The sequence below is a fragment of the Anolis carolinensis genome, chromosome 3 (genome assembly GCF_035594765.1).
Source record: "Anolis carolinensis isolate JA03-04 chromosome 3, rAnoCar3.1.pri, whole genome shotgun sequence".
Classification (NCBI taxonomy): Eukaryota; Metazoa; Chordata; class Lepidosauria; order Squamata; family Dactyloidae; genus Anolis; species Anolis carolinensis.
In genome coordinates, this window is record NC_085843.1 from 55,282,218 (window position 1) to 55,489,815 (window position 207,598).

A 207,598-nucleotide genomic window follows, 5' to 3' on the forward strand; every position below is an offset into this window, starting at 1 on the left:
GGGCATCCCCTGTGCAACGTTCTTGCAGACAGCCAATTCTCTCACACCAGAAGCGACTCAGGTTGCTCCTGACACACACACACAAAACCATCTGCTTGTTATGATTCTTGTGCATTGCCTCCCAAAATTGCTCCAAATGCCCAGTGCAACTTACAACTACGTAAGTCTCTACCAAGATACCACCCCTTGAGCCCCAAGGTTTGCCCAGATAGGGTGAAAATCTCAGGATTTGGCAAGAATTCTACTTGAAGGTATCAGGATTTCCCCCCCTTCAATATCCAAGCAATGTACCTTCTGTCCCAATGTATTTGTTGTGAATTTCTAGGAAAAATTGTGGCATTTTAAACCCAACCTCCCCCTGTCCTGGACTTTTTGATGCAGAAAGGAGTCAAGCCCCAAGTCCTTCTATTGTAATTCCTGGGCAGTTCCACTGATAACATATGGAGGTGTGAGATTTCCTATAAACATTTCTGTGGTGGGAGGAAACTCTGGCCACACCACACCACACTTCTGGTTGGGTGAGGGGAACACCATTCTGTTATATTTTAGGCATGACTGGATGCTAGTGTAGGAAAAAATACTAGAAGGCATAAACACACTAGACCAATATTTACTGGGACTATTGTCTGTCTGGATGAGCTGATTAGATAGATGGAGATAGATAGATAGATAGATAGATAGATAGATAGATAGATAGATAGATAGATAGATAGAGATAGTAAGACAGATAGATAGTAAGACAGAGAGATTTAAATGTTATATGCTACCTATGCTATATTTGGGAGAACTCTATTTGTATGTATAGAATTTTTACAATGTTTATGTGTTTGTAAGCTGGCTGAGTCCCTTTGGGGAGATGGTGACAGGGTATAAAAATAAAGTTTTTGTTGTTATGTGAAGTTATTTGGATCTAGTAGAGACTTTCATGGTTGGTATCAAAACACTCACTTTTTAAATAGGGATTTAATAGCCATCTTATTCTGGAGTGTTGTTATCTTTACTCTCCACCCCCACCCTTAATTTGGCAGTAATAGTTTATCACTGGAGAAAGGACATAACGCTAACAAACTTGCTTTAAGAAGCTTTTCTGAGTTCTTTAAATAAGTATAACTGCTAGCAAAAAAAAATTTGATTCAGCCACTATACGATTCTTCACAGGCTGCAAAGATAGAGGAAACAACACCATGATCTAGTTTGTACAAAGGAAAAAGAACATGCAGTACTCAAAGACAGGTTGGAAAACTTGAATATTTCTTGTCAAAATTATATCACAACACAACAGTTCCAAAGCATATGTGTTAATGAATTTTAGTCAATGTGTTACTGGAGAATGCCTAATCCTACACTTGTTTTCTTTGCAGTCAGGCCCACTAAATGCAATAGGATTCACTCTTGTGTAGAATCACAGCCTGAGTTGTATAGTAATATGAATAAGCTAGACTGAGTTTGCATCTTTATTATATTGGCATCCAATAGATACAGAATATTATATATTTTAGATAAGCTTAATTATAAATGTCTTGAGTCAAGAATGAAATCTTTATTAGTCATGTTTACACTGGTTGTGGGATATGCAGATCCCCTTCCCTATCTCAATTTCTAGTAATCCATCTAGAAAACTCATTCTTTTTAAAGAAAACAGTGTTAAGGGTTGAGCATATAGCCTCTTAACATTCTTCGCATACTTTTATGGTATTAATAGATGGAAATCTAGAAACTTAACAATTTTGGTTCATTCAGCATTAGTTCTTAATTCATTCCAAGACTTTAGTTCATCCACAGATTTACCTGTCAAAAACAGTAAGAGAGCTATTAGACCTTTGTCAAGAAATACCATTGAGTATGCATGCAGAACTTACAAGATTCTTGTAGAATTGCTCATATAGTTAAAAACGAAGAAATAAACAACATTGCAAATATAGAGGGATGACTGTACATACAAACTAAACAGTAACTATTTCCATTCAAATATAATGAGTAGTACTTTTTCCATAACAGAAATCAACATTTTAGTTTTGTTTCTGACTGCAGTCACTTTGTGGAGGGTGAGAGGAATGTTGCTTTTTAAAAATTCTACTGTAAACACACACTGCTTTTGACTCTTTTCGATATTAGTGGCACTGTGGTCTAATTAGCAAAATTGTGTCTTCGTTCATTCTTCTAGCCACATTTTCAGCCAATTTTTCAATTGCTGATCACCGCAGATTTCCTCCTCTTCTCCTGTTTTCCTCTTTCCCCTTTCAGAGTTCCTGAATTTTCCTTAGCTCCTGAAATCAGATAATATTGCTTGTGCTCATGGTCAAACTGTAGTGTTGATAATGCTAGAATTCTGGATAATACCAGTTTCCAACCCACTGAGGGAACTTCCTGTTTCACATCAGATCTACGCAGTCCTTCAGATCTACGCAGTCCATTGTTTCTGTTCTGAACTGAGGCAACAAAATCCTAACTTCAATTATGGTCCATCTTCTTCGGGGATTTAAAGCAGCATACACAAGGATAGGATCCCCCAATGGTGCAGCGGATCAAACTGCTGAGCTGCTGAACTTGCTGACTGAAAGGTCAGCAGTTTGAATCCAGGGAGCGGGGTGAGCTCCCACTGTTAGCCCCAGCTTCTGCCAACCTCGAAGTTCGAAAACATGCAAATGTGAGTAGATCAATGCTCCGACGAGAAGGTAACAGTGCTTCATTCATTTGTGCCAGCCACATGACCTTGGAGATGTCCACAGACAATGCTGGCTCTTAGGCTTGGAGAAAATGGAGAAAAGTCGGGCATGACTAGACTTAATGTCAGGGGAAAACATTTACCTTTAAACAAGGAACCCAAGTGGTCTCCCATCGATCTGCATACTGGACTGAAACAGACTTGTGACCAGTTGCTGTATTTGGACAGGGAAATACACTCACACATGTGCATATAAACATGTTTCTTTTCCATTTATTGTCCCAATGAAGCTTGGCTGAGAGGCAGAGATGTTTCCAACCACGTTTTCTCACCAGTCCTGACCCAGATTATAATAACCAAAAACCCCAAAATAATTTTGTAGCTTTGATAATCAACCATTAATGGTACACATAGAACCTTGCATTATAAGGCTAGAACTTCTTGAACTGCATATTTAGAATTAATTAGTACCAAGGGCATCATGTGCTCATATCATGTGTTCACTTAATAGATCTAAACTGTGCTCGCTTTATGTGACTTGCAGTGAACACAGTTTTTGTGACCAGTACGAAGTAATTATCTAGGACAAGGTCCAACCAAAGGGAGAGAATGTTTAATCGGTATTCATTTAAATAGAAAATAGCTCTCACTGAAATTCACAGGATTCAACCCTACTTGTTTGGTGGATTTTTACCTCTTTGTGTTGTTTTTGTGTACCTTTAAGTCATTTCTGACTAATGGCAACCCTAAGGTGATCCTATTGAGGCTTTTCTGGGGCTGAAGATGTGTTACCCATCCAAGGTCACACAATGGGTTTCCATAGCTGGCCAGAAAATCAGACCCTGGGCTCCAGAATCATAGTCCACTGCTTAAAACAATAGATCATGTTAGTTTTCCCTTAATATCTCAGAAATTTATTTCATAACTTTGTTAAATAACAAACCTCTTCCTTTCAAATACTTAGTTGGGAGCAGAGTTAGTCTCTGCATGGTACAGTACAGTCAGAACATGAGAAAGCTTTCTCCATGATGTTGCATGCTTTTGAGAATCCTTTTTATTGTCTATAATAAATTCTGTATATGTCTTCTGTGATCTTTAGTTTGAAACTGGCAAAATGTGCCTATCATGAATAATATCCATCTATGGAATCAGAGCAAAATCATTTGCCCTCATTTGGCTTTATGTTATGTGAGATACTCAGAAAGTTTGATGCCTCAATTTTTTTCCCTTTTTTGGAGAGAAATATTCTTTCATTTGGCCACAACAATAGGAGAACAAATGAAGGAAATCTTAACATATCAGAAAGAAAGAACATACTGGACAATATTGGGCATTTCTCAGTGCTCACAAAATTATATTTCAATAAGAACTTGAAAACATTCCTTTTTTGAAAGAGAATGCCCAAAATTCTTTAGCAGGGGAACTTTTTGAGGAATAATCACTGGGAAATTCCATCAAAGCTACATGGGAATTTTGAATATGGTTCTTACTGCTGGGTTATAGGGACCTGTGTAAATTTTCCCAGCTAAATATATATAATATACATATAGCAAAATTCTATCACAGTCCTTTGGTGACATAAGTACACTCATAGCCAGTTCCTTAGTGTGCTATCATCCTCTCACTTTCCATGATTTGCCCACAATTTTCAATCTTCTGTACTTTTCGTAAACCCAGAACCTTTAAAAACCATTTGAAATTTGGGTTGTTGTGCATTTTCCGGGCTGTATGGCCATGTCCCAGAAGCATTCTTTCCTGACATTTCACCCACATCTATGGCAGGCATCCTCAGAGGTCGTGAGGTTATATACCATCACATTTGAAATTAGTTTTTAATGATAACCTATTGTTTAATTTGTTTAATTTAGTTTTGTTTAGTGTTGTTTTTGGTTTCCAGTTTGCCACGTATTCAGTCATTTTCAAGAATGTGCCATTGTGGATGTATGGAGTTCTTTCAAACAACATTAAAGCCTGCAATTTATCATAACAATGTGCGGATATCATTACTGATAGAAAAAGTATGTGTGTGTGTGTTTTTTCCTAGGAGCAGGGAAACAGCAATGAGAGCACGTTAAGAACACATGTTTACTTTTCTATATTTAAGTCAGGTTTGTCACAAGGTGGCTTCTTTCAGAGAATACTTATTGTTGAAGTGAAGGATCTAATCAAGTGTAGGGACAGAACACTTGCAATTAATTAAAATATAATGCAGTCGTGTGAACTAATGAACTTATGTGGTGCTAGTTTCTTCTTCATTCTGTAAAATAATTACAGAGTTCCTATGGCCTTTAATAGCAAATCTACAAATTACCTTTCTTGTGTTGAACTGTATAGTGAGGCTGCCCAAATAGCTGCTTTCTCCCTGCTGCTTTAGTACAGTTGTGTTAAATCAGAAGCAGGACAGAAAGTACCAGGGGAGAAAAACTAATTTGAGTCGAGGTTTTATGAAAGAGCCATTCTTTTCCACTACACCATAGTGACACATCATGCTTGTCCCTGGTCTGCTGTTTGGACTAGAAGCAGCTTGAATGGGGCTGTCATAGGCCAATAACCACCCTCCAGCTTTAAGGCTGAAATACATTCTGGGATGGCTTACATGCTGCCATTACAGATTTGCAAATAAACTGTGACCTAAATCTCTTTTTCAGAGTGTTGAAGATTTTGTTTAATTGCTTCCATATTTTTAAAAGGTCTGTATTGGTTTTTGAATATTGTAGGAAAAATATTTGATATGTCTAGTATCCCCTGAAATCTGCCAAAAATCTGTCATATGTCAAAATAAAAAAGACAAAAAACATAAACAATAAAATAATAGGAAATGCCATGCTCTTGGTGATCCCACTGCCTAGCAACTAGGGGTTGGAAAAGTTAATTTTTGGGGTGACAAAATTTTCCAGACAGAAAAGCCAGCTGACTAGAGGTTCTGGAAGGTGATGCTTCAAAAGCTTGCATGTTTTCATAACTAACTATTGTTAGTTTAAGTCTATTTTTAATTTTTGTATAATATAATTTTTATTGTATCTCTGGTAATTGTTGTAAGCTTGCTTAAGTCCCAGATTACTTACGTCCCAGACTAGGAGGAAGACAGGAAAAAATAATAATGGCAGAATCCTTTCGGGGAGCTATAAATGCATAAACACCATATGTAGTTATTCCCAACTAAATAGCAACCTCCCAAGCCTCTATTTATTTGTTAATGTATGTACTGTATTTACTAACCTGTATTCTATGTGTATGTTGATTTGCCAGCTTGTACCTCTTTGGTGTGGGAGGGGCTATAGACATGTGATTGTACTGAGCATGTTCAGACTCCATTTTGTATTCAGTATGTATTTGATCTTCAATGAAAGCAGTTGTATGTGTCCAGACCTCAGTGGAGGTGGTTGCATGTATGTGCTATTTGGACTTCTAGAGTAGAGAAGTATGCTTTAGAGACTTCAATGTAGAAGCATGATTTTGGACTTCAGTGAGTACAACTATAACTAAAAACTATGGACTATTTATTAAGAATGATACCCTGTGTACTCAACACAAAGAAAAGCTATATCCTATCTATAACTGAACTTCAATAAGAAATGTGCCTTTATGGTGAATTAATACAAGGTGTTTATGAGTAAAGAAGATACGTTATTTTTCAAAGAAGACTTTGCTTTTTATCTCTGAGTGCATATTTTAAGCTAAGAAGTTTCAAGGGAGTCTATATTTTTTGGGCAACTGCAACTGCAAATAAACATTTTTAAAGCTCTGCTAACCAGATATATTTTTGTAGTGGCATGTCTTTATCCTTGGCCATTTAAAGACAGGGTTCTTCAGTTTAACAGCTGAGTTACCTGTGTGCCATTACATTTTGACTTCAGCTCCCAGAAATCCCAGCCAGCTAGGAATTGTGGGAACTGAAGTCCAAAACATCTGGCGGAGCACAGTTTGAGAAACTCTGAGCTAACTAACAGATCTCCTGTGAATGATATCAGTTGCAACAGGCAAAATTCTTGCTCATGCCAGAAGCCATTCGTACAAGGGATGGGTGAGACCAGCAGCCAGCTGCTTCCTAAACTAAAGGGGAACAGCCCCCTATTGATTACAATGTCACAATATATGAAACAATCACATGTGTGTAACTCTAAGTTACACATTTTGCTCAACATGATTCTGGTCAGTCATAGCAGCAGCAACAAGAGGAACATTAACAACCATAGTTAGTTAGCTTGTATGTTGCTGTGACACCTGTACTGTTGGAGATTAAGATAGCGTGACACAATCTTTCAATTTATCTTTACAATGACAGCACTATGTTTAATCTGCTGCTATGTGCTGAATGGTTCTTGATCCATCATTGCAAAAGCAACTTTCAAGACCAGATTGAATCTGGAGCATGGTGGCAATGTGTCCATGATTTCCTCAAAACAGACTAATTGACAACCATGGCTACAATGGGCAAAAACATTATTTACTCAGATCCTTGGAATAAAACACACATTGTTCCCCTTGCAACTAGAGTCTCAAAAGTGTGGGATGTGTACATCCAGAATGACATGCTAAGGAAACAGTCAGCACTTCATATTCACTGGGGTTAGGAGCACAGATTTTTCACATGAAAGTAAAAAAAAATGCAAATAAAGATTTTCTTGATGTTTTTAGATCTTTCAGCATGACTCTATGGTAAACTTCCTCTGGGATCTGATCAGAGTATTGCATTTGGTGAAATTAGAGATTCCTAAAGAGTTGTTCATGGAGCCCCGGTGGCGAAGTGTGTTAAAGCACTGAGCTGCTGAACTCGCAGACTGAAAGGTCGCAGGTTAAAATCTCAGGAGCAGAGTGAGCACCCGCAGTTAGCTTCAGCTTCTGCCAACCTAGCAGTTCGAAAACATGCCAATGTGAGTAGATCAATAGGTACCGCTCCGGCGGGAAGGTAACGGCGCTCCATGCAGTCATGCTGGTCACATGACCTTGGAGGTGTCTACGGACAACGCCGGCTCTTCAGCTTAGAAATGAAGATGAGCACCAAGCCCCAGAGGCAGACATGACTGAACGTAACGTCAGGGGAAACCTTTACCTTTTTAAAGAGTTGTTCTCTCTAGAAAGCTCCAAATCAACCATCATGAGTGAAGGAAATTGACCCTAGAGTCATTCTGGAGGGCCTAGACATTCATGAATAATCAAATCTGTAAAATTCAAAACTACAAATATGGAGGGGTAACTATATTGAAAAAGCTAATAACATAAGAGCTCAATTGTGCTTTTAAAAATGTCAATCCCTTTAATACCTTCCAACTCTAATTTAATACATCATGTCATCTTAATTTTTTTTCCTTCAAAAAATCGTATTTTAACTTTTAAGCCATTGAAAAAATGTCCAGATTTTTCACAGGAGGGAAGAAGGGAGGAACCAAGGGCAAGACTGTAGGTCCAGGGAATTTTAAAGTGCCTTGGCTTATTAAGCCCCCTTCAGAAGGCTAACTGTTATACTCAGATAACATTTAAAATTGCCGTTATCGTGACAAATGAATATACTCATGAGCAATAAATATATGTCATATATTTGCTTCTACATTGAATATGCTACTTGAATGGAGCTCATGAATAACTTATGACATTGATATCACAGTGTCTATTATGAACCACTATTCCAAACTCAGCAGAATTTGCCTTTTTAATAGTGTATGTCATGACCTTCTCTTCCTAAGAATGTGCATGGATTTTGGTATTTCCTGCTCCTAAAGAGGGTAGGGGGAGGTGCATCCATTATGTTCTGTTAACCATGATTGTCTAGTATTAGCAACAACAAAAAAACTAGATACTTTTTGTGGGGTTTTATAGAATGTCCTGTCATGCACATTTTCAGATGGAGTTTTAAAGAGATCAAACTGGTGGTCAGGACTCATCGTCTTCATCTCTTTTGCTGGATTAGCAAGGACTGGTTACAGGAAATAGACAATTGCATTGAATCAACTTGTGATACTATCCACTTAGGGATAATGTAGGGCTTCCCCACTGATGAAAAATGTTTTCTTTGGCACTGCATTTTCCCAGTGATTCTGTTAGAGCCATACACAGTATACATTTCATAGTGAGATTGCCATAACCAGTCCCACATTTTTCCCAGCCATCACCTTGCTTTCAGGGAGGTGTGCACATTTCTAATCCTTCTGACTATTTTTGGCCACACGGCTGTAAATGCACCATCACCACCCCTCAAGTCATGTATGTAAAGAAACATATCTTCTGTTAAATGGAGATGCACTTCTATGTAAGTTTTGCACACACCAACACTTTTTTAAAAAAATGAAAAGAAATTCAGCCTCGGAATGCTCACCTCTCACTAACCAATTCCACTCACCACTACAACCTGGAGGGCCGGCTACATGCCTAAAAGTTCATATTTTCTGTAAAACCTCAAGGAGCAATACTTTTTGAAATTGATTAACACTCAGAGAGCCACATTGCAAGTGAATTGTCAGGAACATTGTTTGTCAGAATTGCAGTACCTACAAGGTACAATTTTAGGGTCCATGTCAAGAGTGATATATGGCTTACTCAGAATGGTGAAAGTTTCTATAAGTATCAACATTTTCCAGTTCTTTTTGTTTTGATTTTATTTGCCTATTCTCTGATTTGCATCCAAATTCTTTTTTTAAAAAAAAATATTCCAAGTTTCCTTCTTTCAACCTCCCCTTGTTTTCTTCTTCCTACCCCTCCCACTGATCATCTGTCACATCTGAACTCGGGCAAATTTTCAGAAATTGATTTTCAGCAATTTTCACAGGAGTTATAGCCAAAGTGCTAAAGTACTTTTGTAATATTAACATGAGCAGCATTTTGTTTTAGTGCTGACATTTTTCTTTTCCTTGCTTGATCTCTGTAGAATCTGTGTCCTGAAAACAATAGTTATATTTTATTGGCTGAGGGCATTTTTGCAAGTTCCTGAATAATACAGACCGAAATGTGTTAGATTATAGGTATAATACATTTCATTTTGGGAAATACTGGATTAATTTAACAGATCTGGGAAGTTGGAATGAAAGGTTCAAGTAATCAGTTTGTAAAAGAATAAAATCTCAGTCTTTTCAGTGATTTCCCCCCCCCCCCCCTCATCTGGAGAGGTTCATTGATTTATGTATAGCTTCAAATAACAGCTGAACTAGAATTCTTTTTAAGAACAAAGACATACCCATATTTTCCATCACACATGCCAATCTGGAAACGCCTCTAACACTGAGCTCTACTAGTTTAAAGACGAAGTTAGCATCCCGTATCCCAAACTCCAAAATGTTCCTAAATTTGTAAATGTCTAAACGGGTGGCTGAGATATGGATGCTTTCTGCTGGTTCAGTGTACCCAGACTTGTTAGATGCCCAAAATTATTAGAAAATATCTCTTATAAAATTACCTTCAGGTTATGTCTGTAGTGATTTCAGTTAGGACCACAGTTAAAGGATCTGTGCCCGGTGAGTGTAAGCTAAACTATATAAATCATAAATACATTTCATATTTAGATTTAGGTCCCATCTCCAACATACCTTATGTATGTAAGACAAGAATGCATCGAATCCTGCTGTGAAAACAGTAGGAGTTGAACTTCTTGATCATAACTAGAATTCTTTGTGAATGATCACCCTGCTTCCTGGGTGAATTCGACTGATTCCACAAACATTAGAAGTAGATTTAGTCACCTGGTGAATGAAAGGGCCTCTATATGTCCAGACTGTGTGAAGCTCTTCCTTTTGAGTCAGCATGGTGATATCAGTTGGATGGGATTTTAAAAGAAGTAAAAGGTTAGCTTGATTTCCAAGTGCCTCTTCAACATGACAGATTGAATATTTACCCCCATTGTTTGCTTCTCCTTCCAAAGTGTGATTCATTTTATGGAAGCTTTCCTGCATGTGAAAAAAGCAAGGGCTGCCCCACCAGTCCAGACTGGACTTTATTTTTCTCCATAGAGGGCATCTATAGAGGTCAGGGATGTCTTCTCTGTAAAGGGCATCTGTGAAAATGCTGACTGCATAAATAATAGCTAGAAATTATTCAGAAATTATATGCCATAAGTAAAGAGAATATACGTGTTGCATGGAAATCAGCTACTGTGTTGTTTACTGTGTTACGTAGCACAGATGAGTTTCTCTTCTCTGATTTCTTTGTTTTGAAGAACCAGGGGAAATCTTAGATTTGTTCACTGCTTCTTTCTGTGGTATCTGGAGAGAGAACAAACCAAAGAGGAAAGCTATCCATAGCAAGAGAACATGGTAAATAATCCCAGGGTGGGAAATAAAGGTTGAGTATCCTTAATCCAAAATGCTTTAAACCAGAAATGTTGTATATTTCAGATTTTATTTTTATTTTATTTGGATTTTGGAAACCTGTATTTACATATATGTCTTGCAGGTAGGCCAAAGTCTAAGTATTAAATTCATTTATGTTTCATACTTTTATACAATATTTGTAACAATGTTGTGCATAAAACAAAGTTGATGTATCCTGAATCATCAGAAAGCAAAGGTGTCACTATCTCAGCCACCCATGTGGACACTTTTGGATTTTGAAGTATTTTAGAAATTGGAATTTTGGATAAAGGGATGCTCCACCTGTTAAATAAACACAAGAAACCAGGGATTACAATCATGTAGCTCCCAAATGTTGGTGGAATGGAACCAACAGCCTTTCTCAATGTTGGCAGTGCTGATCAGGATGGGAGAGGGAGGTCTGTCCAACATCTAGAGGAGCACATGATTCCAACCTCTGTGATAAACAAATTATGAAGGAAAGCTCCATGCTCTTCATTGTTTCTTTAACTGTTTCCACTGGAAGGCATGCAACAACACATTCAAGCAGAATCAATCAAGTCACTTGGACTAGCATGATGCTTGCTTACACCAAAATCAATGTGCCTGGTTTGTCATGTTGTGCAATTTTTTAGCTGTCAAGTCTCTCTGCTTTAATGTCAAGTTCCACTTCACATAATAACATACCATCCAACTGCCATGATTTTTAAAAGAGGACATGTAATGAAGCAATCTCCACAGGCGCGAGGAAAATAAATCTCATGTTTTCCTTGAGTACAGGGATATACAGTGATGCAAATATGTGCATTTGCTAGCTGAAAACAGGATTAAACTAATGTATTTTCCGTTGCAGCAAATCAGTGCGGATTTACAGCTAGTGTCATGTAGCCAACCCCACCCCCTTTTAACCCAGTAACTTCAATGTTTTAGGTGCTTTGTATATGGCCCTAGAATATCTCACCAACCACAGAACTCACTGTTGTGCTGTGAAAGCCCTTCCCCCACCATCCCACATGGCTAATCCATTGCTGGTTTAAAGTGTTTGTATAGATGGGTGTCAGAATGACATCTGATTATGTTTTCTCATGGTCTCATGTCATTGGTTTCTGTATGGCTTATCCAATTCATCCAGTGGAATGTGGATGGCAGGGTTGGGGGGGGGGGGGAGCGCTATTGCAACACAACAGTAAATCTGGAGGAGGACCTTTGGTCATTGCAGCAGATAGAAGAGAATATCAACCTTCACAATGATCAGAACAAGTGTAAGGTGGCCTTATACCTGTGTACATCACTAACAGAATGCCAGCTATAGTGTGTTGGTCAATTCACAAGTATAGACATCTATAGTCATTCCAATAATCACAACGAGTTCAGGCACTGTAGCACATTGTAGGCATTATATGCACATCTGGTTCACAAGACTGCACTTCTTCCAGTAAAATTTGGATCTTGTTTACTTTAATGAATTTACTTGGTTAATGTTTTATCCCATGATAAAAGATGAATAAACTTAAATCTTGCTTTCATCTGTTAATATCTAATGATAATGATATTAAATATTACACACAAAAACACATAATAGAATTACATCAATTAAAATTACATCTATTTGGAAGAAATTATAACACACATCAGATGAAAAATTGACTTTTGCAGGAATCAGTTTAGATGCCTTTATTCTCTCATTTAAAAAAAATCATGTCTTTCCTTGCTGGCAGAAGAAAGACAGAGATGGGATTAGTATGGACTTGCTTGGCAGAGAGTTCCAGAGCCCAGGAATAGCCACCAAGATCAGCTACTTTTGAGTTCTTGACAAATGCACTTCTAAAGACCTTAAACTCAGGAAGATTTGTAAGGCAGTCTTTCAAACAGCCTGTGCCAAATAACTCTGTGTTTAATGCTGATAACAAAATTTGAAAATATATTGCTTGAACCTTTGAATGTACAGCTGATTTTGTCATATCTAGAATAAGAGAATGGGACTTTCAGGTCAGCTTCCTGAGCTTTAGCCATTGTAGGTGGCTCCACACATTGTCAAGTCCATTCTTTATGTGCAGTACTAAGCTGCTTAACGTTTGAGCAGAATTTCTATTTAATGGCAACATTCCGCTTTACAGTCGACCACTTAACAGACTCTTTCTGCCTTTTTCTCCAGTTCAACTCATGTAGATAAAAGTGGGAGTTAGACAGAAGACATTTGTTTCCAGTGGAGAAAAGAAGTCACACATGTCATTACTCTCAAGAACCAATGAAGATTAAAATGACATGAATATAATTCAGTTCTTTCTTTCTTTCCAACTGAGAAGTAGCCTGAGTGAAAGATCTGAAATATGCTCTATTATCTGCTAAAGAAAATAAAGGAGCAAAATGAAACTTTTGCTCCTGGTGCACTGGCAAAAGGAATAGATCTGATAAAAATAAAATAGCTAAGCAACAGTTTTGTTACTAAAATTTTGCTGCAGAGATCTCTTTTCTCCTGTCACTGCTCTGGCAATGGAAGGAGAAGAAAAGCAGCCAAGAGCAACTCCACCTCCTTGACTGTTTTATTTAGTTTACAATCCTGATAACAGGGGTAGTCCAATGAACTATTTGTAAGCTTTTGCAAGAACATTTTAGCTAAATAGCAGAGAAAATGTGTTAGATTAATAAATAAGAAGAATTAAGTCTGGAAACTTGTTGGTTGAACTCAACTCAAGCATACTCATTGAATGAAATGCTGAATGGTGAGTTATATATAGATAAATCAAATGGATTCCATGGCTGGATCTATTCCAATTGGGACAAACAATAGCATTTGGCCCCATATAGTCTAGCAAAATTGCCAATTGCACTACTCTTTCTGTGGGGTTGGATTGTGTCCTCCAGTGAAGTTTATTTATCGTATCAGAAGCCAACCGAGGGTACCGTTGTAATGTATTTAAAAATACAAACAAAGTTAAAAACTTGGCACTATACTGAATGTCCTTTGACCAGTATCTGGCCACTTGGAGTGCCTCTGGTGTTGCTATAAGAAGGTCCTCCATTGTGCATGTGGCAGGGCTCAGACTGCATTGTAATATGTGGTCTGTGGTTTGCTCTTCTCCATACTCGCATATTGTGGACTTCACTTTATGACCCCATTTCTTAAGGTTGGCTCTGCATCTCGTGGTGCCAAAGCGCAGTCTGTTCAGCACCTTCCAAGTCGCCCAGTCTTCTGTGAGGTAAAAGGTTATGCTGCTGGCAGGAGTGCTGCTGGTATGGTCTTCTATGTCAGGCCTGCCTTTTTTGAGTAGACGTTGAAATAGTTCAAGGTTTTTCATACTTTGGTTCAGTCATGAATTAGAATGGAGACTGCAGTGAAGAAATCAGAAGAAGACTAGGACATGGAAGGGCAGCTATGAAAGAACTAGAAAAGATTCTAAAGTATAAAAATATATCATTGAATACTACAATTAGGATTGTCCATATCATTGTATTTTCCATTTCCATATATAGCTGTAAAAGCTAAAGAAACAGGAAGAAAATTGCAGGAAATTGCTTTCTCCTGGAAGGTGCTGCTTACTTAGTGCTTCTTGTAAAGAAGACACCCACGAGGCCTGTAGGAACTGTTGCACAATCTGCACAAAGCTTTAAAGAAATAAAAGAGAGAAACAAAGCAAAACCAAAAACAGATCAAGAGGTCAATGCACCACAAAGAGATTTCTTTCCAAATGTACCACAAAGAGACTTCTTTCTTTCATACAGTATTCTGCAAAATGGAGTATGGGCATTTTTTATTTTAGAAAGCTTTTCAGTATTTGTTCTCTAAATAACTACAAAAGGAAAAGCAGGGAGAAATGTACATAGCCAGACTGCAGAGAAAGAGAGAGAAACCTGGAGACTAACAGGACCCTGCTTAATAGAGAATAGACAGGCAAATAAAAAAGGAACAGCAGAATGAGGAAAGTATCCTATTTTTGTCATAATTTAAAGCTGAAGAGCCAGACTACTCTGTGAGCAATGCTGAAAAGAACACAACAAGCCAAAAACTGTGGTGGTTTAATGTGAACAAATATAGAAGTTGGGTTGCTGTGAGTGTTTCGAGCTGTATGGCCATGTTCCAGAAGTTTTCTCTACTAATGTTTCGCCCACATCTGTGGCAGGCACCCTCAGAAGTTGTGAGGTATGTTGGAAACTATGCAAGGGAGGTTTATATATCTGTGTAAGGTCCAAGGTGGGAGAAGTAGCTCTTGTCTGTTGGAGGCAGGTGTGGATGTTGTAATTAAAAACTCCATCACCCAAGTAAAAAAAAAAAAGCACAATTAAAGCCCTGTCAGACTGTGCAAAAGGAATATGCATACCTCACTTTCTCCAAAGTGAACTCAACCACCTAAACTGGGCTCTACAGACCAATGGATACTCCACCACAGACATCAGAAGAGCTGCAAGACCAAGAACAAGCCACGAGAGTAAAGACAAAGATCCACCCAGAGGAAAAATGTTCTTACCATACATCATCTAGGGAACCACTGACCGCATAGGGAAGCTGATGCATAGGGACCACCAAACGCAGCATCGCCCAGACATGAATCAAGGAAAACGAAAAGCACTGCAGACTACTTCAACCAGAGAAGTCAACCATATAGTAGATACTTGATGAATCAACAGCATATTATTTGAGACTACAGAAATGCTGGACCACTCTAACAACCACTATGTCAGACTACACAGAGAAGCCATTGAAATCCACAAGCATGTGGACAATTTCAACAGAAAGGAAGAAACCATGGAAGTGAACAAAATCTGGCAACCAGTATTAAAAGAACTCTAAAATCAGAACAGTAAATAAAAAACAACACTCTGATAACAGAGAAATTCCAGACATGAAGCAATCAGGGACAACTGACACCTCCAAACAATGGATTCTCCCAGACAGGAAGAAGCCAGGCCTTAAGGCCACAGGGCCATCAAATGCTAATCAAAGTGGTTAATTACAACATCAACACCTGCCTTCAACAGACAAGAGTTCTTTCTCTCACCCTGGAAGAAAGAAAATTCAATGTGAAACGAAGCAGCCAGATGAAGTAAACCTTTCGTAACTAAACAAAAAACATTTTGAATTTTTAAAAAATCACAATCATTTTTTGTGGTTCATGCATTCCCAGTAATGGATTCTGGAGGCAGCTGCTGTTTACTTTGCCAGTTGTGGGTAAGCACACACAGCTACCGTAGGGTCAAGTAGACTAGGATCTCACTTTCCCAGCTTTATTGTAGTGTTTACTCAGACATGCTGTTGCAATGTGTGTTCCTTCATTAATATTTCCAGTGTTGATGTTGCCCCCCTTTAAAAAAAAAAGACGAGGAGGAAAAAATGGGCTAGATGGGAGTAAAAGTGCAATGTAAAAAACCTTCTTTGTCAGAAGCTTTGCTAACTGATGTGTGCTTGTGGCAGGATGAGTGCACACATCCCTTGAGTGAGCCTTGCAGAAGAAGTTCAAGATAGAGAGGACTGGACTGGATCGTCCACGTGATCTCTTCCAACTCTATGATTTTATGCTGCACCTTCCTCTCTAGCACCCATGTGTTGCCCTGTAAAGAAGCATTGGCTGCACAAATTTAAACAAAGGATAGGTTAGCAGAAAAGCAAAGGCAATGGTACTGTTGTTGCTACTACAAAACACAGACAAGGAAATAAGGTGTGGGGGAGGTGGGTAAGCTGACCGGAGAGAAGATTGCAATTGTAAGGATGGCTCTTTTCCTCTTTCATTAGGTAGAGGCAGTGAACTAGCCTTCATGAAATTGATCTTGACTATTGCTTAACAGCTAATAAAAATTCCCTGACATGGCTCTACTGTCTTTTTGTTGTTGTCCTGCGATTCTGGCTCACCTTGACACTATGGAAGGTCAACGCTGGTTAGTTCTTGGATGAAAGACTGATAATGAATATCAAGTGCTGTAGACTATATTTCAGAGAAAGAAACTGGCAAAGAAAACACAGCGAAATTCACATGGTCAACGTAAGTTGACAGGTTACTTGAAGGCACATATACCCATGCACTTATTTAGTAGCAACACCACTTGTAACAAAATTCTCTCTTAAAAATGCAATGGAGTTTTGTTCCGGAACAGCCCCCACCCCCCAATGAGTTTGGGTCCCCTAGGGGAGGAAGGTGGTATATAAATGATGTAAATACAGTAAATAAAAAATAATGGAGCCTACTTTGTATGTTAGCCAAAAAGGTTCCCAGAGTGAGATTTTGGAGAGAAAACAAGAGACTTAGGTGCAACCCCTGCTAATATTGCAGGGAGCTGCCTTTGGTGATGTTGTGAGGTCCAGCCTCCAGTGATGCCATTATGTATGATAGTTTAAGAATCAATAGAGTTGCGCAAAGCATGCACAAAGTACACCATCCAAATAAAAAACTAAGGCTAACATGTGGCATGCAAACTTATACACAAAGACTGGAGAAGAGGGACTTGAGATTTGGCAGTCCCTTATACTGGTGCTTCCCTCTCACTTCCTTTTCTCAGTTCTCCTAGCTCACGGTTAGATTTGTTCATTTTTGCTACAACTCTTTGGACATTCACCAGCTCAATTTGCTGTTAGTAGGAGAACATGAAAGGATGGCAACCAAAGAGAAATCCCATTATGAAGCAGCAGGAGATGATGGGCCAATGAGAACACAGTGGCACTAAGATCTGCAAGAAGGAAGAAAATCTGTTTCCTTTACAGCACACTGAAAAATGATGCATTACATTCTCTCCCACCCCCAAAGCCATAGATGAAAGGAACTGATGACTATGCCAGGAGAAAAGCAAATCAGGCACCATTCCATGGAGAGAAATCCACTTTCAAATGCTATCAGGAAAGCTATGAAATATATAACCTTGGTGGCCTAGAAATGTGTTAAGGGGTTTATTCGTACAACTAAAACTCTGTCTTATACATATGAATATAGCTCCCCTCCAACCACCTATCCACCTCCATCTAAAATCTTTCGAATATTATTTTATGCACAAAAAGTGTTAGTGTGGTGGAAAGAATATTGGAGCCAGTAATGCTGTTTTCTGCTCATAAAAGTAGCTGACTTTCTGCTGCTAACAGGATGGCTTTGAGCTGTATCCACAGCAACGACCAGCAGGTCAGGCCCTGCAGGGATATATGAAAGATGTAAATGTCTTCCGATGCATGGGATACGACAATACATAGCGTAAAGTAACTTTTGATTTCATTTCTTGGGACTTGGTGGCGTTTTAGGTATGCTGATAGATGGCCACATATTCATCCTAATCATCCTGACTTGAATACAGATAGATTGGAGCCCATCACTTTGTGCTTGGGTGACTGACTTTGTTTTGAACTGATATCAACTGCTTATGTATTATAGGGCTTTGAAATTCTCCTGAGCTTCCAAAGTACTTCGTTGAGTTTTTTCAGAGTTTTTCCCCCCTCAACTTGGAGGCTTTTTACATTACACAATTATAGGACTATGGTTCCACAGTAAAGGTCATTGCAACATCCTATGAACTCCTAGGATTTGACATGTAAATGAGAGAGTACTTAGAATTCTTGGGCAGAGATCTCTAGTGTTCACCAAATCCTAGGATTCCATCGAATACTGCCTTGAGAAGTCAGACTTAGCCATGATAATTCATGCTTTGGTTATAGTCTGTTTGGGTTGCTGCAATGCACTCTATATGGGTCTGCCCTTTAAAGAGTGTTTGAAAACTTCAGCTGCCTAAAGAAGTGCAGCCAGATTGTCAAGTAGGATACAGGAATCACACAACTTACCTGTTGCAACAGTTCCTCTGGCTGCTGATCCATTTCTGGACACAAATCAAAGTGCTGCTGATGAGCCATAATAATAAATATAACAATAAAACTTTATTTATATCCTGCCCTATCTCCCCACAGGGACTCATACTTTCTGTCCCATTACTTTCACAAGACACACATGATGAGAACATAGGACAGGACCTTTTTGGAAAGTCCCAGGTTCTAGATCTCCCTTCCCTTCCCAAAAGAGTTATCCTGGCACCCTCTTTACTGTCTTTCCACACCCGTGAAGTCCTTTTTATTCCAGAAAACTCTGGAAAATTGCCTTTTTTAAGAGGCCATGGGTCATATATGATGTGATGGATTTGTATTTGATATCTTTTATTTTGACATTTTAATTTAGAACTTGTCAAAAATAGTTTTATTTTGAATGGCCAGTATTGAAATTATGTTTGTTTTAATTACTGGAAGTTGCTTTGAGTCTCAAATGGGGAAAAGGTGAAACAATATGAACAATACTAGCAACATATATCAGTGCTGACCTTTATATTAGCTGTATGTCTTCACCAATCTTTATGCTAAGTATACATTCATTTAGCCATTAGGACCTGACCTCCACACAGAGGAGCTAGCCCCATTCATTGCCGCACCTATGTGCACTCTATCCCTTCCCCAACAAACATCTTGTGACCAAATATAAGAAAATATTATCCATGTGTTACCAAGTTTTGACATGGGAGGAAAGAAAACATCATACCTTTCACTTAGTGATTGTGTGGAGAAGCTCATATACATCCACCTTCTTGCATAGTAATTGGGTGAACCTTACTCCAGATTTTTTGAGATGGATTAGAACAAAATATTTGATGTGATTAGATCTGAGATTGAACTGATTCTGGTCAAAATATGGGATTCTATGCAGCTACATTTTACAAAGAAATGTAAGAGACGGATGATCTCATTACAGATCTTCTTTGACTCATCTTGTTTGTCCTTTCATTTCCATTATAAACTTTGTTGTCTGCAGTGTGGAATATTACGTTTCGTTTCAGTGATTTGTTGATAGAAATAAAAGTAATTCATATTGCACAGGTGCACTGACAGCTTTTCAGAACTTGCTGCTGCTCCTGTGTCTTGGAAGACTTATATGTCACCTTCAACTCTTGCATCACTCCCTCCAGTAATAAAACTCTGTAGAACAGGAATATTGCATGAACCAGAAATGGAATGTACATCTGGCACTAATCTAGTTTTTACTTGTGAATGTAAGCCATGTAATGCAACTTTATACTATATTAAACCAGCACTATGAAAAGCTCAAATTGTACAGATATAAGACTGGGATGAAAGATGTTGAGTGGAGCCAAAAAAAAAAAAAAGCACCACTATAGTTCAATTCTATCCCCCAAAGTTTCATAAGATCCCGAGAAAGTGGAAACACTACTGGGGCAAATACAATAAAATCTATCTAGAACTGGAGTTTGCAGGTTGCCATTTCAGACCATATTTTATGGGAAGTTATTCTCCGTTTACAACTGATTGTAGTCCTTGAAAAGCAGTTATAATATTCTAATAGCAATCAATGTCTTTGTTAAATTATCTTTCAGATATTCTGCTTTTATCATCTTTGGGTTCAGTTCGGTTTTTCCAGCTCCTTAAGCATTTTTCTCTAGTTTTGTTTTCTCATAATTTTGTCATTCTCATGAATTCAACTTAAAGGCATTGTATTTCAAATTGTTCTCAAAAGAAATCTTGTCAAAGGTAAACAGAATAACAGACCAGTCTGGACAGTCTGTGCACACTCTTCACAACAGGTGTGACTGAGATTAATGAAACGCAATCTGGGAAAGCTTCGTTCATCTTTCAGAGAAGTAAAAAGCTATGCCACATGCTGGTGGCAGCCATATCCATTCAGTGCTACATTATGCTATGTCAAACCTTTGACACATCTTGCCCTGTACAGTCTTCCCTCAGTGGCAGGACCTCTCCAGATTTTTAAGCAAAAACATTTTGAAGTCTGACTATATAATGATAAAAAATAACAACAGAAGGCAGTATAAATCCTTTCACACTACATGGCTATAGAACTTTGATTCCACTTTAACCACCATAGCTAAATCTGATATAGTCTTGTGATTTTGTAGTCCAGTGAGACATGAAAGACCGGCAAATCTCAGGATTTCACAGGATAGAACCATGGCAGTTAAAGTAGAATTTTTGTGTTCTGACTATGTAGTTTAAAGGGCTCCTAGAACTGAGCCTGGGGTATTCAATGAAATGGCTAGAGAATGTGTGCCTTTCCAGATGTTGGTCTGAGCTCTCATCAGCCCCACGTTTGGCCAGTAGTGATGAATGATGGAATTTGCAGTTCAATAACATCTGATGGCTCACTCATTGCCCACCTCTGCTTTTTATGCTTCCCACTCTCACATTTACAAAAGTGTTTTTTACCTGATCCAATTTCAACAAGTCCAACTCAGAAGCATTGCAATTGACAATTACATTATTTTACATCGTTTCTGTTAATAAATAAAAATAGGGGATGAGAACTCTTAGTTTTGCTTGAACAATTTCACTGCTCAATTTTTTTTAATTTATGCACATGCTTCTAATACTCATAGTTCCCACAGGCATTGAGATGTATATATGAATAGACAATTAACAATATAAAGAAACACATTTCCCTTCTCTTTACTGCCCCTTCAAAGCCATAGCTACAAACAGCAGAAGTTCCCACCCAAAGAATATTAGTTTATTAAATGATTGCTAAGAGCACCAAAACAATGGGTTTCATAAGGAACTGGCATTTTATAAAAATCAGCCTTATCAGTTACTTAGAAAGAACAATAGGGGAATGATCAAAACTTTAAGCTGTTAATTCTTTGTACTCTTATTGGTCATAGTAGCTAAAGAATGCTGGAATACCAGAAAAGTCACATTTAGCTTTAATGCTAAGTTCCAAGCTAGCTACTGCTTTAACCTTAACATGTTAGGATGGATATTTTGATCCCCTAGAACAGGCCTACTGGCTGTTAGGGATTATGGAAATTGATGTCCAAAACGCCGGGAGGGCTAAAGTTTGCCCATGCCTGCCCTAGAATGATGACCTGTTGCAAAATCAAGACACTTACAGAATAGGCATTTTATGAAATAATCACCTGAATGGGTGTAAGCAGCATTGCCAAATTTCAAACTGTCAGGGGCAAAAATGGGCCTAAGAAATTCATTACTTTTTGTCATTGAAGTTTGTTATTGTTATTGCAGCCACTGTAACAACCCACACCATTTTTGTGAAGCATGAAGTCAAGAAATGGAAGTGACATGCTTTCATCCATGTTCATTTGAATTCTCAGCATGTTCACAGAAAACAAGATGTGTGCCTGAACTCCTTCCATTAAGCCTAACCACAGTGCTAATGTTGATCTGGCAATGAGAGGAATGAAAGATGTAGGCTTCAGAAACAACTGTTTGTATATTGCTGTTTCACAGATAAGTAGAAAGCCACAGAATATGGTTTCCTAAGAATTTCAGCTTTAGTTTAAAAAGGGAAAAGAATGGCAGATTTATCACCTTTATGATTGCAAAAGTACATACAAAAATAGTTTGATTCTGATTTACTGGAAATTTCAGAATTTATCATGAAATCTATGGGAGCTATAGGTGTTGTTAAATGAGACTCCTAAAATTAGGCATACCCTATAACTTCTCAGTTCACAACATAAGTAGCAGAATCAGAATAAGTTACAAAAAGACAGGAACAATGGCGTAATACATGAACACATCATAAGGGATGAGATGTAACAGGGTTGTTGTGTGTTTTCTGGGCTGTATGGCCATGTTCCAGAAGTATTTTCTCCTGATGTTTCGCCCAAATCTATGGCAGCATCCTTAGAGGTTAGAGGTGGGTGAAACGTCAGGAGAAAATACTTCTGGAATATGGCCATACAGCCCAGAAAACACACAACAACCCTGTGATTCCAAGCATGAAAGCCTTTGACAACACGGCATAATTTTGCTTAAGCACAAATCCAGATTGAAGGAATCAATGTTTAGCTGTTGCAGAATTTATATTTCGGAAGCATATTAAGATAACTGGCACAATTCATGGCATCCAAAAAGAAGTGCAACATTACAAATTTTAAAGCAAATGAGCAGAAATATGCAAAGAACTGAAGGTGTGGGATTCCACTCATATCTACTCCGAGAGGAACTAGAAGTGAGGCACGGAGGCTGAGCTGCTCTGTGTCCCAGTTCCCCCAGCAACTGTTTCCTTATGTATGATGTTACATCTCATCCCTTATAATGTGTTCATATATGATGTTACATCTTGTTTCTTGTGATGTGATCATGCATGATATTATCTCTTATCCCTTGTGATGTGTGTATATTGCCTACCCTGTTATGAACAGATGGCGATAGAACTGATGGTGATATATAATAGAATATTTTAAATCAAACCAGATATAGGAAATCTATAGCTCTCCCGATATTTCTATTTCATAACCACACCAGGCTAGACAATCAATAGGACTGATTGGAGCTATACTCCACTAACTCGATATAAGACAAATTGAAGGGAAAAGATGATACTACGCTATTTTACTTTGGTTATTCAGTACTTGGAAATCTGTGTCCAATTCTGGGCATTATAGTCCAAGAAGGATATTGACAAGTTGGAATGTGTCTAGAGGAATATAACCTCTATGTTTGGTTCTAGAAACCATACCTAATGGGGAAGAGATTGGAAATTGGTTATGTTTAGCTTGGAGAAGAGATGAGATGGTTTGTTGTTGTAAACTGCTTTCAAATCTACTTTGAGTTATGGTAGCCTTAAGAATGAGAGACATCCAAGTCACTCTCTTATGAACAGCCCTGCTCAGGTCTTATAAACTTGAGGCTATGGCTTTCTAGATTGAATCAATTCACCTTACAATATTGTTTTCCTCTTTCACTTTACCAAGCTATAGTTTCTTTATCTTCTCATAATACGTTGTGTCAATTCAGTCATCAAGACTTCAAATGGGAGTTCAGTCTTCATTTTCACTAGCACCCATTTATTTGTCTTTTTAGTAATCCATGGTATTAATTGAACTCTCCTCCAGCACCACATCTGAAATTTTATTTTCTTCCTATTGACTCTTGTCAGTTTCTAAATTTCACAACACTATATAGAAATTGGAAATACAATGGCATGGACCATCCTAACTTTAGTATTTAATATTATATCATTGCACTTAAAAGATCTTTTCTAGTTCCTTCACAGCTGCTATTCCAAGTCCTAGGACCTCTTCACACAGGGCTAAAATTGACAGCATGTGGTGGTTTAGTCCAGGTTACCCACGGAGCCCGCCAGCTCCCATCAAATTATGGAGGGGCTCCGTGGGTAAAGGGGGGCAGAGCCAGTGCATGCCGCCATCACGACAACACGGGAGGCTTCCCATGTTACCATTGGAAACCATGAGGAGAAGCCGCATGCTCCACACTTGCCCCTATGGGATCACCTTCAGCTGGAGCCGGGCAATGCAGGGCAGGGGGAGCTGGGTTCCCGATGAAGCGGAGCAAGTCCGGTGGTTGTGTGACAAAGTTGCTAGTCTTCTTTTGATTTCTTGACTTCAGTCTCCATTCTGATTAATGACTGAGCCGAAATTTGGACAATCAGGAAATATTTCTATGACTTCAATGTCTTTTTTAAAATTTATGTCAATCAACTATGGTTAATATTTTTCTTTTTTAGTGTTCAACTATAGTTAACTTTTCTCTTTCTTCCTTGACTTCCTTCAGTCATTGTTCCAAGTCTTTGTTATTTCCTACAAGTAGTAGGACTTCCTTGTCACCTCTTAAATTGTTGATTTTCCTTCTTCCAAATTTCACACCTCTTTTTTCCAAGTCTAATCCAGTTTTATGTTTGATACATCCAGCATACATGTTAAACAGATAAGGTGATAGGACTCCTATATTTAAATATCTGAAGAAATGTTGCATAAGAGATGGAGTAGGCTTTTTTGCTGCTTCAGAGACTAGCACATGAACCAATATGTTCAAATGATAAGAAATTCATCCCAAACCAAAGCTCCACTGGCTGCCAGTCTGTTTCCAGGTACAATTCAATATGCCCGTTATGACCTTTAAGGCCCTTGACGGTTCAGGTCCAAGCTATTTGGCTGACCACAACCGCTTGTATGAAACCTGCCTGGGCCCTGAGATCTTCAGGAAAGGATTTTCTCTTGGTCCCACCTCCCTCTCAAGCCCAATTGGTGGGAACGAGAGAGCAGGCCTTCCTTTTCAGTGGCTGCCCCATGATTCTGGTACTCCCTGCCCAGGGAAGCTAGAATGGCCCTCTCTCTGTTGTCCTTCCAGTGAGAGGCTAAAACCCTTTTATTCAGCTAGTCTTTCGAAGATGAAGGTATTTAAGATCTAGTCAGGGGATGCTGTGGTTTTTAACTTTGAATGTGTTTTGATGGATTTTAACTGTTTTTTTAGTTCTGATTGTGTTTAATTCTGTTTTTATGTTTGCACATTTGTACGTTGTAAATTGTATACTAATGCTTTTATGTCAAGCTGCTTTGAGTCCCCTTTGGGAGAGATAAAGTGGGCTATAAATAAATATAAATATAATAATAATAAACATTAAGAGCTTCATAGTAAGATTTGCTCTAGAGTACAATAGACTGCTTTAGAGAGTTGTTATAGAGTACAATACACTGCCTTTTGATGGATTTTAACTATTTGCATATTTGCATATTTTAAATTATATGCTAATGTTTTTATGTCAAGTCACTTTGAGTCCCCTTTGGGGAGCTAAAGTGGGATGATGATGATGATGATGATGATGATGATGATGATGATGATGATGATGATGATGATGATGATGATGTTTATGTATTCTTCTTTTTTTCTTTTGTGAGGTTGGATGGCTGTCTTTCAGGAGTATTTTAACATTTATTTCTACATAGTAGGTGGTTGGACTAGACGATCCTCTCAGTCTCTTCCAACTCTATGACTGTGAACTTCTGGAATGCCATAGATTTCTGATCCTTGAGCTAGATGTAACATTTAGACAAAAGAGAAGCATGGAATAGCAGCAACTATGGTGTCACCTGATCCTACCCTTCAGGAAACTGAAACAATCATTTTGAGTTTTACATCACATGACACACAGTTACTCTTGTCACACCTTTGCAATTCTGTTTTGAGATGTACCATACTTTATTGAAAGTTCCATACTGTGGAGACAGAAGAGAAGATGCCAGCCTAGGTCATGGGCAGATGATGGGATGTTTTCACTATGCACTGATCATCTCTATCGAGGGAAGAACATAAAAGCTCAATGTCAAGGAAGTGCCTGTTTCAATTTCACTTGACTCTTTTTCCTCTTTTGACGGAAAGACAGAATGGGAAGATGAAACAGTAGAGAGGGAAAATCTCTAGCCAAACACTTTCTGACCTCATAAGGAGCATGCTGTTTGAGAAGAAGAACATAATATTGATCAAAGGAAATATGTTCCCTATACACATGGCTCTATTATTTATGTTAGCGGGTACAGATTCCGCCTCTTGCTGCAATTTAAAAACAACAAAGACCCTTGTTCCTTTGGCTATGACTAAGATGCTATTCCACCTATTGTTATCATTTTCACCTTATCTGTTGATATTTGATGTAAGCTGATAATAATAATAATAATAATAATAATAATAATAATAATAATAATAATAATAATAATTTTATTTTTGTATCCCATCTCCATCTCCTCGAAGGGACTCAGGGTGGCTTACATATAGCAACAGGTGCGTAACACAATGCGTAAAATAAACACACAGTATATTTGTATAAACTTTATTACAGTCCATGGACCCGCAGCTGTTAAGTGGATAACATACAGGAGTTTACAAAACATTCAAACCCGGGGAAATGTGACAAAGACACATACTACAAAATTGTACCAAACTATTGTACTAAACACAGAGTACAATACAAAATAAAACTACTAGTATATAAAGCAACAATTTGAACTCAGAACAGCACCCAATAACCTATCTATACACATAATAAAAGTGAAAATCTGTATGTGTGTATGTGGCACGGGTGTCCGTGCACATAGACAAACTCCGGCCTCCACAAACAGGCTATAGTTCTTGGTGCTGAAGAGCTACCAAGTCACTCTCTCCAAGGACACTGTAGGTTACAGCGAGCACATCCCAGTGTTCCTTTCTCTCTCCATTTGCAAGACTCCACTCACTGCCTCTCCCATAACCCTTTCCTACCCTTTCCTAGGGCACAAAGCAAATAGAGGAATTGATCAGCAACTGAACATACTGGAGAGGTCTGGGGGCAATTCACCATGATTTATAGGAGTTGTAGGGTCTGGGATGTATAGTTCACCTGCAATCTAAGAGTACTCTGAACTGCACCAACAATAGACCTAGAACTAACTTTGCACACAAACCCAACATGGCCAAATGTGCATCCTGACGGGGTTTGGGGGTAATTGACCTTGACATCCAGGAGTTATAGTTCACCTGTATTCAGAACTGGCCCTAGGTAATTTTTAGTAGTAGGCAAACAGAATTTTGGAAACCCCCCCCCCCCCGAATTTTGGCACCCCCTCCCACAAACCAATCACTGAAAAATAAACCCCACTTGCCTTGCTACAGACTTCGGCGGCTGCGGTGGCGGTGCATGCCGGCACACAGGGCGGGCGAGCACACGCCGGCACAGGCCCGCCTTCTGCGGGCACAGTCTCCAGCCGGTTGAAGGCCCAAAATGGCCGATGGTCCTGTGCGCCCGTGCAGGGCTTTCATTCGCCTGCGCAGCTGGTTGGCTGGCGTGCCATCCGTGTCTGCATGGGCGATCGAAGCCCTGCGCATGCACGCAGGCCCATTGGCCATTTAGGGCGATGGGGCTATACACATGTGCAGGGCTTCCATTCGCCCACGCAGACACAGAAGGCACGCCAGCCAACTGGCTGCGCAGGTGAGTAGAAGGAAGCCCGGGAAATGCAGACACAGACCCATTGCCTGTTGGAAACCCTGGCGAGATCATGTGCATGCGGGGGCATCTCGACTGTGCCCCCGCATGTTTTGTGCCACAGGCGACTGCCTAATTCGCCTCATTGTTGGACCGCCTCTGCCTGTATTCACAGAACACTGAATCCATCTGATGACGAATCTGGACCAAACTTGGCACACAAATTCAACATGGCCAACTGGGAACACTGGTGGACTTGGGGGGTGATTGACCTTTAACTCTGGGAGTTATAGTTCACCTGTATTCTGTGAGCCCTCTGAACCCCACCAATAACGGATCTGGACCAAGTGTGGCACACAGACCCAACATGGCCCACTGTGTCTACAGGCGGGATTTGGGGAGGATTGACCCACGATTCTGGGAATTGTAGATCACCCACATCGTTTTGCATTTTCTAATGGGAGCATTCATAAAGGCATTTTTCTAATAAATAGTGTTACTAATTAATTAAATTATATTACCTAACATCCCAAAACAAACAATACATTTTTCAAATAACCTGGGCACCGCCAGGTACTCAAGCTAGTATATAATAAAGATAAATGCACATTGAGACTGCCAAATATAGTAGCTGCCACCAGCCCTTCATGGGATCAGATGATCCTAGGTTATATATAGGTTTAGGATATATAACTGTTATTCAGTCAAGACAGAAGACGTAAACAAAAAATCTGCTGGCTGCTTCTGGGAATTGTCTGCCTGCCCCCCTCAAAGTAACTTGTCTCAACCTCTGATTTCAACCTCTGTGACTTGACATTTCTCAAATTCCTGAAGATACTTTTTTCTGACATGAAGTAAAATAAATAAATTAGCCATGGTCCTGAGTCCTGTCATGATGCATTTCCAATGTGACTCACAGGTCTAGACAAGCTGCCCACATCTACGATAGAATATTGCTATAATGAAGAATAAACTCCTGCCCTGCCCTGCCCTGCCCGATAGGATGTCATAACTAGGTTGCTAGTGCTAGCCCACTGAGATGACATCATTCCTTCCAAACAGATTATAGTTCATAGCTCAAGGAGGGCACTCGTTCATGCATGCATAATCATTTGGGGTACACACATACAGCAACAGCCTTTCTTGTCATGCAATGGTTAAAAGAAAATCTGTTGCAGGATTAGCCACCATGCACTGTAGTGCCTGGTGACAGATGCCCTGGAAATCTGAAAACATGTTGATTTATCTTAAAATAGTTCCACCACCCCCTCCTCTGGTTGATATGGTGCTTTGTACAAAGAACTCCCCTGGCATCAACTGTGCCATAGGGACTCATTTTGTGCCTGCTACCACAAGCCGATTTCCCAACCTATCAATGCATCAGAGGCATAAATAACTTAGACACTCTGACTGATTACAGGTGCCAACCTTTCTCCAGCCGTAGTTGTACCACATAACACAGTGACAGTAATTGCTGTATTTTAAAGTGCAGTCCTTAGCTGCCTTTCTTTCTAAGAATATCAAGTGTGACTATTATAAAAACAAATAGATGATCACTAGCACAAAAAGATCTGAATTTAGCTGCTTAGAGATGGCTAAATATTGGCAGCATACCCAGCTGAGAATCCTATGAAATGTATGGAGTCCCCATAAGTCGAGAGGCGACTTGAAGGCACATATACATGCAATCAGTCTGTACACCTTTTGTTCACCAACCATGAACTGGATATCAAATATAGTCAGCCTTCATATTTGCAGCATGCACTCTAGGTTTTTTTTTTTCTAGAACCAACCCCAAGGTCCACTATCAGGATTCAAATGTAAAATTACGGTTTGGCAGACAAAGTCATTTACTTCCAAAGTGCAGCCTTGAAGAAAATGATTTGCCTTTGGACGAGTATGCACACAATGGCCCCACAAAAAAAAGTACTAAACGTAAGCTGCATTTCACACAGGCTGGTTAGTTAGCCCTTTATGGAAAAGTCATATAATCACCGGCTTTCCTCTTTGGATGATGTTCTTATTAATCAAATGTGTGTTCAGCCCATACTTTTTCTCCTGTGGTAATCACATTTCAATTACTGCCACAGCTGTTTTATTTTAAGTTTGGTTACACAGTATAATTATTCTTGATAAGATTATTCTCCATTTGCACTGATTTATCTCACTTTAAAAGGAACTTAAGGATGTCTTCCTCATATGCTAGCATGTAACAAACTTGCTTGTTCTGACTGGGATATCTTCACCAGTTTTCATTGAGTATTATCCTGAATCAATCTACATTCTAGCAGCAGCCCAAGTAATTTAAATACTCTAACTCTGTTTCAACAAAATCATTTTACACCTGCCCAGTTGCCTTTTCCCTATCTCACTGAAAGCTTTTAACATGAACACTGATATAAGTCTCATCGATTCAATGATCTAGTTGGACTAATAGCTGTCAGGGTGTCTGCAGTAAACAAGGCAATAAAGCTTGAGCTTGAAAGAATGAGATTCTGTATCAGGTAACCCTACTGTTGCTGAGTGTGCCTGCCTATAACTGACAGAGTAAACAGCATTTATCTCCACAATCACTTATTGAGCATGCATGAACTGGAAAATATAGAGAAGTAAGAAGATTAGCTTGCCTGACCAGCTACTTCAATCTTAGCATACACATCTATAAGTTTGGCCACCAGAATAAAAATAAAAGTAGAGGCTGATTAAAGAAAAATTCCTGGGTACATTTCTGAAAAAACATTCAGGTGGACTTTAGAAGGTTCTATATGTTTACTTATGCAAGGTTAATCTGACATGGTTACCTCTTTTCACATCTGTATAGAAGTTTAATATAAAAGGTTTACTGAAATAGATTATACTGCTCCTCTTTTTTGTGGTATAAGAACATATCTCTATTCTTTCTATGTTCTTTCGACCTCTCATACCATCTGCTTTGTAAACTGAGATACATCTGTATATGTGGAAAAATCTTCTGGTCATAACTGTTATAGCCTGATATCATTGGATAAGGGTTAATCCTCTAGAGCAGTGGTTCCTAACTTCTGATCCTCCAGATGTTCTGGGCTTCAGCTCTCAGAATTCCTGACATTTGACCAAGCTTGTGGAGGCTTCTGGGAGTTGAAGTCCCAAACATCTGGCGTACCAAAGGTTGGGAACAACTGGGCTAAAGTATGAAACAGCAATATGCTATTACTATTTTTACTTACCACATAATGAAGCTGGCTTCCATTGTAGTGGTAGGTAAGAAGATAATGATAAAAGCAGTTGAGTTTGGGTGTGCATAACTATGTCTTGCTTAAGGCTGGCAAGCACTATGGTGAATGCACCTACAGTTTGGAAGAACTAACAAACCAGTCCCAAATGCTTCTACAGGATTGTAGCTGGAAATGGGTCCAGCCAGCCAGAGCTCTAAATGGGAAATGGAATCCTGAGTCCAACATTGAAAAGTGAGTTGAAAAGACCAGTCAAAGGTATATACCAAATCGATAAATTTTAACCTGCATTTTACCTGTGTGCATGTTAGGTAAAGGTAAAAGTAAATGTTTTTCCCTGACATTAAGTCTAGTCGTGTCTGACTCTGGGGGTTGGTGCTCTAAGCCCAAGAGCTGGCATTATCCGTAGACACCTCCACGGTCATGTGGCCGGCATGACTGCATGGAGCGCCGTTACCTTCCCGCCGGAGCGGTACCTATTTATCTACTCACACTTGCATGTTTTCAAACTGCTAGGTTGGCAGAAGCAGGGGCTAATAGTGGGAGCTCACCCCACTCCCCGGATTCAAACTACCTAACTTTCAGTCAGCAAGTTCAGCTGCTCAGTGGTTTAACCCGTTGCGCCACCGTACATGTATTTTAATAGCGCATTGTTTTATTTCACTGTTTTAACTATATTGTACCCCATCTCAAGCCGCACGGAGAGGCAGGTAATAAATACAATTATTATTATTGCTATTATTATTATTATTATTATTATTATTATTATTATTATTATTATTATTATTATTAAAATGCATGGAAGGAAGTGTTGGAGCTGTTTGTCTGAAGCAGTAGAATGGTCAGAGCTAAGCCAATTAATTGTTGTGTTGTGTTCTGCTTTCAAGTCATTTACTACTGATGACAATCTTATCATAGGGTTTTCCTAGCAAGATTTGTTTACAGGAGTTTGCATTTGCCTTCCTATGAGGCTGAGAGAGTGTAGTTTGCCCAATGTCATTAACTGGGTTTCCATGGCTGAGTGGGGATTTGAACCCTGGCCAGCAGGGGTTATAGTCCAACACTCAAACCACTACACCAATTTTAAAGCATTTAATTAGCACAGCTGGCTTCATTAGTCCAGCATTCTGTATTTAAACTGCAGCAGAGTATTTCCTGGCCCTTTGCTCCAGCATTTTAATTTATGATGCTCTGAAGAGTGAAATGGCTCTGCATCCTCCTCCTGGTCTGCAATTGCTACCTCTATTGGCTTCTCATTTGGCCAATGCCAAGACAAGACTACTGGTTCTCTGCTGGCATTCCTGCCCTTGTTGTTATGAGAAAGAGATCTCCTTCATGTAGGACTTGATATGCTAATTTTCATAGCTTTCCCACATTGCTGTTAATAAAAAACGCAGAACTCAGAATTGCATTACAATGGCAAATTATTCCAAACACTGATTATGAAAACATACAAACTTTATGCTTGTGTTCAGGATAACAACCATTTTGGGTGAGATGCCCTGATGCAGCTGATGGATGAGATATAGAACAATAAATATCTTTAATGCTGGAAGAGGAGATTGCCAAGAAGAAGAGGGGGGATACTGGGATTATAGCAGAGCTTTCTTATGCAGTATTTATTTATTTATTTATTTACAACATTTATACCCCGCCCTTCTCACCCGAGGGGACTCAGGGCGGTTTACAAAAATTGGCAAAATTTAATTCCCAAAATGCAATAATAAAAACAAAACAATATAAACAGATCCATTAATAACATTGTTAAAACACATTATAAAAACCTTTAAAACGTATATATAATTAATTCCATTCGTCCGAGATCCTCATGCTTCATCCTTAAATCAGGCCATGTTTCCACTGTGGAAAGATCGGCATTTGTGCTTATTATCCTGTCTGTGCAATATGAATACCTAAAAGAAGTTTTGAAAATCAGATTTTTTAAATGGCTTATAGGTAAATGGCTTGTAGGTAAATCGAAAAAGAATAAAAAGATCTCAGCTATTTTTATGTTATTAGTAAGGTCAGGAGAAAGAGCAAGAAGAGCGATTAAGAGGATCCAGAGAGAACACACAGGTGCCTATTAACAGTCTCTAGCAGACTATGCTTATTATAATAATCTAATTTAACTGAAATGGGATTAATATTATAATGCTATAAAATCATTTCCATGGTCTTTTTATGTATACTATTGTTACTATGTATTAATATTCAATATTCAGAAAGAAGACTGAAGAGGATATAAAAACTAAGTGAGCCTTCGACAGTATTAAGCAGCACTTGTTAATTTTCGGCTCCTTCCAGAGATCCTGTAATATCTATTTCTATGGTTACTCTCTGCTAAAAATATCGAATGCTCACTTAACCCTTGTGCATTGCAATAAAAAGAGATTCCTGAATTATATGAATTGTGGGGTATTTTCTGACTCAAATAAGAATTCCAGTGCATTGCAGGGTGTAAAATTGTTTCATGTTCAAAGGGATGTTTAAATATTCAGAATTAAATATGTTGCCCCAAACATCCAGAGTCTGGAAACACACCAAATAAAAATACTACTGGATTAGATAAAATACATAAACCACACACTTCTTATATGGTGGGATATTCCCCTACCTCAATTAATTTCAGTGTTCTCTCACAGAAGAAAGTTGTTTCCTTCAAATGGGGCCAATCTATTGATAACCAGGGGAGCATAATTTTTCCTTCACTGCATCATGGTTCACAGAATAACAAGATGGTACATTTTTTATCCCAATATATACCACATTGGCTGAGACAACATAATATCCCAAAGGTAAAAATCAGAAGATTCATTGCTATGATTTTATTCCAACTGTTTTGTTTGCTTTCTTATAAAAAAACTATGGCAAGTGGCTAAAATTTCAGAATATTGTGCTGTCAATTTGTTAGTTTCACTGCAGGATTTCATCTGTAGACAAAGAGATGGAAATTAGGTTTGTGGCAACAATTCCCAGTACCCTAAGCTAGAATAGGCAAGAGTGAGGAATGCAGAGTGGACATACAATAATATCTGAAAAGGTGAATACTGGGTTGCTGTGAGTTTTCCAGGCTGTATGGCCATGTTCCAGAAGCATTCTCTCCTGACATTTCACCCACATCTATGACAGGCATCCTCAGAAGTTGAGGAATCTGTTGGAAACTAAATAAGTGATGTTCATATATCTGTGGAATTGTCCAGGGTAGGAGAAAGAATTCTTGTCTGCTTGTGACAAGTGTGAATGTTGCAATTTGTCACCTTGATTAGAATTTAATGGCCTTGCAGTTTCAAAACCTAGTTGGTTGCTGCCTGGGGGAATCTTTTGTTGGGAGGTGTTAGCTGGCCCTGGGTGATTCTTGTTTGGATTTCCCATGCTTTTTGGGTGTTGCTCTTTACGTAATGTCCTGATTTTAGAGTTTTTAATACTGGTAGCCAGAGTTTGTTCATTTTCATAGTTTTCTCCTTTACGTTGAAATTGTTGACATGCTTGTGGATTTCAGTGACTTCCCTGTGTAGTCTGTCATGGTCGTTGTTAGAGTAGTCCAGCATTTCTGTGTTCTCAAATAATATACTGTTTCCTGGTTCGTTCATTAGGTGCTCTTTTATGGCTGACTTCTCTGGTTGAATCAGTCTGCAGTGCCTTTCATGTTCCTTGGTTCGTGTTTGTGCAACGCTGATGCATTTGGTGGTCCCTATGTAGACTTGTCCACAGCTGCATGGTATACGGTAAACTCCTGCAGAGGTGAGAGGACCCCTCTTGTCCTTTGCTGAATGTAGCATTTGATGGATTTTCTTAGAGGGTCTGTAGATAGTTTGTAGGTTGTGTTTCTTCATCATCTTCCGTATGCAGTCAGTGGTTCCCTTGATGTATGGCAAGAACACTAATGCTTCTCATCCTGGGGTAGATCCACTGAAAGAAAGTTAAGGAAGAAAGTGCAAAGCACATTTGCAGCTGAACATAATGAAATAAAAATTAATGACCACAGGTGATTTACATAATTTTAATGTGTAGATGATTCAGACATGGAAATAGTTCGAGATTTTTCCATACTTTGTCTCAGGCATTCATCAGGATGGAAACAGCAGTCAAGAAACAGAAGTCTGGAATTTTGAAGAGCAGTTACAAACAAGCTAGAAAAAAAATCCTGAAATATAAAGATGTATTATAGATTAGAAAAGTTCTTATTGTCCATGACATCATATTTCCAATTTCCATGCATTGTTGTGAAAGGTGTAGAGTGAAGAAAGCTGAAAAGAAAAAAAATCAATTCATTTGAAATGAGGTTCTGGAAAAGAGTTGTATGGATACCATGGACTGCTAAAAAAACAACAAATCAAACTTGAACTTTCCTTGGAAACCAAGATGACTTTACTGAGATTGTCATATTTTGGCCATAGCATGAGAAAAGATAACTCACTAGAAAATACACTTATGCTTGGAAAGGTAGAAAAGAGCAGGAAAACAGGAAGACTGCATTCCAAATGGATAGATTTAAATCAAGGAAGTTTTTTTCGTGTCAGGAGTGACTTGAGAAACTGTAAGTCACTTCTGGTGTGAGAGAATTGGCCATCTGCAAGGACGTTGCCCAGGGGACGCCCGGATGTTTTGATGTTTTTACCATCCTTGTGGGAGTTTTCTTTCATGTCCCCGCATGGAGCTGGAGCTGACAGAGGGAGCTCTCCCCAAGTTGAATTTGAATTGGCAACCTTCAGGTTAGCAACCCAACCTTCAAGTCACCAGTCCTGCCGGCACAAAGGTTTAACCCACTGCACCACCGGGGGTTCCAAGGAAGTTATAGCCCTGAGTTGGCAAGACCCTACCAGAACGATTGATCATAGAGTTCCCTGGAAGGTTTTTTATAGGGTTGCCTTGAATTATTAACAAGACAACAAAATATATAATTCTTGTGCCTTCCTGGCTTTTTTATTTGCTTGTTCTTGATCACTGACTCAAACATTTTTCCCTTTTTCTCTTTCCTGAGCATAGCGTGTTATCAAACAGTTTAAATAGCTGTCAATGGGTGGTGAAAGAGCTGGCCTATAATAACTCAAGTTATACATTGATATTCAGAAGAAGCTGTGAGCAGAGACAGCAGATTCTCTCTCTGACAGAAAGGTTACACTGACTGAGGTTATACTGAAGATGAAATCCACAGCATCTCCATGCTTTCGGACCACACTACAGTCGCAAAAATATGTAGCAATTGCTCCACAAGTAGTTTTTAGCAGGAACATTTCTTTGGTAAAGGAATGATTGAGAATAAAATAGGAAATAACTAAAATATGCATTAAACATATTCCAGCTCCACACTTCTCTGCTCAGAAATCCCACCCCCGAGCAGCTTTTTCCCTGCCCGAAAAGCTCCTGCACAAACATACCTTTGGAGACATGTGAGTGGGTGAAGCAGATTGGGAAAATTTAAGCAGGGGATTGTTTGGTGGGTTTATGGTTGGATTAGCCCACAGGCTAAAGGAAGGCAGCCTCCAGCCTGCTATTTCAGCAGGCCCATAAACTAGCCCAAATTCCTAGATTTCAAAGAAAGAAAAACAAGCCAATCTTTAGCCTTTATAGTACTTAAGAAAGATCCAAGACTAAAGTAAAATTCTTTATCTGTCTACTAAAAAATAAAGTCCACTGTGAGTTTTTTGTTTTGAGATATATCTGTATCACATTCGTGCCAAAATGTCTAGGAGCAATCATATCTATTTATTTTCTGATAAATTAATCTTTTCATTGGTTTCTTTAGTAAATGAAGGCACATTTGGGAAGCAGCTTGCCAAAGACAAGTGTAAAGTCTCTAAGGACTTCCTGCACCTTAAAAACATCTATCTTCATAGACTATTATTTCCACATCTAGGGAATACGAAAAATCCAGATTTCCACTGTGGGCAGACATAGCATGTCTAACTGGGAACAATAAGCGGCAGCAACAATAGGTGTTCAGATTCTATTTGGTTCATAATTTACTTTGTTTGTTTGTTTTAATCCACTAAGTGGGTTTGTAACCTTTTCAGAATCACCTACCAGTGGAAATAACATCCATCAAAGAGATCATATTCAGAAGAGACCAAAACCAACAGTCTCAAAACTACAAGTGGGACCAGCGGGGAGCACTCCTGTTTTTTCTAGTGTTGTAATCTGTTTTGTCTCCTTTAGGAAGTTCTTTCATTTGAACAAATCTATGATTAGAATGTACTGGTTGAATCCTGAAACTAACTTAATTCAGAGCCAGGCTGGATTATAGAAGTACATACATTTCTATGGCTTCCAGCCCATCCTGTCAGTCCTGAAACCACTGCATCACACACTGAATGCTATGGGATCCTGGGAGTTGTAGTTTTACAAGGTCTTTCCCCTTCTTTAGAGCCAAACTACAACTGCCAGGATTCCATAGCATTGAGCCATGGCATTTGAAGTGATGTCACACTGCATTAATTCTACATTATAGATACACTCTAAGCCAGTGTATTTATTTATTTGCCGTAACAGAAGCGAAACCGAGGGTACAGTTGTAATGTATTTAGAAACACAAACAAAGCCAGTGTATGGACTTACTGATTGTGTTTATTCTGTGTTTCTCCTTACTTGGTCAACAAAAGGCTGGGTTTTGTTTGCATCACCCTGTAATGAAGCCACTGTTTAATCATTCCCACATCTTATGGGTTCTCTGTTCTGGCATCATGATTCAAAATGACTCAAAAGACCTTTAGTTGCAAAACTGCAGAGTCAGCGTATTGAATTACAACACGGTTTACTCATCCCTGTTACTCTGGAGCACTCATTTGCCCTTCTTAGCATAGTTGGTCCCACAAGCAGAAACAGAGAACTAGGCTTTCGCACAGTGCCAGATCCTGCTGCAACTTGCCTTTGATACACATAGCTTATAGCTGCACAGTCACGGTTGCTTTTGCTTCATGCTGACATTGCTGGGAAAACTGGAGAGAAATTGAATTTGTCCCACAGTTGCCACTCAAAATGTTCCACTTTCAAGGGTGTTACTTGTGTTGCCCAGGTTGGTTTTTATGGTTTTCCACCTATACTTCAAAGCATTTACCAAGGACTTAGGGGCTTTATGGTTATGAAGGGAGAGAGTGAAACTTCTGGTGGTTAAATCTTTGAAATCTTTAGCCCTGAGCAGCTCTCTCATAGAAGTGACACTAGATAAGCCAGTTTGGGAACTGAAACAATGGCATTTTCTGCTTGTCAGACATACAGAGAAACATTTGCTTGGATTGCTATCGTGATTCTCTTGGCTACATATCAAAAGTTGTGCCACATTTTGATATGTCAAACGAAGAGGCACCTGGGGTCCAAGGTTCAATTGTTACCATTTCAGAATTGCTCTAGAAGGGGCTTCTGAAACTTTGCTCATAACCCCTTTTGCCAAAGAAATGTTTACTTGTATCCGGATATATTGGTGTATAAAATAGGAATTAAAAAATCAATCATTTAGTGATAATAAATCAGTATTTACAAGGCTTGCTAAATAGGGCTGATTTTGCGTTTTATGGAGTACAGATGAAGCATTTCCTGCAGAGTCCACTGTAAACACTGCATGTTGATACTATCAAATTTGTGTAAAAGGTAAAGGTTTTCCCCTGACATTAAGTCTAGTTGAGTCCAACTCTGGGGGGTGGCACTCATCTCCATATCTAAGCCAAAGAGCCATGCAGAGGCTGGTATGACTGCCTGGAGCGCCGTTGCCTCCCAGCCAAAGCAGTACCTATTGATCTACTCACATTTCCATGTTTTCAAACTGTTAGGTTGGCAGAAAACAGATTTGTGTAAATGGGTGATATTCGGGGGTCACGAAAAATTTGGCAACAGTAAAAGGTTTCTGAATATAACATATTTGTGCAAATGGATTCAGAAACCTTTTACTGTTGACAAATTTTTCATGACCCCAACTTGTGGTTGAGACCCCCAGTTCTAAGAAGCAGTACTTAAAAAAAAATGTACAACCTGGCTGAAAAACAAAAGGGCACATCTACACTGTCGAACGAATGCAGTTTGAGTGCCATGGCTCAACGAGAGTTGTAGTTTTACCGTTTTTAGACATTTGTATCAAAGAGTGTAGGCTGGTGCCAAATTATAACTTCCATGTTTCCACAGCTTTGAATGAACCCTCTTTGGCAGAGGTGACTAATGACCTTGTAAAACCACAACTTCCATGAGCCATGGCAGATAAAGTGGTGTCAAACTGCAACTACAGTGTGTTGTCGAAGGCTTTCATGGCTGGAATCACTGGGTTGCTATGAGTTTTTCAGGCTGTATGGCCATGTTCCAGACATGAGAGAAGCCTCCCACAAGGATGGTTAAAAGTAAAACATCCGGGCAGCCCCTGGGTAATGTCCTTACAGACAGCAAATTCTTTCACGCCTGAAGGGACTTGCAGTTTCCCAAGTCACTCCTGACATGAAAAAAGCAAAAACAAAAACCATTCGCACTTGTCTCAAGCAGACAAGAGTTCTTTCTCCCACCCTGGACATTCCACAGAACTGTTCCAAAATCAGAACTGTAAATAAAGAACAACACTCAGAAAACAGAGGAATTCCAATCCGGGCCAGTGAACAAAAGATTACCCTAGGCAGAAAGCAGCCAGGCTTTGAAGCTGCAAGGCTTTTCAAAGCTAATCAAGGTGATTTATTGCAACATTCCCCCTTGCCTCCAACAGACAAGAGTTCCTTCTCCCACCCTGGACCTTCCACAGATATATAAACCCCCAGTTTCCAACAGACCTCACAACCTCTGAGGATGCCTGCCATAAATGTGGGCGAAACATCAGGGGAGAATGCTTCTGGAACATGGCCATACAGCTCGGAAATCTCACAGCAACCAAATAATAATTCTGTTTCCTTCTTCTTTTTCTCTTACACATCCATGCCGTTTTCTGTCCTCTACTTCCCTCAAAGATCCAAGTAAAAAAAAAAAGTCGTGTTTGAGTTTCCCTTGAGAGTATCTTCACCTGAGGATTGAAAATTCGTAATAGGAAAGGTACTGAAATGAGCGAATGCTTCGGGAACGTGGCCATACAGCCCGGAAAACTCACAGCAACCCAGTGATTCCGGCCATGAAAGCCTTGGACAACATATAAAACAAAGTGAAGTAAAAGTAATGGTCTTAAACACATACACGCGTGCATAGAAATCCAGCTCTCCCTTGCTGGACAGGAAGATAAGCTTGATTAATGATTGAAAGCAAAGGCCCACACTGGAGCTTCCCTCCCTCCCTGTCCCTTTCCCCGCACAGAAAGCAGCCAGAGCGGAACTATATCGGCTCAGTTCGTTCCCTCCTTGGACAGAGAGAAGACCCTAAGGCTTCCTTCCCAAAGTGTGGCCAAAGTGGAGGAAAGCAGCCAAAGGAGACAGAGAGAGAGAGAGAGACAGAGAGAGAGAGAGAGAGAAGCCGCCAAAGCAGGAGGAGGGGGAGGAAGGCGGAGCTTCCCGGCGACGAGGAGATTGAGAGAGAGGGAGAGGGAGGTTGCGCGCTCCCTTTGCAAGCAGTTGCCGCTTTTGGACGGAGAATGAAGCCCGGGCGGAGGCGCCGGAGAGGCAGGCAGGAGCGGCCAGGTAGGTGAGAGGGAAGGCGCGGGCCGTGAGGCAACACACTGAGCTTGTAAAGGGCGAGGAAGCTCCCTCCTTTGCCGCGCCCGTTCTTCTTTTGATTTTCCCCAGGAAAAAGGGGAGACCCGGGGCTGGGTTGGAATAGACTCCATCCAACTCAGCTGCTCCTTGCAGAGGGCGAAAGGGGAGGAGGAGGCAAACAATAGCGGGCTGCTCCCTTCCCCTTCTTGCAGACTGGGCGCCTTCTCCCTGGCTTTGCTCCCACTTCTGCTTCCTCATCGAAGCAACCGCCAGGTTTTTGTCTTCTTTCCCCGCTTTCCTAGTTGTGCTTTCCTTTCCACCGCTTGCAAGTCTTTCTTGTCTCGCCCTGAAAGTCTCCAAGGACCGGATTGTTACTAGTCTCCCCCTTAAAACGACTTCTGTGTCCCAAAGCATTGAATGAAAAGCATCCTCAGCAAAAAAAAAAAAAATAAAGCAATGCCTTTTGTTCCCTCTCCTCTCAAGTTTGGATGCTTTTTTAAAAAAAATCTTCTGCGCCAAATCTTCTTCCCAAGATCTCTTGATCTAAAAGATGGGTTGTTTTGCTGTGAGTTTTCCGGGCTGTATGGCATTGGTATCGGCTATGTTCCAGAAGCATTCTCTCCTGACGTTTTGCCCACATCTATGGCAGGCATCCTTAGAGATTGTGAGGTTTGTTGGAAACTAGTCAAGTGGGGTTTATGTATCTGGAAGGTCCAGGGTGGGAGAAGGAACTCTTGTCTGTTGGAGGCAAGGGGGAATGTTGCAATAAATCACCTTGATTAGCTTTGAAAAGCCTTGCAGCTTCAAAGCCTGGCTGCTTTCTGCCTAGGGTAATCTTTTGTTGGGAGGTGTTCACTGGCCCGGATTGGAATTCCTCTGTTTTGTTCTTTATTTACAGTTCTGATTTTAGAGTTTTTTTAGTAATACTGGTAGCCAGATTTTGTTCACTTTCATGATTTCCTCCTTTCTGTTGAAATTGAAATTGTGGATTTCCATGGCTTCTCTGTGTAGTCTGTTATGCTGGTTATTAGAGTGGTCCAGCATTTCCGTGTTCTCCAATAATATGCTGTGTCCAGTTTGATTTGAGTTTCAACAGAAAATGGACAAAATCTGGCAACCAGTATTTAAAAGCCTCTAAAATCAGGACAATAAATAAAGAACAACACTCTGAAAACTAGAATTCCGAACAAGAAATAATCAGATCTAGTTAACACCTCCCAACAAAAGATTCCCCCAGGCAGAAATCATCCAGGCTTTGAAACTGTAAGGCTTTTCAGTGCTAATCAAGGTGATTAATTGCAGCATTCACCCTTGCCTCCAGAGACACGAGTCTGTGGACCTTCCACAGATATATAAATCTCACTTGTTTCGTTTCCAACAAACCTCTGAGGATGCCTGCCATAGATATGGGTGAAACGCCAGGAGAGAATGCTTCTGCAACATGGCCAGACAGCCCGGAAAACTCACAGCAACCCAGTGATTCCAGCCATGAACACTTTTGGCAACATGATGTGCTGTTTTCTCCCCCTTTTTCCCGGTGTGCAAAGACTGGTGCCATCTTTGCACCCGTCTTTCTGCACTTTCTCCAGGAATTGGACCTTCCTCACTCAGTCTCTGCACTGCCACTGCTTTCAATGTCCCACTTCTGTATATCTTAACCTGCAGTGGGAAGAGCGCTCACATAGCAGTAATTAATTGTGTTTCTCCACTTCTTAAATGTGTATATCCTCCTTCGCTTTTCCTCTTTCTTGGTGGGAAGCAGACCTGACCCCACATTTTCCGCCTGGACTCCTCCAGGCTTCCCAGCCTCTCTGATCTATAGGATCAGCTGTTTTGTCAATTTCCCCGTGCAATAGACCAATGCCATTTGATTACAATATATTATTTCCTAGAAACTCTCCAGGGACTAGACTGCCACCAGCCTAGACTGCCACTGCTCTCAATGTCCTACTTCTGTATTTTGTATCCCAGAGTGGGGAGAGCACTCATAGTAAGAACAATGAATTTGGTTCCCCACTTTGGAAGTTTATACTTCCTGGGTTGCTGTGAGTTTTCCGGGCTTTATGGCCATATTCCAGAAGCATTCTTTCCTAAGGTTTCACCCACATCTATGGCAGGCATCCCTAGAGGTTATCAGGTCTGTTGGGAATTAGGCAAGTGGGGTTTATGTATCTGTGGAAGGTCCAGGGTGGGAGAAGGAACTCTTGTCTGTTTGAAGCAGGTGTGAAAGGCACTGCAGACTTTTAATTCAACCAGAGAAGTCAGCCATAGCAGAGCACTTGATGAACCAACCTGGACACAGCAGAAATGCTAGACCACTCTAACAACCACTATGTCAGACTACACAGAGAAGCCACAGAAATCCACAAGCATGTGGACAATTTCAACAGAAAGGAGGAAACCATGAAAATGAACCAAATCTGGCTACCAGTATGAAAAAAACTCTAAAATCAGCACAGTAAATAAAAAACAACACTCATAAGGCAGGGGAATTCCAGACAGGAAACAGTCCCCCTTACACCTCCCAACAGAGGATTCCCCCCAGGTAGTAAGCAGCCAAACCTTGAAGCTGAAAGCTATTCAGTGCTAATCAAGGTGGCCAGTTGCAACATTCACACCTGCCTCAAATAGACAAGAGTTCTTTCTCCCACCCTGAACATTCCACAGATAGAAAAACTCCGCTTGTCTAGTTTCCAACAGACCTTACAATCTCTGAGGATGCCTGCCATAGATTTGGGCAAAATGTCTTGAGAGAATGCTTCTGGAACATGGTCATACAGCCCAGAAAACTCATAGCAATCCAGTGATTCCAGCCATGAAAGCCTGTGACAACATATTTATACTCTCACTATCTTTTAGGGAGAGGCAGACTTGACCTTGCTTCTGCTCCACTGTCTTTGCCAGATCAGGGCTTCCCAATCATGGCTTGTTTTCCCCTTTCCAGTGTGCCAGAGACCGGTGCCATCTTCACACCCATTGGCTTTCTTTCTTTCTCTCTCTCTTTCCTGAAAAGCCTCCAGGGACCAGAGTGGATTCAGTCCATGGACTGCCACTGCTTTAAATGTCCCTCTTCTGTTCTATTTGACATTTAGCTGTCTCAAATTGGGGAAGATCACTCACACAACAAGGAATTTTGTTCCCCGCTTCTTAGGTGTTTGTGTTTTCTCTCTTAGAGAGAGAGGTAATCCTGACTCCACCTCTGGCTCACCATCTCCTCCAGATCAGGGCTTCCCAACCTCTTGGATCTAGAGGACTGGCTGTCATCCCCCGCTTTCCAGTGTTCCAGAGACTGGTGCCATCTTTGTTCCCGTTGGCTACAGTTTTTTCCTGGAAACTCTCCAAGGACAGGACTGGCATAAATCCCTGGACTGCTTTAAGTGCCGCCCCCTTTTTTCTGTATTTCATGTCTTGCTTTTCTAGAGCGGGGAAGAGCATTGACACCAATAACAATGCATTTTGTTCCCCGCTTAAGTTTGTATATCCTCTCTCTCTTCTCTTAAGGAGAGGCAGACCAGAGCCCCCTTCTGATTCATTTCTACTGCAGAATAGGTCTTGATATAGTGGAGTGGCAGGTTTTTCCCCCCTCTCCCTTTCCAATGTGCCAGAGACCGGTGTCATCTTTGTGCCCATTGGCTACAATTCTGTCTTTCCTGGAAACTCTGCAGGGACCAGACTGGCATTAGTCTCTGGATCACCACAGCTTTAAATGTCTCACTTCTTCTGTTTTTTTTTTTTGTGTTTGGCTGTCCCAGAATGGGGAAAACTGTTCACACCCATAACAATGAATTTTGTTCCCAACCTCAGAAGTTTTCATGTCCTTTCTCTCGTTCTTTTAGGGAGAGGCAGACCTGATTTGTAAGCACCTGAGCATGGAGCCCTGGCTGAACAGAACCAGCTGCTGAAGGGGCCCCCCAGTTTGGCTTGCATATTTGTCCCCCATCCTTGCGTGAAGATAATAGAGGAAACAGACCTGCCCCTCCAGAGCCCTATCTGTAGTTGCTTCAGGCTAGGAGTGATCTCAGAGTTCTGCTTTGCCAGAAAATCATACAAAGCTGATTTGTCCAGGAAAGGCTATGATCCTCTGGACTTAAAATTTTTTCAAGGAAGGCTTTTCTTTCCCCAGAGTAGCATATGAACAGTCTTGGACCCAACTTTATCAAGGTTATTTTTTTCCAAATCTTGAAGTGATTGTATGAGATCGAGCCAACGAACGGATTTCCCTGCACCTTTTTACTGCCTAGGAGGGTTGATCAAGAAAGAGTCTTTACATTCCCGACTGTGCTGTAGAAGCCAGAGTACCGAGGAATCAAAGTAGATGCTGCTGAACATGATGTGTCGGGCTTTGGAAAGGCAACGGTGTCAGTTTGGAAGAATCATTTAACATCTGAGGGGCACTTTCATGCCTGTCCTTCACAACAACTACAACTGTTCTTATTTTTTGGTTATTTTCCAGCACTTTTCCCCTTGAGTTTTTACTCCTATCAAAATATTCTTTTCTGGAAATATAAAACCCATGGCTGTTTGACAGCTGAAGATAAAAGAAGAAGCAAGAGAGAAAGTGGGAAAGAGTGATGTCCTTTTATCTTCCTTATTTTACAAAAATGAGGTGCCTTTTGCTGGAGCTGACATCTCTTCTACTACTGGGTAAGAGCTGCCTATCTCTATCAACAATCCCTTGCTAGTTTTAACTTATCATTAGTATCCCCCTCCCTTTCCCCCAGCAGACTTCTAGCTGGTATATAATAATGTGAGGCCTCTATCAATGCTGAGATTGGAGGAAGGAAGAAAAGAAAGCAACGTGATTTTTGTCATTAACCAATTTAATTATATTATAGATGTTGCCTCAGGCAATGTCCTATCAGTCATCCTGAGCAGACTTGTGAAGCTGGGCTCGGGGTATTGAAGAGAACATCTATGACTTGTTTTTTTATATCTCAAATATAATTGTGTCTGGCTGTGAATCTAGCTTTGAGAAACTGTGTGTGTGTGCACGCCTTCAGGTTGCCTGTCGACTTTTGGTGCCCTCATGAGCATTTTGAGGTTTTCTTAACCTCCCGCTGAAATATAGCCTGCAGCAACTGGCATTCATCGGGGGTTTCCCATTTAAGTACTTACCGTAGCTGTCCCTGCTTAGCTTCCAAGATCATATGGGATCTGGTATCTTTAGGGTATTTTACACAACAACAAAGATGCCTATGAAATTCGTGGGGTCACCATAAGTTGACAAGTGACTCGAAGGCACCTATACACATGCAATGACTAATGGCATCAAATTACTGTGAAAATACTGTGACAAGTCTAGGACAATCAGACTTAAATCCAGTCAGCAAGAAAAAAATTACAGGAAGCACGATCCATTATGCATAGTGAAGTTTACTTCCAGGTAAGTATGTATAAGATTAAAGTCTAAGTCTTTAAAGCACGATAATCTTTGGGGAATATTTTGGACACGCTTGGTACAGTATTCTTCACTGCTTGTCGTCAAGTGATTTGTAGTGTTGCTTGCCTATGTTTTAAGCAGCTGTTGTTCATATCCCTAAAGTGACTATCAGTGGATATTGTTAAAACTCAGTGTATGCAGTTCTGTGGAATGTATTGGGATTTTCCTGGATGCTACAGAGTGTAATTGTCCTTATACATGCTTAATCGGGATGGAATACAAGGCAGCAAAATCATTGCATGTGCCTCTGGTAGGATTCACATGGTTAGCCTGAAAATTATATGACTGCCTTGTTGAATAAAATGGATGTTTCAGGAAATACAGCATAACATATGGATGGGTGGGGAGGGGATCATGAGATATTTTCTTCTGTCGGGAACCTAAAATGGAAACTAATAACTTAAAAAAACCCTTCTGTGTACTTAGGGAAGAAAGAGACTGACAGCTGGCACTTTTATCATTGTAGGATTTATCTAATTTTAGCTCCAACTAGAATGAATCCAGTGAAATAAATGCTACTCATTTTAGTGTTGACTAACAAGCCCCATTCATTTCAATGGGTTTATACTTCATGGGATTAAAATTGGATTTAGCCCATTGGCTTTAAGAACGCCTTGCAGTCTGCTGTTTGTGTGCTCTTAGCTAGTAAATGTCATCCACAAAGCTACCCTCAAGCCAGCCTTAAAACATGTTGACACACACAGGTAGATCAATTGTGTTATGAAAAAGTAAGAATCTGTGCTTTGTTTGCAATACTGTTTAAATAAATGATTTTCTTGGAAAAGGTACTTTGTTTGATTCATAGCACTCATGACTTTATTTTCTAAAAGGAAGATCTTTTTTAAAAAGCAAACAAACATTAAAATTCACTATATTCCAGCACTTGGTGCATTTGCTTGGAAGGAAGTCCCACTGACTGTAGTGGGACTTGCTCGCATGTAAGTATGTATAGTATTGGAGCCTCAGGCATAATCTTTCAAACAAATCTATTGTATTCTGGTAGCTGACATGGATGAACTGGAATTGCTTATTCAGTCAGCACAACAAGCTTGAGCACTAAATCCTCTCGGCTTAAGGTCAATATTATTGTAAGTAACGTACAGTATTCCTAATATGGTGCGAACGCTTCCCAATTCTTCCCCTTAATGCCCATACCACAGGACAACGGTAGAGGGCTCTGTGTAACCAGAGGTGCTCCTTCTGTTTTGCTAATGGTAGTAAGGATCTGACAATTTTTAAAAAATATATAAACATTAACTTCAATCTCCTGGCAAGATGTCAATTTTCTAACTGTCTTTTCTCTGACTGATTCTGCAAACGCCATCCCCTCCTGCACAGATTCTTAGTCTTTAATCTGACGTCGAACTGTGTAGTTGTATCAAGTGCTTTTGTTTTAATGTCAGATTATCCTCCTCAGCCAAAACAATGAATGCACTGGTGATCTGTGTAGGATAGATTTGAGGGTTTGCTTGTTTTTTCTCCTTCTCAAAGTTGCTTGTTTTTTCCAGCCACTTTGGCAAAGCATGCAAAGCTGATGTTGCACCTCAGAGGCAGATCTAACAATGCCTTGAAGGTTTTGTTATGTTGGAGGCCTCAGGCTACTTGAATGTTGCTCTGGGTAGTAGTTCTCCCGGCTAAACTGGCTTTGTTTAACCAGAGAGAGTAAGGTGAGGTCAAAAGCTTTCTCATGTTCTGTAAGCTGAATTTTCTGAGTGAATGGTTTGGAAAGTCCATTTTATTCAAGGTGCTCATGATACAACATACAAACCAAGGGCAAGTAACTTTAGGTCCAATTAGAATTTGCATTTTGTTACCGTTTCATAAACATGTTAGAATCGCAGAAGTGGGAATTCTGCAAGCAACAGAGAATGAAAAGCAACTTTACTGTAATCATGAGAGAAAAGGGGGAGTGAAGAACCCACAGAGCGGTGGATTGAAAAGTCTCATCTGGCGTGTGGGTGTCATACGGAGGGTACTGCTGCGTTTCTTTCCCTGGCACAGCAGTGCTCCATTTCCAAGGCTTTAAGCAAGTGGTACTTCATCATGCTGAGTATATAATAAGGCAAAATAGGGTAAAGTGTTGTAAATAACCCTTGCGCAGTAATGAGACTGCTAATGCCTCTGTCAGGCGCTGCTAGGCCTATGTACTTCTAAGATTTACTTGCTTCCTTCAAAGATGCAAAGTCTGATACTAATATCTGTAGCATAATATATAGGAAACAAAGAACAATAGGCTTAGGGAAAAGTTATGGAACTCATTTCCCCCTGGCTGGTTTATGAATAGTTTTCCTATTTCTTTTATAATAGCTTAGGCTCCCACCAGTGACTGAACACTGAAGGATTATAAATTGTATTATAAGCTAAAGAGATTCTTTCAAAATCTATGTTATGTCACTTCTTTTTTCATCTCTTATTCCCCTGCATCTTAAAAGATTGACTTGCTTTTGAAATCTTTGGATAGGCATAGATTGGGGGGCTCCTTTGTTGTCTCTGGATAGATATTGTGGCCCTTGGGAAGCTGCTGGATTTAGAATTCAGGGGCCACCATTTTCACAATTTCACCTGTGGATCTTGTGCATCTGGAACCCTTCCAGGATTTTAATCCTAAAGCTTCCACCAGAACCAGCATAGCAAGTGGTGGTGGACTGTGGGAGTTGTAGGGGAAACTGTTTGTTTGAATTGCTGTAGCTTACTAAAGTAGATGGAAAAGTGAAACACTCATTATTATTATATTTATTTATATCCCACTTTATCTCCCCAAAGGGGACTCAAAGTGGCTTGACATTAAGTTGTGTGTGGAATCAGTTTCTCCTGCTTCCTTTGTTTCTTTCGTTACTTCGGGAGCACGAAACAGGAACCCCCCCTTCCACGAGAGCAAGTGGGAGCTGATCCCGGCTCCAAGGCTTCTTTTCGACAGCACAGTTTAATCTTTTTTATTAATCCCCCTGCCAAAAAAAGTAAACCCCCATTCCCTGAAAACTACTCTCCTCTTCCAAGAGGTTATCACTCTTCCTTATATGAAAGTGGGAATCGTCCTTAAAATGCCTTAGAATGGAAAGCGTACATGACTGGCCGGTGTAGTGTAGCCCAGGAGAGAAAGCATGGGCTCCTGCCAATTCCGCCTGCAGCTGAGCGACTCCTCTAGAGTAAGAATTTCTTACTCTAGAGGAGGTGCTTGACTGCAGCCACTGGCAGGTGCCCTCGCTTTCTGGGCTTGCACACCACACTTGCACTCCCTTTCTGTGTGTAGCATGGAGGCCCAGAAAGCACGCACTCCTGCCAGTGCCTGCAGCCAAGCGCCTCCTCTAGAGTAGAAAGAAACAGCAGGTAAGAAAAAGCCTTAAAGCGTGCAGGAAGGGGAGCATGGGAAGCCCCCCCCCCCAATAATGGGCCAATAGAAAACAGATCTTTCGGCACCCCAGAGTGAAAACAGATATCTGCCCTTCTGATTTCAGGAGGCTACCAGAGAACAGATCAGATCCCCCACTGAAAGTGAGGATATGAAGCAGGTCAAGGTTTATCCTGAATGCACAACCCTACTTGACATAAAAGCATTAATATACAATTTAAAATATACTAATATACAAACATTAAAACAGAATTAAACACAAATTAATAGACAAGGTCTGAAAATCTTTTCCATAGCAGCTTATCTATACCAGTTGTTCCATCTCTTAATCATTTTTCTAACTCCACTTTAAATGTTTCTTTAAATTTTGGCAAATAGAAAGCAGAGGGGGTGTGATTAAGTTACCATCACAGTACAAAAGGAAAGCCAATGTGGTATAATGGTGTGAGTAACTCTGGAGATCAGGTTTCAAATCTTTGTTCAGCCATGGAAACCCACTTGGTGACATTGGGAAGTCACATTATGTCAGTGTCAGAGGACAGCAAAGACAAACCTCCTCTAAATAAATCTTGACATGAAAACCCTGTTCTGTTATTGTCTCTGTAAGTCAGAAACTTATTTTAGAATGTAAATAGAAGCTAAATAATAGTTTTTACCATTTTTGTGAAAATTGCACTAACAAAGTTTTCTTGCTGATTTGGCTGCTGTTGCCAAAACAGTTTAGTATTGAGATAAAAAAATTCTTAACTCAGTTCCACATTTTTTTTCATTACAGAAACCATAGCTTGAGCTGTACTTTGAATTGAGTGCCTTGTTTCAGAAAAGTGGAGTTTCATCTTGCTTAAAGGAGATGTGGCAAATATTCTGATTGTGGAAGCTAAATGGGATTAAGCCTGGTTATTACTTGGATGACAGACCACTAAGGCCCCTTCTACACTGCCATATAATCCAGATTATCAAAGCAAATAATCTGGATTTTATATGGCAGTGTAGAAGAGGCCTAAGAAATACCAGGTTCTGTAGACTATATTTCAGAGGAAGGAACTGGCGATTTGATTGTTGGGATTGCCATAAAACAACAGAGAACTTGAAGTTTAGAAACAGCGCTAGTCTGCTTAAAACATCCAACTCTATCTCTCCATCTAATTCCAAAGAAACTGTTTTGGGACGACATGAGCGTGTTGTCTCAATACTGAACTTGATGAACAAAACAAAAAATTAATCCAGACAAACATGAGTATTCTTGATCAAACTAAGCATAGATAAGGAAATGGGGATTCAGCCTGTGCTGAATGGCATTACTACTGAAATCTCAGGTCCATAGCATGGCTGTATTCCAAGACTCAACCCTCAGCCTGAAAGCCAGGTCTTACTCATAGCCAGGAGTGCATTTGCACAGTTAACACTATGGTGCCAGCTGCACTCTGTTCAGGAGTTATCAGATCTTATGGCTTGAGTACTTCCCATTTGGATTACAGTAATGGATTGTAAGTGGGCTGCTTTAGGAAAATGTTCAAAGACATCAGTGGATTCAAAACACTACAGTCAGACTGTCGACTAGGACTGATTGGAGAGAACATATCACTCAGTTGTTTCAGCAGCTTTACTTGCTACCAATTCAAAGTGCTGGTTGTGACTCATAAAGCCATACATGGCTTGGTTCCCAATGAACTGGAAACCTCTGTCTTCCCATATTAATCTGCCCAAATTCTGAGATTGTTGTGGGAAGACATTCTGTTGGTTTGACCATCATCACAGGCACTTTTGGTAGAAACACTTTGAATTGTCTTGGTGGCTGTTTCTAAACTGTGGGAGTCTCTTCAGGGGAAGTCAAGATAGCTCATTCTCTCCCTGAGCTAATAGGCAAAGGCCTTTGCATTTAAACATGTTTTGAGACATTAATTGGATAGTGATATAATGGTTTCTTTCTTACATGTGGTATGTGCTGTATTTGTTTTTTCTGTCTTATTTTTAATGGTTTTATGCTTTTAAGCTGTTTTGAACCCTCTGCTCTTTTAACTCTATAGTACTATATTTATTTTTTAATTTTACTGTTATGATTTATTTTAGCTGTACAGTGTTTAATTTATGCCGTAAGTCCTGCACATGGAGAGGGAGGGGACAGTAAAATAAACAATGATAGAGCAATAGAAAGTATTCTGAAAGACACTTTGCTCTCCATGAGATAAAGTAGTTATTAGGTTCTTTCCCTATTATTTTGAGAGATAACCACATGGATTAATTATGGAGATTTCAATCCATACATTCTAATTGCTGCTATTTGAAAACCTCGTCATTTGGAGCAAAAGTGCTATGCAGAAGCGGTTGGACATTAGTTTAGAAAATGTATTCTTTTCTGTGTCTGATCATTTGGTGAATGATCAATCCTAGGAAGTTTGTCGTGCAGAAGCTTTTCTTTTCACTGCTGTTGCTTGTGTCTGCAAATTGAACCATAGTATCTCTATACAAACAGTTGTGGCTGGGAAGGGAAAACCAGAAGGCTACTCAGCCTAACAGCAAAATGATGAAGCATAACTCATTCTGACATGCTTTCCATGATGCAATGAAAACTCTGAAGTTGCCCAACCTCTATGCTGTAGACTTCCCTCTCCTTTCTTGTGCCAGACGGTCTGCATTTTCTTGGAGGAGGATAGGGTTCCCAGACACCACTGCTTTGTCATGATTGACTTGCCTGCTTGCAATGCATCAAGGGTATATAGGCCCTCAAGCAATTGCCTGACAAGAATTGCAAAAGTTTGACTACCATTTCCTTTTAAATTGCGTAGTACACTATTCTTCGTTAAATTTGTTGGGTGTGTAATGTTTGTCTTGGCATCTGTTCCCCTTGTGTCTCCATACTCCTTGTATACTTGTTGGTTAAGTGCTTTGGTTGTGTCAGGTGTTGACAATCAGATTTTTTGTTGTTGTGTGCCTTAAAGTCATTTTTGACTTGTGGAAACCCTAAGACAAGCTTATCACAGGGGATTTCTTGGCAAGATTTATACATAGGGGTTCTGCTTTTGCCTTCTTTTAAGACAGAGACTTGGTCATCATCACCAGGAGTTTCCATGGTTGATTGAGGATTTGAATCTTGGTCTCCCACTCAAACTATTACACCACAGTAGTGTTCACTATCAGAGATAGGAGAGCAGAATAGATTTTTTCCAGAAAATCTGACATTATAGTTGTTCAGGAGGAGAATAGATATCCATGGATCTTCTTTGTAATGCTGCTAACCGTGCCTGTTCTTACTTTTGGCAAACAGCATGCTTTCATCAATACAATAATAAGGGCATTTCAGATCTATAAGGAGGATTTGTAAAGAGTCTGTGGAACAGATTTTTCTGCCTGCTACTCATACAAGTTCCCTGTTATATAACCCAGTAACCTTACTTCTAAAGGAGGTCTGGTGTCTTGTCCCTCTAATTGCTCTCCCTCCCCATGTATATGAAATCACATTTATGGGGTGGATTACAATAAGATGCTGAGTATCAACGGCACATGTCCTAAAGCTTTATTATTCAGCGTATTATAGCCCTGTTGTCCCAGATCTTACTTAGAATCTGGACATGAGTGGATGGTGGTTGCAACAAACTGAGCTTAACTGCATCAACGTAAACAGAAACTAATTTTCTTCACCAAGTTTTCCCCCCATCATCTTGTCTGAGTAAGAAACCTGGAGAAGTCAAAATTTTGCCATTTGAGGCATTGCTGAACTGTATATTTGGAAGGGGGGGTTCTCTTCATGAGAGATAGCATGGTTTAGTAGTTGGAGTGTTAGACTAGAACTCTGTGAGACTGGGGGTTTAATCTCTGCTTAGCCATGCAACCGTTTTAGGTGACCTTGGTCAAGTCACGTTCTCTCAGGAAAAGGCAATGACAACACCCACTGAAATAAATCCTCTTAAGTCCCCTCCCTCCCAAATAAACTCATTTTAGGATCACTATAAATTTGAAGGCACATACACACATAATCTGGCATGAATGCCTTCATTGCATTGTAAGAAACTAATTCAGACACCCAAAATAATCGGTCCAAGGTAATATGGATGGTATATCTTGTGATCGAGAATAAAATCTTCAATCCTTCACATCTTTAGCTGGGACTAAGCACTGTTGAACTCAGTTGGACTTACTTTTGCATGGATTTGCACTGTTGGACATCAGAGAGGTAGCTCTGAGAGTTTGAAGTGAATCTTAAGCCAATGGCTATGAAAAGAGACTGGGTGACTTTGGGCAAGACACACTTTTTCAGCCTCAGAGGAAAGCAATGGCAACCCCCTTCTGAACAAATCTGTCAAGATAACCCTATGATAGGTTCTCCTCAGGGTTGCTATAAATTAGAAATGACTTGAAGGCATACAAGGACAACTGGTGCTCTTTCTCGTGTGAGAGACAGAAAGTGGTGTTAGCAAAGTAATCGAGAAATGGAACAACAGGTAAAGCTAGGCTGCTATGGAAAAGATTTGCAGACCTTGTCTATTAATGAGGAGAGTGCAGTGTAAAAGATTAAAGTACACATATCTATCTCAAACCTGATATTGTTATCTGGTGCCATTAATTCAACTATACAGCTGAGGCACTACCAATTCCACAGCTGTTGGCAAATTGCTTGCAGCTGCATCAAAGATAACAGGCTTTTGTATAGGTTTGTTCACACTTGTGGCTTTTGTGTTAACAAGCCTTTACCTTGCTTTTGTATGCATCTGTTCTTGTGCACAGCAGGGGCATAAAATCAGTTAAACGCTTAGTAATGTATAATATCTCTGCACAAAGGGAAAAACTGTGGGAGGGTTTCTGAGGACTACTGTACTTCACACTGAAAAGAAGTAGTTTCTCTCCTGAGCTTGGTGCAACACAGGTAAATGTAAGCGTAGCCTAATGTCTATTTTCCTTTTTATTTGGGAAAAAAGGTAACTCACACTTTCAACTATCTTGAAACAGGAAAATATTTAGCTTCCATCGTGAACAACATACATTCAGTGAGACAGCATATGTTTGGGAAGTTTTTCTACTGAACATGTATAAATAGGAATTTTTGTCTTGGGGCTCTGGTGGGTCAAGAGGCAATAAACACTTCGAATAAATAATATTTTCCCCAGTTAAACATTAGAATTGCCCTGATCTTACATAGATGGATTTTTAATGTGTCGGATATAGTAATGTTACAGGGAAGGGTGAATGGTTTGACACACCTGTTGGTGAGACCATCACTTTAGATTATCAGGTAGGAAATCTGCCTGCTATAGATAACAATTTAAGTTTGGATGGTGCTAGGATACTAACAGGCTGTGAACTGTTATGATGATTTAGTCCTTTTTGTTGTGCTCTTTTTCTGCATAAGGATGCTGTCTTGTAGTAGAGCACTGTGTGGGTAGAGAAGGATCATAATTCTGTTCATTCCTGCAGATCTTCCTCCTGTTCCCCCCTACTGTCATGATTTCACTGTGTTTCTACTCCCACCTCCAACTTGTTTATATCCTACACAGTCATACACAATATTAATGCAAGCCCATGCCCAGTAGTTTTGGTGGAAGAAGGTATCCAGTAGTCTGCAGTTCCAAGGAGCTGTACATTTCCCAAATGATTCAATTCCCTGTCTGGGCCAGATGGCTTATGCTAAGATGTGATACTCTATACCTCAAACGTACCTAACAGATGTTCCTCAATCTGACATTGGAAATCTCCAAGGAACAAGATGTCCTATTGCAGTATTTCAAAACAGATTGGGTTTATGTAGTCTGCAGTTCACGCTTCAGATGTAGCTTGTGGATTCCTCCTCCCCTTTCTCCCTTTTAAATGCCCAAAGAGACAGCTGAAGACCTCTGTTTTCTCTTATTTTCAACTGAATGCAAGGAAGAGCTATTCAGCACTATTTACATTATTAATTGTCTTGGGGTGGAGTATGGGTAGATTGAGAGCTCATGGTTCTTAACCCTTTCAGTCAGTTAATCCTTCCATTAAATTCAAAAGCATGGCAAAATTAAAACAGAAAGGGAGTCCTGAGTAAATGTTTCACCTTTCTTTTTAAAAGGCCTTTGTTTATCACACATGGCTCACCATCTCTGAAAACAGGGTTTTACGTAGATGTCATAACTAGGAGACATAGATAGATTTTTTCCTTCCATAAGTTGTCCTATCCTATTTATTTATCTAATGCCATAAAATCAGTTACCTCTCCACGAAAGATGAAGGGTGGGGTAGGGTTACAGATTTTGAGTTCAGCTCTGTCACATGTGCTTAAAATTCATTTAGCTTCTTGATTTATTAGGCCAGGTTTACAAAGAGTTGTCCTAGAATTGGGTGCTGTGAAGACATTGTATGCATGTCTATACATGCCTTCAAGTCACCTGTCAGGTTATGGTGACTCCATGGATTTCATACCGTTTCTTAGGCAAGGAATATTTAGAGATGTTTTTCCATTTATAGAAGATGTCAAAGAGAAACTGCTGAACTGAATATAAATATTATGTTTATATTCAAAGTGAAAAAGTATTCTCTGGATGCCCACTAAAGGTACTTCGAGGAGAGAAAAAGATAAATCCACACACTACCAAGATATTTTTTTTAATGAAGTCCTTATAATTAGGGAGTTTGATGCTGGTATGATGTCTTGACATTTACACTACATTGCTGGATTGTCTTTTCTTCAGTTTTGAAATTGCTTTTATCACCCTGTTGACATTATATGGATATGCTCACCCCCAAAGTATTACTAAAAAATACAGAATACTGGAACGTCAGAGCTGGTGGAATCTAAGGATTATATTCTAATGAGGTGGCATCTCGCCTAACACCTTCCTTGCTTTGTGCTTAGGAATAAGAAATCTCCTTACCAATAAGAAGTAAATCCATTCATTCTGATCTGCATGAGGAAAGTGATATTGAGAATGAAGATGTGGTAAACCGACATGTTCAAAAGAGAGGGAGGAGAGAGAAATTATAGGTAGACAGTTGGTTTCACAAAGCCTTCCCAGCTGACAAGACAGATTTTATAATTTCTCAGATAATCTGTGATGTTCAAAATCTTGATAACTCCCACAATTACAAATTGTTCAGCAGAACATGCAGCGAACAAATTGCATAATTAAGACTAGAGCTTGACAACTGCATGCTCTTTAAGGTAACTTTAACAAATGGAAGTCTATCGTAGACAAAAATTAAGGTGAGGATATAATTGATCAGGTTGTTCTTTCATTAAACTTGAAAATGAACTGTTCTTAGAAAAAGTTAAATCTCAAGTCAGCCTTGTTGGATCAAATGATTATGCTTTATGGTGGCAAATATGCCTCAGTGCATGTTTATGCAGCCTGTAGGCACCAAACCAAAAGATCTGAAGATTCTCAAAGACTTCAGAATGATTGAATGACTGTAGGGTAGCTTTTCAGTGCCCATTTCTGTTAAAGAGAGAAAAAGTCTATGCAGTGACAGTTCTGATGGTTAGGTTCTGAACAGCATAGACCTGCACTAATTAGATTAGAGCAGTATCTCAAACTCAGCTCTTCCAGATGTTTTGGACTTCAACTTTCACAATTCATAAAATCTGGTAAGCTGGCTGAGATATCTGGGAGTCCAAAACAACTAGAGAAGCAGAGTTTGAGAAACACTTCAGTTAACATGCTTTTGTTGTTGTGTGCCTTCAGGTCATTTTTCAATTATGATGCCACTATGACAGACCTGTCATCCTATTTGTTCAGAGCAGGATTTGTTATGAACAGGTCTGCCACTGCCTTCTTCGGAGGCTGAAAGAGTATGACTGTCAAGGTCACCTACTGGGTTTCCAAAAAAAGTGCAGCACACAAAGCACCACATCATGTTGTCTGTGAGCGGGTTTTTACTCAAATATTAATTCATGTTTCTTTATGTTATATCATTGGTGGCTTAAAACTTCTATATCTAGCAGTCGTCTTAGTTATAATTTGCATTGTTAATAAAGGCTTGCAATCAGCTTAAAGTCTTTAGGGTACAGATATTTACACGAAATAACGTTTCTGCTTTGATTCCTCTCAGAGTTTTATTCATTATGAATCCCTCTTGAGTGATATGCTGAAATCAGATAAATAAAATTTCCCTTTCCTTGTTAGCTATGTAAGCCTTGCCTGCAGTTCTTAATCAGATAGGGCCAAAAAGGAATAGATGAAGATCAAAGCTTCTGGGTTCTTGATTTAACTAGGGATTCTAGTCTGGAACAGTTATCCTGTTGCGGATAGTTCCCACCATCTCCCCTTTTTGTGTGTTTGCTTTTCAAATCAATTAAAAGTGCTCATCCTCACTGTCAAGTGTATATTCAAAAACTATATTTTAAAAGTTTAATAAACCTAACCTGGAGGGATGCATGAATTAGAACTGAAATTTAGATAAAACTGTTTTATGTTTATAGAAACAATTCTAACATGACAGCTTGTCCTTACCATGGGAATCCTTATTGTCAGAGGGGCGAAATTCCAATTATGTAAATGTTTCGGTCTGCATTTCATGGGTAGAGCTAATGGCACAAGATGTGATCAAAGCCAGCTTGGAGGAACCAGATATAAATTCTGCCATTTTGCCCTACTGCAACTGTTTTAGGGCATGTATAGTTTTCCTAGTCTGCAAGGTTGAAATCCTTGTTCAATATCAGCCCATGTCAGACTTTGAATATCATCTCTTGTCCAATCCTGCTAGATGACCCATGGGCCACTCCTGTAATATTTGTGTATTGTAATTATGTAACAGTGCCACAGAACAAACATCTCATGTACACAAACCATCCTTCCCATTATAGAAATGCCTTTGTTTCTCTGACATGAAAGTTCCATATGGGAGAAAAGTGGGGTGTAAAATATATAAGTAAACAAGTCTATTTTTATTGGAAAATAACTGCCCCCAGTGTCTGGGCACATATCCTTTTGGCAAATGTGAATCTCCACTAGTCAAGAAAAGCATGACCTTGTTAGAAGTCAATATTCACAAGCATTCATGCAATGGCACACAGGTAACTCAGCTGTTAAACTGAAGAACCATGTCTTTGAACTGCCAAAGACAAAGACCTGTCACTACAAAAATATATTTGACTAGCTGTGCCCGGCCACGCGTTGCTGTGGCGAAGTCTGGTGGTATGGGAAATAAAGTATTGAGGAATTGGTGGTAGTTAAGGTCAAGGGTAAAGGTTTTCCCCAGACATTAAGTCCAGTCGTGTCTGACTCTGGAGGTTGGTGCTCATCTCCATTTCTAAGCCGAAGAGCCGGCGTTGTCTGTAGACTCCTCCAAGGTCATGTGGGATGACTACATGGAGCGGCGTTACCTTCCCGCCGGAGCAGTACCTATTGATGCACTCACATTTGCATGTTTTCGAACTTCTGGGTTGGCAGAAGCTGGGGCTAACAGTGGGGGCTCTCTCCGCTCCCCCAATTCAAACCTGTGGCCTTTCGGTCCAGAAGTTCAGCAGCTCAGCGCTTTAACACGCTGCGCCATCAGGGGATATTATTTCCTAAAGGTTGTGAATATACAATATTTCTAATTGGTTTTTTTTTGTTTGTTGGAGGCAAGTATGAATGCTGCAATTAGGAAAAATGATTAGGATGTAATGGCCTTGCAGCTTTAAAGCCTGGCTGTTTCCTCCCTGAGTGAATTTTTTTGTTGGGAGGTGTTAGCTGGCCCTGATTGTTTCCTGTCTGGAATTCCCTTGTTTTCAGAGTGGTGTTGTTTGCGATATTTTATGTGCTTCTACTGTCTGTGGCCCTGAGAAAACAGGATTTGCCAGACTTTGATGATGGGAATACTTTGTTGGGAGGTGTTAGCTGGCCCCGATTGTTTCCTGTCTGGAATTCCCCTGTTTATTTACTGTCCTGGTTTTAGAGATTATATTGTTCTGCATTATTCTATCCCAGTAATTATTTCATATTAAAGAAGAATCTCACTTATCCAACATTCGCTTATACAATGTTTTGGATTATCCAACGCAGTCTGCCTTTTCATAATCAATGTTTTTGTAGTCAGTGTTTTAAATTCATTGTGATATTTTAGTGGTAAATTTGTAAATACAGTACAGTAGAGTCTCACTTATCCAACATAAACGGGCCGGCAGAACGTTGGATAAGCGAATATGTTGGATAATGAGGAATTAAGGATAACCCTATTAAACATCAAATTAAGTTATGATTTTACAAATTAAGCACCAAAACATCATGTTAGACAACAAATTTGTCAGAAAAAGTAGTTCAGTACACAGTAATGCTATATAGTAATTACTGTATTTATGAATTTAGCACCAAAATATCACGATATATTGAAAGCATTGACTACAAAAATGCGTTGGATAATCCAGAACGTTGGATAAGCGAGTGTTGGATAAGTGAGACTCTACTGTAAATACTACATAGCATTACTGCGCATGGAACTACTTTTTCTGTCAAATTTGTTGTATAATATGATGTTTTGGTGCTTAATTTGTATAACGATTACCTAATTTGATGTTTAATCGGCTTTTCCTGAATCCCTTCTTATTATCCAACATATTCACTTATCCTGCCGGCCTGTTTACGTTGGATAAGTGAGACTACTGTATATTGATAATCTTAAATTATCTGCTTAGAACTGGATTATATGAGGCCCCTTCTTCACAGCTGTATAAAATGCACACTGAAGTGGATTATATGGCAGTGTGGAGTCAAGATAATCCAGTGCAAAGCAGATAATATAAGATTATAAATGGGTTATATAGCTGTGTGGAAGGGCCTTGAGTCTACACTGCCATATAATCCAGTGCAAATTAGATAATCTGTGGAAGAAGTCTAAGTGAGGCCTAAATCTGCCTGTCCCCTAACTGAAACCTGGCTGTCCCTTGGTTGCTAGGCAACCAAGTGGGCAGAGATTAGCCCTCTAAACTGGCAGCAATTGGATAAAAAAAATTATTGCTCTCCCTCTAATTAGGACTTTATTTTTCTTTTCTTTTTGTTGTATCAACCTTGAGGCGTGGATGATGGGTTGTGTTGTCAAATTTTGAGGTTGGGGGGCCTGTACTTTTGTTGTTTTGTGAATTGCCGTGATGCCATCACTCTTTTATATATATAGATTAGCAGAAGATGGTTGTTTCTTTAAAGTTCAAATTGTAGTTTCATTTGCCCAAAATGTATACACTCCTTTTAAAAACCCTTTAGTTTAAAATATGCACTCGGTGATAAAAAAAACAAAGGATTCTTTGAAAAATAACATATTTTGTTTACTTATAAACATACTGTATTAATTCACTATACAGGCACATTTCTTATTGAAGTTCAGTTACAGATAGGATATAGCTTCTCTGTGTTGAGTACACAGGGTATCATTCTTTATCAATTGTCCACAGTCTTTAATATAATTGTACTCACTGAAGTCCATAAGCATACTTCTACATTGAAGTCCAAACAGATGCATATACATCCACCTCCACTGAGGTGTAAAACAGACTTTTCTATTGATGTCCTAACACATATATCTGCTTTCATTGAGGGTCAAACGCACACTGAATACAAAATGGAGTCCTGACTCTGAACATGCTCAGTACAATCACATGTCTATAACCCCTCCCACACCAAAAGAGGTACAGTCTAACTGGCAAATCAACATACACATAGAATACAGGTTAGCAAATATATACATTAACAAATAAATAGTGTAGGCTTGTGAGGTGGTTATTTCCAACAATTCTGCCTCATTAGGAAACAAAAAAGTGTATCCTCCCCAACTCTCTAGTTAATCCTCTATTGCAGTGGTTTTCAATCTGGGGTCCCCAGATGTTTTTGGCCTTCAACTCCCAGAAATCCTAACAGCTGGTTAACTGGCTGGGATTTCTGGGAGTTGTGGCCAAAACACCTGGGGACCCACAGTTTGAGAACCACTGCTCTATTGTCTCAGATATGTTTTCAGATATGTTTACATTTTTCCAGGGTTTTTTTGTCCTCCCACTTTTGCCCTTTGAACTTCACTTATTTCAATTGCTGTAAACCAGGTTCACATTAGCTCGAGAGGAGAGGAAGTGAAATCTTTCTCTTCTTATGAGACTCAAGCCAAAGCAAACTGCTGCAGCCTCTCCTAGTCTTTATGTATTCTTCCTCTTCAATAACTTTTTGCCACCACACCCTGACGTTACTTGGCCAGTGTTTAAGTTTCTAGAAGGATGAATAAGGGTATGGTTATTTCATGTAAAGCAATGTCATCTATTGTGAAACGGAAATGGCAATATATGTGAGAGTGGGAGTGTTTGTGTGTTGTTGTGAAGCAGCTACAGGCAAGTTTAATTTGAAAAGGTGTGAGTTATGTCCAAACTATGAGATGAACAAGAACAAAGACGAACAAATCATGTGAATTAGAACCTATGTAGTCAGAAAACAGGCTTGCGATAGACAGTTGTGCCTAAGAGATTCTCCTTGTAGCAAAATGTCATTTCAGCTGATATAATAGGAAGATTTGACAGACTGCCAGATAAAGATTGTAGAGGGAGCAGCTGGGTTAGGAACTGTACTTTTTATTTTGGATCATAAGCTTCTTGGAGAAGGGAATTATTTTCTTGTACTCTGTAATATCCCATATGCATCAGTAACATTGTATAATTAACAGTAAGTCAACCATGAAAGAATTGAGTTGGACCATTTCTAATTAAGTGTTAGGCATATATTTTCAAGTGGCAAATGGAGATTGCATTGTGATGTACCCCGTCTTGAGCCACAAGGAGAAGCAGGTACTAAATATATTATTATTATTATTATTTTATTATGACACAGTAAGCAAGATAGATATGCTGGATTTCGTATCACAAAATCTCAGGTCGAACACTTCCAAGTGTCTAGGACTGTGTGATGTATTTTCGGATGATACGCACAGATCCCAGCAGGGTGGCCTTTTGCAGTTGGCAGATCGTAATTTTGTCAATGTCTATTGTTTCCAAATACTGGCTGAGATCTTTTGGCACGGCACTCAGTGTGCCCATCACCACCAGGACCACCTGCACTGGTTTCTGCCAGAGTCTTTGAAGTTCAATCTTGAGGTCCTGATAGCGGCTGAGTTTTTCCTGTTTTTCATCAATGCGACTGTCACCTGGGATGGCAACATCGATGATGATGATGATGATGATGATGATGATGATGATGATGATGATGATGATGATGATGATTATTATTATTATTATTATTATTATTTGAAACACAAGATGAGTCCACAGCAGACACTCTGCTGGATGTTGTATTGAATCACACATCGGACACTTCCCAAGTATCTAGGACTGTATGATGTATCTGTGAATAATGTGTGCAGATCCCTTCTGTAAGTTGGCCTTCTGCAGCTGGCAGGTGGTAATTTTGTCAGCACCGATTGTGTTTAAGTGCAGGCCAAGGTCTTTAGGCACTGCACCCAGTGTGGCGATCACCACTGGGACCACCTTGAGTGACTTGTGCCAGAATCTTTATAATTTGATCTTTAAATCCTCATATTGTGTCAGCTTTTCCAGTTGTTTCTCCTCAATCCTGCTGTCACCTGGGTTTCCTACATCGACAATCCACACTTTGTTTTTTAACACGATCATGAGGTCAGGAGTATTGTGCTCCAAAACTCTGTCTGTCTGAATTCGGAAGTCCCAGAGTAGCTTGACATGTTCATTCTGTTTTTCCAGCTTCTGATCCCACCAGTTCTTTGTCGCAGGCAGATGGTATTTGTGGCACAAGTTCCAATGAATCATCTGAGCAATGGTGTTACGCCTCTGCTTGTAGTCTGTCTGTGCAATCTTCTTACAGTAGCTGAAGATTGTTTCATCTGCTTCCTTGCAGAGTCTACATTTGGGATCTGTTGTCGACTTTTCAATTTTGTCTTTGATGGCATTGGATCTAATGGCTTGTTCTTGGGCTCTCTGTCTCCTTTTTCAAAGTTCCATTTGTGAGCCACATCCATGTTTTTTCTTTGTCAATTTGGTTCTCAATTTTTCCCAGGAACTGTCTGTGGATAGCCTTCTTTCACCAGTTTTCTCTTCTGCTCTGGATTGTGTTTTTAAGGTATTCACTCTTTGTCTTTTGCACTTGAAGCAGTTTACTACCATTGACTTCCCTCAATGTTGGTTCTTGACTGCCTTTCACATAATCTGCTAAACACTATACATATGGTGCCTCTCTGGAATCTGGTTGGTTACCCAGAGCCATTTTTGTTACAGTATTCTCAATCACATATTATAGTTGCTATCTCTTCTGACAACTAGTAGACAGAGTAATCATGACCTTTTCAAACTTTCTTCATGGGCTAAAAAGAGCAGAAAGGAAAGCAACTCATTTGAGGAACTGGAAAAAAGGGTTTACTAAAAAGGCAAATAAATAGGTCCTAGAAGAAATCAGGCCAAAATGGCTAAAGACTGTTGCACTTTGGACGCATCATGAGAAGATACTATTCAGTAGAGAAGATACTCGTAATAATGCTTAGTAAGGTAGAACGCAATAGTAAAAGAGGAAGACAGACTCAATCAATGAAGTCACATCCCTGAGTTTGTGAGACCTGAGTAGGACTGTTGATGATTGAGTGACTTCGGGGTCTCTCATTTTTAGGGTTGACATAAATGTGAACTTGACATCAACTAACAACAACAAGGATGACTTGAAGTAGGTTCAAAAGAAAGATACATTATGTTTTAAATATACCAACAAAGCGGCTTTATGCAAATTATTTTTAATAAGATAAGTTTGGGCATTCATGGGGAAAACTCCTGCAACTGAAGAGCTCTCTTTAGCTTTAATGTCAACCATTAAGCTGCACTGTACAAAATCTGGGGTATGAAAACTATGGCTATGACTTGAAAATACAAAGGCAATGTTACTCTGATGTTCTTGTAAAGGATTTGTTCAAAGCCTACTGTCAAATCAGGTCAATGCATTCCTGGGGTTATATTCTTCCTTCCATTGGTTGGTCTCGCTATTCCCCATCCCCCAATGTTTTTGTTTCATTTGGCATGGAGGATAGATGTGTTTGCTTCACTTTATAATGTCAAGTATGTAATTGCTTTAAATTACCCAATATATGAACTGAAATGCAATTACTATATATATATATATATATATACTCAAGTATATGTACTGAATAGATTGCGTTCTGGCACCATGAGATGCAGAGCTAACCTTAAGAAATGGGGCCACAAAGTGGAGTCCACAACGTGCGAGTGTGGAGAAGAGCAAACCACAGATCACTTATTACAATGCAGTCTGAGCCCTGCCACATGCACAATGGAGGACCTTGTTGTAGCAACACCAGAGGTACTCCATGTGGTCAGCTACTGGTCAAAGGACATTTAGTATAATGCCAAGTTTTTAACTTTGTATTTCTAAATATATTACAATTGTACCCTCAGTTCGCTTCTGACACGATAGATAAATACTCAAGTATAAGTAAAAAAATGTTGAAATAAAAACACCCCAGAAAATCTGGATCAACTTATGACTTTTCTTGCATTAGCTTCTCTGCAGAAAGACTGCAGTGGTCATTTTTAATAGGGACAAGGACCTTTTCATAGACTAGGAATAAAATGAGTGTATGTCTGATTAAATGTACACCTGAAATAAAATAAAGTATTCTGTATAATGCTGTTCTCAAGGAAGGCTACCAAAAAACCCTCTGCTGTAATCCTTTCATGTTTAGTTTGGAAAGGTTTTACTTTGTAATAGTTCAAAGAGTTTTAATAACCAAAGAGTTTTGATTTTTTTTTAAAAAAGGTAAATGAACAGAATAGACCTTGATCTTTCTGCTTGCCATGGCAAGTATACATATCCTGGGCTGATCCTGAATAACTAGTCTTCACTCCAACTCCAGCAGCTACTTGGCTGGGTGTCTGGGTGCAGATTCTTATATGGTCCTGCATGCTATTGGCTGGTCCTGCAAGAGAGGATGAAGGTGGATGGGCTTCTTTAGAAAAGCCTTTTCTTCCTCCAAGCAGCAGCCAAGCCAGAAGGAAGGGGCAGAATCATGGTAGCCAGTGTCTGCCATGTTAACAGGCAGACAAGATGGGGTGGGATATAAATAAAGTTTTATTACTATTATTACAACAGAAACTGATTCCAACATGATTGTTGACATACACACAGGTATATCTGAGTTTAAAAAGTGGCATTATGTTAACAGAAACTTTTGTCACAGAGATAGAAATGAAATGGAAATACTAGGAATAAAGTCTTACACCACAAAAAGATGAAGCAATTTTATGTTTTTTTCGCAAGGTTTTATTCTGACCTAACAGTATCCATATATGAACTGAATTATCAGTCCAGATACATCTTCTATAAGTAAACAAAAATATTTCAATCCTCTAAGCATCACCACAAAGATTCTCCCAAATGTGTCTACAAATGTTTTTGTTTTTTTTCCCCCCTTCATCCACTTTCACCTTTCTGGTGATTTCCACTTTTATGGCCAGATAGAAAGATCTATGTTTTTTGCATTCTTTTGAGAGAAGTTAATCACTACCTTTTCCTTTCCATTTTGCTTTTCATGCATACTCAGTAATGGATTCTGTAGGCAGATACTGCTTATCTTGGCTGTTGTACACCGACACATGCACAGCTGTAGTGGCATCAGCTGGAGTAGAATTACATTCTTTCCTATCTTAAGTGTTATTGCATTGTTTATTGCAGACACACTGTTTCAACCCGACTGCAAACCCGACTCTTCCTCACCATCCTCCCAATGCCAGGGCTCTCCAGATAGATAGAGGACAAGGAGATGCAGAAAGATTTTGTAAAAAGGAACTTCTTTGTATGTGTGAACATCTCTTCTAACCTGGAGTGGCCAGTGGCCAGGCATTTCAGCTTTGTACATCACAGCTTCCCGGTTTGTTCCTTTGTATGCATTGCACTGCAATCTCTTTCAAACATTTTGGACAAAAGGCAGATTTTTTGAATTTATAGACTAAAAACTCTCATGACCTCATCTTAGAGCAGTGGTTCTCAACCTGTGGATCCCCAGATGTTTTGGCCTTCAACTTTCAGAAATCCTAGCTGCTGGGATTTCTGGGAGTCATAGGCTAAATCCCCTGGGGACTCACAGGTTGAGAACCACTGTCTTAGAGGATGATGCTGTCATGTACTAAGTAGGCTGATAACATAGTGTTCCAAATTGCCATCTACTACACAACTCTAGTTCTTTAAGGAGACAGAAGCCAAAGCATGTTGCTCTTGCTATATACAGTAGAGTCTCACTTATCCAAGCTAAACGGGCCGGCAGAAGCTTGGATAAGCGAATATCTTGGATAATAAGGAGGCGTTAAGGAAAAGCCTATTAAACATCAAATTAGGTTATGATTTTACAAATGAAGCACCAAAACATCATGTTAGACAACAAATTTGGCAGAAAAAGTCGTTCAATACGCAGTAATGTTATGTTGTAATTACTGTATTTACAAATTTAGCACCAAAATATCACGATATATTGAAAACATTGACTACAAAAATGGCTTGGATTATCCAGAGGCTTGGATAAGCGAGGCTTGGATTAGTGAGACTCTACTGTATTTTTAAGTTCTGATTGATAATTGCTACAGTATATACAAATAGTGGCTCATTGAATGGAAGTGTTAGACTTGGATTAGAAAGCTCTGGTTCCTTATCTCCATTTTCTTAGAGCATTATTGAGAAAGCAGGCTGATGGTCTGGAAAGGGATTTAATATCTGGATGGTGCTGAGATTGACGGGGGAGAAATAGGAGGAAAAAGAGTGGGGTGAGCAGGTTGATAGTCTGGAAAGAGGTTTAAAACCTGCATGCTGCTGATGGCAAGACAAAAGGTTGAGGGAAGGTGGGGAGGTTGATGTAGTAGGGAGGAAACTGGTTTAAGTCCTGATGGCTCTGTTGAAAGACAGAAAAGGAGAGTGGCGAGGACATCATCCAATCCGCAAAAGAAAAGCCCACAAATTGTGGAGGACCAACTTTATTTGTATCTGTTGACCAAAAGAGGGGCTCACAGTATAGCCTGCAACATACTGTTTGGCTCACAGTTTCCATTGGCCCTAGGCAGTGTAGCCAATAAATACTAAGCATAATTGAAGCTGAGGTCTAAAAGCATCAGGAGGGTTTGGTTTACCCATTCTTGTAATAAAGAAACAAGATGACTGAAATACTTATTGCAGTAAAACTGGCTTGTGTATGTTTTTATTAGCTTTTCTGTTTCTAGAGTTTGCTCTTTTGTTGTTGATTATCTCTTACAGAAGTCTGTTTCTTTTTTCTCCCCAATCCATTATACTACTGCTTGGCAGCCTGATCCATTTTTACAGCGGTTTTGATATTGTTGTTGTGTTGTTTAAGGGTTTGCAATTGGATGCCAGCTGTGTCACTGACATATTAGCCAGATGCCACCTTAATTGTAACCCAGCCTTTTCAAAATAATTCTTTCTCTCCCTCTCCCTCTCTCCAGTGGAGATGAAGAGCATCTGCTTAAAAGGGGCTTGTTTAAAGGAGCATACATGCACAAAAACAACAGCCTTTGGAGTGATTTGATATGGAAAATGTCTTGAATCGCTATCCTTAACAATGTATTTAGCTCAGTGGGATGCATGTTCTGCTTTTGAAACACATATTTCATATATTTCCCTGTTGCTATACCCATATCAGACATTCTTTATTGTGACCTATTATATTGCACTATTAATCCTGAGTGCAAAGATTCAAATTCAGTGTGCATTAAATTGGTTTTATTTCTAGTAAATGGAGACTTGGAGTATTAGCCAATCTAGCATAATAGGCAGCAAAGTAGCCTTTTAGTCTCCCCTTCCAGTACCCATTAGCTAAAAATTTATTAACTTTTTTGTCTCTTGTCTTCCTCTTGAACCATATTATTTTATAATGAAGGGAAATATAATTTGGAGCAGTGTATTCTGTGCAGTCTAATAGGTTGAACCGCACTCCGTCTGTTTAGCTGCATGGTCTGATGGATAAGCTGAGCAATTTTTCACCATTTATTTTAGAGCTGGTAAGAACACTCTCTCCTGGACTTATTCCAAGGCTTCTAGTGGGAAAATATCATATCGGGAGTCCCTTGTCCAGCAGGAGTGAGTGACTGAGTTAATAATCCATTGATGGCAAACAACTCATTTTCAGCACTTCAATTTCGTTTTGTTTAAAAATGTCCGCAAGAAAGCTGAAATTCTAGATTTGCATTTTAAAAGCTGTGTGTGTTTGTTATGACAACAAATAAGTATAAGGTTGACTGGTGACTTTGCCAGAAACCTATGATCAGAGCTTGGAAAAGTTATTTAATCTCTGTCTTAGGGATCTTGGTAGTTGAACTTCCCAAAAATAATATGTCCAAACTGATAGTATGCTGGAACTAACTCAACAGCTAAAGTAAAAAATTATAGTCTAAATCGCTGACCCTTTGTTGCTAGAGAAAAAAAAGCTGGGTGGCTTAAAATGCTGCCTTTACTACCAGTGTGACATTTTTTTTCATGTTAGGAGCGACTTGAGAAACTGCAAGTCGCTTCTGGAGTGAGAGAATTGGCTGTCTGCAAGGATATTGCCCAGGGGACGCCCGGATGTTTTTTGATGTTTTTACCATCCTTGTGGGAGGCTTCTCTCATGTCCCCGCATGGAGCTGGAGCTGATAGAGGGAGCTCATCCATTCTCTCCCAGGGTGGGATTCGAACCTGGCAGCTTGCAGATCAGCAGCCCAACCTTCAAGTCACAAGACTTTAACCCACTACTCCACCGGGGGCTCCACCAGTGTGACATGAACTGTAGTGAAGCAGACAATAAGTTGTCTCTTTTCTTGTCTGCCAGCTTTGTAGTTTTCCTTTAAAACTCGTATCCCAGGGCACACTGCTCATACCTGATGCAGACAGCAATGGATCATGGGGCTTAGTGCCTTTTAATTGGTTTTGTTCTGCTTTACATTTGTTTGTTTGTTTGAGCCTTTTGTTTCACTGTGGAGACTAACACAGTTGGCGGGAGAGTCATGAGATGCAAGTCAAGCAAATAAAGAATGGGTTGGATCCAAAATCAGTTAGACTTAAATTAGTCAACTTTACTTCCACTGACTGAAATAAATATAACTTAGTCAGATGGATTTTTTTTAAAAAAAAACACTTAAAATTGTCTAAGCTGTTCTGTAACTAAAAAACTCAACAACGATGTGTACTTCACCTTTGGTATAGCAAATGTTTTAAGATATATGAACTTAACCTTTAAACTTGGATATGCAGTCATCATTTTAAGCATCTTATGCCCTTTGTTAACAGATATATTTCTCTCCATGTTATGTTTTCAAAGTGCAGAGAGATCCTCTTTCAAGATTAGCCTGTTAGAAAAATGGCGACATGAATGAGATTGTATGTCTGCCAAGAATCTGGATTGTCTCCAATACAGAAAAATCTGGGAGTGGTTATTTGGATAAAAAGCCTAGCTGCTCATCTGCTTGATTAGCTGAACTTTCATGTGTAATCTTCATCAGAACCCTTCACTTTTGCATGGTTGTACAAGTGTCCTACGGAGATTAAGAGCTGCCTAAACAATTTGCTAGAAATGAAACTGACATGCCTGTCCCTTGTGTGTTCTCATAGCCTTGGGGAATGTTCTCTCAGTTGAGGAATGTGTGAATTTCTATGGCCATGGAATATGATTCCTCCAGTACAGAGGTTCAAACCAATAATGTTTTGCTTAAAGCTGAATTTTACATGTGGATGTTAGTAGCTTATGTTGAACAGATCCAGATGAAACTAGCCTGTACCACTGAAGTCAGTTGAAGATGATGTGGACAAATCCCACTTTCAACATCTCCATGGACTCTCAAAGGAGATTTAAAAAGCTTTTAAAGATTAATAAATAGGATCTAGTTGCAGATTTTATGATGCAATGCTTGGTGGACTCTGACTTGATAGCACATGGTCTAACCTGACAAGCAATTAGACCAGTTTTATATATACAAGCAGCCCCCATGTTATGAGCAGGTTTATAGGAGTGTTCTTAAGTTTAATCTGTTTAATCTGTCATAATAGGTACATTTTAAAGTGTGACTCAAGTATATGTGTGTGTGTGTGTGCGTGTGTGTGTATACATCTATCTATCTACCTGCAAGTAAGCTTTGGATAGCACATGGAAGGGTCAATACCCTTGTGGTGTTTGTTTTGCTGTCTGTGCCCCCTGTTCAGAAGATTTTACTTCACTTTATGTCCCTGTGATAATTGGATTAAAAAAATGGCTTTCTGTGGAAACAAGGATTGGTGAGAAAGCATCAGTGGAGACACTTTTTCCCCATGATAACTCTTTGAGGAATGAATTTCTATTCAGGAGATAGATTTATTTCACTTTTTGTTGTCGCGCTCCCATTGTAACTATGAGTCATTTGTAAGTTGAAATTTGTAACTTGGGAGACTGCCTGTATATTTTATAGATGTTTTACAAAAACATACAGTGGCAACAGTTGAGCAACAGAAGGCAATGGCATGCCTTACCAGTAAAGACCAAACGCTATTTCAAAACTATGTATATCACACTTGCTATTTGTTTCTTATTTCTGCATTCTTTATGTTATCATATGAGCAGAACATGTCTAGATGTTTTTAAACATAGCTCAGAATGTTTTGTATGTGTTTGATTTAACTTAAAATCACTAGGAGATTCTCTGTATCTCAGCAAACGGTTTTCTTCAACCTAGTTCTACATAAGTTAGGGCTTTTCTCCTCTACTCTTTCCCCAGTCTCCCAGTACTGAGAATTAAGATTTAAAGCAGGAATAGGAATCCACATCCCTCCTAATGTTATTGGACTGCCACTCCTAACCTTTACCAACATAGTCAATTATTAGGAATGCTGGAGATTACAATCCAAAACCATCTAAATGGACACAAACAAAGGGGTAGAACACAAGTAGGTGTTTCTGCTTTATCAGAATTCCCTGTTGTGAAATTGCCTTCTTCAGACTCCTCTTCCCTTTAGCTTTGGGATTTTGAGGATAAGGATATTGTGATGTCAAAGACTACTCATGAAGCAAATTCAGGGCTGCATAGAAGTTACCCTACATTGAGCTCAAGACAGTGTGCCATGTTTCTTTCCCCAGTTTATACTAACAACACCTTTGTTAGATAGATGGGGTTTAAAAAAGAGTAAATGTCATGGCTCACTTTATACTTGGACATACTTTGAATTATTTTATTTCTGCAAAAGATTATGTTCTGTTGGGTAAACAGTAATTTAATAATTTGAGTATTAGAAGGAAGCCACATGTTTTCTGTTTTGTCACAGATCTGCACATCACATCAGAAATCTAGCAACCCCTGCCCTTTAAGTAGATGTATTTCACATAACTTACAGAGCATGCATTTTCCTTTTGAAAAATGTGAGAGGCAGATATAATTAAGGGCCCTACTTGGATATGAAATACTAACATATTAGATTTTTTTTTTCAGATTAAGGAACTATATCTAAATGCATTTATTTTCATTTCTTCAACAGGAGTTATATTTGCACAACGTCAAGTTACTGTTCAAGACGGCCCTCTGTACCGCACTGAAAATTCGCACATCACCATCTGGTGTAAAGTTAGTGGCTACCAAGGACCATCAGAACAGAATTTTCAATGGTCCATATATCTCCCATCGGCCCCAGAACGTGAGGTACAAATAGTCAGCACCATGGACCAATCCTTCCCTTATGCTATCTACACTCAGCGTGTCAGGAGTGGAGAAATCTATGTAGAGAAGGTCCAAGGGGATTCAGCGCTACTGCACATCACAGAGCTCCAAGACAGGGATGCTGGCGAATATGAATGTCACACACCCACCACCGATGAAAGATACTTCGGGAGCTACAGTGCCAAGATGAAGCTAGTGGGTAAGCTGCCTTATTTTTCAGCTCTTTATTATCCTGGGATGGAGTTACTTTCCTGTGTAGATCAAGGTAGCAAGCAGAGTAAACTGACAATGAGGTCAACAACGAACCAGTTATTGGGTAACATCAGAAGGTGCAGATTAAGCTGTAGTATTGGAGTTGGTGAAGAAGACGAAACAGCATTAGAGTAGATGAGGGAAAGCAAAATAGCACGGCTTTGAAAGCTGGCCAGTGTGTAACCCCTAGTCATGGATAGTATTACAGCTTTTTTTAGTTAATGCTATATAGCTTAGGAATGTTATTAAACTCTTAAGTATCTGAAAAAGCTAGAATAGTCCTACAAAACTTTAAGAAGGCCATCACTTTAGGCTTTCCTTAAGATTGTGGACAGCTGGTAAGGTTCATAGCATTTTCATTTCTTGTGACTGCACACCTGACAGTTTAATCTTCAGTATTTTATGGTGCTTTGTAACGGTTGCTCCATAAAGCAGCTTATAAATACTTTGTACAAGTTAATAGATAAATAAGCCTCAAGCCAAATATCTCCTAATGCACTGGGGAGACGGTAGAGGTTTCTTGTGGGATAAACTGAAGGGCCTCTCCAAGAACATTTCCTGTTTGCCTTACAGCAGTTTTCCTGTTTGCCTTACAGCAGTTGTACTACTGGTTCACTTAAGGTTGGGTAAACAATTATCTTAGTCATTTTGGGAATTCTTTTCAAGGTAGGAGTATAAATCCCTATACTAAAGATAAATACAGCTGCAAGAAATTAACTAGAGCAGATTGCTTGGATTGTGTATTGCTAGTTTTAAAACAGTTTAGATGCCTGCTTGTTAGGTTTTGGGCCCTATTCAAATTCAACTTCCAAATGACTTGAGGACTTAAGGACAGTGTGCCTTCATAGGCCTTAGGTCAACCTTGCTGAAGTGCCCTCTCTTAAGTGTTGAGAGAAATTAGGTAAACAGCAATGAGCAAGAGAGCCTTTTTGGCTAGAGCATCACAAATATGGAACAGTCTTTGTACTGATTTGTGTTGCTGTTTACAACACAGATGTTCTTTTTCCACCTGGCCTTTCGTTTGCTACAGTGTATGTTTCCTAATTTATTTATTACTGTTTTTATGAATCTGAATGAGGCTATTTGTAAAATAGACTGATGTATTTTTTGATGGAAATATGGAAAAAAACTTGTTCAGTTTATTCCAATTTTCATGTTGATGAATTTTTAGTGGAATAGTAATAAAAAAGTTATTGCCTACTATAAGTGCAGTGTATCATTTTATGAACCAAACCCTAAAATTCATTTTTGGAGCTAAAATTGTTTTTGGGATTGTATGATATCTCTTGGCTCATTAGGATTTTTCAAGCAGATTGTTTCCGGTGTGGGAACAAACATGAGACCAACATGGGAATTTCCAAGGAAATAAGTTTTAATGAAAAAAACAGAAATTCAAAGTAATAAAGAGAATATAGATAATGTAGATAATAGTGTTAAAATAATGGTTTATACTCTCATCCATTCACATGTGACTTTGGGGGCAAAGTGCTTTTTAGATGTGTTTAATATTTCAGTTTAAAACCAAACTAATTAAATACTTGGTAGTGGGGAAGAAAAAGTGGACGTATATAATCAGAAAAAGGAAGAAACCCCTGAGATTAGGATAGGAGAGAGGTGTTGAATAATAGAGTGTAGGATGGAGTGAGGATAGAAACAGAAATAGATGAAGATGCTTATTAGTAGTTAAAAGAAATGCTGTTGCTACAGAAAAATACTACAATAGTGAGCTATACACTGAATATTAAACTCCTTAGGCTATTGCATTTATTAGCACTTTGGAAACTATGAGGTATAATTACTAGGTAGTGTTCAGCTTTCAACCTAACCTATTTTAATTATTTTTATTTTTATTAAATTCCGTATCTCCATATTAAGAGGAATATCTTAAAGTGACTAATAATGCTAATCCATGGATTGGAATAAGGAACAGGTCACGAAAGTGATAATAATGATAATGATAAAAATGTCATGTTCATTTCGGGCCATTAAATGTATCCCCAAATTGAAAGTAGAGAAAGGATCATTTGTATCTCTGAAACCAAGCTAATAATGCCACTTCCAAATAATTACAAAAGGACATCAAAGGAACTGAGATTCTCATCTTAGACTAAGATTTGAAGGAATGTATGTTTAATTGTGATTGGTTTTTAACATTTTTAACAGGAATGGCAGGGTATTTCTTCAAAACCCACTGCCAACATAGCATCTGAATTAGTTTTTAAGCTTGCACTTTGGGCCTCTAAGAATCAGAAATTTCCATTGTAGCCTTTGGGAGAGCAGAAACACCGATCCATTCTGTACCTTTTGAAACTTTCAAAGGTGCTTCTCACTTGTTTATAAAAATATTAACAAGGCTTTTAAAAAAGATCCAGTGCCTTGGGTGAGTGGCACATGTCAGAGGCTGGAGGCATGAAAAATGCCACCAACAAATGTGTTTCTTCCTACTTTTTCAAGGAATGATATGAAGTGAAAAATCCACCTTTAAGCACCCATGCATCAAGTTTGTTCATCTAAGTAAGAAAATGCTATTTGCTTTGAAGGTAATTTATGATGATCAGACCGACCAGTGAGGTTTTGTCAAACTGGTGCATGCTAATTGTGGTACACATGGAACACTTGGTTGTATTCCATTAGGATCATAGAGCTGGAAGAGACCACATGGGCCATCCAGTCCAATCCTCTGTCATGCAGGAAAAGCACAAATCAAAGCACCCCTGACAGATTGCCAGTCAGCCTGTTTTTAAAAGCCTCCAAAGAAGCGTGCTTCCACTGCACTCTGAGACAGAGAGTTCCACTGTTAGACAACTCTTATAGTCAGGACGATCTTCTAATGTTCATTTTGTGCTTTAGTCTTTTGGACTTTTTCCCTACATGTTTGTTTGAATTCCTCTTTGGTGATCCCCCCTTTCCATTTTTTGTACCATGTCCCCTTTGAACCTTAGCTCAATTGAAAGTTCTTTGGACATCCATTCTGGTTTCTTTAGACTTCTCTTATTTTTTTCTCCTTGTTGGCACTGTTTGCATTTGTGCCTTCTGTATTTCACTTTTAAGATACTCCCACCCATTATTAACTCCCCTTTAAGCATTCCTATTCATGGGATCACACTCAATATTTCCCTAAGTTTCCTGAAGTCAACTCTCCTAAAATCTAGAATTCATGTTTGACTTCTCTACACTGCCATATAAAATCTAGATTATTTGCTTTGAACTGGATTATATGGCAGTGTAGACTCATATAATTAAATTCAAAGCAGATAATGTGGATTACCTGCTTTGATAATCTGGATTATATGGCAGTGTAAAAGAGGTGTCAGTTTTCTCCTCCCTTTGTATCACAAACTCCAGGAGCACATGGTCACTCCCACCTAAGGATCCTGCCACTTCCACTCCATTTACCAGGTCCTCAGTGTTGCTAAGGATCAGATCCAGAATAGCTGATCCCCTTGTTACCTCTCTCACCTCTGGACAACAAAATTGTATGGAAAGCAAGTGACGAATTTGTTGGACTTTTTACTCTTGGCAGCATTTGTTTTCCAACAAATATCAGAATATTTGAAATCTCCAATTACTATATCTCTTTTTTTCTGCATATTTGGTCATCTGTGTACTTCTGCTGATGAATGTAGTCTCATCAGTGTAACTGTAAGTGGCAGTTCCCCTCGCCTCTCTATTCTGCCTCAAAACCTTCTTTGAAGAGATGCCATTCCTATAGAGCATATCTTTAGGATATATGGAAACGAGGGAAGGGAGAAAAATCACCTTATTCTTGTTTTACTGATGGAGTTGCTACAGGAACAGCAACTACCAAAAGCAGAAACCTGCCAAAAAAAATTGACCCAAATGTTGAAGATGCCAAATAGGCCGCTTTGTCTGATGATCTCTTCTTACATTAAACATGAAACAGTGAAAGTTGCTGTCATGAAAGAGATATAGCATTTAAAAGCTTTTGGGATGTGCATCTTCAATAATTATTTGGCTATGGATAGCTTGCCTGCTCAAACACACTCTCGGAGTCATATTTGGCATTTTAAGTTGAAGAAACAATTTCAAAGAAAATGCTGCTTGTTTTGTAATATATCCAAACATTACGAATTGGGAAAATATATATTCTGAGCTTGGCAATCATGACCTAAAACAGCGTTGCAAGTTCGATGTAGCTTCTTTATCAAGCGTAGATGAATAACGAGAAATACACACTCAAGAAATGCTTCTGAGAGATAAGCGAGTTGCCGCATTTCATTTTCTCAGAAGAGGCACCAAACTTTGTTCTTTCATCACATTATAAATTTTTAATTCCCTCATTAGGTTCTGCAGCTTTTATTTGGCAGCAGACTGACCCAGGGGACTGTGTAGGAGATGGGATTTTTAGTTTATCTGAGGGCTATGAAGTGTGTGGGGGAAGGGGGCACATGCAGGATTTTAAAACTGCATGTGCTGGTTCATGGTGCCACTTAGTGCCTCTGTAGCTTGTGGTAGACATTTAATTGATCATTTTGTCTTTGCTGTTATTTAAAGATGTACTTTCTGGGGACTGATTCTGATGTAAAGCTGTAAGAAGACAGAAGTAAAAGCTCTTCTGCTTGGCAGAAAAATGCTGCTTGAAATCATGCTACTTTCAGATAATGCTAGTGAAACTGCTAATACATTTGGACTGGCCAGGATATGGCAGCTGCTACTACATAGAGAAATGGTTAGGTTGGGTTGCTTTAGTAATAGAAGTAGTTGGGTGTAAATAGATTTTTTTGTGTTAGGAACGATTTGAGAAAGTCTCTTCTGGTGTGAGAGAATTGGCCATCTGCAAGGACGTTGCCCAGGGGATGCCTGGATGTTTGATGTTCTTACTATCCTTGTGGGAGGCTTCTCTCATGTCCCCGCATGGAGCTGGAGCTGATAGAGGGAGCTCATCCGTGCTCTCCTTGGGTTGGATTCAAACCGGTAACCTTCAGGTCAGCAACCCAACCTTCAAGTCATCAGTCCTGTTAGCACAAGGGTTTAACCCACTGTGCCACTGGATGAGGACATAAACTTTCAAGATTTGCAAAAAGAAAAAAAAAGAAAAAAAGGATATATTGATATCCTTTCTTAATTTTTGGTGCCAGTGATCAAGTGGAAGTTTTGTGGGATTGTTAGCCGCCTTGAGTCCCTACAGAGAGAAAGGCGGGGTATAAATACAGTTAATAATAATAATTCTATTTCTCTCCTTCTCTTGCACATCAGTGCTGTGTTTTCTGTCCTCTACTTACATTAAAGATTCCAGTAAAAAATGTCATGTTTGAGTTGCCCTTGAGAGTATCTTCCCCTGAGGGTTGAAAATCCAAACTAAGGAAGGTAATGAAATTTCTGTCTGCCTGAGGTGCTTTCACACAGCCAAATTTCAAATGACCTTTATCATCTGAACTGTTTACCTGGTTCAAGCTATTTCCATATGCCTTCCGACGCTGTAGAACAAAATAAATCTAAAGATGGATTTAGGTGATTGTGAAGCCATGTAGACCTAGAGTGGCGAAAACAATCCAGCTGCTGTACTAATTGCAGAAATTGGGAATATTTATTGTTATTGTTTTTACATCTGGGATGAGTCAAGCACATGAAGATATTTATGGCAGATGCTAATCCAATCTGCTTTTAACGGGCTTCACTTATTACTTGTCTATATGAGATGATCATTGTATATGACAGGTGTTTAGCATCAACCACATCTAAAACATTGCTTATTGGACTGATCAGCCCTGAGGTCCACTTCTGGGGCACTAAAATGGAACACTATGTGAAAAGTGTTGTAGTGGATTGGATGCATGTTGGGAAATGTGAACTGTAGCTTTACAGAAATCTGTTGTCTTTTGTTTCTTAGCCCCCTAGAATAATGCATGGCAAAAACAACCAAAGAAGCCCCCCTGAAGGGTTCAAAATATTGATAGAGAACCTTTGTAATCTAAGATGCCATTTTCTTCAAGTCAGAGCAAGCTCAGAAGCTGTTTGCTGGATTTCCTACATCTTTCTCCTCTTCCGGCACTGATGATTTGCCATGGGCTGTTTCCACTTGGCAGCCACTTAGAACAGAAGGAATAAATCATGTTGCATTGTGCTTCTTGGCTTTATATCTCTTAGTTTCTCATTAACATCAAACTGCCTTCTGGGCTTGAGCTCTGTTCTAATGGAGCCTGTGGCCATCAATAGCTCATATTTTATTCTGCTTGTCTACTGGGGCACAAGTGGCTTTACTCAGTGGAAAATTAGTAGCAAGATTATACTATAATTCAAAGAGATCCCTGAATTATTCCTTTTTACATCATAATGGTTCTTCTATGTTCTTGAGACAGTCATTTCTCTTGGAAAAGATGCTTGTCGTTGGTGTGAAGGCTAATTACCAGCATATGTATTAATTGCTTCCATCCAGAGTCAAACTTAAATATGGGTTTCTGAGAAATGTGCCCCCTGAACCTATTATAGTGAATTACCGTAGTTAAAAAAAGAAAAAAAAGATTTCTATCAGTGGTATCAGTGAAAGTTTTTAACTGTCTCATTTGGCATATGTTGTCATTGGATGGGGAAATAAATTTTTTAAAAAATACAGATATGGCAGGAAGCATTGAAACTCTTCTCCTGCACTAAGTACAGATCAAACTTGTGACCCTCCAGATGTTTGGGCCTCCAACTTCCAGAAGCCCTCTCCAGCTTGTCCAATGGCCATGAGGGTCACAAGTTTAACATCTGTGATGTAAACGAAAAAACTGCAATCATTCTTCCAGATTTGCAGGGTTCACTTTTGCAGATTTGATGTATATGGACAAAAATTGACCATAGAATTGTGTTGGAGGACCTGGAGATCCCTAAAGAAAACACTTCTTTAGGCAGTTGCAGGTCCTTCAGTGTGGTTCTATGGTCAACTTCCCCATGCAATTGTGCGGAACGACCTAGAGCAGTGGTTCTCATCTGTACGTCCCCAGATGTTTTGGCCTTCAACTCTCAGAAATCCTAACAGCTGGTAAACTGGCTGGGATTTCTGGGAGTTGTAGGCCAAAACACCTGGGGACCCACAGGTTGAGAACCAGTGACCTAGAAATTCCCTTAGGTAAAAACGGTAGCATTTTTTAATTTAAACTTCTTCTACTTTTGTGGTTATCCTTAACTCCTAACCCCAGTGAATGTGGAGGGCTGCTGTATATGGAGCTACATACTGTATATATAGCATAACCCAAACAGATTGGCATGGGCATTTTGGCTTTATCAATATGTTAGATCCTGATTTCTTAATTGTGATGTTGAAATAACAAGAAGTAATGTTATTCCTGTTTTGAAAACAGTACTGTACAAACTGCACAAATTACAGTAGGAGGAAAGATATATTACTGCTAGTATGTCGTGAGTATCCAGTTTGAAGTAAATTATGATGATGGCAGTTTACCTCTCAGGAGCCGTCCTGCAAATAGCCATATTTTTGTTCCCTGATACCTAGAAGTTACATTACTTTACAGTCTTGCAAAACATGTGTTTGGAAATATAATCATTCAGATCTGATGATGATTTAGGTCGAGGTGAACAAAATGTGTCCCTTCAGGTAATGTTGGACAGTAATTCCCAGCATATTTTACTATGGGACACTCTTGCTTTAGGTGTTGTTGGGTTTTCAACATAACAATATGGGACAATTCCCCTGGATACCAGATCAGCTCAAGACTGGCCTAGCCAGATGATTTCATGTGACCCTGAAATCCTTGTTTCACAAGACTAGAGGTGAACCTTACAGAAGACTACCTCAAGTTCCATTCAACTTAGATAGTTGGAGAGTAGAAAGAATGGGCCCCAGCCATGCTTGCAACAGATGGGCCCTCACAGCATTTGGTATGTAATTTGAGAACATTTTGCTGTAAACCAAATGCTCAGAGGTCAGTATGATTTGAGCACAGCTGATGCCTGCTGTTCCTGCTTTCAGCAGATTTTAAAACAATGCATTGCTTCCACATGGGACAGATTTTTCAATCGCTGAATACATATATCACATACAAAATGGGATGCTGTAGACCCAGGGCTGGGGGTGATGAGAGTTGCAGGCAACAACATCTGGGGTGACCATATGATTCCCACCACACAATTAGGTTATCCTAAAGGATCCAGATCCTATCTCATCTGAGAAATTAAGCAGGATCAGCCCTGATTCATAATTGAATGGGAAACTGCCAATGAATATCAGCTTCTGTGAACTGTATTACAGAGGAAGAACATCTCTTGAGTGAATATTCCTTATATAAGAAAACTATGAAATTCAAGGAGCTACCTTAAGTTAATAGGTGACTTGAAAGTATAAGGAGCCGCTTTGGCTCAATGGGTTAAACCCTTGTGCCGGCTGGACTGCTGACCTAAAGGTTGAGATGCTGACCTGAAGGTTGCCGGTTTGAATCCACAAGATGGGGTGAGCTCCTGTCTGTCAGCTCTAGCTTGCAGGGACATGAGAGAAACCTCCCAGCAAGATGGTAACACATTGGGGCACCCCCTGGGCAACATATCTATAGACGGCTAATTCTCTCACACCAGAAGCGACTGGCAGTATGTTCTCAAGTTTCTTCTGACACACACACAAAAAAAAATGGAAAGTATGAGCATAAGTGCATTTTGGGTTTTATTGCTAGTTCATGTCTGGGAGGTCTAAAATCTATTTTATTTCTCTCCCCAAAGCCCCTTCCCTGAATGGTTTAAAGTAGCCAGAATAGATGAAAGAAATATGACTTTCTGGCCCATTTCATGTTTTTCCTTTCATTTTTGGTATATTTGGTAGTTCTTGAAGTTTTGTGAGACTTAGGATATAAATTTGCCCCGAAACCCATTGAAATTATTCACCGCTTGTTTCAGAAACTATCTGAATTAGATCATTAGCATTGACAAAATCTAGTGCTTTGCATCTGGACTGCTTTCATTCATTCGGACTGCTTCATCACCTTGACTCTTTTACCACACCAACTGTCTTTACCACTTCCCTTCACTCCACTGACTGTTGTTGTTTTTATCCTGACTCTAATTTTGTTTTGATAAACTTGACTGTGCACCTGGAACATGTCAGAATCTATCACTTCATTTTCCTCTTTCAGGCAATGTTTTAGAAAAAGTAAGAGGTGTGTGATAAATCTTGTCTGCTTTCTTCAGCGATGGGAGTCAGCCTACTGTGGGGAAAGGTGATAGCTGGCATTGAGCATTTCAACCTTCAGATTTTCAGGTGTGGCATGGTGACTAGTAAAGTAAATCAAAACAAAAAGTAGGTGTACCACTCCGTTTGTTTTCCTGATTGTTAAAGGGACATAAGATTTTAGAGATAGAAATTTTGCAACAAGACTGGAAGCTCTCAGAACAATACACTGTTGCCATAGCTAAATTGAACCCTACAAAATGGAGATGTACTTTATCTATGTCCTCTGGTTTTGTTTCCTCTTTTCTTAAAAACTGGGTAGGACATACAGTATAAATTATTATGTTGGGAGTTTAGGATTGACACAGTAGATTCAAACAGTAATGCATTTAGCTTAACATTTTAACTGACACTGCTTGATGCTACATTCTCCAAGCAGAAATGCATGAAATTGCTTCACAACAGAGGGAGATTATTTTACATTCCCATCAGTTAGATATTATCTTGTGCCTTGAAATTAACATGCTTTGTAATCCTGCCAAATTTCTGTGTTTGTTTGCTTTTAAATATAGCTATTGTCTTGATTTTTGTCTTGTTAACAATGAATTTTCAGGTTAATGGTACATTATGTATAAGACGACTAGAAGTGTGGAGAGCAATTGTTTTTCCTAGATGGTGTACTGCTCAATTAGGTTGTTTTGCTGCTGTTGTTCTAAAAAGGAAGTGTGATTTAAGACTGCAGTTTTTCTTCCTCTCATTAGTTTGCATGCCTTATTCCAAAACTTTGTTGCTTAGTTTTTCTAAAGAAAGCAAGATAAAGTATTCACATTTCTGATAAATAGCTCCATCTGGTAGTTTATCAGATTCTCAATTATATATTTGATAAATATTTGATAAATATATAATCCATTTTCAACTTTTCCTACTTTAAAGAAGCAGCAATGGGTGTCCTAGAAACAAAATGTGTAGTGCTGTTAAGCCAGTTTACCAGCTGTTAGGATTTCTGGGAGCTGAAGGCCAAAACATCTGGGGACTCGTAAGTTGAGAACCACTGTGTTAAGTGAAGAGTTATAGTGGCACAGCACTAACTTGTAAGAACATAGGAGCCATACAAGCAGATAACCCCAAAGAACTGTCCAGTTTAGCATTCTCTTTGTGTTGTGGCTAACTTGTTGTCTTTGGTGAGGGCATTGCATCCTCTCTAACATGCTAGTCTGGTGTTCATTGCATACTGACTCTGATATTACAGGGATAATATCTTGATTAGTAGCCACATATAGCCTTCCCTCTTATGAATTTGTACTCAGGGTCATTTTTACTGTTTGTTTTTCAGAATGATTGACACTATCCTTTTCTTTCCTCTTTTTAAAAAATGATAAAGGTTGTATAACTGAATTCCATTTATCCCTTAACAGCCTATCTGCAATACTGTATTATGAAATTGAGAGCCATGTTGTACATATTTTATTATTGTAGGATCCCGTTGTATTTAGTATTTCCCAGTATATGCACATAGGTTTGCAGCCTCCAAAGTAAAAAAGCTTTAATATATATATACCATACTAGTCCCAGAACAGGCATCTTGTAGTTCTAACATCTCATTTCCTCCAGACATTTCCATGCTGTAGCAAGGTAGGGTAACATGCTGCCTGTCTGAAGTCAGATATTTGTTGCAGTTAGAATAGAAATAGTTGGATGGAAACAGCTGAGCATAAGTCAGAAGCCAAGTCAAAAGAACAACCAGATCAGAGTACTTCGGAAGAAGACAAATAGTAGGTTGCAATCAACAAAGGCAAACTCCAAGGTTTATGATCAATGTTTCACCTTTGAGATCTGACAAGGGTCATGCCATCCTTCTCAAAACAAGACTTAAACGGCTTGAAAATCAGTTTTAAAGATTAGAAAAGACCTTTTTATAGTTAAACAAAGCTTTCAAGAATGGTGTTTCTCTTCATTGCTAACCTTGTTTGTTGTGTACCTTTAAGTCATTTCTGACTTGAGGTGACCCTAAGATGAATCTACCGTGAAGTTTTCTAGAGCCAAAAGCATGTGAACTCAGTAGGTTACCATGGTCAAGTGGGGAATCAAACCCTGCTCTCCAGAGTTGTAGTCCAGCACTCAAACCAGTACAGTATTCTGGCTCCCTTGATTGACCTAGTTGTGCTGAACAACCTAGAGCAGTGGTTCCCAACCTGTGAGTCCCCAGATGTTTTGGCCTTCAACACCCAGAAATCCTAACAGCTGGTAAACTGGCTGGGATTTCTGGGAGCTGTAGGCCAAAACAACTGGGGAGCGAAAAATGCACAATATCTATAATAATGTAGAGCAAAGTGTATGTGTATACACACTTACAGATTCCCACAATTTATAATACAAATCAATATTCTAACAGCTCTAGTATTTTTCATCAAAATAATAGTTTTCAAAATATCATCCACAATGGTACAATTTCATGTTATAATCTTGACATCATATATTATTGAAGGACATAAAGAGACAACTAGTCAATATGTTTCCTGGAGTTGCGTGGAGTCTTTGGTCTTTATCACTTGAAGTAAGGTTTTCAGTCTCCAAAATAAAGTTATTATGTTCAAAGGAATTCTTCTTTTGGTTTGTAATGCCAAGAAATGATACACGTTCAAAGGAATTCTTCGTGTAGATAGCAATACCAGGAAATGATATACACACAACAAGGTCTCCCCGGGATGTTTCCCTTGTTTCGTTTTCACTTCCTCGGGTGTTGTGTTTTTTAATCAGGTTGTACTCAGTATGATTCTTATCTATGATACCGGCTCTGTTTGAAGTGGAGTTCTATAAATTGTGGGAATCTGTAAGTGTGTATACACATACACTTTGCTCTACAAAACAACTGGGGACCCACAGGTTGAGAACCACTGGCCTAGAGGCTGCAGAAACAGTCCATGGGCTGAAGGAAGGCCACATTGTGCTCACCGCTATCCCCACATGAACACCTAATGTAGATGGCAGCACTATTAAGAGTGTGAAAATACTTCTTAGATGTGACGGTGCTGTATATGTCTATAACCCAAACATACGTAGTTCTCATTTATAAAGGAGTAGAGGGATTTCTGTATTTGTCTCCCTCTAGAAATGGGCAGGCCTGGAAAAAAAGAACCCGGAAAAATTGGGGAAAAACACTTTTTGCCATTTTTTTCCAAAGCCATTTTTCCTGGAAAAATTGAAAAGTGTATACAATGTGTTCTTTTCCAATGATAAACAATCTATCTATGACATGATATTCAAACTATATAACACTAAAACATTAATGAAAGATTTCTGAGACTTTTTATTTCTGCAAACTTTTTTTTCCAATTTTTCCAGAAAAAAGTGGATTTGGAAAAAAAATCTTATTTTCCCCCCAATTTTTCTGTTTTATTTTTCAGGCCTTCCCATCTCTATCCCTACGTTCACAGCACTGTTTGAGGTACTAAAGCAGTTTGGTTTCTGCAGCTGGAGCAGCTTTGCTGAACGACTGCTACAAAACATCCCATCTCCCTTCTCTTTTTTTCCCTTTTGATGAACCGTTGCAATGGTTAAATAGCCCTCTGGTATTTGAAGCTGCCTGGGGACCTCTTTCAGTTTGCTGACAGCTCCTGTTGCCATTCCTGGCAGTTATGCAGAAATAATGGGTTGCCTGGGCAAAGAAAGAGGGCAGAGTTGGGCAGGTTTCTCTGCCTCTGTGCCTCAGAACCGTCTTTCAGCATTAAGTAGTGAAAGTGATAACTGTAAGTGCAGCTGGTAACATACAGCACCCATTCCCTGCCTTGGCAATTGCTCAGTGAACTCTGAAAGCAGAATGCGGTCCCTGTAGCTTCAGCCAGATGCAGTGCTGAGAAACCCTATAATGGAAAGAAGCCATTATTCTATTACCAGTGAAAATTTCCCATATCACGTCCTTGCCATTCTTGGTCTGTTTTTTCAAGAAAGATTTGGTATACTTTATTTTTCAATCATGTCTCTCTCCCGCTCCTCTGCTCTCTGTAACTCTCTTCAAAATTGATTTTCCTTGTTGGACTGGCTCGCTGTCTTTCGTTCACCCTGTTGCATTTGAGAACAAGAGGCAGCTGTCAGCACAAGTGAACCCAGAGCTGTATTTTGACAATTGCAGTTTATGAGTTCAGTCTCCCTATTACTCCCAAAGGGAATGCAGGCAAGACAAAGATCTAGCTTTATAAACACAAGTTCACACTTTAAGAGACCTTTCATTGGTCAGTGTAACTTAAAATTTGTTGTTGACAATCATCATTGTTGTGTACCAGCCCGTGTCATGAAGTGAGATAGTCTTGGTTAGAGCCTCGAAAAACCGCTTCAAATGAATGTGGGAACTATTAACTTTGCCTTTTTGGGATATAACTTGCAGAATTTTCCAGCTACTGTTGAATTCTAAGGACAAAATTATATTGTATCTTTCATGTTAATGTTTTTATCTTTTACTATGTTTAAATGTTTTTTAATTGTTGTAATTCAGTATATTTTACTTGAACCGTTTCTTTAACACTTTTAATGTACAACTACAACAACAACAATTTTATTTCTTACCTGCCTCTCCTCGTGACTCGAAGTGGGTTACAGAATAGTTAAAGCACATAAACATTGTAAAACACCACAAATACACATATTAAAATGTATTTTATTAAAGATACATTTTAACGTGCTTTGTTTTTTACTACTATATATATTCATATGTAATTTGACCTTGTGTATAAATCGAGGGCATATTTAGGAGCCAAAATTGGAGGATTTTGATATGACCAGTGAATAAGTCAAGGGTTTTTCTGTGAATAGGGGAAAACACCAGTATTACCTTATGGGGACAGATGTCGTTGGCACTGTTATTTCCCTGCCTAGGCATTCCAAAAAACCAGAGGTGGGGCCACTCTGGAAAGAGTAGAGGGGTTTGGTTCTGCTTTTAGATTCTCCCATAATGATAAAAGCTCTTGTTATTCGGCATTCTGCTTGGCAATGATTCTATATCTGATAAGATTTAATGAATAATATTCACATTGAACCATGGATAAGTAGACCCAGACTTTTTGGGTTGATTTTTTTTACTAAAATATCTAGACTGATCCATGAATATATAGGTTAGGTATGAACTGCATTGGCTTCCAACCAGGGGAAAGGAGAGGCTATAAAAAAATAAAATATAGTCGCTTTTTCAAACTTTTGATTTTCAGTTTTACAGACTTTGCCTTCAATCTTCCAGATATTTTAGACTACCGCTGCCATAGGCAGAATTGTAGGTTAAAACATCAGAAAGCCCAATGGTTCTCCTCCTCTGATGCAAACAGTGGCCTTTTCTTATGAAATCAACTTATTGCCACTTTCCACAGAACACCAAACACTGCTCAGCGCTATTATTATTATTACTATTATATTTATTTATTTATACTCCGCTTTATTTTCCCGAAGGGGACTCAAAGCGTTTTGACATAAAAGCATTTGTATCTAATTTAAAAATATACAAATATACAAGCATTAAAACAAAATTGAACAATAAACAGTATTTAAAAATTCAGTTAAAATCCAACATATTCAAAGTTAAAAACCATAGGATCCCCTGACTGGATATTAACCACCTTAATGTTTAAATGCCTGTTTGAATGAAAATGTTTTTTCCTGCCATTGGGAGGACAGTAGGGAGGGGGCCATTCTGGCTTCCCTGGGCAGGGAGTTCCAGAGTTGAGGGGCAGCCACCGAGAAAGAAGGCCCATTCTCTTGTTCCCACCAATTGAGCTAAAGATGGAGGTGAGACCGAGAGAAGGGCCTCACCTGAAGATCCCAGGGCCCGAGCAGGTTTGTACAAGGGGGTATGGTCAGCCAAATAGACTAGACCTCAACCTTTGATCTATTAACTTTGATTTATGTTAATACATGTAGTGCTAAATGATTTCGGAAAGCATTTGAAATATTTTTCACGTTGTCACAGCCTTAAGACCTGTCTGTGCCCTCATTTCCATGTGTGATAGCTCTGTAAATGGTCTTCATGTACATCTGTTAGCATTACTGACCAGGTTATGGCATGTCATTACAAGCAAATGAAAAGTAATGTTTTTGCAATGATATGCCAAGTTCCAGTGTGTTCATTGCTGACTAGAGATAAAATGCCAACATGTCTGTACTTTTCATTTTAACACCCAGATCTGGAGCTTTGTAAATAAGACTGGAAAAGTATCAAGCCCACAAATGTTTAATAGCCCACCTGTCCTCCCTCATATGCTTATGTTAGTCGATCACCTATTATAGGAAAGCTGCTTCTGCATTTATGGCTGCCACATATTGTGGAAAACATTTATATGACCTACACATACTCTTGTATGTACTGATCAAAAGATGAATAGGTTCTAGAGCACATGTGACAAATGCAATGCAAATTTTCAATACCAGGGCAATAGAATTACGTTTATACAGTCTTACAATTACAAATGTCCTTTCGAAGGCAACCATAAGGCTGATGTGGCCCTTGCTGAAAGTGAGCATGACAACCCAGTCCTAGAGCAAATGAGACCTCTACTTTTACTAAAAGACACATTAACTAAACGGAGTGTGTCGTATTTCGAACATATTGTGAAATGCGACTCATTAGAAAAGATGATAATGCTGGCTAAAGTGGGTGACAGTAAGAAAAGAGGAAGACTACATTACAGGTGGAGGAGGGGGGTAGTTGATCATCGAGGCTCTTAAGGGTTTCTCATTGATATGGTCCCTATAAATCGAAGTCAGCAAACATAGGTTCTGACAATGAAATTGTCTGGCACTTTGTGTGTGAAAGGCCCAGCAGATCATCCACCTCCCTATATGCCTGGAAAATCTAAAATGTTATCTCAGCTGCATGGGGAGCCACTTATAGCTCAGCAGGAAGAAGACCATGTTCTGAAAAAGGAGAGAAATGGCCTCTTTCTAGTATACAAAATCTTCCTTACCTGAATATGATCTTTACTCCCCACACATTTATAGCTCGCTTGCATGCTTGTTAAAAAGCCTGCCCTTTTCTCTTCCCTGTTAGTTACAATAGACAGCAAAATATGGAGGGATTATTTTGCTTTCTCTTTTGCTGGTTCAGAGCTTTCCACTCCACATGGAGGGTTTATTATTTTGCAGAGTTAAACTTAATAATTTGGAGGTGTGCTAAAATGGCACTAGCTCAGTATTTATTTTGGATCCCTGGGGTGGAGTAATTCTATCTTGAAAGAGTACAGTGATATCTAGATTAATGCCAAATAATTTTAAGGGTGGAGATTTGTGAAATCAGAAGGACTGAAAAGCAAAAGACACTGAGCAGGGGTGGGGCAGGGAGATGCTGCACAACAGCAACTGAATTATTGGGACCTCGTGTAACAGATGATTTCCTTTTCAGTCCTTCACTCTTTGTCTATGAAATGTAAAAAGAATAAAAACAAAGAATATTGAACAGCACTTTGTTTAGACTGAAAAATCTGCAAACATTGTATTGTTTTATCTCTACTTTCCTTCCTCCCACCTGCCCTCTTAAAAACCCATCCTTTCAAAACCATAGAAGAGACCTATTCTTCTATTGAGAGCAAACCATGTAACCCAGTCTGCACTCAGCAAGAAAAAGGAGCTAAATGCAGAAGGAGAGTTTATGAGAAGCAAATAGTTCAAGATGACTTCCATAAGCATACCCTGCCATATTGTATATTGCTTTGGTTTGTGACACTTTTTGATATAGTCATGTTCAGAAGCTGTGACCAGACTTATTAGGAATAAGCTGCCCTTTGGTATTGACAAGCAATGGGAGACATCTTCAGTCCGACTGAATCTGAGCTTAGGCTGACGATAACAGTTTTACAGCCTTTATCTGATACAGGTTTAAGAGGATTTGTCAAGCCCATGGAGAATTACTGTAAGTCAGCAAGCAACATACAGCTTCATAGACCACTTATTCTTAACAGAGCTTATCAGTATTTAATTTTTTTCTGCGATGGTTATCAATTAATTGTTTATATTGCAAACTAATGTTTTATATTATGCATGTCTATTGGATGACTTATATAACTACATTTTGTTGCCAGAGTGAGCTAGAGTGGAATACTCCATAGAAAGCGGCCTCGGTCTTCCCCCTATTAGCGAATGCCACTCAGCTTATCCATGGGTCATATAAAAATCCATAATATTGCCCCCACCTTCTTACACATGAGTTTAATATATACATGAAAATATATGGTACTCTTTAACATCTAGGCTGGACTGTAATTAGAAGATAACTGGTCAGGAAACTGATAGCAGAATGGGACATATTTCTATTTCAACATGAGGCCATACTCAATTCAGCAAGAAAAAGACAACTTTTGCATTTATGATTAACCATGCATAAGATTGGCTTTTTCAACAAGTCATTTTAAAATGAATTATCTCTCTAATGTGTCTGAGTAAAACAGCTAGTCTAATGTTTTGATAAGCCCAAGTAGTGTGCTATTTTTACTTTCACTTTAACATGCATAGGATTGCACCCTACTGTTTAAGAGAAGCTAAGTAAGAGATTGGCTGGTGGAATTAGAAATTAAAATTAAAATCATATATTTTATTAAAGTTTGTCATAATACTTTTTCGAGCCTGAATGGTTCTCCAACTTTCAGAAATATTGGGCTTTAAAACCAAGGTAAAATTTGGGGGCATAGAAGCTACTTCATTAATTTAACAGTATGTAGGGAATGGTAGAATTTTACAGCTTATACAACATAAACATTAAGGCAAAAGATGTAATACATACATAATTATTGTGCTTTCTGGTGCATGACGACTTGCACCAGAAAGCAGGATCCAAGAACCTATACCAAGGTGAGCAACACTTGATGACTAGGAGGTTGCATTTTTCTGCCAGGAGACTTTGGAGGGCTGCACCCCTCCAAATAATAATAACAACAAATCCCTTTGTATCCAAATGCTGTCTGAAGGGGATGTGGGGACATTTTGCCACATTTTTGGTATCCTGGGTTATTTCAGACACTTTTTTAAAGACTTCTCTGGGCCCAAGATGGGCCATGGAGGTTTATGAACACATCTGCCCATGCACCCAGAAGGCATTCAGGGGCAAAATAAATTTGGGAGGAAAAATATTGGAGCACCAGAAATTACTCTTGAGTGTTTCATTGACTGTTCTTTGCAAACCCAAGAGCTAATAACCTCTGAACTAACAAACATCATCTTGCTACAAACCAACTAAACTAAATACGAAAAAAGAATCAAACATACAAGCTACAACCATTAAAATAATAACAAAAAAGGGGGGGAACCAATAGGACATGGCTTCTAACTACCCATCTGATAGTAATAACTGCTTCCTTGCCCTTAAGATTAGTTTCATTGTCCTTGTTCATGTATATATAGGGGCCGGGCTGTGGCGCAGCTGTTGAGCAGCTGCCTTAAATCACTCTGACCATGAGGTCATGAGTTCGAGGCCAGCCCGTGGCGGGGTGAGCACCCGTCAATTAAAAATAAAAAATAGCCCCTGCTCGTTGCTGACCTAGCAACCCGAAAGATAGTTGCATCTATCAAGTAGGAGATAAGGTACCACTTATAAAGTGGGGAGGCAAGATTAACTAATTTACGACCTGGAATGAGGAAGTGCCGTCAGTGTGGATGATGAAGCAGCTGCTCCCCCCTGTGGCCAGAATCGAACATCCCCTCAGAAGAAGGTTAACTTGCCTCTGCGTGTGTCTCTCAGTCTCTGTTTGATGTGTTTATGGGCATTGAATGTTTGCCCTATGTGTGTTATAATGTGATCCGCCCTGAGTCCCCTTCGGGGTGAGAAGGGCGGAATATAAATACTGTAAATAAAATATGTTTTGCTTTTGCTTTGCAAATTAGGAAGGTTAACTTGTTTCTTGTACTTAATAACTTTTGTTTAAAAGCTGTTTGTGATTGGTGGAAACCTGAAATCTGAAAATCTGGTTGTAAACAAGACACAAAGACCCTTTCAGTCTTAATCCACTGGACAAAAGTATGAGAAAAAAAATCTGTACCAGCAAATTGGTTCACGTGGTTAATGACAGCCTTGTCTATGAACAGAAGAACACTTTGTAAAGTTGTTTTGTTTTCCAGTTGTGCTAGTGACTGGAAAAGTCAAACGTTTCTCATAGAAATAAGAAGTTCAAAATATGAATTGTACTATATAGCAATCCCCCCAGTGAGAACAAATCCACTTTACCTATTTTGCTCTAACTGGTCCAAGTGTCATGTTCCAGACATTGCACTGCCAGTTCCTCTCCTTCCTATCCAACTCTGTCAACCAGGTGGGATGATGGATATTGTAGTTCAAGGATATTCAAACTGGTGGTCTGTGTACCGGTGGGGATTCTTGAATCATGTGCTTCTGGTCCCTAGAGAACTTCTAGGAATGTGCACAAATATTATGCCATTCAAGCACATGCACACACATGTATAGACACTACTGTGCTAAGCAGTGTAAGGCAAACAACAACAACAACCCAAAAACAAAGAGCCAGTGGGGAGCTGGGAACGTAAGGTGGGTTCATTCAATGGCTGCCATCTTTTCCTGTAGTTTGAACTCATTGCTCCCTCTTCTAGTCAAGGAACAGCTTCATCTTCAATAACTGCCTCCAGTTAACATTTTACCGTCTTTTTCATGCAGCTGCCCTACCATTTCCTTGTTTTTCCTTTTGCTATTGACATAATGAAAAAAACACCTTTTTTGTATTTTTGGCCTCCCTCACAAGCTTGAGCTCTTTCTATACTATAACTTTTCTGACTTCCTCCCTACACATGCTGGCTATTGATTTGAAGTCTTCTGGGAATTTCCCCTTTATTCATTTCTCTCCAGCTACTACAAAGAGAACCACCTGAAGCCTAACCCTGCCAAGACACAAGTGTGTGCTTTCCACCTACGTAACCGCGAAGCCAACAGGAAACTGAAAGTTACTTGGGAAGGCCAAGAGCTCAAACACTGTTTCCATCCTAAATACCTTGGTGTCACCTTAGACCGAACACTAACATATAGGAAACACTGCATGAACACCAAGCACAAAGTAGCTGCATGCAATAACATCCTGCGGAAACTGACTGGCAGCGCATGGGGTGCAGACCCACAAGTAATAAGAACATCAGCCCTGGCCTTGTCTTTCTCAACTGCAGAGTATGCCTGTCCTGTTTGGCACAAGTCTGCCCATGCAAAGCAGGTGGACATAGCACTGAATGAAACATGCAGAATCATCACGGGATGCCTTAAACCTACACCTGTTGATAAACTCTACAAGTTAGCTGGCATTGCCCCTCCTGACGTGCGACGGGAAGTTGCTGCTAACGGTGAGAGAAAAAAGGTCGAACATTGTGAAAGCCACCCACTGCATGGCTATCACCCTCCTCCCACCAGACTCAAATCAAGGAAGGGCTTCATGAGAACCACCACTCCTCTTGATGTTCTTCCAGCAGCAGCAAGGGTGTCTCTCTGGGCAGCTAAACCTGGCAATTCTAACTGGATGGCCCCCCAAGAGGGTCTTCCTCCAGGGGCAAACCAAGAATGGGCAACTTGGAAGTCCCTGAACAGACTCAGAAGTGGAGTGGGCAGATCAAAAGACAACTTGGCAAGGTGGCACTACCTGGAGGAATCCTCCACCTTGTGTGACTGTGGAGCTGAACAAACAACTCAGCACATGTATGCTTGCCCACAATGCCCTGCCTCATGTACGGAGGAGGAGTTGTTTAAAGCTACAGACAATGCGGTTGCTGTTGCCCGCTTTTGGTCCAAAACTATTTAGTTGCTCGTGATTTCTTTTTTTTTCTTTTTTCTTTTTTCCCATTATTTGAAATGTATTTGTTGTACAATGCTTTTGACACGAAATAAATAAATAAATTTCTGTACATGCCCCTTTTAAATTGAGCTCAATTGAAAGTTCTTTAGTCATCCATCCTGATTTTTTTAGTCCGCTCTTATTTTTCCTCCTAATTTGAACTGTTTGACATTGCACCTACAATATCTTATTATCAGACTATCAAATTATTATCATTTTTAACTTAATAAAACATTTGTAAGAATAGTAAAAAGTACTTAACTAAGTAATAGCATCTTGTTATAATAATCCTGGCTATATATTCTGAAACCCACAAGTCATATACAAAACCAGATTGATCCAAGGTTTTTCATGATCTATATAATCAAAGGCTTTGCTAAATTCTACAAAGCACAGCTGATTTTATTTTGAAATTATTCGATGTACTCCATTATTCTACATATGCTTACAATATGTTCCCTAGCACTTTTTCCTTTCCTGATCCCAGCTTTGACATCTGGAATTTCTCACCCTAAATGTGTTATTTATTTATTTATTTACAGCATTTATATTCCGCCCTTCTCACCCCGAAGGGGACTCAGGGCGGATCACATTACACATATAGGCAAACATTCAATGCCTTTTAACATAGAACAAAGACAAACAAACATAGGCTCCGAGTGGGGCTCGAACTCATGACCTCCTGGTCAGAGTGATTCATTGCAGTTAATTGCACTGGCTTGCTCTCCCGCCTGCGCCACAGCTCGGGCTCTTTACAATCTTTGTTGTAAAAAACTGGGCATCACTTTGCTTGCATGGGAAATTAACACAATTATCCAGTGGTTACTGCAATCTCTCATGATTTTTAATACATTTGCTTAAATTAACTTTGATTTATTCGTTTTGGATTATAAGATGAAGACATCAGGAGAACTCTCGTATATTGTTAGGAGACATTGGATGGGACATCGATATGTTTAGTTGTTGTTTGCCAGGCACTTGAGTGTTCCATAGGAGGGGCCTCCCCTACATGCCCAACTGAGGTAGCTTTCTTGCAAGTAGTGTTTGGCAAATTGAGACAAAAAACAGGAATGTTAAATTCTGTGTCAAGGTTCACAGAGAGAAGACTGAGATACAAAATGACAATTAATACTCTGAGGATTGTCCATTACAGCATCCAGGCAGTACTCCAGCACCTCCACAGCTGACTCCAATGACAAGGAGAAGTAGAACTGTCTCAACAGCATGCAGATGGCATCCAAACCCAAAACTAATGACTTCTCTTAGTGGTGTCATACAGATGTTAAATAGCATAGGAAGCAAGACTTGAACCTTCTAACAAAAGTGCAGTGGTTAAAAAGCAGGAGACCCCCAGTGCTACTCTCTGGAATTGACCTTGCAGATAGTAGTGGAATTACAATAAAACGGTACCTCTTACTTCCATCTACCATGATAAATGATATTAAAAGCTTATGAGAGATCCAAGAAAGCAGTTTAAACAACCAAGATTGTCATGGTACTGTACCCTGGTCTGAAATGAGACGGCCATGGCTCTTGATCATTTCCTTCCCCTGGGAACGTCTAAAGCTGCCCAGCCACCACACCATTGTCTAAATATGAGATATTTGTTATCACATACTTCCGAGTCCAAAGAGGTCCTTTCCACTGTGAGATGCATTACAGCCTCCTTTAAGGCAGCAGGCACCTACTCTAATGTAGTAAAGCATTTACAACCCATTGGTCCACCCAATTAATTGTAGGTGTCTAATGAAACCTAGCATGGAGTTCTCAATGTAAAAGCTTATCAGATCTGACAAGATAGTAACCTGATGTGATATAGCTGTAGGCAATTTTTTTGGAAGGTTGTCCCACTGCAACTGTAGTATTAACACAGATTTTGTACACTGTTCATATAGCTCATTTTCCTGTTGAGATGAGCTTTTCCTGCTGTGTCCTATGTGAACATTAAAGACTCCCCAATGGGCTGTTAGATGCATCAGATCTTATAGAAATGCTCCACAATGCCTTTGTGGCCCAGAATCTGTAATTCATTCACCAAATAAATATTTACTTCTGTAAATTTAGGGTATTTTGCATGGTTTATGTTGTCTAGCTCTATATTTCCTCAAAACTCTGTGTTAGATTCTATTTCAAGGTTAGTAACTAGAAGATGGATGTTAATGTTTGTCAGAGGTTGTAGTATGACTTCTGGATGGGATTTTCCTTGATTTGTAAGGAACACTCATGGATTCAGTGCTGTCAATCTGAATGACAGTAATTTCCAATAATATTTTTATCACCAGCAATCAATTCATTGGATGGCGTCAGCCTCAAAAAAAAAAAAAAGTGGTTGCCTTGAACTTTAAAGTCCTGAATGGACTTGGACCTGCTTGGATTTGATGCTACAAGGATTATACTTTGTGCCAGTCTACCACAGGTTGGTGCCACAGATCTGGAATAACTTCAGATTAAGAATTTATTTCTGAGCTCATGAGATATGAGTATTCTTTTAGTGTATAATTTCTGATGTTATATTTAAATTAATTTTTACTCATGGCCATTTCGGAGAATATTGCTTTAAAATGCATTACTTTGTTATTTCATTATTATGCAGTGTTTTGAAACTAATGTATGCCATTCTGCCATTCTGAGCAGAAGTATATCTGTTAAATATATTGAAGTATAGCTTATCTCATTTTAAATCTTGGGTTTACATCTTTAGTGTTCTTTACATGTCAAAACTATCACAGTACAGCCCCTGTATTTGTGGTGTATACTTTCCAAGAGACACACACACCCATGGATACTTGAAACTATGGATAATAGTGAGTCCTATGGTATGTTGAAAACACATGACAGAATTGCACTGGAAGATCTAGAGAGGTCCTCAAACATTTCTGGGGCAAGATGAGGAGATATTTTTTAGAGCACAAGTTAAACCATGGATATTGAATGCATGGATAAGGGAATCACAGTGAAATTTTATTTCCTAAAAAATCTCACTTTTTGCCTCTCCGCCTCTTGATGTGTATGGTAGTGATAGACAGTTGCTAAACTTGAGCTTTGGGAACTACAGAACTCAATTTGCAGTGTAATAGTCTATACTGGCTAGAGGACAATGGGAATTACCATATAATAGTAGAGTTATGTTGTAAACCATGTTAATTAATACTGCTATTTAAACTTTCTTTTTCATGAGCAATAGAAAAGAATACACTGAAGCAGCCAGTATAAAGCTGCATCAATTTGTGATCCTTTCTTTACAGATGATTTGGTTTAAGATTGTGTTAGGCTGTGCTAGATGGGAAGGGTAGTGTATTCATACACTTCTTTATTAGAACATCTTTAACAAGGTGCAAATACTGTAGAAAGTATAATGAGTGTAAATCAGATTACAAATAAAACAGATTGGTTTTCAAGTCACTCCGGTTTTCTGCAAATATAAAGCTTATTAGATCAGCAATATCTATTTTCCAGTTGACATACTACAGATCCCTTGTGCAACCTGCTAGCATTCAACATAGATCTCTTTCCAGGAAATGTCCAAATGGATAAGAAAGCACAGATATACAGCTTTTTCCTTGGATGGATATCAATTATACTAGTAATTATACATCCATCTTCTTAGTGAGAAAGGGCTTGTTTGTTTTTATTGAAAGCAGATGTAAACATCTCTGTTCAGATTAACAATATTTAAGAATCCTGAAAGCCCACATCATATCCCTGGTAACCAGATACCTGGTATTTTTCCAGCTCTTTGTTATCTTTCCCCTCTGATTTTTTGTTGTTGTTTTGTTTCTGCTTTATAACAAAAATAAGTCTGTCTCCAGCAACGGATCTCCAGATATTATTGGATTCTAACTCCCATTAGTCTTGGCCAGAATGATTAGGAATGATAAGAACTATAGTTTAACCATAAGAATTGCTGAACTCCAAAATAAGAATTGCTGAACTCCAGAGCAGTGACTAGTCCTCAAGTGTGAACAAATAGACACAGCCAGAGTAAAATAAGCAAGAAGCCATTCTTATTTCAGTTATAGGTAACCGTATTTCTTTTTTAGTTTAATCAGAGAATCTATTTCTGGCTTTCTTCCTTTCAGCTTGGACACTTGTTTTGACACGTTGCATATGGTGTCTCCATAATAAGCATCATTCCTAAACTTCTCATGTGAGGGACAGTGAATGCCTCTAAAAGAAGAACATTGTGCATATATGGAGAATTCTCTCAGCAATTCAAACTTTGATGGCTCTCTCTGTTGAAATCTGTGTCACAGGTCTTCCTTAGTGTTGCTAAATTTGGTGTTGTGCACCGAGGAGGCGGAAACAGACAAACTCTTTAGCTAGATATAGATCACAAGAAGGCACTTAATTACAGTGTAAGTTGAGCTTTTCTCCCCCTGTGCCTGAGTTATCAGAAGTAGCTTAAGAACGTAGACTCAGACTTTAAAAATCCCACTGCTTAGTATCATGTTCTTTACTATAAAGTGGGTTTCTGGCTGTGGTTAAGTGTACAACTAAGCACTCCGTACACAGAAGATGGAAGTACTATCAAAAACTATACTCTGGATCAGGGTTCCTCAAACTTTTTACGTGGAGGGCCGTTTCATGGTTCCTCAGATTGTTGAGGGGCCGAAGTATCATTTGAAAACAAAAACGACCAAATCCCTATGCACACTGCACATGCCTTATTTGTGGTGCAAAAAACCCTCCCAGCAACAATTATTTATTTATACCCCACCCTCTCTCACCCTGAAGGGGATTCAGAACGGCTTACAAGTTGTATGTACATACAATATATTATATTATTAGCATAGCACAATATTAGCATTATATATTACTCTATTGTACTATACCATTATACTGTAATATTAGTAATATTACATTTAATATATAATATATAGTTAATATTATTATATTATACAATATTATTATATTTTATTATTATTATTAGCCACCCTGAGTCCCCTATTGGGTGAGAAAGGCAGGGTAGAAATATTGCAATAAAAAAATAAAAAAATAAGTATTATACTTTATTACATTATAATATTATTATCAATATTATATATATACACAATATATTATATTGCCATATTATTCATTTACAATATTTCATTTACAATATTTGGCTAAGATCAAGTGTAGTATCTGTTCTTATCAGTTTAATATTAGTAAATGAAAGAACAATACAATATTTAAAAATAAAAACAATTTTAACCAACATACTGTAAACTTATCAGGATTTCAGTGGGAAGTGTGGGCCTGCTTCTGACCAATGTCAAGTAGGATTGTTATTGTTGTGTGCCTTTAAGTCATTTCAGACTTTGGGCGAGCCTAAGTCTAAAACTGAGGGCGGGGGCCAGGTAAATGGCCTTGGAGGGCCGCATCCGGCCCCCGGGCCTTAGTTTGGGGACCCCTGCTCTGGATACTAGTGCTTTTCTGGTGAATCTGGTAGAGGCTCACAGGAGAGGCTATTGCTTGGTGGTCACATGTTTTTAAAACCTACAGTTTCTCCTAAATTGGTGTTTGTAGAACAGGAATGGAAAAATTGGGGTCTATTTAAAAAAAGAAATTTGTGGGCCAACCCTGGACAGTGCAGCCCTTGATCCCCAGTATTTGCCTGCTCTAATAGGTAGCACATTTGAGAGCATGGCTTTCCATCCACTGAAGTGATAAATTAACATTTTTAGAAGCCAGCAGTGAAGAATAGTTGCCAGAAATATGTTTTTGCTTTGGCTTCTCTTACTATTGAGCTTGGATTTGTACCATCATTCTCAAGAAATTCCAATTCTAAGAGTGTGAGTAAACTAAAATTGGATTAGTCATCTAGGAACATTCCAGGAGAAATGTATTTTAAATATGAAAATGCTTGTATGTGTAGTGGTTCATAGCAAAAGTCTGTTTGGTTCCATTGTCTTTCCCAATAGTGATGATCCAGCTGCTTCCTCATTATTACCTCAACTGGCATTCAATAGCATGTTGCACTAAAACATGGAGCTTTTAAACCACATCATTGCGTTGCCTGATGGGAACAGTCTTGTCAGAATTCTTAGCCAGTCATTGAGTTTTCAGTCCTCATTTGTGACTTGATTATTTATAAACCATTAGCTCCCACTCTTTCCTTCTGCCCACTTTGAGAACTTTTGTCTGCTTCATTAAGCATAGTGTCTGCAGATTATCGTTATCTGTATGCTATATGCATTGAGATATCTAAAAGATTAACACAGCATAACCATTTCTTTTGCAGCAGGTTTAACTCTCACACATTTGACTAGTGGTGGATTTGATTGCTACGTTTGCTCTAGGAATCTTTAGATCCTGCGGGGTAACTTTATTGTCATTTTTTTTGGCAGGGGGAAATGTTTTTAATGTAATGAACATGGTTCCTCAAACAATCCATAGTCAATTTTATTTGACATATTGAAGTGTTGTGTACTGGCAAGTATGTAGGCAGATTTCTGTCCCTTCCTTTGAAGTGGAGAAATTTGGAAGATAGTTGTAGAATTAGACATCCCATCGCTACGGCCACCCAAACTGTAATGAACTTGTGTTCACCATTTGGAGCCATAGAGAAGAAGAACTAAACAAGTTCCTGGACCATCTCAACAGCATCCACCCAAACATCCAATTAATCATGGAAAAAGAAAATGAAGGAAAATTGCCATTTCTAGATGTCCTAGTTATCCACAAACCCAATCAACAATTGGGCCACACAATTCACAGAAACCCTACACACACAGATAGATACCAACATAAAAAATCCAACCATCACACAAGTCGAAAAAGAAGCACAATTAAATCCCTGGCAGACCGTGCAAAAAGAATCCGAACCGAACCTCCTCCAAGGTGAATTTAACCACCTAAACTGGGCTCTACAGGCCAATGGAGCTGTAAGACCAAGAACAAGCCATGAGAGTAAAGACAAAGATCCACCCAGAGGAAAAGTGTTCTTACCATACATCAAGGGAACCACTGACCGCATAGGGAAGCTGATGAAGAAACACAACCTACAAACTATAAATCTGTAATGAACATAATTTTGTTAAATTAAAAAAATGTTTATTTTTATTCAGAAAGATTCTATATTACTTTGAACACAGAAGCATTACACTTTATGTATAATATGATCATCTTTATATTTGATATAAAGGAGAAAGTGAATTATATCCTCCAGCAAGTTGCCAGCCAACTTTGGAGAGGGAACAAGGAAATGGTTTTCTGGAGTGGACCAATGAATGTAATTAAATTGTTAAATCCACTGTCTTAAACTTTATTGCAATTGGGTGTAAGAGAGAGCCTTGAGGGATTTAGCTAGCTGGCATAGCATTGGAGCTGAACAACTGAACCATGAACCACAAAATCTATAGCAAATTTCCTAAGATACTGAGAGTCAGACTAGGAATCAACTAGGATTATATTTTACATAGTATTGATGTTATGGTAATGTATATTTTAAAACTTTGTTTTAACTTTTTGCACTACTAATTCATACATCTTATTTTAAGTCATGTGTGAGCCATCTTGGTCCCATTCAGAACAAAAGCAGTATATACATTAATTAATTAAATAAACAATAAGTATGTTACTTTAAGGCTTAGCAATCATATTCGGTCTGACAGTTGCTTACAGGGATGATAATATTGGCCTACATTACACTTTAGAGCAGAGGTCCCCAAACTAAGGCCCATGAGCTGGATGCGGCCTTCCATGGTTATTTACCTAGGCCCTATCCTAAATTTTAGACTTAGGGTTGACCTAGGTCTGAAAAGACTTGAAGGCATACAACAACAACAATCCTAATTTTAGACTATTTTTTCATAGTCCGACCCCCCCAACAGTCTGAGGACCCCTGCTTTAGAGCAGTGTTTCTCAAATGGTGCTCCTCCAGGTGTTTTGGACTTTAGCTCCCAGAAATCCCAGCCAGCTTACCAGTTGTTAGGAGTTGGGGGAGTTGAAGTCCAAAGCATCTGCAGGATCACAATTTGGGAACCCCTGCTTTATTGTTATGAGATTTACTAGACTACAATCATATTCAGTTACTTGAGAGTAAGTACCATTGAAATCAGAATGTTCAGTGGAACTTGCTTTACTTCTGAGCATTGCATTGAGGATGTATGTGGAGCGTGATGTATGCTAAGCAGCAGTGTTTTTTAACTCCAAAGAAAGGTTTTAATGATAATAGGGTATACAGTAATGATATTAAATCTATAATGGAAGAAGCAGGCATGAAGAGATATGTAAAACAAGAAAAATAGAAGTGGCATTGTGTTATCTCTGCAGAAACATTATTTGGTGGATTCCACGTGATAAGAGTAGATTTTGAATTGGCTGTTTTGTGTGTGAATAGTCAGTTATTAAGCCCCTTGGAGTGCCACATCCTTCCCATGTGTTGTAATTAATCTTCCTAAGCTATTTGTTAATGTTGTACCTTTGGAAGTCTGGCATTCTCTGTTCTCTCTAATGAGATAATCACTCAAGTTCTTTAATCACAAAACTGACAGTGTTTCTTTTGTCTGAGTTTCATGTTCTCTTGACTGACTCTTTGAATCAAATGGCCACAGTATGATTTCCTCTGAACAGCCAGCCTTTCCTAATCAAGGGTGATTGAGTGGGTGGGAGAGTGACACTCATTAAACATGCTAATACTTGGCACACGTCCTGGTCTGACTCATGACTAGAGTCTGTAGAAGGGCAACAGATGGGTTTCAGGCATCAGGTAGCTAGCAGAAGGAAAAGAGAGCAGATTGTAAACAAACCAGAACCAAAGCTGTGCTATCTGGGAGCCCATCCAACAAACCAGGCAGGTGCCAAGATAGATCAGATTTGGGGAGGTGGGGGCAGTTGGGCAGCTACAGGTACTGTGAGGTCTTCTGCTGAAGTTCTTTTCCAAGTACTATTCTTACTGGATGTGCACTAAATCATAAGGAAGAGTTTCTAGTTACGGCATTCCACTTAAGGAATGTTATTTTGTAGGTCATGGTGCCTCCTACATTTTAAACTTTTTAAAGGTTAGGTGGTAATAATAATAATAATAATAATGATAATAATAAATAAGACAAAATCCAGCATGTCTATCTTGTTTGCTGTGTCATATAATAATAATAACAATCTTTATTTGTAGACCACCCTACCTCCCCAAAGGGTGGTGTTAGGTGTCATTGAGTTGTATGGTATGACCCCCCCCCCCCCCATATTCAATGGGGATGTGTTCCAAGATCCACCATAGATACCTAAAACTGTTAATTATAGCAAACCCTGTAGTTTAACTATATGAGTACTTGAGATAGAAGCACACCTTAGAATAGCACTGAAGGACTAGAGAAGACCTTTTCCAACTATATGTAATGATACGTTAGTGTATTGGCTGCAGTGCATAGGCATGTCATGTGAATGTAACGAGAAATTACAAAAAAACTTGGAAATGTATGTTAAAAGGTAAAGGTTTCCCCTTAACATAAAATCTACTTGCATTCAATTCTTGAAGGTGGTGCTCATCTCCATTTTTAAGCCAAAGAGCCGGCATTGTCTGTAGATGCTTCCTAGGCCATGTGGCTGTCATGGTTGCATAGAGTTCTGTTACCTTCCTGTCAGAGCGGTATTTATTGATCTACTGCATGTTTTCAAACTACTTGAAAACTACTTGGTTGGCAGAAGCTGGGGCTAACAATGGGAGCTCACCCCATCCACGGATTCAAACCGCTGACCTTCTGATTAGCAAGTCCTGCAGCTTAACGGTTTAACCCGCTGTGTCACTGGATTTACAAATCATATTTTTGGAAATATAAATGAAAGGTTTTCGTGAGATTTGTTGTGTCTCCATACATTTTGTTATTGTAAAGTTTTTATAAAGTGTTGGTTTAACCTCCGGTTTCCTAATAAAACTGAATTACTGTGTCACATAATGATGCATGCCTAAAACAACATGAAGCGTTTGGAAAACTATGACCTAGACTAGCCCACAAATACTGCTGGGTGAGGGCATATTTCCTGGAACCGGGGTAAGTGAAACCAAGAATTTCACTTACCCCGGATAAGGGGTTCATGCAGTATTTTAATCTTTTTAGTCTTAAGAAATGCCCTAGCTTCCTTTAACATTTTTTGTTACTTCCTCATTTTTATTGGCATAGATAATTGTCTACTTTCAGCTCTCTGGTCTGTGGGGTTGCACACCCCAAACCCAGGCATTTGAGGAATATGGAATTTTGGAACTGGCACCTCCCTTTTCCCTACTCTGGTCGTCTGAAATCCTCCTGGAATAGGTTTTAGGGTTCAATAATGTTAGCTTTTCTATATTGTGGTCAAATTTAAGTTTCTTAAAGTTGCCTCTTTAGAAATTGTGCTTCTTTTAAAGGAATACAAAACTATTTTTGACCATAACCCAGTAAATCTATAACAAGGAATACCTTTGAAACACAGAATCCACAGGAGGCCTTTTAATTGCTATCATTTGTGACTTGTAACATTGATCAGATGGTCTTAAATCCATCTTGAAACTATGCCAAGTTGTTTGGTTTATATGTGCATTACATTCTCTGAACCTCCGTTGTCTAGTTTGTACCCCTTCTTAAGAAAACTTCTGCTGGCATGATTTAATTGCCATCTGGTATGATAGAGGGTATGTTTTTAATCAGTGTTAAAGATTAAAATTGAAGATCCCTAGCAGCTGAAACTCATCACAGGATACTTGGTTGGGAATTTGCCTGTGTCATCTCTTAGAGTGACAACCTACTTTGTGTGAACTTACTGCTGCATTTCCTTTTATGGTGGGAACCATAGACATTCCAGTGGAATGAATAGCTGTGTGAATGATTTCCCTAGCCACCTGTTCTGTGGCAGACTGAAGTAGCTCGTGAACAGCTTATATCAAACAAAGACTTACTGGAGATTTTATTAATGTAAGTACTAAGGGAATAGGAAGGGTTAGAGTTGTGTGTATCAAATTCTAGAAGACTGGCAAATTATGTCATGACAAATAGTTCATCTATAGATGCAGATGTTCAAGTCAAATTCAACAACAAAATCTGTAATTGAATTCTTGTTATCAGCCACTGATAGATGGCAGTTGTGACTCTGTTTGCTATGTATTGCCTAGCTAGAGTGGAGCTTTCAACTTTGTCTCCTTCAAGTAACACACCTGAAGGACAGATGAAACCTCCTTAATGGACTTAGAATCATAGAATCATAGAATAGTAGAGTTGGAAGAGACCTCATGGGCCATCCAGTCCAACCCCCTGCTAAGAAGCAGGAAATCGCATTCATAGCACCCCCGACAGATGGCCATCCAGCCTCTGTTTAAAAGCCTCCAAAGAAGGAGCCTCCACCATAGTCCGGGGGAGAGAGTTCCACTGCCGAACAGCCCTCACTGTGAGGAAGTTCTTCCTAATGTTCAGGTGGAATCTCCTTTCCTGTAGTTTGAAGCCATTGTTCCGTGTCCTAGTCTGCAGGGCAGCAGAAAACAAGCTTGCTCCCTCCTCCCTATGACTTCCCCTCACATATTTGTACATGGCTATCATGTCTCCTCTCAGCCTTCTCTTCTGCAGGCTAAACATGCCCAGTTCTTTAAGCCGCTCCTCATAGGGCTTGTTCTCCAGACCTTTGATCATTTTAGTTGCCCTCCTCTGGACGCTTTCCAGCTTGTCAACATCTCCCTTCAACTGTGGTGCCCAGAATTGGACACAGTATTCCAGGTGTGGTCTGACCAAGGCAGAGTAGAGGGGGAGCATGACTTCCCTGGATCTAGACGCTATTCCCTATTGATGCAGGCCAGAATCCTGTTGGCTTTCTTAGCAGCCGCATCACATTGCTGGCTCATGTTTAACTTGTTGTCCACAAGGACTCCAAGATCTTTTTCACATGTACTGCTGTCTAGCCAGGTGTCCCCCATTCTGTATCTTTGCATTCCATTTTTTCTGCCGAAGTGAAGTATCTTGCATTTGTCCCTGTTGAACTTCATTTTGTTAGTTTCGGCCCATCTCTCTAGTCTGTCAAGATCTTTTTGAATTCTGCTCCTTTCTTCTGGAGTGTTGGCTATCCCTCCCAGTTTGGTGTCGTCTGCAAACTTGATGATCGTGCCTTCTAACCCTTCGTCTAAGTTGTTAATAAAGATGTTGAACAGAACCGGGCCCAGGACAGAACCCTGCGGCACTCCACTCGTGACTTCTTTCCATGATGAAGATGACGCATTGGTGAGCACCCTTTGGGTTCGTTCGCTTAGCCAATTACAGATCCACCTAACTGTAGTTTTGTCTAGCCCACATTTTACTAGTTTGTTTGCCAGAAGGTTGTGAGGGACTTTGTCGAAGGCCTTACTGAAATCCAGGTACGCTACATCCACGGCATTCCCTGTATCGATCCAACTTGTAACTCTGTCGAAAAAAGAGATCAGATTAGTCTGGCATGACTTGTTTTTGGTAAATCCGTGTTGACTATTAGCAATGACTGCATCTGTTTCTAAGTGTTTGCAGACCACTTCCTTAATGATCTTTTCCAGAATTTTGCCTGGTATCGATGTGAGGCTGCCCGGACGGTAATTGTTTGGGTCGTTCTTTTTTCCCTTCTTGAAGATAGGGACCACATTTGCCCTCCTCCAATCTGCTGGGACTTCTCCCGTTCTCCAAGAACTCTCGAAGATGATTGCCAGTGGTTCTGAAATAACTTCCGCAAAACTACTTCCGCAATAACTACTGCAAAAGGGCCTTGAGGACTCACTACACGTGGAACAAATCAGTGGATGCTTACGTTGTTCCCAGCCTGCCCCCGGTCTGCTTCTTTACTACAAAGGTAGAGTCAGACTCCCTTTGTGTTTCTCTCTGGCTCAAGTCTCACGTTATAGGTGGGCTTATATAGGAGAGGGAAGCAGGGAGAAAGATTTCTAATTTGGAATCAGGTGTATTTTTTGCTCCTCAGCTGAGCTGTAGAGTGAATTAATGGCATGTGGTGAGCAAGTGTATAGGAAGTAGTATGTTAGTGATATTGTAAAAACATCAAATATACTGTAATACAATAGGTTTTTTGTATAATATAAAAGTACAAATCTTATCTCTATTGCAAGTAAGTATCTGTATTTACATAAGTTTAAGATGGGAGACAATTAACACTGGAAGGAACAGAGAAGAACAGATTACCCGAGGAAGTTGTACCTACAACAAAAGCCGAAACAAGGAAATACTATCAGGGACACCTTGTAGTAACCTCTTAAAACTCTTCTCTGATACTATTACAACGCTTTTTGCTACAAATGGTCCTCCAAGAAATGTATGATTGACTTTTTTGAACCATCAGACAGATCCTGGCAAGACATTGGACTTCTGAATTGCCTTCACTAAGACCAGCTTTTTGTCTTCCATCTTAAACTTATGTAAATACTTACTTGCAATAGAGATAAGATTTGTACTTTTATGTTATCCATAAAAAACCTATTACATTACAGTATATTTGATGTTTTTACAATATCACATACTACTACCTGTACACTCTATTATATAGATATCTGTGCTCCTAGTATACATATATGTGGTGAGCAAGTGTCATAATGAATGTGTGCTGCATATAGCCCTGATTCTTCCCAGTATTCAATTCTGTAATTCCCATCATACTAACTACATTGGGCACTGCCACCAATGAATCAAATTAATGCTATCAATTCAATCTTACATCATTTAGCTGCTAACTTTCAAAAATATTTCCACCATTTTGCTATATTGCCAAAACTTGTATTCTGTTCAGCTCCTGGCCTTCCTTGCCCCTTCATGTTATAGTAACAGAATGAAGATTCAGTGTATGGCTTAGGACCCATGATGCTGTGGAGACTGGCTTATTCTCTTCTCTTCTTCTTTAAAAGCTGAATTAACCGGAATCTTCTTCAACTGCCTAGGCTGGTCTGGCTGTAGTAATCATGACAAGTGCAATTCACATAATGAGTAAGATAGTTATTAGTATTAGTTTCCTGAAGATCTGAGAAGCAGAAATAAAATTAGGGTACATAGGTTATTTCAAAGTTTTGCCAGAGTACTGCATCAGTTTTTGTACTTGCTATATGATAGATGTTTTACCTATCTTGGTGGCCCAACAGAGTGACTAGAAGTGGGGGGATCTTACTGTTCCAAATAAGGGCATTTCAAAAAGATGGACCAAATTTGAAATTGCTATATCTCTGCAACGACAAACCACTATTTACTATTTGATTAATTTTTTGTTTACAGTATTTATATTCCGCCCTTCTCACCCCAAAGGAGACTCAGGGCAGATCACAATGCACATATACATGGCAAACGTTCAATACCATTAGACATATGACACAGAGGCAATTTAACATTTTCCAGCTTCTGGTTTCATGAGGGTATGCTCGATTCCAGCCACAGGGGGAGCCTCTCCCATCACACAAACAGCCCCTGGCAAGATGGTGACTCTGCCACATATAGCTTAATGAAATAGTCTTCATTTGCAGGGTTTTTTAAAATATTTGTTTCTCGCTCAAAATGGTTAGTAAAAATGGAAAGCTCATTAAACTGTTTGTAACGTTTTTGTAATTGTAACATTTTGCCATCATGAAATATTCTGCTTTGAAATTCAGTTTGAAATACCCTGTATAATACAATTGTTCTGATAGACAACAAAGCTGCTAAAAGTAGCTATTGTAAAAGGTGCTCTTTAAGTATGGGTTCCTCAGAAGTCTTTGTTTCAAACAATAAATGTGGAAAATAAGTTGGAAAAGAGGCTTCATTATTTCCTATACCTCCAGAAATCAATTTTTAAAATGTTACTGTCTTTGATCAATTTTTTTCAAGAAAATTTTTTCCTTGGTATGCAGATGCTGGTGAGGGTCCTGTCATTGCAATGAAATATACAAAAGTTACAGATAAGATGTCTTACACAGGATGAGAGAAAACCAGAGCTGCATTTCCTTTATTTAACAAGGCATACATTTTAATGCATTATGAAAATCAGGAAACATGTGGCTCAAAGCTTCGAGGCTCAGTCTTTAGAAAGATGTCTGATTGAGATTATGTATACAAGGTGGAGAATTGATCCAGCTCTGCATAGTGCATTTCTTCAGATCTGCAAAAATAATGAAGGTGGGAGAGCCCATTGTACTCACCTAAATTGGCTGTTAAGTTTGAACTTCCAAGAAATGTTAGTGGGAAAATGCTATTATTGAATAAAGTTAAGGGAGAGAAGGCTTATCGTGTTTTTTCTTCTTCACAGAACTGTGTTCTTAATCACAATAATTGCATCTCCTTGTTTAACCCTCATGGGGGGAAGGAGATTTTAAGGAAATTGGCAGATAGTGCAGCACAAGTAGGAGATATCATTGCAGGGACCACTTCCATATCCAAGAACAGACTGTTTTGCAGTTAGGTTAGAAAAAAAAATCACAATACCATTAGTGTTAGGTCTTCCTAGCATAGAACATCTGATTCCCCCACCCCCCCTTCAAGGTGCATATCTGATTTTTTTGGAATTACAAGAAGTTTCATTTTTATTTTCATTTGGAAATAATAAAGGCAATATGTTTGGGATACATAATTTTGGTTACATTTAACGTAAAATGCGGCCTGTGTAAAATAAATATGCTGTGTAAAATAAATATGAGCATAGGGACTTTGACTCTCGATTTTTTGATATTATGGACTACCCTTCACTGTACAAGCAATCCCTGAGTTACACATATTTGACTTACAACGAAGTGTCATTACAACAGGAGTGGGACCACAGGAAGTGAAAAATCTACCCCTCAGAAAGAAAATTCACATCTGAAAGAGTTATCATGGGGGGAAAGTGTCTCCACAGAAGCTTTCTCACCAATCCTTGTTTCCACAACCAGTTAAATTTTCCAAAATCCAACAGTCACAGGAACAGAAAGTGAGGTGAAATCTCCTGAGCAGGCACACAGACAGCAAAACACACACCACAGGGATGTTGACCCTTCTCTATGCTATCCAAAGCATGCATGCGTGTGTGTATGGCTGGAGTTACAGTTAAAAATGTAACTGCTCTGACTTACAAACAAATTCAACTTAAGAACAAACCTAAAGAACCTATCTTGTTCATAACTGTCTGCAAAACCATAAACACTCATATCTATATGGGGGCATTCTTACTATCTGCAAGATCATGATTTTTTTTTTTAAATTAAAAATACTGTAGAAGCTACTCAATCTTGTGTTTCCACCAGGGTTGAAAATAAACCTGAAGGAAATATTCTTCATGTGCGTCCACCAAGTGTGATCAAACTTAAGATAGAGAAAATAGGTGTGAGAGAACTAAAATCTTTCCTCACTGAATATTCTGAATCAAATTTGTATTTACCCATTAGTCGCCAGACCTTCTGTCTTGCTTGGTTTATATTTGTATGCCTAAAACATTTTCATTCTATCTTTCCTTGCAAAAATTTTAAGGTGGCTAAAATATTTTAAAATACAATTTTAAAGGTGCCATTTTAGAACCCTACAAATTGAAAAATAGAGAGATTATAACAGTAATTGGAAAGACACCTCATAAGAATCATAGAATCGTAGAGTTGGAAGAGACCTCACGGGCCATCCAGTCCAACCCCCTGCAAGAAGCAGGAAAATCTCATTCAAAGCATGCCTGACAGCCTCCAAAAGAGGAGCCTCCACCACAGTCCGGGGCAGAGAGTTCCACTGCCAAACAGCTCTCACAGTTAGAGAGCTGTTCACTCTCTCACTGTGAGAGCTGTTCGGCAGTGGAACTTTTAAAACAGTTTGCCATGGAAGTAGAAAATTTAACTTTTTATTTATAGGGCTGCTGAAGATGCTCCTTTTGGAGCAATATTCCAAACTGCAACCTTGTCATCATACATAGAAACATCCCTAAATTGTCTTCCACATTCAAGACAAGCTCTTCCATACATTTTAAAACCCTCCCTAGCAGGGCTTGCAAGCATAACCCCCACCATAAGTGAGGGAACACTGTACTTCGCCTGTAATCTTCAGTCTTTTCAATCACAGCACGCCTCATCCATTTGTGGAGCTTGTTTCCAAATGGTACCAAATCCATCTGAACAAACTTTCTTTTGTATCTTTTCATGTCTAAAATGGAAGGAGAGGTTTTGCTGGTGGCGCTCCATTCTCAGTTGGTTTTGTCTTCTCTTTTGTCTTATGATGCACTACCTATTTTGCCCTTTATTTTAGAATGGACTCCTTCAACACTTCTCTGGTGTTGCCACTTCTCTGCTCATTCAATTTATTACCACCTCTGACTTCTACAAGGTTTGCGATTGAATCTCTTAGTTTTTATTTCCAGTTGAAATAATATCTTCACTCATTTGCATTTACCCATTTTCAGAGCTCCGTTTCTTTTTTTTTTTCTACATCCCATTTTATTCTCAGTGTGATTTGCAGTCTGGTAATAGCAGTAGTAGCTATCATAAATAATAATAATTAATAATAATGTTCAGCAGTTCCTCATAAAGGAGAGAATGATGAATTATCTAATCACTATAGAAAGAAAAGTTTTTTTTCTGAGCTGCCAAAATTTGCAGTGGGTATGAGGGAAGAGCCCTGCAAGCATTGAATTTGTGAGTCAGAAAACGGTAATTGAGAAAGCATATGTTCATATTATTATATGTTGCAATAAAACGTTCAAGCTTTAAACTAAGTTATTAGCAAAGCTAAAATATTTTGCCAAGTTTACATTAAGATTACTGTCATTAGCATTTTCCTCCAGTACTCACAGGCTAAAAAAAGCTTTTCCACACAAAGCCATCTTTAAAGACACACATCTTTGGTATGCCAATAGTTTAAGATAGTTTGCCATGTTTCCCATTGGAATAACCCATCCCATATATTCAACATCTTAGCTTCTTTGTTGAAGATTTGCACTGGTGTTACCAAAATGATACTGATATAGCAGACTTGTTTTACCCTTTGTGAGAGCAGAAGAGAAGTGAGCTTCCTTTGTGTATTACATCAAATAAAATTTCTTTAGTTGCCTATCCAGTATTGGCCACAAAGCAAAACATAACATTCCAAATCCACAAAACTGTGCTACCTTTATTGGGCCAACCAAACATATGCAAAATACATCATTTAAGGATGAGAGGCAGCCTTGTTTAGGATGGAATCGTGGTTTCTTGCATCAGACGATAATTAGATGGTAATGGTTTCTGATATTGTTAGCTCTTCCTGATAACCATTTCAGACATCACCTAGGAAATGGAACAGGCCTGTGAACAATAAATATGGCACAGAAACAGGAAAATAGGAAAACTTTGGCCCATGAACATTGTCACCATCAGAAGTCTCTAGCTGGCCCTAGACGTGACAGATGGCACTAAATCTGAATGTGTCTCTGAGATGCTGATATTGATGTAGTGAGGAACTTTACATTTACAGTGTGTTAAACCTTACCAGCACATTGCATATGCAGTAAGACTATATGCATTTGCAAGTACATCTAGCACATAACTACCTGATTTAAAACGTTTACTGATAAACTGTATGTATTTATATATGTATCTATATCTAAATCTGTTTGCACTTCCAAGCTGAGAGGCTTTTATTTGGGTATCAAGGTAAGTATTGGTAAAAAGCCAGAACTCGAGCTGTGTGCATTTATTTTCTCATTAAACATGCTTAGCTGGAGCCCTTGGGCATTTGGCAGTTTGCCACTGTGATCACTGAGTGTCTCCATCAGAGATAATTGTCATGACTCCAGAGGAAATGCTGCCATTATAGGATCTAGTCTAGGCAGATGCACAGTGTTCACGGACATTGTGGAGATTGTGAACGTCGGTCATAACTTCTGCTTTTAAATAACAAATAGTTCTGAAGATTACAGGATATGATGATTTCTTGTCACGAGGTTTATGATTTAATTTTAAACTGAATTAATTATGTGAAGATGATTCAAGTTGTAACAAAAGCCATTACTTCAGTTTTTTCCCAACTAGAATAGACCTATTGACTCAATGGAACATACCAACTTTATTCTTCTTATCAATATCACAGTACAACAATAAATCATAATTTAAAATCTTGCATTTATCTCATCCACCCTCCCTACCCTCCACCAGTCATTGATGTTTACAAGGAACATCCCTGTTAATCCTCTTACTAATAAATTATCCTCTACTCAATCTATTTATTAATAATAGGCATGTCTTCTCCTAGTCATTTATCTGAAATCTCATCTAATCTGACAGAGATTTAAATCTTCTATTGGTCTAGCCCATAAAGCTAATAATTGGTTTCCATATAACCTCAAAAAATTATATTTTATTTCTCCTCTCCCTAATCTTATATTATGTGTTAATTTTTCAGAAAAACCCGCAATCCATATTCTGTTTTACCAGTTCTGAATTGAATGTAACATACATAAGTGTTGATATATTTATTTATTTATTTATTTATTTATTTATTTATTTATTTATTTATTTATTTGCGACATTTATATACCGTCCTTCTCACCCCGAAGGGGACTCAGGGCGGTTTACAAGTATATATACATACAATATATTATATTGATATACTGAATGTCCATTGATTCAGTGGGACTACTCTAGTTGAGCATAACAGTTGGCTTGAGGCTCATAATTGTGTTCAAGGCTGAGTTGCACTCTTTAGTGATCCTGTTTACTGCTTAGTTTGGTAGCCATGACTTTTCAGTAGTCACCATACAACTTCTTATTAAAGCTACTTTTTACTTGGAAAGAATTGTCTTCCTGGGCTTCCTTGTGAAGCTTGCAATGCTCACCGGTCTTATGACAGTGCTTCCTACGGCACATGTGATGCTGCCCTGGGTTTTCTCTGGGAAAAAGGAGGCTGTCCCATAGAGCTTTGACATTTTTTCAGGATTTGTAGGTTTGTACATGTTGGATATGACGAGTTTCATTGTATTAAATGAGCAAATGGTTCAGGTACATGAGAAGGAGCAAAGGCTTTGAGTCAGAAAGCTGACCTAATTTCCCCTCTGGAAAAAAAATACTCAGACAATTACTCTTCCTCCCTTTCCCTCAGTCATTTGACTACATCCAGTTGCTCTGACAGATTTCTTTTAACCTAATCATCTCACACAATCAGTAAAGTGCAAACAAGAATGCAGTCGTAATTGGAAGATTTACAGCAGCACATCTCTCCTGCTACAGCCATCACCAGTCTCTCATTTTTATTCCCTATTGGAAAGTTAGTAAACAACAGAGAATCATACTATCATACACAAAGGCGATGGAAAGTTGTAATAAAGCTATAAAGTTTAAAACTATTTGCAAATTTTTGTGAGTTATAGCTTAGTTGATAAAGGACCGAGGGTGGTATTGTAGTATCTCCACCCCAGATCTAAAATCGCTACCAATAACTGCAAAATACATTGTCCTGCTGTTAAAGTACATATTAGTACATATTTGTGCTAAACAAATCCGGCTTAGTAATTCAGAAAGTGAACTGAAGGTTTTATGCTTTTTCTAAAAAGAAGACACCATTGTCACTGCTCTTTCATCTCGCAACTGGTTTGCTTTAAAGAGCCTTGATAAGAAAGAGAAATTTTCATGATGCCATTTAAAAGTAGGAGGCATAGATTTTGTTCCAAACGTGTTCAGTGAATAGACATGTTTCCTCATTTTCATTTCTGAAGCATTTCTAGGAATGTAAGAAGCCAGTTATCTGACTGTGGATTTATAAGGCAATCCTAGAGACAGATGGTGGTATGCATATGCTTAAATTAGATGCAACCCATTTATTTAGAGCCAGGTGATCTTCTGCAATATTCAAAACAAGGCTCTCTACATGTGGGTGTATTTAAAGAACAAGAGAGATGCAAGGATCAGGGTGCACAACCCGCTACTCTCTTTTCATTGCCCCCTCCCTTATACTGGCACCATCCTATTATTTCTCTTGTAATATCAGATAAGAACCAACTGGTAAGAGAAAAATACAGTTAGGCTGTTAACTGTAGGTGGATCAAACACAAGAGGGAAAGCTCTTAGCATTCCTCATCTGTGTTATCCCTTTGGCTATTAAAAACCTGAACCCAGAACTTCTGTTGTATGTATTTTTGTATGTATGTATACATATACAAATATGTGCACACTGAGACTGCAGTGAAAGAAATGAACGTACCACATTCATACGTTAATTTGGGGGACTGTGACGTAGGAGTTCCTCTCCTAGCATGAGAAAGTGTCTCTTCTTCTTCAATCACACAGTCGTTTCCGACTCTTCGTGACCTCATGGACCAGTCCACGCCAGAGCTCCCTGTCGGCTGTCACTGTCCCCAGTTCCTTCAAGGTCAAGCCAGTCACTTCAAGGATACCATACATCCATCTTGCCCTTGGTCGGCCTCTCTTCCTTTTTCTTTCCATTTTCCCCAGTATCATGATCTTTTCCAAGCTTTCCTGTCTTCTCATGATGTGGCCAAAATACTTCATCTTTGCCTATAATATCCTTCCCTCCATTGAGCTGCCAGGCATTATTTCCTGGAGGATGGACTGGTGGGATCTTCCAAGGCATTCTCAGGATTTTCCTCCAGCACCAAAGTTCAAAAGCATCTATCTTCCTTCACGCAGCCTTCCTTATGGTCCAGCTCTTGCAACCATAGGTTACTATGGGGAATACCATTGCTTTAACTATGTGGACCTTCATTACCAGTGTGATGTCTCTGCTTTTCATTATTTTATTGAGGTTGGCCATTGCTCTCCTCCCAAAAAGAGATGTCTTCTGATTTCCTGGCTGTAGTTTGCATCTGCAGTGATCTTCGCACCTAGAAATATAAAGTCTGTCACTGCCTCCACGTTTTATCCCTCTATTTGCCAGTTGTCAATCAGTCTGGTTGTCATAATCTTGGTTTGAGAAAGAGTAATGGACAGCAAAACTTGAGAACAAGGAAGTTCCATCTAAACAACTCAACAGTTGGGTGCACCAGTAATAAAATGATGGTGAATGCTTGGTGACAAACAAACAAAATGTATATACCCATTGAGAACCTTATCTTCTCAACTATCAATTGGCTTAAAAATGGAACATTGGCCGAATACGAAAGCAATGAAGCAGTTGCTTCATTTTCTCACATCACTTTGTTGTTTTTCTACCCTCCTCTCCTTCCGGAGGAGCTTAAAAACCTGGCTCTTTCAAAAGGCCTTTGATACTTAATTTGGTGTCGGACTGATCTATCTGCCCATTTTATAATAGCCCCATTCTCGAGGTGTTGCCAATGCTATATTGCACTTTGTCCATTTCAACTGTGAAATTACCTTCCCCATTTCGGCCCATTTCGGCACATGTTGCACTTTGCCTGGGTTCTATTAATTAGTCTCCAGTGTTAATATTGTATGTTTTATGTTGATTTTAATGATTGTTTTTATTGTAATTGATGTTTTTATTGGATAACTGTTTTATTGCTGTGTTTTGATATTTGATTGTTTTATCGGGCAAGGCCCCATGTAAGCCGCCCCGAGTCCTTTCGGGGAGATGGGGCGGGGTATAAAAATAAAGTAGTTATTGTTGTTGTTGTTGTTGTTATTATTATTTCTGTTGAATAAGGGCCTTCAGAGCACCTGTTCTCAGTGAGTTACAGTTAAGTTTCATAAGGTAACTTCTTACCTCCCTGTACTGCATTCCACAAGACTCCATGACACAGTTTCCACAGTTAGACAACAGAGGATTAATTAGCCTCAAGTACTATAACATCCATCAGGCTGAAACTAAATTATAGCTTCAAGGATTATAAAACCTGTTAAGATGAATAAACAAATTATAAGTCATGCCAAGGCTTTGATTTCTTATCTCAAGAGCATTGCAATTAGGGTATCATACCGCTTTGAAGTTCTGTCTTTTAAACTCCACAGTGTAGAACTGTGATTCTGATTGGGACTTAGAACAATTGCTTTATTTATAGGAGTATTGTTCTCTTGATTCCTTCTGGACCCCTAAAACACTAGAATGGAAAACTACATTGGAGAAACCTTGTTAGTAAATGGCAAGCAGCAAAATTAAAGCATTGTAATCGCTAAGGGAGCTGTACCAGAAGGAAACACAACTAGTGCTTTTATCCTTCAGCCCAACCCATGTTGTTTTTTTCCCCGCAATGACTCTCCAGGTATTTTAAGTATGCTTAATGCATGATTTGAAAAGTGAATTAATTATATATACAGTTAAAGATTTTGCAGGAGAATTTTAAGTAACTAAAATCCAGAATGAGCTTCCAAGAATGTGAGGTTAATGAGCATATGTGTTAATTATGTTTAGCAAGTTTTCCTAATCTGTAGTAGCTCTTTGGAAGATTTCTTTAAATCCACGTTCTTACTCTCCAGTAAGTTAGTGGAAGTAGTGCTGCAATAACACGTTTCATATATGTTTGTATACTTCACACTGCATGCAACCCCAGGACCTAGGGATCAAACATTTCTGTTCCCATTTTCATCATGCTTGTGGTCTCCTTGGGTAATTTAAGACCAGGAGAGACCTTTATGCAGAATAGAAACTGACCTCCGGGTCACATTTTCTTAGGTGTTAAAACAGTTTCGGCCCAAAACAAAATGAAAATATCCCCTATATGTCCTAGAAGGTATTTGAGACGGCAAAAATGTGAGTGGGAGGTCAGCCCTCCATGGTCTCCTTGAGGGCTACTTTAGCCACCTACAATCACTCACCATTAATGTAGATCTACATGCAGGTTATGCTTTCTGAACAGTCTCTCCCCTTCCATTCTGAATACTAAGACAAGTTTAGGATGGCTCAACTCCATATCCGCTAGATCTGGTTTTGCATGAGGGCAAATGTAGTGCTTCTCACTAAACTGTAAAGTGGAAATAGTAAGCAATCTTCAGGGAATAAGAAGAAAAATGATAGCTTCTTATTCCAGATAGGGGTGTGTTTGTGTGCGTGCGTGTGCACATGCACATGTTTTCTCTAAATTTAGGACAACATCTGCCCACTTTCCTTTACTTTTAGAGAGAGCTATCATAAGGATGGCAAGTGTGACCCTTCAGATGCTTTTGGATTGCAATTCTCATGAGTTCACACTAGCAGTGGCTTGAGCTCATGAGAGCTGAAGCCAAAAAACATTTGAAGAGCGACACTTACTTTCTCTTGATCTCTGGGATTCAGCATGATTCCAGAAGAACACAATTTAGGTCTGACCAAAAAACATTGACTTATCTAAATGAAAGCGGATTCCTTCCAAGATTAGATGCTCTTTTTTAAAATCTGTAAATTTTTAGCATTCTTCTCAGTAGAGTCATTGCTTTCTCCTTAACAGTGTTCTTTGTTATAGAGCCGCTTTCCTTGACTCCCCCTAGTGGTATGCTCTAACATTGCAGGAACTGCCAAAACATCTTTAATGTGGACTCTGGTTTTACTTGAACAGCATGACCCATCTCCCTCCCTTTGCCTTGTCTCCACCAAACTACTAATCCGTCTTTCACCTAATCAGACTGAAAATAGCAGCAGCATCTGTATTTGCAGCTTTCCTTAATATGTCAAGTTTTAAAGTGCTGTCTGGTTTAACTCTTTTGAAGCTCCTGGTTAAAGGGGGCTTCCAGTCTGTTGTGCTCTCCCTTTTCTCTCTTTCTGTAAAAAGCTTGCAAGCTGCCTACACCCCTCCTTCTCTTGTGGTTCATAAGCTCAGCTCTGTCAAGTGGGAATGTCCCCAGTGCAAGTGTGTTTAGATTAATTAGTCTTGTGCCAAGGTATTCTCAGCCATGTATCTTTCACTGTGGAGGATTCTTTGAGTTGTGGTCCAAAAGAGCAACTTCTCCAAACACTGGTTATCCATGAAGGTGTTGACATTCTGTTAATTTCCTAGGTACTATTTTATTTTAATTCATTAAAATGTTTATTTAGTCCAGGGTTGTTGGACCCACAATCTCTGAGGATAGCTGCCATCGATGTTGGCGAAACGTCAGGAGAGAATGCTTCTGGAACATGGCCTTACAGCCCGGAAAACACACAACAACCCTATGATTCCAGCCATGAAAGCCTTCGACAACACATTTATTTAGTCCAATCATAGGGTTTTGTGGTAAAAGTATTTTAGAACTGTGCACCAGTGCACTGCTTTGGCGCCGGCACACCAGAAGGATCATTCCTAAGACATCCAGCTCTTTCTGGGTCCCATAGCTTCACTGCTATAGTAACACTTTACGTGAGACTCAAAGCCTTGCAAATGTTGATCCTTTCATCAAGGTTCAGTGGGAAATGCTGACAATTCTGCAGAGAATACATTGCTCAGTGAAATAATGTTCCTAGTATGGAGGAACTGTGTGTTGTCCCATTGTCAAGGACAAGCATTTGTAATTTACTGTTTTATTTTAAATATGTGTTGCAGACATACATTAGTTATTGTTGGCATATATCTTGGTGGTAAAAAATAAGTAAATAAATAAGGTAAGGTAAGGATATTATCTGTATAGGCACAGCGAACTATTGTGCCTAAAGTAGCTATTTAGGTCAGGAAATGTCTCTTGGTACAGAGAGAGCCATTTATTGTTCTGATAAAACTATTTTCTGTTCCTGTACAATATCATTTGAGAGATCAGTAAAGTAATACCATATGCTATCAGTAAAGTAATACCATTCTGCACAGCCCTTGCACTAGATTTGATTGATTGTTCCACAACCCCTCCTTTAAGTAGGAAGAAAGCCCCATGGCTTCAGGGCAGACGAAATCTAATCTGCTTTTGAAATTATTCATAGTTGGTTTTAAATGAGAATTTATAAATATGTTAAAATCACGAGTAAAGCACTGAGTTGCTGCTAGTTGCATTTATTAATAAACTAGTTGGGGGAAATGGGTACACATGGCACATCCATCAAAAGTGCTGTTAGGAAAGAATTATAAGGAGCAGAAAATACCAAATGTGTTGTATTCCGTTTCAAATAATGCATATATTTATATTTTCACACTCTATTACTGTTTGTTGTATGGTTTGTAAGTCCTGGATTGCTTTTGACTGCGTGAAAGCACAGAGAGTGTTAGATCAGGAGAACTGCTAATGAATTTTTTATTCCTTTTAGTCCATACTTACTCCACAAAATAGAACTGGGGTGTGTTATGCTGTTTTGGGGTTGTGTGCTGTAAATAGATAGCTGTTATAGAAAATAGGTGCACAGTGTTCTTGGGAGAGTTGCTTTTTCTGATGCAATTTTGTAAAAGTAACAAAGACAGCACAGTAAAACTCTTGTTTTACCCTTGTATTTCCCAATGAGCACTTTACATCTCTCAATCCTTTCTATCAAAGCTTCCAAACCTCTTCATATGTTCTATATACAATTACCACATTGTACCAATTATTTTCTCAGTGTTTCACATTTTCAAGTAACTCTGATATTCCACAGCTTTTTCTTTTTTGAAATAGCTCCAGCTTGGAATTGTATTCCTCCCCACCTTGGAGTATATGTGTCCCAGAAAAGCTAGAAATGGTTTTGAATTTATGAAGAGAAGACGAAAGCACTTCTTAATGCTGCTAACAGAACTCGTCCTAAGGCCTCTGGGTTTGCTTTGGAGCTGATTCTGTTTAAGCCCCAGCCATAGCGTATGGGCTTCCTCAGCTTGCTCATTATCTCTATGAATATACAGATAGAATAAACTACCTTAAAGGCTAAAGTGTATATTCCACAGCTCCAGAGATAGTACAGCTGCTGAATTCTTTAGACCCAAAGCCTTTCACTTAACATAATGGTAGCCCCATTGTCTGCATGGAGTAGGTATAGTTTTATTGAACAAGACTTGAAAAATTACACTTTATTATGCTGAAGAGGCCTAGTAAGATGAACATATTTTAGTTCAGTAGTGCTGTTGTGTGCACTTCAGTCTCTTTAGGTCATCATACATTTGCGTATGAGAAAAACAGTACCCTGAAGTTTCCTTTATTTATGGATGCTTATTGCTGAAGGCATCTTTCAGCAGGAAGTCCCTATTTCTCTCTCATAGAGTTGTGCCTATTTTATCACAAAAGGTGCCTGACAGCCTCCAGTTTTTATACATGCTGTATTAATGATAATTTAAAATAGTTAAAATCAATTTGGCTGGAATGTGACTGGCATATTGATAAATAGCTTCACAGTATAATTTCTGCTTCCAGCTGGTAATCCACCATAAAAAGAACTACAACTTTTTCTGGAACATTTAGGAAGCTCTGGAGTAACCCCAATATTTTTGAGGTGTGGATAGCTGGATTGGACTGGATCCAGTCCACATGTCAGACCCACCACTATGTCTCCAGCTAGAAATGGCTCCCCGGCAGAGCCTTGCTGATAAGGTCACTTCTGCTGATGACATGGCTGGGTGACCTGTTGTAACATCACCAGAAAAGCTTTGCTGTGGATCTGCTTTTGACTGGCAAATCAATAGTCGCAGCCCCAATGCATTACCTGGCCTCAAAAATGGCACCAGGGTGCTGCTGTGCTGTATCCACAACAACTCCACTTTATTTCAGTAGGTGTAGATACAGCCCTAGAAGTTGAAAGGACTGTGGACTTTGTTTTTTCCCACTTCGGTAGTGTACAGAATGGGTGACTTTTCCAAAGTTGTTGGACTGCCACTGACATCAACCCTGGTCTTCATATCATTGGCAGGGAAGTGATGTGACTTGCAGTCTGACATCATCTGGAAGATCACCTATTCTATATCCCTATACTGCACTAATATGTAATTTATTGATCTGTCTAGACTTTGATTCTATTTCAAAGTGCTTTTCTAATGTTAGGCACATCCAGTGATATCATTACTTCCTCCTCTAGAGGAAAGCAAATGCGGGAGGGAAGCCTTATTATGAGAAATAGATGCTACATAGCTAGCATGCTAATGAGCCATTGGCAATGGATATTTTGGAATGAAGCAAAGACTGCAAGTCTACAACTAACATTTCATTGCAGTCATTTCTATTCATTAGAGGTGTGCAAAATATCGTTTTGTGTCCCAGATTTCGGCAATTCAGAGGATTCGGAAGCAGAATGCATGAAAACAAGCTGGGGGGGGGGGGGGCAAAGCCTTTGCCAATATGGATCAGAGCAGTCAAATCTTTTCGGTTAATGGGGACTAATGGGTCTAAGCGGCACTCTGCCTGAGGCAAGGGCAGTGTCAAGCTGGAGCACCTCCTTTGCTTTCTTCTCCAGCAGGATCCTCCAGCCCTTCCCCCAGCTCCTGCTTGAGGCAAATGGGAACTCACTTTCCCAGCAGCACTTTGTATGGTGCAGACATTGAAGAAGCCTGTATTCCTTCCCGGGGCATGATGGGAATTGAAGTTTCTCCTTATGTGTGTTTCTCACTTTCTTTCTCAGCCAATTAGACTTCTGGTTGACTGTGTCTATTCTCCTCCCCTCTTGTGGCATGCACTTGGGACTTCAATTCCCAGAACCCCCTCTTGTGGGTTTTTTTAGGTGTTATGGTAAAAACTTTTAAAATTTCCCAAAAATTAGTGGATTGGTGAAACATTCTGAAACTTGGCAGGCTTGCAGTTGTAAATGTGGCCTGCAAGTGAGGCGGGTTTCATGCTGATAGGCTTAAAAATGACAGAGAAACAAGTCTCTAGAGTTTCTCCATTGGCTCCAATGGACCAAATCTTTCCGGCACGAAATCAGAAACCCCTCCTGAATTTGGAGACAGAATCCGGGGGGGGGGGGGGGGACGACACCAGGCACCAAAAACGGCACAAGGTTTTCCTGGATTGCACACCCCTAGTACTCATTGCATTTTAAATTAATTTTATGAAACAATTCATTGCTCCAAAATATTTTATATAGATAGATAGATAGATAGATAGATAGATAGATAGATAGAGAATATATATATATACACACACACATACACACTTTTAATATAGTTAAATGGTTTTAATTTTATAATTTTTATAAAATTTCTAGGTAACTTTTATATGTTTTGTTGGTGTCTTTGCATTGTTTTAATCCGTCATTTTTTCCATATTGTAAGCTGCCTTGAGTGCTCTTATTGGGGAAAGGGAGGGGGGACATAAAAATAATAAAATAAGTAGAAATAAATAAGTGCTTGAAAATGTTGAAATACTCCCTCTTATTTAATACATTTGTTGGGTGAGGAATTTCAACTGAATTGTCCATAAGAAATTAGTGAAGGCTGCAGAGTCCCTGCATGCAAACCACAGCCTCTGGAAAGGTGCTTACATATTACTTCTAAAGGCAATTGCTTAAATTGCAGGAGCATGCATTTGATACTCTAGTTGCTGTTTTTGCAATAAACACATTTGCTGTGAGTGTCATCACATTAATTTTGCTTATAGGCATTATTAAATTACAAAAGGATTTAAACTTTTTTTTTTTTAAAGGGAGACTTAGTCTTATGGTCTTTTGATAATGAGAAACAAAATAAAAATTCTAGCTAGGAAAAAATTGGAGCAAGGTTTGAACAGATAAGAGCAGGGTTAGAGTGCAAAAAAAAGTTAACTTGCCTCAAGGAAATCTCGAAGAAATAGGGAGTGCAGTTCCAAAGACAAGAATGTACAGTACAGTATAAGGCATCCTTACCTAACCCGATGCCCCTTCCCAGATGTTTTGAATTTTCATCCTTGGTCATCATGACAAATAATTGTTTTCCTCACTATCTGACGCTGTATTATACATCCAGAGGATACTAGGAGGAGGGGACAAATATACCGTAGGTGTCCAAGACTGAGATAAACTATCAGGAGAGGTAGATAAAAGTGAGTGATGAGCTTCTCACCGGAGAAGCTCATTTGTGACTTAAATCTAGTACAATAATGTGAACTCCTTTGGCAGAGGCCCTTCCTGTATCTGGAACAGATTCTTGTAATTGAATTGTTAGCAATTGTAGCCAGTCCTCCTTTAAGATGGTTAGTGAGCTCTGTTAGTGAGCCCTAATCCCCAGGAGAGCTTTTTCTGTATACTGTAGTGCTAAAAATAAAAACCTCTTCTCACAGCTTCTTAAAGTCTAGATCTTTTGTACTCTACTTGGAGGTTGCCTGTAATGACACAAGCGCCATCATTACTCTCTTTTTCTTTGCTCATCTTTCTTCTCTCTTGCAGTTATTCCTGACTCCCTACGAGTGACCTCAGAAGCTCAGACTCTGAACAAAGTACAGCATGACTCTCTGGAGTTGAAGTGTGAGATATCTAAGAGTACTGCACAGCACAGCCACATTTCCATTGCCTGGTACCGGAAGAAAGGAGACGAACCTGCTTTGGAGGTGATCTCCCTCAGTCGTGATTTTGTGCTGCGTGCAGGAAGTGACTACACCCAGCGGCATGCCAGTGGAGATATCCGCCTGGATAAAATAGGAGAGACCCTTTCCAAGCTTACAATCTACAACCTGCAGTCTTCTGATGGGGGCGAGTTTTATTGTGAAGCAGCCGAGTGGATTCAGGACCCTGATGGTACATGGTACGCAATGACCCGCAAGCGCTCAGAGGGCACCATGGTCTATGTGGAAGGAACTGGTTAGTGTGACAAGATTTCCTTTTCTTAGTTTTCATAGCTTTTAATATTCTCTATGATTTCATTTGGTTTGTGGTTTTGGAGAGGGACAATGGAAAGAAATGGTTATCACTAACAGTGAGTGTTGTCTTTGAAAATATTTGTTTATAAGGGGGCATTTCATAATGTGGAACCTTGACATTTCAAAGCATTTCCTTCTGTCACATATCTTGGATGGGTGATTTTTGGTTGCATAAAATCTCCAGGGAATATGAATGGAAGCCTGAACCATCATCAGTAGCCATTGTGACTCACCAAGTACACACTTATGGGGCAAAGAAGGGGATTCAATCTCTTAGTAGTGTCCATCATCATCAGTCGTGTTTATTTTTTTTAAAGACCAAACTATAACATATGCTAAATATTTGCTAAATATTTGCTGCACTAAAACCCTTCTTTCCATTTCAAATTTTCTCTGAGGCCTTAACTGTTTGTGGCGTGTGAAAAGTTAGGCCACTTAGGGTGAGTTTACACAGCTATATTTATTTTGGAAAATATCTTTATATGGCTATTCTGTCTCCCATGGGAAGGTATTTGAAGATCTGTTGATAAGAAGGCCTGTCTGTATAAGTAGAAAACAATTGGAGCACCTACAGGTCTTCTAGTCACAATGGCTACTAAGAGATTGAATCCACTTCTTTTCCCCTAAGTGTGTACTTGGTGAGAGTGAAAAAATCCACATTTACTGCTATTGCCACCAATATCTGTGGTTAAAAGACACAAATGGAGTAACTTGCCTAATATGATTTTTTGGGGGACATGTTTTTATCAGTTATTTCAGGAGTACTGTTTCAGCTATACTCTTCTCCACAGTCCTGTCTTTAGCAATTCCCTTTTTTGCCCTTCCTTTTCTCATTTTTCTTCCATCCTTTCATTTGTTCACTTCTATTTGTCTTTTCATTCTCTATGTGTTTGGCCTGCCAGTAGCTTTCTCTCTTCTCCCATTATCTTGGAACTCAGGTTCTTCTCTGATGCTTACTTTGAAAAGGAATTTATAATGAGACACTCCACATGTACATTATTTTTCTTCCTAAGTCTTGTTAGAAGCTTCTTGGAGCCTTTTGTCAAGTTATTACAGAGTGTTATTGTCAGCAGTGAAAATACGGTTTACATTTTTTTTGTTCCCAAAGGGCTTCTGCTTAGTTAGTAATACACTGGATAAACATGATCTACGCAGATTACTCCCCTGCCTGGTGAATTTAGATTAATTAAAAGTACCTACATATTTGGAAAACATGTACTGTAAGAATTGGACAAATTTGTGTGGGTTTTTTCTCTCTGCAACAAATCAAAGATTCTGGGTATGGTTTCTGGAGCTGGATTTTCCGATATATAAATTATTTATTATATATGTTTCTGCTCAGTTAACATGAATATCATGCCCTGTTTCTCCTTTACTTAAAATTAAGGTTCTGTTCTTTATTTTTATGACTTAATCTAATCATTGTTTCATTCTGTTTTGTTGTTGTTTTATGTTGTACTCTTTTTTGAATGGTGCTGTCCTCTCTTTGGCCTTTCAGTCAGTACTCACTCCAGTTTTGGTAGGATTTAATGTTTTTAAAAACATGTGTATATAAACTCAATACTTCTGTTTCTTGATGCAATCAATGGATGTAATCAAATTGGACACTTTACTCAGGTGCCAAGTCAAGACTTCTGGAATGAGTGAATTGTTTTTTTAAAAAAGCAGTGTTACTCAGCTGGTACACACTTCCAAATATTGAATTAAAATATGTACAACTAAAATGGAATGATCTTTCAAAATGACTCTGTGTATTTGGCATGGAAACACTGTTCCTGCCTTTCTACCTCTCTTGCAGAAAACTTTATATTTAATAAGCAACCGTGCTAGATTAACTTGCACCAAACACTATTTCTATTTGTGGTGCCCTATGGACAATGCCGATAAGCTAGACAGGGGCATTACAAATGGAGAGGTAGATGTGGGAGGGAAAATAATTTATGAGTATGAATTGTTTCCTTGTCCCAAGTTTTCATTAGGATTTTCTTATGTGTTCAGTGCTGTGACTCAGTTTCTTTTGGCGTTTGTGTGTATATATATGTGTGTATGTTCTGTTCCTCTTAGATATGGACATCAACGTCCGGCTAGAGACAGAGAAGAGGACATATACGGTGGGTGAGCCAGTGGAGTTTAGGTGCATTCTGGAGGTACAAAATGTTGCAAAGAGATACTTTTCCATCTCCTGGGCCTTCAACAGTTCCTTGATTGCTACCTTTGGAGCCAATGCTGTGCCCGTCCTTAACAACGAGTTTGCCCAACGTGAGTCTCTGGGACAGCTGAAAGTGGCCAAAGAGAGTGACAGTGTCTATATCCTAAAAATCTACCGACTCCGTTTGGAGGACAGCGGCAAATACAATTGTCGGGTGACAGAGCGCTTGAAGACAACAACCGGCGAATTTATTGATGGAGAAAGCAAACGGCCAAAGAATACACCCATCACAGTCCTGCCTCTGAGTAAGTAGAGATCTTGTGCATTCCTAAACATTATGTGGGTTTATGAGAGGCCCTGGGCTCTTGGGGCATGGGGCGAATATAAGACAAGAAGCATATGGGTCTGGCTGCTTCTTGGCTGTTTTCAAACACAGGGTGGCAGGCAGATCAAGTGTCTATGCCACTTCTCTGAAAAAGCTCAAAGCAATTTTTTACTAGATCAGATTGTCAACATCATGCAAACGAGTGATGCTTAATTCTCACAAAATTCAAACCATTTTAATAGAGCAAGATAAAGTGTTCCATACTTCAAAAGGGCTCTTCTGATTACATTATGTACATTTTATTTAAGGCTTTTACATAATAAAATTCCTTTATGTTGCTTTGGGAAGATTTGGAGACTTGGATCAGAATCTTTAGCACACTGACCAGGAAGCAAATCAGGGAGAACTTCTCCTACATTATGAATATTAACATTCATCTGATAAACTAAGGATAGGACTACATATTCCAATGCTTGTTTTCAAAGCCTAGTAGTTAAAGGTAATCACTAAAAGGATTCAGTTCAGATTTTTCGATTCAGTTCAGATCCTTCTTCTTTTTAATATGCTGAACATCAGACTTTGCTCCGAATCCAAAGCAGGAAATCACCTGTCAAAGACAGAACGCCACCAAATAGAGTAAAACTCAGTTTATTGAGGTTACAAAACTGAAAATGCCCGTAGGAAACAAAGGATTAGGCAAACACTTGACTTCAGTGTGAAAAGTAACAAAAACAGCTCCGTTTGAACTAAAACGGTTCAAAAAGGATAAACCGGATTAAACAGGAGTTTAATCCGGATTAAATCAAAAGTGCTTACTTCAGCCTGCAAATTTAGCAAACAAAAGAGGATTAACAGAAGGTCAGAATGAACACAATAAATTGGCAGCAGATTCCTCTCTGCTACTCAAAAGCTACAGATGAGTAAATCAGGCTGTTTACTCCTCCGTGCAACGAGCGAAATCCGGGTCCAGGCACATCAATCAGGGTAACGGCAGTCAGCAGGGTCTCAATCCGGTCCAAGGTCGAAAGCCAAGTGCAGACGTCTAGAATTCCACAAGTCCCACCGATAGCCACAGAAGGGATAATCCGGGGTCGAAGTCAGTCAGTCCAGCGTCAATCCAGAGTAGGTAATTAATGTCCGTCAAAAAGACGACGGAGGTCCAAGCTATTAAGATTAAACACAAGTTGCACAGAAAAACCCCACACAGTACCTCCCGCCGTCTATGCCCAGTGTCCTTAGTAACTTACGTATCCAGCAACGAATCACACCCGTCTTCAGGAAGTTCCCCAACAAGAGCCCAAGCGTTCGTCCAGATTACCTTGCCCAACGCAATTAGACATTGATCCTAAACCCCATTTTATCCCAGTTCAAGCTCATCATCGCTGTCAGCTGCCATCCTAATCCCAGGTGCCTCATCATCATCATCCTCATCAGAGCTAAAACACCTTTGACTACGCCCCACAGCATCCCCAGCTGTGGATCCCGCTCCATCCCTCCAGCCCGTCCATGGGTCTGATCCTGCAACCCGCCAATCACCTCCCATGCTTTCATTGCCGGTGACACCCAAATCCTCCCTCACACGAGTCCACTCCATGTCATCCTCCTCCGAGCTGACCATTTCTTCCTCCATTCCCTCGGTAAAACCCTCAAAAGAGTCCTCATCTGTTGGTTCTGCAAATAAGTCCCGGAGCCGTTTCCTTTCACGCTCCTCAAAAGAGTCTGACTCACGAGGAGTCTTACGACCCCGTCTCCTAGTATCGGAGCCAGAAGGCTCAACCATAACATCACCTGAGTTGTTTTTTTAATGCTCTGTTATGATGGTGTATCAATTACTTTCTCTAACTTTACAAGTCTTTTTTTAATTGAATAACTTATGAAAGCAAAAAGGTAGAGCCGTCTGACAAGAGGAATCCTGTTAAATTGGTCTAGTGGTTTGAGCATTCGACTATGATTTCATAGACTAGGATTTTAATTCCAGTTCAACCATGAAATCTACTGGATGATCTTGGGCCAGTCACACTCTCTCTGACTCAAAACAAGGCAATAGCAAAGCTCTTCTGGGAAAATATTGCCAAGAAACACCTGTGGAAATGGTTGCCTTAGGCTGGGTTACCATAGATCAAAAATGACTTGAGGGCACACACAACTATCTAGAAACCAGCTGATTTGAGACTGTTTCAGAGGGAACAGAACTCTCTACTCCTCTTTCCACTGTCCTACCAAAAACAATTTAGAGCAGTAGTTCTCAGTCTGGCGTCTCCAGATTATTTTGGCCTACAACACCCAGAAATTCCAGCCAGTTTACCAGCTATTACGATTTCTGGATGTTGAAAGCCAAAAACATCTGGGGACCCCATGTTGAGAACCACTGCTTTAGAGGCAACAAAAGCTTTTTTCATGCAATGCCTCAGTGATCCAAACTGTAACAGTGTGTGTGTGTGTGTGTGTGTGTGTGTGTGCCGCTGTTTCACCATGCACACCAGACACATAGAGGCTGAAATAGAATTAGACAGATATTACATTCGTACAAACACGGGCCTTAAAATAATAATAAAACAAAATCAAATCTTACTAGTTCCAGAAGTGGAGGCGGGGGTGAAGAGAAATAACTCCCAGAAGAATGCAAACAATAACAAGAATACCAGAAAATCAGGTTGCAAAGCATGGAACTTGATCTCATTTGAAATAAAGAAAAGTTGCTCCAGCAAATTGCGCAACTATTAATTCCCTCATATCCACCTTTTCAGCATTTATTTCTCCTAAGAGGAAATTAACTTACAAAAACAGTGTTAAACACTAAGTGATTTCTGATACTGTGACTTGGTTCAGTGATCCTTCCAAAAGAACCTAGTAAATTTATGCCCTTTTTGGGAGCTAGAGCTGTCACAAAATTAGTCTCCTTGCCTACAATTTAGATTTATGAGGAACTAAGTATCCATGCTGGTTAGGGAGCTATAGACCCCCACCTCAAAAGAAAAAGCCTTTCCAGACTTTCCTTGTTGGAAACCATACTATTCTAAGACTCACAGCAGCTGACTTGAGTCATTTAAGCAGTTGGTTCCAGTCACTCCTTCTTAACTCTCCAGTTGTAGGGATATTCAACAAGATCTCTCCAGCTTGTCTTAAAGGGACAGAGAATTCTTGGGAGAGGAAGTAATCCTTATGACAGGAGTGAGGATTCTTTGGTCCTCCAGATATTTTGTACTGTAACTCCTTTAACACATTAGCTGTTCTGTCTGGGGCTTCTGGGATTTGAAGTCCAAAAACACCTAGAGGATCAGAGCTTTCTACTTGTAGTAAATACAGTCATTGTGAGATAAGACTATACTTACCAATATGGATTGAGATAGTGAAGCTGTTATGAAAACACTGCCTGTCTTTGCCCATGGGCCTGCCAAAAGTAAAGATTTATGCAAATCAGCTTTATATTATTGCCCCATAATTCTAGCTTTATTGCTGTCACCTTGGTTGGATCCAATGATTGATTTTGTTTAAAAAGGAACTATTCTGAACTATTGTCCTTTCTTCATTGCTAGATCTCATACACTCCCAGATTCATGGGGCTTGGCTTTGTATTAATCAGAATTAACCTTTCAGTCCATTTCTACTTTCCGATGCTCTCTTCCTACACCATTATGTTTTAAAAAGCTATTCATTAGTGTTATCTGAACTGGCATAAAATATAGATTTATTGAATAAAAACGAAGGTAGCTGAAGATGTACATGCAAAATGTACATTCTTGTTCTCATCTCTTCAGAAGAGGCAGTTTGTTGCCAAACTATTAATTGATAGCAATATGATCCATCATGGTTTCTAAAATACAGTTTAGGAGTGAGGGAATACATGTGTATAATAGTAATTAAAACAATTAGAATACAATTACAAAACCCAGAATAAAATGGCAGAGTAATATAGAGCTGGTCCAGCTCATATAATATTGAGAAGGAACTGAGCAAATGAACAAGCTTTGCCTGGCAACACAGATACCTAAAGAAATGTGCAGTGCGACCTCCCCTCTTGGGAGGGGTGCCATAATGGAAAAGACCTGGTTTGTATTATTTTTTTTCTTCGCGTACTCTGTGAATGCACACTAATGGAGATACTGCACCTGCACGGGCTCCAGAGTACACTCGAAGAAACATGGTTACAGGTAAGCAACCTGTCCTTCTCCCACATCTCCAAAGGATGGTCTCAGAAGAGCAGTGGGTCTCAACCTGAGGTCCCCAGATGTTTTTGGCCTACAATTCCCAGAAATCCCAGCCAGTTTACCAGCTGTTAGGATTTCTGGGAGTTGAAGGCCAAAAACGTCTGGGGACCCCAGGTTGAGAACCACGGCAGAAGAGGAACTCAGCATACAGTCAAATTCAAGTAGCTGTTTTTACAGAGAACAAGGACTGATGGGTGATTGCCAGAAAATAATTCATTGTAATTTTTTATGCTATCCTTAATCAGTACATCTGAACTAGCCTTTTTTTTTTACATTGCTAAATGGAAAAGTGGAAAGCTTTCTATAAAAAAATACTGTATTATACATTACAGAAAATGTTGCAACTAGCACCCATGATCCCTGATCTCAAGTTTTAAGGCCTTAAAATAAAATTACCAAAGTTTTGAATTATACGTAAGCAGTCAGTGAAGTTTAAGGGCTGTTAGGAAAGTCCAATCAGTTTGGACCAACCAGCTCCAGTCAACTATGTAGAAACTACAGAACTAGTACAAATGTTTAACTTCAGAAGGGGATCTTTTCTCTGGTGACCTTCACATTGTGCAGTGACCTTTCCATGAGATGGTCACCTGCTACAGTTTTTCCTGCTTGATAGTAAAAATATGCCTAGTCCTAGGCAATTTTGGAAAGCAATTTTGGAAAGGGTTTTTTAAAATTAGCTTTACTGAAGTTTTAAAATGTTGATGTCCATTTTAACTGCTCTTACTGTATGTTGTGGAGCATTTTGTTATCTTTTTATGGTGAAATGCAGTCTGTATACAACATTAACAAATTTAAAAACCTCATTTGACATGGTTCTCCAGGTGATATTTCCTGGGTTTTCACAGACCTGTAGCCTGGGAGATGAGAAGATGATGATGATGATGATGATGATGGTAATAATAATAATAATAATAATAATAATAATAATAATAATAATAATAATAATAATGCAGCTTTATTTGCATCCTGCTACCATTTCCTCGAAGGGACTCAGGTCAGCTCACAGAAAGCACTCAATATACAAATGCAACAATATACAAAAAGATACAAATTAACAATAACATTAACCTGGTTCACTAAAAAGAGGAATAAAACCCCTAATAATTTGAAAGGATTTATAAAACCCAGCAGGCTATGAAAATAGCAACTGTATACAATATCAACCTCATAAAGTGCAGAAGTGAAGCAAATCACTAAGTCCTCGAATGTAGTGATTAAGGCCATAATCATTAAACATGGTCAAAGGAGTTTCTGGAAAACTTGAAGAGTAGGGGCTACCCTAATCTCTTTGGAGAGGGCATTTCAAAGCTGGGGAGCCACCACCCAGAAGATTCTCCCTCTCATCTCCACCAACCGCGTTTGAGACGGAGGTGGGATCGAGGAGAGGGCCTCCCCGGCAGATCTTAGCGATGGGGAGCAAAATATGTTATCCAAGGATTCTGAGGTCCTCTTGGAAAACTATTTTTGCTATTGTAGTGGCACTATTTGGAACTGGAATAATCAGTTAAATTATTTAATGTGTGCATCCATTTACTGCCAGCTAGTATCATCTGTTCCCTCCATATAACCCTCAAGCCTGAGCATATTGAAAATGTGAAAAAGAGTAACTAACAGGATGTATGTGTGAACTGGCCACTGCAGCCATTTTTATAATCACATATTCACTCCTTTACTGCAGAGACCAATATTTCAGTGGATGTGTCCAACAATGCCACGAGCGTTCTAGAAGGGGAGAGCCTTCGGTTTGGTTGCAGTGTCCGCACAGGGTTTAGACCCCAGAACAGACTCTCTGTCACTTGGCAACTTGTGGACAAGCAGAACCGTCGCAGTGACATTGTGCAACTTGACCGGGATGGCACCCTTCGCCCTGGGCCCTCTTACGCTGAGCGCAGTAGCTACGGTGGGATCCAAATGGAGCAGATACGGCCTGGGTCCTTCACACTAGAAATCTTCAACAGCCTCAAGGCAGATGAGGGCCATTACGAGTGTCGTATCACAGAGTGGACTCGTAGGCTTGATGGGGAGTGGCAGATGATTGGGGAGCGGCATAATGGCTCTACGGTATCCATCACTGCACTGGGTGAGTGTACAGAGTGCTGTTAAATTTATGTAATAATGGCAAGCATAGTGCTTTTGCATAGCCTGTAGATACTCCCCATCTTCAGTTTATTTGACATCACTGCCTTGATAGGAGAAGTAATTAAATATAGTTTAGTGGTTGTTGACTATGGATATAGAGGAGCCTTGTTGCCTTTGTACTGCTTTGCTTGCACTTTCCTCATATCTGCACATATCTATTTGGGAACTAAGCCTAAGATGAACCCAGAATTAAGAGGAAAAAAGAACTGATGCTACCTTCTTTGTCTTCACCCATCCACACTTTTCTCGTTAATTGTGAGAATGCGAATCATAGTCTGGTGACATAGTAGCACATACTGATTAGATAGAAGCTATCGCTTAGTATTACAGTGGATTCTTTACATGCAGATGGTCCCAAGTCCTTTTCATCTCCAGTTAAAGAGATTGTTTATCATCTAGTGCAGAGAAGATGAAGGATAATGCAGATGGTCCCTGTACCTGGGACCATTTTGAGAACTGAGTCATGACTCAGAACATATTAGAGCCAGAGCTTATCTTTGACATGCAGAATAATTTTCCTTGCTGGATTTTAGCCAAAGGAATTGGTCAACAAGAGGCTTTTGCAGTGCCACTTTCCATGACCCCATTCCTAAAGCACACCATGACTCCTGAGTATTTTTTTCTGAATCACTTTCTAGTCCTTTCCTAGGGCAACAGGTTGCTTTATCTCTTCTTCTGGCTGTTCTGTCTTTCAGTGTAAATGTCTTAGATGGTACATGATTGCCTTCCAGAGCTACGCCCACCATAGCTTTCTTTGTTGAAAAACTGTAAATTTGGAGAGACAAAATTTCAAGCTGAGTGTTGCATCTTGTTTGGAAAGTGAAGCCACTGTAACCTTCTAAAGGAGGTGTTTTTCCTCAAGTTTCTAAGTTCTTGCCAGAAAGTTTTTTATTGATGCTTTATGATTTTTGCTTCAGACCAATGTACACTTGTAGTCCTGTTCTGGAAGGAGGATACGAGTTATCTAAGCTATCTGGAAGTTGTCTTTAGTGGAAGATAAAAAGACTTGAAAAAACTTGATACATTGGCTGTGACATAGCAATTATCATTGCATAGCTTTTGATAGAACTCGAAAAGAGTTCTCTACTTGATGAGTTCAGAAAAAACTTATTGACCATTGTATGTGTTGTATTTTTGAAGGCAGCTGCATTGGGGGTCAATTTACACAATTTCTCTGGACCACTTGATTGCATTGTTTTACTGAACCTGCTACCCAAAAGTGACTTCTTGTTTCTTGCTTCCTGTTTTTTGCAGCTGCTTCAGTACATTTTGGGCTCCAGGTGGAGTTTGGGGACATTTTTTGAGCAAATGATGTAAAAACATGAGGTGGGAGACTTGGAAGTTTGGAATTGCTTGCAAAGGACTTGTTTGGGCTACAATTTTAGCCTATTCTTCACACTCCTCTTATGGAATAAAACTGCAGATTAAGAATTTGTCATTTTTATTGCGTTATCCTGATTTGATTTTTGGAGTTTACAAAACTGCCACAAATCACTTTAATGGATATTGAGAAATACTGGCAACCTGCCTTACCCCTACATTAAGATATATAGTTATCAGTGATATCTGGAGTTCTGTTGGATTAAATGTGTTCCATAATTATCTCTAGATTGACTGAAGTAGATATTTTAAGCCAATCAACTCTGAAGCAAAACCTGCTACAACAAATAGTATTGGCATTCTGAGGAAATGTAAAACTGTGTATTTTCCATAAAATACACAGTACATTTCCAGTACCCTAAATATTTATTGTATTTAGCATATTTTGTCTTAAATGCTATATGGTATATGTCATGGAAAAATTGGAGTGGAAAAATAGAGCATCTCAATTTTTTTCCAAAACAATATTCTACTCCATATCTCTGGCTATATCTCCTGTATCTTTCTGAAATATGCATTGCCATCCCTTGCCTAGTCTGATTTGGAAAAGGGACATCAGCATATTTGTTTTAGATTGGGGTTGCAGAATTAACTGCTTGTTCTGATCTTTATACTAGGCTTATTGTTTTTTGTTTTGTTTTTCTTGATCGCCAGCTAGAGAATTTATAAGAATATGAGGTTGAATCCAAGATGAAATTAGATCCCAGTGAAATCAATGTATTGTGTTCACTGACCTTTCACAAAAGTGCACCCAAAGCTCAACCCAATTCATTGCAAAACAAAATTGATTGTTTTCTGATGGGCATATATTTCTAGTTCATGTTTTTCTTATACATGTGAAAGTAACTTAGTTCCTAAATGCATGTTTCTTTTATATCTGTAGTGTAGATGTAGAGGAGGCCCTTCCAAGTGAGGATCAATTGTCAAGAGTTAGTAGTTGGGAACTCAAGCAACCACTAGAATAAGTAAACAAGTGGCACACATCTCTGTTTGTCTCAAATGTCCCTTATTTGTGCCTATTATAGACATCCCAGACATAGTGGTCTGCAAAAGGGGGGAATTAATATCTCTGGTCTTAGACTAGCATTTTCACTAATATGGAAAGAGCAAGAAGTCTCAGTTGTTTAGAGCAGCTGCAAAGCCCTTCTGAGACAAGACCCTATTCATTCCCCAAAGTATTAGAATCACCAGGGATTAGAGCAAATTATGCATTCTCAGGACAGCAAAATATGTTGGCCCTTTGAGATAAGATCCCATGTGAGCCAGAAGGGAGGATCCTGCATAAAAAGCACATGTTGCCCAAGAAATTGCAGTCTGTCTCTAGTATACATTAGTTTGGATGGAATATAGGAGGGCAGTATGACACAAAAAATCCATAGCAAAATAGAACAGTAAGACCTTCACTTCTGCAGGGCTTAGGAGTGCAGGACATTTGCAAAAAGTGGTGCGCCCCCTCTCCAAATAGTAATTAACATGTTAAAAAGTACCTGTACTGGAAGAGTGTCTGTGGCTGACCACCCTTGCATGTCCTCATGCACTCACTCATGTGGGAGGAAAAGGGATGGAATGTGGAAACAGGAGAAAGAAGACACACATCCATTCTCTTCTCCGCCACCTGCATGGATGAGAAACATGCATGTTTTTCTTCCGTCCATGCAAGGGAGTAAATGTGTGCATCTTTCCTCCTCCCATCCTATCCTCTTTCTCCCGTGTGACTGAGCAAAGGAAAGTGCACAAGGCTGGAGCTAAACACCCCGCCAGTTTGATTTCCTCCAAGCAACAGTTGTGTTGTTGAAATCCCTCCAGCAACGGAGGCAGCAGCACATGCAGTAATTAATGGGTAGCCAGATCCATAGATGCTTAACCTGCCAGTGTGTAGGGACAACTGTATTAGAATCAGGCAGTGGAAGACAGAACTTAATGATCTGCATGCTGTTACATTATGCTCTGCAGTTTCTTTGAAAGAAAAGGAAGAAATTGGGTTTCCCCTGCATTTAGATCCGATTCATATGCCTGAAGGCCGCATCCCACAGTAAAGGAGACTGTAAAGATATAATTGGGCTGTTAAAATGCATGTTTGAAGTAAGTCTGGTACTGTAAGCTGCCTCTCTGTAAGACTATCGAGAAACTATGTGTCAGCTCCTCTGAGCTTCTTGAGCAGAGAGAAGGGTATATAAAAAGTTAAATAAGAACCTTAGCAACTTCAAAAGCTTTCTCGTTCTGCTAGAAAATTCCTCAAGGAAGCCAGCAAGCACTGTGCTGTTGAGTATTACTAAAAGTGTAGAACAAGAAATTGGGATGTTACTTTGTTCCTCATCTTTTTCTGTTACTAGTTCATAACATGATTGATTTCTAAAAAGATACAGCTAAAAACATAAGTTATCATATCAAAGCAGGATTAAATGAAATATAAGGCAAACTAGTTTAGAACAATGTAGAGATCCATTGGTAAGGAGGGGAGAGCCTTAGAGTATTATAGAATTGTAAGAGCAGCTTGTTTATTGAAAGCAGCTAAAACTTTACCAGAGACCATTGGGCAGCCACCATTCATTCATCTGACTTCCAGTTTCCAAGTGGAGCTTTGTATATGTTTGCTTACATGCAGGGAGAGAATTGTTTAGGATGTAATTTTGGCATGAACTTTTCAAATTCAGTTCTGTCTAGGGGGGACTTGTGTCCATATTCTGCGGTACCAAAACAAAAGCCTCCAAGAGTTGTGTTTAAAGCAGGTAAGGTCAGAGATTACATCATACAGAAATTTAACTCTCAATGTAGAGGGAGAATGCTTACTCTTTGCCCTCCCTTAGTCTCTTCCTCTTCTCCTGCATAATCATTAAACACATTTCGAAAAGGCTTTAATCCCAAAGATTGACCTGTTTTTACTGTAATTACATGGGCCGGAGCTCTGCCATCGTGACGTCCTTTGATGATTAGAAGCCCTGAGCCCCTTGCTGTAAGTGTGCCGAGATTGCGGTAGCAGCTCTGAGGAAAGGCAAAAGCTAATCTGCTTGTTGCAATTAATGTCCCAGCTGCCTGGCATTGTTAATTAAAATCTTCTTTCGTTCAAGAGGTAGAGTCTTTTTGAACAACACAAGCAACTACTTTAACAGTGGGCCAAGAGGGTCAGACAAATTGAACGGTCACTTGGCCTCTAAGTACATAGAAGGGTAGGACAGCAATGTAGTTCTCTCAGTAGCTTTATGTTGTGTTTTCTAGCAGGGAGATCATGTAATTTTTGCAGTATTTGCAATTTCACACTGTGGCTCCAAAAGGAAAATAGGAAAACTGTATTCCAGGTGGATAAACACAATTTAAACCATGATTCTGAGTCTGTAAGACCTGCCTGAGCAAGGCTATTGGTGATAGAATGGTTTGGAGGTTTCTCATTCATGAAGTTGTCATAAGTCAAAGTCGACTTGCATTGCGCTTGCATGCACTGATTTCATCTGTTGTCTTCATAGCAGTGGAATTCAATGACCCAGACCCAAACCCTGACTCAGGCAGTTGCAGTCTTGTTATAAATGTGTGCTGTCTTGTTCTTAGAGTGTAAAATTATGAGGACCATGAAGAATCGAGCAAACTGCTGTTCACTACATGAAACATGATCTCCCTATACCACGCAACTATTTATCCTTAGTATTTTATAGTTACCTTATGAAAAACAGCCAGGGTACTGTACACCCGAATATGATAGTAAGAGCAATAATGTCATCATAAAAACAACAATACCAGCAATAGATTATGAAACATTAAAATCCAACACACATTAAAGTCATTTGTCCTATTTTGTGTCCAATGGTTCAATTTTGCAGTTAGGAAACAACTTTCTTACGGTGACTACATAAGTTCATTTAAATTGTGAACATCTTCCCTTACTGTGTCTGTTTCTTTTCTTTTTTAATGGCAGATGCTGGCTTTGCAGTTACAGCCATCTCCCGTACACCTGGAGTGACTTACAATGAATCATTTGATTTGCAATGCATCATCAAGCCACATTACCCATCATGGGTTCCAGTGTCTGTGACCTGGCGTTTTCAACCAGCTGGCAGCACTGAGTTTCACGATCTGGTTACCTTCACTCGGGATGGAGGTGTTCAGTGGGGTGACAGGTACACTGGGTTCCGTACCCGGACTGCCATTGAGAAATCGGAGTCCAGCAATAACGTGCGCCTGAGCATCAGTAGGGCCAGTGACACAGAAGCAGGCAAGTACCAGTGTGTGGCAGAGCTCTGGAGGAAGAACTACAACAGCAGCTGGACACGACTAGCAGACAGAACCTCTAACCTGTTGGAGATTAGAGTCTTGCGGCCTGGTAAGTCTACTATTGGCAAGACACTATCTGATGAGATTTTTGGAGTTTTAAATTATTTTTCTCTTTCTCTCTCTTGTCTCTCTCTTTTTTAATGTTCAAATTTACTGACTTTTGTGATCGGGTGCTGTAAGGAACACAGTCTTTGTTTCCTTGTTTGCGTTTTATGTTGCAAGTACTTGTTAAGATATAGGCACTAGTTAAGTAGCTTCTTTTTCAGGCTATTTGAGTTTCTTGGTAGTTGTTGTGGGCTTTTAAATGGTTTTTGATTTATGCCAACCCTATGTTAACCTTACCATGGGAGTTTGTTGGTTGTCCAGATGCGGTTTGTCTAAGGCTAAGCACATGACTTGCCCAAGGTCACTGACTGGGTTTCCATTACTAAGCAGGAATCCAAACCCTGGTCTCAAGAGTCATATACAGGTTTTAAATAAATACCTCTATGTGTGGGATAGAGAGTGAGACTGCATTCAGAAGTGCTATCACAAGAGAGCCGGAGCATGCAAGTACCTTTTGAACATATAGCTGATCCCTTTACTATGACTGAGCATTTACAAGAGTGAACTGAGCAAACTTAGTTGAATCCTAGAAATATATGTTAAGAGGGACTTTCTGTTAAAGAACCAAACCTGTAAATAGCATCCCAGTCAGCCCTTAACAAAAATACACCCCACTGTAATATTATGGTCACTTAAGATTGTACGGTCAAATTCTTGGTGGCTTGTTCATTAAAGGTTTAGGAGAATGTTGCTTAAAGAAGCTAAAAAAATTAGCCAATATTTTATAACTAAATTCCAAAATCAGTCAGTAATTCTGTTTATTTCATGTTCTATCAGATATCAGTAGGATATTATTTATGTACTGGTTCATTTACATCTCTCAAGCTAGACTTGTACATATATCTAAATTACGTTATTTTGTATTTTGGTTGTTTTTATGGTTTTATTTATCAAAATGATTTCTTATTTCATATTTTGACTATGGATTCTCTTCCTGCTTCCTGACCTTTTATTATGTAATTCATGCAGGAGTGTCTGTAAAGAGAAATCATTACATAAATAAATTCATCATTAAAAACTATAAAGGACTAAAAAAAGCAAGCAGAAGCCGCGTCTTCACATCTCAGCTGCAACATCTGGTAATGAACAGAAATAATTGGACAAAAATAATCAAGAATTCATTTATTCTAAAGTTGCATAGTGTCCAGGATCACAGACATAGTGGCTGGATTGAATGAAATACTTAATTATGATTTAGTGTCATGTACACAAACAAAGGTCCATAGTCTTCCCTCTTGTCTTTTGGTTTATCCTCTAGTTGATGGGAGTCTGTAACTTCCTTTTTGGTTAGCTTGTTATTACAATATTTAGTGTCAACTGTGGTTTTGGGAAATACACTAGCTTCATAATATACAGCTTCATGTTGTATTATTTTTCTTACTCAAGAATATGCATCAATGCTGCCTTCTTTCTTTCTTTTTCTTTTTTCTTTTTTCTTTTGGGTGGGGGAGTGCAATCTATGTCTTCCCTAGCTTGGTTACATCGGACTTCGTTGTATATTGTGTGGACCTGATAGAAGAGATACCCCAAGACATCTAAAGTGCCACAGTTGCTCACTTTCTACTTTGAAGTATAGTTGAGGCTTGACCTTGATTTCATTGGTTTTTGACATAATTAATGACTGGATTCTGATATATAGCAACAGGTTATTAAGACATAATTGAACATTTCTGATCTTGTAAACATGTTGAAAGAGAGATGATAGAGAAATTGGTGTTCAGGTGCACAGTGTGCAAACCAGGGGCTACATGCAGCTTGCAGGCTTTTCCAGGGGTCAAAAATCGCCCCTAAATGTCTTCTGGGGTAATGGGAGCAATTTCATCACACATTTGATCCTTTTCAGAAAATTTTAGACTTAAGGGGAGACCTTTCTCTAAAACAGATCATGAACACAAAATTTATTTCTGTTGCTGCAACTGTTCTCCTAAAACCCAAATGACATTGGGAAGGCAGAAACATGGTAAGCAAGCCCGCACACTCTCTCATGGGAATTTGAAGGGTATTGTTTTGATTAAAAAAAAAAAAACCTAGTGCAGAGTGTCTGGGGAGCTAACACGGCTCTAGACTTATAATTGCCCAACCCTATTTTATTGTTGTCACTGTAGTTCAGCGTTATGCTGGAATGAGATTTCTCCCTCAAAGAAAAGGAAACTGAATTCATTCCAGTTAGAATGTCTTGTTTTCATGTTGGGCATATTCCTTATGATGTAATTTGATCATGATCTTTCAAGGGTAGAGTGACTACAGAGACTTATTCTGCATCCAGATGCAAGGGTTTACTTGATGAGCCTTCCCCATGGCACGTTTCTCCCATTAGCCCTCAATGTGTGCCTTTTCAAAGACCACAAACCTCCAGTTAGAACACTCAAGTGCCAGGGCTTCCCAGTTCTCTGGGTTTATTTCACATTTTTAAAGGTTACCTTTAAGCTCACACTTAGATTTCTTTTACTGTCCACCAACATTCCATTTTCCATTCTTGAGCTTAGAATAAAGTAACTGTTCTGGGAGACCATGATTGGGCATTTGGACAACATGATCAGTCCAGTGAAATCAATGGTAAAGAATCATCTCTTCAGTACTGGTGGTCTTGGCTTCTTCCAGAACGCTAACATTTGTCCATCTGTCTTCTCGAGAGATTGGCAGAATTTTTCAAAGGCAAAGTTGTTGTAATTATTTCAGAAGTCGGGAATGAAGCTTGTAGACGGTCCATGTTTCGCAGACATACAATAAAGTTGGAAGGACAATAGCTTTATAAACATGCATATGTTATCCCTATGGATGTCCCAATCCTCAAACACTCTCTGCTTCATTCGAAAAAATGCTGTGTTCACAGATTTCAGACGGTGTTGTATTTTAGCATCAATGTCGACTTTTGTAGAGAGGTGACTGCCTAGGTAGTGGACATGGTCAATATTTTTGAGAGTTACACTGTTAAGCTCTATTTCTGGCATTGCAGTGGGATTGGTTGGTACCTGCTGCTGGAGCACTTTAGTTTTCTCAATGTTTAGTGAGAGCCTAAGCTTTGGAAGATAATCATACTTGGCCACGAGTGATAGCCTATGATGATGATGCCTTTAGTATGGGATCAGCCACCTCAAGAAGAACTCCTCCATTATTTTTTGAAGAAACTGAAGTTAAGAATGGATTGTTTCTAGTCAACTAATACATTTGGGGTGGGAGTTAGGGTAAAAGACTTTGTTAAAAGATGCACTTCCACTCTTTTTTGTTCTTCATTGATAACCTAATCCTGCTACAAGATATTTCAGGACATGGTCAGTGCTGCATGCTTAAGCAGACATATCTGAGGAGCTCAGACAAGTACAGTAGACAAACTTGAAGGACTGAGCACATGACAAACGGTGGTGTGACAGACTTTTGAGCTGAGATATTACTCTATGACCCCTGGCAAGGAAATCAGTTGGATGTTTTGTGCTTGTGTCAGATTGCTACAAATCATGCTTGTATTAGTGCACTTAAATTTCCATAGGTGAACTAGATTAGGATTTGGTAAGAACCATGGATGGGAAGATGCTGTGTAAACAATACAACTCAGGATGCTGTAACCTTTGCTTCCTTTGTTTTGTTTCAAAGGAAATACTTGTCCTGGCCAATTTCCTTCATCTAAAAATGTTACTGTCTCTTTTTTTTCTGTAAACTTGAAACCTGAAATCTGCTTCAAACATACAAGTTTTCCATCTAGAGAACAGTTTTCATAGAATAAATGCAAAACATCATGTAATTTGCTGCATCCCATTTTTTCTTGCATATCTCTGTAGAAATGGGGTTTGTCTGAAGTAACTTAAATTCTTCGTGAGTTGCCTAATTTGCCATTTTTCAGAGCATTTCAGGACATGACTAGTGCTCCATGTTAAACCAGACACATTTGAAGGTCTCAGACAAGGACAGTAGACTCACTTCAGGCGAACAGTAGCAATGTTAAATATTTTGATCACTGATAAAGACTGCTGTTAAATTCCGTAGGGATTATTCTTGTGGATCCATGTGTAACAACTGAAAGATCAAAACACCACCTCAAAATGCTTGTACTTCACCTGTTAGCCTGAGCTCCCAACTCATGATCAATATTACCCAAACAAGTAAATTTACCATCAGCACTCCTCTTAAGTACTCTTATTAATGGAATCTTGGGCATTTAACATGGGATACTGAAAAGGTTCTATCATTTATTTATACCGTGTTATTAATATAAAACATAGTATAGATATGTACACTCCCTCAGGGAAAAAACATGGGTTTTCTATCATCTAGGCACATAGCTTATCCATTATTTTACATGTAAGACATCATATAGTTTACATTCTGTGAGCATCTTGATTAATATTTTCTTTGTATCTTAGCAGCATTCACTAAACAGCTGTAAGGAACTGAATCTTTATATGTCTTCTGTATTTAAATGAACAGGCATTGCAATTAATTGTGTCATCTTACATATGTAATAGATAAATTATATGGTACATAAAGTTTATAATGCTATAAGCCCATTGTATTGATAATTAGACTGCAATATTTGAATTAGAAATTATATAAACAATCTGGCTTTGGGAAGTTGGGAGCTCCAACCTCTATTTGTTCAATCAGAGACAGATCTAACAAATCTCAATTAACATCAGTAATGATCTTCCCTTCCATCGAGAATGTCTCTCCACCCAATTTTGGCTGCCTGCCAACAAATGAGAGCAGCAGATTGCATCAGCCATCATATAAATGTAACCTTTTCATACAAATGCAGTGCACCTCTTTAATTGTTTCATTGTGTGTTGATCATTTGTTTATTATTTTTGCATTAGCCATTTTCTGTCTTACCTATTTATCTTAAGTTGAATGACTTTATGCCCAGAAGCTAGCTAATGAGTATACTTTTAATATCCTGTCCGACATACAGACGTCCTACATTATACTTTCAATCAGCTTTTCTCAACCTTTCTACCCTGGATGAACTTTTGAAATAATTTTCAGATCTAAAGGAACCCCTTCATACAAATTATTATGCCTACAGCTCAAAATAACAGGTCTCTGTCAATGTCAACTTCTAACAGAGCCTTTAGCAACCTCTCGTAGAACCCTAGTGTTCTAGGAAACCTTAGTTGAAAACCCCTGCTTGGAATAAATATACTTACTAGACTCTAGGAACGTAGCTTTTCCATATACTGAATTAGCTCTCAGTCTGTAATAATTGCCTCCACATAACAATTCTGTTTTCCAAAATTAAATTTTCCTTCAGTCCTCAAATTCACAGCACTACAAAGAGAGAGAAAGACAGGCAGGCAGGCAGATATTGAAAATAGCTCAAACGTAGGACTTTTCTGATTGTTGTGTTGGCATTCCCTTGGTAACTTCACCTGCCCCTTTTCTCTGGATGCCTTAATTGTGTGTGTGTGTGTGTGTGTGTGTGTGTTAAGATTCCCCCTCCCTGAAATTTTCAGTTACTGCAATGCTAAAAATGTGGGGACTGAAGGAAAATTGGCAAGCCAAATCAAATTGAAAATTGGCTAAACGTGGTCTTCCATATATCACTCAAATTAACCCCTATGTGAAGGATATGGACTGTGTTTAAGGCAGAGACATGTTAGTCTGAAAAGCTCTGAAAACTATGGGTTAGTGAAGAGGTATGTTGAGTGGAACTGTAGTAAATAGCAAAATGACTAGATGCTGTGGGTTAGGGAAGGGCAAATACTTTCAAGAGAGGCCATCATCAGATTCATGTCTCAGAGAACAATTTTCCAAGCTAATTCAACTTTTGGATCAGTTAATTTAAGAACTTCTATGGGTCGGCTGCTTCCTGTATTACTGTTTACCTGAAGATGTTTAATTCACATCCTGCTGCCCTATAATATATATGCCATATATATGCCAAGTTGATATAACTGTGCTCAAAATAACTAAAGAAACATGAAATGAGTAGGTATATACAAACAACCATAATAATGGGACCAGTAACTTCTGTTTCCAGATGCTGCAAAGACTTCGAATTGACAGCCATGACATCAGTGGAGGAAAGAGGTAGCTGATGAGAACCACAACCCTTTTCTCAATCTCCAAGAGACCCAATAATGGTTATTATGTGAGGGATAATTTCAAGATCCCTTTTGATTTCTATCGCAATGCACCATCTAGACATTGAATATATTCTGCCAGCTTTCTCATTTCCTAGCCCCGCGCAGTTTGCCAGTGTCCTTGCATGATACGCTTCTGTCCAAGAGCATTTCTCTTTGGGAGTACAAGTCAAATTCTACCCATAATATTATGCAAAAGTGCTCTGCTTTGCTCAGTAAGGGATCAGTACATCAAAGAAGTGGAATAAACATGAAACAAGGAAAGCTTCGTGATTGAGAAACTCTGTGCTTGTTATGGCTGGGTGAATTTGAATAGTTGTATCTGAAGGAGCTGCCTAAAATAGCAGGGTCATTTGAGTCCATGGGCTTTTGTTTTTTGTTTGTTTGCCATAAGAATACCTATTTTCTCCAAATAAAGATATCTAAGGGTTTGAAAAGTTTCTTTTAATCAAAAAGTAGGTTTGATTGAGGTTACGTATAATTTTCATAGTAGCATTTAATAGAATTGGAGGGAGCAGAAAGGCTTCCTTTACAAAAGAAGCAAATTGTGAATTCAGTCTATTTCATTTAGGTAACCGCAAGGCATGGCTGTAGTAAGCAATGAATGAAGGCCAGCAGTTCCATGTGCCTCAACTCAAATAAATGAGAGAAAGGCTTCTGGTGGTGGAATACATTTCTTTGAAGGATACCGAAGTACATATTGTCCTTACTCTTCAGCTAACCCTTTCGCAGCAGGAAAGGTCAGATTGCTGAATGAGGCTCCTCTGAAGGAAGGTCCACTCTCTAGCCTTCCTTACAGCCAGTTAACTAAGCCTCTTGCAAAGCTCCATAAGACCTTGCTGAACATTTTCTTTTCAAACCATCCAGACATTTACATGTTCTTTATCAGTGTTAGTTAGGCTTCTTTCTTTTTATCATCCCTTTCAAAGAAGGATCAGTAGAAAGGATCATGAAAGGGTTGGCTCTACAGCCTGCAGAGAGTGAAAAATCATGGAAATGTTAAGGACACACACACAGTCCACCTAGCCCTTCCTTCCAGACCTAGTAAATGCTCAGCAGTTTGAGGTCAAAGGGCTCTCACAATGATGCCTTTCTCCTGATTCTACAGGAAGCCCTGAAAAAGAGGAAAGAAGCCCATGACCTCAGTGGTGGCCTTGTTCTGCACGTGCCAAGTGTGCATGCAACCATTTTGCCTCCCATTAACAACGGAGGTTCTTGCTGTAAGGGAGAAGCCAGGAGCTAATAAGTAGTGCTCTGGCAGACCCCCCCCCCCTTTCACATAGGAGGGAGGCTGTATTCTCCCCAAAAACAGTAACCTCAGACCATTCTAGTCCTCCCCCCCCCCTTACAGAATTATCATGTCTCCGTTATTTTTCAAGGTTCCTGGTGTATCTTTTACCCACAGATACATGAACATTCCTTTTCTAAAAGCATGTTGGAGGATATTAACATATGTACAGTAAATTCAGCCCATTCTTCAAGAGCAGAGGTTCACAAACTTATTTGGCCTACCACCTTCTTTTCAGAAAAAAAATTACTCAGCGTCCCCCTGGAAATCTACCTTTCTCAAGCGAACAAACAGAAATATAATGGGAAATTTACATTCTTGTATGTGCCTGTGTTTCTACCTACATCCTACAACATGAAGTTGTTGTAAATAAGACACCTTGACACTTGAAATTTTAAAATTCTTTATTAAAATCAACCATAGTTACATTCATGGATAATATTCAAGGATAATATTAACATAAAAATTATGAATAACATTAAAATCCTAAATGAGAAGGAGGAACCTTGTGCTCTCCTATCCGTTTATTAATGTTCAGCTCTATTTTTTGTCAGCAACATGAATTAAAAAAAATTAAATACTTATTGCCCTTAGACTATTATTAACTGCTTGTCATACAGGTCAGTAACAATCTGAATTATATTTCATGCATGTCACCTTTTAATAGTATTGTACAAGTCACACACATATTCCTGCTGATGCATGCTGTGGTTACCGACAGTACATGACATGCTTGCCTGCCGACCCTTGCTTGTTAAGATCTGTCAGTGGACTTGAAGGTTATAACTTGCATTTTGTGTGTTCATGTAGAAAATAAAATAATCACTGTGACTTTAACTCTGTGTTACACAAAAGATAAAACATGTAAGAATAGTTTTTCAAGATTCTGTTCTTTATTTATGCTTCAACCACCCCATCACTTCTATTTAATACCCCGCCAGTGCATCCCAGGCTACTACTGACCCCCTGGATATTGCCAAGGGGGCAATATCTCCCACTTTGGAAAGCACTCTTCTATAGTCTAGAACAGGGGTGAGAATTGAGTAGCCTTCCAACTGTAGGTCCAAGGCATCCTCATCTTGGGCTATGTTGGCTTGAGCTGCTAAAAATTACAATCCAAAAGTATTTCAGGGCCACACAATTCCTACCACAGGTCTGCAATCTAGCTGAGCAGCTATATCAGGCAAGGGCAAACATTTTTGAAAGGAGGACGCATGCCAAGCCGAGCCTGGGCAGGCGGGCCAGATTGCGGGGGGGGGGGGGGGGGGGAGGGAGCCAAGGTGAGGAAAGGAGACCGAGGGGACAGTGGGAGCAGGAGGGAGGTTCACATGTTGCTGCGAGGGGCTCTCATGTGCCACATGTGCCTGCAGGACTCTCCTCTTTGCAGGAGGCCATGGTGGCCTGCCATGTACTCTTGTGAAGAGGAGGCTTGGCATGCAGCTGTGTAAGACTTTCGGGAGGCTTGACATGCATGTGACTGGGAGGGCTGGGGTTGTGAACTGGGGGCGGGGCTATAGGCAAGAGCCTGCATCTGGCCCGCGGGCCTGGGTTTTCCCATACCTGAACTATGGGAGATAAAGTAGGTAGATAAAGCCTCATGGCACGCAATCCTTCTAACTGCCTTTGCAAATATTATTTATTTCTTGCTGGATCAGTATATGTATACATTAGTTTCTAGTCCCAATAATGTTAGTTATTTTTCCCTGTGGTGCAAATTGCAGGATTTGTAGGCTTATCTTGTTTACTCTGGTGACACTATAAACCTTCCCAAGATGGATCCACCTGGCTCTGCCTATTAAGCTTCAAGGGGTAGGTAACCCTAAGGGTGGGAACTGTCTTCTCTTCTTCAACAACAGAATTCTATTCTTGTCTGATTACCATTTTCTAAAGCCTTGCTAGAAAAAGGAAGACTCACCACAGCAGGGACTATCATTCAGTTTTGCATCATAGCTCAAGGCTTTAAATTGCAAATGTGGCTATTAAGCACAGTGTCCATTTAGCTTCTTGAAGGAAATATGATATTGCCTGTTGCTTCTTTCTCTGGTACAGTGTTCCCTCACTTATTATGGGGGTTACGTTTTAGGACCACCCGCGAAAAGTGAAAATCTGCAAAGTAGGGATGCTATATTTGTGTTGTTTACCATCTCACTGGCAAGTAACGTCTCTGTCCCCTCCTCGCCTGTCAAGCATGTGCATGCCTTGTGAGGTGAAAGCAAAGCTCCTTTTCTCTCCCTTCGGGTTTCTCCTTTCTTCCTTCCTTCCTTAGGCTTATCCTTAGGAAGGAAGTAGAAAGAGGGATTTATAATATTATTTTATGATTTATACTATTATTTTAGTGTTTATTAAAAAACCGCAAAACAGTGAGGGCACGAAAAGCGAACCGCAAAGTAATGAGGGAACACTGTATTACCAAACAATGGATAAAGGTTTTTCTCCATCATCTGATTCATTTAATTAATATTTACCCACCATTTCATTAAACATATATGTTTAATTTGGTTTTTTTCAAAAATACATTGCAGTATATCATGGGCTTTTAGATTTAAAACAAATCAGGTTTCACCAAAGCAATAAAAATAAGTTAAACAAACCAAAAGTGTTGTGAATGAGCCTTCTGGGGTCAGTGATACTACTGATAGTAGCAGGAAGAGAAGAAAGACTCCTCTGGAGCAAGACTCATTTGAGGAGTTACAGAGAAAGAGGCTTAAAGAGATATTTGAGGAATCAACAGATGAGGATTCATTCATTTGAGGGTTTTGAAGGGGATGAGGGGCTTGAAATGGATGTTGGGGGTGTGGCACGAGGATGGCATGGAGTGGACACGCGCTCCAGAGGATTGTGATGGGGAGACTGGGCTCACTGGTGATGGGGACGCTGAGGAAACGTGGGGTCCTTCAGGATCGGACCCAAGGTGGTCTAATTGGAGGAATGGGGATAGTTCCACAGCTGAGGGTAGGGCTGGGCGTCGGCAGGGTGGTTTCAGCTCAGATGAGGAATGGGAACAACCTGTGGGAAGGGCGGTGCCCAGCTCAAGTTATGAAGACGAATTGTAAATAAATTGTGGGCATTTGGCCATTGGGCCCTTGCGTGTGGCAAGTTGGTTGTTGGGTACCATTGGGTTTCGTGTTCGTGTTCCTGAAGACTGGCTTGACACTGTGCAACCGACGTAAGTTTATTCTGGGTTACTTCTACGACGCGGGTTGGAACTGTGTGGGTTTTCTTTAGACTGCATTGTGATTACTGTCTGCATTAGTTTGCCTCCGTCATTTTGGCTACTTGTGTCAACCCATTGACGAGGACTTTGCTGTGACGACCTCATCTTGGACCTTGGACTGGACATCGTTCACTCCCTATTCTGGCTTGGCTTCGTTCTCAATCTTGTAACTACTCTCCGTTACCGACCGCTGGCTTTGTTCCTGACCCTGAAGTAACGCTCCGCTCCCAATTCCGGCTTGACTCCTGGTTCTGCAGTTACGCTCTGTCATGGGTCCTTGACTTGGCTTCTGACCCTGCAGTAACTCTTTGCTCTTTGTTACTTGTTTTTGGCACTGGGTGGTTTGTGCTGCTTCCGGTGGCAAAGTTCATCCTGGTTTGGGACGCTGTTTGTTTTGAATCTTTGAACTCTGTTTTGTACCCAGTTGGGATTCTGTTTATTTTGGTTCCCTGGGAACTTGGCCCGTAGTTTGTTTTGCCTTCTCCATTTTGTCCTGCAACTTTGTACTGAATCTAAGCAGTTTTGTTTTAATCTGGATTATATCTCTGGATAATCCGGATTATTTTCCAGTTTGATTTTTTTGGAGTTTTTTCAGTTTAAATGTCTGTTTCACACTGAAGTTTAAGTGTTGCAAGCTCCTGTGTTTGTTTTAAGAGCTTTTTTGAGTTGTTTATACAATAAACTGTATTATCATCCATTGGCTGGCGTCTGTCCTTGACAAAAAGCATACTAAATAATTTCACAGGTTAAAACAGCTTAAAAGATTAAAACAGTTTAAAACCATGTACATGTTCATATTTTAAAAGATAGACTAAGTTCCTAAGTATTCTGTGAATCCACTTTTTAATATGGAATTAAACCAGAATTGGTCCTGAACGGTCCTCAAAGGGGGGGGGGGGAGCATTCCACGCATGGATCACCATAGCAGAGAAGGCCCTCTGACCATGTCCTTCCATACTGTATAATGGGAGACATAGAAGGGCACCTCCGGCATGACCTCAATGCTTGAGCAAGCAGATACAGGATGAGGCATTCCTTCAGGTATCAACATCCCAAGCTGTGTAAGGCTTTCTATGTCACCATATCGAATTCAGACTGGAAGTGTAGTGGCAATCAGTGCAAATATATTGACTTGCTCTGTATAATACTTTAATTAGGTATTTTGTAACTGTCTTTTGGACTAGCCATAAGTTCAGAGTCATCAAGGGCAGCCCCATATAGACTATATCATGCTAGTCTATCACAGGATTACCATCTTATGGACTGCTGTGACTGGGTCATCCTTGTCTAGAAAAAATTAAAGCTGACAAACAAGTGGAAGCTGGCTCCAGACATTCAGAACCACATTACTCACAAGCTATGACTATTTTCTCTCTAACATCTATTAAAACATTTAAAGGGTGTGAATGATCAAAATTATCATATCATAGGTGATCGCTTATCGCCAAGTATGATTGTCTTTCAAGGGTAGAGACTTAGTGGTGGTTCCGTAAGTGACTGTGAAAGCCTATTCTGGATACACATGGTCTTTCACATTGAAGTTGTAGATTTCCAGATGTAAGGAGGCCACGACAAGGATTTGCTTGACATTCCTTTCCCTCGTCACATTTCTTCCTCTTGCCCTGTATTTGTGCCTCTTCAAAATCCATAGCACCATTGATAGCAGCTGATCTCCAGTTACAACGCTTGAGTTCCAGGAATTCCCTTAGTTTATACCACATTTTTAAGTTGGCTTGAACCCATCTTTAAACCTATTTTGTTATCCACCGACATTCAGTTTTTTGTTATTGAGCTGAGAGTAAAGTAACTGCATTGAGAGATGGTGATCTGGCATTCAGACAATGTGACCAGTCCAGCGAAGTAAATGACAGAGAATCGTCACTTCAGTGCTAGTGGTCTTTGCTTCTTCCAGAATGCTGCTGCTTGTCCACCAGTCTTTCCAAGAGATTTGCAGGATTTTTTGAGGGCAGAAGTTGAGGGTGACATTTGTGGATGATCCATATTTCGCAAACATACAATAGAGTTGGAAGGGCAATAGCTTTATAAACACACGTATGGTATCCCTACAGGTGTCCTGATCCTCTAACACGCTCTGCTTCATTTGAAAAAATGCTGAGCTCACAGATCTCAGACAGTGTTGTATTTCAGTGTCATTGTCAACTTCTGTGGCATTGCAGAAGGGTTGGTTTGTGCCTGCTGGTAGAGTACTTTGGTTTTCTTGATCTTCAGTGAGAAGCCAAGCTTTCTATATGCTTCTACAGAGGTGTTTAAGGTGGCGTGTAGGTCTTCCACTGAATGAATGCAGATTACATTGTCATCAGCATATTGGAATTCTATAACAGAAGTTATTGTTACCTTACTTTTCGCTTTCAGTCTGCTGAGATTGAAGGCCATCTGTCTGATACATGATTTCTGCACCGATGGAAAGCTTCCCGTCAACAAGATGTAGATTCATAACTCTGAAGGTAGAAAATAAGGTTAGGGCAATGCCACATCCCTGTTTGACACCTGATCCCATTTGGGGAGCCATTGCTGTCCAAGGCGTTGCCATCATGTCATTATGGAGAAGCTGCAGAATGTTCACAAAAATGCTAGATATCTGATAAGTAAACAAGACTACATTCATATCACATGACAAATCCTTCTATGTGAGTTCAACCATCCTTGAAAACCACTATCCCTATTATAGTTTGGAAAAATAAAACCAGAGGTCTCAAAGAGATATATTTCTAGTGTAACAAAGATTTTTAAGAGCTGGAATCCTTAAGTCCAGTAAACAACTTTGGTATAATAGAACCTTACAGAGACATAAGCTGCCTTATATCAAGTCACCCTATTGGTCCATCTAGCTCAGTATTATTTCAGTATAAACTCTGAAGAGCCTCTTATAGATACTATGAACTAAACCTAGAACTTTTTCCAAATTTATTTTTTTTTCTACCGCCATTGAGATTTCTTTTGGCCTGCACAACATGGGCCTCTAAACAATGAGCTTAGTGCAAATTGATGGACTGATTTCAGAAGCTTTTATTAGGGAAACAGATAAATGAAATATTTCCGAGATTGTAAGTTACGGATTGCATCTATGAGTGATTCACTTATCTAAATTGTGTGTGCACCATTCTTGCTTTCTTTATGGGAAAGTTCTTGAATCTTCAGCACTACCAGTTCTTAAAAATGCTGTTTTGGTCCAGCTGCCTCAAACTTTAAAGTTTAATAATATAGAGATGCTTTATAGGAAGTGACTACTTTCTCCATCTATGTAGAACCAATTTTGAACAACTGGGGTGCATCTACATTTTAAACAATTTTAGTAAATCTGGAGCCTTAATCTTCAAAGTAAATAAGTAGATTTCTTCATAGGATTACTTCTTCCAATAGAGTTTTAAAAAATGTTTTCTTCCAGCATCAATTATTTTGAAAGTTTTTAGATAAACCCTTGTTGAAAATGGATCAGTTTGTGATTTTTGCCCTTTTGAAATGACTCCTTAATGCAAGTTCTGTTTTCCATTTTTTACATCTCCATATTCTAATTCACTAGTGATCACTGAGGCATACACGTTTTCCTGACGGCAGATGAATCTTGCACTGGAATTCTTCTTCCATAGCCTTTTTATTTATGTGTGCTTCAAATTTGACATGTTGTGAAGGCTTCCATTTTTAACCTGTTTTTTAAAAGAAACTGTTGTGGGTGTTCTTTCTTATTTCCAGTTTAGCATTTTTAGAGCTGCAGCCCTTTAAAATGGCCTTACTCATGCAGAATTAAGCCTGTTATTTTTAAAATGGCTTAAGAAGAAATCACCTTACTTATTTTTAAATAAATTCAGTAAGGTTTGAACTCAGGATATTAGATCAGCTTATTGTTTTAAGAAATACGTGGTTTCCTAGCTGTTATATGAAGCAAGATATGCATCTACTAACTGGCTGTTATATGAAGCAAGTTATGCACCCACTAAATGCCAGTAAAGCAGTCCTGAAAAAAATTAACGACTTTTCTGTTTTAAGAACAATTGCTTATGTGTTTTGTGTTGCTAATAATAATGTTCTTCAGGGTTCTGCTCAATAATCTTCCTAGCCACTTGGCTTCTCTTCACTTGCCTATAGTAGTAGTAGAAATAATACTAATAATACATTTTATTTGTTACCCGCCTCTCCTAATGCCTCAAGATGGGATACAACAAAGTCAAAACATATGAACATAAAATACATACAATAAAATACATAGATGAAAACACACTATTATAAATTAAAAAAACACTATTACTGTATACACCAAACACAGGGTACAAAAGCAAACTAATAACAATAGAATGCAAATTTAAAACCCATGATTCAAAGTTGACTGGGTAGGCCTGCTGGAAGAGATGAGTCTTCATTTGGGTCTTAAATTCTGATAGTTCGTTTAGCTGTTGGATCTATTCTGGCAGGTCATTCCATAGTCATGGGACAGTCAGTGAAAAAGTCCTATGGGTGACTGTTGTCAGTTGGGTTCTGGCAGACTGGAGTAGATGCCCCAAAAATAACGTCAGTGTCCTAAAGGGCAGATGTGCAGAGGAAGGCAATCCTATAGGTAACCTGGATCCAAACCATGTAGGTTTATAAAGGTCAAAACCAACACATTGTACTTTAATATGAGTGTTGTATTATCATTTCTAGATGTTCCTGTAACCAATCTGGCTGCTGTATTTTGAACTAATTGGAGTTTCCAAACATGGTAAACAGGTAGCCCAAAGTGCAGCTGATTACAAGAGGTCCAACCTTGAGGTTGTCAGCATATGCACTACCATCTTTAGGCTCCCAGATTCCAGGAAGGGGTGCAGCTAGTGTATCAGCCAAAGTTGGTAGTAAGCACACTTTTAACAGTCACATCTACCTGGGCTGACATTTGGAGAGATGGATTTAGGAGCACTCAAACAGATCTAGTTATGTTATGGTTATGTTACCTGTGTGGTGGCTTTAAGTATCAGTACTGTTCCAAAAGCTAGGACATATGCACAAGCAGGCTACCTATATGTTTAGTAGGGCAGTGAATGTTTGTCTTTTGTGTGGGGAGAGAGGGCAGTATATAAATAAAGTTTTATTTATTATTTATTATTATTTATAAACAGATTCAATCTCTGAAGATGTAAATGAGCAATTTCTTACACCCTGGAACAGTTAACTTTCTTGCACTCAGAGATGCAAGATTATTAATTTTTTTTAGACATTTGTATTCTGCTTTTCTACCAGTTTAAATGGTGCTTTGATTGTGCTTTTCCTGCATGGCAGAGGGTTGGATTAGATGGCCCATATGGTCTCTTCCAACTCTATTATTCTGTGATTCTATGGTTGATCATGGCAGTTACACCTATGATAGAACTGTAATCCTTACTTTAAAACTTGATCAAATAGGAAGGGGCTGCCTTGTATTTTTGCAAAAACAACAGTGTTAAGTACTTGCTAATATTTTCTAGGAAGACATTCCATAAGTTTTGAGGACATCTGGCCTGGCATCTGAGCATCTGGGCTTGCCATGTGCATTGAATGTGCAGCTGTCTATTTAGCTGCCAGCTGTTTTTTCCCTCATAGAAGTTGAGATTCTGTGAATTGTGGTCAAAAGAGTAATTTTTCCTAGATCTGCCCGTTTCTGATAATCAACATTTGAACACATGCAATGCATATTGATGTGGTGTCATTATAAAGGTTCAGCAAATTCAAGAAGCAAGTGAAATTTCTGTAATGAGAAGATTTATTACTACAACTTTTGATAGCTTTTCCATCCTAAGTTGGAACAGTAAAAGCTGTTCCGTCAAAAGTTGAAGTAGATTTATGAGTCTATATGCTCTGCAATGAAAAAGAAGCATAGATACAGTACCGCAGCCGTGCAGAACTAGGTCTTGTGAGAGGGTCAATGAAAAGGGTTTTCACTAAAAGCTGACATATAAATACAACTACATATTGAATACAAGAGTACAGCTAATTAGTATGCATAGAATGATTCAATATTTTTCCACATATGAAATAGTGCTGCTATTTGGCAAGACACCAAATAGTTTAGAAGATAAGTCCTTCTTTCATCAGGGATCTTCTATTTGGGAGCTGGGGTTATAGCTTATTTCTGCTTGTTGGAAAGTGATAAGTAGAAAGAAGAGAAACACATAATCATTGGTCCATATTATATATTGTATGTGTAACTAATATTTGCTGGACTGAACCCATCCACTACTTTACCAAGCAGCAGATGTACTGAGAAATGTAGATCTGATCAGTTGGGAGTCAGGGAGCAACATGATGACATTTCCACTTCAACCTGCCAACAAGTGAGTCTGTGACGAAGAATTGAGACAAGGATTCTGGTTCTGACTCTAGGAGCCTAACTTATTGGTTGGAGGGGAATGGAAACATACTGTAGCCCCCCGTTTCTTATGTATGCTGCAACCTGCTACCGTAGGTTTGGGTGGGCAGTTACAATTGTGGTAATAGTGCCATGATTGTTACTACATGTGTTAGGAAATATAGAACTATTATCAACCGCAATGCTAGGTTAAAGATCCATAAATCCACAATACAGGATGCTAGCCATTATTCCTGAGCCATTACTTCCTGAGATCCTCAGGAAGAAGTTAATATATTTACCAAGAAATGACTCTCCCATCTCCTTTCTAATAATTCAATCATGTTGGCCTGCTTTCAGGCACTACTTCACTGTTACTGGAATACTGTGGCGAAATGACAAGTTAATAACAGCACTAATAATAGTGGTAGAGTCTAATGTTGCTTCTCTTGCTCATACTCGCATTGCACTATTCCACCTCCCATGTTGCCTAATGCAATTTTCAGTATTCTTAATTCAGTTTAGACTAGGAATGCTATTCTGTGCAAAGGAAGCAGAGCTAGCAGGAGCCAGCCTGTTATCTGCCTCACGGATGCAGCCAGATGATTTGTATTCCTGTCTTTGATTGTAATTATATTATTCTTTGTTTGTCCTTCATTCTCCAAGAGAATAAATTAACCCCATTGTGAACTCCACCTTCCTCCTTCTTTGCCACAGTCCTTTTGTAGAAGGGCTTGCCCTCAATATGACATGTATCTGTTTTCCTATTTAATTATTCCCAAACAGTACTTTCTTTGCAATTGCACCTGTCAACTTCTTTTTTAAAAAAATCCTAAAGCAAACCAAAGCACCTTTGTGTCAGTTTTGTAACAGGTTAGTGGCTTCTCAAGGTAAATTACAAGGTAAGAATGGGGACATAGATTGTTTGGTATGACATCATTGGAGAGCATTGCATAATTTTCTTTATCTATATCTCCCTTGTGTGGGGATGACCCTTCAGGCAGAAAAAAGCTATAACAATCATTTTATTTGATGTGCGGAACTGGTTCAGAGAATACCTTCTTTGTCTATAATCAGCTGATCTTGTGGGAATATCACTGTGGATCCAGGCCATTTGGGAAGCTGCAAAACATAGTCTTTTGCCAATGACGTTGATGAATTACACCAAAACAAGGACAAGGGCATGTGATGTCAGTGTTTGGAGGGCATTTCTCTGTCTGAAAACATAGAGTATCTGAAAGCCCATGGGAACCTGAATAGTTTCTACTGTATATTTTCAAATACCCATCAAATGTTACAGACCTGTAATCTTTGGCTTCTTAGTCTCATAGCTGTATATAATCACAGTTAAATGGACTACCAATGTGAACACACAAATACGCACACTTGTGCAAGTACATCTTGATTATATTCCCTCCAATTTGTGAGAGCCTCTCTCTGCTTTTTATTGTTTCTTTTCCAGTTGCCCTTCCTTCTGTTACATCAAAAAGGCCAAATTCTGTCAGAGGCTCTAAAAACTAGGGCAAGCACTGAGAAACTTCGTAATATTTCATAAGTTCTCTCCAGGAGAAGTCTGTCTTTGAAGATTGCTTGCCTCTGGGGAGGAGTGCCTTCAAAGTGGGACAAAGCAGGCTTTGACTCCTTCCCTGCTCAAATGAGTGGGATCTCATGGGGCACTGCTCGTTTTTGGCATTGCTCTGTTTACACATCAGCATTCTAACTTTCCCAGCTCTATTATGGTTTTTGAACAACTTTTCCCCTCTCCTAAATTTTGCCAAGAGAGTCTTGAGATACGTTAATTATATTGAATTATGGGAGATCAGTCAGCACATAGTTTTCTCTTTCATCTTGGGAGAGATTATAGAAAATTGAAATAAGAAAAAATGATCAGCTGCTTCCATGCATGATACCCCATTCAAATCCAGTTGTTTTATCTGAGTGGCAATGGTACTTGTGTTTTGTAGTGAGGGGTGCTGAGACTGTGTGTGCCATCATCGTGTGCCTTCAAGTCATTTCCAACTCAAGGCTACCCTGCAGTGAACCTATCATAGGAATTCCTTAGCAAGACTTGTTTTGTTTTGTTTTTGGCTTTTTTGCCTTTTCCTTCCTATGAGATTGAGAGAGTGTGACTTGCCCAAGGTCACCCAGTGGGTTTCCATGGCTAAAAGGGCATTTGAACCCTGATACTCCAGAGCCAAAGGCCAACTCTCAAACTACCACACCACACTGGCTCAACTACAATAATTTATTTTAAGAATTAAAGAAAGATGTTCACTTATTGCTATCCGTTGAGCAGAGGTTTATCTAAGGTTCCTTCTCTGCCTGCCTAGTTGACAGGCATTTTGTGCCACTTATTATATTTTGTACAGATACACTGTTGGCTTCCAGAGGGAGCCAGTGTGGTACAGTGTGGTACAGTGGTTTGAGTATTGTACTACTAATGGTTCACCTCTGCTTGGCCATGGAAATCCACTGTGTGAACTTGAGCAAGTCGCCCTTTCTCAGTGTTCCTCAGCTGCTTTATTATGGCCTGGAGGTGACCCTAAATTCTGGAAAGCTGTGCCAGTAGAGTTCAGTCTCTGCCAAATTCTACCAATGGAACAAGACTTTCAAATACAGTCTTCAGACCAAACTGTTTGTCTGCCATACCAGTGACCCATCTTGCTAAGTACAGAGAGACTCATCAGCAGAAAGTTTTGCCACAAGATGATACATACATTCCTAGGTGATGAATAGCAATTTTGGGCACAACTGGGGATAGAATCAGTGATGTCATAGATCTTCAAATTAGCCATAATAACAACTACTTATCTTTAAAGGTTATTTTTGTCTTGGACACTATAATTGCACATTTCTGAATTACAATATATTTATGAGATTGGTCTATAAAGACTGTACAGAATATTGCCATTCCCTGTTCAGATGACAACTGATGATATGAAGCCCATCAACACTAAAATAGATCTTTGCCTCCTGTCAGAAATTTCATGAGAAATTTGAAACATCCTTTGACCACTGCTGCTGTAAATTTCTGTTCTGTATTTCTTCAAAAAGATGTAAGAGTAGATAGTGTGAAACCCTGTGGAGAAATTCCAGGAGATAATTATCTTTCTCTTTGCCTTTTCCAACAAAGTTAGTTGTATTTGTATGCTAAAAGTTAATGATTGCATTTGCCTAGTGTCAAGCAAACACTGGTTGGTAGAATTTTGACACTAGAGGCTAATCTTAAACCACGATTTGGCTTGTTGTGCTTTGTCAGGATTAAGCAACCTTGCTCTTTGAACCAGATGTAATTAAATTATGCAGTAGTTAATGGCATCAGTACCCTAGCAAAGCCTCCCCTAATATGAAATGTAACCTTGGTAGTTCTGTTGTTATTCACCTTTACGTTGACTGATTTACAGAGACCCTATGGATTAGATACCTCCAAAAGCCTAATCATCAACAATACTGAGGCTTCTTTGATTAAATCGATACATTTGTAATGTGGTCGTTTCCTGTTACATTGTGCCTTGTCAGACTTTATCATCTTTTTCAGTGAGTTAGGTGATCAAATGACATATCCAAACTGTGATAACCTCTGTTAAGTCATGTTGGTTTCTAATGAGGGTACAGGTTTGATTTGCCCTGTTTGTTTGCTAACATAATCCATGATACAAGAATTGTATCAATAGAAAAAAAAACTTAAATATATGTTTTCTTACAGATTTAAATGTGTATATTCATAAGACAGTATGTTTGTATTACTGAGTATTTTCTCTTACAGTCCCAACTGGTTGCTATCTTATAATCCATGATACAGTAGAGTCTCGCTTATCCAACGTAAACGGGCCGGCAGAACGTTGGATAAGCGAATATGTTGGATAATAAGGAGAGATTAAGGAAAAGCCTATTAAACATCAAATTAGGTTATGATTTTACAAATTAAGCACCAAAACATCATGTTGTACAATAAATTTGACAGAAAAAGTAGTTCAATACACAGTAATGCTATGTAGTAATTACTGTATTTACGAATTTAGCACCAAAATATCACGATGTATTTAAAACATTGACTACAAAAATGCGTTGGATAATCCAGAACGTTGAATAAGCGAGTGTTGGATAAGTGAGAGACTACTGTATCTATAAAACTCTCCTCAGGTATTGGATTTCAAATTAATTGATTTTTATTGTCAATTTTTTCACTGTGCAGCTTTCACAATTGTACATGGAAATTGCAAATATTATGGCATGGCTGATCCTACCTTTGGGTTTTGCACTTGTGGATCTACAGTAGAGTCTCACTTATCCAACATAAACGGGCTGACAGAATGTTGGATAAGCGAATATGTTGGATAATAAGGAGAGATTAAGGAGAAGCCTATTAAACATCAAATTAGGTTATGATTTTACAAATTAAGCACCAAAACATCATGTTATACAACAAATTTGACAGAAAAAGTAGTTCAGTATGCAGTAATTCTACGTAGTAATTACTGTATTTATGAATTTAGCACCAAAATATCATGATGTATTGAAAACACTGACTACAAAAATGCATTGGATAATCCAGAACGTTGGATAAGTGAGACTCTACTGTACTTCCATCATAGCTGCCTTCCTTCGGTTAATGACCATGCTGGTTTTTTTAATATTCAACTGTGACATTGCTCTTGTACTTTCTTACTTAATGTTCATCAGTATATTATTAGTCATCTAGTGACATCCATGTATACCGGTGGTTCCCAACCTTTGATCCTCCAGTTGTTTTGGACTTCGGCTCCCAGAAATCCCAATTAATTTACTATCTGTTAAGAATTATGGGAGCTGAAGTCCAAAACAACCGGAGGACCAGCCAACACTAGAGCTGGATGTATGGGACTGGGTATCCTTGATATGAGCTGGTCATTGACCATAATAAAGGTTTACTTACTTACAACTGGAGGACCAAAGGTTGGGAACCACTGATGTATACAGTTGCCTGTTTAAGTTGCCTGAATAATATGTGTCGGCCTCATGAACTTGTTTAAGTTGCTGTCCTTCATTTAGGCCACATGGTGGTGCAAAGCAAATGATTTAGCTTTCAGCCATCAACTGCCATCATGACTTGGGGCAAACTGAGGAATTGCAGGTTGTGTCTTTTACCAGCATAGAAATAAGAGGAGGAAGGGGAGGCCATATCGAAAGACTTTATACAAACGTTTTTGCCATCCCTCCATCTTATAATGGCATACAGCTCAGGAGGAATGAAATCTGACTTAATCTATTAACCCAAGGATAATCTATTTAGAAATGCAAGATGACAATAAACTGCATACAACACACAGAGTCTGTTTTACGTTATTCACCCCTGGGCTCTATACATATGTCAGAATGGTTAAAAACTATTTTGTGCCACACAGGGTGCAACTGCTGTATATTCTCAGCAAAGAAAAAAAAAACCAAAAACCAAAAAGGCAGATAAATGATAATGTGTCCAATGCAAACATGTGTGGACAAAGCACAACTCCTGTGCTTTGTGTATATGTATGTGCCTGTCTCTATGTGTGTGTCTAAGAGACACTATTAACAGATATAGGCTAGCCATTTAACATATACAGTTACTATAGCAACTGGGGTTTCCTTAGCAACGGTGCCAGAAAATAATCCGGTCCCAATTAAAAATAAACTCTTAGCAAGTAGAGGGGGGCATCAGTGGGATGAATAGACTTTCGGTGCATCGGCGGCCTCCCCTTCTTGCTTTTTCCACCCAAGTAATCCAGGCGGTGGAAAAGACATGAGCTAACCTTTTCCCTCCTTGGCACCAGCCATCAAGGTGTGCTAGGGTCAGTTTGCCCCTCTGGGTGGCTGAGGTTGTTCTCCTAAAATTAATAAGGTGGAAAGTAACTACTCAGCAGTGCGAGTGTAAGCCTCCCTATTAAAGCAAGCTCCCCAGAGAGAAGAGATGAGGTTTCTTTTCCTCTATATGTCATGTCATTGCATAGCACAGCTATCTAGTCTTTATTAGCATACTGATTAAAGCCAGTGGCAATAGAGGCTCCAGGGGAACTTCTTAATGTGTTGCCAGGATGCAGAAACCTTGTTTGCTGTGTTAGAACAGCAAAGTCCTATAGTCATGAGAGCTGCCTCTTTCGTTGGAGAGAGGCTTTTGTTTGTAAAGTTTTTGTTCTTTCCAAGATACTCTTTTTGGCAACCAGAGATGCAAGGGTTAATAAAATTAAGGACTTTGGAAGCTGTGGAGGGGGTGAGCCATTAAATGTATTCAAAAAATATTTAGGAATCCAGATAGGCAGGGGGTTTGCACAATATTAAATCAGTATTTTGCCCCGGGTTACAATATTGTGAAATCCCACGACTGAAATTCCATGGGGATGTGCTATTATAAAGAAAATTGTTGCCATTTTTGCAATGGCTCTCACTCTAGGGAGCATTTTAGGAATAGAAGTAAGATGGTAGCTGCTGTATATTATCTGCTGTGTTGCTACAGTAAGCGGTATTGCAGTTTTGGAAACTGGAAGTGGTAATGAGAAACAGTTTATAAAATTGATCGGTATAGCCTAAGTATTTGCTTGGTGATAATTATACCCAGGTCTCTAATTTTCTTTATTAAACTCTGAAAGATGTATGTCACTGTAAAACCTACTAAGGTGTCTTGTTTACATTATCAGTAATCTGGTGATAATAATCAATCAAACAGGTTTGTATTTGCTTATCCAAAGGCTGAGGGAAATTGAAAGCAAGTCAGAGAGTTCAGATGAATACAGAATTCAGTTATTTGCTTAAATATATAAATCTAAACAAATCTGCTTTCCCTCTATTTGTTGGAGCCTAATCCTAGGAGAAGCAGCACAGAAATAATAAGTCTAAATGCACCAGGTAGTTTGACTTCCAAGAATCCAAAACCAGAATTGACAGACGAAGTGTTACAGATAGGGCGATGGAAATAGGTCTGAAGACTCATCTGTATGCATGTGATGGAGACACAAGGTGGTAGTGGAGTTCAAGGATATGGCACTTGGAAGGCTTAATAGGAAGTAGGGCTAAGAGAAAGAGAGAGGGTTTCACAGCAAATAAGTAGATATGTATAAATAGGCATACGTGCAATTTATACAAAACCACGCCTACAAAGACACAATTAAAATATTCCCAGACATGTGTAGATGAGTTTGTTCACAAACTGAAGAAAAGGCATTTGACACATACAAAGGTGTTTTTGTACACAATAGAATGAGCAAGTTGGTCCGTGAAAATAAACTAATTGATTTCTGTGTTGTTTCATTTTCTTTCTTGTTTTAACATTTCCATCTTTTTCTCTCTGATGTTTCCCCAGTGACAAAATTGCAGGTCAGCAAATCCAAACGAAGCATCACCCTTGTGGAGAACGGGCCCATCCCCCTGAACTGCTCTGTGAAATCTCAGACAAGCCCAGACTCCCACTTTGCTGTTTTGTGGTATGTCCATAAGCTCACAGACACGGATGGAAGGCTCATCCTGAAGACCACTCACAGCTCTGTGTTTGAGTATGGGACCTATGCAGAGGAGGAAGGGTTGAAAGGGAGGCTACAGTTTGAGAGGTCATTGTCTGGGGGGCTCTTCAGCCTCACCGTCCAGAGGGCCCAGGTCAGTGATAGCGGCAGCTATTACTGCCACGTGGAAGAGTGGCTGCTCAACCCCAACCACGCCTGGTATAAGCTGGCTGAAGAAGTCTCTGGTCGGACTGAAGTCACCGTCAAGTTGCCAGGTATATTTCCGATATGGCTGATGTGGGCACAATATAGATAGAAGAATCTCTGTTCTCACCAAGCTCTTCTCATACAGCACATTCCTGCTCTGGAATTGAGTATGTTTTCTCATGCCCTTCATTCTGCCTAGAATCTTAATTTTCCAGTTCTGAATGAACACTCTTAACATTATAACTTCACATTCCTTATGAAACTACAAAATGTATTATTCTATTCCTGTTCCACTTGTATATCCTAGATCTAGTAGATGCTTCCACATGTGTATAGGAACTTCACTCCATTCCCATTTTAAGTCCCCACTGGAAATCCAGCAAATAAGCAGTGTTCACATACTGTATTACCTTCAGGGTCACAGCAGTGTGCTTCTCTATAAAAGCTTCTGGAGAACATGAATGGAAGAGTGCTGCTGAGCTCATGTCCTTCTTGTGGGCAGCTGGGATTGTCCACTGGAAAAGCAGCATACTGGACTAGATACAACTTAGTTATGATGCCGCCAGGTGTTCTTAAGTAGACAGTGGTGTTCCCAAACAATTTTCCCACTAATATTACGTCTGAAGTCCCATAACCAGGCTACATCCAGGATTTCATGTTTCTGTTACACAGAAACAGGTTATGTAGTGGATAGACTAGGGTTTATGGGAAAATCCTATAAAACCGTGGTCCTCAACTTGTGGGCTTCCAGGGGTTTTGGCCTACAACTCCCAGAAATCCCAGCCAGTTTACCAGCAGTTAGGATTTCTGGAAGTTGAAGGCCAAAACATCTGGGGACCCACAGGTTGAGAACCACTGCTATAAAACCTCTGATGTTTTTATTTTTAATTATGGGATTCTAGAGTTTCACAGCCCAGACGTTCTGGAAAGTATTTTTGGGTGCTTTTATTAGATAGCAAACGTTTTGGGCTACTTGGGCAAGGGGCTGTGTTCATTTCCCTGTGTGCTCAAAGAGTCTTTCTTAAAGAGAAACTGTCCTCTTGTTAGGCCTTTGAGGATTTGAAGCAGTCTTGTTCATTTGAAAAAGTTCTACACCAAATTCTTCTTTCTTCTGCTCCCCCCTTTCACACATTCCAGCTTTTCTTGCTGCCTAGTTCCTGACATGGTTTGGAGCCCTGGTTTCTATTCTGATGTGCCTAGTCCTTTTAATGACAGAAAACACTTCTGGCTAAAAGACCATTTGTTTCCGAGACAGGAGGAAGAAAAAGGGAGCGTTGAACAAATCATTGAACTGCCCGTCAGCAAGTAGAGAGGCAGGATAAAGATAAAGTCTATTATAGCACAATAAATGGAGTTTGTCAATTTCCCCCAGCCATATATTGCTCTAGGAGTTTCTCTGCCATCAACATAGCCAGGGGATACTGGGAGTTGCTGTAAAAAAGGGATGTTTCCAAGCTCTGGAAAAGTGTGAGACTTTGGTATCCACTGGGGTTTGGTTCCAGGACCCACTCATGAATACCAAAACCCATGACTCCTCAATTGGTGTCCCTTACTTAAAATGTCAAAATCAAGGTTTGCTTTTGGAAAAAAAATTGAGGGAGGAGGAATATTTTCAAGGCATGGATGGTGGAATGTGTGGGTTAAAAAAAACATGGATATGGCGGATGACTGATCATATAAACAATTTGTCCTTGACAAAAAAAAAATATTAAGCCATATACATATTTTATTGTATTTTTTCCTGACTGTCCCAGAACAGTTGAGAAAGAAGAAAGATCCACAAATTTTACACAGAAAGAAAAGAGGCAGTAGGGAAGGGCTGATTACTCTTTCACCTTTGAGAAAGCATTATCTTTCTCAGTATAACTGAAGCACAATAGAGGACCTCCCAGAAGTCAGGCTATGAACCGCCAGGTGACATATTGTCTGGATTTCTGTACATACTATGCACTGGCCAATAGCAGTGGTAAACTGTATTCAGAGTTTCAGATAACATTTGGTGGCATTCCATGCATAGAGAGCTTCCTGAAGTTTTATTCTTCATCCCTTCATTTTAACATGGAAGGACTTTAAATATTTCTGCTAAAGAAATAGAATAGATGCAGTGGACTAGAAAAGTCATGAACTGGTCTCTAGTTAGCATTATAGAAAAAATTTATTCAGTATGAACTATTATCTAATTTTACTTTGAATTTCTGCCCTGTGTTTGCAAAATATGTTTGCATATGTTTGTTAAACAACATCCAAAGCAATACTTTACTTACTTACTTAAATATAAATTAATATAATACTAAGATAGCACATCGCCTTGCAGCTGCTCTGGATGAGAAGTTATGTCCTGTTATGATCCGCTGTAAGAGAAGTTCATAATCCCTGGCCCAAGTAGTCTGGTTGGTAGATTTGCAATCCCTAAATCAGATTAGTGGATTTGTGTCTGCAGCCTTCTCTCACCTTCACCATATTTAGTGTGTCTTTTCCATTCACACAAGAAAATTCCTGTATGTCCTTTAGGTTCCAGAGCCAAGTTAACAATGAACAAAAGACCAAGAACTTAATGGCTTCAATTCAGCTACAGTAAACCTATACAATCAATGGAGTTTACTTAAGTGTTTACTTACTAATCTCCGCCAATGTAAATCTACTATAGTTTCAATAACAATTAGATGGATATTTTAAAGAACTGTAGATATCAAAATGAAAAGTAAATGTAATATACTTAAGACCTGAAACTTCTGAAACAAAAAGGTTAGTATTTTGATCCTGTTCTATTGCCAATAATTATTGGGCTTTTTGTCTTTTTTTCAGATGACCTTTTGGAAGTGAACCAGAGCCAGAAGAACATCACAATTTTAGAGAATGAATGGGTGACATTAGAGTGTTTTGTCACCAACCGGAGCAGCCACACTTCCCAGTTATCGGTGGAGTGGTATGTGTGGAAATCTGGCCACCCGGAGAAAGAAGCCGTGGTCAAGCTGACCCGCCAGGCCACCTTGCTATATGGAGACCCAGCAGCCCTGAATGACCTGAAGAGCAGGATGCGCTTTGAAAGCCCCGCTACAGGCTTATACCTGCTCACTCTCCAGAACATGACTGTGCAGGACAGTGGGACGTACGATTGTCGGGTGGAGGAGTGGCTACTGGATCCCACAAATAAGTGGTACAAACGGGCAGCAGAGCTGTCTGGGCTGACAACAATTACAGTGAAGCAGCCAGGTAATGTATTGATGTACCTCTAAACCACCAGTGGGAGAGCGGGAAGAATGGTGTAGGGAGAAAGGATCAGTTACTGCTCACTGCAAGTTAACCTTTTGGGATGGTAAACTAAAACATTTAGTTAGCATTGCCACCTAAAAAATGCAGTTGCCATGAAGTGACAAACCATTAGTCATCTAGCTGTCAAATCAGCTTCTGGGTTTGAAGAAATAAATCTCTCCCTGTAGATCATTGCACTATAGCGTAGCTGCTGTAGCATATCTCCAGGAGTAGATTCTGTAGTTTGCTAATTTGTGATCACTGATTGTTTATTGTTGACATGTTGAAGTAGAAAGAGAAATTATATTCTCGTAAGTGTGCATATGCAGCAAACTTTTGCTGGGGAGGGGAGATTTTGAAGGAAAATACCTACGTTATGTGGAAGTCAGCTCAGCTCAGGACTTCAAAGCACTGCCTTCTTGGGTGGGAAAGTCTTTCTACCTGAGAAGGAACAGCTGTGCCTCAGTTCTCTTTCTTTGCTTTTTTTCCCTTCCCTTCCATTTTTTTTGACTGCATATCAGTCATTGCTTTTCCTTGGTTTGTGAGTGAAATTTTTCAATTTTGTATGGTTCTCATTGATCTTAAATTATTATTATTAATAATAATAATAATAATAATACTCTGCTTTATTTCTCCCAAAGGAGACTCAAAGTGGCTTACAATTAGAAGTATGACCACATAATCAACAATACATAAATATGCAAACATTACAACAGAATTAAACATGACAGTATTTAAATTCACAGTTAAAATCAATTAAAGCATATTCAATGCTAAAAATTATTTTAAAAGCCATTTTTGCACATTTAAATATTGATATTGCCCACAGAAGGTGGTTTAATATTTATTTATTTATTTGCTTTTCTCCCACGAATGGGACTCAAAGTGGCATACAAAAAGCACAACTACATAATACAAAAACCCTCATCCCACAACCCAACATATAGACAATAAAATCAACACATTATATAAACATAAATATAAATAAGCATAAATATAACACATATATCATTATCAATTTAAGAATTCTACAACTCCGGCACATGAAAACATAAGTTGAACAGTTCAGAGTTCATAACTCTGGTTCAGAACAGTTCATAACTCTGGTTTACAACATCCTGTCTTCATTTTTTCAGCATTGTTTCCTCAAAGCATACCTTAGGTAGCTAAACTAATGGAAGAGAGTCATCTCATTTTGATTTGGGAGTAAGGCTTATATATTTCTTTTCATAAATTGTCATTGATTTGTTGTGATCATATAGTCTTATGGGAGATAATTCTCTAATCTGGATGTTCAGGTTAAAAAAGTCATCTCAGGATGCAGTAGAAATGCAAAATAGGGCAAAAAGGTAACTCTAAAAAGAGAAAATGACGAGTGAAACCTTTGTGTGGAAAATTTGACAAGTGAAATACTGACAACCGTGTTCTTCATGGTGGAAACATTTTAAAATAGATAAAATGAAAATAAAGTGCTTTTTAAGAGATAGGAAAATACGTGGCTTCTGGAGTATCTTAAATTTAGACTGCACATATCTCAACAATGGCTTGTGACTTGTAGCAAGAATGAAAGGATGAAATTTGGCCTGTGAAATACCCTTTAAGTCAGAGAAGCTGCTCTTAAGTGCCTCACGTGTATGTGGTGTGCATCAGCAAGATTTATGTCCGTGAAACATTCATAAAACAGTTCACAAATATCAGCAGACTGAATAGGATTTGGCAGGGCTATAATCCTTGTGGTCAGAATTTGCTCTCTGAAGAACAAGCCAACTCCCAGGAAAATATGAGAAGCTTATCCCTGGCATCTTTGCTGGAGAAACTTCATTCTGGCTGTTCTGACAGAAGGAAAAAAGATCTAAGATCTCTGGGGGAGGATTGCCTTCAGGCAATAATAATTGAGAATGTTGCACACGTTATTGCTAAACTTTCAGATTTTCCTTTTGGACAGAAATTTCTTCGATTGCCTCTTAGGAGCTTCAAGATAAACAATTATGAAACTAATCTAGGTGGAAACCTTATAGTTACTTCTCAGCTGGGCGCAATAAGTAGAAAGATCATTAATTTAATTTTAGCAGGGTGGGGCTCATGGGAATTGTTTTCCAAAACATAAAAGCTTATTGGCCCCAATCTATAGCCATTATGTTTGTTTGGCAGGATTTAACATGTGATCAGTGATACCCACACTAGTTTTTATTTTGGTCCTTCAGATGTTTGAGGTTTCAGCTCCCAGAATCCCTGGCCATTGGTCATAATGGCTGTGACCTCTGTCAGTCAAGCTCCAAAATGTCAAGAGAACCAGATGTAAAATATTATTGACCCAGAACATGTTTTAGCTGTGTTTTGATCACAGTTCATGTCACATGAACTGTTTTTGCTCCTGTGGTTTAACATTGTTTTAGCAGTGATGATAAACCAAAGCTTACATGGGTGGGCCTGTGTGGGAAGTAGCCCTTTTGTCTAAACCGTGGTTACAATCCTCCCTCATCCAAATGCTATCACAAGTTTTTGGGGTAAATGGCAATCTTGTATTTCCTTTGAGGTCCCTCCAAGATACATAGCAGCACTACAGTACCAAACAAGCATGATTAAATTCCTTTCCACAGTAAATGTCTTGATTGAGACAGAAGCCAGTCTGCTGATGCATCAGATTTTGCCACCAAAAAAGCCTTTGAGACATTACCCCATAGCTTTAAGACTTCTCTCAGGCCACTGGATTCTTCTGTTATTCTTCACTTGATGTTCTAAATGCTTTCAGCATATCCATACAGCCTGATCTTTTCCATTCTTGTTTTGGATCTCCTGACCCAAGGACAAGAAAGAACCCTGGCAAGCAGACTTGGTTTTGCAGTAGTCACATTTCAAGGAGCTGTCTTCCAAAGGGAAGCTCAGCCACAGCTTTGTGATTGTGCCACGATAGAAGCTAATTAGTCTCTTTCCATGTTTCAAAAATCCTCAGATGTCGCGCTGCAAGTAGATACGACAACGGCCAACATCACAGTGCCAGAGCAGGGACATTTTCATTTGGATTGCAACATCCTGTCACTCTCCAGTCGGGAGTCCCGCTTTGCTGTGACGTGGTTCAGCATGAAGACGAAAGAGAGAGGTGGGCAGGCCAGTCGCAAGAGTGGAGAAGAGCGGGAGACGTTGTTGAAAATCGGGCAAGACTCCATCTTCAGCCGAGAAGCCAACTCCTGGGAAGGCAGGTTGCGCTTTCAGAGGCTCTCAGCAACATTGTATCGACTGACTGTGCTGCAGGCAGGTGCTGTGGATACTGGGAACTACTCATGCCGGGTGGAAGAGTGGTTGCCTAATCCCCGGGGGATGTGGTACAAGCTTGCTCAAGAGGACTCTGGCCCTACATCAGTTTATGTGCAGGACACAGGTGAGTCGATTGTGACTTTCCTTTGTGGGAGATGAGTAGGCAATATCATAGTCCAATGGTAATACAACAAAAGAGCAAGTTGAGCAGGGGATTTTGATAGATCACCTATAAAAGTAACTTTTCCAAGCTGTAATTTAGCTGAGTGCTAAATTGCTGAGCTGTTCCAAGGTTATTAGCTAATGAAATGGGTCACAAACTAGAACTTATTGTAAAAGAAGCACTTACACACAGTTAGGAAGTGCCTTGTTATACTAGGATATAACACTAGGATTCAAAAGACTGGAGTTGACAAAGATCTTCTTTCTCATTACGAAAAGATATCCCTCTTCCTATGTTGCTGCCACTCCTGCAACCTCCCAACAACATCGTCAACTTCCACCAGTCTGTTTAGGATTGACCATAAGTTGCATATGTTATGTTGTGTGCAGTTGGCACAGAAACAGAAGAAATGATGAAGTTTCAGTAAAACCTGCTGTCAAAGAGAGGCAGATTCTCAGGATGTATTAAGGGGTGAGGGCAGGTGTTTTTACTGGGTCGGGGAAAAATAAAAAAAAAATGTTCTTTATTACATATTGAGACACTGTCTCTCCATTGCATCAATTCTTGTTAGGGACCATAATCATCTGATCCATTCTGACCTGACAAGTGGTACTTACTCTTACAGGGTATAGCAACACACATAATAGCCTCAACCTATAAGCAAGGCTTAGATTTTCTATGAAGCACTTTAAGAAGGTGTGTGTTGTGATGAGAGAAAGAGCCTGAATATCTTGTATTTAGCCATCATTAGTAAGGGTAAAGGTTTCCCCTGACATTAGGTCTAGTCATGACTGACTCTGGGGATTGGTGCTCATTTCCATTTCTAAGCTGAAGAGCTGCCGTTGTCCATAGACACCTCCAAAGTCATGTCTCTGGTATGACTATATAGAGTACCGTTACTTTCCTGCCAGAACAATACCTATTAATCTACTCACATTTGCAAGTTTCCAAACTGCTAGGTTGGCAGAAGCTGGGGCTAATCATGGGAACTCACCCCACTCCCTGGATTTGAACTGCCGACCTTTTGGTCAGCAAGTTCAGCAGCTCAGTGGTTTAACCCGCTGCACCATCAGGGGCTCCCTTAGCTATCATTACTTCTACTATATTCATACAAGAGTACAGCCTTCAGTCCAAGTAGTTAGCAGTGAAGGCTGAAGATTCCTACACATGCAGTCATCCCCATTGCCCAGTGTACTGGACTAATTCTCAATATTCCCATTCAGTATAGCCAATGGTTAGGTGTTATGTGACTTGTAACCTACACTGTCTGGATTGCGCTGGATACCCTGCCATAGTCCTAAACATTTTAGCCATGACAGCTAAAGCATTACTTTTCTTGTTCTTTCCCTTGACTCATATTTGTATATAGCTATAATACTCCAGGTGTGATGGATAACAACACTTGTTCAAAGGTTGCGTTGACTATCCAGTTACAGGGTTAGAAGCAAGAAACAACTCCAAAACCAGCAAACCAACAAAAAGCAAAAATATTAGTTGAATTTAAAGAAAATGGGGAGGAAACTTCTAGATTTAAAATACTAGTGCCATGGAGAGGTGCTACCTTTGTAAAGTTATGAAAATAAATTGAATACTTGGCAACTTTTTCTTCTGGCTTCAGTCATGGCCCACTGTACCATCACAGGATTGTCCCTAGCTGGATGTGGACAATAGCTGCCTTGTTTTGTGGTTTCCAGGCTAATAATGTACACCGCAAATTAAATTTGTTGCCCTGAAAATTTACCTTCTTTCTGACCTTTTTTCCACAGGCTCTTCTCTGCAGTCTGTCATCTGCTCCAATGACTCCCTCTTCTACTTCGTGTTCTTTTATCCCTTCCCTATCTTTGGCATCCTCATCATCACTATCCTGCTGGTACGTTTCAAAAGCAGAAACTCCAGCAAGAACTCGGAAGGCAAGAACGGGGCGCCCTTGCTGTGGATCAAAGAACCGCACCTAAACTACTCGCCCACTTGCCTGGAGCCTCCTGTTCTCAGCATCCACCCAGGGACTATAGATTAAGCACAGGAGATGTCGAAATTGAGGTGATGATGCACCTGGAACCCAAAGGAAGTGTGTTTTGTTGTCCTTTGTATTCAGCATCTGTACTTTGGATCCCAGCTCAGCTCCACAGTGGGGTTCCTCTCACCTTTTGAAACTAGAGGAACTTAAGCACCCCAAAATGCCTGTGAAGACCCATCAAAATTGCTAAGAGGGATGTAAGGTCCATATTGTTCACTGTATATACTGGGTTTTCTTATTGGATCCCTCGTGAACCATGGGTTCTCTTCATTTGCCCTTTGGACTGTAATTCTGTTGCTCAAAGGTGTATTCTTGTATTATGCCGAGGACAATCCCCAGAGTGTACTGATTTTGATGGGGCTCCAGTTGTGCCAAGGTGGGGCACATAAGTTTGAATAAGTTTGTTTTTGATTAGTTGAGCTCGTCTTGACAGCTGTTGGTACTAGAAAAGAGTCAGAAAGAATTAAGACTGCTTGCCTGCTGATTCGAAGGAGAGAGAACCAGAACCACTCCCTGCCAAGCACGAAGTGGTGACATTTTTAGCCAAGTTACATAGCAACCCTGCTGCAGCTTCCATCTTTTTCCTGTTTTGAAGACTAGTTGGTTTTGTTGCAAAAAGGTTGGCTTTTCTCTTTCAAAAAGGTTGGCTTTGCCTTTGGCGTCATGGCTAAATTGTCCGAGCTGTGACAGTCTGACAAAAGCTTGTATGGGTCAATGAGGCAGGAAATTCTAGCCTTGAAGCCCCAACCCATCATTGCTGCCTATACAATTCTCTTTCCCTAGAACACCATATGGTTGCACTCTTGCATTTCATTAAACCATACTGCCCTCCTTTGGAAAGACTGCAGGGACAAAAACCTGATTCTGAAAACATTTATATTGACCAAATCCATGATTTTGGAAGTGGGGAGAAGAAGACCACCTTGTTGGGTGGTGAATGGCTTTTTAAGGATGCTAGGATGTTGTAACACAGGGCAGAGAATGTGTGGATGTACTAATTTTGATTTCACGACATTTTCATGTTTGGTTGCTCTATCTGTTCAAAGAAACTGACATCCCAAGCAAGAGAACATCTGAATGGGTTTCCCTTCCTTCCTGTTTCATGCGTGTGCCATTTTGTTACTTCGCCGGTTTAATTTTCCAGGTGCAGTGCTCTTCACTTTCACCCACTTCGCCCCCATTCACTACAGCCCTGCAAGCACCACAGTAGGTGGACACGTTGGGGCCAAAATGGCTGTTCTTTCTGTGAAAGACAAGGAGTTACCAAAATCGGGGCTCAGTTCAGAGTGAGTGCCTACTTTCCACCAAAGGAAGCCAACTGCTTTCTCCTGCCGCACAGGAAGTGCTTGTGAAACCTGATGGACTGACTCTTACACTCCTGACCCTAGCTGCTGGCAAAGGGAATATATTTTCTAGAAAATAACTGCTTGCTGTCTTCCTAAAAGTCTTCCTGGTACAGCTTGTCATTATCTTTTTCATAAAATGGCTGGCTCTTATGAAGGGGACTGGGGGTGTCAGCCATCTATGCCAGCGTATTCTGCTGCCTGGGCAGGAGTGGGTGGGCACCAAGTGGAAGAGGCCAGTGGCAGCACTCTTCTCGAAGAGTAAAAATATGGTTACAGGTAGATTTGCCCCTGTTTGGAGCACTCTGGAGATGAAACACATTACCTTAATCAATGGTGCTTTATAAGTGGCAAAAGTCCATGCAGAAGTTGTTTTGTTTTGTTTTGTTTATCAATATGCTCTGCCAGGAGAGGGATGTGCATGTTCAACTCACTCACTCTAGGGCTCAATTCATTGTATTTACGGTTTTAAAAAACATCTCCTTTCCCCATAAAGGATGATTTTGTAGCATTCCAATAAAGCATCCAGAATGTACCCTGGACCAAATCTGCCTCTGCCAGCTGTTATTCCTAGATTTTAAAAAACTTGTCTGTGAAATTTGGAGTCACATGCACTTTTCATCCGCCTGCCTGCCTGTGCATTGTATTTAAGAGAGCAAATGTGAACATCTAAGCAAAGAAGAAGAAAAAAAGATCTCTAGCGTGTTCATGTATTGCTTTGGGGTGAGAGCTATAATTTGGTCTAGCTCTTAAAAAGTAGTCAGCAGGACAATTCCTTACCCTGAAAGATGTAGCGGGCATACTCTCTTTTTGCATTGGAAATCTGTTGAACTGGCCTAATAGCATCCCTCAGTGCTTGTCCACATAACTACCAATGATTCTTCCAAGTTCCTTCTATCTATGGAAAGCTGTCCCACAGCGACATCCAGTGGCAAATGTTTCCAGTTGCTGCCTGTGGATTCTTGGAAAACACCCAGATGTCTACCCAAACTAGTAAACAAAAATGGAAGGATTGTTCCTTAAGCGGCACTGATGATTGTATGGATTACCTTGCAAATTACTTGTTCTAGTGTGTTGCCCACTTTGAGCCAGCATTTCTTCTTAAAAGGTACACAATGCCTGTAAGAAGCTTTAACAAAGCTTTCTGGACAACTCTTTTCCTTACCCAGGAAAATGGGATCAAGCAACATTTGCATGTGAGAAGATGGCTTTATAATTATTATTAAAAAGAACTGTGTACCATGTTGCACTAAATGTTTTATACAACAGACACAGATACAAGAGCGGTAGTAAACCTTGTTGAAATTGTGACTAAATTGTCCTATGTTGTTGGCTTTGAGGCTCACCTCCCCCCAATTCTGTTGATGTGACCCAGCCGGCAACAGATGACTCCCTGCAAGGGTTGTGGTGTCAGATGACATGTGCAACTGTAGCAAACCCTGCGGCTCTTGCTTTAGTCATGCACTTGGCACACAGGCAGCATATGGGAGTGCTTACATTCAAAGTGTGAATGAACAGCTGTTGCCGGCATTGCCAGTGCCAGCACTTGGACAAATGCCCGTTCCCAAGCACAGCCAAGTGGCCTGAGATGAGCCACCTGTATTTCAAGAAGATAGATTTCACCGGCCACTTCCCACTTTGGGCTGAACTCTTAAGGCTTCAGATTAGAAGCTCTAGCAAGGATTTGGAAGAACCACATCCCCTTTAAACCAGGGACGGGAATCCTGCAGCCCTACAAATATTGTTGGACTGAAACTTGCACTGGAGAGGGCTGCTGGGAATTACAGGCCCATATCTGGATTCCCTCATGTAAGCCAAGGGTGGATGAAACTTATGTTGCCCCTACATTTATACAGTCTTACCATTACCATCCGGTTAATGTGACCCTTGGTAAAAAGGAGTTTGACCCTGATGGTTTAAGACAATTCAACAAGTTAGCAATCAATAAAACAAAAATAAATGGTTATTGTGAGTCAAAGCCATCAACAAATGGTATTTCCACTCCAACCAGGTTCAAATGCTGCTAACACTCAAGAGATTCCTAACTTTTTTTGTTACATGTTTTGGAGCTGAGAGTCATTCTTGGAAGTTAACATTCTGAAACCACAGTTAAATGTTCTGAGAAATCCTCAGTAGTGGCATCAAGAAGAACCTTTGGATTTCATTTTTATTTTAAGTTACAAATCCTGCATGGGAGAAGCATGTACATATAAACAGCCATTCTCAATGTGACAGAATTCTGCATCCCTGCCTTTAGCTGTTTTTTGCTTAATGTAAGCATTTGCAGACTGAACAAAGTTTACAGAAATGCAAAGTAAAAAAATGAGTGCTAGGATACAGTAGCTGGGATTTATACTGAGCTCAGACACCATTTGTTGCCTGTAAAGGGAAGACTTATCAGTGAGAGTACATCTGAATATAAAACTGTTTTAAGCAGCATAGAAATTTTACCAAAGCTCTCACTTTTTGACAAAACTTCAAGCTGAAGCCCATAAGTTGTTATAGTTTGGGGACGTCAATGTTTGTCTCTAGCAAACTTCAGCACACCACCCACACAATATCAATTAATACCGAAATATCACTTCATTGTTCTGCAATCAAGCTAAGGTGATAGAGTTCTCTAGCTACTTTCTCCAATCGGTTTCGGTATTCAATGTTCTTATAGTTGCTTGCATTGACCCCTTTGTAGCCATACATTGCCCCCCACCAGCAGGCAGCCATGACTGCAGTAGAATCGCTGTCCCCTCCATGGAAAAAGCCCCTAAGTGCTAACTCAGTCCAGTCAGGAGAGCCAAGAAAGGCATCGTAAGCAATCATTGGAGCATCGTGCCCACTGCTGCCTCCCCATCCAGAGTAACTCAAGGACCTATAGAACTCATCCCTCTCTTTCACACCATACATTTCAGGGAAGGAAGGAGGGGACTTTCCATCTGAAATGCCTCTGGTTTCCAGGTACTTGCTCCACTGGTTTTCAAAGTAACTCCTAGAAAACAAAACAAAGAAAATCAAGGTTTCTAAGGTCCTAAATGAGAAACCAACAGACCAAGTAGAGGCAAGAAGCTTTTGTGAACCCATCTAGGACTTTACATTAAAATGGATTGTAATATACACTTAGTGTGAAAAACAGACCTAATTTGAACAAAGGTGGCAATTCCAAGCTCTCAGATATAAGAAATGTTGATATCCTTGGTTAGTATCAACATACATCTACTGACATCAGCAACTGCTCTCTGTTGTAGACCATATTCCTTGGTCCTGGTGTTTGGGAGTAGGAGATATTGTCCACTAACTTCCCCACTATTCAAACAGTACTCTTCACACTCTGTAATTATTCAACTTCATGTCTGTACCTATTCTAATATCGGAGTATCTTCAAAATAAAAATGGGCAGCTTTAAGTGTCCGCAGCCCAATTTCTGCACCACAATTAACCTACAGGTCTCCCCAAATTGTTTTCTGAAAATGGAAAGTGACTGGGAACATTGTTTTTAGATAGCCCTCTCTCCCAAAACATGTACAGGGCAAGACCTTTTGCCTTGTTTTAAAGAATAGAGACTTTTGGAGTCCCACCGAAACAGTGATTCTCTTTTTTTAGATGATCTTGTCCCCTAGTAGATAAAAAGTCCCTCTGTCACCCAGGGCCGGCCCCACTATAGAGGCACCTGACGCCGCCGCCGTCAGGCGGGGGGCGCCGTCAGGCTGGGTGGGAGGCGGGGCACCGCCCTGACGGTGCCCCACCTCCCGCCCAGTGCGCCCTGGCCCGTCTGGCCTTTTCTAGCTGGCCAGACTGCAGCGGAGGTCCCTCCAGGCCGCAATCGCGGCCTGCAGGGACCTCCGCTGCAGTCTGGCCAGCTAGAAAAGGCCAGACGGGGGAGCGGGAGTAGCGCGGGAGGCGGGGCCAACTCTGGCCCCGCCCAGCGTGCCCTGGCCCCGCCTCCCACGCTGCGTGGGAGGCGGGGCCAGGGCACGCTGGGCGGGGGGGCAGAGCTGGCTCCGCCTCCCACGCTACTCCTGCTCGCCCGTCTGGCCTTTTCTAGCTGGCCAGACTGCAGCGGAGGTCCCTCCAGGCCGCGATTGCAGCCTGGAGGGACCTCCGCTGCAGTCTGGCCAGCTAGAAAAGGCCAGACGGGCGAGCGGGAGTAGCGTGGGAGGCGGGGCCAGCTCTGCCCCCCCGCCCAGCGTGCCCTGGCCCCGCCTCCCACGCAGCGTGGGAGGCGGGGCCAGGGCACGCTGGGCGGGGCCAGGGCGCGGGAGGCAGGGCCGGGGGCGGGGGCGCTTTTCAGCACCCCCGCTTCACATTCAAAAATATCTCCAGCCGGCCCTGCTGTCACTGCAAATGCTCACCAATGCTTCAGGTTCTCCTCCACAAAGGAATCTGACTTCTGGATATAGGCTTTCGCTTTTGGCAATATGTCCATCAGCCCTCTCCCCCACTCATGGGCTGGCTTGCGATTTACAGCGTAAGATGTGAAGAGAGCAGCTGCCAGTGATCCGAGGTATCCAGTCGGGTGGTGGTGAGTCATTCGACCACTTTCTATACTGACTGCAATCAAGGTTTCCAGCTGTTCTGGGTGACGAAACCTCAGCCCAATGCACATGGAGCGCATAGCTGCTCCACATCCTCCTCCTTGTTTGCTAAAGTTAGCTATCCAACTAGACGGGTTATCCGGATCCAGATTCTGTGCATATGCCATGCAGGTACCTCCTATAATAAGTGAAAGAGGCTTAAATTGTTGCTGACATTTTCTCAATAGCATGTTTATCACAGTCATAACCAGTTTTCCACTGACAAAATAATTCTGTCTTATCATTTTCCAAACTCCCTTTTTCTTGACAACCAGTGACCAAATAAAACTTTTAGAACTTTCTTGTATTCTATTATCGTAACTAGCAAAACCTTTAAAATATATCAAGAAATAGCAATAAACACACATACTTTGAACATAATGCAACAAAAGTCTCCAGTCAACATGTATAAAATGTATTAAATACCGTAGTTGTCCCAAACATCCTAGAAATGAAGTTGGTTTTATTTATAGTGAAGGCCCCCAAGGAAGTTCTAGATGCCTTGGTGCCAACATGGAAATGTTCATGATATAAATAATCTCTTGCCATACTGCATAAGGTGAGGGAAACTGGAGTAAAACCTCTGAAGTACATTTCAATGAATGGGTGAGCAGTGTGACAGGAGGTACCTGCCATTGATGCAAGTACTTTGGATCACAAATATTGTGGAGTATTCCCCAGCTGTTCTTGCGGGACCAATCTGAATAGTGGGTGACATGTTTTACATTCTCTGAGCACAAGCACGTAAACCACAGGCACATGGCCTATTTTAAGTATGAGAATTCAATTGCCCTTTATACTTTCCAGACAATTCATGTGCATGCCATTGCAAACCCATCACACATTCTCTTTTTAATGGAATGGGCAGATTCAGGGAAAATAATTCTACACTCCTAACTATCTCAATTTATTTGGTTCTAAGACCTGGGTGCCCTGCTGTTGTTGGATTTCAGCTCCTAGAAATCCCATTCGGCATGGCGAATGATTGAGGAATCTGGGAATTCATTGATGAAACCATAAGGAAACAATAAGATGGAAATTGCTTAACTAAATGGCCCTCTAAACATATGACTCCAAGTATTTGGGGGGCGGGCTATGCGGGAAGACTACTGTGTTTGAAGGTTCCTCTGGGCTAGGGCTTCCTTGAGAAATCTCACTGGCTACCTTTGGAAAATGAAGGCATGACAAGATGTGTCCCTACTCGGGGCCAAAACATCTCCATGGTTTCCATAAATTCCATCATCACATGCCCATCTTTAAAGTGGCCATAGCACATGCAGTGTTTCTATGCATTGTTGGCTTATTGACCCTTTCAATAAAGGTAGTCACAATGCACCAAGAGAGAGCTGTTGCGGTATGTAAATGTTTGAAAGTATTCATTGGAAGAACACTATAATACGTTAGCTGTGCTCTATAGGATTTTCCAGATTCATTTATGTATCCTGTTTCACAGGCCTAATCTGCATAAAAAAGTGAAAATAGTTGCCATAATAAATTCTGATGTGTATATTTTCAGGAAGATCTGTAGCTCAAGCTATCAGATGTGCAAAAAGGTTCAATTTCTGCCTTTCTCCAGTGAGGTAGGGAAAGACTCCATTGTGGAATTCTGGAGAATTGTCACCTATTAATACAGACAAGTCTTCCCTCACCCGATTCCTTCCAAATACAATTAACTACACAAGTATGTATCAGTTGAGTATGCCTCCAGTAATGAATTTTTTTTTTAAAGAAAATGAGGGTTTCTGTGCCTCCCCATCATCCATCTCTTTTCCTCCCCATCCTCTATGTGTCCCTGCTTACAACAGGCAAGGTAAACTTCAGCTACCTCTAGAATCCCTTACTAAGCATGTATTAACTGCACAAGAAGGGGAGAGCCAATGAGCCTGGATCACCAGATATCACTAGCATGTTAAAAATAGGTCAAGATGTATAATCACTAAAATGGAAATGAGAAAAATAAAATCGATGTGGAAAAATGTAATCTCTAGGCACATTTTGGAACAAGGACTTGCATGATCTCTAGAAAAGTTTTTCCTTACATAAGCAAACCTTAACTCACCTGCTTGATTTTTTTTTAATTTCACATGTGCATATTTTAGCTTGGAATAAAAAGTATCCTGAAACATGTTGAACAGGGCTTTTTGTGGTGTAGGAACCAATCCCTATTCTTTTCTATGTTATTTCTGGCTCTGGTACCACATTTTCTGTTAAAGTAATAATGCCCTTGAACACATTTACTTCATTAAGTATAACTTCCACCACCTCCAGTCTGTTTACAGATGACAGGATTTACAGTCCACAACATCTGAAGTTTATTACACTGGGAAGGGAGCACTGAGACCGCTCAATGGCTTTACCTGGTAACCTCTAATGTTCCAAATTTAGAAAGCCTCCCAGATGGATATGCAGAGTGAAACTCCAGGTCCTAACATCCCTAAGCCATCTGGATGTTATGCTCATCACAACAGCACAACCAATGGATTCATACATTCTGGCTAGATTACTTAATGCGATAAGGTTTGAATGGCTATCAAAGGAATGCACAAAATCCATCTACTTTCTAGGGCACTACATTTGCTCCTGTTTCTGTTTCAAGATATACCACCACCAGTAAAGAGCACTGATTCCCAGAGTACCCAAATACAGACATGCATAAACACAAAGTACACTATACCCAAACAACAACTGCAAGTCTGTTTCTTCTTCTTGAAAAAATAGACACTTGAGAAAAGTATAATACATGCTAAAGCAGCATCATAATGCCATATGTTCGTTCAACAATCTGAATTCAAGTGAGACCTAGTTCCATGGAATTAACAACTACTGCACTGAAACTGGAAAGGGGGATTCCCAACTTTACACACATTATAACCTCAGCCTTAACCATCAAACTCCAATATGTCACATTTTCCACTCGACACCTGATTGCAGTTTCTCTGAAACAACTTTCTTTCTAAAACTAAAACTTTTTCTCAGCTGACAACAGTGGTGTTCATATGCTGTCTTTTCTAACCCCTATCTCCACACTTCAGTGAAAACTCCAAGAAAGGGGTAGCATAACAGGAAGTGTAAGTACATTCATCAGGGCCCTTTCTGCACTGGAGTCCATTAGCACAGTTCAGGTATTACTGACCTGCATGTGCTGGAAAAAGCAGTTAATGCACATCTACTCGAGTGTATTGTATTCACAAATTTTAAAATTACTATTAGGAATTACGAAGGACGTTATATTAGGCAAGTTTTGGTTTGATCTACCATAGTGCCCTTTTGTTTTCCAAGAAACAGCAGGGAAAAGTATTTGAGAGGGTATTTCAGAAAACAGAGATAAGATGTATACATTCTAATATAGCTTGTTGTATCATTTTTTAATCCATAGCTTCCTTGTTGCACTGAAGTGCCAATACAGTGTTATTTACTGTGTGCCAAAGGAACAGATTCACCCACAAGTGAGATTCTTCTTCTTCTGTCCCCATATTTTGTGGAAGTATTAAGAGATCCTCATTCTTCTAAATGGCAAAATGACTGCCAAAGCAGGGACATGTCATTTGATTTTAAAGGTGTTCTGAGAGTTTGGGGTGGTGGTGAAGGGATAATCTTATGCCTTGTCCTGAAAGGGAAATCCCCCTCATTTCAGAATTTAGAGTTTGCAAAACAGCCCAATACGGCATACAGCTTTCACTGTTAAGGTATAGGTAAAGATTTCCCCTGACGTTAAGTCCAGTCATATCTGACTCTGGGGGTTGGTGCTCATCCCCATTTCTAAGCCGAAGAGCTGGTGTTGTCCATAGACACCTCCAAGGTCATGTGGCTAGCATGACTGCATGGAGCGCCGTTACTTTCCCGCCAGAGCGATACCTATTGATCTACTCACATTGGCATGCTTTCAAACTGCTAGGTTGGCAGAAGCTTGGAGCAACAGCAGGCGCTCACTCCGCTCCCGGGATTTGAACCTGGGACCTTTCGGTCTGCAAGTTCAGCAGCTCAGTGCTTTAACACACTTCGCCACCGGGGCTCCTTTTCACTGTTAAACAGCATGTAATAAGTACACCTGTGAAAACCCTTAAGGCAGTTGTGTGTCAGTACAATCAGAAAGATTTCAAGGAGGGATTAGATGTTAGTGTTAGAGCATATGCTTCCAATGCAGATTATTCAAAGGTCCAAAGGATTAATAGAAAGGGTTTCCAAGGAGAGATGGGAAATACCCCTTTCAAAAAAAAACCCTTTAAAAACCCATAAATGTCACCAATGGTCTAGGCATATTTACCATTTTAAAGCATGTTCCTTCCCAAATGTTGCAAAAAGTTTTGTTTCTTTAAGATGCCTAACAGTATGACTATACCATAGGGGAAGGACAAAAAAGGTAAAAACAAAGAGCAGCTGTTGCAGTAGCAGTAGGTCTAAGAGTTACTTCTGGAAGGTTAATATTCCCAGAAGATACAAGTCTAAATGGCCAGTCTTTGAAATGATAGGTATTGATGGAATAAGGGAATACTCTGCTTTAGCAACAAGGTCATCAGAATACCCCATGATATCCAAGTGAGCAGAGGTGACAAGTCCACAGGCAACCAGTAACTGTGAAAACACAACCATGGCTTGGTGATACAGCTGTTATTGGTTCAACTGGAATCATGGAATGCTCGATGGATTGAATCCAAATTTATTGACACTTGGAAGAGACCCGCTGAAATCAATGAGATTTCATTTAGTCCTGACTAACCTAAGCCCTTTTTATCTCAATGGGTCTATTTCAAGCCTAAGTAAAAGTGGAAGCAGCCCACTGTTTGCAAGACAGACCACTAAACCAAATGCAATGAGCATTTATCTTCTTCACACACCACAATATTCATTTGCAGAATGTATGGCACAACTTTACAACAAACATATTTTTGAATTAATACCTGTATCAAATGGCATTTTTAGCTGCTTATCATCTTTGGCACACCTGGCACTTACATTTTTGCAAAGCTTAACAGTCACAGATCTCTAGAAAAAACACACCCATAATCAATTCATCCTTTTTTCCAGATTTTCCATTTCAGACACTAAAGATTTCTCCAGTCATACGTATAATCACAAGGAGGAAATAGGAAAAGAAAGCACAGGAAAATGCATTCCTATCTTAATTTAAAGGGATACTCAGTCTTGGGATAAAGTAAAATAAAACCTTCAGGCTCCCCTGCTCTGAGCCAAGAATAAATTACTGTGAAATGAGAAATACAGACATGGACATCCTTCTCTAAATCAAAAGGTGGGTAAAGTGTGGCCCTCCAGAGGAATTCTATCATCCCTGACCAAAGGGAACTACTGCCTATACGGAGTAGGGCTGAGAAGAACTGGAGTCCAAACTTGTAATGGGAAAAGATCTCTTTGAGAGAGATATACAAGTCTTGTTCCATCAAAAAGATGGCCAAACAGAGGGGCCTAAAGAATTGGGCATACGTGTTCTCGAAGGCTTTCATGACCAGATTCACTGGGTTGCTGTAAGTTTTCCAGGCTGTATGGCCATGTTCCAGAAGCATTCTCTCCTAACATTTCACCCAAATCTATGGCAGGCATCCTCAGAGGTTGTGAGGTTTGTTGGAAACTAGGCAAGTGGGGTTTATATATCTGTTGAATGTCCAGGGTGGGAGAAAGAACTCTTGTCTGTTTCCGGCAAGTGTGAACGTTCCCCTATGCAGGAAGCAACCAAGCTTCGAACTATTCAATGCTAATCAAAGTGGACAATTGCTACATTCACACATCTTGTCTAGTTTCCAACAAACCTCATAGCCTCTGAGGGTGCCTGCCACAAATGTGGGTGAAACGTCAGGAGAGAATGCTTCTGGAACATGGCCATACAGCCCGGAAAACTCACAGAAACCCAGAATAAGGCATACATTCTGTATGGACTTATTGAAGGGGTGGTGAGTCTGTTTGACTGGATAGGAATAAGATTAAATAAGACCAGTCTTATACATAGTATTGTTATTTGAGAAGGCTGATAAGCCAGATGTTTCCTCCACTTAGGAAAAACTTTGGGGAAAAGGTAGTTTTCTACCAAAGGCTGTTACAGAGGGAACAGAAGCTGCCAAATGAATCAGAAGACAGAAAAGATTCTGCACATTGCCTGCTGCCTAGATAAGTGATAAGATGAATCAGAGTGGTAAGTTTGAATGCACGCATGGGAGGGTCTATTTATTAGCATAGGTCTACCCCACTCTGTATGAAAAGAATTCAGTGGTTCCAACTACCATAAGCCCCGATGACCACAGACACTAGGGAAGGATGATGGCATCTGCAGTCCAAGAGAAACATTTGCAGGTCCATAGGTTGCCCACCCATGATTTGTTGAGGTGTAACTGGGGGGAAAGCACTTAGTAAAGGTTTCAAGTTAAGAGTGATATCGAACTTGACCACAGCAGACATTGATCACACATGCAAATAGAGTATTTATGGGATTAAGAACTGAGAGGCTTCTGAAAAAAGTCACTGATAATTATGGCTCCAGTATACTAGAAGTTACAATCCAAAAAAGCTAATTTTGCCCAGCACAGTGTTAAAGAGATTACCTGGAGATCGTCCACACATGTCATCCATGCAGTCTCTGTAGTTTGTTGCAATGAGTTTATACAGGTAGGTTAGATCCGGGTCATTTCCAGCTTCTGACAAAGCTTCTGCAGTAGCCAAATGCATGACAGTATCATCACTGACTTTCCAATTGGCCACGTCAAGTTTGCTCACGCCACCCAGTTTGGCCACCTCATTGTGAATCTTCTCACCATCCCGTTGGAACTCCCATTTGCTATTGCAAAAGCCCATCGCATCTCCAGCTGCACTCAGCACCATCGCTGCCATGTAGTTCTCTAGCAAACCTGAACACATGATCTGAACCGTCACAAGAAAAATAGATTCAATTCAGAAAAGCATCTAATTAAAAGCAGGTTGCAATTGTAGCATGGTGGAATTGATGCTGTTGCATTTCAATTTACAATAGACACTCAGTTAACAGGAACTCAAATAACCAGAACTCTAAAGCAAGAGGCAAAATGGAAGAAATAATATATTTAAATTTTAAAAAACAGTTTTATAATACAAAAAAACAATATGACTGTGCTACATTCGGTTATGTTTATCTCCATTGGTCTTCATTTGCTTTCAGTTACCGTATTTCAATATTAATATCAAGTCAATACAGAGTTTTTGATCGTATACCATGGTATAGTATAGCTTATTTTTAAAAGTAACTCCCAAACAACCAGACACTACACTTATGCAGCAGATTAACTTTATTTTCCAAATTATTTGAAGTGTTCATGTTGGAAATAGTAACCTCCCAAGCCTTTCACTACTTGTTTATATATATATATATATATATATATATATATATATATATATATATATATTTGCTAACCTATATTCTATGTATATGTTGATTTGCCAGTTTGACTGTACCTCTTTGGTGAGTGAAGGGTTATAGACATGTGATTGTACTGTGTATATTCAGACTCAGGACTCCATTTTGTATTCAGTTTGCACCACACCTCAATGGAGGTGGATGCACATCTGCTTTACATCTCAGTGGGGGTGGATGCATGTTTGCATTAGACCTCAGTAGAGGTGGATGCATGTTGCTGTTTGAACTTTAACAGAGAAGTATGTGTGATTGCAACTCGGTGGAGGTGGATGTATGTTTGAATCAGACCTCAGTGGAGGTAGATGCATGTTGCTGCTTTAGACCTCAGTGGGCGTGGATGCAAGTGTCACTTTTGGACTTCAGTAAGTACAACTATACATAAAGACTATGAACAATTAAGAATGATACCCTGTGTACTCAACAAACAGAGAACTACATCCTCCTACCTATAACTGAACTTTAATAAGAAATGTGCCTGTATGGTGAATTAATACAAGATGTTTATGAGTAAACAGGATATATTATTTTTTAAAGAAGATTTTGTGTTTTTTTAATCTCTGGGAACATATTTATACTACGAGTTTTCAAGGGATTGTATATCTTTTGGACAACTGCAATTTCAACTTCAAAGAAACAACCATCCTCTGCTAACCAAATACATTTTTGTAGTGGCATGTCTTTATCCTTGGCAGTTTAAAGACATGGTTCTTCAGTTTAACAGCTGAGTTACCTGTGTGCCTTTACATGAATGCTTATGAATATCACTTGTTCAAAGGGTTGACTTCTAACAAGGTCATACGTTTCTTGACTAGTGGTTTTCAAAAGGTGGTCTTCACATGTTCATTTGCCAAATGGATTTGACATCATTTTTCCTTTTCAATATGGTTACAATTGCCATTTATTTCCAAAGGGATGTGTGCCCAGATACTGGGTGCAATTATTTCCAATAGTTCATATTCCATTTATATATCATTTGTCTAGAAATTAACATCAAATCTCATTTTAAGGCACTTTTTTAATACAGTGCTTTTCAATTATACAGTAAAACACCATTTTGTTACCCCACTCTATTTGTTTATATAGCTTTTGTGTATTTCATATGTCAATGATGTATTCCAGTATTTTTCCCCTTTTGTAACTCTATTATTGCTCATTTAATAAATGACAGTAGAAACATGTACTTACAAGTAGGGGGGAAAGGCTGTGGTTTTCTTTAAGGCAATATTTGCTTACAGTGGTGTTCTAGAACCAATCCTGCTATTTTAGTGAGATGTGCCTTTATATGCTAGTAAACATGCAATGCATCTTTGGTAATCTGTACTATTTAATTATTTTTTAAACTTTTCTATTGCACTTTTTAAACTTAACTAAAGTGTGGGATTGTTAACCACCTTGAGTCTCCATCGGGAGAACATAAATAAAGATCATCATCATCATCATCTGCCACGCATCTTGTGATGATGGCCATCACATTGTAAGCAGACTAATTTATTATCATGGTTAGCTATTACACATGTGCACAGCAACCAAGTCTCTACGGATTACATAACGTGCATAAATTGATCTAAAATTGGGTGGCCACAGCTATTTTTTTTAAAGGTGGGGGCATCAAGATTACATAGCTTCCTACAGAGCTGTGCTGCTGACTTCAGTGAGGCTTTTCCTGGACTACTTTGGAATACAAGGTCTTGACTTGGCCAGTGTTGCAATGGTGGGCAGGCTGGTTTACCCAGTTAGCTGATGGACTAAAAATGGTTAATGACGTGTCTGGCATGTATGTGTCAGGAGTTCATGCAATATACATATATGAGTAATGTCCCTGATGGGCATCCCATTTCCGTTTCTATTCCGAGCAGGAACATATCCCTTCCAGCTGGCCCCATTCATTCCTGGAGTGTGGGAGTCTGGACAACTCCCAAAGCATAACAGGGAGCTGTTTTTCTTATGAGTAGGCTGAAGATTAAAAGAAACAGTTGCCTCTTTGCTTGGGACTCTGTCCTTGTGGATTAAAAAAGATGGATTCCCACTTCACCCAACTTCAACTCCCATTAAAAAATCAGATCCCAGTGCTGGTTCCCTGGTTGCCGAGTATTTCTAAAGGCTGTTCCTCAATTGGTAAGTGCAATAGACTCATATATAGGCACCAGATTCTATCTGATCTTGGAAGCTAAACAAGGGACAGCATGTTCCCAAGTAGCATTAAGCCATGGCAGCTAAAATGATGTCAAACTGTATTAATTCTGCAGTGTAGATGCAACCTAAGAGGTTTCCAAACTTTGTTCCTCCCAGTGTTTTTGACTTCCACTCCCAGAAGCTCCAGCCAGCTTGACTGAAATTCTAGACACCTAAGTCCAAAAGTTACGAAAGCATAAAGGCTTGGCACCACCGGGAATGCACAGGTGCATCTACACTGTAGAATGAATGTAGTCAGACACCACTTTAATTGCCATAGGTCAATGCTATGGAATCATGGGAGTTGTAGTTTGGTGAGACACCAATATTTTTGGCTAAGAAAGCAAAAGGCCTCGCAAAACTAAAACTTACATGATTCCATAGCATGAAGCCATGGCAATTAAAGTGATGTCTTAAGTACATTCATTCTGCAGTGTAGTAGAGAATAGTTGGCTTGCTCTCAATGATACCTGTAAAACTACTTGGATCAAAACAAATGGAGATCTTGTCTAGGACTTGTTGAGATATTGGAATTACTAGGCAGTTAGAGCCAGGAGTTCATGCAACACAGATTCATTCTCATCACAATCATGGGCCGTTATTTCATAACGGTACAAAAATTCTTTCGTAAAATGTTGTAATTACTATTCCACTTCTGTTATTTCACGGTGCGCCCAAGCGGTTGCTCTTTCCTTAAGTATGCTGCGAAAATATGAAAAACAGGACTGGCTCATCTGTTAGATGAAGCAAAAGACTCGAACGCAGGATGTGGCCTTGCAAAATTAAGAGCTGCTGGATACCTCTAAAATGTATGAAGTTTGGAGCCACTTTGACTGCCATGGCTCAATGTTAGGGTATCGGTGGAATTGTACTTTAGTGAGGAGTCAGCACTCGTTGGCAGAAAAGGCTAAATATCATGAACAACTATTAACGCCCATGATTCCATAGCATTAAGCCATGACAGATAAATCGTGTGAAACTCTATTCATTCTACAGTGTAGATGCACTTCAGAAATCAGGATTCAAATGCCTCTCAGCCATGGAAACCAACTAAAGGTGCATATACGAAAAGGTAAAGGTTTTCCCCTGACATTGTCTAGTCGTCTCCGACTCTACAGGGTTGGTGCTCATCTCCATTTCCAAGCCAAAGAGCCAGCATTGTCTGTAGACACCTCCAAGGTCATGTGGCTGGCATGACTGCATGAGCACTATTACCTTCCCGCCAGAGCGGTACCTATTGATCTACTTACATTTGCATGTTTTTGAACTGCTAGGTTGGCAGAAGATGGGGCTAACAGCAGGAGTTCACCCCGCTCCCTGAATTCGAACCACCAACCTTTCAGTTAGCAAGTTCAGCAGCTCAGCTGCACTACCAGGGGCTCCAAGGGTGCATCTACTACACTGTAAAATCAATGCAGTTTGAAATGACTTCGTATGCCATGGTTCAATGCTATGGAATGATGGAAGTTGTATCTGCACATGACTCATCAAACTAAGGCCTCATCAAACTACAACTCCCATGATCCCACAGCATTGAACAATGGCAGATAAAGGTAGTGTCAAACTGCATTAATTCTACAATGTAGATCAGTGTTTCTCAACCTGGGGGTCGACCCAGATCCATCATTATTTGAGTCCACAGTGCTTTCCGGGTGTAGGTGAACTACAACTTCAAATGCAAGATCAATGCCCACCAAAGCCTTCCAGCATTTTCTGTTGCAGAATTCTCACAATCTCGTAGGATATAGGGCAGTGTAGATTCAGCCTGTTTCTGAAACCTTGCTTTGAACAGGATTATATGATGAGCACTTCATGAACCAACCTGGACATAGCATATTATTTGAAAGCACAGAAATGCTGGACCACTCTAACAACCACCATGTCAGACGACACAGAGAGCCACTGAAATCTACAAGTATGTAGACAATTTCAACAGAAAGGAAGAAACCATGGAAATGAACAAAATCTGGCTACCAGTATTAAAAAAAACTCTAAAATTGGGACAATAAATAAAGGACATCACCTCAGAAGACAGGGGAAATTCCAGACAAGAAACAATCAGGGCCAGCTAACATCTCCCAATGAAGAATTCCCCCAGGCAGGAAGCAGCCAGGCCTAGAAGCAGAAAAGACTATTCCAAGGGTACCCAAACTAAGGCCTGTGGGCTGGATGAGGCCCTCCAAGGTAATTTACCTAGCCACCCGCCCTCTGTTTTTGACTTAGCCTCGGCCAAAGTCTGAAATGATTTGAAAGCACGCAACAACAACAATCCTAATTAACTGGACTGTCTCGCTGGCCAGAAGCAGGACCATACTTCCCATTGAAATCCCGATAGGTTTATGTTGGTTGAAATTGTTTCTATTTTTAAATATTGCAATGTTCTTTCATTGTTGTTGGGGTTTTTTTTTGCAATACAAATAAGACATGTGCAGTGTGCAGGCATGTAGCCCCCGGGGGGGGGGGGGGAGGGCCTTGAGGGGCTCCAGCCCCCCCCCCCCCGAAATTCTCAGGATGATCCGCGAGAAGGCCTTACATTTATTATTTAAACTTATGTTTATTCATATCATGATCTGATCACCATGCTCAGTATATCCCATATGCATGGGGGTATTGGGATAACAATACAAAAGGTTTGTTAGGGTAGATCCTCTCTCACTCAGATTCAGTCCACTCACACACCCCGAACCAAAATCCCACCCCCCAAAAAAATCAAAATCCTGGCTACGGGCCTGGCAGTGTTTTTAATTCTGTTGGAGATAGCAACCGTGTCTATTTTATAATGTGTCAATTTATTTCCTGAATTGTATGTCTTTTTGGTTTGCAGTTTCTTATCTCTATATACTTAAAGCAGTGGGAGGGGCTGCAGACCATGTGACTGATTCAGTGATGGCTAATGTTCAATTTTAAAAGGATGACAGTTAGAAGTCAGTTGAGCCTTGAGTCAGCTAGAAGTCAGTTGAGGCCTGAGTCTATTAGAGTGCAGATGCAAGTGTAAAAGGTAAAGGTAAAGGTTTCCCCTGACGTTAAGTCCAGTTGTGTCCGACTTTCGGGGTTGGTCTAAGCCGAAGAGCCGGCGTTGTCCGTAGACACCTCCAAGGTCATGTGGCCAGCATGACTTCATGGAATGCCGTTACCTTCCCGCTGGAGTGGTACCTATTGATCTACTCACATTTGCATGTTTTCGAACTGCTAGGTTGGCAGAAGCTGGAGCTAACAGCGGGCGCTCACTCCGCTCCCCGGGTTTGAACTTGGGACCTTTCGGTCTGCAAGTTCAGCAGCTCAGCGCTTTAACACACTGAGCCACCGGAGGCTCGATGTGAGTGTAGGAAGTTAGAAAACTGTCCAGGCTTGTGTTTCTTTGGAAGTAGACTGTTATTAAAGCGAGCTGTACAAAGCAACATACAAAGCAGTGTTCGTGTGTTTTTTGTTTTTGTTTTTTCCAAATGATAATTTGGCCCCTCAACAGTCTGAAGGATTGTGGGCCAGCCCTCTGCTTAAAATGTTTGAGCTATTCAATGCTAATCAAGGTGGCTAATGGCAACATTCGCACTTGCCTATTTGTATTTGTTGCCTATGTTTTGTTTTAAGTTGTTTGGGCTTCTGCCCCATGTAAGCTGCCCCGAGTCCCCACAGGGAGATGGTGGCGGGGTATAAATAAAGTTTTATTTTTATTATTATTATTATTATTGCCTCCAACAGACAAGAGTTCTTTCTCCCACCCTGGACATTATTCCACAGATACATCAAGTTTCCAACAGACCTCACAACCTCTGAAGATGCCTGCCACAGATGTGGGCAAAACGTCAGGAAAGAATGCTTCTGGAACATGGCCATACAACCCGGAAAGCTCACGGCAACCCAGAGATTCTATGAGTCTACGCTACTATACAATACAGTGCAAAGCAGATCGGAAACTGGATTATATTGCAGTGTGGATACACATACCCACTCTGAACGTGAAGTCTGGTAAAGAAAACCCAGCAGGAGCAGCAAGTGTAGCCTTGGGGCTCTGCTGTGATGTTGGGCCTCCTCCCGCAGCCCGATAAAAGCAGAAATCTGTGGGAAGGGAGCCAGGGGCGGAGGGGAAGGGGCCGAGAGCCAAGGCTACTTGCCCTTTCCGCCGAGAAGCCAGCCAGGCCGAAACGCCGCAGGAAGGAAAGCCCCTCGGAGTGGGAAGGAAAGCGAAAGAGGAAGCTCGCCCGAACGAAAGGGGAGGAGGAAGAGGAGGAGTCCGGACAGGATCCAAACCCAGCACTTACGGACTTACCGCTCTGGAGGAGACCAGCCCCATGGCGAGTCTCTAGCCGGGGAGAAGATGGGTCTGCTTCAGCTCCTTCTGCGGAGAAATGCCCGACATGCGGGCTGTGGGGCAACTCCCTTGACACACCTGTTTCCTTGGCCTCTTCTCTCCCGCAGAGCTAAGGCCCCATCTCCACTCCCGTCTCATGCACTGAACTTCATTAGATGAGCCTAGACTGCCCTATCATGTCACTCAAGGCAGTTCAGATGAATTCTAAGGCACAAGGAGCCCATGGCCCCTTCGACACAGCGGTATACAATCCAGGTTCTCTGCTTTCCACTGGAGTATCTGACAGTGTAGACTCATTCGAAGCAGCTCATGTGGATTATCTGCCTTGATATTCTGGATCATAAGGCATGTAGGAGGGCTTTAACTAAAGCTGGGTCTATCTATGCCAAGCATGGGCAAACTTCGTCCCTCCAGGAGTTTTGGACTACAACTCCCACAATTCCTAACAGCTGGTAGACTTGGCCATGGTGGTTCACGCCTTAGTTACCTCTAGATTGGATTATTGCAATGCGCTCTATGTGGGGCTGCCTTTGAAGACGGCCCGGAAACTTCAATTAGTTCAACGCTCGGCAGCCTTGGTTCTAACGGGAGCCCAATACAGGGAGCGGTCAACCCTCCTGTTTAAGGAGCTTCACTGGCTACCGTTCATTTTCCGAACCCAATTCAAAGTGCTGGTAATTACCTATAAAGCTCGGAACAGTTTGGGGCCCATCTACCTTCAGAATTGTCTCTCCCCCTATGAACCTGTACGGTCTCTTCGGTCATCGGGGAAGACCCTCCTCTCGCTTCCGCCAGCATCACAAGTGTGGTTGGTGGGGACGAGAGAGAGGGCCTTCTCTGTAGTGAGAAGATGGTGACAAGGCAACAGCGACCCCGTTAACATAAGCGGGGATAAATCACAATCTGCAGGAATCCTTGGCTTGCAGCCTTCATCCTGCTGCAAATTGGACAAGAAAATCTTCCTGATCTGTCAGGGCACCTGACAAATTGAAAAAGACCAGAAGCCGTGCTGTAAAACTTTACTATCACTGTGGATGAAGCCGAGCTGCGGCCTTTCTGTTGAGCTACGCCGCCCCTTTGCTCACTCCCCCTCGCCAATCTGGAGGGAGTTCATTCCGGCTTGGACTAATCCATCGGGCCCTCTTTTATCATCTAGGAGGGGGCCGAAGAGCTGCTGTTGCCACTGTCTCTCTCCCTGACCAACGCGGGAGAGAACGAAAGGTGCGTCCCCAGCGGTGACCCATTGTGCCAGGTTTCGCCACCAGCTGGCCTTTCTCCCTTGCAAGTGGGTGAGAAAAGGAGCTATTCCATCGCCCCCCCCCCCTTTCTTTACCACCTTGGGAAGCGGGGCGAAGAGCTATCTGGCCGAGTTGCTGCTGCTCCCTCCCACACCATCTTGGGAGGGGGTGAATTGGGAGAGCCATCCGGTTGCGGCCTTGTGGTCCGGTCTGTGCCTCTAGGCCGCCATTGTCCTCTCGCCGGCCCGGGAGGGGTGAGCTGGCTGGCCTGGGATCGTCATCGGCCCATGGGGAGGGGAGAGCCAGTGGATCGCCACTCCAGCGGGCCCCTTCGCCCGTTGGGAAGGGGTTGAAGAGCTCCAGGCCGAAATCCACACCTCGCTTCCCCCAATTGGGCAGGGGGGTGAAGACACAGACGGTTTTCGCCACGTCGGGCCTGCCTTGTCAGGAAGGGGTGGAAGCCTTTTGGCCCACGCCAGGATCCCTTGTCACCATCTTGCCTCTTTCTTTTTTTAATTTTTATTTTATTTGTCTCTTTTCTCTCTCTTTTCTGATTAGCTATTGGGTAGATATAGTTGGCTGTATGTTGTATGTTACTGTATGTGTTGGTTGTTGAGTGTGACAGGATTTATAACAGGAAATATATAGGTTAGTATAATGCAAAGGAGATAGATAGCATAGGACTGAGCTCAGAGAGGTGATCTGTATGAAGTGAGCCCATGAGTATGTTGATGAGAGAGTGTGAAGGTTAGTTTTGATTGGTGAGGGAAATTGTGAAGAATGATGAGAGTGTGGGGTGTCAGATGTTGTGATAAGTCTGGAGAAGTGACTGAGTGTGACGTAAGTTGCCATTGAGTGAGGGTTGGTAAGTGTGGAGTAGTGCTAGTAGTCTAAGTGGTATTTATGATAGACATAGGAATGGCTGAAACAGAGTCACGTGTGAAGAATGACCTATCACACTTATACGACCTCCTGGGAGAATCGTTTAATCTTTTGTTGCTTCAACTTAAGATTCTGAACAACAAAATGGATCATATCTTCAGTGGACTTGTCCATATTACCAGAACTTCAGTGCAATCCGATCTCCCAAGGGCAGACAACCCCTTATGTGCAGATTTGCCCAAGGACTTGTGCTCAAATGGAGAGGAAGGCTCATTGGATCTCGGGTTGGAGGGAGGGATGGATGGTGAGATGACTGAGGGAAGGGGAGGGTTGTTGGGTATGGATGGAAACGAAAACATTTTGGATTGGCGGACGACACCTATGGACATTCAGAGGACAACTGCTAATTTAATATCAGATCCTATTGCTCAGCCAACCACAGTTTCTACTCAGGATCAACATCTCCTAATGACAGACAATTTTGCGGTGGACATTGCTGACCTAAGGATCAATAGAGGCAGATTGACCTCTAGGAGGGCGGTTTGTGACTCTCTGGCCCAAATCCTATCGAAAAAACCTTGGGAAATAAGATTGAAAGCCATAACTTGGCTGCGGAGGGACTACCAGTCACTTGACCGCTCCACGCGTCTTTTAATTACACCGGAAGACAATTTATGGCTTGGTGAGCTACTGGCAATGCGATCTTGCCTAAAGAAATGGGGCATCACCATCAGAAGGGTAGTTGTGGACTCTCATATTCGCCCCCTTATTGACACAGTGGTACCTGCTTGCCTTTTTCCATCAGGTCCCTGTAATAAATCCACAGATAGCTCCCCGGTTAGGGCCCCCCTCCTGGTCTGTACCAATTTGAAACTCCATCTGTCCCAGTTGTCCCTACACAATCAGCCACACTTTCCCGCCCAAGAACACTTCCCCTGTTTAGTCCACTTAGTTCCCTCGATGGCTCCCCTTCCAGTTTAACAGCGGAAGCATCCCTACCTGAAGCCCAAGGGAGACTATACTCCAGCCTTACTTCTTCTGAAAGTTGACTAGCCACAGATCCCAACCATGTAGGGGGGGAGGGGGGACCGGAGGAGGGGGACACCATTCAGGTCGTGTGGGGGAGGAGACTTGCGGGTCACCAACACCCCAGGGAGAAGCGCAACAGAGTGCTTGCGACCCTTGAAAAGGTAGGAAGTGGTAGGCCCCATGGCAGTTCCCCTTAGCCTTAAGGTCTTGCTGATCAACGCCAGATCCGTCAATGGCAAGACCGCTGCCATTCAGGACTTGATCCTGGATGGGGGGGGCGGATCTGGCTTGCATCACCGAGACCTGGCTGGATGAGCTGGGGGGAGTAAATCTCACTCAGCTGTGCCCACCAGGCTTCGGAGTGCATCAGCAGGCCAGGCTGGGGGGGCGCGGAGGAGGGGTCGCAGTTGTCTATCGGCAATCCATCGCCGTGGTCAGATGCTCTGTTCCACAAGCATCTGGGTTTGAGTGCGTCCACCTGAGGGTGGGGAACCGTGATAGCGTGGGGTTTCTGCTGGTGTACCGCCCACCCCACGACCCAGTAGTTTCCCTGACTGAGCTAGCAGAGGTGGTCTCCAATTCGGCCTTGGTCTCCCAGCGCCTGGTGGTGCTGGGAGACTTTAACATTCATGCTGAGACCCCTTTGACTGGTGCAGCTCAGGATTTCATGGCCGCCATGACGACCATGGGGCTATCACAAATTATAGCTGGTCCTACCCATCAGGCTGGACACACACTCGACCTAGTTTTTGTGGCGGACAGTGGAATGATCAGAGTGGAAGAACAAAACACCCTTCCTTTGTCATGGTCTGATCATTATCTGGTCAGTTTTAGGCTTTCGGCGACCCTAAACCTCCGCAGGGGTGAAGGACAAATTAAGATAGTCCGCCCCAGGAGACTGATGGATCCGGAGGGATTCCTGAGGAATCTTGGGGTCCTTCCTGCCATGGAGCCTGGCGATCCTGTCGACGTCCTGGTCGATCTCTATAACAGGGAAGTGACCAGGGCAATAGATACGATCGCTCCCGAACGCCCCATCACGTTGCGTCATGACAAGCCGTCTCCCTAGTTCACCGGGGAGCTGGCTGTGATGAAGCATACAAGGAGGGGGCTAGAGCGCACTTGGAGGAGTTCTCGGGACGTGTCCGACCGAGCACGGGCTACAGCCTTTCTTAGGGCGTATACCGTGGCTATACGGGCAGCCAAGGAGTCCTATATGACTACCCGTATAGCGTCTGCAGCAAATAGATCATCGGAGTTATTTCGGGTCGTTGGGGAACTCCTTCAGCCACCTGTGGTGGAGGAGACTTTTGACGACCCAGCAACTCGGTGTCGCGATTTCGCACACCGTTTTGCAGACAAAGTCGCTCAGATACGCCTTGAGCTCGACTCCAATTCCACCACAGTGCCAGGGGAGGTGACTGAGGCATCTGCTTGTCCGATTTTGTGGGATTCTTTTAGGCTTGTTCTTCCTGAGACCGTGGTGGAGGTCCTTGGGGCTGTGAGGGCAACCACGTCGGTTCTGGACCCTTGCCCGTCTTGGCTAATTAAATCAGCCAGGGAGGGGCTGGTTGATTGGTTTGTGTTGATCATTAATGCATCGTTGGAGCAGGGGGTTTTTCCATCTTACCTGAAACAAGCTATGGTTCATCCACTCCTTAAAAAGGTTTCCCTTGACTCCACGGTGCTGAACAATTTCAGACCAATCTCCAACCTCCCTTTCTTGGGTAAGGTGCTGAAGCTGGTGGTTGCCTCCCAGCTCCAGGGCTTTCTAGATGACATCAACTACCTAGATCAGTCACAGTCTGGTTTCAGGCCTGGTCACGGCACCGAGACAGCCTTGGTCGTCTTAGTGGATGACCTCCGTAGAGAGCTGGACAGGGGGAGTGTGACCCTGTTGGTTGTCTTGGACATCTCAGCGGCTTTCAATACCATCGATCATGGTATCCTTCTGGGGCGGCTCTCTGGGATGGGCCTTGGGGGCACGGTTTTGTTGTGGCTCCGATCCTTCCTGGAGGGTCGATCCCAGATGGTGAAGCTGGGAGACGCCTGCTCGGACCCCTGGCCTTTGAGCTGTGGGGTCCCGCAAGGCTCTATTCTGTCTCCCATGCTCTTTAACATCTACATGAAACCGCTGGGAGATGTCATCCGGAGTTTTGGAGTTGGGTGTCACCTCTATGCAGATGACGCACAACTCTACTACTCCTTTCCACCTAATTCCAAGGAGGCCTCTCGGGTGCTGGACGAGTGCCTGGCCGCTGTGTCTATCTGGATGAGGAGGAGCAAGCTGAAGATCAATCCCGACAAGACAGAGGTCCTCCTGGTCGATCGTAAACCTGACCGGGGTATAGGGTGGCAACCTGTGCTGGACGGGGTTACACTCCCCCTGAAGCCACAGGTCCGCAGTCTGGGAGTCCTCCTGGATTCATCGCTTACGCTCGAGGCTCAGGCGTTGGCGGTGTCTGGGAGGGCCTTCGCACAATTGAGACTCGTGCGCCAACTGCGACCGTACCTCGTGAAGGCTGATCTGGCCGGGGTGGTCCATGCCTTGGTCACCTCCAGACTGGACTACTGTAATGCGCTCTACGTGGGGCTGCCCTTGAAAACGGCTCGGAAGTTCCAACTGGTCCAACGAGCGGCAGCCAGGATGTTAACTGGGGCCCCTTACAGAGAGAGGTCAACCCTCCTGTTCAAGGAGCTCCACTGGCTGCCATTTACTTTCCGAGCCCAATTTAAGGTGCAGGTGCTTACCTACAAAGCCCTGAACGGTTTGGGACCATCCTACCTCCGTGACCGCATCTCCGTCTACGAACCTACGCGTTCACTTCGGTCATCTGGAGAGGCCCTGCTCGTGATCCCGCCTGCGTCGCAAGCGCAGTTGGTGGGGACACGAGACAGGGCCTTCTCCGTGGTGGCCCCCCGACTCTGGAACACCCTCCCCAAGGATCTCAGACAGGCCCCTACATTGGCAGTCTTCAGAAAGAACTTGAAGACCTGGCTGTTCCAATGTGCCTTCCCAGATTAATAGGAAATCTCCAACACCAAGTCCCATAAGCACTTTATTAGAACTAAGATTGTATATCGCACTCTGCACTTGCCCTAGAAGCCTTATATATCACCTGTCACATCAGCATTTTTAATCTTGTACCCATTACTCTGGCCCGGCCCAGTTTTATTGTGTTTTAGCGTATTGTTTATTGCTTGTTGTTTATACTGTTTTAATTGTTTTTAATTTGCCTTTTGTTTTGTATTGTTATATTGTGTGTTGAGGCCTTGGCCTTTGAAAGCCGCATCGAGTCCTTCGGGAGATGCTAGCGGGGTACAAATAAAGTTTAATAATAATAATAATAATAATAATAATAATAATAATAATAATAATGGCCCCCCGGTTATGGAATTCGCTGCCTGGGGAGATCAGGCAAGCCCCCACCTTGATGGCATTTCGGAAGAGTCTGAAAACTTGGCTTTTCACCCAGGCCTTTGGTTAAGATCACCTTTCTCCATCACAATTATTATGCTCCTCGGCCTTTTGTACTGGTCGCTCTTCCCCTGATTCCTAATTGCTTGATATTATTCAGGACTCCTCCCTACCTATTGTGACCTTAAATGATTCTAATGCACTTTATCTATTTACGAATTTGTTACAATGTGCACCTTGCTTATCCACTATTGCAACCTCATTGTTTTTAATTTGATGTTTTAATTCTGTGTTGTGTTTTTTCGCCTATTGTATTATATTATAAAATATATTTTATTATTGGTTTTTGTTGTTGTCCTTTGATGTTTCATATTTTATCATCACTTATATTTTGATTTTGCTGTGAGCCACCCCAAGTCCCCTTTGGCGGAGATGGAGGCGGGATATAAATAAACTTATTATTATTATTATTATTAGGAATTGTGAGAGTTGAAGTCCAAAACACTTGGAGGGATGGAGTTTACCCATGCCTGATCTACGCTGTCAAATAATATTATCTAGTACAGTAGAGTCTCACTTATCCAACATAAACAGGCCGGCAGAATGTTGGATAAGCGTATATGTTGGATAATAAGGAGGGATTAAGGAAAAGCCTATTAAACATCAAATTAGGTTATGAGTTTACAAATTAAGCACCAAAACATCATGTTATGCAATAAATTTGACAGAAAAAGTAGTTCAATACATGATAATGCTATGTAGTAATTACTGTATTTACGAATTTAGTACCAAAATATCATGATGTATTGAAAACATTGTCTACAAAAATGCGTTGGATAATCCAGAACGTTGGATAAGTGAGACTACTGTATGTTGTTGAAGGCTTTCATAGCCGGAATCACTAGGTTGTTGTGAGTTTTGCAGGTTGTATGGCCATGTTCCAGAAGCATTCTCTCCTGATGTTTCACCCACATCTATGGCAGGCATTCTCAGGTTGTGAGGTCTGTTAGAAACTGGGCAAGTGGGGTTTATATATCTGAAATGTCCAGGGTAGAAGAAAGAACTCTTTGTCTGTTCGAGACTTGTATACCGCTACTCCCAGTTTGGCTCGGAGCGGTTTACAGAAATAGATTAAAACAATACACTTAGCTTTAAAACAACAATAAAAACAACAATAAAAACAACAATAAAAACAACAATAAAAACAGACATAGCTCAGATATCTTCAGCCAATCCCGTGAGGTATATCAGTATATATGTCCTTCTGCATTTTTCCATTAGTTGCTGGAGTTCACAATTCCCCAATGAATATATAGCTGGTATAAGTAAATGAAAACAAGAGACTGCTAGAAAAGCAATTATGAACATCCAAAAATTCAGCAATATTGCTATAAACCAGGTACTCTGTGATCATCCCAGGGGAAGACAAATTCACACCTTCTTTTCCTCGCTCCCATATTTCTTATTCTTTTGAAATTACTACTGAAAGCTAAATATAAGTTTTTAATCTTCGCCTACTACACCAGATGATCTGGAAAATGAGCCAGAATCTGATCAATAGATCAATATTGCATAGTCATTAATGCTTGTAAAAAGCTTTAAAGAAGATTAATTTCTCATCTAGGATTAGAAGGCTGTTAGGAAGAAAGTGTGGCTAGGCCTTCCAGAGGCCTTGTGGGAATTAGAACAATTAAAAAAGGAATTAGCTTTGAAAGGCACATGCCGAGAAGAAAAGACACTTGGTTCTTAACAGACTTTCTATGCTTTTCTGAGAGGGAAAAAAGGAACAAAGCTAACAAGTGTATCTATGTAACTTTGGGGTGGAGTGATGCTGGATATATTCTCTAGGGCGAAGACAGAAGATGACTTCCTTTAAAAATACACTATTAGTTTAACTCTTCACAAAAGGCTGTATCAGCAGCAACAAAAATGGGAAATCAAGGATCAAAAACTGCCTTTCTTTATGGGCTCTTGAACATTTTCAGAGATCTAAATCAATGCAAAGGAAAGCTGAAAACATCTGTATCTATATGTATACATAATTTTATATATGAATTTTCCCCTCACATGTTTGCAAGTCTCTGCAAATCCTATATAGATATAATTATATACACACACATGTCTAGATAGATATGAATATAGATATATAGGGCTTGCAAATATTACAGAGGAAATGCATACACACAAACACATAGAGAGAGAGATGTCTAGATAGATATAAATATAGATATATAGGGCTTGAAAATATTGCAGGAGGGAAATGCACATATAGAGAGGATTTGCAAATGTTTCAGAGCAAAATGCATATGTGAAATTAGTATATATAATTATAGATCTATATCTAGCTCTGCATTGTTTATATTGGCATTGAATGTTTGTCTGTTACTATGTTGGAAGCAGGCCTGAGTCCCCATGAGGAGATAGGGCGGGATACAAATGAAGTATTATTATTATCATTATTATTATTATTATTATTATTATTATTATTATTATTATTATTATTATGTTACTGTTGGTACCATATTGTTTTTGTTGACCCTACCTTTCGACTTACAGAGCTAGTTTACTGCTTTTCTTTGAAATATGGTAAGTATTCAAAAACATTTAACCTACTGATGCCTCAATTAATGTAATTTTATTGGTATTTATTTTTATTTTGAAATTTACCAGTAGCTGCTGCATTTCCCATCCTCATCTTATACTCAAGTCAATAATTTTTCCCAGTTTTTTTGTGGTAAAATTAGATTTCTTGGCTTATATTCAGGTCAGTTTATACTGGAGTATACACAGTAAGTCTCTCCAGAACTTTGTAAAGATGGCACAAGAAGACTGGTCTATAGATTTTTGGATCATTATGGTCTTTACCTGGTTTCAAGATGGCAATGACTCTTACTTTCTTCCAGATCTGACAGGATGCAATGCAATGATCATCAGCTTCAGCAGCAAGCACCTTGCTTTTGGGCCAAAGTTCCTAATTTGTTCTAACTGTAGATCTTTCAGGCCAGCTGCATTGCCACTTTTACATTTTTTGAGAGCATGTCCAATTCAGTAGATGTAAAAGGTTCCTGAGGGTTATTGTTCTCATTTTCTAGGAACAGCCTCCATGCCTTCTGACTGCTCTTGCCCATGTCAACTTCTGTTAGAGAAGTACTTCTGTGAGCAAAGTGGTGTTTACCAGTTTTTAAAAGGGCAGCTATTTGGCGTGGGATGCTATTCTCCAAGAAACCCTTTTATGGCATTAATATTTGTTTGATTAAAGGCTATTGTTTGCCTGATTTACAACTTTTTTTTCAACTTGTGATGGGCACCTGGAACTTTGGCATAAGGAATAAAACTCTGAAAGTCTTATACACCATAGTAAAGAAAACATATCTTTGAGTCTACTTATATGACAAAAAATCTGTAGAGGCTACCATTAATTATTTTTTGAAAGTGTTAGAAATTTTAAAAAGAACATAAATATAGCTGTGAAAGAAGCTTTGCCAGTATACGGGGCTTTGTAGATACAACATGGAATATACATAATAAAATCTCCCTGGTAATTGAAAACTTTCTATTGTTTCTTGCTGATTACTCCTGTGCACAGTGAGATACATACATGTGCATTAAATTGTTTTCTCTGCAACCTTCCTTGAAGTTCCAGCAACATTCCACAAATCTGAATATTTTGTACCTAAAAATCCCCTACAACTACCATATATCAGTACTACCACAGTTGCATAATCAAGTCACTAATTTGGTTCTTTTCACTGGTATTCCCTGGTTGCAAGGAAAAGGTCAGCAGAGTAGATTATGAAATAGCTTCTTCCTCTTTTTGTGACCACGGTCCATATTTTGCGTTTTGAAGAATCAGGAAGTGTTAGATGTTTTTACTAACGAGTTAGTTTTCAACAAGCACTGAAACGAATCACTTCTAAAATCCTATTCTTTTTAACAGGACAAATGTAAACTTTGCCTTAGGACCTACCAGAGGATGACTTGACAAGCATTGGTTAAAGCGGTGTCATTCATGTTATTTCTAGACAACCATTGCTGCCACATGGGATATTGAGATGTATGGAAGTGGGTCCAGTTTCTGAACTTATTCCCCATTGTTATTGGCAATCCAGAAAGGATGGTACCATGCTAGAGTTCAGAATTGTGATCCCTCCCCAATTACAATTCCTATATTACCATAAGAGGAAGCCAAGGCAGTTAAAGTAGTATCAAAGTGCTATAACTGTGAATATAGATGTACCCAGACAGCAAGAAATGTTAGCTTTTGGATGATGTATCCCAAAATCCTTTTTTTGCTCAAGTGAAAGCTTATTAACGTGTTGGAAGTCTGAAGTCTCAAATCACACACAGTCTTCTAGTGATGATTCCCAGAGCCGGCCCTAGGTATTTTTCAAGTGTAGGCGAACAGAATTTTGGCGCCCCCCCCTCCCCCCAAACCAATCACTGAAAAATAAAAGTGTTGGATAAGCGAAAATGTTGGATAATAAGGAAGGATAAAGGAAAAGCCTATAAAACATCAAATTACATTATGATTTTACAAATTAAGCACCAAAAACATCATGTTTTACAACAAATAAATAGAAAAAGCAGTTCAATACATGGTAATGTTATGTAGGAATTACTATATTTGCGAATTTAGCACTAAACATTGAACAGGGATATAGGGCAGTGTGCACTTAGATAACCCAGATAGCCCTCAGTATCAAAAAAAAACCTCTAAAATCAGGACAATAAATAAAGAACAACACTCTGAAAACAGAAAAAAATCCAGACAGTAAACAATCAGGGACAGCTAACTCCTCCCAAAAAAAGATTCTCCCAGGCAAGAAGAAGCCAGGCCTTGAAGCCACAGGGCCATTAAATGCTAATCAAGGTGATTAATTACAACATTCATGCCTGCTTCAAAGAAAAGTTCTTTCTCCCACTCTGGACCTTCTACAGATATATAAACTCCACATACCTAGCTTCCAAGTACCCACAGACCTCACAATCTCTGAAGGCCCCAAAGGTGGGCTCGCATGGTGCGAAGGTGGGTCCGCGCCGGCCGGGAGGCCCAGCATGGGCACCGGGAGGCCCAGCGCGGCCGCTGGAAGGCCCGAAAGAGAAGGAGGTGGAGAGTGGTGCCCTCCTCCCAGGACGATGGCGCCCCCGGGACGATGGCGCCACAGGCAAGTGCCTATTTCGCCTTATGGTTGGACCGCCTCTGATGATTCCTACCACCCACTAAAGGGGTAAATTACCAATCAGTTCTCAAAGGTTCAGGTGTCACACTGATCATAATGTAAAAAATCCACAGTCCATGTTGTGATAGTACCATTAGAAAGCCAACCAAACATTGAAAACATCTTAAAAATTAAAGTATCACTAGAGCCAGAAGCCCTTCTGTTGAGACTTACAAATTTAATACTACCAAAAATATTCTGATACTCTTTTTATACTATCATGAGGAAGTGGAGAAAAAAAAAGAAGGGATGGGGCGAGAGTGGTTTGAGAGGGACTTGTGGGAGGAGAGATGGAGGAGGAGGTGGCTTTGTAACTCAGATCTCAGTTTGTATCTTAAAGCAAAAGCCGAGCCACATAGTGGCTCATAAGTCAAAAAGTTCATATTTATTTATTTATTTATTTATTTATTTACAGTATTTATATTCCGCCCTTCTCACACTGAAGGGGACTCAGGGTGGATCACATTGCACATATAAAGCAAACATTCAATGCCATAACAGAACGGAGACGGAGACAGACGCAGGCACGGACGGGCCTCGAACTCATGACCTCTTGGTCAGAATGATTTGTTGCAGCTGACTGCTAATCAGCCTGCGCCACAGCCTGATATGTAAGATCGTTTGAAAGTAGAGGTTCCACTGTACCTATGTCCGGGGTCTAGGTAGTCTTCCAAAGGTGATTCACCATCGGGGAGGAGGGAGGCATTGCCTGCTTGGCCTTATTAGAATTGCGAAACATGGGAAGACAGTCTGCTGGCATTGTGAGACTGCCTGGGGGAAAAAAAATTCATTTATTGTCATTCAAAGTTCATTATTTAGGGGGTCAATTTTCTCAACAACAAGTTTAGCAAGGAGAGGGTGTTAATCAGTGGGAGTAGGAGCTGAACATGTAAGAGAACAAGGACAGAAGACTATAGAAGGACATACTGTTAGAATCATAAAATTATAGAGTTAAAAGAAATCACAAGGGCCATTCAGTCCAACCCACTGTCATGCAGGAACACACAATTAAAGCTCCCCTGACAGATGGCTATGTAGCCTCTGCTTAAAAACCTCAAGAGAAGGAGAGTCCACCACACCAAGAATTACAATTTCTGGTTAATGATTACCAGAAATTGTAACTCACTGTATATAACAGCAAACTAGAAAAAAGAAAGGAATCTCTGTGTCACAGAATAAAAGGATGGGGTCTTTTTGTAAATGCAATTCCATGAAATCTGCTCCCTTTTGTATGTGGGTGTTGCTGTTTTGACTACATAGGTTCCTTATACACAGAACCAAGATAACTAATTAGTAAATAAATAGAACTATAGAGGCCAAATCTTTCAGAAGACAGCTTGATAATTATAGAATCTTAGAAACAACCAAAAATCCCTTCTATGCAGGAAGATACATCTAAAGAAGCTCCGCCAACCTGTTTAGAGACCTCCTAAGAAGAGCCTATTCCACTGCTGAATAGCTCTTACCATAAAACAGTGGCTCCCAACCTTTTTTTTTTTTTACCAAGGACCACTTCGACCAAGGACCACTCTACAACATTAGTACCAAAACGGTTATGAATCAGTTTTTGATCAATTTTAGATTTGGTTTCTTTGGGGTACTGAATCAGAAAATTGCATTGGATAGACCACATCAGCTCTAGTTTCCGATACAAAACATATGCCATCCAGTAGTCACCATCTGTTCGTCCACAGAAAACCATATTGAATAATCTAGAGCTGATGTGGCCTATCCAATGCAATTTTCTGAATCAGAACCCCAAAACAACCCAGGATCAGGCCTAAAAACAAAGACACCAGGCACCACATGGAACGGCTCCACTCAGAGGATTGAGGAAGAAGAGGAGAAGCAGCAGTCAGGAGGCCTGTTGGTGCACCTTTCATGGGTAATCAACCTCTCCCTTCCTGACATCTGTGTTGCATTGGCACTATAAGAAGGTTTCGCAAGACCAGTCGCTCTTGTTGCAATGGTGTAGTAACGGTGAGACCACATAACATATTTTAGTTCTTGGGTAGCACAGGTTGGGAACCACTGCTGTAAAAAAAGGGTTTTTCCTAATGCTTTGGTAAACATTTCTTTTCTTCTAATGTCAAATCACTGTTTTATGATCTAGTTTCTGGAGTGACAGAAAACAATCTGGCTCCATCTGCTACAAGACCGCTCTGGGTCCCCCTGGGGGAGAAGAGCGGTATATAAATTAAATAAATAAATAAATAAATAAGACATCACTTCAGATATCTAGAGAGGTAGCATGCCACCTCTCCGTCTTCTGTTCTTCAGGCTAAACGTAACATGGTCTTCAAGTCATCGTTCCTCATAAGGCTGTTTCCTTCCTTTTCCCATTTTGGTTGCCCTCCTGGCAGGGCCGGCCCCACTATAGAGGCACCTGACGCCGCCGCCTCGGGCGCAGGCCCGGGGGGGCGCCGTCAGGCTGGGCGGGAGGCGGGGCACCGCCCTGACGGTGCCCCGCCTCCCGCCCAGTGTGCCCTGGCCCGTCTGGCCTTTTCTAGCTGGCCAGACTGCAGCGGAGGTCCCTCCAGGCCGCAATCGCGGCCTGCAGGGACCTCCGCTGCAGACTGGCCAGCTAGAAAAGGCCAGACGGGCGAGCAGGAGTAGCGTGGGAGGCGGAGCCAGCTCTGGCGCCGCCCCCCCCGCCCAGAGTGCCTTGGCCCCGCCTCCCACGCACCGTGGGAGGCGGGGCCAGGGCACGCTGGGCGGGGGGGCCAGAGCTGGCCCCGCCTCCCACGCTACTCCCGCTCGCCCGTCTGGCCTTTTCTAGCTGGCCAGACTGCAGCGGAGGTCCCTCCAGGCCGCAATCGCGGCCTGCAGGGACCTCCGCTGCAGTCTGGCCAGCTAAAAAAGGCCAGACGGGCGAGCGGGAGTAGCGTGGGAGGTGGAGCCAGCTCTGGCGCCGCCGCCCCCCGCCCAGCGTGCCTTGGCCCTGCCTCCCACGCAGCGTGGGAGGCGGGGCCAGGGCATGCTGGGCGGGGGGGGCAGAGCTGGCCCCGCCTCCCACGCTACTCCCGCTCGCCCGTCTGGCGCGATTGCGGCCTGGAGGGACCTCCGCTGCAGTCTGGCCTGCTAGAAAAGGCCAGACGGGCGAGCGGGAGTAGCGTGGGAGGCGGGGCCAACTCTGGCGCCGCCCCCCCCGCCCAGCGTGCCCTGGCCCCGCCTCCCATGCTGCGTGGGAGGCGGGGCCAGGGCACGCTGGGCGGGGGGCGAGGCCAACTCTGGCCCCGCCCCCTCACTATTCGCCCTGGCCCCGCCTCCCACGCAGCGTGGGAGGCGGGGCCAGGGCACGCTGGGCGGGGCCAGGGCGCGGGAGGCGGGGCCGGTGGCGGGGGCGCTTTTCAGCACCCCCGCTTCACATTAAAAAATAGCTCCGGCCGGCCCTGCCTCCTGGACATGTTTGAACTTGTTAGTATTTTTTTCAATTGTGGTGCCTACAACTGACCACAAAGCAGAATAGTCATACATTTACTTCCCTCAGTCTCAATACTATACTTCTGTTGATGCCACCTAAAATCTCCCTGAATTTTTTTGGCCATCACATCACACTGTTGACTTGTGTTGATGATACTCTTTATTTGTCAGGTTTAAATTGGTCTTTTGATTAGAAATTTTCTCATTATGATTGTATAGCCACTGTACTTTATTGTTGTTTATGGATGGTGGTGGAAAAAGTTTTATTTTCTGCTATTACCACTTATTTTGTATTTAATATTTATTAATTGTTTTAACTGGTGATTAAAAAAATTATTCTGTGTTTAACTGAGAAGAAGCAGATATGATCTTCCTCATTATTATAATTATATATACAATATATTATAATTATAATTTTATTTATCTGCCTCTCCTCACAGCTTGAGGTGAAGCACAATGTAGTTTAAACAAATCACCATTAAATACATACAATGAAATGCATATATTAAATATATTACTATAAAATGCATATATTAAAATACCTGGTGCAAAGATTAAAATACAATATTAATATAATGTAAATTTAAAATTTGTGATTTGAAATTACCATAGTGTTATGGAATCTTGAAAGTTGTAGTTTAGTGAGGTATCAGCACTCTTTGGCCAAAAAAACTTACCAAAACATCCTATATGAAAGTGAGAATACCCTACAGATTATTAAGGCTGGATCTACACTATATAATCCAGATTGTCAAATCTGATAATCCAGATTAATTGCTTTGAACTGGATTATATGAGTCTACACTGCCATATAAGCTAATTCGAAGCAGATAATCTGGATTTTATATAACAGTGTAAAAGAGGCCTTTAAAGCCCCTGAGAAAAGCAGTGTAGATTGTGCCAAAGTTTTCCAAGTATTTTCACAAATACTGCTGTAAACAAAGAGTGTTTAGAATAATGTGCAGTTTTAAGAATAGCTTCTATTTTCTGTAATTTGATTTAAAAACAAAAACCTCTTCCAAGTGTTTCTGGCGTTTTCACATCTTCCTTTTTTTCATACTACAATACCTAAACTATATACTTCCCCTTTCAGGCTAAAATGCATGTAAACATCTTTTAAAATAAAATCTTAACCTGAAAAATTCAACCCAGACCTTTTGACTTTTTAGAGTAATTAAATTATTTGAAAAAAGTTAACACCACTCTTGAATCTCTAGAATTACCCATCCCATTTGACTGCATACAGAAAAAAACCTTTTCCCCAGAAAATCTATGATCTTTTGAAGCTCCAAAGTACGAATTCTTATTTTTTGTTTGAAATGTGTGTATGTATAAATAAAGGTTACACCTCAGAAACACTATTAAGTCTCCAGCAACTATGAAAACTAAATTATGATCAATTAATACTGA

The 207,598-nt window shown here is 40.1% G+C and overlaps 2 protein-coding genes and 1 long non-coding RNA gene across 5 annotated transcripts; 1 reads left to right on the forward strand and 2 right to left on the reverse strand.

Moving 5' to 3' along the window:
* The first annotated feature begins 40,131 nt into the window (after nt 1-40,131).
* On the forward strand, nt 40,132-173,087 carry igsf3 (immunoglobulin superfamily member 3). 3 transcript variants are annotated; one of them, XM_062974950.1, is made up of 12 exons: nt 40,133-40,422; nt 44,274-45,081; nt 71,642-72,019; nt 122,928-123,338; nt 124,896-124,916; nt 125,462-125,851; nt 131,758-132,159; nt 137,506-137,910; nt 162,168-162,578; nt 165,316-165,723; nt 168,716-169,141; nt 170,947-173,087. In XM_062974950.1, exons 2-12 carry the CDS (start codon nt 45,009-45,011, stop codon nt 171,195-171,197), a joined length of 3,576 nt encoding a protein of 1,191 aa, XP_062831020.1. In that variant the 5' UTR covers nt 40,133-40,422; nt 44,274-45,008; the 3' UTR covers nt 171,198-173,087. The 3 variants fall into 3 exon arrangements, with proteins under 3 accessions (XP_062831022.1, XP_062831020.1, XP_062831021.1); XM_062974952.1 differs by lacking the exon at nt 131,758-132,159 and having other exon boundaries at nt 40,132-40,422; XM_062974951.1 differs by lacking the exon at nt 124,896-124,916 and having other exon boundaries at nt 40,135-40,422.
* Nucleotides 126,504-129,739, reverse strand: LOC134297408 (uncharacterized). Its single transcript, XR_010004137.1, has 2 exons — nt 127,119-129,739; nt 126,504-127,035 (listed from the first exon to the last, which is right to left on the reverse strand). It is a non-coding gene; the product is annotated as an uncharacterized LOC134297408 (long non-coding RNA).
* A 1,602-nt stretch (nt 173,088-174,689) lies between the features above and the next one.
* On the reverse strand, nt 174,690-191,054 carry adprh (ADP-ribosylarginine hydrolase). The gene is made up of 4 exons (XM_062974953.1): nt 190,938-191,054; nt 183,654-183,969; nt 176,884-177,244; nt 174,690-175,523 (listed from the first exon to the last, which is right to left on the reverse strand). The coding sequence occupies exons 1-4, from the start codon at nt 190,959-190,961 to the stop codon at nt 175,124-175,126; spliced, it is 1,101 nt and encodes a 366-aa protein (XP_062831023.1). The 5' UTR covers nt 190,962-191,054; the 3' UTR covers nt 174,690-175,123.
* Nucleotides 191,055-207,598: the final 16,544 nt, after the last annotated feature.

What these genes read in the sequence shown, in the direction of transcription:
- igsf3 (XM_062974950.1), top strand. Translation starts at nt 45,009, where the DNA reads ATGTCCTTTTATCTTCCTTATTTTACAAAAATGAGGTGCCTTTTGCTG. An exon ending in TGCCAAGATGAAGCTAGTGG is followed by an intron (nt 72,020 to 122,927) that starts GTAAGCTGCCTT and finishes TCTCTCTTGCAG; the next exon opens with TTATTCCTGACTCCCTACGA. An exon ending in AATTACAGTGAAGCAGCCAG is followed by an intron (nt 165,724 to 168,715) that starts GTAATGTATTGA and finishes AAAAATCCTCAG; the next exon opens with ATGTCGCGCTGCAAGTAGAT.
- adprh (XM_062974953.1), bottom strand. Translation starts at nt 190,961, where the DNA reads ATGGGGCTGGTCTCCTCCAGAGCG. An exon ending in CATGTGTGGACGATCTCCAG is followed by an intron (nt 177,245 to 183,653) that starts GTAATCTCTTTA and finishes CACTTATTATAG; the next exon opens with GAGGTACCTGCATGGCATAT. An exon ending in GAGGAGAACCTGAAGCATTG is followed by an intron (nt 175,524 to 176,883) that starts GTGAGCATTTGC and finishes TTTGTTTTCTAG; the next exon opens with GAGTTACTTTGAAAACCAGT.